This window comes from Homarus americanus, unplaced genomic scaffold (assembly GCF_018991925.1).
Source record: "Homarus americanus isolate GMGI-L3 unplaced genomic scaffold, GMGI_Hamer_2.0 scaffold46973, whole genome shotgun sequence".
Taxonomy (NCBI): Eukaryota; Metazoa; Arthropoda; class Malacostraca; order Decapoda; family Nephropidae; genus Homarus; species Homarus americanus.
Genome location: NW_024735516.1, coordinates 474,021 through 762,378, shown reverse-complemented (window position 1 = coordinate 762,378; position 288,358 = coordinate 474,021). Strand labels below are relative to the sequence as shown.

The following is a 288,358-nucleotide window of genomic DNA, read 5'->3' as shown; positions in this document are numbered from 1 at the left end:
CCATTTACTGCCACTTTACGGCCTGGGGAAGTAGGCTGAGCGTCGACCAAGTGGTAATAACACAACCTGTAAATATATTCTTGATTTGACCTATTATCTTATTCATCAGGTTTTCCTTCGTTCCCTCCTCTCTCTCTCTCTCTCTCTCTCAATGAGTTGTATTAAATCTCACGCCAAAAAAAGAATGGAATCCTTTTACCTAATTAAACGTTGATTTTCCTCAATTTTCGCTTTTTTCCTGACCTTTTACGTTTTTTATTCCACTTTTCTTCGTTCTCTTTTGCTTCCTCTCTTTCCTATTATTCATTCGTTCCCTTGTTTTATATTCTTCATGTTTCGTCTCCTTTTATTCTTTCTCCCTCTTTCTTTTTTATTTTTAGCTCCAGCTATTTCTCTTGCTTTCTCGCTTCTCCGCATTCTGTATTCTCTCTCTCTCTCTCTCTCTCTCTCTCTCTCTCTCTGTGGTCATTATACATCTCAGAAACAGTTATTTAATATAAGCTCAAAGTTCATTTATTCCCAGGATGAAAGGCAGTATGTATGTACAGTAAGTCACGAGAGAACGGAAAGAAATACCCGAAATGTCTTGATAACAGTTCAGGCGATGCTAAACGGGGTAGATGGTGAGAAAAATGATAATTACCTGGCGTGATTAGAATTTGGAAACAGCGAGAAGGCGAGTGAGGTGAGGTAATTTGAGAGAGCTTGAATTAATGGGTGGAGGTGAGGTATGGTGGTGGAGGAATGGGTGGAGGTGGTATATGGTGGTGGAGGAATGGGTGGAGGTGGTATATGGTGGTGGAGGAATGGGTGGAGGTGGTATATGGTGGTGGAGGAATGGGTGGAGGTGGTATATGGTGGTGGAGGAATGGGTGGAGGTTATGTATGGTTGATCATCGCTCAAAATATTCTTGTTGTTGTCAACACATTCTGGGTTTTACTAAAGGTTCTCCTCTGTCTCCGCCTTACTGTACAGTACAGTAGTGTGGTCTCTTCCACACTGACCACACCCTGACAAGCCAACACGTTGTCAGAATCCTCCCAGGCTGGCGGCTCGCTCACTCTGTGATAATATCCATTTACGTATTGCACTGTGATGAAGTGCCACACTGCTGATGCCGCCGGCGGTGTTGCAACACCATGACAGCTCTGTTCCATGACTTGATTACAAGCTGGGGCAGACAACCATGGAGAGGGTGTCGCTGTTCACGCCATTCCCCGCAGCTTGAAGTCTGACCGTGAGCGTCAGCACCAGTGTCACATGAGTGGACCATTTCCCTCCAGGAAACTGTCAGGCATCACCCGTGGTCATTGTGACTCAGGCAACACTACATGAAACGACTGAGTGAAAAGAGGAAATGAGGAAATCGTGCTCAGAGACTCGTGTTGTGAGGCTCAAATGTGTGGACACGTTGCCTTCAACCTGTACAGTCTTATTCCTTCAGGCCAGGAGGCGATGTTCTCACATGAGGGAACCCACATCTACCTAACACTCCAAGCTTGCAACTGAGGCCTAGGGTCAGTTTGTAACGAGGCAGCTGATTGGTTGGCGGACGGACACTCAAACAATCACTCCAGTTCTTCAGTATTAATCAGTCGTATTTATATTGTGATGTTTCAAGAGATAATAACTTTTCTGTGTATATCTCTGATAACTTCCGCACGTGGAGAAGCAAAAGTTTGCTTGTGAAATTCTGGTAATAATAATATCATAAAGAGAACATGAGCATGATGAACATTGAACAAGTTCAGTGTAACATTAAACGCCTCTTCGCCACGTGACGTCACCCAGCGATTGGAGGATGTCGCTGAAATTTTGTAATCTTTTTCGTGTTCTCATCAAGAGATTTATGTCATCAGAGTGTTTCATATTTTCATTTTTCCTTCCCCGTGTGCGGAAATTATCAGAGGTCAACACAGTATAGTTATTTGAATTATAATAACATAAATACGTTAGATTTAATAATGAAGAATTGTAGTACTTGTTTGGGTGTCCGTCCGCCAACCAATCAGCTTCCTTGTAACAAATTGACCCTATAGGTTTTAGTTACATGGTTCGAGTGGAGAGACTATGGCCAGGTGATCAATGACACAGTAAGAACATAAATTAACATAATAATCAGTGGGGGTTAGGTTAGGTAGGTTAGGTTAGGTTACGTTAGCATTAGAGTGGCTAATCTTAGGGTTAGATTAGCGTTAGATTAGGGTAAATTAGGTTAGGTTAGGTTAGGTTAGGTTAGGTTAGGTTAGCATTAGAGTGGCTAATCTTAGGGTTAGATTAGCGTTAGATTAGGGTAAATTAGGTTAGGTTAGGTTAGGTTAGGTTAGGTTAGAGTGGCTAATCTTAGGGTGAAATAAGTTATGGCCGCTAAACTTCGAGTGATCCATCAATTTGATTATGTCTGTTTACCAACTCACCTGAGCTCCTGGGAGGAATAACACCCCGGTCATCATCCTTCAAGGCTTCCTGGGCTAATATATCCACCACCACAACACCATCACTACACCACTAACACCGCATCACCACCACCAACACCACCACCATTGGAGACTTGGAATTAACTCAGCTTTTAACAGATTTTCCCACCTCTATGTTAATAAGAATCAACAACATACACAAAGAAACACACACACACACACACACACACACACACACACACACACACACACACACACACACACACACACACACACTCTCAACAATTGTTTCCGTTGATATTCTGGATTTTAGTCATTCTCTCTCTCTCTCTCTCTCTCTCGCTCAAAAATTCTGTTGATTAATTTTTTGTGTACCGTATCATTTTGTTGTTCACCTGTTATTATTTTGTATATTTGTATTGCTGCCGGGGGGGAGGGAGGGAGGGAGGGAGAGAAGATAGGGGGAAACGGAGAGGGAAAGAAGAGGAAGAAGGAAAGGGGAGAGAGAGGAGAGGTAGAAAGGGAAAGGAGAGGGAGAGAAGAGGGAAGCGGAGAGAAAGGGAAAAGGGGAGTTACATGCTCCTGGTTAGATCCGCCTAGCAACCATTGTTTAGGAGTGTCCGCGTTTTGACATCTATTGGCAGAACCGATAACTAGTGTAAAAGCGGTGTACTTGTATTGGTAATCGTACAATGTTGCTACGGTGACTAAAGTTTCTCCCCTCTCTTCCCTCTCTCTCCCCACTCTACCCACTCTACCCCTCTTCCCCCTCTCCACTGTGGCATAGAAGCAGACCAAGTAGCTAAACTTTACACAGTGATGAAAGTAAACACGAATTATAGAACACGGATGAGGTCTTGTGTGTTGTATCTTGATGCCACTTCTAGTTCGTTTCATCTTTTCCACAACTCCCGGACTCAGACTAAAATGATAAAGTAAAATATATTCCTTCAAAGATAAGAAGCAAATCATATACATTAAAGGAAAATATAAAGAAATAAGAGAATTTAATAGCTGGAGGAAACATAAAAAAGGAAACGACACACACACACACACACACACACACACACACACACACACACACCAAGACGTAGTTCAAGTAACCACATATTCTTCTAAAACATTTCCATGCTGAGCAGTAAACTCGTAACTCGCCACAACGTTCCAACAATGTTTCCCTCCACCCAGCTAATCGTCAAAGCCCAAACTTTCGAGTGGGATTACCCCCCCCCCCTGCAAGATGTTTACATGGCAAGTTGCAACCGTGGCTGAGATAAAGCTTGCAAAAGGCTCAAACACTTGCAACAACACGACTTGCTGGTGTGTGTGTAATAATATATGTAATAATAATAATAATAAACGGTTTATTAATAGAGTTGCAGCCGGTGGCTGAAAATATACAAACTTACATGTGATTTAGACATAATAATATGCGTTCAATACATTTACAGGGCTGTACAGTACATAAATCAGGAGTTGTTTATTATTTTAACAATAGATGGGATGGTGCTGTTCTTATATCTATCGGTGCGGGCTCTTATGGGCTGAATTTTGTTGTAGTGGCGGACTGCGCGAGGTGGGTGGGGGGCCGGTGGCAGGAGGTGGCGATGACGAGGGTGGTGCATTAGTTGGCTGCCAAACCTTTCCAGTGCTTGGTGGTGGAGGTCACTGAGGGATGGCATTTCCAGGGTGGAGAGAGCATTGGTGTAGCCGGAGTATTCTGCGCCGAGCATGATTCTGCAGGCCCTTTTCTGTACCTTCTCTAGCTGACGTTGTTGGGTGGAGTTGAGAGAAGACGACCAGTGTGTGTGTGTGTGTGTGTGTGTGTGTGTGTGTGTGTGTGTGTGTGTGTGTGTCTGTGTGTGTGTGTGTGTGTAATAATAATAATTAACGGTTTATTGAAAGAGCATGGCATCAGGAAGGCTGAAAATATACAGTTACATAATTGGGGAATGGGTCTCTTGATTTACACATAATACACAAGTAACATAAGTGATACAAATATGATATATTATAACTAGGTGGGTAAAATCTCAAACTACAGGGCATTTCAACATAGTGACAGTGCAAAAGATAAGATTGACTGGGAGTGAATACACTGGTTGATTGCAAGTTATTGATAATATTTACAATGGTTGGGACTGGGCTGTTCTTATAGCGATCAGTTCGTGCGCGTATGGGCTGGATGTGGTTGTGGTGTCGAACAGCAATTCTCGGACGAGGGATTTCGGGTGGTAGTAGGAGCCGGTGTCGGGGATGGTGCAGAAGCTTCTCACCAAATTTGCAGATGAGGTCGTGGTGATGGTCAGTGAGAGCCGAGAGGGTCAGTGTGTTGAGCGCTTCTTGATATGTGGAGTAGGAAGGGGAGAGAAGAATCTTGCGTGCCCTCTTTTGCACTTTTTCTAGGTCTTTACGTTGTGTGGCATTTAGGGAGGAAGACCAGGTAGGGGAGGCATAGATGAGCTTGGGAAGTATGAATGTTGAGTAAACACTGAGGAGCTCGGGGGCAGGAACTCCAAGGGACTCGAGTCGGCGAAGGAGGTAGAGATGGAAGCTGGAGGATTTGACAACTTCACTGACGTGTGGTTTCCAGTTTAGTTTGTTGTCTATGGTGACGCCGAGGAACTTAGTGGAATCTACAACCTGGAGTGTGTTGGGACCTAAAGTAATGGAAGGGGGTGGGACAACGTCGGAGGAGAAGTTGATGTGCATAACCATGGTTGGTGGTGACGTGGTTGTTGGTGACCCAGTTTTGGAGACTGTTCAATAAATCCTGAAGGGCGGTATAGTCGGGAGTAGAATTGTTGACACCGATCCCAATGGTGGAGTCGTCGACATATTTCCAGCGAGCAGGGGTTTCTCTTAGGGCATCATTGATAAGCATAAGGAATCATAGTGGTCCCGTCTTGGTGCCTTGGGGGACGCCACAGGTGAGTGACTGACAGGTGGAGACAGCTCCTCGGAAGCGTACAGCTTGGCGTCGGTTACTGTTACGGAAGTCTGTAAGCCATGGTATAAGACTTCTTCGAAACCCGAGGTCGATAGCTTTGTTGATGATTATATTGTGGTCGACTAGGTCTAATGCCTTGGTGAAGTCAATGAAGGCGGCAGCTACAGACATTTTTCGTTTCTCCAGATGGCGGTATATGTAGTCGAGAAAGCTGACAAGACAGTGAGTGGTGGAGGAAGTTTTCATATTATCAAATTGCTGAGGATCTACTGCGCCTGCTATATCAGCATAGGCTGGGTATTGGGGTGATCGGGAAGCATTGATGACGAAGCAGAGGGGTTTAGCAAGCTCCGGGGAGAACTCCTTGAAGAGTTTCATTGGTAGGTCAATGGGGGTGGTGGATCGTTTGAACTTCAGATTGTCCAGACGTTTTGCTACTTCAAATTCTTCTACTAAGTCAGTGGGAAAGGGGGCTGGTAGGTAAGCAGGGAGATTGTTTGTGTCAAGCCGGGGGAGCGTCTGGCACATGTTACCAGAACTCCAGCTGATACCAATATATAACACAAAAAAATTAGATTTTTTTGTTACTTCAAAGTTCAGGTCGCGGCAGGTATGAGAGGTGAGTGTGGGAGACATCTTTGAGTAGGTCTGTCCCTGCTAGTCGACCTCCTGGCGTACACACACACTCACACACACACACACACACACACACACACACACAAACACACACACACACACACACACACACACACACACACACACAGAAGCGTCTCCCACGATTTTTTTTTTTTACCGATGGCGCCCAATAATTTAAGCATAGGAGAATGTATCAAGGCTCCATCACTTTTTAATATAAGCAACACAGCAGTTAGGCCAACACGTACAGTATACATTATAGATCTGAAGTTACTTGTATATTAGCTTTGTATTTTGTGTTAGTCTACATTTACTTTCCAAGAACCTCATTTGCTTTGTACTACATCATTCACTCAAGCTATGGTGGTAGAAAAAGGTTGAGTTTTATGCCAGTATAGTCGTTTATTTTCTCACCTGGTCTAATAATAGTCATTTGTATTGTTGTAAAATGCCCATCCGATGTCTTACTCCACAAGGACAACACGAGCATTGATTCCCGTAAAATCCAACGTACACTTGCACACATTCACACTAAACTAACACACAAAACTAACAGTATTTTATTAGAAACTTTGTGAGGAAATAATATTCGTTTTTCACTCCGATTTTCATGTACTACAGACAAAATTCATGTGGTCATGTTTATGTTGCTACTGTGATCTACTCGGTATGGTTGGCGCCATTGTGCTGTACAGAGAGTTCTTTACAAATTCTACAGCAGATACTATGCGTTCACTGGAGCGAGAGGAAGAGTGAGCACCAGCTGATACGTCAGGACAACGTTTGAGTATAGTTCTTTCATCCCTGTCTCAATCATGCGGGCACAAACAGAATGACTACAGTTCCCGCTAACCAAAACCGAGTTCAGTCTTGACACAAAAGATGGCGTTTCAGCTAGAGAGTCTCATTTAAATCTGGAGGATACAATGTCTGGAGAATTGGTTGTTTTGTGTTCTCAGTTCTCCCAACATGTGAACTCGTTTCAGAAATGCTCCGGAAAAATACCAGCCAAGTTATTCTTTCTGTCTTCTTCCTCAGGGCAATTCGCTCACTGTTTTTTTTTTCTGTTTGAGTCAGAGGAGCGAGTACGGCTCACTTTAAAACCCATCTCAATTAATCCTTTATTTTTCTCGGGATTTTTCATTTTATTTTTATTTATTTTTTTTTTTTGGGGGGGGAGAGGGGTCCGGTCTCTCACCCCCTCCTCCAACCCCCTCCCAAGGTCCTATAACAACGCTAATTTAAACATACTTCCCCCCCCCCCCCACTCCCTCCACAAACACGTACTCACCTCCTTCCTTGCCCACCCCCACACACATTGACCTACACACACAAAACTAACAAAGAAAACAAGAACAACAACTTTTAAACTCGGCCAATTGTGGTTAACTAAAAATAAACATAGTGTCTTTGTCTGAAAAAAATAATAATACCTGTAATTTATGATTTTTCAGAGTATATAACAACAACGTAAATAGTCTCGATATTATTTCTTTTAAGCCTTAATATGTACCTTCATATAACTCGTGGGTGTATTTATTTATATCTGGAATTTATTATTTCATGTTAGTTCAAGATTTCTCAGTTCGTGGAAATCTCGTTTTCTGTGACTTAAGCAGTGAGACGACTCGGTATACAGTATACACACATACGGGTAACTGTAGAAGGATATGAATCTCGTAATTATGTCAATGTTTACGAAAAAATTATCTTAATATTAAAGTTTCCTTAATTAACATAGACACTTGGGCTATTTTTAACATTCTAACCTAGAGAGTAACGCTAGTTAATTAGACACACCCAGGCTAATTAACATCGCTCTCTACACCATTTTAAAACCCACGCCGCCTCATTTATCACCCACGCCTTCTCCTCGGTCACCCATGTTTTCTCCTCTGTCACCCACGCCTTTTCCTCTGTCACCCACGCTTTCTCCTCGGTCACCCATGCTTTCTCCTCTGTCACCCACGCTTTCTCCACCATCACCCACGCCTTCTCCACCATCACCCACGCCTTCTCCACCATCACCCACGCCTTCTCCACCGTCACCCACGCCTTCTCACATTTCTTGCCGACTTATCATTTAATGAGACATCCACGCCACGGAGCCAGCTACTCATCTCGCCTCGTCCACGCCTCGCCCATGCTCAACCCACACCTCGTCTACAACTCACTCACACCTCCCCCACGCCTCACCCACACCTCCCCCACGCCCTCACACCTCCCTCACACCTCCCCACGCCTCCTCCACACCTCCCCCACGCCTCCCCACGCCTAGCCCACGCCTCACACACTACCCCACGCCTCGCCCACGCCTCACCACACGTACCCCACGCCTCGCCCACGCCTCCACGTCCCCACACCTTCCCCACGCCCAGCCCACGCCTCACTCACACGTCCCCACGCCTAGCCCACGCCTCAGTCACACGTCCCACACACCTCCCCACGCCCCACGCCTCACCCACACCTCCCCCACGGCTCCCTCACACCTCCCTCACACCTCGCCCACGCCTCCTCCACACCTCCCCCACGCCTAGCCCACGCCTCACTCACACGTCCCCCACGCCTCGCTCACACCTTACTGGAGAGCTTAGAGAAAAAATATTAATAAATAGTTAAACCGCTTATATAGAACACTGTGAGGAGTTTAGGATGAGGGCGAACTATATATATGAAGGCAGCCATGGCACTTTAAATAGACACTAGACATAAGACATAGACACTAAACATAAACACTAAACATAGACACTGGACATAGAAACAGACATAGACACTAGACATACACGTACGCCAGACACAGAAGACTGAGGTAGCGTCACCTTTAAATAAGACACCTCATCCCGGTTGCCTGCAATAAACTCACGTAATGAAACTTAACACTGGTGCTTTTTTTTTCCCTTTTTTTCCCTGGTGATGTCCGTGGTGTCCGTCCGTGCGTGAGTCTGTGCGTATGTCCGTCCGTGCGAGTGTCTGTGCGTGTGTCCGTGTGTCCGTCCATGCGTGAGTCCGTTTGTGTGTCCGTCCGTAAGTTTGCTCCTGTGTGAGTTCGTGTGTCCGTTCGTGAGTTCGTCTGTGCGTGTGTCCGTCCGTCCGTGAGTCTGTGCGTGTGTCCGTCCGTCCGTGAGTCTGTGCGTGTGTGAGTCCGTCCGTCCGTGAGTCTGTGCGTGTGTCCGTCCGTCCGTTCGTGAGTCTGTACGTGTCCGTTCGTTTGTATAAAGCTTCCATTGTAAAGTTAAATATTTGGTGCGTGGATTATAATATTTATCAACTCATCTACGTGCTCAACTTATTTATTCATTTAATCTACTAATCTACTCACTTTTGCTACTCACTTCATCTACTCACTTCACCTACTCACTTCACCTACCTTGTTTTGACTCGCTATGGGTAAACATGCTTCAGGTGTCGTGAGAGTGAGGGTAGTGGTAGTGAGGGGAAGTGTCAGTGAGGGGAGTGGCAGTGAGGGGGGGGGTGGTAGGAGTGAGGGAAGTGGCGATAAGGGAAGTAGTAGTAGGTCGGGGGTGAGGGAAGTGACGACACAACACTAAGTACTAGAATCATTAATAGAATTTTGGTATCATAGAAATTCTCAATATTTCTCCGTGATGACTGAGAGACGATGACGTGTTGTTGTTATTGTTTTTGTTGTTAATGTTGTGTTGTTGTTGTTGTTGTTGTTATTGTTGTTGTTGTTGTTGTTACTGTTTTTGTTGTTAATGTTGTGTTGTTGTTGTTGTTGTTGTTGTTGTTGTTGTTAATATTGTGTTGTTGTTGTTTTTGTTGTTGTTATTGTTTTTGTTGTTAATGTTGTGTTGTTGTTGTTGTTGTTGTTGTTGTTGTTATTGTTTTTGTTGTTAATATTGTGTTGTTGTTGTTGTTGTTAATATTGTGTTGTTGTTGTTGTTGTTGTTGTTATTGTGTTGTCGTTGTTGTTGTTGTTGTTTTTGTTGTTGTTTTTGTTGTTGTTGTTTACATATACAGTAGAAGGTTAAGAGTCTCAGCATATCAATGTTTAGAGATTCTGTTTAATCTGTTGAGTACGATGGCTTTACCTCTCGAGTACGATGAATTCAATCTTTGAGTACGATGACATTTTACTAAGGGTTTTAAGTCACAGTACTCAAAGGTTTAAGTCAGTACTCACAGGGTTAAATCACAGTACTCAAAGGGTTAAGTCACAGTACTCAAAGGTTTAAGTCAGTACTCAAAGGATTAAATCATAGTACTCAAGAGATTAAGAAAATGGTGGGCAGAAAGGCTCACCTGACCAAAACAAACGGGGACACTTAAGCATTATCTTAGTGGAATTGAATCTTGGTAAAGAACAAAAAACAAATGCGCATCATTATATTAACCTTCCCAAGCCAGGCGAGACGGTGACCATTGAACTACTGACTAATCCATTCATAAGTCTAATTCGGTAGTTAGGTTTGGTTAAGTTAAACATAGACAAACAGACAGACAGAAAACCTTTAAACACAGCCACAAAAAGAGAAGAGTAATGGAGTCCGTCAAATTTTTGCCAAGTGATAAATTATTATTAGTCTCTCTCAGGCCAGGGACAAGGGATAACTTTTTTGGAATAATCGAGGAACTTGTCCCTCTCGTGCCAGGAAAGTTGTCATGGATTCAAGTTTGTTTTATCTCGAATGAAAACCTGGAGAAACTTTTATTTTTTTTTTTATTGAAGATGGAAATGTAAGACTGATGGATGATGGATGGTGTTATATGTAGTGATGATGATGGATGGTGTTATATGTAGTGGCGAGGGATGTTGTTATATGTAGTGATGATGGGTGGTGTTATATGTAGTGGTGGTGGTGATGGTGGTATTGACAGTGGTAGTGGTGGTGATGGTGATAGTGGCATGTTTGTGGTGATAGTGGTGGTAGTAGAAACTGGCTGATAGTAGTGGTAATGATGGTGGTGGTAATGATGATGGTGGTAGTGATGATGGTGGTAGTAGTGATGGTAGTGATGGTGGTGCTATATGTAGTGATGATGGATGGTGTTATATGTAGTGATGATGGATGGTGTTATATGTAGTGATGATGGGTGGTGTTATGTGTAGTGATGATGGATGGTGTTATATGTAGTGATGATGGATGTTGTTATATGTAGTGATGATGGGTGGTGTTATGTGTAGTGATGATGGATGTTATATGTAGTGATGATGGGTGGTGTTATATGTAGTGATGATTAGACAATAAAATAATAACAGTTTATTGCTAAAAAAAATATACTTTACTCTACCGTTGTAGTGAAAAACATGGTGGAACTTACATACACCGTTAATGAACTATTGATGGAAGAAGAAATTTTGGGGACTGAACAGTGAGACAATGTGGAGCCTCCCGGAGGGTGGCGCCCTACCGTGGCCTAACAGATGAGTGTTTATTGTATTCCATGTAGCAAATGTAATGGAAATTATGCAAGTCAGACTGGGAAAGTATTACAACTCAGAATTAAACAGCACAAGAACAATATCAGAACAGCATATGAAAGCAGTGCAAGCAGTGCACTGTTCGTTCATGTAAGGAACAATAATCATCCCATAGATTGGGAAAACAGTTTAGAAGTGTATAAATCATCATGTGTCACAGAAAGACTCCTGGTTGAAGCAAGTTTGATTTGAGAATTTAATTCTATAAACCTTAGTGATGGTCAGTACAAAACTGATAATATGTTACATAAATTTATTTGTCAGTGGCCCAAGGTTAAAAATGCTTTGAAAACCTTGGAGTTAGATGTAGGATAGATATTTAGTGGGTCCCATATTTTTGACCTGACTTAACTTGACTAGTCACGTCGTCCCTTTCTCTTAAGCTCCTCTGCGTGTGTGTTGGTGTGCGGATTAGTGGATGTCATGATTATGAACCTGACCTCATGTTTAATAAGGTCACCCTGTGTATTTAAGCCTCTCTCCGTCCATGTAATTCAGTTGCCTCTGAAGATGTCTTGAATAAAGACGAAAGCTAAGGTGCTCCATTGTTTCCCTTTTCCCTGTGTGATTTTATCAAGATTTATCTTATCCACGTTTTCATTGTGGATCTACATGAAATATATATATAAAATAAAATAGAATTATCGATAAGCTGCTTCAGTGCGGCCAACTGAAAATTTCTCTCAGCGAGTAAGTCGGTAAATTAATCCTGAAATACTTTTACAGAATAATGCTGTATCTAAAAGCTTTTCCTCAACACTTATAACAAGAGTTCCTGATCATAGCCGGGGTCTTGTAGTGCCAGGGAGACCTTCACCCTGCAGCTGTAGTGGAGGTCATGGTGTATGGGTACAGTACGTCTGTAGCTGGCGTCGTTCAGGTACAGTTTGGTAGATTGTTCAACATAGACTGTAGCGGCGTGTCGTACTCACTTAACCTGGAACTGTTGAAGGGAGTTAAGCACCTCAAGAAGTGAGTTGGTTTAAGGAGAAGCAGACACTTAGCGGGGAGGTAGAAGACGCCGTGATCCTTCAGGTTCATCTCTCCCTCCGTCGGGGGCTTCTATAGTCTCATCGTCTAAAATCCAATACTTTGAGTTCATTTGTAAAATTGTCCGAGATTTCCCCAACCCACAAGGTAGAGGAGGAGGGTGGCGAGGGAGATCTGTGCTGAAGATAATTACATGTTTTCTGAGGAACAGCTCACGCCCACCACTATAACAAGATCTGGGGAGGGGGGTGTTGTCACTGCTTCAATAACTCCATCTTGTTTAGGTTGTAATTTGACTGAGAGTTTTTCCTCCGTAAAAATGGTGATGTAAGGTTCCTACTGCCTGAGTCTCCTCTTCATTGTCTTAGAACCACGAACCGGAGTTGTCTTGGCGTCAGATTGGGGGGGCACTGACTCCTGACATGGTTGCCCTGACAACAAGGCAGCTGAGAGTGTTGTCAGCGACGATGGACTGACCCATGATTGTAGTGTTCTGCATTACCCGTAGATGCTCTCTTGATTCTTGATAAAGTTTCTCTCTCTCTCCAGTAGTTCCATTAACAACACTCGGAAAGAATGACCAGAAGAATCAATATGGTGGGAACTTCAGAAGATAAACATGGATGAGTCAAATGAGCTCCCACGACCTTCCAGGATTCTCGCTTGATTTTATTTGTGTTACGGAGAAACTTAAATTACTTTTTGTGATTAACATTACTGTCTGAGCGCTGTTTTCTGTCTCAGGTGGTGAGGTAGAGTAACACGGTGGGGTAGGATTAGAGTGAATGTTTACTGTTTATTCCGTAAGTAAAGGTTTGTTTTAGACGATTGAAGGTGATATTATGTGTCTAAATGATTTAATGATAGAGGTATATGATGAACTTCCACGACCATTAACACACACACACACACACAAAGTGCGTTAGAGCGGAGAAAGTTGTAGCAGAGTGTGTGACAACGAGTAAGAGCGCCTACTAGAGTGTAAAGTACATAGAGAGAGAGAGAGACGTAACTGAACTCCTGACCTTTGTCGATTAAAGAGACAGAGAGAAAGAATATCGGCGGCTTGGGCACAGAATCGTGGGTGAGGTCGTGGGTGATGTCGCGGGCGTGGTGAGGACGGCGTAGGTGTGATGAAGTCGTCGGCGTGGCGTGCGTGAAGGCGTGGTGAGGGTGTGGGCGCGGTTGATGGCGTAGATGTGGCGTGGACGTGGCGTGGGTGAGGGTGTGGATGCTGCGTGGGTGAGGGTGTGGACGTGGCGTGGGTGAGGGTGTGGATGTGGCGGGGGTGAGGGTGTGGACATGGCGTGGGTGAGGGCGTTGGCACTTTTTTCTATACTACGATTGAGTGAACGTAAGTCATTGGGTCCTTATTCCAGCCTTCTTGTTTACTCTCTCTCTCTCTCTGTGACGACCAAATTCTTAATCAGAAAGGTGTCGACAACACAGAACCTTCCATATCCTGCTTCCACCACCTCCTGACTCTGATGGTGCGTCTTTATAGTGGCGTTTTGGTGCTTATAGTGGCGTTATGGTGCTTATAGTGGTGTTATAGTGCTTATAGTGGCGCTTCTCTATAGTAGTTTTATAGTGCTGCTTTACTATGGTGGCGTTATGATGATTTTATGGTGCCTTACTATGGTGATGCTATGGTGCTTTACTATGGTAACGCTATGGTGGTGTTATGGTGCCAATACACAATATACCTTTAAATCATCATTATAATGTTACAATGACCTAATATAGTGCCAATACTTTAACTATAACTCAACATTATAGTGTCACAGTGACCTAATACAGCACCATTACACCATACTGCACTGTACAATATATACATAAATCAGTATTATAAACTTACCCTGTGTCATAATAATTAATACAAACTGTTGTATTTCTCGGCGTGAATTAGATTACTTGGCAATTTGTCCTCGGCTGAATAAGGTTGTACCCCCCTTGGCTATACTGGGTGTTTTCTGTATAATGAACTGTATTTTTTTTAGAGGGGTGTGAAGGGATAATCATACAGTCATATAGTCAATTTACTTATGTATACTGAAGTTAGGTTATGTATGTATACTGTAGTTAGCTTATGTCTGTACACTGTATTCAGTTTATTTGTGTATTGTGTATATTGTAGTCAGCTTACCTCTGTATACTATTGTAAGTTTAATGTTATACTGAATCAGCTTGAATCAGCTTACTTGTGTATACTGTAGTCAACTTAACTGTGTATACTGTAGTAAGCTTAATCGTATACTGAATCAGCTTAATTGTGTATACTGTAGTCATCTTACCTGTGTCTACGTTAGTCAGCTTATGCTTATCCCCAGTTAGGTTAAGTTAGGTTAAGTTAAGTTAACTGAGCATTTACGAACAGTTTGTGTGAATCGTGATGCCTTTTTGTAGATTTTAACTACGAATCTACGAACAGTGCGAAGGTCCAGACAGGTTATTGACTTTTTGTAGACGATTTTAACTACGAATCTACGAACAGTGCGAGGGTCCACAGATTTAATAACCTTCTGTAGACGATTTTAACTACGAAACTACGAACAGTGTGAGAATCAAGATAAGTAATTGGAGAGACAGGTAAAGTAACACAGAGGAAACAGCTTTTGATCAGGTGAGCTGCCTTGTCATGAGGAAGTTGATTAGACAGCTGGGAAAAAACAATTACATCACTAAGATACCTTGCAGTGAGGTAGTAATTAGCGGAGGATGGGATGTGGCGGGGAAAGGAGGGTAGGGTGTGGTGGGGTGGAAAGGGGAGGGGGTGGGAAGGGTGTTGTGGTGGGGTGGGAAGGATGTTGTGGGGTAGGGGAGAGTGTGGGGAGGAGAGGGTGTGGTGGGGAGGGAGGAGAGGAGAAGAGGTTTGAGAGTGGAGGAGAGGAAAGGAAAAGTGTGTGGTGGGAAGGAGGGGAGAAGAACGGGGTGACTATGGTAGAAAGAGTAAGAATTATTGAGATTAATATAACGGTGTTTAACATTTCCTTGTTAAAAAAAAATAATAATAATATTTGAACTTTTGAAGTATAAAGGAAAAAAAAACTGGCCCCAAAATTCTAATACCACTAATATATTCTTCCTCAGATCATCTCAATGCTCAAGAACCATTTCGCTAAACAAACTCTAATGTGTTTTAGCCCATTTAACTTTTTTTACGATGTCATTACACTTAAGAGTTAGTAGTAGTAGTAATTCGTATTATAAGTGAATTAAAGGCATCTGGAGACCTGTTATTGGATAGTCAACGCCTGCTGGGTGCTGGTGTATGGCTGTGAGTCGTGGCGCTCCTACTGGGTTATGACTCGTGGATGTAACTTAAATTAGGGAAGAAGAAGAGAAGGTGTTTTTATCCTTATCATCTGTTAATCACCAGCTATTGGGTTACCCCTCCCCCCCGGTATTATCCAGGATTATTCAGTTCAGGATTATTCAGTATTATCCAGGATTATTCAGTCTTATCCAGGATTATTCAGTATTACTCAGGATTATTCAGTATTACTCAGGATTATTCAGTATTACTCAGAATTATTCAGTAATATCCAGGATTATTCAGTATTACTCAGAATTATTCAGTAATATCCAGGATTATTCAGTATTACTCAGAATTATTCAGTATTATCCAGGATTATTCAGTATTATCCAGGATTATTCAGTATTACTCAGAATTATTCAGTATTCAAGATTATTCAGTATTATCCAGGATTATTTACTATTATTCAGGATTATTCAGGATTATTCAGTATTATCCAGGATTATTCAGTATTATCCAGTATTATTCAGTATTATCCAACATTATTCAGTATTATCCAGGATTATTCAGTATTGTTCAGTATTTTTCGGTATTATCCAATATTATTCAGTATTATCCAGGATTATTCAGTATTATCCAGTCAGTATTATCCAGGTTTATTCAGTCTTATCCAGGATTTTTCAGTATTATCCAGGATTATTCAGGGTTATTTAGGATTATTCAGTATTATCCAGGATTATACAGTATTATTCAGTATTATCCAGGATTATACAGTATTACTCTGAATTATCCAGGATTATTCGGGATTAGTTGACCTTAAGGGAGGATGATTGGTAAAGGTGTGGACAGGTGATAATCCCAGGTGTGGTCGACTTGCTTTACTCACACACACACACACACACACACACACACACACACACACACACGCATAAATAGTTTTTATCTCCAATTGTTAATCAGTATTTATGAATTCGTATTAAATCTGAATAAATAAATAAATTAATAAAACATCACAAAATCATAATAAAAATAAGTAAAAAAGAAATCATTCTCGAAAGGTAAAGTAACAAATAAAATGCACTAATTGGTCGACTGTCATGCAGGTTATGTCAAGAAGGACTCTGATTGGCTTATTCCCATGACGTCATTGCCAGGAAAAATTTGATTGGTCGATTCATGTTGTTGTCAAAAACGAATCTTTTGATTTTAGCTTTAAGAAATTAATGAGGTTGTCTTTATCAGTGGGTTACTCTGTACAGCGTAAGATAAGAATTGATGTCGTGTTCGGTAAAGAATAAGAGCCAATGAGAAGAAAAGAACATTGACGTCACGAGACTAAGAACCAGTAAAAGGCCAGAAATGTTGACGTCATTAACCTAAGAACCAATAAAAGGCCAGAAATTTTGCTGTCACGAGGCTAAGAACCAATAAAGGGTCAGAAGGGTTGACGTCACGAGCCTAAGAACCAATAAAATGCCAGCCAGACGCACTTTCCCAACATACTTATATTGGCGGACTTCCCAGACTCATTCACCGAACGCACTAATATAATTGACCCACACCCCAGATGATACACTTACCCAAACACACTCTTCTTAACGCACTTGTTTGTCTCAGTGCCTCCCAAGATCGTGGACGCGGACACAAGTAGTGACGTGGAGGTGAAGGAGGGTGAACGAGTCCTTCTACACTGCGGGGCTAGCGGGAAGCCTGACCCGTCTTATAAGTGGCGACGTGAAGACTCCAGCCTCATCCACACCTCGGGCAAGACAGGTGGGCACGCTCTCTCTCTCTCTCTCTCTCTCTCTCGATCTGTTCTCGTTACCATCGCTCTTATATTTCATCAGTTTATTTATCCACGTAATTTCACACACACACACACACACACACACACACACACACACACACACACACACACCTCTACATAACCTGTCACTCGTCGCCAGAGTTGATGGTGGTGGGGAGAGAGCTGGTGATCCCTAAGGCGCTGAAGGAACACGCCGGAGCCTACCTGTGTATCGCCACCAATGGGGTTCCTCCGTCAGTAAGCAAGAGGATCCTCCTAACTGTTCGATGTGAGTAAAATCGGAGTGATTCGGTGAGTGATTCGGTGAGGGATTCGGTGAGTGATTCGACGAGGGATTCGGTGAGTGATGCGATGAGTTGTGGGTCTTTTTTACGTAGAATTGATGTATTTAACGTTGTATCCCTTTTTCTTTTGTTATTCCTCCTCCTCCTCCTCGTCTTATTCTTCCTCCTCCTCGTAGACATTCTCCTTTTCCTCCTCTTCCTCCTTCTCTTCCTCCTCCTTCCTCCTCCTCCCTCCTCGCACGATCCAATTGTTTTTTTAAGTTCTCGGTTTTCAAAAGAACCAGAACGTGAATTAATAAATGCACAGAGACACATCATGCCCCTGTATATACTCTCTCTCTCTCTCTCTTAACACCCTCCTCCTCCTCCTCCCATGGTACAGTCCGGCCCCTGATCCAGGCTTCAGCATCAGAGGTGTGGGTGAACCTCGGCTCCTGCGTCAACCTGTCGTGTGTGGTGGATGCTTTCCCCGAGCCCAATATGGTGTGGTTAAAGGACTTGGGGGAGCCTATCACCACCGCCCATCGTTCTGATTATCACCTCCATGATTCTTCAGCCACTCAGGTCAGATGGTTACTTATTTATTTATTTATTTATTTATTTATTTACTGCGCTTGGGGGGGAAGGGGGAAGGCATTGCTCTTGGGGGACATTGCTCTTGGGGGACATTGCGCTTGGGAGGGATAATGCGTTTGGGAGGATGACATTGCGCTAGGGGGGGGACATTGCGCTTTTGGGGGGGGGTTCTTGCGCTTGGGGGATAACTGTAGGGATGTTAGTTGTTGGAGTTGGGGGAATAAGTGTATGATGGGGGAACTGATGTGTACTGGGGGTATATATGTGTGTGTATGTATGTATGTATGTGTGTGTGTGCACGCTCATAAACGTACATAAGAAGACAGATGAAGACTAATCAAAATGGGTGAGATACTTAAGAGAGAGAGAAAAAGACAGCAGCCAAGAGATGAAGAAGAAGGTTGTTGACAGATACAAGCCAATTAACAGGTGAATTGGACCGGACATACACCTTTACCTTGAGCAAAACTTGACTTCAGTCACTCACATAATACCATCTTGCGTCTTTGTTATCTGGTGTTGTGGTGTAATGTCGTAATTTATCATTATTTTTCCCTTATCTTAGTACACTATCTCTACTAACTCCTTCACTACTGGATGAAATAATTGGTATTTTATTGGGTGAACGTAAGATGGTTTTATTTAAGGGGTTAAAATATTATTCACTTCAATGAATCTCCTCAAAGTACTGCATGTGTGTGTGTGTGTCTTGTATGGTAATTGATTTATTTAAGCTGGAGTGGTGATTCTTCAGGGGAAATAAGCTGGGGTGGTTAATCTTTAGAGGAAATAAGCTGGGGTGATTAATCTTTAGAGGAAATAAGCTGGGGTGATTAATCTTTAGAGGAAATAAGCTGGGGTGGTTAATCTTTAGAGGAAATAAGCTGGGGTGGTTAATTTTTAGAGGAAATAAGCTGGGGTGATTAATCTTTAGAGGAAATAAGCTGGGGTGGTTAATCTTTAGAGGAAATAAGCTGGGGTGGTTAATCTATATAGGAAATAAGCTGGGGTGGTTAATCTTTAGAGGAAATAAGCTGGGGTGGTTAATCTTTAGAGGAAATAAGCTGGAATGGTTAATCTTTAGAGGAAATAAACTGGGGTGGTTAATCTTTAGAGGAAATAAGCTGGGGTGGTTAATCTTTAGAGGAAATAAGCTGGGGTGGAGATTCTTCAGGTGATCCCTCGTTTGTCGTCTTTTTTACCTGTGTGATGGAGGAGAGGAGACAGGTGATGCGGGCTTGGGTGAGGAGACATCAGGAGAAGTGGTCCAGGGAGTTTAGGAGTCAGAGAAGGTCAAGATTATGGTGATTTAGCCAGAACATGATGTTAGGTTAGGTTAAGCTAGGTTAGGTTAGGTTAGGTTAGGTTAGGTTAGGTTATGTTAGGTTAGGTTATGTTAGGTTAGGTTAAGTTAGGTTAGGTTACATCTTATTAAATCTGTATTGAACACCTTAAACGTAACGTAATCTAACGCTAATATAACCTAACATAACTTGAACTAACCTAACATAACATAACAACCTTACGTAACCAAAAATGATTTAAACTAACTAAACACAACCTAACCTAAGCTAACCTAACCAAACCTAACTAAACATATACGTAACACTAATCTAAACTAATCACCACCACCACCACCACCACCACCACCACCACCACCACCACCACCACCACCACCACCACCACCACCACCACCACCATCATCATCATCGTCACAGGTACAGAAACACGTCACTGGGCTCCTGTACGTGAACTCGTCTCGGTGGATCATGACACTGACGGTGGAAGACGTCCATGAAGGGGACCTCCTCGGCTACCGGTGTCGAGCTAACAACAGTGAGGGCGTAGCTGAGGCCAGAGTGGTTATATACAGTAAGTTACAGTCTTATGGGGTACAGTAAGTTACAGCATTATGTGGTACAGTAAGTTACAGTCTTATGGGGTAAGCAGGCAATAGTCGGTGTGTACAGTAAGTTATGGGCTCCAAGTGGGGTACAGTGTTACAGTCTTATGGGGTACAGTAAGTCTTATGGGGTACAGTAAGTTACAGTCTATGTGGTACAGTAAGTTACAGTGGTACAGTGTTACAGTCTTATGGGGTACAGTAAGTTACAGCATTATGTGGTACAGTAAGTTACAGTCTTATGTGGTACAGTAAGTTACAGTCTTATGGGGTACAGTAAGTTACAGTCTCCTGGGGTACAGTAAGTTACAGTCTTATGGGGTACAGTAAGTTACAGCATTATGTGGTACAGTAAGTTACAGTCTTATGGGGTACAGTAAGTTACAGCATTATGTGGTACAGTAAGTTACAGTCTTATGTGGTACAGTAAGTTACAGTCTTATGGGGTACAGTAAGTTACAGTCTCCTGGGGTACAGTAAGTTACAGTCTTATGGGGTACAGTAAGTTACAGCATTATGTGGTACAGTAAGTTACAGTCTTATGTGGTACAGTAAGTTACAGTCTTATGGGGTACAGTAAGTTACAGTCTTATGTGGTACAGTAAGTTACAGTCTTATGGGGTACAGTAAGTAACAGTCTTATGGGGTACAGTAAGTTATAGTCTTATGTGGTACAGTAAGTTACAGTCTCCTAGGGTAAAGTATGTTACAGTCTCCTAGGGCACTTTCCGTCCACCTGTCTCCCTTACTGGTGGTTAGTGTACCGTCGAAAACCGTCAAGTACTGTCAGAAAATATTTAAGACTGGTGGGCCGTGGTCACCAACCCTCAGATATGACTTGTAGGAGAGAGGGGGAGGGAGAAGAAGAAAAGGAATATAGAAGAGGATGAAGGATGGGTGATGGAGGTGAGGATGGTGGAGGTGAGGATGGTGGAGGTGAGGATGGTGGAGGTGAGGATGGTGGAGGTGTGGATGGCGGAGATGAAAATGGTGGAGGTAAGAATGGTGGAGAAGAATAAGATAAACACATCATAAAAACTCCCGTAAACGTGTGTGAGGCAACATCTGGGTCCTAAAAATATGTAAATTAACAAAAAAAAACACAAAAGAAAGATGGTGGATGAGGAAGATGAGAGAGGAATATTGTGATGAAGAAATATTTTAGAAGATTGTTAGATAGGAGTAGGTGGAGGAGGAGGAGAGTGTGGGAGACAGAGGGGGGGAGGAGAAGGAGGAGAGGAAGATGAGGAAGGATGGAAGACGTTATTATTATTATTATTATTATTACTACTATGCTGCAGCTAATTTAATTTTCAGAGATTCCACCGACTACCACAACTACCACAACCACCACAACTACTACTAGCACCACCACCATTTCTACCACCAAAGTCACCCAACAGACTGGTGACGGGAACTTACCTTGGTTACCTGGCATAGGTGAGTGACTTGCTGAGATAACACTATTACCTTTTGTTTAAACTCTCTCTCTCTCTCTCTATGTTATTATTATTGTTTTTTTTCCGTCAGTATCAATGTGAGTTAACTAAATATATATATCATCACCTACAGGTAAATCACCTTAGCTTATTGCACCTGAGAGGTTTTAGGTCAGGTTAAGAGTGTTTTTATTCATTAGGTTAAAATTAAGCTGGGGATAATCTTCAGGTGATCCATTAACTACATTGAAATACAGATTTTTATATTAACATTTAATATCCACTTAGAAAAATAATAATTGCGACATGAAAAATAAAAAGCGATATAAAACAATTTATATATGTATCACGTCTCTTTTTCTCTCTTAATTCACACACACACACACACACACACACACACACACACACACATTCTCCTTTCAACCTATCCTACCATAACTCTCAATGTTCATAAATACATACAGCAAGACACGGTAAACTTCCCCTCCACAACTAAAGCTCCAATTATGCTTCTTAATCACATAAGTCAAGTTACCCACCAGCATTGCGTTTCCTACCCCCATCCCCCCATTTTCTATACACTATTCACTCCCCATTTTCTATACACTTTTCACTTCCCATTTTCTATACACTTTTCACTTCCCATTTTCTATACACTTTTCACTTCCCATTTTCTATACACTTTTCACTTCCCATTTTCTATACACTATTCACCCCCCATTTTCTATACACTATTCACTCCCCATTTTCTATACACTATTCACTTCCCATTTTCTATACACTTCACTCCCCATTTTCTATACACTATTCACTTCCCATTTTCTATACACTATTCACTTCCCATTTTCTATATACACTTCACTCCCCATTTTCTACACCCTATTCACTTCCCTGTTCTCTCAGTATACCCAACACCACCTAGGCAGACCCTTATCAGTGTTATTATATCATGTTCATCTCAACAGTGTAGCCTCCTCTTCCCCCCACCCCTCTTCACCCTCTTCTTCTCCCCCCACAGAAGATATGGTAGAAGGGTCAGGATGGTCCGGCCGACACACTCCCAGCCCCGTCGTCGCCTCTAGCAGGAATGCCGGTGAGAGTACAGTAATTAACAGTACCTACCCCCGTGTGTGTGTGTGTGTTGGTTACTTTCCTATGATGTGGTTGAAAGAAATAAGGTGAAATAGATTGAAGTATTTGGTAATGACTGTATCGAGGAATGACTGTAACAATATGTGGTGTAGTAAACTAGTCATTAAGTAGTTTGGCTGAGGGAGGGAGAGAGAGAGAGAGGACAGACTGTGTGTTGTGAAATATTTTGAGAGGAAGAAACATATTAAAGGTGACAGACGGGAAAAATATAGTCGTGGTTGTGTAGCTTGATCTTTGGTTATGGTTTGGTTAGGTTAGGTTGTTCGGATTGGGTTCTGGGTAAGGTTAGGTTAGGTTAGTGTTAGGTTAAGTTAGTGTTAGGTTAGGTTAGGTTTGGTTAGTGTTAGGTTTGGTTAGTGTTAGGTTAAGTTAGTGTTAGGTTAGGTTGAGCGACGTGGACTCTGGGTGTAAGTGGTAGCAGGAAGTTAGTTGGACGAAGATGATGTTTTATGAAGTAACATGTGAGAGGTGAGGAGAGGAAGCGAAGAATAAGAAGCTTGGAGAAAAGAAGTGATGGACCTGTCAAGTGCTTACTGAGGTGGTCATGTGAGAAGAGGATGTAAGACTGATGGTAAAAAGAGAGTGTGAGGAGGAGGGAGGGACTGGGTGAGGAATATGCTGGCTAAGAGAGGTATTAGCACCTATAAAGCAGCTTATTTCATCTGAATTTATCCACGATAACCTAACTTAGCCTAACCTAACCTAACTTGACCTAACTATAACCTAACCTAACCTCCCAGGTAGCGTTAGGGTATTTAAAAATCTTCAGGTGAAAGCGAATCATAAGGTAATCTACTAAATGTAATATTAAAATACGTAGTGCTGGGGTGATGTTTGAGGCACCTTGTTGGGGCCTTGTTGTGGAGGACGAACATCGTAAGTGTGTGTGTGTGTGTGTGTTTATGATTAATGACTGGTGAACATTTTTCTTCATCAGTTTTGGAAACACACACACACTGATTACTGTTTAGATGTTTATTTTCCTAATGTCAGGATACTGGAGTCCTTTCCTCCACACAGGCAAGAATGGCACAGCTGCTGTCAGTGTTGAGGAAGACTCGGGGGGTCAACACCAGCAACAGCGAGATCCTCAAGACTCGTGGGATAAAAATCAAGAGAGAAAAACCTACTCCTACAGCGGCACAGGTTAGTGTTGTCTACTGAATCACTGACTTACGGAATTGTGGTGATGGTAGTAAAGAATGAGTTAAATACTATTAATTAGCTTTATTTTATATGTTATTATTTTTATAGGTAGAAGTAATATTTATTGAGCAATAGATAATCTTGCTGCTAGTGTTGTCAGCCCGTCACTCAGTGGCTTACAGCGTGTCGGGGGAGTTGGCACATAAACCATTCATCAAATTTTTCTCAGTCTTTTCGTTTGGTCTTACGAGTAACAAAATATGACCTAATCCGACCAATATTGACTATATTTGTACAGTGATGTAATATAGGATGAAACTATTATATAAAAGGTCGGTTTGACTATATAATAATAGAAAGCCCTTTATATAAATCATTACATATAAAACAAAATATTACGTTACGATAATGTTATTGAAGGTATAAATGTTTTACCAGTGTTTCCTCCTACAGGAAGTGACGCCAGCAGCAGTAGTGGTGGGGGTTGGGGACCACACTCCTCCTCTCTCACCCCCCTCCTCCTCCCCCTCCTCCTCCTCACCTCTACACTCCTCCACGTTACAACCTCCTGAAATCACTGGTTGAGTTAAACGCTGGTAGCCGACGCTTGTGATATATAGAGAGAAGTTATCCGGAATATGAACCTTTACAGTATGAAACAGAAGTTATCCGGAATATGAACCTTTACAGTATGAAACAGAAGTTATCCGGAATATGAACCTTTACAGTATGAAACAGAAGTTATCCGGAATATGAACCTTTACAGTATGAAACAGAAGTTATCCGGAATCTTATTGTTCTCGGCGACTCCACTCTTAATAGCTCCTCTATAACTCAGTCAAGAGGAAGGACAACGGGATTTATTTTTACTTTTAAGGTATAAAATAATGAAAGGAAGAATCGTAATAGAATAAACGAGGGAAATAGAAAATACAAGAAAACTATAAAAAAAAAAGTTGGGTAAATGATGTGACAAATTAAGTTAGCAAAGTCACCTCCTCCTCCTCCTCCTCTTCCCTCCTCCTCTTCCTTCCTCTTCCCTCCTCCTCCTTCCTCTTCCCTCCTCCTCCTCCCTCGACTCACGCTGACTCAATAGTGTGTCTTCATGGCCGTGATTTCTAACTGACTGACTCACGTTGTTATTGACTCACTAACGGAAAGGCTGAAAAAGAAGAGAGAAAAAAGTGGAAATAAATAAACGTGTGAGGAAGATTATCAAGGATTCACTAATTCTTAATGAACTAATGGACGTCTCTAATTTATTTATGTTTTGGTTTATTTAGTGTGAAGGAGAGAACGATAACGAAGAGTTGGAACGTAAATAGAAATACATTTTGTTTTTCAAGAACCGGTGATTTTTTTTTTCAACTTGAGGAATTTTTTTTTTCAATTTAGAAGAGGAAGAAAGAACGACGAAGAGGAAGAAAGAAAACGACGAAGAGGAAGTAAGAAAACGACGAATAGGAAGAAAGAGCAACGAAGAGGAGTAACAAAACATGCATACGTGTGTGTGTGTGTGTGTGTGTGTGAAAAATAAGGAAAATCAAGACAAGGGAATAGCCAGGACTCAGAGCTTTTGGGAATGGCCGACCAGACATGATAAAGATCACAGATACAAGAACTGCCATCGAGAAAGAAGCTCTAGTGATGGGTTAAGGCTGTGTAAGTAACTCGGCCGAGGACATGAACAACACGACAAAAGACTCTCATATGGTAGCGAGAAATATATGTATATGGCATTACAATAGAGAGGGAGACATATATAAGGAAACCACATTAGCGAAAGAGACCTAACGACAAAGAACGCTCTCGGAAGGATTGAGTTTCTGAGGAGGAATATGTTCTTGGGGTGATGTAACGTGGCCATAAATTTCAAGGATACATATACAAGTGAATATATATACATACATACATACATACATACATACATACATACATACATACATACAAGAAGATACAGGTATACCGTACAGACGATACAGAAGATATAAAGAATTAGTAGTGTGTAAATTTTGACGTTTGTGAATAGTTTGGAAGCAGTGGAGGGCGGGCAGGCGTCACTTGAATATTCTTTGAACTTTTTTTATTAATTTTTTTTGTTTTAGGACCTGTGTGTTACCCGCCAGTTATATAAAGATACTATGAGTTGTGGGGGCTGCCATACCTCCTGGATATGTCTGACCTATAGGAAAGATGATCTCGAGGACGGAAATAACGAAAAGATTATGGAAATTGGACATTGTGTGTGTGGGTAGTTTTGAGCACTGTTACCGTAATGTAATTCACCTGGTGGTCAGAGGTTCAATCCTATTAGACCATCCAACCTAACCTAACCATTAGGAATTGGGGCCTAATACTAAGGGGTTATTGTTTTTTTTTGTCTATTTTCTAATTTCATTGTATCTAGTGTTCATTAAATCACGTGTGTCTGTGTAGTTTAATATTGAAGTGAGGAAAGGTAAACTACTGAGAGCATTACGCGCCTGGCAGAGAAACAAGCTACAAGCTACTACAAAAGACAGAGAAAGGGACATATATATTTATTTTTTGTGAGACATTAGGGGAGGCACCTTGGCTGTACCTGCTTCACCTGGCACTGTTCCCTCCAGCGATGTGGCACTCGTGATCACATCAACCGTTCAGTAAGCTTTAGCAACTTTATACATGTTAAGAAAAATAATGAAAGTGTTATGTTATATAAAGACGTCTAATGAAGCATGAAAATAACATGACGTTTAATAGTGAATAATAAGTGAAATGCACTTATAGTTGGTCTCAAGGAGTGGAAGGTGAGGTTATAAGTGAATGAATTGATAATTTCAAGAGAAACAACAGTGGCCCAAAGGCCAACCTTGGACTTGCAGGACGCCGGCCACAGTGACTTTAATTAGCACGAGGACGATACTTGCAATTATGTCTTGTGATCTATAGTTAATTTGTGACGGCCATTCACTCATCTGAGAATGATAAATGTGCACACGTTCAAAAAAGTTTCTGTGTATATTTCACGCGAAACAATCTGACATCACTGACGATGGATATTGCAAAATGCCATATATCACTTGCTAGTGCTGTTTCCTGTTTTATCCATAGTATGTAATGTTATTATTATGCACATTCAGAAGAAAATGTGTAGAGTGGCTCATGTTGGTGGTTACGTTTTGGTATTGAGGAAATCGTGGAACCTAATATGCACAGATACTTTTATGATGTTATATATTATGTTCAGTGTCAACGATATATGAAGGTCCTGTAAGAAAGTGTTGTTACTCGATATATCATATAATATAACGTCTCTGTTAACCGTTATTCATGAGACATAAGAATGACCTTCACACATCTCTAGGGTGTGTTGTGCTGTACCTAAATGTTAACTTGGTATTGTCATACAAAATCTGTTCATATGCTGTTAACTCTTTTAAAGGGAGATTTTTGTGTTAGATATACAATGGAGAAAAGGAAGTGTGTGTGTGTGTGTGTGTGGCGAGAAGTATCGGGGAGGGTGAAACTACAGGCTAGTTTCTTTACGCTATTCGCCTCTGTCTATCTCACAGTTATTAAGAACCTAGATGTTAATCGATTTCCGGATCGTATTCCGGGAATAATGGTTAGCCAGTGCAGTTGGCGAGTTGTCCGGTCTTCTTGGACTTTTCCGTGACATTGCATCCTACAGTTCGTTGTTTTGGGGACAGCTACTTCACCTTGAACAGATTCATGCGTGGGTGGCCCTAGTGCCGGCAACCATTAATTGTTTATATACAGTATATGTATAATGTGTGTACATATTTAGTGTTGTTATATTGATGAGAAAGAGAGAAATAATTATATATGGACGCCATGGGGCCTTATTTTGGTACACTCGACAAGTAGTTATAGAAAGTAGAGTCAGAGGCTTAATGCTATAATGGGGTGTTGTGGTGTAGTATAGCGGTTCAGTGAGGATGATAGTTGAAGTGGATGATTATGGTTTAATTCTCTGATGATGATGATGGTATAACCCCTTGAGGATCATACTTTTAACTCCTTTATTATGGCGGTTTAACCATTTGAGTATGATAGTTTAACCCCTTAAAGTTGACTGTTTAACCCCATGAGATTAATGTTTTAATATTTTGAGTATGGTGATTTAACTCTTCGAGGATGATGGTTTAACCCCTTGACTATGGTGGTTTAAACCCTTGAGAATGGTTACTGAGAGGTATAAGACGCAGGAAACAGCTGTGTGAGTGAGTTTTAGCAGGTAAAGTTTCCGTATGGTGGACTATTAACCAAGTACTGTAGGTGTCTTGGAGAGTGTGTGGTGCTGGCATTATCGAGTGTACGTTAAGCTAATAGAGTATTAATCTTAAAGTACACACACCCACGTTAACTGTTGACAGGTGAGTGGTTGGTGATAACTCTTGACAGTTTACCATCCGGTCTGGCCTTGCCCAGTCTGGTAATAGCCAAGATGTATTTTGTTTATTAATTTTGTTTCCACGAACAATTATTATTATTAATGTTATAATTATTATTATTATTATTATTATTATTATTATTATTATTATTAGTAGTAGTAGTAGTAGTAGTAGTAGTAAGTATTATTATTACCCCAAATACTGCTAAAAATTAATCCAAGTCTTGCTTGAATTTCCTGACACATTACCTGAGAGGAATTGAATCGGAATGATATAACACGATTCGAAATGGATTGAATCTGACCAAAATAGCCAGAGTCGAACGGAAACGTATTGAACTGAACCGAAATGAGACGAAACGAACCGAAAAAAGCGATTACTATTAAATCTTCAATTGACTCCCTGTTGGTCAATGCTTGCACATGAAATAATCTTACCTGCGTTATGTGGCTCCCAGGTATTCCCCAGGTATCACCAGGTATTTTACGGAATAAGTCTTCACCTACCAACCAACCTGTTATTATTCCCAGCCGCCCAGGAGATAAACATTCACTCAACATCAGTTTTTTGTGTGTCTGTGAATGTTCGTGTTGACTGTTCACTTGTCACCTGGTGAAGAATGTGATTGGAGGGCTATTTACGTGTTGTATTATAGTATTGAATGTACAAATATGTTAAGGGAATATAGTGACATAGTCCAACAGGTAAAAGATTTATATAGTGAATGAAATATTAAACGATTTCTATGTTGATGCGTAAAAATAATATATATATATATTTTTTTTAATAATTCGGCCATTTATGTTAGAAAATTTCCCAGTTGAGAAAATTTTTAAAAAATATTCGAAAATTCTCTCAACTGTTGACGAAATTTTCAACAACAAAAGAATTTATTTATTTATTTATTTATTTATTATTGTTTATTTGATGCAGTGTATGTGTTATTATTCATAATGTTTTCCAACAACAAAAATTAATTACAAAAAAATTATCATACATATAATTGAATGTTAATTATGACAGCATATCAAATATTACATTGATATTAAGTGTTAGTTGTCGTTTTGTAATAAATTAATGGTAAAATTGTATTAGTTTGCCTATCCTGTTGTGACTTGACTGTTTCCCCTCTCTGACTCACTTGTTTCCCCTCCCTGACTCACCTGTTTCCCCTCCATGACTCACTTGTTTACTCTCTCTGTTGTGATTCACCTGTTTCCTCTTTCTGACTCACCTGTTTCCCCTTTAACTCACCTGTTTCCCTTTTCTGACTCACTTGTTTCTTCTCCCTGACTCACCTGTTTCTCATCCATGATTCACCTGTTTCCCCTCCCTGACTCACCTCTTTCCCTCCATGACTCACCTGCTTCCTCTCTCTGTTGTGACTCACCTGTTTACCCTCCCTGACTCACCTGTTTCTCATCCATGACTCACCTGTTTCTCCTCCCCGACTCACCTGTTTTCCCTCTCTGACTCACCTGTTTCCCCTTTCTGACTCACCTGTTTCCCTTGACTCACCTGTTTCCCTCCCTGACTCACCTGTTTCCCCTCCCCTGACTCACCTGTTTCCCCTCCCTGACTCACCTGTTTCCCTCTCATATATTATAATGTGTTGGATTAAATAAGGTCGCAATAAATATTTAATTAGTATGTAAGTCTTCACATACACACAGGTAAGGTATAGTTAATTATTTTTGTAATTAGATAATGATTAATTACAACTGTTTATGACCTACAAATATGATATTAATTATGTGTGGGTGTGGGTTGTTTTGTGTTTAGTGTTGTATACCAGATCCACCCACCCACACACCCATCCACACACCACACACATCACCCACACACCCATCCACACACTCACCCACCCCACCCACCCCCACCCCGCCTCCGCACCCCCACTCACTCCCACACTCACCCACACACCCACTCACCCACACACCCACCCACACACCACACACATCACCCACACACCCATCCACACACCACACACATCACCCACACACCCATCCACACACCACCCACCTACCTACCAGTGCCCCCCAAAATCTGAATTCAAATTACAGAACACTCGGAGTTGCAAATTAGATTAATGACTGATTACGGCATTGAAATAATAAGCATCCACACCATTTATTCCACATCCACACTATTTAACTCACCATCCACACTATTTAACTCAACATCCACACTATTTAACTCAACATCCACACTATTTAACTCACCATCCACACTATTTAACTCAACATCCACACTATTTAACTCAACATCCACACTATTTAACTCAACATCCACACTATTTAACTCAACATCCACACTATTTAACTCAACATCCACACTATTTACTCCAAAGTGTTATCTAGGCACACACGTTCACTTCATATATATATCACAGATTTTAAAAAAGAACTGAAAAGAGGATGGAATTATGAACGAGTGGCAGGGCGTATCTATTTTACATTCTGTTTATCTGTTTGTGTCTGTCTGTGTCTGTCTGTCTGTGTCTGTCTGTCTGTGTCTGTCTGTGTCTGTGTTTGTCTGTCTGTCTGTGTCTGTCTGTCTGTCTTGTTAGTTTATGTGTGTTGTTTTTCTGGAGTTATTTTGTATTTGTTACATTTTATTTTGCTTCCTTTTATTCTTTTTGATTTGTATATATATATGGAGAGAGATAGAGAGGGGTCAGGGTGTAAGGGAGAGGGAGAGATCAGGGTGTAAGAGAGAGAGAGGGGTCAGGGTGTAAGGGAGAGGGAGAGATCAGGGTGTAAGAGAGAGAGGGTCAGGGTGTAAGGAGAGGGAGAGATCAGGGTGTAAGAGAGAGAGGGGTCAGGGTGTAAGGGAGAGGGAGAGATCAGGGTGTAAGAGAGAGAGGGATAGAGAGGGGTCAGGGTGTAAGGGAGAGGGAGAGATCAGGGTGTAAGAGAGAGAGAGGGGTCAGGGTGTAAGGGAGAGGGAGAGAGAGAACAAGGCTTAAGAGAGTGGGAGAGAGCGAGAGAAAAAGAAACCTAACCTAACCTAACCTGAGATCAATATTCTCCTTGTAATGCTATCTCTCTCAATCGTCTCTCTTTGTAATAATATCTCTCTCATTCGTCTCTGTCTCTCCTTGTAATACTGTCACTCACTCGCCTCTTTATCTCTCTGTTTCTCCTTGTAATACTATCTCTCTCTTTCTCTTCTTGTAATGCTATCTCTGTTACTCGTCTGTCTCTCTTTGTAATGCTCTCACTCGTCTCTCCGTCTCTCGATCTCTTCCCTCCACTATCTCTTCATCCGTCTTTAAGAATCCAGGAACTTGTGTGTAATTCGTGTGTACTCAGTCGCTATATAAACACGTCATAATACAGCACTTGGTCTTTTATTTCCAGACTAACGATCACATTCTTTTAAAAGGATCACCACCTCCCCCCCCCTAGTTTGTTACCAGATTAAACTACTTAACCTAACTTAACGCTAACTTAACCTAATTTAACCTAATCTAACCTTACCCAAATTTAACCTAACGCTAACCTAAACTAACACAACTTAACCTAATTTAACCTAATCTAGCCTAACCCCAATTTAACCTAACGCTAACCTAAACTAACACAACTTATCCTAACCTAACTTAGCATCATATTACACAACCTAATTTAACTTAACCTAACACCAATCTAACCTAAACTAACTTAACCTACCCCCCACACGCCCAGATAGCATAGAGTGTTTAATAATCAGGTAAACTAAACTGGGGGGGGTTAATCTTCATATGATCTGGTGTACGTCTCTATCAGGGCAAAGTACAGTAGGAAAAAACATCACATCCAGAGTACGGTGGAAATCCTCATAGAGATCACAAGAAATTTAGTAAATACTCAGAAATACCAACTATATTATGAAATTAGGGAATGTATAAAAGAGAATTACACTTGAGTTATATTATACTATATTATCCTTGTGAATTTTTTTTTTTTTTTAACTCCAGCTTTTATTCAGTTTAATCTGAAATATGAAGTCAATAGGCCATAAAGAGCGGCAACTTTTCGTCCATTCAGCGCACACCGGCAGCTGAGTGGCTGTTGAGTTGCTAGTATTTGTTTTTATTGCCTCTGCCTCGCCGCCCACCGTCTCTCTAATTTAAGCAAATGCACACCATCCCAGCTCTCAGGTTTACAGAACGGGGGGGAGGAGTGGGGGGATGGTGTGGAGAAGTGGCGATGGTGGAGGGATAATGCTTATATGTTCCTACCATCACACACACACACACATGTTGTTTTTGATACTGCGTGAGAGAGAGAGAGAGCGGGGGGAGAACATTGAGTAAGTAAGAAAAAGAAACAGATAGTGTAAAGCAGAGAGGATGCCATTGAGTGAGGGAGAGAAATGATGAGAAACAGAGAAAAATAGAGAATGATAGGAGGGAGAGAAATAAAGACAAGCTGAGAGAGAAAAAAAGAGAGAATGTTTAGGTTAGATTAGGTTAATGTGTTGTTGTATATTTGTTTATACACAATGTTTGTTTTTTTTAGTATAAGGATTTTGCTTTGTTTTGCACACAGAGAAGAGTAAGTGGCACTATCTCTGGTGTACTGGTGAACCTTGGCACCGTCCTGGCTACCCTCCAATTATTAAACCTACTAGTCGCCTCTGAAACAATGACTCTATCCCTGTAGGTCCTCACACACAAGGTCTTAACACCCTGAGATCTTAACTCGCGATTAAACCAAGAATATATTGTTTAGTTTTAAGTGGCGTGATGTTATACGTACAGTGGCTGAGTCAAGGCTGCGTCACACTCCCACTTTTTGCATCAACTCTGATTTTATGTCGTTTCCGCCTGACTAACTTGTGCCAATTTCCGACGTCAGGACACGAGCCATACTCGATAATGAGGTTAGTTATATTGAATAAAATAGCGAACAACATAAGGTAAATAAATTGTTTTTTGAAAGTCTTCTCTCACGGTTTAATAAATTGTTTACGTGTATATTTTTATTGAAGTTAATATTACCAAATATATCTGGTAGGTTTGTGTACATAAGGAACACCTGGGTGTACAGTTGATGAGTGAGGAATGACACTATGGTACTATAGTGTGTGTGTGTGTGTGTGTGCGTGCGTGCGTGTGCGTGTGCGTGTGTGTGTGTGACAGGACGCTATCATAAAAATGACAATCCTTAGGAAAAGTGACGCAAAAAGTGCCAGCGTGACGCCGCCTGTCTTCGCCCGGATGGAGGAACAAATTTCAGCTTTCTATCTTCAAAGCTGTGGAAATGCACACACACACACACACACACACACACACACACACACACACACACACACACACACATACACACAATGTATAATATATAGATAGATAGTTAATCGGTACTCGTCAGTTCTCTTAGTGATACCTGTACATACCTTGAGAGATGTATTAGAGTCAGGTCACTACGTCATTTCCGTATTTACTTGAGTCAGGTTGTTTACATATCTTTGTTCACAATGGATTATAGGTGGTACAGCGGTAACTTGCATAACTCTCACCAATATGTCAAGGGTTCGAGCCTCACCCCGGACACATGTGAGAAGGGTGTTGTCCAGTGTGACCCTCCCAAACACCACAGGTTTCCCGGCCCCCGCTTTTCTCCTGCACTGGATAGACTGCCCAAAACGGCTAGTAAGCTGATAAGTGGCGAATATGATAACAAACAATAAAATAACATTCACCCGTGTTTGTTATCTCTCAGAATAACTGTTAACGGAATATTGTATAAATGTGTGCGTTAGTAATAGTAAGGTTGTCATATCTTAGTTAATGGTGGGTAATATACATTGTTGTAACGACCAAACTCAGGGTCGGATGTGGGTGTATTCTCGACCACAGTAGAGGCTCAAGTTAGTGTGACAGCCGCCCTCCACACCGGATCTACCGAGCTATTGTGCGTCCCTTCATTCTCCACCACTACCACCCTTCACCACTACCACTCCTCACTCTCCACCACTACCACCCTTCACTACCACTCCTCACTCTCCACCACTACCACCCTTCACTCCCCACTACTTCCACCCTTCACCACTACCACCCTTCACCACTACCACTCCACCACTACCACCTTCACTACCCTCCTCCACTCTCCACCACTACCACCTTCACTCCCCACTACTTCCACCCCATCACCCTCATAATCCCCTCACACCCTCACACCTTCATATCCTCCCACCCTCCCACCCCCTCATCCCCTCACCCCTCACCCCCACCCCTCTCACCCCACCACCTCTCTCCCCCTCCCCCTCTCACCCCCCTCCCCCTCTCACCCCCCTCACCCCCCTCACCCTCTCACCCCCTCACACACCACTTGTTCAACACAGAAAACGGGACCTTTAAACCACCCCGAGAGCAGAACCTAATACCAATAACAGAACAGAAGAGCTTGTGTCTCGCCAGTTGTCTAGAGCCTCTCGCTTCTGTTATTCATAAGACATATACATTACCTTCTATAATGCATAAATTGTATATATCGTCTATATTACGACTAAGATATTATATACTTGATCCTCTGGGTTACGAGATAGTTTTTTGTTTAGCTATATTAAAAAGTAAAATATTATCATATATTAACGTCTTCTACATAGCTTATATGGATGGGTTAGGTTAGGTTAGGTTAGGCTAGGATAGGTTAGGTTAGATTAGGTTATTTTTGCTTAGGATAGGTTAGGTAAGATTAAATTAGACTATGTTAGGTTAGATTAGATTGGGATATGTTAGGTTAGATTAGAATGGGTTAGGTTAGGTTTGGTTCGGTTAGGTTAGGTTAGCTATAGGGGGGGTTAATCCTCACGTGATCCAACAGAACGCGATAGTATTAAATATATTTACCATCATGTCATGTTTCCTTGGTTGCTGGTCTGATCATTTCCTGTGTTGCTAACAGAAGGGAATTTAACCTTTAAGAACCGTATGTGTGTGTTAGCATCGTCTTGACCCGAGTGTTAGGAAATACCAAGGAAAATATTAACCCTTTCGTGATGTTGGTAATTTTTTTTTCTCCGTTCAGTAAGTGATGTGAAGGATGTGAAGGATGTGTATAGTGAATGAGGAGGAGGAGGAGGATGGAAGGAGAGTGTGGGTGATGGGGGTGGTAGGTGGGAAGGAGGATGAGGAAGAGAAGGACAGCTCCCTCTCTCCCTCCGTCCCTCCCTTCACCAATCTTTTTCACCTCGATCTTTCTCTATTATAAAAGGAGAGAGAGAGAGAGAGAGAGAGAGAGAGAGAGAGAGCATGGAATATTGGGATGGTAGGAGGTATAGGAAAAGGCGGTAAGAGAAACAGGGAAGATGGTAGGTAGAAGTGGAAGGGAGAAGAAGCTGGAGACGTAGACCAATATTAAGGTGAACAGACACAGTGGAAAGAAGAATAGAAAGACTGGAAGAAAGAAAAACAAATAAAAAGAAGAAATAAATGAATAATAATACAAAAGTTTGCCCAGCACTACCTCTTGATACAGCCAGTCAACGTCAGTAAGTAATGCTCGCTGGGAAAATCATCTATCTCGCCAGCAGTCGGAGTAGTAAAATATTTTTAGTAGTAGTAGTAGTAGTATAGTTTTAGTAGTAGTAGTTCTGTAGTAGTAGTAGTAGTAAAATGTAGTAGTAGTGGTTACAGCCAGGATGAGATGTCGACTGTCCTTCTCTCTCCTTAGGTCTGCTTTGCTCTGCCTCAAGGGAACGAGAGCATCGGCCCCCAAAGCCAACAACAGTTACAGATATTGACTATGAGGCAACAGTCACTGAATGCCGCCTAGATCTGCGACGAAGGTGTGATTAGTAGTAGTAGTGGTATCAGTAGTAGTAGTAGTGGTAGTAGTAGCAGTAGTAATAGTAGTAGTAGTAATAACAATAGTAGTAGGATATTTAATTTTAGGGTAATAAAATGGTGGCGAAGGTGTGGCTATTGGGGTAGGATGGAGACCACTTAAAAAAAATAGTAGTAGTAGTAGTAGTAGTAGTAGTAGTAGTAGTCGATACACTGGCCGCATGTCACCGTGACCTGTCCCTCAGGGCTGCGCACAGGAGGAATGAGAATGAAACGAACAGAATGTATGCAAAGATAATCCAGAACGTGGGCCAAGGGAGCTTCACTCCTCTGGTGTTTACAACATTCAGACGGGGTGGGACGAAGAGCAGACTGGCCGAGGTGTTATCTGAACAGAAGCAGCAGCCCAGACGTTACGTAGTTGTGTGGTTGAGGTGTTACCTAGCCTTCTCTCTGCTCATATCTGATCTGCAATGCCTGAAGCCGGGAACAATATCGTCGGCCCCTAAACCAACAACAGTCGCTGTAATCCTGTGAGCCAACAGTCACGGAATGCAGCATAGATTTGTGACTTAAATAACTCAGTTAGGTTATATAATTTTACATTAGGATAGTTAGGGAATGAAATGGTGGGGGTGTGACTGTGAGGAAAGATTGGAGGCCATGTATAATATACAATTAGTAGTATAGTAGTAGTGGTGGTAATACCATCATCATATGAATGAAATGTCTTATATATGTACTGTATATAGTATCGATGTTGACCTCTTTCTTCCTCTCACTGTAAGGGTAAAGGACTTTTCTGCAGTCGTGTTTTATTTACCAGTTACGTGTGTGTGTGTGTGTGTGTGTGTGTGTGTGTGTGTGTGTGTGTGTGTGTGTGTGTGTGTGTGTGTGTGTGTGTGTGTGTACAAGTGATCCACGTATATTATTTACGTTTCACACGGAAGCGAAGGGAGGAAGGACACGACCAGCTAGGAGTGAGTGAGTGACGGCGAGATGGGGAGAGGAAGAGAGAGGAGAAAGGAGAGGGGAGAGAAGTAAGACATCAATAACACTCAAGTTACACACAGGCGAGAGAGAGAGAGAGAGAGAGAGAAAGAGAGAGAGAGAGAGAGAGAGGGGGGGGAGAGAGGCACCCCACCCCACCCTGAGTTAACGCCCAGGCACTGTACCTACCAAGAACATTGACGTGATTTCCATATTGATAGTCAGCCGATGGGGGACTTCTCGCTACACCGACCATCATGCTGATTTCTGAATGTATTGTGAGAGTTGAAACGTGGTCATCCTTCCCTCCCTCCCCTCCTCCATATCCCCCCTCTTTCCTTCTCCTCCTCCTCCTCCTTCCCCCTCCTCCTCCTCCTGCTTCTCTTCCTCCTCCTCCTCCCCCCCTCTTCCCCGCTCTCTCCTCCTCCTGCTTCTTCTCCTACCCCTTCCCCCTTCCCTTCCCCTTTCTCCTCCTACTCCTGCTTCTTCTCCCTCCACCCTCTTCTCCTTTCTCTTCCATTCCCTTCTCCTCCTTTCTTCCTTCTCTCTCTCCTCTTCGCCACCCCAACCTCTTTTCTCCTGATTCTCTTACTCTCCTCTTCCTCCTCCTAACCCCTTATCTCTCCCTCCTTCTCCCTACCTCACCCCCACCCTTCACCCGTTTCCTTCGCCCTCCTCTTCTTACTCCCCTTCCACCCTTCCCTCATCCCCCTCCTCCCCCTCTTCCACCCTTCCTCCCCACTCCATATCTGAGAGTGGAGGTGTGAGAGTGGAGGTGTGAGAGTGGAGGTGTGTAATTAATGTGAGTGTGTCTGTTCATTAACCTGATGATATGCAAATTAGATCCATCATGAAAGACACAAGCTTTAACATAACATGGTGTGGCTGAGTGACTGAGTGACACTTGTGCCAGCTGTGTGTGTGTGTGAGTGACATCTACACAACCGAAGCTAACCTAACCTAACCCCCCCCCCCCAGTAGCGTTAGTGGTGTTTAATTATCACGTTTCAATAAGCTGGGGTTGACAATCTTCATATTATCAGTCTCTCTTCTTTGTCATTAAGGAAGGTCTCGTTACACTCGATGGTAATAACGTTTGTCGCTTGGTTTAAGAGCGAGTAATGTTTACAGTCTAATGAATTTTTTTCCATGAACTTCAGTCATCAGCACAACAGTAAAATTTAATACGAATATAACTTTGATAGTTTAATACAAGCTTTAATATTTACGAACTGAGTGGACAATTACTATAAAGTAGAGTACTGTACGTTTGGCTTCCTCGTCTGCCTAGTGTATATTGATGTCTAGTCGTTTCTTGCATGATTTTATAGGTTCGTATATTGGGAGAGTTATGTGTGTGTGTATGTGTGTGTGTGTGTGTGTGTGTGCTTACGTGAACAAACAGTAAACCTGAATATTGTATGATGCAAAATGTATTACAATATATACAAAAAGAAAATAATCGTAATTTAAATAAGAACAAGAATTATTTACCATTGTCGAAAAAAAACCATTACAGCATAAAATGTTCGTATGAAGGACGTGATGGAACCATAAAGTTGTGAAATACTGAACAATTCGATGAACATTAACACTGTAGTGGAGTATAAAGGAGTAACAGAAAACATACACGCTCGAGGGCTTTGAGGGGGAAACTATGATAAAGGTGCTTATGTTTATGTCGTGGTGTGATATGTTCTACGAGTACTTGGTATGTTAACGTTCTAAGATTTATTGATCAAGTTGCTTTTATTTATTGTTGTTTTATGTTTTTATTAATGTTTTCTTTATATTTGTTGCTTTTATTTTTATCCTCGGTCAGGTGTACAATACGTCTGCCGAGTGTAGGTAGGTCATAATTATACAATGTACAGGTAGTACCTTTCTCTGCAAACACTAAACATGCTGGGAAGGGAGATGCAAATACTGATACTCTCTTTTGTTTACATTTCAGTACCATAGGAGTGTAAACAATGTAGATAAACAGATGACACGTGTAAATAAGAGTAAAGTTTATTGAAGCACAGAGTCTATTAAATAAGAATATGGAAATTTGATAAGAAAAATGAAACTAAAAAAAATCAAGAGGGAAGGAGTGAAGATGTGAAGGAGGGAAGGATGGAAAGAGTGAAGTAGGGGAGAAATGAAGGTGGGAAGGTGGGTAGGTACGAAGGATTGAAGGAGGGAAGACATCTTGAAATCCAGATAAAATATTATACCACAAGTTTACAAAATTTATATATTTCCTCGCCATTAATACCACACAAACTACCACTTCTACAAAAATAATCTTTTCGGGGAATATAATTTAGTAGAATTTGCCGTATAGACATCACAAAGGATAAGCAAAGGTGACTGTCCCCAGATTCAGGTATACAAAAGGAGTTGAAGATGTCCACTGCCCACTAACCCTCCCCAGATATTAATAGGGCGGTTAATCATCAAACAAAATGAGTTAAGAGGGAGCTAAAATCTTCCGGTGATACTAAAATATTTCTCTACCTACAAAGTAACAAAGGTAAGAGACTATGATGGAGAGACAGAGACGCCCGGCATCACGTGAGAACAAACTAAGTAATGTCATTTCTGGTGGACTTACGCTCCTCCTTAACAACATTTCGATATGCTTTTAGCCGTGAGAAAAAGTTTACTCGAGGAATTAGCTGCTGTAACTTACTAAGGATGTGTTGCCACCTACAGTTCTTCCAGTACATACCGGGATATGTTATTGGGTGGACCGGGAACTAGTATTGGTAGTGGTAGATCAAGGGGGAATAATAGTGTAGTGTGGGTGATGGTTGGTGGAGGAAAAATAGGTTCGGGAGGTTCTTAACTGTGACGAAAGTTCTCTTGTGTTATTGGATTGGTGAAGGAAGGGGCCTTAGGTTATTAGGCTTGATGATGGTAGTGGTAGTGATGATGATGATGATGATGATGATGATGAGCACGCCCACGCATACCCTCATCCATCCCTCTACACCTCCCAACAAACACACACACACTACTACTACTACTACTACTACTATTTTTTTTTTAACGTGGCCTCCAGCCTCCCCCAATAGCCACACCTTCGCCACCATTTATTTACCTTAATATTAAATATCCTAATACATAAGAAGCTATCCTATCTGTGTTAAATTAGTTGAGCCGCAGATCTATGCGGCATTCAGTGACTGTAGCCTCATAGTCAATATCTGCAGTAGTTGTCGGAGTAGGGGCAGAAGCTCTCGTTCCCCTGAGGCAGAGCAAAGCCGACCGAAGGAGAGAGAAAGACAGTCGACATCTCATCCAGGCTGTAACATAACTTCTGGGCTGCTGCTTCTGTTCGGAGATCAACTCCGCGAATCTGGTGTAGAAACATCTTGCACTTGGGCCCATCCCACCAGAGGTTGTGAACACTAGAGGAGTGAAGCTGCCTTGATCAACGTTTTGAATTCTCTCCCCATAGGCCCTTCTCTTGTCGTTCTCGTTCCTCCTATGTGCAGCATCGAGAGCTAGGTTACGGTGTTTGAAGTCCTGTGTTGGACTACTACTACTACTACTTTGCTGTCACTCGGAATCGAGTATGACGTTCATCCAGTTATGATACAATGATATGAGTTACTAGGGATGTCACCTAGGTTGGTGAGTTTTGAGGTGACTAAAGAGGCCGATACGGGACCGGCAGCGTCGTTCACAGATGTTGCACGTGTGGAGGGCTACATCTAGTGCGGGAGGGGCGGTGGTAGCGTCTTTCCGGCGTTGTCGCTTGTCTGCCTTGGTTTGCAGTCGGGCTAACTCGAAAGTATTGGCACCTAATCGTGTGGTGCTCCTCCAAGCGTTACGATGTGGAGTAATCGACTCACAGGTGAGGGGGTCGATTTGGCACTTTTTCAGGTTTGTCTAAAATCTATCCTTATACTTTTTCAATTGCCCGTCGGCATTACGTTTACTATTCGTTAGGTGACTGCAAAGTAGCTGCTTTGGCAGTCTACTGTCGTCCATGCGGGTAACATGGCCAGTCCAGCGTAGTTGTTCATGGATAAAGGTAGCCTCGATGCTCCTACAGTTGGTGTCAACAAGAATACCTGTACTGGCATTTGTTCTCTTGTCTTCCCATCGAACACGGATGATGGAACGTAGACTACGTTGGTGAAAGTTCCCAAGTGCCCTGAGATGCCTCCTGTATGTAACTCATGTCTCACTGCCATATACCAGGGTGAGGAGGACCACTGCTCGATATACGTGCAGCTTTGTAGATAATTTCAGCTCCCTACAGCTGAAGACACGGTTTCGGAGTCTGCCATGCTGAATCTCCTCATCGATGTCTGCGATGGTGGACAGGTGGGAGCCGAGATACCGAAAGTGGGTGGTGGAGGTGTGTCTGATCCAGGGGCAGGTTGAAAGAGAATCTGAGTCTTACGTACATTCACCTCAAGGCCGAAGTGTCCATACGCATCTGTATAGGTGTTCGGGATCACCTGTAGGTCGCGTTCAGTGTGAGCGACAAGGGTGAGGTCGTCTGCATACTGAAGTTCAGTAATGGAAGCTGCCGACACCTTTGTTCCTGCCTGAAGTCGTATTATGCTGAAAAGACCCTTCATCCGGTACTGGATGTTAACACCGCCGGCTAAATTGGCACTTGCACGAGTAAGGAAGGCAGCCAAGAAAATGGAAAAAGGCATGACGTGACTGATTCAGTGGGACTCGAAGCGTCATGAGGCGCTCGTTGATCCCAATAGGCATTTCATTTAGCTTGTGTGGGATGCGTTGGCGGATGGCAAAGCCAACTCCATAAATGCTGTTTCTCTCCGCAGCAGACTTACCCTTCCAGAAAAATGTATAGCCAGACCCCCTTTCTGTGAGTTGACCCTCATCTGGGAGCTCGGACTCACTAATGGCTGCTATGTCGATGTTATACCTTGCTAGTTCTTTTGCCACAAGGGCAGTTTTTCTTACAGAACGCTCATTTGTGCCAGTAACCAGAAGGGTCCTGACATTCCATGCAGCGACCATAAGAGGTTGTATGGTTTGTTTTTGTTTGGATCTCTGATTTTGATTGTGATTTCGACTGCATAAGGATGACCTTACTGGGTCCCGGTTGCCCAGTCAGGTTGGGTTTTTAGGCAGGCTATGTTTAGGGCACCTTTTTTAGCCCCCTCCCCGTGTGGGGTGAGCAGAGTGGCTCCTCGTAAGGGCTGCTCAGTCGCACAGACAGGACCGGATTGCACTGCTGCCTAGATCCCAGTACATAAACGACCATCTTATCTGTGCCGCCCTTGTAGAGTTGTGACTAGAGAATCCCGGCAGTCATCTCTGCCTGTCCCCGTCGCCAGTAGTCCGTCGCCAAAGGACTTTTGGAGATATGGGAGTTTTGATGATGATGAGAAGTATGATGAGCTGGATGATGGCTGCGCGTGAGTTGATTTATGTGGTGAGGCAGGAGTACAGGCTGCAACCACACATCTTGGCGTTTCCTTTCCCTGATCCAGTGGTGCAAATGTTGCAACGACTGGGGAGAGGAAGAGTTGCAAGGGACTGCCGATAGTCCAGTTTGTTGGGTTTCGCCTTAGTAGCCTGTCCATCAGGCATTGCCTTCGTCCGCCAGTGTAGTCGTTGGGTTTCCACGGTGGTCACCTCTTCCGCCTATACCGCCTTTGGGGTCTTGTTGAAGCTCTGTAAGCATGTCTGCTTAATGCAGGGCTCCACACACACCCACACACACACACACACACACACACACACACACACAAGCCATGGGTGCTAAGGTAATAACACGGCTCTGAGGGTGTTAAGACGACGGAGACAGCCTGAAGCAGAAGGTCCCTAGAGTCATCAATATCCTCCTGTTAACTCACTAGACGGACGGTGTTGTCGGCTGATAGGAGGAGTCGGCCGTAGTGATGTTGGGTGAGTGCCCCAGCCGTAGTGGTGGTGATGTTGGTTGAGTGCCCCGGCCGTAGTGGTGGTGATGTTGGGTGAGTGCCCCGGCCGTAGTGGTGGTGATGTTGGTTGAGTGCCCCGGCCGTAGTGGTGGTGATGTTGGGTGAGTGCCCCGGCCGTAGTGGTGGGATTGGGTGAGTGCCCCCCCGTAGTGGTGGTGATGTTGGTTGAGTGCCCCGGCCGTAGTGGTGGTGATGTTGGGTGAGTGCCCCGGCCGTAGTGGTGGTGATGTTGGCTGAGTGCCCCGGCCGTAGTGGTGGTGATGTTGGTGATGTATGGGTGAGTGCCCCGGCCCCGTAGTGGTGGTGATGTTGCCCCGCCGTAGTGGTGTGCGAGTGCCCGGCCGTAGTGGTGGTGATTGGTGCCCCGGCCGTAGTGGTGGTGATGTTGGTTAAGTGCCCCGGCCGTAGTGGTGGTGATGTTGGTTGAGTGCCCCGGCCGTAGTGGTGGTGATGTTGGTTGAGTGCCCCGGCCGTAGTGGTGGTGATGTTGGTTAAGTGCCCCGACCGTGGTGTTAAATAATTTGGTGTAAGTTACTTTAACATAATCTTTACACCACACCGAGTATATGGAGGGCGGGTAGGGAGAGGGTTGAGGAGAGATGGGTGAGGAGAGGGTTGAGGAGAGATGGGTGAGGAGAGGGTTGAGGAGAGATGGGTGAGGAGAGGGTTGAGGAGAAATGGGTGATGGAGGCAGTGTGAGAGAAGCAATTTGCCTCACATTCTTGTCTAGGTTATAGGAAGTTGTTTTATCTTGTGCTGGCAGAGGAAGAGATAGATAGATAGATAGATAGATAGATAGATGAGAGGGAGAGAGAGAGAGAGAGTATAAAGCTAATATAAAGAAAGAGAGAGAGAGAGACAGACAGAGAGACAGAGAGAGACAGCGGAAAGATTATAACGCCAACATAAGGACAGACAGACAGACAGAGATCGAAATAAGAAATAAAATCAGTTTAAAATATGTAGATGAAAGGAAAGAGAAGAAAAGAAAGAGAGAGACTGGAAACACAACGCGGGAACAAGAGACATAAAGGAGATGGGAATAAAGAAGACAATTGAGACACGGCAATAAAGGCGTTGACAGAGAATAAAGGATAATGATGTGTATAGAGTCAGTGAGGGAGGGAGGGAGAGGGGGAGAGAGGGGAGGAGAGAGAGAGGGAGGGAGAGGGGGGAGAGGGAGGGAGGGAGGGGAGGGGAGGGAGGGAGGGAGAGGGAGAGGGAGGGAGAGGTGAGAGGGAGGGAGGGGAGGGAGGGGAGGGAGGGAGGGAGGGAGGGAGGGAGGAGAGGGAGGGAGAGGGAGGGAGAGGAGGGAGGGAGAGGGGAGAGGGAGGGAGAGAGAGAGGTGGGAGAGAGGGGAGAGAGGGAGAGAGGGAGAGAGGGAGAGAGAGGGAGAGAGGGGAGAGGGAGAGGAGAGAGGGAGGGAGAGGGGAGGGGAGGGGAAGAGGTGAGAGAGGGGAGGGGAGAGCAGAGAGAGGGCGGGGAGGTGAGAGAGAGGAAGGAGGGGGAGGGAGGGAGGGAGAGGAGAGAGAGAGGAGGGAGAGGGAGAGTGGAGAGGGGAGAGAGGGTGGAGAGGGGCAGAGAGGGGAGGGAGAGGGAGAGAGGAGAGAGAGAGAGGAGAGGGGAGAGAGGGAGGGAGGGAGGGAGGGGAGGGAGGGAGGGAGGGGAGGGAGGGAGGAGGGAGAGTGTGAGAGAGGGAGAGAGAGAGAGGGAGGAGAGAGGGGGAGAGTGGGAGAGAGGGAGAGAGAGAGAGAGAGGGAGAGGGGTGAGACAGAAAGAGAAAGTGAGACCGAAAAGTGTGAGGAGAGAGAGTCACATAATAATAATAATAATAAAATAATGAATAATAATAATAATAATATTCATCTATCTGTCTGTCTCGATATCTATCTATCCTCCTTGCCTGTTTCCTTCCCTCACTTGCCTCCCCCAACTTGTCCTTACCTGTCCTCCCCTACCTGTCCCTCCCCCTTACCTGCCCCCTTATCTGTCTCCCACCCTCACCTGAATCCTCCACAACAAAAGCTTCAGGTATAAACTTGTCTCAATTAAACTGGTGAGGTTGGGCTCTCGGTGACCAGTTAATTTGATTCTCTGGGACTCATAGAACACGAGGAGGTGACCAAGAGTAGCACAACATCCATCAGTGAGGTAAAGAAAGGCGGCTGCTAGGTGGCTATGTACTGTGCTCTTCCGTGATATTCCGTGGTTCTCTGTGGTATTCTGGTTCTCTGTGGTACTCTGGTTCTCTGTGGTACTCTGGTTCTCTAAGGTACTCTGGCGCTTTGTATGGTACTCTGGATCTCTATGGTACTCTGGCTGTCTATGGTACCTTGGCTGTTTATGGTACTCTGGCCCTCTGTGGTACGTATGATAGGACTCAAGTATCTGTTGGGTGATCAGGGCGAGTCACAACTAATCGAGGTACGCAAGTTTGTCTCTGATTACTGACGCGTGATTAACCCAGGCAGGCGAGGCTGTCGGGTGGTGGTGGTGGTAGAAGTGTTAATAATCGTGGATATAACTGAAGTTGAAGTACCATTTACATTATTCTGATGGTAGTGGTGGTGGTGGTGGCGGTGGTAGAAGTGTTGGTAGTGGTGGTAATAGTGGTGGTGGTAATTAAACCTAACATAAGATAACCAAATCTAAACCAAATTCTAACCAAACCTAAACCAAATTCTAACCAAACCTAAACCAAATTTAACATAACCTATCCTCTCTCTCTCTCCTGTATTCAGAGGTCACCCTCGGCCGTCCCATCGTCTCTGTGACCTAGCCTTATCATATCTTTGTTGTTGTTATGCTTAGTCGAGTCCCACTTATCGTTGTGTATTGTTTGTATACCTGCACTGTCTATGCACATTGTTTGTATACCTGCACTGTCTATGCACATTGTTTGTATACCTGCACTGTCTATGTAATGTACATTCTGAATCATGGTGAATTTGTAAAACGATTTTACTGAATAAATATCTATCTATCTATCTATCTATCTATCTATCTATCTATCTATCACCATTATAGATTCCCTTTCTCTATTTACTGGTGATGAAGGAGGAAGAGTGAGGTGGAGATGTGTGATGAGAGGGAGAGGGAGAGGCTGGAGGGAGAGTGAGAGGCTGGAGGGAGAGGGACAGTGAGAGGTTCACCCTACCCTCCGAGGCCCTGTTATGCCTGGCTGCACCACCCACTCATGTTAAGCTGCCCCACATCACAGAGAGGGAGAAGGGATACAATAGTGACCAGCAGGAGGGGGGGGGGGGCACAAGAAGGGAGGGAGGGAGGGAGGGAGGGAAGGAGAGGGGTAGTAAGCTGTGTGTGTGTGTAATAATAACAATAATAATAATAAACGGTTTATTGAAAGAGCATGGCAGCCGGAAGGCTGAAAATATACAGTTATATAATTGGGGAATGGGTCTCTTGATTTACAAATAATATACAAGTAACATAAGTGATACAAATAAGATTTATAATAACGAGGTGGGGAGAAGCTCAAACTACAGTGCATTTCAACATAGTGACAGTGCAAAAAGGTAAGATTGACTGGGAGTGAATACACTGGTTGATTACAAGTTATTGATAATTTTTACAATGGTTGGGAGTGGGCTGTTCTTATAGCGATTAGTACGTGCTTGTATGGGCTGGATGCGGTTGTGGTGTCGAACAGCAATTCTCGGACGAGGGATCTCGAGTGGTAGTAGGAGCCGGTGTCGAGGAGGGTGCAGAAACTTCTCACCAAATTTGCAGATGAGGTCGTTGGTGATGGTCAAAGAGAGTCGAAAGGGTCAGTGTGTTGAGCGCTTCTTGATATGTGGAGTAGGAAGGGGAGAGAATAATCTTGTATGCCCTCTTTTGCACTTTTTCTAGGTGTTTACGTTGTGTGGTATTTAGGGAGGAAGACCAGGTAGGGGAGGCATAGGTGAGCTTGGGAATTATGAATGTTGAGTAAACACTGAGGAGCTCGGGTGCAGGAACTCCGAGGGACTTGAGTCGGCGGAGGAGGTGGAGACGGAAACTGGAAAATTTGACAACTTCTCTGACGTGTGTGTGTGTGTGTGTCTGTGTGTGTGTGTGTGTGTGTGTGTGTGTGTGTGTGTGTGTGTGTGTGTTTGTGTGTTTTGTTACCTTATTCTTGGGTGACATATATAGGGATCTTGAGAACTTGTATGGTTAGGTTAGGTTGGTTAGATTAAGTTATTTTAGGTTTAAGTTAGCTTCGGTTGGTTAAGGTATGCGATAGTTTCGTTGGTTAGGTTAAGTTAGCTTAGGTTGGTTAGGTTGGTTAGGTTAATGTAAGCACGATTACTTTGGTTAATTTAGGTGCGGTTTAGTTAGGTTAGGTTAGGTTTATGAAGTCAGGTTAAGTTAGTTTATGTTAGCGTAGGCTGGTTAGGTTAACTATAGGTAAGGTTAGTTAGTTTAGGTTAGGTTTGTGAAATTAGGTTAAGCTAGGTTAGATTAAGTTAAATTAACATAAGTAACAGTGAATTGGGTTCTCCTTCACTAAGACGGTATGAGGAAGGCTTGTCCATGAAAGCTGATTAATTCTGCATTGTAACTTGGTCATCCAGGTGTGAACTCGGTAAATCTTAGCTGCTCCGAGTGTCTCTAGCGTATCGTCGTGAGCTAAGGACCCTGAGAATGAGCTGAGGACCCCGAGAATGAGCTGAGGACCCTGAGAATGAGCTGAGGACCCTGAGAATGAGCTGAGGACCCTGAGAATGAGCTGAGGACCCTGAGAGTGAGCTGAGGACCCTGAGAATGAGCTGAGGACCCTGAAATTGAATCATTCTGTATCACCCAAAGTTAATCTCGATGACATATACTGTATTAACACATAGGTAAAAGGTAGGGAAGTTACCTCCTCTCTTTGTTAATAAAGTGATGACACAGTTGGTGGTGAGAGAAAGAGAGAGAGAGAGGTGAGCAATAACGAGGTGACTGGTGATAGAGAGAGAGAGAGAGAGAGAGAGAGAGAGAGAGAGAGAGAGAGAGAGAGAGATAATTAAAACGTGGTCGTAAAGGGGGATTTCAGAACGCATCTAACTTCCTCAATCACTTTATGTCACAAAAAATGGATCCGTAACAGATCACATACTCAATTTCTGCTGCGTTATGACCACCACCACCACTACCACCACTCCCAACCTATCCTGACTAACCTCCCCCCCACCTCTCCTCCTCCTCTCACCCTAACCCCACCCTAGCCGACCCCTGACCCTCTTTCTTGCCCTCCCCTGATCTTCTTCAACCGCCCCTGACCCCTCTGCCCTCCCCTAACCCTCTGTAACTACCTTTGACCTACTCCTAACCCCAGGCCTCCCCTGACCCCTTTTCCCAGCCAAACCCTGACCCCCTCTCCACCCCTCCCCTGACCCCTTCCCTCAGCCTAACCTGACCCCTCTCCCCCAGCCCACCCTTGACCCCCCTTTAACCTCCCATGACCCCCTTCCTTTACCCTCCCCCTGACCCCCTCCTCGAACCTCATCTCTGAAAACTGCCTCTTCAGTGTTCGATTCTATCAAGGGAGTAAATGGCCCCGCTGTTAAGAGTGACTGAAACAAAAGACACACGGTTCGATTCAAATGCATTTCGGGTAGTAGGTAGTGTGAAGAGTCCTGCCACCCAATGGTTTTATTTGTGTTCCTGAAATTCTATGTTTCGACTCCAAATTTGACTTTAGAATGAGAGTGGCTCGTGTTATTAATGTTATATGAGGATATTGTTGTAGAGGCCTGCGGGTTGGGAATGTTTTATTAAGGTATAAAGTATAGATGGTTGTGATTTTAATTTGTGATGGGTGGAGAGAATGTGGACGGCGGAGTGTGAGGTGAGGGATAGAGGGATGAGAGGAAGATGAAGAAAGGGTATGAGGATAAGGAGGAGGATAGGATGGAGCCATTTTAGGATAAGGCAACACTCACCGCCATGTAATTTCTATGCTTCACTAACTACAGTCTATTGGTACATGAACCTAGCCAGACAACACCTATTTATAAGTAAGATCAATGAATCTCTCTTGAGTGTCTCCCGCCAGGCTGTTGTTTGAACATGTATTTCCGTGCTTCAGCCACCAAGGTTGTGAAGCACGTACAGCACTCTCAGCATGATCAATACGCCAAACAACTGTCCAAATGTACGGAAATAAATTCTTCTCACCTGTAGGTTGTGTTGTTGTTGTTATAATGTATATCTGTGCTTTAACAACTGAGGTCACTTTAAGCTGGTATTCTCGGTCAGTAAACACACAACACACACGTTATACAAGCTATGCGTCTCTAATCTCATAGTCTTTCTCGTGAACTTGTTTCATCACCATTACTTCTCACATTTACACATGAATTTATAAAGTATATTTGCAAATTTGCATATTGTATGTAGCTATATATTAATATGACTCATTCCTGTATTTTGGAGAGAAAATGGAACAACATTTATGATGACTCACATTTTAAGAGTAATGTTATATCAACTGAGAGTAGCACATCCAATCAGGTGGAGAGCTTTTAATACTTATTACATGTCCTGCAAGTGGACAGCACTACCTGTCACACATAATATATATATATATATATATATATATATATATATATATATATATATATATATATATATATATATATATATATATATATATATATATATATATATGTGTGTGTGTGTGTGTGTGTGTGTGTGTGTTGCATGTGTTGGGAAGTCAGCTCAAATCAAACAGTAGTACAGTACAGCAGGTGGTGAGGCGTGGTGGGGAAGTCGGAGTAGTTACCAGTGTGCAGTACAGTACAGTATTCGTCTCTCAGTTCGACGGTCGACTCTCAGCTCAGTGAGTTAACTGGGCCGACTAAGGTTAGGTGTAAACTTAGTTTCATTAGATTCAGCTTTATTTGCATATTAATAGTTAGGTTTAATTATATTAAATATAGTTTACTTAGTTTAAATTAAGTTAGCTTGTTTAATTTAAAAAAATTAAAACGAACGTCAATTACGTTAAGCTATCATTTATGTAACCTTAGTTGCGGAAGGGATTAACTTGAAGAGCCTTAAAAGTCTTAATGTTTTTAAAATCATTACACCACAATTTTTTCTGACTTTATTGGTAAAGCAAATAAATATGTGAACAATAAAAACTTTATCAGATAATTTGATTATATTACCATGCCTATTAAAGTGGTGAAGACATTATTGATAACTTATTTCGACTTAAGACAGTGATGGTTAGGTTGGGTTAGGTTGGGTTAGGTTAGGTTAGATCAAATTCTGTAGACTAAAGCTATCTTTGTAGACCATACGCTATAGAAGTACCGGAAACTTTATTATTATGACATACTGCTTCTATATTCCTCGGAAAATATGGCCCATCTATCAAGGAAGTCGCTCTGAGTACAACAATGAACTTCAGTATCTCGATGACTCCGGTACGCGAGGCCAGCCTGAGTGTGGAAATATCCTCTGGTGCAACTCAGTGAAACATGAATAAATCCCCACATTGTGAGAGAAAACATTCTAAAACAACTACAAAACATATCGTTTTATTGTGTAATTTTGTATAAAATAAATGTTGTACATGTAAATATTCTTCTGTAAATATCAACTTTTAAAAGACTGCTCACATATATTATTTATTTTATATAAAAGTATAATGTCGACTTAAAGCTTAACTGGAATATTGAGAACACTGAACATACAGTATTTGATAGCTTGAATATAATATAACCGTTTTACGTGTCAAGGTGAACTATGACATCATTGGCTGGATGTCGAAACTCTCAGTTGGTTACATAAACATTCACCACTTGGTTATTCAGATCTGATACGGATGTTTAACTGAGAAACTTTATATAAACACTAGGTATGCAAATTAAACATTGCTGAATTTGTAAAAGAAGAATTGGATCAACCTGAAGATTACACACCCTCCTCATTTCACCTGAAGATTAACCATCTTAATGCTAACCTAACCTAACCCCCCCCCCCAGATAGTGGTTAATCATCAGGTGAGGTAAGGTGTCTACTCTTGAAATTATTAAAAAATATATAAATAAATTTGTGGCGTTTATGACAGTCCCAGATCAGTGTACAGTACCAGGCAGTCAATACACTTCTCCTGTAATTATTTATGGAGACTCTTACTACCGCTACAAGATGATGTTGGGTCAGATTTTTGGACACAGGTACAGTACAGTACGGGTGACTTAATTATACTGATGTTCATGTTATAATGTATTAACTTCGTGTGTTTTGGATTAGTAAGTGTACTAGTCTTTAAATACACTAGTCATCAACAATTAAAATGGTGATGGGCCTCTGACACTGCTGACCCATCCACCTACCTATAGTGAAGGACCAACAGGTAAACAACTTTATTAAATTATATTTCGGACATTCCTATTTTTTCTCTTGCGTATATTTTTTTTTTAGTAAATCGATTACGTACTGTACATTACACTTTCATAAAGAATATCTATTATTATGAAGCTGGATATAGAACAAGCTTGAAAACCCAACTGTGGCGTGATCATCGACCTTCGTGTTTGGGTGCTGCTGCTTCATCCCGTTACTCGATCTCCCGACTCGATGTTCCGGACCTTGAATCATGGGTCGTGGATTCATGGGATGGTCCATAGCTTGGATTCATGGTTAGATACTCCGAAGCTCCGTATCTGTGTTGTTCAGATCTCGAACAGAGGTGACACCGGGCCGTGGCACAGCCGGGTCAGTACCTTGATACTCCTGTGTGAGGACGGTCAGGCATCTTACGACTGTTCACGGATGGTTCTCCTTTTGTGACGGGTCTTGGACAACAAAAGCCTAGTGTGTTGTGAAGGTCAATGTGGTGTGGGGCGACGTATTCAAGGAGCCATTACTTCACTGGATCTCAAATAAGCGAGAAAAATAAGTGCACCGCAGGAAGCTCACAAGGAGACTTGTGCGTGAACAATTTCAATAAAACGTGTGTCTGCTGTTTCCGGATACTGAAGTTCACGTTTCTTAGGTAAGGCAATTTAATGTGCATATCAGCCGAAGAAGTATTGGTTTAGTAGCATGAATATCATAATAAGAGAACAATGAAGTGTAATCTGAAACGAGTTTATGTTGTATCTAGGAATATGATTACTTGATGACGAAGTGATCACAGTCCACATGTTTCAGTCGAGCCTCGCGGCACGACACGTAACAAGTTCAGTGATTCTTGATCGGGGATATATGATGCATTAATGCAGCTAATTTGCATATTTTAACAAGCAACTCGCGCCTAATCGTAGTTCGGCGAAATTCGTTGTGACAAATTTTTAACCAAGGTTTAAAGTGGGCGACGGCAACTTCCTCCCCCTGAGTTACCGCTTCTCATTTTCTGGGTCTGTTGTTTCTCGTTTAACTCACTCATGTGAAACGGCAGTAATTAATTCCATGGTAATAGTATACGAAAGGGTCGCACCAAATCAAAGTGTATTCTCTTTTGTTTTTGTTTTTTTCATTAATCAGATATTGACATCTTAGAGTTAAGTGTTTTGTTTCTTCTTCTTTTTTAGTTGAGATGCGTAAAGTTGGTCACAGACGCTAGTGTGTGTCTCAGAAGCTGTAGTGAAAACAAACCGTTACTGACCTATGATTGGTTTTAACCTGAACGAGCCACTGAGAACTGCCAGGCCTGAATATATATCGCTAAAAGGTTCGTTTCTGCTAAAATCTGACTAAGGAATAGATTTCATTCATAGAAGGACAAAGGTGTTCCTGTCAACATAGCGGAGCTGCCTCGGCAGCCTACTCAGCATTGTAAAAAAAAGGGGAACAAAGAAAACACTATTTTTTATATACCAACACCATCTTTATATTACTGTTATAGTAATAAATCACTTCTTTCCTCAATTAAAAATCATTATGCAGGTATTACTAATTTAGGTGCGATCATTTCACATACTATTACTGATTTCATTTGTGAGCAGATCCGTCATGTTGTTGGTTCATCTTGCACACCCCGACTGTATCTGTACGTCACCCTCTTCGTCACTGATCTGCTCGTTAGCCGTTTTTTTTTTCAATGAAACACAGTTATTAATAATTTAACGTCTTCAGTAGTAACTTTTTTCTTGAAATTATTTTTTCCCCGATCGTCTGTCTTTAGGGAGAGGTGTGGAGTTTTTTAAAATAAAATTTATGGACAGTCGCCCGGATTATCCAGCCAACTAAGGAAACATATCTGTAAAAAAAAAGAAAAAAGAAAAAAAAGGTATTTTTTTTCTCAAGAATAAGGCAAATCGGGTGGAGGAATAGCACTTTTCCTATTCAGGTTTTTGGCCCCTTTTTTTTTCTTTAAGTTAGGAAATACGCGGCCGATACTGGTGCGTGCCACCGTCAAGTTTGTTTACCTGAGCATGTGGTTGCGTTGTCATCGTCGACGTTACTTATTCTTTAATCATACTACGATGGTGGGTATAGAGCAAAGGTTGCCTACAGGTCATATGATTTTGTTCTTCCTTTCTACATTTTGGAATTTCCTCCTCAGCTGTTCAATATTTTGTTTACTTATTGCTGTCTCTCGTCTATATAGTTTTAAAGAGCGATTGACAGTTTCATGAAAATATTCCTCCAGAGAAATGTTTATAAAGTATAGCTCCAACAATCAGATATTAGTAAAAGGATTTGTGGAGAGTCCGAATCTTGTTTTCCCAGTGTCGTTGGTTCTCCCACAATCATTTAAAAACACTTCCCTCATGAAATTATACCAATTGGTTATTGATACTGGTGATATGTTGGTTTCGTACTTGGTAGTTTTATACTTTTACTTTTATCCTCTTCGCCACTGATAGGCTTGTTAGCCGCTTGGGCGATCGGTCACGTCTCTGTCATGCACTGTTGGCAAGTACTGGGCATGCACCGGCTCCTGAATGTACCTGAACCCGCTCCAGTGTTGGTCAAGTCTTGTCTTGAAAGAGCTCACACTCGGTGCCGTCTTCTATTTTTTGTTTAATTTTCTTGGATTCATATTTACTACTATACCTGTAGATACCTTATGTATCTATTAAAGTTGAAGAATTCACACTTATCGAGAAGTTGATGCTTAAACAAAATCTTTTCAAGTTTACTTCATCTGATAAAATGTCATGCAGGTCGAAGAGGTTAATTTGGCAACCTGAGCAGATGTTGGCTAACCGGTGCTAAATGCAGAACTCACACGCAAATGACAATTATGACAATTCGTACGAAAAAAAAATTGTCGCATCGTCGCGAGTTTGTCGGTGAACATTACGTTTGTCAATTTTAACGACATGTATCATTATAAACTGGGCAAACCAGGGATAAAACCTGAATAGGGAAACTACTATTCTCCCACCCGATTGGCTTTACTCTTGAGGTAAAAAATAAGTTTTCTCTCGGGATATTTCCTGAGGGTGGGTATACAGTATATCCCAGGCAACTTCCCTTGAATATTACAGTTTTAAAATGTATTATCGTGCTTTAAAAACTAAGTTCTTTAAGATATACGTCTATTCAATTGGTGCTAAATGGAAGGAAGACATGTTACTCCATCAGAGAAAGGCGACGATCCTTCTCTGAAAAGACGCCAGCTAAAGTTTTGTCTTGCACTATTTTAATTCTTTAGGAGGAGTTAAAAATTGGGGCTATCTAGAAACGAGTCACAGATTTTTTTTTTAATGTATTTTAACAGACTATCTCCCCTAACCCCTTCACTACTTTATTTGGCTAACACCTCAGACGATTATATTCATTACAGAGGGGATCCCGTACACGAGTGGTTAATATGTTTGGGCATAACTGGCAAGGGACGAAATAGTATCTCAGTGACCGGATCAGTTAGTAATTTAGTATCGTAAATAGTAGAACTGGTTGACGTAATTGAATATGATGATAATAACAGAACACCAAGGAGAGAGAGAGAGAGAGAGAGAGAGACAGAGCACCTGTGTAAATGGCACTTGGGTGAGAGCGATAGAGGAATGAGTGACTATGTTTAGGGTGGAGGAAGGGTCGTCGAGGTTAGGGCTGTGGTGTGCCCCGGTGTTTGTTTACAGTTTTCAGGAGCTGCCGTAGCACGTGATACTGCCGGGCGAACGAGGAAGGACAGGGGTGAGGGAGATATGTGGTAATGGAGATGTTATGTGGTGAGGGAGATGCTATGTGGTGAGGGAGATGTTAATATGTGGTGAGGGAGATGTTATGTGGTGAAGGAGATGTTGGTATGTGGTGGTATGTTGGTTTGTATGTTGACAGGAGGTGACGGGGTAGGGAATGACAGATGTTGACGGGGGAGGGAAAAAATGGTTTCAATATCACATGAGTCTTCAGTGTCCATTATTAGTCACGTTCTCTGTTTTAAGACAAGATGCTGTTGGGGGGTGGGGTGGGGTGACTAGGAAGCGTGGGAAAAACTCCACCCAAACTTGTTTCACAATAACAGGCGCTAAGTGGAGGCGGTGATGCCAGTCATAAGTCACCCACCACCACGAACTTTAACTACAAATTGGAGCATTTCTCTCTCTCTCTCTCTCTCTCTCTCTCTCTCTCACGTATTGATAGCCACCGACACTGAAGCAGTAACAGTATAATTAGTGGGTCACAAACTTTTACTGGCGATCGTTCATGAGTTTTTCGACCTAGATTTTGTCTTGACGTCAGCGACAGAGTTCATTTGTTCCTGTTCTTCTTGTTCTACTTGCTCTAATTCTTGTCGCTGTTACTGTTCTTGGTCTTAAAATGTTATGTTTATTTGTTGTTGTTTTTTTTGTTCTTCTTGTTTCTGTTTTTGTTCTTATGCCTAAAATGTTGTGTTCATTTGTTCTTGTTCTTCTTGCTTTTGTTCTTCTTCTTCATCTCGTCGTCGTTGTTGTTGTTGTTTTTTTTTTGTTCTTCAGCTTGTTGATGTTGTTGTTCTTGTTCTTCTTGCTTCTGTTGTTGTTGTTGTTTCTGTTCTTGTTCTTCATCTTATTGTTGTTTTTCTTGGTGTTCAAACTGCAATTTTGTGTTCATTTGTTCTTCGTCTTCCTGTAACATTATATTCATTTCTTACGTAGATTTTCAGTATAAGTGAACGTATCAAGTTAAGGTAGATTATTAGTATAAGTGAACGTATCTAGTTAAGGTAGATTCTCAGTATAAGTGAACGTATCTAGCAGGTTTATTCTCAGTGTAAATTCAATGGTAAAATTTTGTTTTTTTCTCGCTAAATTCAACTATTAAATTGCATTCATACACCTCCAATTACCAGATGCAGGTGCGCACCCATTGCAGGTAGCGTATCAGTGCAATTAATTAATAATCTATCGAAGAATCTTACACAGGTGGTGAATTTTTTTATTATTTTTCCTCCAAACAGACAAAAATAACTTTACCCCAACGTCGAATAAAAAAAAATGTTATACGAATTTTCATCATCATATTCGGGTTCACATGTGGTTCGTTATTGGGGTTCATAGATGGTTCGTTAAGGGGGTTCATAGATGGTTCGTTATTGGGGTTCACAGATGGTTCGTAATTGGGGTTCATAGATGGTTCGTTATTGGGGTTCATAGATGGTTCGTTATTGGGGTTCATAGATGGTTCGTTATTGGGGTTCATAGATGGTTCGTTATTGGGGTTCACAGATGGTTCGTTAAGGGGGTTCATAGCTGGTTCGTTAAGGGGGTTCATAGATGGTTTGTTAATATGAAGTGTAGTGTATATCAGGGGATCTCTTGAGTGGTGAGGGCGTGGTGAACATTGAGTGGTGAGGGTGTGAGTGGTGAAGGTGTGGTGAACATTGAGTGGTGAAGGTGAGATGAACAATGAGTGGTGAGTGAAGTTGTGGTGAACAATGAGTGGTGAGGGCGTGAGTGGTGAGGAAAGTCAGGTCGTCGTCTCTCTGTCTAGGATGGTGATTGCATTTGCATTTCAAAATACACAGAAACAAATTGTGGCCATCTGACGCAAATGTCTCTCCATTACCCCAGTCGCGAATATCCCACCAGCGTCACTACACACACACACACACACACACACATATATTGGTGTTCCTCTCCCCCCTCCCCATCGTCAAAGTAGGACTGGGAGCTTTCCAGGTCTGCCTACCCGTTCATATGGGCACTCAAGTTGACTTCTGAGTCCTTCCCCCACGCTGTGTGTAGACGTCGGTATGACCCTTACTTCTCCTTCATTATCTCTATGAACGTTGGAGTCGCCACCTTAATTTTATTCATCACATTGTTATCACTGACCATCATCATCATCATCATCATCATCATCATCATCATCATCAACGATTCTTAAGTCACTCTGACGGCAACGAACTGACACATTCACCCCATTATACGTCACACATTGAGGGGAGAAATTCCTTGAACCCACTAGAGCAGGGTGAATGCTTATAACTGCATTAGACTGTTTTTTTCCTGGGTGAGCTACCAAACATTTTCTTCAACTTTGCGTAAGGTTTATATTTCTCGCCGAAGTCTTTGTTTTTATCTTGACCTAAATAACACCAAGCTCTCGTGTGGTCCCATCTGGACTGCTGTACACAAGCATGGGAGCCAAACCGTTCTTCTTCACGAGAAAAAAATCATCTCTTTTATCCAAGTACTGTAGATATTATTGTTTAAACGTTTTTCTTTTTTTAAGGTTTTCTGAAGCTTATTATCCCGTAATTTCCCTGATATATTTCTTGTCCACCCCGACTATCTTGTACAAATTACACTGGCCAGCAAAATCGAACTTTTTCTCTCATAAAAAATGTAAATACACTTTACAGTTCAGTTTTACACGCTGATTCTAAATATGTTGATAGTTTTGTTCCAGCACAAATTAGGCAATAATCACACATTAGGCTCGTTAATGTTACAACTCTATCTATTTATCAGTATAATTATCATAAACGTTATACGTACAATACACTTGGTTAAATTTATACAGTACACACTTACGAAAACAGAAATGTTCATCAACTTAAAAACGATTCGAGTGCGATTTTCTTTGTAAAGTTTGTCCGGATTGTCGCGGTACAACATTCAGCAGTAGTCTGCCAGCATACTATTGTTCCAGAAACCTTGGTGGCGATTTCCATTGACTGAATCTCTTGATGGAAGCGTTCCCCTGCTTTGTCACTCACAGCGCCAAGGTTTACGAGAAAGAAATTTAGATGCATTTGTAAAAAATGTAATTTCAAGGACACGAGACAGCCTACTTTTTTAAATGCATCGATCAGTTTCTGGATTCCATCTTTGTAAGCGGGACACTTGTGGTTACCCAAGAAGTTTTCACAAATCCATTTGAAAGTCTGCTGTGCTTTTAGTCCTAAGACATTTAGGCTTTCTTCAAAACCTTAAACCTGTAGAGCCTCCCTGATTTGGGACCCCACAGTGACTCACTTCTTCATTTTCGCGGCATTGATGTTTGGAAATTTCTCACAAAGGTATTGAAGCTCTCTCGAATTCGTCTTACCCTTCGCCTTCACAAAATTCTTCATTAAACCGAGCTTAATGTTGAGTGGTGGCAGGATAGTCTTCTTTGGGTCGATTAAAGGAACACACTGAACACTTCTTGTTCCTGGCTCGTACTGTATGTGCTTCTTTCATCCTCGGTAGCACAGCAGTCCCATAGGCATAAGGAACAACATTATTTCGTGAACCCTCCCGGACCTTGAGATCACCACGGAGATCCCATTGATGAGTGCTGTATTGGATTGCTTTGAGTCGTATATTCATGTTATCGTACGTCTTCTTTAGATGAACGGAGTGGGTGATAGGGGTGTACGGCTTTAAGTTCCCGTTATGCAGGAAAACCGCTTTTAAACTTCGCTGTCAGGAGTCGATGAAGATGCTATGTGTACCTGGGGCAAGTTCCTGAAAAATCCATTGATATCATGGCAATATTTTTTATAGTATCCCCAATTTATGCTCTCTGATAAATTATAATAGAAAATGTAACACTTGTATGAGTAACTATGGTATTATGGCCATGCACTGGACAATTATTTTCACGTTTTTTTTTTACCTTATTTCATCCACTTTACTACCTGTCAGCTTATTAGCCGGTCAGTTATCTCTTACACACTGATGGCAATCTCTCTCTCTTTCTCTAACTGGGTATATTTACTGTAACAAACAAACACAACGTTCCCTGGACACTGCCTTGTGGTACTCCGCTTGTCATGAGTTTACATTACTATTTTTTGCTTTTAATTACCATACACCACTTACAATTATCAACGAAGTCTTTAATCCACGCCACGACGCTCCCCGAATTCCGTACTCTTCCAGTTTAATTATCTGTCTTTCATGATGTACAGTTCCGTTCAGAAGTTCGTGGTACACTGGCGGTGAAGGGTGCATAGCCTGTTGTACCCTTCCTGGACGACAAGTCACTGCGCCGAACCTCCTACCAACACACACAGTGGAACTGGCAACGGAGCAGTGTGATTCGAACGAATACATCAAAAGGAGATGGGAAGGATATTGATGTGAATATCCTGCTGACGAGACAAGAAAACTGTAGTGATAGGAATATCCATTCGAATATCAGAATACAATAGGAAAATTGGTTTCGAATGAACACCATAAGAAGTTGGTGAATAGAGCTCATATATCAAAAGTCTTCATTGTATTCATTACTTGAAGTGTGTGTGTGTTACGCTAAATGGTGATAATTACTGATTAAGTGTTAAATAACATTACTTCATATGTATCACATCTTCGACACACACTGAAACACACCGACACAAGCGGGTTGTGTGTGTGCTTACGTGTCAACAAGGTGTTTTTGTTATTTGCCGCTGATGAGAGTGATCAGAATCTCCACCAAGCCAACATGAATCGGAGAGACGAGAAGTTGGTGCTCAGAGGTCTCATTATCACTCTCCGTGATAATGGTCTCTCCATACGGGGTATCGCACATGAAGTTGGCCTGTCCCCACAACTGTGATGGAGTGGATAATAAGATGGGAGGAGAGCGGTAACCTTAACGACTTGGGTGATTATTGCCATTCATCGTTTTCGTCGTACTGCTGCCATTAATCGCCCGTGGGTCGAATGTTGCCATTTTTGTTTTCGTCGTACTGCGGCCGTTAGTCCCCCGTAATGCGATTGATGCCATTTTTAATTTTGGTCACACTGCTGCCATTAATCGTACATAGGGCAATTGTGGCCATTTTTTTCTTTTGGCCGCACTGCTGCCGTTAATCTTACGTAAGGCGACTGTAGCAATTCTATATGGAACAGTTTACATTTTTGACATTTGATACACAAATGCGTTGTAATACAAATACCTAGACAATTGGCCTGCTCTAGGGCCGTCTCGACCGCCAACGAGTAACCTGACACACTGAAACTAGTGAACGATTTTTTTCTATAACTTATGTTTATAAAGTGTTTGTCTTATAGAGATCGTGCGCCACCATCCTCGGATTACCTTCATCATACACAGTACATCTTACATACTTTGCCTGAGAAACTGATAGGCCAACATTTTCCCCAGCACTAACCGTATCATGTTTCCATTTCATATCACGTCTCTTGTATTATCTGTCTGGTGTATCAGTGTTGGTTATAACAATGATCACACACGATAATGGGTCGTCAGTGAGGACCGCTATTTCACACCACATGTGAAAGAAAAATTTATGTTGCTTGAGTTTAACTAAGTGTGACAGTCAAGGGTAACCTGACTCGGTAAAACACACCTGGTTCAGTGTCGCTCTCCTCACACCTATTAGTTGTTATTATGCCAAATACTAAACCTTTATCACTGGTTTTAATTTGAAAATTCAATCTAATATTATATATATATATATATATATATATATATATATATATATATATATAATATCACACAGGGAATAGGGAAACAATGGAGCACCTTTGCTAGCTTTCGTCTTTATTCAAGACCTCTTCAGTGGCAACTGAATTACATGGACAGAGAGAGGCTTAAATATACAGGGTGACCTTATTATATATATATATATATATATATATATATATATATATATATATATATATATATATATATATATATATATATATATATATACAGAGAGAGAGAGAGAGAGAGAGAGAGAGAGAGAGAGAGAGAGAGAGAGTATTATACGGAAAACTTCAAGTAATGAATACATTGAAGGCTCTTGATATATGAGCTCTGTTCAACTATTTCTTACAATGTTCATTCGAAACTAATTTCCCTATTGTATTCTGATATTCGAAAGGATACTCCTATCACGATAGATTTCTGCTCTTGTAAACAAGATATTAACACATCTTCATCACCCATCAGCAGTAACGTTGGCCGATATTATCCTTCCAATCTCTTTGTTGATGCGTATTCGTTTGAATCACACTGCTCCGTTGCCAGTTCCCCTGTGTGTGTTGGTGGAAGGGTCGGCGTAGTGACTTGTCGTCCAGGAAGGGTACAACAGACTATGTACCCTTCACCGCCAGTGTACCACGAACTTCTGAACGGAACTGTTCATTCTCACCAAAAACGTCTCGAGCACTATAAGCACTAAGCAATCTGAAAAATGAACGAAGAATCTGAAACCATTTCGAGATGACAAGTCCCATTCTGCTCATTCTCACATCCATTGTGTCCAGGTGTTCGAGAATTTTTGTTGAGAGTATACTGTATGCTATTGAATACCTTGACAAATTCTAGGTATTAGAGGGTCCCAGGGGGAGCCTAGGGAGCCACAGAAGGTCAAAGAGAGTCCTAGGGCTCCTAAGAGGGTCTCAATGGGGTACTTTAAAGGTTAAACGGTGCATTAAATGCTCCCAAGGGGTCCCAATGAGTTTTTAGATATTCATAAGGGGTCCCAGGGGATACCTAAGGGGTCCCCAAGGGATGCCTAAGGGGTCCCAGGGCGTCGTAGGGGGCAATATAGATCATATTGGGTTGTATGAGGGCTCAAGGAACCCGTAGAGGGGTTCTTATTGAATTTCGGGGGGTTTAAGACGGTCCAACGGATACTAGGGGACCTTAATGTGTTCCAAGGGTCACGGGGGGGCTCCTGATGGATCTCTGGTTATGGATATTATAGTGTATTATTGGGCTCCAGAGTCTCCTAGGATGTTCCTGGAGAGGCCAGGGAGTTCCCGTGAGTTCCAGGGGTTCTTACGGAGTCACAGGGCGTCGTAGAGGATAATCAAGGTCTTAGGGGGCCGTAGAGGGGCACAATCGGTTCCCAAAGGATCCCGAGGGATTCCAGGGGTCCATGGTGGGGTTTAGGGGGTCCGAAGTAGCCATTGAGGATTACAGAGGTCATGGGGAGTTCCAGGGCGTTACAAGGGGTACTAGGCGGTTCCCAGGTGGTCCCTAAGGGGTCTCATGGGAATTTTACCGAGTCCCTAGCGGTTCTAGGGGGTCCCAAGGGGGAACCAGTGGGACCTCTGAGTTCTTCCACTTACAATGACTTTGTTACATCATCATTTACCACAACGCCGCCACATCGCACAAGATTATCTTAAAGATATAAAAACTGATTGTCATTGGAATACAATCTTAAGAAATACACCACAAAAGAATATTATTCGCTTGTGGTAATGGTCTTTACTTCGAATTATGTTGATGAAAATAAAATAAATTAGTCAGTTTTACAGTGTGATACAATAGCTTTCAGTGACTAGGAAATATTTTGACGTCAAGGTATTATTTATTGTTTTCGCAGAGTGATGTTCCTGTTATATATTATGAAATATAATCTCTGTCACTGCTCACACACAGTGTTATTCTCGTTTTATATATTTCATCTCCGCAGTTCAGTAACATTCCACTCACGAGGTGTGAAAGTAACGGGAAAGACAAACGTGTAGTGGCCAACCCGTACTTTCACCACCGGCAAGAAGGCCACCCAACATGCTCCAATGAACTGCTATTATTGCCGCCTTTACCTGTACGTGCTGTATACACACACACACACACACACACACACACACACATATATATATATATATATATATATATATATATATATATATATATATATATATATATATATATATATATATGCAAGTAAATCACTGTGGGTGCGCGTGATCCAGGTATATGCTGATAACCACAAGGAAAGAAGAAAACACGAAGTTCCCAAGTGCTTTCGTGTAATTCACATCTGTACTCACCCCTCAAGATGTGAATTACACGAAAGCACTTGGGAACTTCGTGTTTTCTTCTTTCCTTGTGGTTATCAGCATATACCTGAATCACGCGCACCCACAGTGATTTACTTGCATATATATAAGAGTGCGGAGGTCATACTGCAATTATATCTTGCGCTAGTCAGGCCGCTCCTCGATTACGCTGTTCAGTTCTAGTGCCCTTATTATAGAATGGATATCAATTCACTGGAGTCGGTGCAGCGAAGAATGACAAAAATGATTCCGGGACTTAGAAACCTTCCCTATCAAGATAGATTAAAGAAACTAAACTTGCATTCCCTAGAAAATCGAAGAGTGCGGGGAGATATGATAGAAGTATTTAAGTGGGTGACAGGAATCAATAAAGGAGATATCGATAAAGTTCTTATAATATCCGGGCAGGATAGGACTCGTAGCAACGGATTTAAGTTGGATAAGTTTAGGTTTAGGAGGGAGATAGGAAGAAACTGGTTCACAAATAGGGTGGTGGACGAGTGGAACAAGCTTAGCAACTTTGTAGTAGGTGTTGGAACGCTGGAAAGTTTTAAAAGGAGGCTAGATAGATTCATGGATGATAGAGAGTGGTAGTAACTCTCAACAGGAGTTGCCATGCACAGGCCAACCGGCCTATTGCAGACTCCTTATTTTCTTATGTTCTTATGTAAGTGTGAGGCCATATTATGAGTGTGTCAGGAGTGCACCCCCCACACACGTCCACATCTAAACAAATCCCTTACCCATACCTACATACCCACACTCACCCATCCACCTCCACACATCCACCCCTAAACAGACATCTACCCCTAAACGGACACCTCCAAACCCACACACAAACCCCACACCCACAAATACCCACCCACACATACACACCCACACATACACACCCACACATACACACCCACAAACCCCCTCCCCCACAACACACACACACACGTGCGTACAGAGGGAAAGCGTTCGGTGTCACACACACACACCAACCTAACTTACCCATGCACACACAAACACGTTCAGCGGGAAAGTTTTTACACACACACACACACACACCAGGGGCGGATCCAGTGGGGGGTGGGGGGGTCCTGGGGGGTCCGGACCCCATTTCATCATAAAATTCCAATACTTTTTCTTTATTGCAGTCTTGTACTCGTGCGTCTTTGTATAGTAAAAATTAATCACTATTGACCTCAGTATATCTCCCATTATCAAGTGCACATGGTTTCAAAATGGCCTCAAAATGCCCATAAATATTGGTCAGATTTAAAAAAAAAATCTGGTAGGCTTACAGCTCTCCCCCCCCCCCTCAAAAACCCTCAGCTGGGTCGACTCGCTGTGCACGCCATGTTCCCCACCCACAACTTATTGGACCCCCACCCTGATATTCTTCCTGTTCCTGCACTCACTCACACACACACACACACACACACACACACACACATTCGAGTCATGACCACAATTTTTGGATTATGTTTTATTGTTGCCATTCGTGCGGAACGTTTTGTCGGTGTGAGGTGGTGGGAGGTTGGGGAGTGTTTGGCAGGAGCTGGGGTTGGTCAAGGAGAGAGTGGGCAGGGGGAGGGGCGTGGTGGGCGTCTCCAAGTAGATGTATATATATATACTCAGGTGCTCGTTGAGGGTGACATTAGACTGGTTGGATAAGCCGTCATCATGGCAGCTCAGGTAAGTACTCGTTATACAGTGTGTTATACTTTTGTCTCGTATATACAGTAACTTTTGTCTCCGTGAAGGTAATTATACTGAACTATTAACACTAAACTTATTATGTATTTATAGTATTTAGTGATAATTGGTGATGTAGAGAATGCTATTTAATCTGAACACTTATATTTATGCACTGTAATTATTTTGTGTATGTATGTAAGTATGTATGTATGTATGTTTGTAAGTGTATGTATGTATGTATGCATGTATGTATGTATGTATGTATGTATGTATGTATGTATTTTGTGTATGTACAGCATGTGTATGTGCCTTTGGATGTAGAGTACATTATATAGTTTTAAGGGTATAAACATTTCAAAAACACCCAATTATATTTTATGAGTACAAGTACATTTGTGTGTGTGTGTGTGTGTGTGTGTGTGTGTGTAATATTAACACAAAAATACTTATTATATGCTGAAAAAAAATCTTAGGCCATATATAAAAAAACCGGCTTGGTTCACATACACCAACACTAAAAAAAACCCACTGGAGCCATTTTATTGACTTAAAAAATACAATACGTATATACCACAAATTAGAGTTTCCCCACAACATAATTTAATTAATTTTTAGTTGGTTTGGAGGAAATTTATTCCATACCAAATGGCGGGTGTTAGAACTCTCTTGTCATAATTATTTAACCGTGTTTTAAAAAAGTAACAAGAGTTTTTAATCATAGGTTTAATATGAAGGTGACACTAGTTTATTTTACTCAAGCGTGCTCTCAAATAACTCCAATTTTTTTTAGCTTATTAGATACAAAAAAATATTGTGAAGGAAATAAAAAGGTATTATACAGTACATGTTTTAAGTTGTATTACTATATACAGTAAAATATACTGTACTGTACTATATTAACATGGCTGACAACTACATCCTCACCACCATCCTTCAAGAGTTAAACCATCGTCATCGAAGAATTGATGGCTATACCATCATCCTCAAAGAGTAAAACAAATACCTTCAAAGAATTACAATTGGTCTTTATTCTCGAACTGTTAAGAAAATTTATTTCTAAGGATAAACTGTTCTCCTATAGTACTGCACAGTATTAATTTGCCCCCTCACAGATAGTGATATTCTCATGCCTTGTGATGGTGGCCCTGGCGCGTCCTGAACAATCAGCTCTCAATCTCCAAAACTTCCAATCAAGGTCTCCCAGAGTGCACAGCGTAACAGCACATGCCAACTCTGATGCTATACCATACACATCACAAGGAGGTTTTCAGGGCAAGACTGCTGACTTCAATCCCACAGCATCTGCATCAGCGGGATACCAGGGCACCGCAGGTCACCAAACTTCTGCGAGGGGTCACCAGGCTCCAGCATCTGTAGCCTACCAGGCTCCAATTTACACAGCCTTTGACCAAAGTGGTGGAGGAGCTGGTGCAGGATACCAGAACCCCGAGTCACCAGGATACAGGGCTGGAGGCGGCATTATATTCAGTGGTGTACCATCTGGGGGGCAGGGAGGGAAGGCAGTTCCCGAGTACGATGGTTCAACTTTCCACGGTGCCGACCAAGTGGCTCACGTAAGTCTACCACTGCACATTGTGTAAATAGTGTATATAATAATGAACACCTCCAGGTGCCCCAAGGAGACGACGGGTTGCTCCGTTTTTACTTTGATGTCTTGCTGGTTCAGGCAATTTTTGACATAGGAAGCTGAAATTTAAACAACAGTGACCAAGTGCATTGGCAAAATTAATGCTATTTTTCTCAGTTTTTCATTCGTATTATACATTTCACAAGTTAACGCAAGTTAATGTTTTTCAGGAATAATTGCTGCTGTGATCATTTTAATAAATTTCAAGATTTTATGAAAATACAGTATGTACAGTACACAGCAAAAATAAGAAGATAAAATACCAGCATAAGCTAGATGAAATGACTATCAGCTTGAGCAATCTTCACTAAACTATTTTCTGAACCTACACTAACCCAAGGAGCCCTCACTAAACTGAACAAACCAGTCCTAACTTTACTTAATCTAACAATCTTTCATTGTTAGCTTTGTATTTTATATTGCATGGTGCGGTTCACTTTGACCAAATTACCCCCTTCGTGAGTAAGACTGTATATTTTGTGCACAAACATTGTCGTACATGGATGACTTTCTTACCTGGACCTGTAGTAACAACCTTAGCGTAAATTAATCGGATAATGTAACTTGAGCATCAAATATATTTGTTATTGATGATACATATATGCATGGCTTATAGGGGGGGGGGTAATCAGGCCATTAAGCATTTACATTATTTTTTAGATTTAAGCAGTCACTTATCTCTAGATACAGTAGTCATATAAATGTGATTATCAATGGATTACATGATTTGATACATCCAACTGCAGTGTGACATCTTTTTGGCCAAATGTATATAGTGTAAGTGTAACAAGTGATCAATACTGGTGCCCCCCACAGCCCCACACCTTTGGATACGCCGTCGATGACTCCTACTTCGGGAACCAGCACGCTCACAATGAGTACTCCGACGGGCAGACCACCAAGGGATCCTACAGAGTGTTACTTCCGGATGGCCGCACACAGGTCGTCAACTATTCAGCCGATGCCAAGAGTGGCTTCCAGGCTCAAGTGACCTATGAGGGTGAAGCCAAACCATATCAGCCTCCTGAGAAGGCTGCTTCTGGCTTCAACCCACAAGCTGCTGGTGGAGGTGGAAGTCCCTCATATCAAGAACAACAAGCACTCTATCGACCTTCTGCCTAGTGCATTACACACACCCTCTACTACTTTGTTGATTTTGTCTGTTATGTGATCTTTGTGTAATACAAGATAACAATGGATTTTGTTTGTTTTTTGTCAGTACAACGTGACAAAGAAACATAAACTGAGAATAAGTGTGAAAAGGACCTGGATTTGCATGTTAAAAATGAATTTAAGTTCTTTGACCGTTGTGAGAAGGTAAATCAAGTAGCTAAACTAATAAGTATTGTAAGAAAGGCATTCACCTACCAGACGGTCTATCCCTCATAACGCTTCTCATAAGTGAGGTACTGTCACTGTCTGGTCCAGGAGATATTCTGGAGAAACTTTATTAAAAACACCCAAGGGAGAGCCACCACATTGGTGCCTGCACTACAGCACCCTAGGTGCCCAGAGAGATTGGACTGCCTGTAGGTGCTGAGCTTATACTACAGGTGGGCAAAGGGTGACTTTATAGAAGTCTATAAACTCCATAGAGGACATTACTCAGTTGAGTATTCATACCAGGAACTAGCAGAAGCCCGCTCAACTAGAGGTCACAGCCTCAGGTTGAAGACCACAGGTTTCAGAAAATTGTTGAGGTAAATTACTTTGGAGAGAGAGTTCTGAACTCTCAGAATATTCTACCAGAGATGTATAGTATGACAATTGTCACTAGAGGCACTAGCGATGAGCTTGATGATGTAGGATACTACTGCTGGGAGGGTCTTGCATGGGGGATTTGTAGTGGGTAATGTTGTTGTCCGCTATGAGTATCTTAATTCAGTGACCACTGTGTTGTACCAGAGTCAAAAATTTGCTTTCTTCAAGAATTATCCTTGTCCTGAGGAAAACACTAGCCAACTGGCCGTATTACCAAGACATCCCTGTAGGTCTCAGTGCCCAGTGTGGGTGGCAGGGGTGATAATGGTAACTTTCGTAATCGTTTTCATTTTTCTGAGGAAGAATCTTTTTTTATACTGGGATGACTTTACTTGTGGCCACAACCTCTTAGTATGTAAATTCTGAAAGACCTCTGTACCCTAGTGGCAATAATGTACATATAATACAGTACGGTATTACTTAAAAGTCAACTTGGCTCTCCCTTTGATTGACCTTGTTAGCACCCTTGCTCATCCAGTGTTCAGTGTTATTTCTTGAATTTTTTTTTCAGTTTTCCCCAGCAGTTATTGGTACTGTATCACTATGAGCTGCTTTTAAAGAACAGTTTTCCACACCACACTTTTAATCTTCCTATGAATGGTGGGTCACACACACACAACCAGTCATTAAAAATCCTTGCTTTATACATATTGTAGCACCAGTTTTGTTTTTACATTTTACTTAAGCACTCGTATGCCTGTTGTTTCCTGCAATGGTTTACTATTATTCTGCTTTATTTGTAAATTAACTCAACAGTACTTACTGCCTTAGATATACTTTACTTTTTACTTTACGTTTATCCTCTTCGCCACTGATCGGCTCGCTAGCCGCCCGGGCGATCGGTCACGTCTCTGTCACGCACTGTTGGCAAATACTGGGCATGCACCGGCTCCTGAATGTACCTGAACCGGCTCCAGTGTTGGTCAAGTCTTGTCTTGAAAGAGCTCACACTCGGTGCCGTCACAACACTTTCTGGTAGATTGTTCCAAGAGTTTACAACCCTCACTCCGAAAAAGGTTGCCCTCACAGTTTTCTGGACTTGCGGCTTCTTCAATCTTGAGCTGTGACCCCTTGTGGGGCGAGCGTCCGCCAGCTCCAAGTAAGGACACTCAACTGAGTAGTGCCCCCTGAGATGCTTATACACCTCAACTAGGTCCCCTCAGTTTGGGGATTTGTAGATACACCCGACGATAAGTAAGTCCCCTCCCTTTAATTTAATTTTACACCACTTGAACTCTTCAAAAACATCCTCTCCCTGTACCCTCGCCTGGCTGGCTCTAAGGTCTTGCCTAGCGTAGATAACCACACCCCTCCTGCAGGTTTCTTGAGATAGGTTCGTAAATGAGTCATATCCAGCAATACTGAACTCACATTCCTCTGGGTCGATTCTCCTGTTCTTGTACAACAGTTCTACAACTCCTACAATATCTGGTTGGTGTACTCTTAGTAGTGTTTCAAACTCCTCTCTCTTATCAAGGAACGTGTCAGCATTAGTGTACATGACATTCAAGCCAGAATTTGTTCTCGGTAACGTCTCTGCTCTTAGTAATAAACCCGCTCCCCCCACATTCTCAGAAGCTGCAGCATTTGCTAAGTACACTGTATTTTGCAGGGTGTGGTTAGAAATGTCATTGTTTACACGGCGCTCGCCCCCCTCCTGTCCGGTAGGCTGAGCTGGTGCCGCCTCCCGGGTGGGGGGTTGAGTGGGTGGAGGGTGCACTGCTGCCCCCTGGCCCTGTGTCGGCACACTTGTTTCCACTACCCTCCCCCTGAGTATAACCCATGTACACCTGTCCCCGTTCCTCCTCGACTCCTCCCTCTTCTGCTTCAAGTCCTGCAGGAGCTTCTTGTGCTGTTCCCTCTGCATTACCGTGCGGTCTGGGTGAATGAATACATCCCGAAATGCCTCGCTCCTTGCTAAGTTTTTTGCCTGCCGAATAACTTGCCATTTCTCCTCCTCTCCCCGAACAGTAGGTCCGTTAATTTTCATTTCTTCGACACACTTCTTCAAAGTCCCAAGCTGTTGTAGAACCTGTACTGATTCTGCATTACTCTCCGCCCCCTCCCGTGGCCCTCCTAATACGTCAGCATAACTCCTCTTAGCAACCACCTCCATTCTATCAGCTACTTCCTCAGTCTTGGCAAGGATCTCTTTCCCAACTTGCTCCAGTTTGTCAACCAGCAGGGCTCCAGCTTCATCTATTTTCGTCCCTAGAGAACTCGTTCCCTTATGGCTTGCAATCGCTTCATTCACCTTGACTATGCAGCCAGAGCAATACCAGCAACAGCCATCATGCTTTACGGCAGTTAGTAACTTCCTAAACGTTGCATTAGTCGGGCCTGTATCCTCCATATCGGACGTCTCCCTGCAGTAATCACATATCAAACTCATGGTTGTTGTTGTTGTGGGGGTGGGGGGGCGTGCAGACTGTGTATAGATCTACACCCATTTTAAAAAAGTAAAGAGAGAAAAAGAACAGTACTTAGCTACTCTCTGTTGCCTATAGAGTTGTCGTCTGTGACTGCGTACACTGTATCTCCCTGTGAGTGGTGTATTGTAGGCACAGATTCAGTCCTTGAGAAAGCACACAAACAAAATAAAATTTAAAGTCTCTGTGGCACCTATGACACGACTTGGTTTCAGCTGGCACGGTGCCTTTCCAGCTTGCTTGCTAGTGAGCGCTCACTTTAAGTTATTTACAACTTCAGCGGTCACTGATGACACTATGAACTATCACTGTGTACACTGTATCTCCCTGTGAGTGGTGTAATATAAACACAGATTCAGTCCTTGAGAAAGCACACAAACAAAATAAAATTTAAAGTCTCTGTGGCACCTATGACACGAATAGGCTGGCAGTTGTCCTTACCAGCTTGAATGCCAATATGTTTTCACTTTAAGTTATTTATAGTCTCTTCTTCAGTCACTGATGACACTATGAACTGATTTAACTAAAGGCACAGTACTACACTCCCTGGTTGGCCTTTATCACTGTCATGTGGCAGTGGTTGTGTGGTTATAGGCCTGTGACCCTGGCTGTACCTCCAACTTGGTGGAAATTGAGTTTTCAAAAATACAATCGCGTCTAGCATTAAAAGTCCTACATCGATTTCCACTTTCACATCACTAAGACGATCTTGACGATCTTGTGTAATCACTGTCCAAGTTCTGCCGCTCTACATCGAAGGCCCGAATGCCGAACACACTTTGTTACAGAGACGCAACACACCCCGCCCGCCCACCACACACACACACACACACTGATAGTCACATACAGTAGATGGTGAGTCAGTCATGGATGCAGATAATCTAAACCTTCTGTACATGTCATGACATGTGGCACTAAATTGGTTTTGGTTGTATCCACACAAGCTTGCTTCCACTCTTGCACATAGAATTGATCTTCTATCACACATGACAAGTGATGCAGTCATATCACTAGAACGACTTGATGTTGGAACAAAACACTGACAATGCAATGAAAGTTTACCGATTAATTATGAATGATTAGTTTCTTGATTCCCAATATCAAGAGCATAGATTATGAAAGTGTTAAAAGAGTAGACAGGTGTCAGAGTGTTGTTCAGGGCATCTGAGTAGTTTGGGTATGATGAATTTTATGACTGTTAGAGGGAGGAGCTGGATCATCTTTTACTGGGCACCAGAGATCACACAATGGTTTAACTTTTCAGTCCTAAACTCAATCTGCTTATGCATGCCTAATAAAAAAAATGCAATTGAATAAATTAACAATACACATTTGTTAGACATGCAGGTAATGCAAAAAAAAAAAATCAAACGAAAACCTTGGTTAGCACCTTCAGTCCCTTATTTCCTAAGCAGTGTGATAACTTGGATCACTGCATCTTTCTGGCCTGTCTTTGTGCGGGCATGTTGTTTTATACTGTACAGTACTCAAGGTTCATCATTACCATCATAGTCTTCTAAAATAAGTACTGTAATTCTTTCCATAATAATTGCATCTATTTCTTCCCATGTTGCCACACAGTTACATTCACCTTTTTTGTTTTGTGGTTACCAGACACATGGATGTCTTTAGTAGCTGCCAGATGCAAAGTGCCTCAATATGTTGGCCAAACATAGGAAACAAAAAAACCTTCATAACCTGTAAATTTATTTACAAAACTTTTGAATTCCATTAGTCCGAATTTACACATTATCCTGGCATCACTCAGGAGGATAACAAAGTTTATATATCTATTAAATCCTTCAATTTTCAATACTAAAGAGCTGAACTACTGGTGTGCATGGTTATTATTAAACTCTATATTGCTTGGGGTGAAAGACAGTCCCACTTACTTACTGTCATCAGAGAAACATTTGGGTTCCATACAGACACATTCGTTTGCATTTGCTCAAACATTGGTAACTACAACTAACACTCATGAATAAACTGTGTGGCACAAGTCAAGACCAACTAATATATGTAACTGCACACTGATCTTCTCTGTGTTCATCCATCACCCTAGTAAAGCTTTATGAAAGAACTTGTGAGCTGGAGTGTGAAACATTTTTATGTTTGTGGTACTAGAGACATATGAACCATGTTGACTGTTTGAATGATACAGAAACCACTAAGAAATCAGTGATTCAGTTATTAAACACTGTCCACAAGGATACTGTGTTCTGCCAAATGCCAATAAACAAACAGACAATGATGGACCTTACTTGGGGACATTTAGCAGTGGTAGACCTCACAGATCATTCATTAGGAACTTTAGGCAAAAAAATATATGATAAATATTTGCTGTCCACTGCATGTGTGTTAAGACAGCTGAATGATATAAAAGAGGTTTTGATAGTAACATGTGATTAATGGTACCCCTGTATTATGAATGGCTGGAATATATGCGAGTGCATGATATCCACATCGGTATTTTCTGAGCAATTTGTCGATAAAATGTGTAGTACATTTGATGATAAAGAGTATGGGAGGGTGGAAGATAAAATTAGAGTGTCATACTGGAGCTAAACACAAAAGATAAAATTGTTTAAGCTAGGCAGAATGGCAAAAGTAACATGCCAAATTAAATATGTTTCTTTTCTTAAGCTTAAAATTCATTCCCATTCAGTAATGTTATTTTCTTTCCGAGCATAAGGAAGATATAACTGAAGTTCCCTTTTAGTTTCACCATAACTAAATTACTACAGTACAGTACAACACAGTACAGTACATTATTTCACCAATCTAATCAACCTTAAGCAACACAAATCAAATTATAAAGTAATGGGCAGACAGAATTGATTTAAGTAGTGCAGTAGTATATGGTAACCACATCTGATGGGTTATAATAGTTATTCACTTTTTATAATACTGTACACCAGTTGCACAACATAAATTTAATGCACTGAAAATCAATTCATGTATACCCTCTTAATTCTTAGGAGAGAACAAAATGTATGCAAATCTTCAAGACAGAGTAACCAGCAGTATATCACATTTTACTCCTTTAGTTTTTCCAACAAATCAAAAGTGCAAATTTATTGAAAAACAAAAACAAAAAAAACTTTCCCTAATCATTCCAACTGCATGAGATGAAGTAACCCGTCCGTGAATATGAACATCCAATAGGTTGTGGCATTTAACATTTCCTGTATGAACTTCATAGGTGAACAGAATATGGCTCTTTAAATCATAAAATAAGACTGCTGAGTTAAGAAACAAATTTTGTAAGTTTAATCCCAGAAGTTCGCTACCTCATGGTACCATTTATATCTTAACATCTTAAGACAATGAACTCCTCAATTTTTAATTCACATTTCCTTCTTTCATGATCCAAGAAACATTTTATGCATACCTATAGAAACCTTGCATTATAAAGAAGTGTTCAAACCAAAAACAAATAAGGATAGACTCAGGTTCTTTTTATTCCAGCAATCACCACTCAGTAAAGGGCTTGAAAGAGTGTAAAAATAATAATCTTCTTTATTGTAAGTAACAAGGCAAGTGAGTTCGGAGACCTGCAGTCTAGCTTGCCCCCGAAGTTTCTGGGGTGAGAGTTATCAATGTGTTGGAAGACTCTGCCAGCTCAGCTATGGATACACGCCCATGTTGCTTAATAAACTTTGCAATACCCTCAAGCTCTTGTTTGCTGATGTATATGAATTTTCCTCGATCATCAATCACACCTGGAATAAATTAAAAGAAAATCAAAATATAAAATGCAAATTACTGGACAGTGATTTTTCGATTTCAGTGTTGTATTACCAAGGGAACGTTCGGATAGACGAGGAAGTTAAATTACAATATAGTACTGTATGTACTAATAAAAATAAGAAAGACTGAATATTGGTATATTACGCTAGTTTATCATCTCTTCACGTAAGAAGTTTAACATTATGATATATTTACAGTAACAATTCAATATCAAATTAATTAGAGTACAAGTTGTCCCTCTCTTATATGGCACCCTTGGGATAGTCAATAATTATTGTAATGGTACATTAGCCTAAGCTACACTTCGTTCAATGTCTCATAACATTAAGGATTTTTTTTTTTTTTTTTAAATTTGACGTACAAAATAGTGAATAGATTTAATATATAAACAAGTAACGTGACAATAATATTTATAAAAAAATATATAAATGAAATATAAGTTAATAAAGGAAAAATATGTAGAATTCATGCATCCCAGGCCACACTCAGTCATAATTTAATAATTCTGACCTATAAAATATAAACACAACACCAGCAGCAAGACCACATTTGCCTCCCACTGTTGCATTGTATATTCTATCCTTGGGTCGCATAGCAAGGGACAGAGAATATTTATTTTGTTAGTGATGAAAATTAAAGTGATTGAATGTTTTGAGAAAGGAGAGGGCATTACAGGTACTGACACTGCACATACAATCGGCTTTCCTGAGGCAACTAAACTTACCATTTGTGCTAGGTTATAACTCTTACAGGATAACACAGTATTTTGTGCAGATTACTAAGTCAATACAAGATAGAGAAGACAAATAGCAAACATATATCCATAGTGATGTCATCACGGGTGAGTGATCATCGATATCTTATCTTAAATACGAGAAATGTGAAAAGATCAACAACAAAAAATTAGTTTCTAACCTGTCAATGTTCCTTCCTTTTGCAATTCAGACACTCTGTTAATGACATCCTGAGTCTTCAGTTTAAATTTTGCAGCCAAATCTTCCAGCACCACAACCTTTTCTCCCTGGGAAATTAAGAATATATATCATCCTCCTGCATTGATAATACTTACAGGTATAGTTATAACTCTTAAAGGTGTAGTTACAATACAAGTATAGTTATAAGATTTACATGTATAAATATAATACAGGTACGGTATATCTGTAGAATTGAAATGACATCACAAAAAGGTTAACTGAATACACCACAGGTGGCACAAGGCCATAAATTACTTGGCAAAGGTTGGTCATGTTGGTATTTGATGGTGTAGGTGGTGTAGGTGGTCAGTGGTGTTGGTGGTGTTATTGGTTGGTGGTGTAGGTGGTTGGTGGTAGTCAGGGAGATCACATGATCATCTGAAGATAGTGAAGGCAAAACTCACTAGGACTCATTCAGACACTATGTCAAGACACAAGGAGCCTTCACCTCAGTGCATAACACACCTGTGCACTCAACTAATGTTGTGACAGTGTATTATGTAATTTCTTAGTAATTAATGATTGTTTACTATGATTTGTTGTGTATATCCATAATAGTGCATTGTTTACCATGTCTGAAAATCACTTGATTGATTGTTTAGTAAAAGATCAATGCTTTATGACAGGGGTCCCCAACTTAGGGCCCTTTAAAGTAAAAGCTCACACTATGTGTGAAGTATGAACCGTGGTGTTTAATAACTAATACAGTACAGTATACAGTACTGTATGATAAAATTAAAATTTCACATTTATTTTTCGAAGTAAAATAATGTTCCTACTAAATTTCATTCAGTACAGTAGTACTTAAAGCGTAACAAACAAGATTTCTGTATTTTTTATATATAAAATATTCAAGTTGATTCATTAGCAAAATCTCAAATATATTTAACTTTGTATTCTTAATTTAAACATTTTATAATTGGTCTTTTGTGTGTCAGCATTTTCAATTTGACTTTTAGTGAGTTTAATGAATAAACCTATTTCAACTCTCAAGTCATTGTACAAATCCTTGGCTTAAGGTTGAATCACAAGCAGACCGAGCGGTACAGTACATAACACTGACTTTCGTCCTCCATTTACAGCATGAGAAGGTGCTCCACATTCTTGACCAACAGATCCTCCTTACACTAATGAGAGTAACACATTGAGAACTTCAATAAACTTTATTGGCATTACCATAAGTTGATCTCATGTGAGGAGACTTAGAACAACACCAATATCCACCACACACTCACCAGTATCAAAAACTATAAGATTTCTAACTTAGTACTTGAACTGGTGGATTTCCTTGGCTTCTTTGGGGTAGGCACAGCACTATCACTTCCTGGGTACTTTGCACTCATCCTGGGATAGTCTGTAGTACTGTACTTATGGAAAATTAATAGTGAAAAATTAATAAAGGGAAAATATCCAAAAACTGAAGTGCATAACCTCTTCCCATGTCATTCTTGGTCTGCCCATTAAGCATCTCTTGAACCAGTGGGTCACCATTCTCTCACATGCCCAGATCATCTCAGCTTACCTCTACACAAGACCTCACAAATACTCTCAATACCCAGCTGCCCACTTAGCTCTACATACCTTAATGTAACCAACAAACTCATTAAGAAGGTTCTGCTCATTGTCTTCATCTGCAGCTTCATCAAAACCCTCCTCCTGCACCTCAAACTGCGCCTTTAACTTCATGTACTCTTCCAGCTCCTGACGTTCTTTCTCCTCCCTCGCCTTGCGCTCTTCATCTTCCCTCTTGGATTCCTCTTCAGCCTAAAGTATAACACAGATATAGTACATTTCTATCCTAATCATACTGACTCGGTCACAATCATAATCGTATTACAGTTTTGTATTTACTCATTCATTCTCTATTCTAATTATATTTTCTCATTCTCTATAGTCTATACCAATTACGATATGTGTAACTGTAGTCACTTATTCTATTTCCTTATTTTATATATTAATTATATAAATTGTTATTATCCGGGCTAATTATATCCAATTATGTATTCTCTATCTCAGCAATATTCATCAGGAACATTTGGTCTATACAGTGTATCCAGTATTCATTCATCTCCCAAATTTGTATAGGGTGGATCCAGCTTGACTGATGGCCAAGTAAAATACTTATATAATAACAATACAGTACTGTAATATGAAGTGGATAGTGAGTTAAACAAACCTCTAAACGTGAGGGAATAATTAGTTAGAGGAGCATGAGGCAAAATAATCAGTGACACAAGAAAGACCAAAGGCAATAAGTAAAAATATCCTCTTTATCCTGAGGAACAATTATTTCTGTCAACATACAACTGATAAACCCAAATCTCACCTCACGTTCCTCTTCTCTTCGTCTGTCTTCAGCTGCCTGTACCGCACGCTCCTTTCTTTCCTCCCGTTCTCTTTCGTCTGCCTGGAAGTGTACAACTCTGTCATGTGACAATCTGTAAACCGACCTTAACAGTAGACTAATTCCCCAGATTTAAAATAAACAAAATTGCACAACACAGTAACAATGTTCAGAGGATCTATCATGCTTACAAGATTTAGCCTACATACTGTGAGGACAGATCCAATTCTGTCATGTCTCTCATCTGGCATACAAAGAAGTTGATTACACCAATGTATTCACTGGGTAAAACTTTTTCTTTTTATATGTTAAAATTTTACCCATTTTTTTAACCCCATTTTCCCTGTCAGGATAATAACTCCAAAAGACCTGCACAGCATTAGATGACAGCATACTTTAGTTGTCACTTGAGGGACGAAGTAAATTATTTAATTAATCTAAAAAATTGAGCATCATAGAATTCCACTACCAAGCTTTGAAACTTATTTAGCCTTCAATGAATGCCAAAAAGAATCAGTTACCATTGTACTGTGGTAAACATTTAAGAACTGAATGCATTTTCAATGCACCGATATAGTAGTTATGACAGAAGCAGCTTTGGAGCTTTGAATTAATGTTATGAACAATTGTGTATGTATTTCATTTAATATGTATTAATTCAAAATTCTAATTAACTGCAACCTCTATAACTTCTATAACTCATTTTAACAATTAATGCCACATCATGCTAGTTAAAAAGACAAAAGTAAATTGCATGTTTTGACATATATTTTCAGTACCCGGACTATACCATAAGCTATGTAATTTTCCAAAGCTTGAAAAGACATTGTCAAATGTTGGTTTGTCTAAGTCAGGTAAACAATATGACCACACAGTAGTTTTTGTTGGAACGTTGGTTAGAAGTGGGTGAGGCTACTGATAGGTCAAACAGCAATAACTTGCCTCCCTCATAGCACGTTTGTCTGCTTTAGCTTGAAGCTTTGCCAACTTTTTCTTGCCAAGTTTTCCATCTGGAAGTGCAATGTCATCACCAACCACTGCTACATCATCATCTTCTTCATCAGAATCATCATCACGACGTTCTGAAATAGTTTTAATATTAGACTTGCAGTATACAGTTTCAATGACTGGCATTAATAAGCCAAAAGTTTTGCCAAAAACAGTCAAGCTGGAGAATTAAATTTGAAGACTGAGAGAAAGAAAAGTTGTGTTTCATACTGTAAAGCAGTTTCCTCCTAAGGACACATTGGCAAAATTCATGGCTCTAATATTTACAAGAAAAAATATCTTAAGCATCTTTTTTGTGAACAAGTTTTATTAGTGAATGAATTTATAGATCATGTCTTGAGTACAGGGGGTCCTCGGGTTATGAGTGGGTTACATTTCTCAGGACCTCCTTTAGTCGGAAATGTACGTAAGTCGCAACACATGCTATGTGCAACCGTACTTAAAGAACAATGTTTAAAATCCCACTATATTATAGCCTAAGTCCTTATGTACATTTAAAATTGCTTTACTTAAGAGAAAGGAAGAAATAGAATGACAAAATACAGTAAATGAAAATAAAAAATTTGTCATCAGGTAACTAAAATACTGAAAATTTGAAGTTTAACCTAGTTTGTCTAGAAGGTGTTTTGTTATGGTTACACTCATAAGAGAGGTCACAGGCAAGCAAGCTGTCACAAATAAAAAAATAAAATAAATAAATATATATATATATATATATATATATATATATATACTGTATATACAGTATATATATACAGTATACACATACGTGCAGCTGCTCTCATCCTTGCGCGAGCATTTCTGTTGGCAGCTGCACGGTTTGGGGGATGGACTCCTCCCGCTGCACCATCTTCACCCACTCGTGGACGAGGTGCTCGCACTCTCTCTTGAGCTGCAACACAAGCATTACAGTATAAACAGGCGGTATACAGGGGTAAATATATATAATATTCTGATAAATACAATGGAAAAAGATAACACAGAAGCCACAGCTGTTGACATCTTTAGGTCTCAGTGTTCTTCTTGGTTCAGTAAAGTGTTCAAGGTGCAGTAAAAGACACACTTCGGGTGCTTAGTGCTAGCAACAAGGAAGAGCATTACCGCCGATATTTTGCTTGGTACATGTTCCAAGCTCATCATAAGAATAAAAAAAACCATAGTATTGCACCACTTCCTCCTTCTCGTGGCATCACATTATCCTCCTCCATCTGTTAATTAATGTAAGTTTTGGGTAAATAAAGTTAGGCTAGGTTTACACATTAGGGGAGGTTAGGTCAGGTCCTTCAGGTTTCATTCGTGAGATTAAGTTAGACATCTACTGTATACTGTACTGATATTCTTGTTATTTTTGCATGTTTTTGCCCCGCAATGTTGGTAATAGGTGAGGGTTCATATCTAAAAAAAAAAAAACTCGAGTCATTATATAATCCATCCTAATCTAACCTAACAGAAAATATTAGTTATCTTGATTTAATATTATAAAAAAAAAATATCCTTTCCATGATACAAACAGTCAATAAAGAAACGAACGAACATGGCGGCCAGAGCTGGGCAGATCAAGACAGGGAAAAAAATGAAAGTGATAGTATAATGCAAAATATTTTCCTCATCCACATGTTGTGTTTCTCACGAGGTAAGAACGCATGCGTGACATGTCCGTAAGTTAATGGTTCAGGCACGCATGAGGCATATAGAAACGGAGTATGCCCATTTCGTCACCACTGTTTTCAACCCGCTTCGTCACCACTGCTTTATCAGTTTTGTCACAGCGTTCATTCCCATCAATATACAGTATACAGTACACGAAAATAACGAACACTTGGGATAGAAAATAATAAAAACTACTAAGATAATTTATTGAAGACGAAAATACAAAATAAAAACATTGTTAATACGCCTGCAATCATCTCACTTAAACAATATGAAAAACACTAAAATTTACTCGTGCACGCTTAGCAGAAGACCATGTCATTTTTTTTTAGGAAATTAGAAGTGGTGATATTTTTTCTTCACATTCATCCAACAGCTTCCAGAGATGGACTTGTTTGTCATGATTTGTTTTTCTTGTGCTCAGCAACTACTGTAATTGCAAATCATTCATTGCGGGTTCGCTGTGAAGAGGAGGGACGAGCGAGATTGTTCTTTGCTGTTCGGTGGTTTATGAGCTGTTGCCAAATCACCTTCATTTGTTCTGTATTTTGTTTATTTACAAATGTTTCAATAGTTTTCTATTTAAATAATTAATATTCATGTATAATAATAACACAATACTTCTCGAGTCGTCTGTATACATGTGCAATTTCTATTCGTGTAAAATAATAACTTACAATTTGTCACCAACAACAGCGACTGTTAGTGGTGACGAAACGGATTTGATATTGGTGACGAATTAGGGCATTGGTGACGAACCGGGTCGGTGACGAAATGGGGTGTATCCATAGAAACGCATAGATAAAACGAACTAACCACATCTACCTAACTTAAAATAATATGCCTAACCTGATCTACCTAACCTAATATACCAAACCTGAACTACCTAACCTAATCTACCTAGCTTAAGTAGGTTCATCTTATAACCCAATATATTACTTAATAGAGCAGTAGCTAGTCAATTTTTTCAATCACTCCTGTGGACGAAAAGAAACACTCGACATGGAAACAGTGAACGTGGATTTGTAGCATGTCAATGTACTGTACTGTATATTATTGATCAGGATGAGAAAAATCACCAAAATAATATTACACAAATTACAAATCCATGTCATTTTGTGAGATTTATCTTAAGGAAAGAAAACATTGGTAGAGGTGTAGAAAAAGGTGACCACCAGAAGTTATTTGTTGAATTTCTTGATTATTGCTATAATTATTGTTTGGATGATTTTAAGTATATTAAAAGAAACGACAACTTTCTATCCTAATCTTAGGTATGTTAGGTCAGGTTCTATTAGGTTCTATGCATTGTCGTTTCCATTTTTGTGTTAAGTAGAAAATATTTCAACCAATTCAGACAATTCCTTCTGGTGGTCATCCTTTTCTACACCTTTACCAAAACATTTATATTCTACGGAAATATATCGTTAAGTTACTGGTTAATGTAAGATACTGTGCCAGAGTATTATACAGATATGTCATAGTACAGTTTAGACCTGTCATAGTCAAGCCCTAGACCTGTCATAGTAAAGACCTGATATAATGAAGAAACAGCTGGAGACTACCATTCACACACTACTACTACTTAGTGATCACACATTTATCAGTTTATAGCATCATAACATTACCTTTTCCATCCTTTTTTTTATAATATGATATGAAACCGAGGAAGGCGGCTACCAGAAGGGCTAAAATAGTGTATATTACGACGTCGTTCATCTTCCCTACCTCACACGGGGTAAAGACTAATGTTGGGAGAATATGACGAACAGTATTATTATATCATTATTGATATTGATTTATTATACTTATTTTGCTTTGGCATTAAACTATGAATACTTATAACAATACATAATCTACTAAATTTATATATAATATTCGTATAAATAAATGGTTTAAGCATTTGTGTTCGTGGTGTTTCTACAACATTAGTAATCTACCTCTCGCACCTGAACCTTACAAAAACAAACCTCCTCCATATATAAATACCGGGGAGATATTTATTTAGTAAAATAGTCACGAACAGTGCACTGCTTGCATTGCTTTCATATGCTGTTTTAATATTGTTCTTGTGCTGTTTAATTCTGAGTTGTAATACTTTCCCAGTCTGACTTGCATAATTTCCAATACAATTGCTACATGGAATGCAGTAAACACTTCCATTTACATTCAAGGTTGGGCTATTCTTAATTAATATATTAGTAATAGTGGAGTCATACTTGAAAACAACATTAATGTTTAATAATTTAAGGGACTGAACTAACGGGACAAATTCATTGCGATAAGGTAGTCAAAATATTCTTAAATGTAGGAACTTTCCATTTTGAGTAGAATGAAATTTTTTTATCCCTTTTAAAAAAATGAATAACAAACAATGAAGGGTACCCAAGTTTTAGTGCAATGGACTGAATGTGTTGCAGTTCTTCATCAATAAATTCAGGGTCACAAATATGCAAACATCTCAAAAACATAGCAGAAAAAACTGACATTTTGGTAGATTCATGGTGACTTGAAAAAAAAAATGTATGAAACTGTCTACCTGTGTAGGCTTTCTGTATACCTAAAATTTATAGTTATGACCATTTCTCATGATAAGCATATCAAGAAATGGAAGGGATCCATTTATTTATTTCAATTTTGAAGGTAATTCTATGGACAAGATCATTAAGCTTGTCTAAAAATTCCAGTGGGCTCAGTTTCTAGGCCAAAGACAAAGATCATCATCTACATATCTATACCATGGAGGAATAAGGTCCCCTATATTGGGTAGTAATCTAGCCTAAAAAAAACTCCATATAAATACAGGCTAAAGGAGCAGAAAGACAACTACCCATACTCATGCCAAATAGTTGTTTGTAAAACTTTCCATTTGCTCTAAAAACAATGTCAGTAATGCTTAACTCTATCAATTTGAGAAATGTTTCATGTACAGATACATTGAACAGCTTCTTTCCCTCGGCGTTCACGAGAGGATGCGATTAACCTTCCTGCATTTGAGGACAGACGGTTCGACACAGCACTGACCCACATTGTGCTCACAGAAGAGGGTATTAGAAATAAACCGTCAAAGCTAAAGGTCCATAATAAAGGCCCATAAGAGTCCTCTCCCTGACTTGGTGCATCCCAGAGTGCCAAGAGAGTTGCGCAACGAGGGTAGACTGTTACATTTTTAATAAATTTGTTTGATTATATGGGAGAGGATTTTCCATTTATTATTTATTTGTATGTGTTTTGTGTGTGTCTACACACACACACACACACACACACATATATACAATACTACAGGTAAAAGAAAAGATATAATTGTCCAAAGGGCAAACACATAAAGGGAATACTGTATACATTTCTTGTAGCATATTGGCCATGGTCAGGGTTCAATACGTGTAGCATATTAGCCTAGGTCAGGGTTCAACACTTGCAGCATATTAGCCAAGGTCAGGGTTCAACACTTGTAGCATATTAGCCTAGGTCAGGGTTCAATACTTGTAGCATATTAGCCCAAGGTCAGGGTTCAACACTTGTAGCATATTAGCCTAGGTCAGGGTTCAACACTTGCAGCATATTAGCCAAGGTCAGGGTTCAACACTTGTAGCATATTAGCCTAGGTCAGGGTTAAGCCAATACTGATGCTGGTCTTCACTACCTCACACACATACAGTATGTGAACTCATGCAACACCAGTATACAAGATTGATAAATTTTTACAAGTTCTCCATAATGTCCCACAATATTTTTGGGTCCAGTTCTAGATATATCTCATCATTCCGTACATTTGTCACAAATGAATAATAGCGAATGTAATAGAACCTGACCAAACCAACAAAAGAAACCTACTTAACATTACAGTACCTAACTCCCTAGCTGGCGGGGGGCACAACCCCTGCCATATTAAACTGAAAGTACTTATTTTGCTATATGGTACCAATGAAAGCAACTTTACTGAAATGTCATGGTATAATTTTACATTCTATGTTGACGTGAGAGTACGCATGGACCGAGCAGGTTTGTTAAAACAGACGACATGCAGTGACTTGGCAGATTATGTGCAACTTGTAAAAAAATACCACAAGATTTGTACTTTGTACAATACAGTATGTATGACAATTCTATTGATTCAGTATAGAGTATTGTGATCAGTTGTTTGCGTATAGCATACCAACATTCCCTTTTTTCCTATGTTGGCAGACCTGGAGAAGTCCCAAGCATACACCACGATTTGTACCACCTAGAATAGGACCAACACCCATATTCTGGGCAAAGCTCACCGTGAGGATTCCTCATGAGGAAAGCCCACATAAAGCGATCTTGAATATGGCCACGTATCAGTACCTCTGGCGATTTCAGGTAGGCCTACATCTGTTGCCCTATCAGTCTTATATTTACATGGTGTTAAATATAATACATGGATAAAATATGGACTGAATAGATACTGCAATGCATACATAAATCTTTATTGATAAAGCCATTTCTACATCACAGGCTGCCCAAGCAAAGCTTTGTCTGCTGTGGTATTTTTTGGCTACATTCAGCTATCAACCACAGCATGCAGCATTATATGCTTCAATCAAATGAACATTGTAGTGAGTCTAATAAGTTTCCCATTACTAATAAATTTCAAGTCAATACTTGATAACCTGATCATGCAATGGTATTCATTGCTACATCAAATACATATACATAGCCTATATAAAAAAAAAATCTTCTTTGTAAAGTTTAAAAAAATAAAACAAAATATAGTTACTTTTTTTTAGCAAAAGGAGTAGTTAAAATAAACTGTATAAATTTATATATATGGCAGCATTCATCATGTAAACATAAAATCAGTCGTCATCATCAGAGATCATGCCATTCTTAGCAAAATCACTGGGGACTTCTTCTACCTTCTTGCTGGGTGAAGATTTTGTATCATCCCCTACATTGACACTGCTGGTGCCACTGCTGCTGCTGGTGCCACTGCTGGTGCCACTGCTGCTGCTGGTGCCAGTGCTGCTGCTGGTGCCAGTGCTGGTGCCAGTGCTGCTGCTGGTGCCACTGCTGGTGCCAGTGCTGGTGCCACTGCTACTGCTGGTGCCACTGCTTTCTCCAGGCTGGGGTTTAGGGGTCGATTTGAAGAAGGTGGTGATGCTCTTTTGCCATTCGGGAATAGGTTGGGGGTTGTAACTATTACCTCCAGAATATCTGAGGACAAATTATCTTTCTCAATAGTGGTTACATTATAAATGACAATACAGTACTGCATGTGCATTCTATTTTGAACTGGAGAGACAGAGTGAGCCTTCCAGCTAAGGGGGAATGCTAACTAAAAACAACGTGGAGAAGGCAAATCGGTTTCATCTTTAATTATAATATTTTCCTGAGAAGCTACCACACAACTATATCTGGCTACCAGCTGTATGGAAAATTTAAATCCTATTCCTTCATTAAACTGCTCATGGTGAATAAGTTAACCCTAGAAATGTTATAAACAAAGATAATGCAAGCATGTATTAGGGCAGGGATTACCCTCTGTGCTGAATAAAATCGTCTGGCATTAGCCAAATAAAATATTAAGTAGCATCCCTGTCAATGGAAGAGGGTGTTTAAAACTACTGTACAGCTATGAGAGTTTGTTGTGAAGGAATACTGGTATGTCAAGGATGTGATATGGAACCATAGTAGTTCAATAGGTGGAGTAGTAAGAGATGCATGTATAGTGAGGCAACTACTGTCTGCAGTTGGTACTGCTCTACAGGGTGATTTGGAGGAAATGTTACAAATATTAATGAACATATACTCTTTGCCACTGGTTGGCTCTCTAGCTGGTTAGGCCTTTAGTTTAAGAACATTAAATGTGTTTTGAATGTTTAATTTCTTGAAACCAACTAAATATTTAAAAATTTTAATTAAATGTTTTTAAAAGTTTAATATCAAACAAGACAATCAATCAACTGATGAAAATCACATTGGCCAACAGCATCTATGTAAGATAACACACAATTCATGGCACTCCAAAGTCTATTACCAGTGCAGTTACCTTGAGTCTGAATAATTGCAGTCTAGGAAACAGATGTTCAGACACAAGGCGAGTTATAATTTGCTAAAAAGTGTTTTGAAATGAAGTCCTCAGTTTATTGATATTTAATAATAATTTCTTATTATCTCTCCTTCTGTTAGTCCTGGAACTCATCCCTGTGCCTCTTATGTTATATCTACCTCTGTGTTAACAAATTTCTTTACTATGAAGTCATGGATTGCATCCACTTCTTTATGAAGAATTACTGTGCGTGTGTGTGCAGTGTAAAAAAAAATGGTGTACTTACCTGTCTTTGCCTGAGGCCCTGCCAACAGAGGAGGAAGAAGCACCACCATTGGGTGAACTAAACACCTTTCTTGGTGCCTTAGCAGCAGACACCTTGGTTGCTCCAGCATCAGCACGAGTTCGTACCATCTTGAAAACTGTGTAGACACTGTAACAGATAACCTGCAATTACAACCAGAAAATATGTACTTTATGAATAAGTACAGGTCATAGATAGGTTATGTTGGTGCCATACGGCTGCTAACAATGCTTCGACAGCTTGTGTTTTTTATCGAGTAAGGTTAGGTTAGGTTTAATTCAGAAATAACCCCATCTTAACACATTTTCCCAAACTACAACAGTGTCCACTGAAAAACACAGGCATGTCATAAATATTTACCTAGAATTGGATGTAAATAATTCCAAATCATTCCAAGATGATGAGAGCAAGTTGATACGAGGGCTAAAGTGGCTGGTTAACGGGAAAGTGTCCCCGAGTATTAGCCTATATGAACGCCCAAGGTCCAAGCACACTGCCTTGTGTTACAACATTTGCCATACACGCATATGAATATTGTGCCATTAATCACCACACACACTGCTTAGTCATAGAGAAAGTTTCCAATCGGTATTATTGTATTTCCGTACCCAACATTCCTACCCCTAATCTATTATCATATTCGAATAAGACGTCTAATTATAAAATAATTTTCTTCCCGTACACGTCATGAGGCCAATCAAAAGCGGGTTTTTTTTGCAACCAATTTAAATGATTTGTGGTTTAATTCGCGGTAATTTTGGCCCAATCAAATTCGATTTTTACTTTGGGTCTCATATTTCGAAATTCAAATTCATTTCCGACCATGGAAGTCTGCGATGGGTGCCACTTAAATTATATGGAGCCGATTGCGAGTTTTATGGGAAAAAACGAAGAAACTATAGCATTTTTAGATCTCATGATGTTCTCTCGACCTCAGTAAAGTGTCCTAAGTGCAAGAACCAATGTAAATATCGTCAAGACCAACATATGTGGCATTGGGGTAACTCTAACGACGAACGAGAACCAGGCCAATAAGGTAAGAAATAAGTGATTCCATCATATGGCGAGTCAGTTAAGTTAGGTTAGGTTAGGTTAGGTTAGGTTAGGTTAGGTCAGGTCAGGTCAGGTCAGGTTATGTTTTAATTTTTATTTTTTTTATTCTCTTAGCCATTGTTTTTTTTCGGAAAACGCCCCACAAAAAAATCTATAAAAAACCCGGCCAATTACTGACGGAAATGAAGGTCATAACCAATCTAAACACATATAAATACACTAAAAAAATATAATTCTTACTTTTTAACAGAGTTGGGTACACTTACACAAATTTACCATCCAATCCACATTAAGTCCTCCAAAATACCGTTCCTTTCCAGTTAAACTTTTAGACATCCTAGGGGGACGTTATTAAATACCTACACAAAGTAGTATACAATATATTACCAACATTCTCACTACACACAACCATCACTTGTCATGAACAGTCCTGCTAAATTCGATAATGAACTTCTATTTCTCACCTGTTATGTCGTAGTTTAATGAGAATAAAGCCCCACCGTCCTCACTCTGGCTTTGATGAGAAACAATTACTAACGCGGGAAGTTTTAGGCGGGTAAAGTTAACGTTCTTAATCCGGATTATTTAAAACCTTTCTAACGTTTATATGAACAAAACTCTTCAATAACTAACATTTAAAGCATGCAAGAAGATTAGTAATTACTCTATTCCATCAAAATTTAATTATGAGAGATAGAACTCTTTTTGAAATCTTAACCAAACTCAAAATTATAATCAAGGGGGAAAGTAAAATCCCTAACACATAATTTATCCTGTATAGAATGGTAGTTATTTATTAATTAAAATCATGTGATGTACTGTAAATGTTATTATTATCGAGGAAGAAATAGATAAGTTACAAAGGATCTAAAAGGAGAATAAGGAAAGGAAAGGAAAAAGGGATTTAAATATACAAGAAAAACATACAGTACAACAACAGTTTTTTTTTATTATAGTCATTACTTTATTATTACCATTATTTTTATTTATAACCAAAGACTATAATAATACAGTAGTTATAAGTCAGCTTATGCGTCTTAGCGAGTTTCCTGGTGCCTTTAAAGTTTTATCTCTGCTAGAACGCATTTTCTTCCTGTTATTTTGAAGGTTACTTAAAAGTTTTCAGTCTTGGTGCCTCATTTTTCATCCTTCATCATATCTCACGTGCAACAAATTAACACTCATATACTATAGCCACCTCAGGTAGGTCCTCATTGATGATTTTTGTAGCTAGTTTAAGTGATGGGACGGTGGTTAATGTGGTGGAGGTGCTAAATATGTTGTGGTTGTGATGGTTGGCCTATACTCTACATCCTGTTTGTTGATGATCTCCTACAGGTGTGTACAGGTGTTTTACAGGTGATACACAGGTACCTGGCACGTGGTTTTTAAGTATATGCTTAGTGAATGATTTTGTACGTTGTTTAAGTAATGAAATAATGGTAAATATGGTGGGAGGCCCTAAATATGCTTTACTAGTGAGAGTTACTTGTGTAATAGCAGTGCTGCTAGACTCCGGCCTAAAATTCCCCAAGTCCTTTTGTGAAAATTCCCCCCAAACTCTTAATTTCTTATATTCTTATCTAATTGCCATATCAGTTAAGATATCTATTTTCCTGAAATAATGAAGCATGTAATTAATATTGTAAATGCAAAATACAGGCATAATAATGTCACAAAGTTAATTCACTAACTGTAGGCTACTTTCTTGTCTTCATTTCCAAGATCTGATTCAGTGATACTTTTGTGGTAATGTACTGTACTGTACTGTACTGTACTGTATTGTATTTCTAAAGTTTGGTTTTCTTGATTTTTTTCAATCAATAAAATTTCTAATCCTTTTATCTATAGATTTAATTAGAAACAAAATGTAAGGCCAATTAGTTTTTTCAGTCAGAATAAACTTTACAATATGAACCAAGTAATTTTCCTGAATGTCTCAAAGATATAAATAAATAAATAAGCCAGAGAGAAATAAAATAAACATTTCAACTAGTTTACTTTTACATTTAAACGTGTAACGTGCTTTCACTCTTACATGAGTTAGAGTGAGTCACTATCATTATACACAGCTGACCTAATCTTTTTAACAATTGACTTTACTTTATCCTCTTTGTCACTGATCAGCCTGTTAGCTGCTTGTGCGGTTGGTCATGTCTCTGTTATGTACTCTTAACAAGTACTGTACAGTACTGTGGATGTACTGGTTTTGCTCTGGTGGATATGATATTCTTAGTGATATCAGTCTTTATGTACAGATTAAATCAACTGTAGAGGATGACATGATGTTCAGGGGTAAACTATGTTCCACAACGAATACTGTTAGTTTTGTTTCACCTTTCTCATCTCTATCCTGTGTCAAATGTTCATTAATAAGTAATTTCCCCATTAGCTGGATTTATTGCTTCTGGGTTTGAGAGACTTCTGGGTATGGAAATGAATTTCCTCATCCCAGGAATTTTCATGGGTACTGGGGAAAATTTTCCGAGAGTCTAAACTACATATGTACAATATGTACAAACTAACCTACTGTATACACTATTTTTGCTTTTTTCGCTCCCACTGAGGACTCCCATTACCCCATTCTTGATCGAATTACATTGGCTTCCAATTAAACAGAGTTCAAACTTTGACCAATGACTTTTTAGAGACAATGTTTGGTTAGCTTGAGAATTTGGCCAACTTACTAATTCCACTGACTACACATTCTGAAATGATTTTGTAAAGTAGTAGTGACGATACTTCATGCCTGGAGGAACCTAGAGCAGTATGGGATTGTTCTTTTGTGGTCAGATCCTTTTCCTCTACATCACCCAGATTATATAATCAGTGGTTTGCATCCATGGAGCAGCTGACTTCTGCGGAGGCCTTTAAGATATTTTTATTTATTTATTTTTTTGAAAGCTTATGATCCTGGCAGAAATCGAATGTCACTTTTTGTTATCTTTTTATGTAGTACTGTACAGCATTTATTTTTATTCTCAAGTCTTTGACTTTGTTGTGTTTCTAGTGTTTGTAAATTCTTGAGAAGAACTGGTACTTTTGAGAAAAAAAAGACCAACTAATATTATTATTATTATTAGTAGTAGTACTAGTAGTACTGTACTCTCCAGCAGATGCTGTAGTCTTGAGCTTGTGATGCAGGCAAGCCAAATGGTGATATGATGAGACAGAATGACTTGCCTTTGCCCTGTACCACCTCCTGTAGCAGGTGTTGCTGTCACTCTCCTCTCCCTCCATGAACGAGGGATTGTATACACACTTTACACACTACAGTACTATACAGGCAGTTCTCTTGTTCTGTTCATCTGACTTAGGATCATCTGCACTTAGGAACAGGATTCCAATACCTTCATCACTGAAATTTGTAATTAAATTTCCATTTTTTACATTATTTTCATTATTCTATACTCTATTGTTTAACATCACTATTTACAGTATTTACATAACTGTATTTGTTATGTATGGGATATTGTTGTTGTTTTGTATAGGCAAGGCTGTGCTTTAACCTAACCTAAACTATAGAATTAACATTGTTCCGACTTACAATCAGGGTCCAGGAACATATCCCTGTCTTAAGTTGGAGAATGCCTGTATATACACACCCTCTGCACACTAGCCAATGCTGTCCACTATACTATGTAAAGTACTTCTGTAAATATGGAATTTTCACACTTACTGAATGTACAGTCGATCAAAAAACTATCCTTACAAAATTGTGGTAGACAATATGATGCAACGGACGAAGTATTTTGGCAAACCTGCTGAGACAACGTGAGTCACAGTGTTCATTCTGAAATTTATTGACTCCCAAGTACAGATAGTTTTTTGATTGACTGTACAATACAGTATACATAACTGTAGTAACGTTTGATGTCTTAACACTGCTTGAACGGTATTCTTGGTTGATTACTGTACAGTATATGCTGGTACAGTAATGTACAGTATTACACAGCACAGATCATATGTGAAAACAGCAATGAGAAAGCGAACAAGCTTGTGCAATGGCAACAGACAATAAACTAAGAGTGTCAAGATGTAAGAGTTTGAGGAGATGGGCTGTGAAATACATCAGCCAATTATAGGTGTCCCATGCAATCACATGATAGTAGTGGCCAATTGTTGCTCAGGGAACATGATACACTCTCTTGGAAATTTGTTTGAATCCCTGGAACAGAGATTTTATCAGAATTTTTTGGAAATGTGTATGATACAATCCTCGGAAATTCATTCAGATACCCAGAATGGAGAGATTTTTCCTGGAATTTCTTTGAATGCTCAAAAAAAATTTTCTGGGATTGAAGATTCTGGACAATTGAAAATTTACTGTAGATGACAGTGAAATAAGGGTGGGCTGTTCAGAAGGTTTCATTGTGTTTAACCTCACGTGTATATCATATCAGTATTTATATACAGTTTACCCTGTATTCAAAAATAATTTTTTAGGAAGTTTGTGAAGAACTATAATACAGTACATGCAGCTATATGTAATTTAGAGGACAATTCTAGTTCAGGCCAAAATATCCCTAAATGGGATAAGTCGTCCTTTTCTTTTGATATTGCATTAAACTTAAGAAAATATCTAACAAAAATATTCCATAAGTATTTTAGAGTTATTTCAGTGAGTAGAAGCAAGAACGTGAAATTAAAACTTAAAATTGCATAAAAATGCAGCCAAACTGGAGAAGAACTGTTGCTTATTAATTGGATTTATAAATAAAAGTTTGCTTCTACTGTATCTTTTTGCTTATTTATGGTTAACAACAAAAAGCACACATAAAATATATTTACTGTACTGTATCTCCACTGTCTGAGGTTAGTACACTACTTTTCTGTTAAACCCCCACAATTTAATTTTTTTTAAGATGGGAAGTTAGTTTTATTAACTAATCTAACCAAACGTAGGTTTTGTTAGTTTTTTAGTAAATTTACCAAACCTAACATAAGTAGGTTTGGTTTGGTTTGGTTAGATTAGGTTAGTTGAAAAAAAAGATTTATAAAAAGGTTGTAGGGTACAACAGCAATGTATACTGTACTTATATCCATCAGTTTGCATGATTGTGAAGTACTGGAAAGATACTGTGTATAGATAGTTCAATACAGTGTCTGCAAAAATTAAGATAATTAAACACAGTATAACAGGCATTTTTAACATTTTATTTTATGTTATTGTTCAACGTTTTATTAAGTTTTGCTTTGGTTTTAAGTGAAGATGGGCATGCAGTGAACTTTTAACATCAGTTGAAGTTGACTTGGCATGGAGTCAGCAAGTGTTTGGAAATAATCATGACCCATCTCCAATGTCTGGAATATCTAACTGTAATTTCCTTGTATAACTGAGGTTCTAATGATGTGTTCCATGCTGACAGTTTGCTTCATTTGATTCCATGCACTCTCTGTTTAGTTCAGGTCCAATGATTTTATTGGCCACTCTAGCACTCAAATATTCTTGCATATGCTTTGTGAGGAGTGGTTTCTTGGTGGCATGATGAGATGGCATGTTCAGCTCCTGTTGCAGATGGTGGTGAATCATTTGTAGCTACAGTAATTTTATTTTAGATTGCTTAGAAGAAAATGTGGAGGTAAATGTAAAGTGCTGGAATGGGGGTACATTAACCTGTAGAAAAATGGATGTAACAGTGCTCTGTGAAGAGATCAATGCTGAAACATTTAAATAAAAAAGACACATATAACAATCTAAAGTAGTAATCAAAGACATTTAGAGAGGAAAAGGAAGGCCTGTCTAAAGGATGTACAGTATAATCCTCCAGACAGACTTTGTAGAGAATTATGCCATAAAACACCAGAATGAGGTAATGGCAGCTAAGTGGATCTCAACCACCTGTGCATCTATGACTATTTATACTACAGTTGTTCATTATCTTATGGATGGAGAAATTGCTACAAAGGCTTTGGCAGTAATATCAAATACAATGTCACACTCCAGTCTTGAGGTTCAGGTGTTTAATAGTGCCATTTTTTGCTCTTTGAATTCTTCAGATATGTATTTATTTTACACATGTATCACTGTGGACTGATGGAGCAGGAGCACGCTTCAAGAACTTATACTCTATGGTAGCTATATCCTTGCACTTATATGTATATCCAAATGGTGACGCTCTTAAACTTTCATTTGGCTTTTATTGACTGGTTTGTCAATAGTTTTTTTTTTAACTTAATTATTGGTTTTATTTTTATTTATTCCTCACATTTACTGATACTGTATACTATATTGTTTTAAGGAAACTATGGCTACGGGAGGAAAACACACACAATTTTTTTTTCTCTCATAAATACTCCCTGCTAAAATGGGGGATGTGTCTTATATGGTCGTGCATCTTATGCGCCGTAAAATACGTTAATCAATATACTGTATGCACATGTTATTTAATTTTTTTATTTTCATTTATATGTGTGCCAAGAATATTTCCTTGGGAATGCATCCCCAATTATATGCTGTAATGGGAGTCAATGGAAAAATTGGTCCCGCATTATGGAAATTCACCTTCAGAAACATTTTGAGGAACACATCCCTTCCTTAACCCAGGGGATGCCTGTACTGTTTATTGTTACAGGTGTACAGTACTACAGTATTATGAATTTGAATATGAGCCATTTGAGTTTCATTTGTTAAATCAGTTTACATATTTAAACTGCTTTTATCAAAAGTTTAAGTGAAATTATTCATTTCTGTGTTTGAGATGTCTCTCAAGTAACCTCTTACCTCAAATGCTAAGACTGTTGCTGTCTTGCAGAATTATAAAAATTATAAATTGAATATTTAATTAAAAATTAAATTACAATTTTCCAATATTGGTACATCTGCTAATATTTTCTCCAAGTACATTTTATTAAAAGATTATTGATACATATACAGTACAGTACAATATTTCAAAATGACTATTTTCATTACAAACCCACCAGATAGTAAGATCTTTAAATATAAATCTATTACTACATACTGTAACTGGAGTGTCTTGTTCATTTTTAGACAGTACTGTACAGTACAGCTGCACCTGGATTACTTAGGTAACACACACACACACACACACACACACACACACTAATAGGTAGTCCCTTTATTTATATCGAAGGAAACTAAAACTTTAAATTTGTTAAAATGTTTTTTTGAAGAAATGTCTGATGATTATATTTTTATTTTATTTACTGGGTATACTGTGTATGCATTGCCTGGAATATAACTACCATTATGATAAGGAAAAAAAAGATACTGTACTGTACAGGTATGGTAGTATCAAAGGCAAAAAGTAATCTGTACAGTACTTCAGGATTTTTAGAAAAAATTAAAACTAATTTTGATTTTTTATACTGCCTGAACTACCCACTTGAGTTGTAGAAAAAACCAAACTTGACAAAATGCCCGAATTTGCCGATAAAATTTAGGTAGAGCCAAAATCTATCAAATTAGAGGGTTCAGTTATATACTGTACATACTATATAATATTATGTTATATATATAGTATTATATGTTATGAATACCTTTCTGTATTATATATTTTAGGTGCATCATTTATTTTTTCATTGTAAATACTGTACACTAGTACTTTTTTTGGGGGGGGGGGGCACCCCCCTACATCCTTGTGTAAGGTGAAGCGCAGAAGCGTTTACAGCGCCCAACAGGGAATCATGCTAAGTTCATGCTTGCCTTTATGTCTCACGAGTTAAGGGCGTAGAAGCCTGAAGAGTCAGTGGTTTATGTCGTCAAGTTATTGGAAGCTCCAACAACTTTCCCTGAATACGAATTCGCAACTTTCGACAACAGGTACCTACTTTACTGCTAGGTGAACAGGGACTAATGGGGGTTAGCAAGTAAGTCCAAACAACTTCCACCGGCCCGGGAATCGAACCCGTGACATCTCGCTTGCGAGGCAAGAACGGTACCGCTTCTACCACCGGTCCCCCGTACACTAGTACTGTATAAAGAACATTGAGACAAAGGTTCATAATAAAATAGCTATTAATGGACATGAACCCTGACTAAACTAACCTTACTGAAAATTAAAGCTCATCAAATTATAGTTCCAATACAAGATCCATAAAGTTCAACTTCCTTCCTTCTCTTTTAGACTTTATTTCCAAATCATGCTTTAATTTTCTTCTGAGTTACAGTACTTGTTAATATAACGGGTGTTGTTGCTGCCTGAGTTCATCTCCCGTTATACTTTTATGAAAGACTTAGTGTGGTTGGAAACATTTGTTACAACAGAGATGAAACTACTAAACATTTGTTACAACAGAGATGAAACTACTAAACATTTGTTACAACAGACATGAAACTACTAAACATTTGTTACAACAGAGATGAAACTACTAAACATTTGTTACAACAGAGATGAAACTACTAAACATTTGTTACAACAGAGATGAAACTACTAAACATTTGTTACAACAGAGATGAAACTACTAAACATTTGTTACAACAGAGATGAAACTACTAAACATTTGTTACAACAGATGAAACTACTAAACATTTGTTACAACAGAGATGAAACTACTAAACATTTGTTACAACAGACATGAAACTACTAAACATTTGTTACAACAGAGATGAAACTACTAAACATTTGTTACAACAGAGATGAAACTACTAAACATTTGTTACAACAGAGATGAAACTACGAAATATTTGTTACAACAGAGATGAAACTACTAAACATTTGTTACAACAGAGATGAAACTACTAAACATTTGTTACAACAGAGATGAAACTACTAAACATTTGTTACAACAGACATAAAACTACTAAACATTTGTAACAACAGAGATGAAACTACTAAACATATGTTACAACAGAGATGAAACTACTAAACATTTGTTACAACAGAGATGAAACTACTAAACATTTGTTACAACAGAGATGAAACTACTAAACATTTGTTACAACAGACATGAAACTACTAAACATTTGTTACAACAGAGATGAAACTACTAAACATTTGTTACAACAGAGATGAAACTACTAAACATTTGTTACAACAGAGATGAAACTACGAAATATTTGTTACAACAGAGATGAAACTACTAAACATTTGTTACAACAGAGATGAAACTACTAAACATTTGTTACAACAGAGATGAAACTACTAAACATTTGTTACAACAGACATGAAACTACTAAACATTTGTTACAACAGAGATGAAACTACTAAACATTTGTTACAACAGAGATGAAACTACTAAACATTTGTTACAACAGAGATGAAACTACTAAACATTTGTTACAACAGATATGAAACTACTAAACATTTGTTACAACAGAGATGAAACTACTAAACATTTGTTACAACAGACATGAAACTACTAAACATTTGTTACAACAGAGATGAAACTACTAAACATTTGTTACAACAGAGATGAAACTACTAAACATTTGTTACAACAGAGATGAAACTACTAAACATTTGTTACAACAGAGATGAAACTACTAAACATTTGTTACAACAGACATGAAACTACTAAACATTTGTGACAAGTCAAGTACTGCAGCAATTAACGGTTAGGGACTTTTACACTACAATAGCTAACCGTTAGGCACTGGCACTGCAATAATTAGACACTGGCACTGCAACAATTAAACATTGGCACTGCAGCAGATAACAGTTGGGCACTCTAGCCCTGCAACAGCTAACAGTTGGGGGTCTCTGCCAAGAAACACAGGGTGATCGCATAGACGCACTGGACTGAGGGAAGCTGCCCATATGGTGGTGAGTAAAGTGACGGAGGAAGAGCTGATGCGAGTGTGGGTCACTTACAGGCGGCCTAACATATTAATGGCAATCATTTTGAGCGTTCATAATAGGTTGAATGATTTATATAATAAATAAGAGAAGCACAAAATTCATTGTACTGCAACATTTGATCACCATAGTTTCTCATTTTATAGGCAGCAGGGACATAGGTGGGTAGGTAGGCAGGCAGGCACGCATAGGTAAGTAGGTTGGAATTTACGTAAGCAGATAGGCAGGTAGGTAGGGAGGTTGGCAGGCAGGCAGGGTGAAACTCGTATAGTCATTGGAATATACTGTTTGTACTCCTGTAGCCGTGACATCATAGTGTACGGATGACCCAGTCCCGTGTGACCAGTGGAAGGGAAATTTTTCTTGTAGGTTAATATAAATTTGTTTCTGTAAAATCGTCGTACAAGGTCTTACGAGTTCAACATGTTCATAGACAATGGATGTGTATAAACAGTAAGTTGATTTAACCAAGAAAGGCCCAAGAAAGCCCTTTAAAGTTCGTTTTCAGACGACGTTCTTAAGTGTGAAAGTCTGACTACTTACTGTATTAATTACCCATTGGTGTTACAAGAAGTGTGTGTGTGTGAAGATTTGTCTCCTAGGGGAGGTCATCCTTTACTTTTGACCTTTCAGCGCCTGGTAAATGGCTAAATATAAAGTGTAAGGAAGACCTCCATTAATGGGATTGGAGGACCCCCCCCCCCCTCCCCGCCCACGCCACCTGAGTTCACAGGTAAGGGATGAGTCATTGGCACCACCCCCCTCCTCGGCACCGCCTACCTCATTACCTGTGTTGCCTTAAATTTACTCAGAAAATTTAGTAAAGTAACAGTACAGGTAGAGTCTTAACTACCTGGTTACTATCGTTCGGAGGCTCTGAGTTTGTTTTTATATGGTGATTGACATGACCTCCTCCTGTCACCTCGGCGATAGACAATACTGTTGAAAGCCAGTAGTTGTGACAGGAGTATTAAAGGTGACTTCACCATCACCAGCCAAGCTGTAGTGTGTTGGTGGCTGCTGCATCATTGATAAGCCGCGTCTGTCACCGGGTCTAAGTTGTCTTGAGGCACGTGAGCGGTAGTAATGTGTGGCAGGTTGTGTCAGTGGAGCAACACAACAAGTTAGGGTCAACGCCGATAATACGAGGTGGTGTGCTGGTCGCAGATGCAATGTTGCCACTCCTCATGCCGGCACCAATCCCTCTACCTGTCATGAGCCTCGCCCCTTACACAGAATCTTGAGCTTGAAATACAGACCAACTGCTATTGCGGGTGGATTATAATGATCAAGGCGTTGAGTGAGTAATTGCTTGCGTGTGTGAAGGTCATAGTATTAGTAGTAGTGGTGGTGGTGCTGTACCTGGTTGATTGGTTCCCGTCTGCCGTGTGTGTGTGGGGGGCTGGACTGACTGACTCGCTCGGTCAGTCAGTCAGTGGTGTTGGTACCGTCGGGGTGAGCAGAGCGTGGCTGTGGTGTGTTCATCTAGTCCCCCTCTCTCCCTCACTCTGGGTAACTCGTTTACGTCCTCTGCCGTCGTCTGCTTCAACTTTTACCTGTTTTATATACCTCACAGTTCTACCACTACCCGAACTGTAGTACAAGAGTATACCAAAGCCAAGTTACCAGTTACACTGATATATTAAAGGCTGGAGTGGAAACTGTGTGTTGTGTTCCGTGTTTACCTGAGCCCAATATTACCGCGCGCGTGATTTAACAAGGCCAACTTGGGGTACCTGTTGGTGGTGGTACACCTTGACTCCCTCACCTCACAGGTATGTACATCAGTTTCTAACATCTCCTTCACTTAATTTCATCCCATTTTTTGGAGGTAAATATTAAACCTGCCGTTATTGATGGTAAATGAAGTGGAGTGTTGCGGGGCAAGTGATGATCAGTGACTACTAATTTTCATTCTAATTTTAGAGCTAACTTTTGCAAACGTTTTAATTTTTTTGGTAAACATTTAGGAGGTTGTAGTAAGGACGAAGAACCATACAACCTCCTTAATCAATTTCTTCCTACTTGTAGAATAAAAAAAATATCTTATGTTAACGCCTGGCATTGTAGGAAAGGTTAGGATTTGCCGGGGGTGGGGGGGGGGGGTTGTCTAAGTCAACTGTATGAGGCGGTCAACCTTGTGATGGTGACGTAACTTGTTTATCATAGGTGTATAACACTGTGTTGAGTCACAGTGGTTCTGGTCTTGTTAACACCCAAGACGAGTTGTTCTGATAGATAAGGAGTGGGTACACATTTAGTTGAAATACATGACAAGTACAGCAACTCTTACATGCTGACAGTATAACGATGATGATGCTTTAACAAAATTTATTCCGAAATATCAGTACAAAAACACATTAAGGAATAAATTATAGGTTAAATAGGTTACAGTTTAGCTTAGGTAAAGTTTAGTTTACGTTAAGTTAGGTTAAGTTTCGGTTAAGTTAAGCTGGGTTGGGTTTGATTAACTGTGGTAAGTGCTATGGTTGGGTTATATTAAGTTGGGTCGGTTAAGTTTAGGAGTATCAAGTTGGTTTGGGTTAGGTTATGGTTAGTTGGGTTAGGTTATATTAAAGTGGGTAAGATCAGGTTACAATAAATTGGGTGAAGTCAGGTTATATTAAGTTGGGTTAAGTTAGGTTATTTTAAGTTGGGTTAAGTTAGGATATATTAAGTTGGGTTAAGTTAGGTTATTTTAAGTTGGGTTAAGTTAGGATATACTAAGTTGGGTTTGTTCAGGTTTGTTGATTTCATTTGTGTTACTTCGAAGATATAAGTACAATGATTTAGCCCCTTGAGTGCTATAATTTAGCCCCCTTTAGTACGAGGATTTACCCCCTTGAGTATGATGATTTACCCCCTTGAGTACGATAATTTAGCCCCTTAAGTACGATAATTTAGCCCCTTAAGTACGATTATTTAACCCCATGAGTACGATGATTTAACTCCTCGAGTATAATAAAAAGTCCATCACCATCCATCAATAACAATTATCAACCAACATCAACCAACAACTTATCATCCACCATTAAAAACCATCATAGACCACCATCATCCACCATTAACCATTATCATCATCAACCAATAACAACCATCAACCACCATTAACTCTCACAACCACCAAATCAGCAATAGTGGTGGTAGAGAAAAGTGGGCGGAATTTAATAGGAGTTTGTAGACGTGAATGAAAAAATAGACAAGTTTTATTTTGCTGTTTCTCACAATTATTATTCGTGTGTGTGTGTGTTAAAGCTTTGTCTGTGTCATTTTCTTTTTAACCTCCTAGATTAATTATTACTATTATGTTTGCTATTATTCTACATTGTATTCACTTTAGACTTAATATAAAAATTGCATTTGACCATTGCAACAAGTACAGGTCACCCACCGCTATGCAATGTCCAATTAAGTGACGTCAGATGGCCCCCACGAGCAACCACCTCCTCCCCCCCTTACAAAAAGTCGTCATCATTTGAGTTGATTATTGGAAACATTATTAAAGCGGCCGATGTTAAATTTCGAAATATATTGATTCATTTAATGTTTTTTTTTTTGGGGTGGGGTGGGGTGGGGGGGTGGGATAGCTCAGACCGTTTTATTAGCCACAGTTCCCACCATGTTATATAGCGTCTTCTTATCATCGTATGGTTTTCCTCAGTAACGTATAGTGTCCAGTCTGTTCATTTTAACTTGGTGTGATTGACGTGGAGAGTCAGTGTGGATATATGTGGCTCTCCTCCTTGTCGAGAGCCAATGTGACACACGGGCCAAGTGCGTGTTGTGCCTCTTACTAATTACTGTATGAGCCACCTGTACACACACACACACATTGATCCTTACCCTCCTCCTTCCCTCCCCACACACACACACCCTTCTCTCTCCTTCCCCTCTCTCTCCCTTCCCCCCCTCTCTCCCTTCCCCCCTCTCTTTCCCTTCCCCCTCTCTCCCTTTCCCCCCTCTCTCCCTCTCCTCCGTTCCCCCTCTCTCTCCCCCTGTCTCTCTTTTTCAGCAGGTGTTGGAAGAGAACGTTAAGATTAATTACAGAACAGGTGTTGTAGGAGAATGAATGTTAAAATTAATAAATAAAAGTCATAAAGAGAAACTACGAGCTATAATATTAAGATTGATATTAATGAAAATAAGTAGCAGGTATTACTCCACCTTTTTTATTATGAACAACACAATACATTACTTTAGACTCAAGTACTTTAGTTTAGTCAAAGTCGTGGTACTAAAACTTGACTCTTTGTAGCCTCGTCAACACGCACATTTTGGATTCACAAGATAGGATAGGGAGGGGGGCCGTGTTTACTTTGTACATTCATGGTAGAAGAAAGAATTAGTATTGCCACGAACAGCACTAATTATGGTAATAACAGGTTGATTACTTACATTAGTTAGGCCTGCGAGGATAACCACTAGAGACTTGACTCATATATACGGGTTGGGGCGACCATGTTACAGGTTATTGTCATGGAATTTTTTTCGGTCACTTGAATTTTTATTGTCAAGGAAATGTTTTTGTCTGCCACTCCTCAAAACTCTTTATACTGTTTTGTGTTTAGTGTTATAGGATGATTTTTGGGGTGAATGTCTTAATGATGATTGATTGTCTTAAGTTACTCAGGTACACGACAGGTAGAGACTATTAATTATCGTGTGGGGGTTATAGATTAATAACTCGGTGTGCTTGTTATAATACTCATGGTTTTCATTGTTTGGACACACACACACACACACACACACACACACACACACATTGCCGTGCCTATATTGATCCACTGATATTATACATTAATGGGTGTAAGTCGCGTCTTGTCGTCCAGGGAAGCTTGTGCTAGATGGTAGGTGGTGGTGATGGTAGTTGGTGGTGATGGTAGTTGGTGGTGGTGTCAAATCATTACTCACCTCGCGTCACCACCCACACCTCGCGTCACCACCCACACCTCGCATCACCACCCACACCTCGCATCACCACCCACACCTCGCATCACCACCCACACCATCGTCTTAGGTTAACTCCGCTACAGAATCAATAGTTAATTTGAAAGGGCGACTCAACCTCTGTCATACAATTCAGGTTTTATTCCGAGCTGATTAAATTACATGTATTTTTAGCTTACCATATTGGTGTGTGTGTGTGTGTGTGTGTGTGTGTGTGTGTGTGTGTGTGTGTGTGTGTGTGTGTGTGTGTGTGTGTGTGTGTGTGTGTGTGTGTGTGTGTGTGTGTATGTCAGTTTTTCCTTACTGTACCGTATAATTATGATATAGTATATGTGTGGGCATTCATGTGGTGTGTATATATGTGTGCACATGAATGTCCTACTTTTTACTAGAGGTGGTGTGGCAGTGTCGTGTACATCAGCGAGTGACATGGTGGGGGTGGTAGTGGGTGGGGGGGGGCTGGATTGGTGGTGGAGGTGGGTGGGGATAATGGGTGTGGGTGGGTGAATGTTGAGAGTGCGTGGTTGTCGGGGGTGGTAGATAATGGAAATAAATGGGTGTAGGGGGTGGTAAGATGGGTAGGTGTGGGTGGGAAGTGGTGAGTGGGGTGGGTGGAGTGGGATGGAGGGTGAGTGGGGTGGGTACCTACCGCCCGTGTATTGATCCTCCCTCCCACCTCTACCTCTCATTACTACTTTCCCTTATTTACTGTTTTAATGTTTCCTCTTCCCCTCCTTCCCTCCTCTTCTTCCTATCCTCCCTCCTCTCCTTCCTCTCCTTCCTTCCACCTCCTCTCCTTCCCTCTTCTTCCCTCCTTCCTTCTCCTCTCCTCCTTTCCTTTCTCCTCCTTCCTCCTTCCTCCTTCCTCCTCTCTTCCTTCCCTCCTTCCTTTCTTCTCTCCTGTAGGTTAAGGGAACACGATAGCCTAAGTTTGTGGTGGTGGTGAGGGAGGAGTGGTGGTGGTGATGGGGAGGAAGGAGTGGTGGTGGTGAGGGAGGAGTGGTGGTGGTGGTGAGGGAGGAGTGGTGGTGGTGGTGATGGCGAGTGAGGAGTAATGGTGGTGGTGGTGAGGCAGGTCACCTGGTGTGGGGTAATGAGGCGCGCACCTCACGGCTTGCTTTACCTCCTCCTGAATATGTATCTGCCTCGACTGACGTCATAGATAGTCGTGGTGTGACGTCATACCTTGCTCTAATGTCAGTCCCATGTGTCTTTGTGAGTCGTGTTATATTGTGTGTGTTAGTGGAGCCATTTAGACGTCACGCTACATTGATGTCCTTTATATCATCACAATATTTACTCACTGGCAATCCCCCCCCCCCCTTCTGTCTCCTTCCCTAAAGAGTATCTTGTGTTGTTTTATCAATGTCATGTAGGATTGAGAACTTATGTGTTTGTTATACGGTGGAGGGACTTAATGTTGCTATAATCCACTGGGGAGGTGTCGTGTTGCCTTCACCGTGAGTCCCAGTGTGTAATTAATGACTGACAACCCTCTTCATTACCCACAGTATACCAGGAAGTACATTATATTCTTTTGTTTAGTTTTTTATTGTTTGTATGTAGGATAACTGACACCATCATCATCATCATCATCATCATCATCATCATCAACTGCATAATAACCACCACCTCCATCTGTGTGGTGAGTTAGGAGGTGGTTGTGTGTGTGCGCGTGTGTGTGTGTGCATTCATGGGAGGACTATGTAGGTGTGCATGCGTGTGGGGAGGTTAGGTGGTGTGTGGCAGGGGTGTGTGTGGGCGTGCCTTAATGTAAGAGACTCTCCCCTCCTCCTCCCCCGCCACCGCTTTTACCTCTGACCTATGCTAAACCCTAACAAGGTCAGAATCGTAATCTAATCTTCCCTGATCGATAAGCACCCCGGTCTTTCTTTAGTAATTTGCATAAAACTCTGCAGGTTGTGACCCTTGACCCTCGCCTCCAATGTTTGCCCACACATTTACCTTATTTTCACACTTTATTAACACACCTGTGATTATTGAAGGCGTGTGTGTGTGTGGTGTTCCTTAAGCTTTGTGTTGGAGATGGTCGTGTGGTGTTCCTTAAGCTTTGTGTTGGAGATGGTCGTTTTGTGTTGCTTTATGACTGTGTTGGAGATGGTCGTTTTGTGTTGCTTTATTACTTTGTTGGAGATGGTCGAAAAATTCTGCTCCTAACCTAACCAAACCTAAACCAACTAACTTAAACCACTTCAGACTCAACGAAGCCAAACCCTCATTTTGAAATTGGTTGGCTAAATACGGGTCCGGTTTTAGGTTCGTGTTTGGGTTATATTTTACCTCGGGGCATTAGTATGGCATACACTTGAGACACACACACACACACACATTTCACCTGCGGATTAACTACCCCAACACTTAGGTTAGATTAAATTAGATCAGGATTATGTTTGATTAGCGTTAAGTTAGGTTAGGTTCACGTTAGGGTAGTTAATATTCAGGTGGGGGCTAATCTTCAGGTGAGATAATTATATTCTTGAGTGGTGTTAGGAAAGAGGGACTTATTCTTGAGTGGTGTTAGGAAAGAGGGACTTATTCTTGAGTGGTGTTAGGAAAGAGGGACTTGAGAGTGGTGTTAGGAAAGAGGGACTTATTCTTGAGTGGTGTTAGGAAAGAGGGACTTATTCTTGAGTGGTGTTAGGGAAGAGGGACTTATTCTTGAGTGGTGTTAGGGAAGAGGGACTTGAGAGTGGTGTTAGGGAAGAGGGACTTATTCTTGAGTGGTGTTAGGGAAGAGGGACTTATTCTTGAGTGGTGTTAGGAAAGAGGGACTTATTCTTGAGTGGTGTTAGGGAAGAGGGACTTGAGAGTGGTGTTAGGGAAGAGGGACTTGAGAGGGCTGAGTCATGAGGCCTGTAAATTCTCCTCACATCACCTCCTCCTCGCTTGGTTGTGTCGTGAATGTGATGAGTGTGTGTGTGTGTGTGTGTGAGAACGTTGATCTTGTGGTCAGGGCCGGATTCAGGAGTGGGCAAAGTGGGCAGCTGCCCAGGGGCCTCCACAATCTGGGGGCCTCCACATATTACAATATTTTATTTATTTGTTTATTCATTTGGATTACTTTTGTTTTCATCTTTAAAATTCATGTTTATCTATTCCATCACGTAAAACTATGTTCAGCAAGAAGCGTGATAGAAATTAGGCTAGCTACTCCTTGAAATTCATGAATACCTGGTTTTCCTATGAACCGTATATTTTTAATGAATGCTATTGTTTGTGTTGCTAATATTATATTTAGAATTCCACAAACATATATTGTGGAATGTTCTAATTTCCTCAATATAACTGCATATGGCTTCAAATTTCTCCAAAGAAGTGTTCAAATTTCAAAATTTTCCCGGGGGGCTTACAGCGCCCCCCGGAACTCCCAGATGTTTAGGCTCGCTTCACTCTCCACCCCACCCTCTTGGGTAGTCAAAATGAGGGGGGCCTCCACAAAGAGGCTGCCCATGGGCCTCCACAGGTCTAAATCCGGCACTGCCTGTGGTGATGAGTAACGGTGAGTGAACAAATAACACACACACACACACACACACACAGACACACACACACACAGACACACACACACACACACACATCGTGAATTACAACATGTTGACTTAACTTTGAAATATTGATCCTTTGTTAGTAGTGTCAGTATTATCCCAGGTAATAATATCCACCTGGCCAGAAAAAAAATAAGAGTACTACTTCATCTTCGTTTTAATATCATTGTGTTTAATTCATTTACTAATTACTTTACGTATTCTCTTTTTTTTATCATTATTTGAGGTTTTTGAATGATTAATATTGATATAAAATTATAATTCGTTTTGTTATGAGTTAAGAAGAATTAATTGTGTTGATTAATTATTTTAGAAGTTTATCTGTTTGTGTTTTTTGTTTCTTCATGGTATTTACTATGATTTAGTTATGAGGGAGAGATGGCCGTGCGCGTGTGCGTGTGCGTGCGTGCGCGTGCGTGCGTGTGCGTGCGAGGTCTCATTGACTGTGCATGCAATGGGGTGTGAAGAAATATTTCATGTGTTGCGATAAGGGAGGTGATGGCTGGTGACAGTTGGTAGTGGTGGTTATGGTGGTGTTGGTTGATTGTGTATGGTGGTGGTAGTGATGGTGGTTGTGGTATCGGTGGTATAGTGATGGTGGTACCGGCAGGAATGGTTATAGTGGTGATAGTAGTAGTAATAGTAGTAGGGGTAGTGGCAGACAGTCCTAGGTACAGTAATACAACACCTGGTGAGGGAGGGAGGGAGGGAGGGAAGTAATGAGTGTACAGGTATATGACGTTTTGTTTACCTTGTCTAAATTGTTTGTTTACTTACTTATTATGAGGTAGTGCCATGCTGACTGTTTGTATCTCTATGATCTAACTATTATTACTGTTGTTGTTATTATTGTTATTTTTATGCGGCAATACAGTGTCTAGTATATAGGGTGTTTAGCTAGTGTCCAGGAAGACGTTATACTGCATATGTTTATACCGTGTGTGTGTGTGTGTGTGTGTGTGTGCTCCATAGTTTATTGTCAACATGGCCACATTGTTGAAGGAAAAAATATCATATATATTTGTGTAATTTTTTATATGTTTAAGTCTACGGTCACACACTCTCTTTTTCCTTACTCATCATCTAACCTAACCTAACCTAACCTAACCTAACCAAGATTTTTATATCGGTATAGTTATAGTTGTGTTGTACCAATATATCGGGAGGACGTATATACTGTATGGTGGTATATTTAGCAAAGGCAATGTGAATTAGGTCAATATATATATATATATATATATATATATATATATATATATATATATATATATATATATATATATATATATATATATATATATATATATATATATATATATATATATATATATATATCACGGGTCAATACTATCGGTGAGTCGGATAGTAAAGGTGTATTTGAGGTTAACTGGATGGTTATAAATACACTGGATGAACTAAACCTAACCTAACCTAATGTAACTTTACCTCACCTAACCTCACCCAACCTTACCTCACTGAACCTCACCCAACCTTACCTCACCGAACCTCACCCAACCTTACCTCACCGAACCTCACCCAACCTTACCTCACCGAACCTCACCCAACCTTACCTCACCTAACCTAATTTCACGTTACCTTACCCAAACAGCATAGTAGTTTAGTGTTGGGTATGGCAGGTTAGGTTAGGTTAAGTTAGGTTAGGTTACGTCAGGCCAGGCCAGGTGTGTTAAATTTGGGGTCCCGGTTCCCTAATTCGGTTCATGTTACATAACACATTACTACCGCTACTTGTTACAGACAGAACTTAACCCTGATAACATGACCACTACTTGTTATAGACAGAACCTACCCCCTGATAACATGACCACTACTTGTTATAGACAGAACTTACCCCCTGATAACATGACCACTACTTGTTATAGACAGAACCTACCCCCTGATAACATGACCACTACTTGTTATAGACAGAACCTACCCCCTGATAACATGACCACTACTTGTTATAGACAGAACCTACCCCCTGATAACATGACCACTACTTGTTATAGACAGAACCTACCCCCTGATAACATGACCACTACTTGTTATAGACAGAACCTACCCCCTGATAACATGACCACTACTTGTTATAGACAGAACCTACCCCCTGATAACATGACCACTACTTGTTATAGACAGAACCTACCCCCTGATAACATGACCACTACTTGTTATAGACAGAACCTACCCCCTGATAACATGACCACTACTTGTTATAGACAGAACCTACCCCCTGATAACATGACCATTACTTGTTATAGACAGAACCTACCCCTGATAACTGATAGACATACCCTGAGACATTATTACTTGATAACATGACCATATAGACAGACCCATGACCACTACTTGACAGAACCTAATAACATGACCATTACTTGTTATAGACAGAACCTACCCCCTGATAACATGACCACTACTTGTTATAGACAGAACCTACCCCCTGATAACATGACCACTACTTGTTATAGACAGAACCTACCCCCTGATAACATGACCACTACTTGTTATAGACAGAACCTACCCCCTGATAATATGACCACTACTTGTTATAGACAGAACCTACCCCCTGATAACATGACCACTACTTGTTATAGACAGAACCTACCCCCTGATAACATGACCACTACTTGTTATAGACAGAACCTACCCCCTGATAACATGACCATTACTTGTTATCTCTTGGTGTGTTATTTATCACTATACAAGAATCACCAGGTTCTCTCACTGTTATTGCGTCGAGGTGAAGGTGATTTCTGCTCGTGTTTCTGGGTCAATATAACCTGTGCTTCGTCATTGCCTCGTTATTGGTACGTCATTTCCAGGTTGTGTACTCACGTCATTTCCAGGTTGTGTAATCAATACGTATAAGTTCAACCTTTCAATATATTTACCTGGCTACAAAAACATCTCTACTGTATCACCGTTTTGTGGCAAGTAATCAGAACTGCTTTTTATATACTTGTAGTGTAATGGGCGTTTGAGTAACGACGCGTTCTGTTTAGTTATTGATATGTGTTTACCGTCGACAGTTGGGTGTTGTATTGACGCGTTGTAAATCGAAGAAATAAATCGGTTGTTTATTCTAGATGTCTTGGTTGCCAGGTAGTGACAACCAGCTTTATACCTGTTCCCGTCCCGCTTCACCTGTTTTTTTTTTATCATCCTCTTTTTGAAGTTCCCGCGCTTTTATTTTATTTTTTTTCTCAGGCTCGTAAATTTCCCGCGCTTTTATTGTTTATGCTGCCATTTAATTTTCTCGGCAGTCTGCTGTTGATATTTTCTTGTATATTCTCTTGTTGTGTTTGTTGTTGTGTTGTTGTTGTAGGTTTTACTTGAAGCTTTCTGCTCTTGTGGTTGTTGCTTCAATATATTTCTGCATTTATGATTATTATTTTTATTATTATTTTAATACATTTCCCGCGATTCGGTAGTGTATATAGATATACAGTATATTAATGTCAGGTGTTTGATATATCGGCCAGGTGTGTAAGGTGGTCGGGTTTGTATGGGGGTCAGGTGTGTATGGTGGCCAGGTATATATGGAGGCTGGACACCACAATGGAGGTTGTCAAGGCTACTGCGTCAAAACACCATTACTAACCCTCATAACACACACACACACACTACCTCCGCAATTGGTGTTAGTGTACAGTCCCTTTCACCAGTGCGTTTACAGCGGCTCGTTAGGTTTTGTACAGTGTGGCAGACCTGTGTTTGTTTACATTCGACAGAAGAAAACTAGCAATAGTTAACATAATATGGAATCAAATTAAAACAATATTAAAACAAATCCTTCAACGATAATGACTTATGGAATGTTTATATTACGAGCCCCTGTAAACGCGCTAGTGATGGGGACTGTACATGTTATGGAACCCTCGTGTGAAGGTTTCTAGACAGCTGTATATAGAAGCCTCAGCCTTGACCTTCACACATACAGTACCTCATCCTGAATTCTCCTCCACGCACTCATCCTGTAACATGCCGATGAAACCCATGGCCCTTCAGGCACTTACGCTCATAAATGCGTGAGTCCACTAGGCAAGCATGAACTACTCATGGTTCCCTGTTGGGCTCTGTGAAAGCTTTTTACGCTTCCCCTTGCACACACACCCACTTGATTACGTCGCTTGAAAGTTTAATGCAGCTTCCTCGGGAGTGACTGAAGGAGTTACTGATAAGGTTTGTGTGACCTAGCTTTAAAGGTCACCGGGTCACTATTTAATATATCATTCGTCTCTGTGTGTGTGTGTGTGTGTGTGTGTGTGTGTGTGTGTGTGACGGTCAAGGCTGAGATATTTTTTTGTGTTGTGAATACTATGATTTAATCCCTTTAGTACGATGACTTAACCCCACTGATGACTTGATGGTCATCGTAGCCAAGGGTGTTAAAGTGATTGATGAAAACATTAGTGGTAATTGACTGTTATTTTGTAGTAAGAATAGAAGTTAGGGAATTTTATAAACGTGCTAGGGGAATTTAATAGATGTGGTGGGGGAATTTTATAGATGAGGTAGGGGAATATTACAGGTGTAGTGGGGAAATTTTATTCATCTTGTGAGGGGATATTACAGGTGTGGTGGGGAGATATTACATGTGTGGTGGGGGGATATTACAGGTGTAGTAGGAAAATATTACAGATGTAGTGGTGGAAATATTACAGATGTGGTGGGGGAAATATTACAGATGTGGGAAGGTGAGCGACAGGTGGTCAGGTGTGTATGGTGGCCAGGTATATATGGTGATCAGGTATGTATGGTGGCCAGGTGTATATGGTGGCCAGGTGTATATGGTGGCCAGGTGTGTATGGTAGCCAGGTGTGTATGGTGGCCAGGTGTATATGGTGGCCAGGTCCATCCAAACACTAGGTCATGTTTGTGTTACATATACATGCTGGCTTTAACATATTGTATATTAGAGCAACTGTATGACCCCAGGTATGTGAATATTTATGTATAATGACACTAGACATGCATAGTTCACCTGGATAATGCGATGATTGACGGTGTAGTTGTTGTGGTAATGATGATGATGGTGGTAGTAGAGGTGGTGATGGTAGTGGTATTAATGGTGGTGGTAATGGTGGTAATGGTGGTAATGGTGGTAATGATATTGGTGGTGGTGGTGGTGGTTAGTAGTAATAATAATAGTAGTGGTAATGGTATTGGTGATGGTGGTGCTAATAGTGGTGGAGGTAATGATGGTGGATTTCAGTAGTGATTACAACTTATTATAGCGGGGGGGGGGGGCTGGGTAGATCGTGAGGAGGTGCAGGAGATAATGACGCCAAGACACGTTAGCTACAGGAATGACCGCCATTGTTGTAGTGTTGCCAAGGTTTATATTGATCCTGTGTGCTTTCTGCTGACTTGCTCAATTCTCGTCTCTTCCTCAACGCTATCTTCTCTTCCTCGTTATGGTAACACTGTCACTAACACCACCTGCTCCTATTGGTAACACTGTTACCACCACCACCACGTGTTTCTCTTGGTAACACTGTCGTTACCACCACCACCACCACCACGTGCTATTCTTGGTAACACTGTCGTTACCACCACCACCACCACGTGTTTCTCTTGGTAACACTGTCGCTACCACCACCACCACGTGTTTCTCTTGGTAACACTGTCGCTACCACCACCACGTGTTTCTCTTGGTAACACTGTCGCTACCTCCACCACCACATGCTATTCTTGGTAACACTGTCGCTACCACCACCACCACATGCTATTCTTGGTAACACTGTCGCTACCACCACCACGTGCTCCTCTTTTGGTAACATTGTCGTACCACCACCACCACCACATGCTATTCTTGGTAACACTGTCGCTACCACCACCACGTGTTTCTCTTGGTAACACTGTCGCTACCACCACCACCACCACATGCTATTCTTGGTAACACTGTCGCTACCACCACCACCACCACGTGTTTCTCTTGGAACACTGTCGCTACCACCACCACCACATGCTGTTCTTGGTAACACTGTCGCTACCACCACCACATGCTATTCTTGGTAACACTGTCATACCACCCACCACCACGTGTTTCTCTTGGTAACACTGTCGCTACCACCACCACGTGCTATTCTTGGTAACACTGTCGCTACACCACCACCACGTGTTCCTCTTGGTAACACTGTCGCTACCACCACCACCACCACGTGTTTCTCTTTGTAACACTGTCGCTACCACCACCACCACCACGTGTTTCTCTTGGTAACACTGTCGCTACCACCACCACCACGTGTTTCTCTTGGTAACACTGTCGCTACCACCACCACCACATGCTATTCTTGGTAACACTGTCGCTACCCACCACCACCACGTGTTTCTCTTGGTAACACTGTCGCTACACCACCACCACCACCACGTGTTTCTCTTGGTAACACTGTCCTACCACCACCACCACATGCTATTCTTGGTAACACTGTCGCTACCACCACCACCACCACACCACCACTCTCTTGTTGTCGCTTCCACCCTACGTGCTATTCTTGGTAACACTGTCGCTACCACCACCACCACCACGTGTTTCTCTTGGTAACACTGTCGCTACCACCACCACCACATGCTATTCTTGGTAACACTGTCGCTACCACCACCACCACCACATGCTCCTCTTTTGGTAACATTGTCACACACACACACACACACACTCTATAAAGGAGGTGTTTACAGACATGATAATGTATGTACACCTCTGCCACCCCTATGTTGACTTGTGTTGTTTTAAAGCTACGAGGTACTGTACCCTCAGCCAAAACTTCTCGGACGCTATAACCTAGGCTGGCCAGACGTCCTGCTTCTGAGCACTCTTCGTCTTGCGCCACCTCAAGCAGGACGTTAATTTGTCCTTCTCTTTTGGGCCTGTCTAAATATAATTATATAAATTACCTTACGTATACTAAAACAGTGGGAACTGAAGGCCGCATTGGTAAGCAGGCTACTTCCTTTAGTTTGTGAAGTAAGTTAATTTGGTTGATATACAGTATTTTGTTCCAGCAGGAGTAAAAGTAATATTCATTTCTTTCAGTTCTTTATTTATACTATATGAATGCATGTATCATGAATGTAACATATACAGTGCGTTTAAAAAAAATGAAATTTTAGAAAACACAAAATAGCCTTCATTACATTAAATCAAATCTTCTAAGTATATTTTCTATATTTTATACAACTTTCTATATTTCAACTCATCATTAAACATATTTAAATTAGGTTAAAAATAAGTGTCGTAAAAATTAAAAAAATGTCCTCCTTTTTGGAAATTTGGAAATGGCCACCCTATAAGCACTATGTAATGTGAAAAATGAACGAACAATATGAAACCATTCCGAGATGACAAACCCCATTCTGCTCTTTCTCACATCTCTCGTGCCCAGGTGTTGCAGAAGACTTTGTTATGAATGTACGGTACTGAAGTGAGGTTGGTTTGGTGAGGTTAGGTTTGGTTAGGTTAAGTTTGGTGAGGTTAGGTTAGGCTTGGTTTGATTTAGGTTAGGTCAGGTTTGCTTAGGTTAGTTCAGGTCAGGTTTGTTTAGGCTTGGTTAGGTTATTTTATGTTGGGTTAATTTAAGTTAGGTTAGGTTAGGTTACACTGGCTTGGCATAACATAGCTGTCGAGGGTGGAGAGTGGTGGTGAGGTTGGGTCGGGTCAGGTCAGGTTAGGTTTGTTTCGGCTTGGTTAGGTAAATTTAAGTTAGGTTAGGTTAGATTAGGTTACACAGGCTTGATTAGGTTAGGTTACACTGGTTTGACATAAGATAGCTGTCGTGGGTGAGTGAGGGTGGAGAGTGGTGTTCAGGATGCGAGTTTTATGTCAAGATGAAACAATTGGTCATGGTGACTGTCTGTCCTGCCTCCCTCAAGGCCACCCCCTCCAACCCCCCCTCCAACCCCTGCCATAACACCGTGACGCTACACTATACTACACCTACTGCACCCACCACCACTATAACATCACTACACTACATCACACTAGTCACTACCACTACACCACACAATGTAAGGTAATGGTGGGCGTGGTTACCTATGGAGTCGTGGTGGGTGTGGTAACACTGTAAGGTCGTGGTGGGCGTGGTAACAGTGTCAGGTCGTGGTGGGCGTGGTAACAGTGTACAGTAATGGTGGGCGTGGTAACAGTGTAAGGTAGTAGTGGGCGTGGTAACAGTGTAAGGTAGCAGTGGGCGTGGTAACAGTGTAAGGTAGCGGTGGGCGTGGTAACAGTGCAAGGTAGTGGTGGGCATGGGGCGTGTCTGGACATGAGCCGTGACGTCTTATATATCTGCTAGCTTAGCCCTGTCTCAGCCCCTCCTGTTGCCTCTCGCCTTCCCCTGTTGCTTCCCCACCCTCCCCTGTTGCTTCCCACCCTCCCCTGTTGCCTCTCGCCTTCCCCCTGTTGCCTCCCACCACTCCCCTTGCCTCCCACCACTCCCTGTTGCTTCCCCACCCTCCCCTGTTGCTTCCCACCCTCCCCTGTTGCTTCCCACCCTCCCCTGTTGCTTCCCACCCTCCCCTGTTGCTTCCCACCCTCCCCTGTTGCTTCCCACCACTCCCTCTGTTGCTTCCCACCCCTCCCATGTTGCTTCCCACCCTCCCCATGTTGCTTCCCACCCTCCTCTGTTGCTTCCCACCTCCCTCTTTGCTTCCCACCCTCCCCTGTTGCCCCACCCTCCCCTGTTGCCTCCCTTCCCACCCTCCCCTCTGTTGCTTCCCACCCCTCCCTGTTGCCCCACCCTCCCTCTGTTGCTTCCCACCCTCCTCTGTTGCTTCCCACCCTCCCTCTGTTGCTTCCCACCCTCCCCTGTTGCTTCCCACCCTCCCTCTGTTGCCCACCCTCCCCTGTTGCTTCCCACCCTCCCCTGTTGCTTCCCACCCTCCCTCTGTTGCTTCCCACCTCCCCCTGTTGCTTCCCCCCTCCCCTGTTGCCTCCCACCCCTCCCCTGTTGCTTCCCACCCTCTCCCCATGTTGCTTCCCACCACTCCCCCTGTTTGCTTCCCACCACTCCCCTGTTGCTTCCCACCCCTCCCCTGTTGCTTCCCCCCCCTCCCCTGTTGCCTCCCACCACTCCCCTGTTGCTTCCCACCCTCCCCCTGTTGCCCTCCACCCTCCCCCTGTTGCCTCCCACATTCCCCTGTTGCCTCCCACCATTCCCCCCCTGTTGCCTCCCACCCCTCCCCTGTTCCTCCACCCTCCCCTTGTCCCCTCCCCTGTTGTCCCACCCTCCCCTGTTGCTTCTTCTTTCCCATGTTCCCCTCCTCACCACTCTCTCTCTCTCTCTCTCTCTCTCCAGTCTGATAGTCATCCTTCTCCCGTGTGTGTGTGTGTGTAGAGTGGATGAGTAACACCACCTGTACAAACACACTCGCTTACATCATGAGCATTAAGTTTATTTAGAGTTATCGATAATATATAGTAGAGGAAGGTTAGCTAGTTACGGGAATTTCAACGACGTGTGGTGATAGTGGTGGTGTGATGTGAGTGGTGATGGTGTGATGGGTAGTTTTTGTAGTGTGGTGGTGATGGTGGTTTTTTAGTGTGATGGTGATAGTAGTGACGGTGGTGGTGATGATGAGGTTAGTGGTGATAGTGTGCCTTTGCATGGACGTATAGACAAATTTTTCTCAACAGTATTTTAACTCTTATATACACAGCTGTAGAATTAAACTATCACAGTGTATATACAAGTGTGTGTGTGTGTGTGTGTGTGTGTGTGTGTGTGTATCCTTTTATAACATAGCCTAACTTAACTTAACCTAACTTATCCTAACTTAGTGTAGTTTAACTTAGCCTAACTTATATCATCCTATCATGACCAACTTAACCAATTTACCTTAGATTAACCTAACCTAATCTAGCTCGTTCGAACCTACCTAATTTAACCAATTTTTAACCTAGATTAACCTACCCTAACCTCGTATATATAAATTGAAGACGATGTTTACCTGTGCCATATACCTAAACATCATTGTCATCTACCTAAACATCAGTGCCATCTACCTAAACATCAGTGCCATCTACCTAAACATCAGTGCCATCTACCTAAACACCAGTGACATCTACCTAAACATCAGCAACATCTACCTAAACTTCAGGAATACCTCGGCATGATGGCTCAGTCACAAGTGGTACTGGTAGGTAGGGGATATATCACTCCTCCTCTGGTCATGATATTCTCTCAATCATGATAGTTTCAAGGTTTATATACTGTATGTATGTATTTGTGTATGTATGTGTGGATGTTTGGCTGTATGTATGTATGTATGTATGTATGTTTGATTGTATGTATGTATATATGTTTGGTTGTATATATATATATATATATATATATATATATATATATATATATATATATATATATATATATATATATATATATATATATTCACGACTAGTGATTTTTATATATATATATATATATATATATATATATATATATATATATATATATATATATATATATATATATATATATATATATATAATGTTTGTGTATGTATGTATATCCTGGAGAAGCACAAGTTGGTCAATGATTCCTAACATGTCTTCACAAGCGGGCGTTCATGTCTAACTAATCTATTAACATTCTTTTCATAAGTTTTCGAATCGGTGGACGAGGGTGCCAGTGTGGTATATCTCGACTTTAGCAAAGCCTTCGACAGAGTACCCCAGAAGGCTAATAAGGAAAAGTGAAGGGTCATGGCATTAAAGGAGATATTCTAAAATGGATTAGGGCGTGGTTACAGTACAGGAAACAGCGTGATGAGCATTAACGGCACTAAATCCGACTGGAGCAACGTCACTGGTGGAGTTCCCCAAGGCTCAGTACTGACCATTATTATTTATTATATACATAAACGACATAGATATCGGCATAGACAGCAACATAAGTAAATTTGCTGATGACACTAAAATAGGGTGTAATTAAATCTGACGAGGACTCCGCAAAACTACAGGAAGATCTAAACAATTTTTCGAGTGGTCTGAAAAATGGCAGATGAAATTCAATGTGGACAATGTAAAGTACTCAGTATAGGAGATGTAAACAGAAACCAGATGAACAACGATGTTATTGAGAAATCCGAATGTGAAAGATTTGAGTAATGATAAGTAGGAATCTTAAGCCAAGTAAACAATGTGCATTTGCTCGAAACAAGGCTAATAAAGTACTGGTTCATACAAAGGAGTGTTAGTTACATGACTAGCTAGGTCATCTTAAAATATATCTTGCGCTTCTTAGACCTCACTTGGATTGCAGTTCAATTCTGGTCACCGTATTACAGAATGGATATAGAATCCTTGGAAAGAATTCAGAGGAGAATGACAAGACTAATCCGGGCATTAGGAACCTTGAGTACAGAGACAGGTTAAAGCATCTTAATTTGCACTCCCTCGAGAGACGTAGAGTGAGGGCGATATGGTAGAAATATATAAGAGTCAGGGCTAAACAAAGGGGACATTACAAAGGTACTCAAACTATCCAACCAGGAGCGAACTCGTAACAATGGTTTTAAATTAGACAAATTTAGATTTAGGCCCGAAATAAGTAAACATTGGTTTGGAAATAGAGTAGTGGATGAGTGGAACAAGTTACCAAATATCATCATTAACTCGAATACGTTGGATAGATTCAAACATAGGTTGGATGGATATATGAGCGATAGGGGTTGGGTGTACTGTAGATGGGACTGCACAGTATGGGCGATTATAGGTCCGCTGCAGTTTCCTCCATTCTTATGTTCTTATGTTCTTATATCCTGGAGCACAAAATCAGGGGATATAATTTGGGAGTGAAAAACATGCAACTTGAAGAATCACTCGCCAAGAATGTTATAAACTTCGTAGTGTTTGTGTGTTGTTGTGTCGGACGTTTTAGTGAACAAGACGTAGAGAGTTTTTAAGTTTTTAGACGATGGTTAGTGAAGGTGTGTGGGGGTATGTAGTGTAAATGCTGATACACACACACTCACACAGACACACATAAATTTCATTAGTTGCCTGCACTTGTACCTGGTACAGTGGATGGTGCTTTTTGTAAGATGTGGCACCTCTGTGTTTGTTTACATCGTACTAAAACTCCCAGAATGGCCCTATAAGAAATCTCGCAATAGTAGCCAGGTTAAGGATGCTAGATAAGCCTTTCACAGGGTTGCCACATCTCACAAAACGCACCAACAACTGCACCAGGTGTAAGTGCAGGCGATGATACAATAGAATGTTGCCATCAGCTTCTGTGACTTAATTTTTGCCACCCACAACGGTTCATCCAGTTTATGGAGTAGCTCCAAGTATCGCGCAGGTCGAGCGCCAATAAGCTATTCTGGAGCATTTCAAGACATTTCATCGGCCAGCGTTTAGGAATTTTAGAGTGGAAGTTCTCAAGTAATGCTTTCACCTTTTGTGTTGAAGAGCGTGACTGAACAAAGACACCATTTGACGATCTAGACCAGGAAAATTTCTCATTGGATGACCATCAGAAATTGTTATGTTAAGGTAATCGTTGATGAAGGTTAGTAGCCGACAGATACACTTAACATATTAACAGACAGTCAATATAAGCAACTGATCGATATTCTTAGCAAATATTCGCCTGTGGATGAGTGTTAAAATGGCGACATTAGGCAAATACTTCCGTGATTCGTTGAGGTGGAGGACCAACCAGCCAGCCAGAATCTATTGTAAAACATGTTGCTGTACCTTTAGTTAATACTTAAATCCGTACTTGAGGTGATTATGTTTTTTTTTTGTATTGCTTGTATTGTTGCCAGGTGTTGTGTGGCGGTGATAGTGTGTTTGGTGGTGTGGTGGCGATACAGTGTCTAGCGGTCATGGTAGTGGTGGCCAGGCAGACGTGAGAGCTACCTTGTTTATTTTAGTTCGACGGAAACTTTGTAGCTTCTTACATTTTCTCTCTTCTCTCACTCATTCTTTCTTTCGTTTTAGCTCTCTGTTTCTTTCTCTTGCCTATTCCCCCTTTTCTCTTTATCTTTCTTCATCTCTTTTCTTTTATCTTCATCTTTCTTCAATTGTCTCTTCCTTTAGCTTCGTTTCATCGTCACACTTGAAACTGCTACTCTGTGTTTATTCACGCTCAGGTCAGGTCAGGTCAGGTAAAGTAAGGTAAAGGTAGTTTAGATTAGGCTATACTAGGCAGAGTTAGGCTAGGTTAAGTTTGATTTAACTTTGCAACGTTGAGTTAAGTTAGACTGAGCTAAACTGAGCTAGGTTCGACTGGATTTAAGTAGGCTAAAGGTAAACTAAGGTGAGATAAGGTAAACTGAGGTAAAATAAGGTAGAATAAAGTAAGATAAGGTAAAATAAGGTAAGATAAGGTAAACTAAGATAAGATAAGGTAAACTAAGGTAAGATAAGGTAAACTAAGGCAAGATAAGGTAAACTAAGGCAGGTAAGGGAGGGGGCTCCTCGACATAGGTCACCTTCAATGTACCGATTTTCTCTTATACAACACTGGCCGGGCGTCTTCCTTCCCTTGTGCAGTTGTCACACTTTTAACTAACCTTACCTTACCTTGTTTAATATAACCTAAACTTTCCTTGCCTAACCTTACCCTACTTTACCTAACCCTACTTAATCTAACCTTACCTTACTTCGTGGTCTTCTAACACTTATGTCTAATCTAACCTTTTATCTGATCACATGAAGTTTAGTCACCTCACCTTATTTCACTTGATAATTAAACACCCTAATGCTAACGTAACCTAACCCCTCCCCAAGATACCGCTAAGGTGTTTAATAATTTTCAACAGTTTATTCCATATTATTGGAAACGAGACCCGAGTGCTGTCACTAGGTATCCCTGTAGTACAGTGTTACCAGAAGCATCTGGCAGGAGTCTCCAGTACATATAAATCAAATAATATAAAGGAGCTTACTACAGCTTAAGGAAGGAAATAAGGACAATCCTTCACATTAACATTAGTATTATTTAAGAAATATTTGGCCATCATGAAAGTGATAAGCATCGTGACTCCGCCAGGAGGTCACTAGTGGTGATTCAGCAGGCGTCACGGAAGTGCAGTGTGTGGCGACATTTCCGGATGTAGTGGATAAATGTGTGGCTGTCTGTTCTCTTGCATGATTCACAATCACGTTGCTCGGGGGAGGTGGAGATACCAATCTCCCAAGCAAAATCGTACCGGATGAGGAGTGGAGCCCCAAACACGTCTCTCTTTCGCGACCCTTCCCCGTTCACACATGAGAAGTCAGGAAGTTTACGGAGGGCATCGTACCAGGTGGGCGGGGAGACGAGAGGAAGGGCTGCCTCCCGAGCCCCTCTGTGTGTGTGTGTGTGATCAAATTGTATTCTCAGTTGTCGAAGTGTTCCAGGTACAACATAACCCAAGTGTAACCTCCGTTAGAACTGGTAAAGCGGGTTATATCCGCCTCCTCGTTCCCCGACGTACCGACACGGTTGGTATCCACCGGCATGTTCACTAGGTGGGCTGCATTCTGAGGTGATGACGTCAGCCCTTGTCCTTTTAATCCGCTGATAGTATTGAATGATGTAGTGAAGGCAGTTATTCGTTTTGTCTTTATTCACTTTTTTGAATCCATTTTTAGTTTATATTTTTTATTAACTTGAACGTATTGTCTTTAAACTGTTGTATATTATTTTTTGTTTGATATTGTTTATGTTATTGTTTGTTATTTTAGATTGTTTTATTTCTTGTCTATGTATTTATTGTATTTCATTTATTTATTAATTTATTTGAAGTTATTTCGTGTGTGTGTGTGTGTGTGTGTGTGTGTGTGTGTGTGTGTGTGATATTCATTTATTTACATCATTGACGAGGTGGTGACGGCAGTTAGTGTACAGAGTGAGTTAAAAGTTTATACCACTGGAGGAATTATTTATGTTTTTGTTATTTTAAGTATTTGAGAGAAAGTAAAATAGTAAATAAAGGTGTTTTTGTCTCGTAAATACTATCAACGCTTGTGGTGAACCCTGGAGCTATTAAGTGCGCGTGGAGGTAGTAGGTAATGTGGTCTGCCTGCCTAATATCTCTCTCTCTCTCTCTCTCTCTCTCTCTCTCTCTCTCTCTCTCTATTTATAAGAAGAAAATTCGAAGGTAATTCTTTTGGTGGCAGATTTTCTTTATTTTTTTTTTACACTGCAAGTTAGGTTAGGTTAGGTTAGGTTAGGTCTTGTTAGGTTAAGTTTTGTTAGACTAATTACGTTAAGAATTGGCTAAGTTAAGGATCTATTAGGATTAGTTAGGTTAGGTTCCAGGTGTGAATGGGAACTAGAGAGAGTTCCGGGGGAAGTTACGTCAGCAAGGAGGAAGGTGAGAGTGTGTGGGTGGGAGAGTTGGCCGCCAGCCACCACACACTGTACCAGAAATATCTCCGTACCGGCCTTCGACACCCTCACCCCGAACACTCACCCCGAACACCTCTCCCACTCCCCCTGAACACCTCCTCACCCTGAACACTCCTCACCCTGAACACTTCTCACCCTGAACACTTCTCACCCTGTACACTCACCCCTGAACACCTCACCCTGTACACTCCTCACCCCTGCAAGGCCTCACCCCTGTACACTCTCACCCCACACCTCACCCCTGAACACCTCCCCACCCCTGAACACCTCTCCTACCCCCCGAACACTCTCCCACCCCCCGAACACCTCTCTCCACTCTGAACACCTCTCCCCACCCTGAACACCTCTCCCACCCCCGAACACCTCTCCCCACCCCTGAACACTCTCCCACCCCCTGAACACCTCTCCCACCCCCTGAACACCTCCCCACCCCCTGAACACCTCTTCCCACCCCTGAACACCTCCCACCCCTCTGAACACCTCTCCCCACCCCCTGAACACCTCTCCCACCCCAACACCTCTCCCACCCCCGAACACCTCTCCCCACTCCCTGAACACACCTCTCCCCACCCCTCGACGATTTCTCCCCACTCCTGAATGACCTCCCCCACCCCTTCGAACACCTCACCCCGAACACCTTCCCCACACCTAACACCTCCCCCACCCCTAACACCTCCCCCCACCCCGAACAAGACGTGGTGGAGGAAGGAGATGCCATTATTGGGTTCTGCTCTTGATAAGGGAGATGGATTCTTACAGTAACGTCTATGGCATTTATAACCCAACCCGATCCATGTCAAACCCATATCAACCCCCCTTTCCATTCTAACCCCACAAACTTAACTAAACCTCAAACCTAAACCCAAAATCACAACCTTAAACCAAATAACTCAATCTTATCTTACCGGGAATAACAGCAATAGTATATAGTCAGCCGAGGTGATGGTGGTATGGGGGTACGAGTGTTCTGATATGGTGGATATTTGGTCCGTTTGTTTACTGTTTGTTACATGGATGCATAACAATCAGGAGTGGTTGCTGTGTGTTTTACCATCACAACATAGTCCTAGCTGGCACCTACCACCACGCTCTGTTCCCTGCTCCACCACACCCATCCTGGCACCATCACCACGCCACACGCCTCTGCCAACTCAACTCTCCCCTTCACTCCCTTCTGCCCTGTCTCGTCACGCCTTGCCCCCTCCTCTGCCCAGTCTTGCCACACCCTGCACCAACACGCCCCCTCTTGTTGTGTTTGGAAAGTATTTGTGGACCTCGCTCGTGTGTGTGTGTGTGTGTCGTGAGGGGGAAAACACAGTTTGACCTCAATCAGTCGTCCTGGTGCGAGTGACTCATTAGTGCTCTGAATTATGAAACACATTCCTAAACATCCTGTGTGTGTGTGTGTGTGTGTGTGTGTGTGTGTGTGTGTGTGTGTGTGTGTGTGTGTGTATATATATTACAGAGTAAGTTGTATAAAAGACACCTACTCATGTCACTGCAATGGACTGGTCATCAACCCCATTAGTGTACTGCACCATTACCCTTTTACCATATTTAAAAATTACATATGTAAATCTGTTGGATAAATTAAATCTTAAAGGAATTATAAAAATAAATAAAATTTGCATATTATGTGAGTAATGAAGGTAATTCAAAGTGTATAAAATGCTTAATAATGGAAAAGAAAATAATATTGGCAACTTTTGTTTGTCGCGCCACGTGCACCTATTTTCTCTAATACATTCATGTATTTTACTCAAGGACAAGAATCAACAAAAATCTCGCGGGCCGCACTCTGAATCTTGATGGGCCGCAGGTTGGCCACCCCTGTAGATCAGTGGTGTTATTAAATGTGCTCACGGGGTTAACACATACTCAGTCTTGTCACCTGCCAACAGTCTATACTAATATGCCTTTATCTTTGTTACAGATCTTGGAAGAAGAAGGCGCCTCTGCCCGTCTGTGTAAGTGTTTCTTTATTTTAGTCTTTTGAGATATAAATGTCTCCTCTTGTATTATGGTCACCAGTATTATAAGAGATAGTCACTTCTTGTTGGTGTAACCTCTCAGTGGTGGAAGTTAAAAGTTTGGTGTGGATGAAAGGTCGAGAGAGAGAGCCACTCCCACCGTCAGAGAGACAGACAAGTGAGAGGGATGAAAGTGGTGCATTATGGCGCTAACGTATAAGAGCTGCCTTATTAAGTGAACCTCAGCAGGAATTTCAATATTGCCAGGTGTGTGTGTGTGTGTGTGATGATAACGGTTTATTGAAAGAGCATGGCAGCCGGAAGGCTGAAAATATACAGTTATATAATTGGGGAATGGGTCTCTTGATTTACTAGTAATATACAAGTAACATAAGTGATACAAATATGATATATAATAACGAGGTGGGGAGAAGCTCAAACTACAGTGCATTTCAACATAGTGACAGTGCAAAAAGTAAGATTGACTGGGAGTGAATACACTGGTTGATTACAAGTTATTGATAATTTTTACAATGATTGGGACTGGGCTGTTCTTACAGCGATCAGTTCGTGCTCGTATGGGCTGGATGCGGTTGTGGTGTCGAGCAGCAATTCTCGGGCGAGGGATCTCAGATGGTAGTAGGAGCCGGTGTCGAGAATGGTGCAGAAACTTCTCGCCAAATTTGCAGATGAGGTCGTGGTGATGGTCAGTGAGAGTCGAGAGGGTCAGTGTGTTGAGCGCTTCTTGATATGTGGAGTAGGAAGGGGAGAGAATAATCTTGCATGCCCTCTTTTGCACTTTTTCTAGGTGTTTACGTTGTGTGGAATTTAGGGAGGAAGACCAGGTAGGGGAGGCATAGGTGAGCTTGGGAAGTATGAATGTTGAGTAAACACTGAGGAGCTCGGGTGCAGGAACTCCGAGGGACTTGAGTCGGCGGAGACGGAAACTGGAGGATTTAACAACTTCACTGACGTGTGGTTTCCAATTTAGTTTGTTGTCTATGGTGACGCCGAGGAGCTTCGTGGAATCTCTAACCTGGAGTGTGTTGGGACCTAAAGTAATGGAAGGGGGTGCGACAACGTCGGAGTAGAGGTTGATGTGCATAACCATGGTATTGGTATGGTTGATGGTGACGTGGTTGTTGGTGGCCCAGTTTTGGAGACTGTTCAATAAATCCTGAAGGGCGGTATAGTCGGGAGCAGAATTGTTGACGCTGATCCCAATGGTGGAGTCATGTGTGTGCTATGTATGAGGGTGTGTGTGTATGAGGGTGTGTGTGTGGGGGTGGCTTTCTCTCAAAAGGTTTCCTGAAGGGTGTCATAACCCTTTGGAGTCCTCAAGGGTGTGAGCGTGGTACCTACACTATCTGTACCTCAGTGTAACGTGATCAAGCTTTATTTTTTAGCAGTGCGGGAAAAAAAAAGGTTATTTATAGATCAGCTTTAATACGCGAACACTTGATATTATTGGTGTTGTTATTACTGTTGTGGTTGTGAGTAGGGTTATATTTGGTCTTATTTTTTCTTCAGTTCTCGTTAGACTACTGGTATTGGCCTATAACCTTAACCTTTTATATAACTTCGGTGTTGTTGTTGTTATTATTGTTTTTACCTGGGATGACCAAAGGAAGGATTTTCACAACACCATCATAACACCACAACCTTCATAATATTATCACCACAAAAAAAATTTACGCTGGTCCTTTCTGTGTGTGTGTGTGTGTGTGTGTGTGTGTGTGTGTGTGTGTGTGTGTGTGTGTGTGTGTGTGTGTGTGTGTGTGTGTGTGTGTGTGTGTGTGTGTGTGTGTGTGTGTGTGTGTGGATGCGGGGGTTCACGACCACCAATTATATTTATTTGGCCAGACCTGAACAACATCTGCTGGTCTCTCTCTCTCTCTCTCTTCTACACACACACACACCTGCACCTTTTACACCTGGTGGAGTTTTTAGTCAACACCCGCGTTTGGCCTTGCTGCGCTTAACACACCTGCCTGACCCTCCTTACTTCCCATTCTCACCTAATTTCACCCTCAGCCTCCTCCTCTCCCAATACCTCCTGTAGGGTCAAGAAGAGGTACTGGTTATAGAGGTGTGTAGGAATGACTATCTTGTTGTGTGGTGGTTGTTGTGGTAGTTTGTGGTGGTTGTTGTGGTGGTGTGTAGTAGTGGTGGTTGTTGTGGTAGTGTGTATGATGGTTTTTGTGGTAGTGTGTATTTTAGTTATGGTAGCGTGTGATAGTGGTCCTGGACACACACACACACACACACACACTCGCACGTCACTAAGGCTGCAACAGTTATGATCGGACATAATTAACACCATTTAAATAGATTCAGCATTAATAGATCACGTGGAGGAAATATTTTTTACTCACTCATAAATAATCTCCCCCCTCCGCCAGATAAATTGAAAAACCTCGCTTATGTTAAAGTTTTTGCGTGTGGAGGTGGGAGGGGTGGGGTATGTTGGGGCACTGAAGTGTACACTGCACACCCTCCCTTACGCTCGGCCATAAGTTCAGTAGCTGCTTATCTCTCAGACATCCTGGTTGAGGGGCGTTTGTTTACGTTCTCACTTCCCCCCCTAACTGGACGTGATAGAACACCACTAACTGGTTCACACTTCTCACTTAACTGGAGGTGATAGAACCCCACTAACTGGTTCACACTGGGTCACTGGTTCCACACTTCTCTCACTGGAGGTGACAGAACCCCACTAACTGGTTCACACTTCTCACTTAATTGGAAGTGACAGAACCCCACTAACTGGTTCACACTTCTCATTTAACTGGAGGTGATAGAACCCCACTAACTGGTTACCACTGGAGGTGACAGAACCCCACTAACTGGTTCACACTTTCACTTAATTGGAAGTGACAGAACCTTAATTAACTGGTTCACACTTCTCACTTAACTGGAAGTGATAGAACCCCCACTAACTGGTTCAATAAAACACCTTAAATATAGCACCAGTTAGATACTCTCTTAAATTATCAGTTACGAGGAAATATTTTACGACCTTTCGAGAATCTGTGTTTGTATTGCCGCTTCTCACGTCACTAGTTAAAGGAAATTTATACGTTACGAACCTTTGAAAAGCCCATCTGTACCCCTTAGCTTAACCATTTGAGTCAGGGGGGTTAAATCATCGACTTCAAAGGGTTAAGTGAACGAGTCAGGGTACGTGTCGCAACTTAAGTGTCTCGCCTAGATGTCGTAAGTGAACACTGTGTGGTTCTTATGTGTGGTAGGAGGTATATGTGTGGTAGGTGGTACACTGTGTGGTTCTTGTGTGGTAGGTGGTACACTGTGTTATGTGTGGTAGGTGGTACACTGTGTGGTTCTTGTGTGGTAGGTGGTACACTGTGTGGTAGGTGGTACAGGTGGCACTTGTGTGTGTGGTAGGTGGTACACACTGTGTACACACTGGTGGTAGGTGGTACACTGTGTGGTAGGACCGGGTGTTGAGTACATCTTCACCTCTCTGGGCAGGAGTAAGGGCGTATCGATCCTGGTGAGGGGCTGTGGTGTAGTGTGTGATGTGGTGTGGTATTATGGTGCAGTTGTGATATAGTGTTTATTTTGTTGTGTATTGTGATGTACAGTTGTGATGTAGTGTGTGGTGTGATGTGGTATTGTGACGTAGTGTGTGATGTGGTGTGGTATTATGGTGCAGTTGTGATAAAGTGTTTATTTTGTTGTGTATTGTGATGTACAGTTGTGATGTAGTGTGTGGTGTGATGTGGTATTGTGATGTAGTGTGTGGTGTGATGTGGTATTGTGACGTAGTGTGTGGTGTGATGTGGTTATTGTGGTGTAGTGTGTGGTGTGATGTGGTTATTGTGGTGTAGTGTGTGGTGTGATGTGGTTATTGTGGTGTAGTGTGTGGTGTGATGTGGTTATTGTGGTGTAGTGTGTGGTGTGATGTGGTATTGTGGTGTAGTGTGTGAAGAACATAAGAAAATAAGGAGTCTGCAATAGGCCGGTTGGCCTGTGCATGGCAGCTCCTGTCGAGAGTTACTACCACTCTCTATGATCCATGAATCTATCTAGCCTCCTTTTAAAACTTTCCAGCGTTCCAGCACTTACTACTGTACAAAGTTGCTAAGCTTGTTCCACTCGTCCACCACCCTATTTGTGAACCAATTCCTTCCTATCTCCCTCCTAAACCTAAACTTATCCAACTTAAATCCGTTGTTACGAGTCCTATCCTGCTCGGATATTATAAGAACTTTATCTATATCCCCTTTATTGATTCCTTTCACCCACTTAAATACTTCTATCATATCTCCCCGCACTCTTCGTCTTTCTAGGGAATGCAAGTTTAGTTTCTTTAACCTATCCTGATAGGGAAGGTTTCTAAGTCCCGGAATCATGTTCGTCATTCTTCGCTGCACCAACTCTAGTGAATTTATATCCATTCTATAATAAGGGCACCGGAACTGAACCGCATAATCGAGGTGCGGCCTGACTAGCGCAAGATATAGTTGCAATAAGACCTCTGCACTCTTATTACTTGTACTTCTAGATATAAAACCCAATACTCTGTTTGCCTTATTTCGAACATTAACGCACTGTGTTCTAGGCCTTAGGTCCGGGCTTACAAGTACCCCTAAGTCTCTTTCACAAGTCGACTTCTCTGGGTTGATGTTGTTAAGGCTGTTACATTGACAGTATTTGCTCTTCCAATATTAAGTACGCTGCACTTGCTGGTGTTGAATTTCATTTGCCATTTTTCTGACCACTCCTGCAGTTTATTTAAATCCTCCTGTAGTGCATTTACATCCTGCCCTGAATTAATCTGCCGCTCTATTTTGGTGTCATCCGCAAACTTGCTTATGTCACTGCTGATCCCAGTATCTAGATCGTTTATGTAGATTATGAACAAGAGTGGTCCCAGTACTGACCCCTGGGGAACCCCACTGGTTACACAGCCCCACTCAGATTTAACACCATCTACGCTGACCCTCTGCGTTCTATCGGTGAGCCATGATTTTATCCAATTTAAAACTTCCCCCTCGATACCATGAGCCTTAACTTTTCTCAGAAGCCTCTGAAGTGGTACTCTGTCAAATGCTTTGCTAAAGTCTAAGTAAATAACATCATAATTTTCGTCATTATCTACTATACCTCGAAGACTTTCCTAAAAAACGTCAGCAGATTTATTAGACAAGATTTTCCCTTTGTAAACCCATGTTGAGTGTTTTGTTGTGTATTGTGGTGTGGTGTTAAGTATGTGGTGTATGATGTTGTGGTGGTATTGTGGTGTAGTGTGGCGTGCTATGTGGTGTGGGTATAGTGTAGCGTGGTGTGGGTATAGTGTGGCGTGGTGTGGGTGCAGTGTGGCGGAATGTAATGTAGGTGTGGCGTGGTGTGGCGTTTGTGTTATAGTGTGGAGTGTTGGCCAGGTCTAGAGGTGTTCATTAAGGGTCGTTATTGCCTGGTTTAGTGTCACATCATGGCCGGGGTGACGCCACTAACTGCCTCGTTACCTCGCCCACTTACGTCCCCGCCAACCAGTTGAGGGACACTCGTTTGCTACCTAACCTAACCTTACCTTAACCTAACCCCACTTCACCTAACTTAAGCAAATCCAAACCAGCATTCACGAGTTGTGTTGTGTGTGTGGTGTTGAATGGTGTTTTTGTGTTGTGTTGTGTGTGTGTGGTGTTTAATGGTGTTTTTGTGTTGTGTGTGTGTGTGTGTGTGGTGTTGAATGGTGTTTTTGTGTTGTGTTGTGTGTGTGTGGTGTTTTATGGTGTTGTTGTGTTGTGTTGTGTGTGTGTGGTGTTTAATGGTGTTTTTGTGTTGTGTGTGTGTGTGTGTGTGTGTGGTGTTGAATGGTGTTTTTTGTGTTGTGGTTGTGTGTGTGTAGTGTTTAATGGTGTTTTTGTGTTGTGTTCTTATTATTGTGTGGTGTTTAATGGTGTTTTTGTATTTGTGTTGTGTGTGTGTGTGTTGATGGTGTTTTTTGTATTTGTATTTGTGTGTGTGTAGTGTTTTATGGTGTTGTGTGTTGTGTTGTGTGTGTGGTGTTTTTATGGTGTTGTTGTGTTGTGTTGTATTTGTGTGTGTGGTGTTGAATAGATTGTTTTTGTGTTGTGTTGTGTGTGTGTGGTGTTTTATGGTGTTGTTGTATTTGTGTTGTGTGTGTGTGGTGTTTTTATGGTGTTTTTGTGTTGTGTTGTGTGTGTGTAGTGTTTTATGAATTGTTTTTGTATTTGTGTTGTGTGTGTGGTGTTTTATGGTGTTTTTGTGTTGTGTTGTGTGTGTGTGGTGTTGAATGGTGTTTTTGTGTTGTGTGTGTGTGTGTGGTGTTTTATGGTGTTTTTGTGTTGTGTGTGTGTGTGTGTGTGGGGTGTTGAATGGTGTTTTTGTGTTGTGTTGTGTGTGTGTGGTGTTTTATGGTGTTTTTGTGTTGTGTTGTGTGTGTGTGGTGTTTTATGGTGTTTTTGTGTTGTGTTGTATATTTTGCCCCAAGAACCCATAAGATTATGCCCTCAGGCTTTTATTTGCTGGTATTTATAAAAGGTCGTAGTTGTTAATTTTCTCACCTGTGCTCCTGACATTATCTTTTACTCTTGAGGAATTCATTGACGTAGACATTAAGAGACTCCGTAAACACAAGCATCACGGGACTATGTGAACATACACTCACTCCATTGTACATAATCATACTATACCATGCACTCACTCCACTGTGCATACACTCGTACTCACACTGTACCATGAACTCACTCCACTGTGCATACACTCGTACTCACACTGTACCATGAACTCACTCCACTGTGCATACACTCGTACTCACACTGTACCATGAACTTACTCCACTTTGCATACACTCGTACTCACACTGTACCATGCACTCACTCCCACTGTGCAGTGTCACATACACTCACTCCATTGTACATAATCATACTATACCATGCACTCACTCCACTGTGCATACACTCGTACTCACACTGTACCATGAACTCACTCCACTGTGCATACACTCGTACTCACACTGTACCATGAACTCACTCCACTGTGCATACACTCGTACTCACACTGTACCATGAACTTACTCCACTTTGCATACACTCGTACTCACACTGTACCATGCACTCACTCAGTGGGCAACATTTGCATTACTCATCTGTGTCGTGTTAACCTTTAGTGTGGTTTCATAAATGTAATGTCAAGGATACATTAGTTTATTAATAGTTTTAATAAATTACAACTTGTGTAACTGTAGGTTCTGGAGTATTAGACATCTATGATAAGTGATGTTAACAGTGTTGACAGATGTTGTAACTCTCTCTGGGTTTTATGTCATCATCCTCGACTGTTGCGGACAAAATTTCACTTGATACATACATGGCAATATTTTGCAACTTAATTTAATATACTGTATTTCATGTTAACGTAGCCAAATTTAGGCTGACCTAACCTAGTCTAACGTAATTCTTAACCTTGAATAACTTAACTTAAATTTAACCTCGCTTAACCTTGCGTAATAAACAGTAATGTAACATCATTTTAATTAACGTAGCCTAAGTTACCATCAGTATAATGTATGTATTGTCGCCAGAAATAGTTTATCTCAGTTAGCCCTTCAAAGTTCTGTTGGTGTCTCGCCTGGCACCGTTGACAGTGCCTCGCCTGGCACCGTTGATAGTGCCTCGCCTGGCACCGTTGATAGTGCCTCGCCTGGCACCGTTGATAGTGCCTCGCCTGGCACCGTTGATAGTGCCTCGCCTGGCACCGTTGGTAGTAGTGCCTCGCCTGGCACCGTTGGTGGTGCCCACAGGGAACCGTTGCAACTCGTCAAGGTGATGTATATATAGACCAATAAATAATTAACATTATCAGATGGCAGTGGAAGAATTGGGAAAAAAAATTATGATTTTTAAGTATGATAAAAAGGTGCGCAAACTTAATGACGTGAATCATTAAGTTTAATTATAAGTTATTGACGAAAGTCTAATTTAAGAATTTTGTGGTGGAGCAGCAGCCAAACCGTACTGTTGTGTCTTGACTCCATGTTTTAAAATAGTGGTCCAAAAATCGCTGTCTGTTTTGTTGTAATTTATAAATGGTGTTTCAAGAGGTTTCTGTAAACCCCTTTTCTTTATAGAAACTACGGTACCCGGGTCAGTTGTCATGATATACTCCAGTTTAGTGTCTAGAACCTCACCTTCCTGCACATGACATTCTCAACACTGTGATTATTCAACAAGACGAAACTCTTGCAGCATCACTAGGTTGGACGAGCACTGTGTTTGATAGCATTATACATCTATGGGTTAGTTGTAAAGTCTGATATTTACAATTTTTTTTTTTTTACAGATTTACAAGATGTGTAGAATTATATTATAGTGACACATTCTACACTAACCTTTTGCTTGGGAATGTGTTCAGTACTGCAGCGGGAAGAGTTGGGCATATAACTAGACATCAATGGCGCCTAATCTTAGACCTATACTGGATAACAAAAATAATAATTGGTTTCATTAATACAACTTCATGCTGAGAGACCATTGATAAATTCCAATGTAACAGATGGGGACCTTTTGAGCTACCCTGTAATTATACTCCCATATAATATAACGCCTTGGAACAGTTAATTGTAACAGTATGAGTTGGTGTGTTCTTCTAATGCAAGGAGAGAGAGAGAGGGGGGGAAGGGAGGGAGGGAGGGAGAGAGAGAAAGGGAGAATGAAAGGGAGAGATTTAGGAAGCAGGGAGAGAGAAAAGGAGGATGGAAGGGAGGGAAGGAAGTAGGGAGGGAAGGAGGTAGAGAGGCAGGGAAAGAGAAAGGGAGGAAGAAAGCGAAGGAGGTAGGCAGGTAGGGAGAGAGAAAAACGATGGTAGGGAGAGAGAGGTAGAGAGGGAGGGAGGGAGGTACACTAGGGGGCCGTCTACTGTGTTGCACTTAAACTATTGATCCAACAAAATGTCATTAAATGTCAGCTGAAAAAGTTCAATATCTCCATTCTTGTTTATAGAGTCGTCTTGAGCAAATAATATCAAGGTTATGTTCTTGTGCCGTCTGTCCGTCCGTTTTTATGTTCTTTCTGTCCGTTTTTCTGTCTTCCATCCGTTTTTCTGTCCCCACTTTCGTCCGTTCTATTTTCTATCCCCAGTTTTGTCTTTTTCTGTCGCTTTCGTCCCTCCACTTTTCTGTTTCTTCTTCCGCCCGTCCATTTTTTCTACCTCTTCTTCCGTCCGTTCGTTTTTATGTTCCCGGTTCTCTCTCTCCTTTTCTGTCACTTCCGTCCGTTCGATTTTCTGTCCCCACTTCCACCCGTTCGTTTTTACCCCCACTTCCGTCCGTCCGTTTTTCTGTTCCCACTTCTGTCCGTCCGTTTTTGTTCTCACTTCTGTCCGTCCGTTTTTCTGTTTCCACTTCCACCCGTTCGTTTTAATCCCCACTTCCGTCCGTCAGTTTTTCATTTCCCAATTCCGTCCGTCCGTTTTTCTGTTCCCACTTCTGTCCGTCTGTTTTCTCTCTCTTCTTCCGTCCGTTTATGTGTCTGTTCTTCTGTCCATCCGTTATATGTCCCTTCTTTCGTCCGTCCGTCTTTTTTTCTGTTCTTTTCCTCACCGTGTACACTCCTTGACCAGGTAAACTTTCTCCTTGACCAGGTAAACTTTCTCCCTCACCAGGTAAACTTTCTCCCTCACCAGGTAAACTTCTCCCTCACCAGGTAAACGCTCTCTCTCTCTCACCTGGTAAACACTCTCTCACCTGGTAAACACTCTCTCACCTGGTAAACACTCTCTCACCTGGTAAACACTCTCTCACCTGGTAAACACTCTCTCACCTGGTAAACACTCTCACCTGGTAAACACTCTCACCTGGTAAACACTTTCCCTCACTTGGTAAACACTCTCACCTGGTAAACACTCTCACCTGGTAAACACTCTCTCACCTGGTAAACACTCTCTCACCTGTGTAAACACTCTCACTCTGGTAAACACTTTCACCTGGTAAACACTACCTGGTAAACATAATTTCGGTAAACACTCTCACCTGGTAAACACTTTCACCTGGTAAACACACTCACCTGGTAAACACTCTCACTCTGGTGTGTAAACACTTACCTGGAGGTAAACACTCTCACTCTGGTAAACAGCTTAATGAGTAAACTCTTGAAGGTATACCCTGTATCCCAGCTAGTGACGGATTCAGTGGATGAAGAGAGAAGGAAGGAGGGGGGAGAGGAGGGATGAAGGAAGGAAATGAGGAAAGGAAAGGAGGGGATAGGGAGGAAAGGAAGGGGGGGAGGAGGAAGTGTCAGTCGCCCTAACCGACATATTACATAAACGAGTTGAAAATGTTAATAGTGTGGCTGACCCTACCCCACCCCACACCACCCCCACCCCACACCTTCACCCTGCCCCACCCCCCCCCACCCCACCCCTGCCCCACCCTCACCTTCCACCCTGCCCTGACCCCCACCCCACCCCCAGCCCCACCCCCCACACCACCCCCACCCTGCCCCCACTCTGCACCCTGCTCCCACCCCACCCCTACTCCCACCCCCAGGTATGGAAGCACTTATTGTTAATAAAGTTGTGTGTTGTTACAGGTGTGGAGGATGTGATGCTGGCACAGACGTCTTGATACAACATATATGTGAGGTAAGATGATGGCTGCCACACCTGTCATGATGGCTGCCACACCTGTCATGATGGCTGCCACACCTGTCTACTGATACCATTATTATTATTACAGTATTATTATTATTGTTTTTGTTGTTATTATTATTATTATTATTATAATATTATTGTTATTATCGTTATTATTATTATTATCATTAGTTATTATTTTTTATTATTATTATCGTTATTATTATTATTTTTATTATTATTATTTTTATTGTTATTATTATCATTATTATTAATAGTATTGTTTTTATTATTATCATCGTTATTATTATTATTTTTATTATTATTGTTTTTATTATTATTATTTTTATTATTATTTATATTTTTATTATTATTATTGTTATTATTATTATTATCGTTATTATTATTATTATTGATAGTAGTGGTTGTAGTAGTAGTAGTTTATTGATGTATTAAAGGGGAGGTAATAAAGTAAAGGAGGTAATAAAGGAGACAGGTAGAGGAAGGAACAATGTGATGTAATTACTATATTGTCTTATTGATCTTAGCCCACCACCCTTACCCTCCTCCCCCACCCTTACCCTTCCCTCACCCTTACCCCCTTCTCTCTCCCCTCTCACACCCCAACTCTTGCACTTTTCCTTCCCCTTCTCTCCTTCACCCCGACCCACCCCTTCCTCACCCCACCCCCTACTTTTACCCAACCCACCTCCTACCCTTCACCCCTTGAGGTAGCCCCCTCCCCCTTAATATAACAGGGATGCCGCTGATAAGAAAAAGTCTGGGATTTTTGGGGGCAGGTCAGGGAAAAATTGTGTTTGGAAAAAGTCAGAAAAAAGTCAGGGAATTCTGTATAATTTGTGAGTTTTTTTATATTGAAAATTTTATGATTTTTTTTCTGCGTATCACGAGAAAACGGCTGAATGTCTTTTATTATATTGGTGAATAAACTGACTATGGTAAAATGTGAGAGTTCTATGACTTTTTTAACCCTATCTGTAAAGGTATGGTAAAATGTGTGAGTTCTATGACTTTTTTTAACCCTATCTGTAAAGGCCTTAATAAAGGAAAGTCAAGGACCATGGTTTTCTGAGGAATAACAAACAACCGTTTGAGATTGACATCTCTTTACTATAAAAAATATAACACAAAACTCTGACACCACTCAACAAACATCAAATAATTACTGGAGTCAAACAATTAATGCAGTTAATGGAGTCAAACAATTAAGGGAAGAAAACAATTAAACGAATCAAACAAATAATGGGAGTCAGCAATTAATGGATTCAAACAATTAAATGGAGTCAACAATTGATAGAATCGAACAATAAAGGGGAGTCAGCAATTAATGGAATCAAACAACCATAGAATCAAATAATGAACAGATATTTCCTAAGGCAGTGGCCCTGGGGGAAGGTTATGGAACACGTGATGCACACTCAGGGTAGGGAAGCGTCCATTCAACTCCACACTCGAGCGACAGCAGCCGATTGTCTTGAAATGGCAGGAGAACACCGGGGCACAGACGGAATGAGATGAATTGACGGTCGTGGTGGTGGTGGATGACCAGAGAATTGACAATCTATAGGTGAAGGTCTGGGGACACAGCCCACGAGTCCAGGACCTATGATGAGATCACAGCCAGAATTTGACGAACAGCGGGGTAGCTAGATAGTGACTGTATGGCGGCTGGGTTGAATCTGCCTGTGACCCAGATAGTCGCTGCCGTTCTCACCTCTGTTCAACCACCCCAAGTGTCGTCTGCACCAGCAAACGAGAGTTAGCAGCGGTAACGAGCCGGAAGATCGTTTCCGCCCTTACACTATCACATGGCCAGGCATTAGTTGGGTGAGGATTATATGTAAAATCTACTTAAGTGTGAAGACAGAGAAAAGAAGAAAGATATTGGGGTTACATTTGCTTTGTTACAGGTCAGTGATCACCCTGAGATAAGCCTCCCGAGGGATCGTTCTAGGCCAGTGGTCGATAGTTGTGTGTAGGTCAGTGGCGTTCATTCACAGAGGATCCCTTACCTAACCTAACCTAACCTAACCTTCACCTAACCTAACCTAACCTAACCTTACCTTCACCTAACCTAACCTAAACTAAACTAAACTGGGGGTTCTTTTGTGTTTACCCGGGGTGCCTCTGGGTAGCTATTGTGGTTGTCTACTTTCGACTGCGCTAATGGTTCTTTATTAATCTTTGTGAGGGAAGACTCTCTCTCTCTCTCTCTCTCTCTCTCTCTCCCTTCCTTCCTTCCTTCCTTCCTTCCTTCCTTCCTTCCTTCCTTCCTTCCTCATGTACAAAAGGTGTGGTGACCTTTCCTCTGGTATTTGGAGGCAAGTGAGTCTTCTTCCCTCACATTAAGGTCAAGGTCTCCCCTTACTCACCCTCATTTACTCACTCACTCATCCACTCACTTACAGTACTCATCCCCACTCACTCACAGTACAGTAACTAGGTTCGTAGGTAGACAAATTGGGTAGGTAAAAAAAGGTAAATAGGCAGGTAGGTCAAGAATAAGGCAGGTTAGTAGATATATAGGTAAATTGATAGGTAGGTAGGTAGGTAAGTAGGTACCCACCAGGTGTAAAGGATAATCAGGCTAAAGATGGGGAGGATATTTAATTCCGGGACTGATCCTCTACCCCTTCCCACTACCCCTTCCCCCTACCCCTTCCCCTACCCTTCCCCTCAACTTCTTGTCCCTCAACCCCTACCCTTCCCCCCCTTCCCCTTGCCCTTCCCTTCCCCCTGCCTTCCCCTTCCCCTACCCTTCCACCCCCCTTCCTCTACCCTTCCTCACCCTTCCCTCTGCCCTTCCCCCACCCTTCCCCTACCCCTTCCCTACTTCCTCACCCCTTCCCCTACTTCCCCTACCCCTTCCTCTACCCCTTCCCCTCAACCTTCCCTCTACCCCTACCCTTCCCTCTTCCCTTCCTCTACCCCTACCCCTTCCCTCTACCTTCCTCTACCCCTACCCTTCCCCTCTACCCCTTCCCTCTACCCCTTCCCCTCACCCTTCCCCTCTGCCCTTCCTCTGCCTTCCCCTCTACTACCCCCCCTACCCCCTATACCCCCCCTACTCCTACCCCTCTTCCTTCCCCCATCCCCGCTCCCCAAGCTCTTCCCTCTTCTGTAATGCTGGCCCCTGGTGAGTCAGTTTGTTAGTAAATGACGGCCACACCCACCTGCTGCCCCCACCTGCTGCACACCCACACCTGCTGCACCCCCTGCCACACCCACACACCTTGCCCACACACACCTGCCGTCACATCTGCCACCCACCTTACACCCACACCTGCCACTTCCCACCTGCCCTTACGCCCTGCCTGCCACAAATAACACAATGAATAATTCTAATATAGGCTTATTGGTTTCACGGTTAACTCTACGCTATATATATATTACTCATTAACCGAACCAGACCAGACCAGACCAGACCCCGACCAGACCAGACCAGACCAGACCAGACCAGAACCCGACCCGACCAGATCAGATCAACGTGAAGTTAATGTTTGAGTGTTGTTATAGTCTTAGGTATTATAGTGGAGACAGGAAGATTGATAATGTGGTATTACGTTAAAACCACTCTGGCCATGATTGGTTGTTTACAGCTCTTCAAAAGGCCACACGTGTTCCTACTACTGTCTGGTTAGGTTAAGTAGGTCATTGAGTCCTCGGCTGTCTGAGAGGGTGTTACGTCAGATTAAAACAACGTTATTTTTTTTTATGGGTTTTTCAAATTTTAATAAACTTTTCATGTTTTTTTTTCCTTTATTAAAATCTACGTCGTGCAAGTGACCCATCGACCTCTTAGAATTAGTCACAAGTGAATTTAATATTATTTGAATTAGTTACATCAACCCCACAAATGAACCACAGTTATAGAGATTAACATTTAATGGCTATCTTGGGATACCATTGGTTAAATCGACTTAGTATTTACCATTGTTTGTATACCTGCACATTCTATAGACTGTTGTACATGCAGAACCAATGTGTATTTGGTTGACGAATTTATTGAAGGACAATTAGTATCTGGTGTATCTTTCTATCTCTCTCTCTCTCTCTGTATTTATTTATTTATTTATTTATCTTTATTTATTTATCTATATACATTATCAATTTCACTCTGACGTATCGGGTCTGGGCACTAGTTTGGCTCCTTATAAAATACACGAAATATTCTGGGAAACTTTCAAGATTGTGGTGAACAGTGTGTGTAGTGGGTGTGTAATGTGGGGGTGGTGTTGTGTAGGTGTGATGTACTGGGTGTGTAGTGTAAGGGTATTGTGGTGTAGGGGTGTTGTAGTGGATGTAGTGTAGGGGTGTTTTAGTGGTTTCACGTGAAAGGCCAGTACCCCTTAAGACAAAATACATGAGTTATGCCGAGCAATAGAGATTTTTTGTGCATTAGAGAAAACGTTATCCGTGTATCCCTAACTAAAGTAATTTTAATTCTATCCCCCCCCTTCTACTGGTGTGTGGTGGTGGATTAAGAGGTACAGAAACTTTAAAGAAAGAATTGGTAATGGAAAGTTTTACAAGACGAATTTAGAAAGGTATTAATCTTTTTTTGCTTTTAATCGTCTCATCATCTCTATCCGTAAATTATTCTTTTTTATTATATAATATTATGTGTGATTATTACTCTACAGCGAACCTTTGATGTTACTGATTACCGTATTTGCAATTGTGTTTATATATGTAACAGTTAATTCAGGGATTAACAAACTGCTTTTATTTGGAAAGGGAAAACTAAAATTACAATTATACGAAGACGAACCCAGAGTTAGTTCTCAAAGTCACTTTAACTGCAGCCAAACAACGCCACCTCTCTTACGGCAGGAGACGCCACTCTTGTACTGTACATTTCTCTCAATAGATGGTGATCAGAGAGTTGTAGTGTCCTCCTACTTTACATAACTACTACTGGATTTGATTTAGAGTTGAAAGTTGAATTTAAGTGTTAATATATTTGGTTAATAACGTTTACTTACATGATACAGTATTCCCAAGACTGCCGTAATGATAAGGGAGAATACATGGAATTAATAACAACAGGAGATATATGTACAGTACAGTATACACTGAGTAATCGTTGTGTATATACTGTCCATAACTTGAAGTACAGTATAGTGAAGGGCGGGGCAGTGTTAAGGCTTCTCGTTGTCGATTGTTTTTTTAAGACAAAACATTGTTTATTATAAGTCTCCAGGCAGATAATCTTTACTGTATATGTCCTCCTTGTGTCTCCCACTTGATCATTGAATGATTGTTTTTTTAAGACAAAACATTGTTTATTATAAGTCTCCAGGCAGATAATCTTTACTGTATATGTCCTCCTTGTGTCTCCCACTTGATCATTAATGACCCCTCACCCTTGACCCCCTCACCCTGACCTCACCTTGACCTCTCACCCTTGACCTTCACCCATATCGTCAAAGGTGTTCATATTATTGGAGCTAGAATAGACTGCTATCTACTTGAAACCATTGACTCTGACCTTGACAAAGGAACGACCTGAGAGTCTATGGTTCCATCCAGCAACACCAGAACTATTTCTCTCTCTCTCTCTCTCTCTCTCTCTCTGCCCCCTCTCTGCTCCCCTGCCCCCCTCCCTTCCTCTTCCATCTCTCTGCCTCTCCTCCTACCCTGATTATACGGGCTCTCCCCTGCATCAGCTACGACTCTCTCTGTGTTCAAGCCACCAGGCCAAGATCCTGGTTGTATACTTAAAGGAATAAACGTGCCTTGCAATAGTCTTACCTTTTCCCAACTCTAACGGTGAATTGTCTTTAGAAGCAACGTAAGACCCTGAATGATTCATTTAGTGACTTGACACAGGGTGGGTCAAGATATGGCCGATCTTACGCTGAGACCGCCGTGGTGAGGAGATGATGACAATCTCACTTCCTCCTCCCTCAGGATGTTAATTTTAGAGAGAGAGAGAGAGAGAGAGAGAGAGAGAGAGAGAGAGAGAGAGATGATAATCTACTTCGTTAATATAAACCACCACCCAGAAAGACCAACTTATGAAAGAAACACGAAATATTATGAGGTCAGTACTATCAGGGGGTTTATATTATATGGCAATGATACACTGTGTGTGTGTGTGTGTGTGTGTGTGTGTGTGTGTGTGTGTGTGTGTGTGTGTGTGTGTGTGTGTGTGTGTGTGTGTGTGTGTGTGTGTGTGTGTGTGTGTGTGTGTGTTTACATTATTTGTTTGATCTCATTAACACTGAACTTTACTTTGTTCAACAGTGTGGATGGCGGTGTGGCCGTGTTGGTGCCCCCGGGGTTGTGTGAGGGTCACACACGGGCTGGCTACCACCACTCCCACCACCACCGCTACTACCACTATCAACTCGCCACAACCACCATCTGCAGCAGTAAGTGACATCTCTCCCCCCCCACCCTCTCAACCACCACCGCCTTAACTCAGCTTCCCGGACGTCTTCTACAGCGCCTCCGTCACCAGGGGTCTAGTGCTGTACCCCCGCCGCTACTGTAGTGCACCAGTGCCTCTCTTAAGCTAGTGCTCCTGTAAGCCAGTGCCTGTCCGCCCCTACTAGTGGTACTCCTACTCACCCGACGACGCAGCTTCCACCATGGTTCGTGCTTCCACTAGATCCACTCTCAAGAGGGGTGAGTACAGCCCGTGTTTTGTTATTACCTCTGACGTCACCAGGTTCAGTGATGTCATCTCTTGTTTATTGTTATGATGCCTGACGTCGCGAGGATCAGTGATATCATCTCGTTTTTTTAGATCCCTGACGTCACGAAGATCGGTGACGTAATTTCTTGCTTTGTGTTGTAATTACCCCTAACGTTTCGAGGAACAGTGACGTCATCTATTGTTTGATGTTATCCCTAACGTCACGAGGGTCAATGACGTCATCTACCATCGTCATCTCTCCGGTTAGTTAAGAGTTCTTACTAAAACGTCAACAACACCGCTGACGGTCATCTGCAGATGAATGACAAGATAATTTTACCCCTTGAGTACGATAACGTACATACACAGAGACAAGTGTACTCGTGTGTTTCCTCTGCTGCCAAGTGAACACTACTCAGGTGTCGTCGTACTAAAGGGATTATGTTATGTCACTCAGTGGGTTAGTTCATTATACTCTAGTGGTAGACTGAGTCTTCACTTACCTGTCGAGTGAACCAATTTCTCTACTTTAGGCTAATTACCCTATGCAGCTTAATAAGGTTATGGTAGGTTAATTACTTTGCTGTGTACACCTGGTACTGCTAGTGTCACCTGTGTACACCTGGTACTGCTAGTGACACCTGTGTACACCTGGTACTGCTAGTGTCACCTGTGTACACCTGGTACTGCTAGTGTCACCTGTGTACACCTGGTACTGCTAGTGACACCTGTGTACACCTGGTACTGCTAGTGTCACCTGTGTACACCTGGTACTGCTAGTGTCACCTGTGTACACCTGGTACTGCTAGTGTCACCTGTGTACACCTGGTACTGCTAGTGTCACCTGTGTACACCTGGTACTGCTACAATGCTAGGGATACTAGTGTCTGGCGTTTAAGGAGGTGAGGTAGTGAGTGTTGTGGTGGTGGTAGTAGTAGTGGTGATGAGTTGCCTGGGGTGGTGTTGGGGTGAGGTGGTGGTAGTAGTAGTGGTGATGAGTTGCCTGGGGTGTGGTGGTGAGGAAGACGGGTAAGTAGTGTGTTGCTGGAGCGTGCGTGGTGAGGGTGGTACCACTCGACCTCCTCATAACAACTCTGGCTGTTCTCAATATTATTCATCACTATTTTACTGTCAACAAAGATATGACAGTACATTTGTGAGTTTCATAATTTTAATAAACTCTTTTACCAGTCTTCGCTCGCCATAAATTAAAAGTGACTCGTTTCATATTTTTTTTGGTGATTAATAGTCAGATTTTTTTTTTTTTACTAAGATTCGTTCATCGCAAATACCGAATATTTTTTTCGAGGGGTAATAAGAAAATTTTAGAAATAATCGTGTTTAAATAAGTGAAGGAGTGACAACGATGATGGAAAATGTTTTAGTTATAATATTTTGTGATTAAAAGGTTATTATGTCAACAAGAATAAAAAAGTGTTACGATGATTTATTATAGTCTCATATTTAATAACTAAACCACGATCTTTATGATTACATTTTACCGTGAGTTACATAATTTATGACCATGAGAGTGACGCAAGGCGGATTGAAACACGTCTGACGCAACATTATATTAGTCGTAGTACTATATTATTATTATTATTATTATTATTATTATTATTATTATTATTATTATTATTATTATTATTATTATTGTTATTATTGTTTTTATTATTATTATTATTATTATTATTATTATTATTATTGTTATTATTATTATTATTATTATTAATCACGGGCAAATGCAAATTAATCTGTACCGTAGCTGGGCCCCGCTTAGATATGTTTCATTTTAAACTCCTGAAGGCGTTTGACTTTGTTTATTTTATTTTTATATTCAAAAAACATTTTAAATAACAGTTCTTCCACCTTACAGTAATTACAAAACATAATTAACTCTGTACACCCACACAGTGTAGGTCACCCCGTGTTAAGTGGTACACAGACTTAAAGAACATAAAACATTACACTTCCTGGAGAATTTTTTTATGATTAGCTGACGGAGAGAGAGAGAGAGAGAGAGAGAGAGAGAGAGAGAGAGAGAGAGAGAGAGAGAGAGAGAGAGAGAGAGAGAGAGAGAGAGAGAGAGAGAGAGAGAGAGAGAGAGAGAGAGAGAGAGAGAGAGAGAGAGAGAGAGAGAGAGAGAGAGAGAGAGAGAGAGAGAGAGAGAGAGAGAGAGAGAGAGAGAGAGAGAGAGAGAGAGGAGAGAGAGAGAGAGAGAGAGAGAGAGAGAGAGAGAGAGAGAGAGAGAGAGAGAGAGAGAGAGAGAGAGAGAGAGAGAGAGAGAGAGAGAGAGAGAGAGAGAGAGAGAGAGAGAGAGAGAGAGAGAGAGAGAGAGAGAGAGAGAGAGAGAGAGAGAGAGAGAGAGAGAGAGTATACGTAAATTTAGCCCTTGTCAGCCTTGTGTCTGTCCCTTTATAAATATGTAGGTCTGTTTACGTTTGTGTGTATTATACGGCATGTAGGTCGATGATGTAGGTTTGTTTACTGTTTGCAACTCCCTCCCACTAATAACCTTCATTGGGGTGTTGGTGATGGTAAGTGTTGGTGATGGTAAGTGTTGGTGATGGTAAGTGTTGGTGATGACGATAGAGTTGGTGATGGTGTTAAGTGATGATGGTAGTGATAGTGTTAATGTCAATGATATTGTTGGTGACGGTGTTGGTATCAGTGATAGTGATGGTGATGGTGACAGAAGGAGACGCTGGTGGTGAATGAGAGGTGAGGAGATGACATGTAAGTGAACGTCCTCCCGCCCTGTGAGGCTTCAGTGGTCTGGCCTGTGTGTGTGTGTGTGTGTGTGTGTGTGTGTGTGTGTGTGTGTGTGTGTGTGTGTGTCCAGGTCGTAACGCTTGGAGGAGCACCACGCGAGAAGGTGTGTCAATACTTTCGAGTTAACCCGACTGCAAACCGAGGCAGACAAGCTCCAATGCTGGAAAGACGCTGCCACCGTCCCTCCCGCACTAGATGCAGCCCTCCACATGTGCAACGACTGTGGACGACCTTGCGGCCCCGTATCGACCTCTTTAGTCACCTCAAAACTCACCAACCTAGGTGACAAACTTAATAACTCATATCATAGTATCATAGCTGGATGATCGTCATACTCGTTTCCGAGTGACAGCAAAGTAGTAGTAGTAGTAGTAGTAATATTAAGGTAATAAAATGGCGGCGAAGGTGTGGCTATTGGGGGAGGCTGGAGGCCACGTTATTCTAAAAAAAAAAGTAGTAGGTGTGTGTGTGTGTGTGTGTGTATCAGTGTACAGTATATAGGCTCTTGAAGGTATACAATCAAATGCCTGTATACTGTACAACACCTGTCCCTTCTTCAATATAACCGGACACGTTTTTATGCAGATGAGGGTTTGGCGTCACGAGGCAGTTTTGTAGTTTTAAGGCTAACTGAAGCTCCTGAATCTCAACTGGTTAATGTTTCTATTTTTGCCAACCTTAACCTAACTTAGCCTGACCTGACCTAGCCTGACCTGACCTAGCCTGACCTGACCTGACTTGACCTAACCTAACCTAACCTAACCTATTTGCATGTGAAGCTTCTCGTAAGGGGAGTATTATGAAGCTTCGAAATGTTATGTTGTTAATCTCGTGAAACTACTGTACTTAGAACATAAGAATGGAGGAAACTGCAGCGGGCCTATTGGTCCATACTGGGCAGTCCCGTTTACACCCATCCCCTATTGCTCATATAAGCAGCCAACCTATGCTTGAAGCTATCCAGCGTATTCGAGTTAATGATGATGTTTGGTAACTTGTTCCACTCATCCACTACTCTGTTACCAAACCAGTGTTTACCTATTTCGCGCCTAAATCTAAATTTGTCTAATTTAAAACCATTGTTACGAGTTCGCTCCTGGTTGGATAGTTTGAGTACCTTTGTAATGTCCCCTTTGTTTAGCTCTGCCTTCCACTTATACACCTCTATCAGGTCGCCCCTCACTCTACGTCTCTCGAGGGAGTGCAAATTAAGATGCTTTAACCTGTCTCTGTACTCAAGGTTCCTAATGCCCGGGATTAGTCTTGTCATTCTCCTCTGAATTCTTTCCAAGGATTCTATATCCATTCTGTAATACGGTGACCAGAACTGAACTGCGTAATCCAAGTGAGGTCTCACAAGAGCAAGATACAGTTTTAGGATGACCTCGCTAGTCTTGTACTAACACTCTTTGTATGAACCCAAGTACTTTATTAGCCTTGTTACGGGCAAAAACACATTGTTTACTTGGCTTAAGGTTCCTACTTATCATTACTGTAGGAACCTTAAGCTTAATCAACTCTCCATCTTACTTCATTATTAAGTTAGGTCAGGTCAGGTTAGGTTAGGTCAGGTTAGGTTAGGTTAGGGTAGGTTAGGTTAGGTCAGGTCAGGTTAGGGTAGGTTAGGTTAGGTCAGGTCAGGTTAGGGTAGGTTAGGTCAGGTCAGGTTAGGTTATGGTTTCAGGTTAGGTTAGGTTAGGTTATGTTATGGTTTTAGGGTAGGTTAGGTTAGGTTAGGTTAGGTTAGGTCAGGTTAGGGTATGTTAGGTTAGGTCAGGTTAGGTTAGGTTAGGTTATGTTATGGTTTTAGGTTTGGTCAGGTCAGGTTAGGTTATGGTTTCAGGTTAGGTTATGTTATGGTTTTAGGTTAGGTTAGGTTATGGTTTTAGGTTAGGTTAGGTTAGGTTATGTTATGGTTTTAATGTAGGTTAGGTTATGGTTTTAGGTTAGGTTAGGTTAGGTTATGTTATGGTTTTAATGTAGGTTAGGTTATGGTTTTAGGTTAGGTTAGGTTAGGTCAGGTTAGGGCATGTTATAGTTAGTTAGTTAGGTTAAGTGTTATGGTTTTAGGTAGGTTAGGTTAGGTTAGGTTAGGTCAGGTCAGGTTAGGGTATGTTAGGTTAGGTCAGGTTAGGTTAGGGTTATGTTATGTTATGGTTTAGGTTAGGTTAGGTTAGGTCAGGTTATGGTTTGTGTTAGGTTAGGTTATGTTATGGTTTTTTAGGTTAGGTTAGGTTAGGGGTCAGGTTAGGTATGTTAGGTTAGGTTAGGGTTAGGTTATGTTAAGTGGTTTTAGGCAGGTTAGGTTAGGTTATGTTATGGTTTTAGGTTAGGTTATGTTATGGTTTTTTAGGGCAGGTTAGGGTCAGGTTAGGTAGGTTAGGTTGAAATAGGTTAGGGTAGGTTAGGTTAGGTTAGGTTATGTTATGGTTTTAATGTAGGTTAGGTTATGGTTTTAGGTTAGGTTAGGTTAGGTTATGTTATGGTTTTAATGTAGGTTAGGTTATGGTTTTAGGTTAGGTTAGGTTAGGTTATGTTATGGTTTTAGGGTAGGTTAGGTTATCTTGAAGCTTCGAAATAATAGTATGGAACTTTGAGAAGCATCTTTTTCCCCTTAGTGGTGGTGTGTATGTATTGTGATGTATGTTACTGTGTATGTCGTGATGTGTGTATGTGTTACGATGTTTGTTGTGATGTTGTAGGTGTTTGTTGTGATGTTGTAGGTGTTTGTTGTGATGTTGTAGGTGTTTGTTGTGATGTTGTAGGTGTTTGTTGTGATGTTGTAGGTGTTTGTTGTGATGTTGTAGGTGTTTGTTGTGATGTTGTAGGTGTTTGTTGTGATGTTGTAGGTGTTTGTTGTGATGTTGTAGGTGTTTGTTGTGATGATGTAGGTGTTTGCTGTGATGTTGTAGGTGTTTGTTGTGATGATGTGTATGTGTCGTGATGTGTGTGTTGGTGGTGACCTTAACACCAGGAAAATAATTTTAAAACATATCAAGATACCCGCAACACTTTTTTAACGAAGATCTTGTGAAGCTCCGGTCACGGGTGTGTGACGGCCGAGGTGACGGAATGAGGATTATGTGTGTGTGGGAGGGAGGGAGGAGGGTACTACTGAGAGGAGGAGGAGGAGGAGGAGAGATAAGTCTTGTTCGGGGTGAGAAAGTGCTAGAGGGAAGCCCCAGAGTAGTATCACATGGACGTCATTCATAGATCGTGTGGAGGTATTCTGACCCCTAGTGTTACTCTGCCTGTGGTCCTTCCCTTCCTACAGTTCTGTCTTCCTTGTGTGTAATAATAATAATAATAATAATAATAATAATAATAATAATAATAATAATAATAATAATTAACGGTTTATTGAAAGAGCTTGGCAGCCAGAAGGCTGAAAATATACAGTTACATATTTGGGAAATGGGTTTCGATTTACAAATAATATACAAGTAACATAAGTGACACAAATAAGATATATAATAACTAGATGGGGAAAAGCTCAAACTACAGGGCATTTCAACATAGTGACAGTGCAAGAAGTAGTATTTACTGGGAGTGAATACACTGGTTTATTACAAGTTATTGATAATTTTTACAATGGTTGGGACTGGGCTGTTCTTATAGCGATCAGTTCGTGCACGTATGGGCTGGATGCAGTTGTGGTGTCAAACAGCAATTCTCAGGCTAGGGATCTCAGGTGGTAGTAGGAGCCGGTGTCGAGGATGGTGTAGAAGCTTCTTACCAAATTTGCAGATGTGGTCGTGGTGATGGTCAGTGAGTCAAAGGTCCGTGTTGAGCGCTGATATGTATGGAGTAGAGAGAATATTCTTTTGCCTCTTTTTAGAGTGTTTGCGTTGTGTGGAATTTGGGGAGAGAGCAGAGGTAGGGGAAACTTGGGTGAGCTTAGGAAAGTATGAATATTGATAAAACACTGAGGGAGCTCGTTGCCAGAACTCCGAGGACTTGAGTCGGCTTGGAGGTGGAGACAGAGCGGAGGTTTGACAGCTTCACTGACGTGTGTGTGTGTGTGTGTGTGTGTGTGTGTGTGTGTGTGAAGACGAACACAAAACACTGTTAGACTTGGACGGTACAAATAAGGTGTAAGCTACTTGTGGACCCTGGCCGCTAACTCACTCACTATTGTATTTACTTAACGTGAATATTAAAAAAAAATCGTGAAAAAATACCACTATAATGAACTATTATTTTACTTTACCATTACCAGGAAATGACAGTCGTATTGGAATTATTATTCTACAGGAAAAAAAAAAACACTTAAGCATAACAGTAATGATGAAATAACTTTATATAAAATTAGATAAGGAATAAAAAGTATATAATATAGTAGTGACATATAACTACACATGGGACAAAGGTAATGTGTATGGGGATACCATATGACAAGAGATAATACAAATCTTGGTTTACCAGCCTTCACAAATTTTCTAATAGAGGTCCTTGAAAAAAAAAATAAGAAAAAAAGATACTTAGTTCTTGAAAAAAAAAGGTCCTTCAAGGAGACCACCAAAGGCTTCATACAGAAAAAATCGAAAGCATGGAAAGATCTCTGGAAGTGCTCACTTGTTGCATGGAAACATTAATTACAGTTCATTGGTGAAAATTGCTCCCTGTGGAAGACTAAACACAATGATCATAAACACCCTGGCAACTTAAAGAGAGAGATTGTGTTTGATCCTCACCTTTACAACACAAAAACATTAAAGTTCTGTTGACTGATGAAAATGCTTAACTCTTGACTATGACACCTTGGAAATATATCGTGCGTGTGTTGGTCATTGACAAGGTGGTGTTGGACTAAGGTGGAATGGGTGACATACTCGAGGTCAGCATGTTCACCTTCTGCGTCGAGTGGGTACTGGGATGGGACCTGGCCCTGTGGAGATGCCCGCTCCTCCTGCTGGCCGTGGCGGCTCTCCTGGCCATCGTCATCTTGGTCCTACTTAAACGCCATATGTGTCCTTGTCTCCTGCCCACCATCAGCACGACAGGTAATGTGGTGTCTCGTTCCTCTTGTAGACACCCTTGATAGTGAGTCATTCCTCTACACCCTTGATAGTGAGTCATTCCTCTACACCCTTGATAGTGAGTCATTCCTCTTGTTGTCACCCTTGATAGTGAGTCATTCCTCTTGTTGTCATCCTTAATAGTGAGTCATTCCTCTTGTCACCCTTGATAGTGAGTCATTCCTCTTGTTGTCACCCTTGATAGTGAGTCATTCCTCTTGTTGTCACCCTTGATAGTGAGTCATTCCTCTTGTTGTCACCCTTGATAGTGAGTCATTCCTCTAACTCAAACACTTAACCATTTGGGGTAAAAGTTTCTTGTTTGTGATGGAGTCTCAAGGCCCAGCCCACGAGAGTCACCCACAGCCAACCAAATCATCTGAAATCGATACACCATCTCTCTCTCTTCGCCCATTCAGCCTTTACTTGACATTTACTTGGAGCAGATTTCACTACTTGATAGACTTACCTGATAGACTTACCCGATAGACTCTACCTGACAGAGACTCTCTACCTGATAGACTACCACCTGATAGACTCACACACTCCGGGTTTCTAGTGTTCTGTAGAAAATATGATTTTTTTTCAGTTTAATTTCCACCGTGTCTAGTTCTGGCTTTATGGTGCTGTTCAAGAGTGGGTATAGTAAAGCAAGGAGTAAGTATAGTGTTGGAGTGGTGTATAGCAGTGGGTGTATAGTGGGGTTAAGGGAGTGGGTGTATAGTGTTGCTGGAGTGGGTATAGTGTTGGAGGGGTGTAGTGTTGTTGAGTGGGTGTATAGTGTTGCTGAGTGGGGTGTATAGTGTTGTTGGAGTGGGTGTATAGTGTTGTTGAGTGGGTGTATAGTGTTAAGCTGGAGTGGGTGTATAGTGCTGTTGGAGTGGGTGCATAGTGTTGTTGAGTGGGTGTGTATAGTGTTGCTGGAGTGGGCATAGTGTTGTTGAGTGCGGCAGTGTTGTTTATGGGTGCATAGTGCTGTTGGAGTGGCGTACAGTTGCTTGTTGAGTGGGTGCATAGTGCTGTTGAGTGGGTGCATAGTGTTGCTGATGGGTGCATATGGTTGCTGAGTGGGTGTAGTGTTGGTTGAGCAAGTATAGTGTTGTCGAGCGGGTGCATAGTGCCGGTTGAGCGGGTGCAGTTGCTGAGCGGGTGTATAGGGGTTGCTGAGTGGGGTGCATAGTGTTGAGTGGGTGCAGTGTTGTTGAGTGGGTGCATAGCGTTGCTGGAGTGTAATAGTGTTGCTGGAGTGGGTGCACAGGTTGCTGGAGTGGGTGCATAGTGTTGCTTGAGTGGGTGCATAGTGTTGTTGAGTGGGTGCAGTGTTGCTGGAGTGGGTGTAGTGTTGTTGAGTGGGTGCATAGTGTTGCTGGAGTGGGTGCATAGTGTTGCTGGAGTGGGGTGTATAGTGTTGTCGAGTGGGTGCATAGTGCGTTGCTGGAGTGGGTGTATAGTGGTTGTTGAGTGGGTGCATAGTGGTTGCTGAGTGGGGTGCATAGTGTCAGTTGAGTGGGTGCATAGTGTTGCTGGAGTGGGTGTGGTACAGTGTTGTTGAGTGGCGACAGTGTTGGGTTGAGTGTGGGTGTACAGTGCGTTGCTGAGGAGGGCGTATGCGTTGCTGGAGTGGGTGCATAGTGCTGTTGAGTGGGTGCATAGTGTTGTTGAGTGGGTGCATTGGTGTTGCTGGAGTGGGTGCATAGTGTTGCCGAGTGGGTGCATAGTGCTGTTGAGTGGGTGCATAGTGCTGCTGAGTGGGTGTATAGTGTTGCTGAGCGGGTGCATAGTGTTGTTTCGAGTGGGTGTATAGTGTTGTTGAGTGGGTGTATAGTGCTGTTGAGTGGGTGTATAGTGTTGTTGATGGGTGTGCAGTGTTGTTGAGTGGGTGCATAGTGTTGCTGGAGTGGGTGCAGTTGCTGAGTGGTGTATAGCGTTGCTGGAGTGTGCATAGTGTTGCTGGAGCGGGTGCATAGTGTTGCTGGAGTGGGTATAGTGCTGTTGGAGTGGGCGTATAGTGTTGCTGGAGTGGCGTATAGTGTTGTTGAGTGGGTGTGTTAGTGTTGCTGGAGTGGGTGGCGAAAATAAGTTGAGCGGGTGTATTGCGGGTTGTCGAGTGGGTGCATAGTGTCAAGCTGAGCGGGTGCATAGTTGCCTGGAGTGGGTGCATAGTGTTGCTTGAGTGCGCAGGTTGCTGAGCGGGTGCATAGTGTTGCTGGAGCGGGTGCATAGTGTTGCTTGAGTGGGGTGGCGAAAGTGTTGTTGAGTGGGGTGTATAGTGCTGTTGAGTGGGTGTATAGTGTTGCTGGAGTGGGTGTACAGTGTTGCTGGAGTGGGTGCATAGTGCTTGCTGGAGTGGGTGTATAGTGCTGCTGGAGTGGGTGCATAGTGTTGCTGGAGTGGGTGTACAGTGCTGGCTGGGAGTGGGCAGTGCTGCTGAGTGGGGCGTAGTATTGCTGGATATGGGTGCATAGTGCTGTTTATGGGTGCAGCGTTATTGAGCGGGTGTACAGTATTGCTGGAGTGGGTGTACGGTGTTGCTGGAGCGGGTGTATAAAGTGTTGTTGAGTGGGCGATAGTGCTGCTGGAGTGGGTGTATGAAAGGGTTGCTGAGTGGCGTACAGTGTTGCTGGAGGGTGCATAGTGTTGCTGAGTGGGTGCATAGTGTTGTTGAGTGGGTGCATAGTGTTGCTGGAGTGGGTGCATAGTGCTGCTGGAGGGGTGCATAGTGTTGCTGGAGTGGGTGCATAGGGTGTTGCTGAGTGGGCAGTGTTGCTGGAGTGGGTGTATTGTGCTGTTGGGAGTGGGTGTATGTGTTGTTGGGTGGGTGTATAGTGTTGTTTGAGTGGGTGTATAGTGTTGTTGAGTGGGTGTATAGTGTTGTTGGTGGGTGTATAGGTGTTGTTGAGTGGGTGTATAGTGTTGTTGGAGTGGGTGTATAGTGTTGTTGGAGTGGGTGTTATAGTGTTGTTGAGTGGGTGTATAGTGTTGTTGAGTGGGTGTATAGTGTTGTTGGAGTGGGTGTATTGTGTGTTGTTGGTGGGTGTATAGTGTTGTTGGTGGGTGTATAGTGTTGTTGGAGTGGGTGTATTGTGTTGTTGAGTGGTGTATAGTGTTGTTGAGTGGGTGTATAGTGTTGTTGAGTGGGTGTATAGTGTTGTTGGTGGGTGTATAGTGTTGTTGGAGTGGTGTATGGTGTTGTTGAGTGGGTGTATAGTGTTGTTGTTGGTGGGTGTATAGTGTTGTTGAGTGGGTGTATAGTGTTGTTGGGTGGGTGTATTGTGTTGTTGGTGGGTGTATAGTGTTGTTGGTGGGTGTATAGTGTTGTTTGAGTGGGTGTATAGTGTTGTTGGTGGGTGTATAGTGTTGTTGAGTGGGTGTATGTGTTGTTGGTGGGTGTATAGTGTTGTTGGGTGGGTGTGAAGTGTTGTTGAGTGGGTGTATAGTGTTGTTGGTGGGTGTATAGTGTTGTTGAGTGGGTGTATAGTGTTGTTGAGTGGGTGTATAGTGTTGTTGGGTGGGTGTATAGTGTTGTTGGTGGGTGTATAGTGTTGTTGGGTGGGTGTATGGTGTTGTTGGGTGGGTGTATAGTGTTGTTGGAGTGGGTGTATAGTGTTGTTGTTGGAGTGGGTGTATAGTGTTGTTGGTGGGTGTATAGTGTTGTTGGAGTGGGTGTATAGTGTTGTTGGTGGGTGTATAGTGTTGTTGGGTGGGTGTATAGTGTTGTTGAGTGGGTGTATAGTGTTGTTGGAGTGGGTGTATAGTGTTGTTGGAGTGGGTGTATAGTGTTGTTGTTGGAGTGGGTGTATATAGTGTTGTTGGTGGGTGTATAGTGTTGTTGGTGGGTGTATAGTGTTTGTGGGTTATAGTGTTGTTGGTGGGTTTGTTTGTTGGTGGGTGTATAGTGTTGTTGGTGGGTGTATAGTGTTGTTGGGTGGGTGTATAGTGTTGTTGGAGTGGGTGTATAGTGTTGTTGGAGTGGGTGTATAGTGTTTGTTGGGTGGGTGTATGTGTTGTTGGGTAGTTATAGTGTTGTTGGTGGGTGTATGGTGTTGTTGGTGGGTGTATAGTGTTGTTGGTGGGTGTATAGTGTTGTTGGTGGGTGTATAGTGTTGAGTGGGTGTATAGTGTTGTTGGTGGGTGTATAGTGTTGTTGGTGGGTGTATAGTGTTGTTGGTGGGTGTATAGTGTTTTGTTGAGTGGTATATAGTGTTTAATTGGGTGTATAGTGTTGTTGGTGGGTGTATAGTGTTGTTGAGTGGGTGTATAGTGTTGTTGGTGGGTGTTGGTGTTTGTTGAGTGGGTGTATAGTGTTGTTGGTGGGTGTATAGTGTTGTTGAGTGGTGTATAGTGTTGTTGGGTGGTGGGTGTATAGTGTTGTTGAGTGGGTGTATAGTGTTGTTGAGTGGGTGTATAGTGTTGTTGAGTGGGTGTATAGTGTTGTTGAGTGGGTGTAGGTTGTGTGGGGTTGCTGATGTGGGTGCATAGTGTTGGGGGGGGTGGTGTTGGGGGGGTTTGGGTGGGTGGTGGAGTGGGTGTATAGTGTTGCTGGAGGGTGCATAGTGTTGGAGTGGGTGTAGTGTTGCTGGAGGGGGTGTGCGTAAGGATGTGGGCAGTGTTGCGGGGTGGTGGGAGTGGGTGTATAGTGTTGTTGATGGTGCATAGTGGTTGCTGGAGTGGGTGCATAGTGTTGTTGAGCGGGGCGTAAGGTTGCTGGAGCGGGTGCATAGCGTTGCTGAGTGGGTATAGTGCTGTCGAGTGGGTGATAGCGTTGCTGGAGTGGGTGTATAGTGCTGGTTGAGTGGGTGCATAGTGTGTTGCTGGAGTGGGCGTATAGGTTGCTGGAGGCGCATAAAGTGGTCAGTTGGAGCGGGTGCATAGTGCTTGCTGAGTGGGGTGTATAGTGTTGCTGGGTGGCGCACAGTGCTGGTTGAGTGGGGTAAGTGTTGCTGGAGTGGGGTGCACAGTGTCGTTGGAGCGGGGCGCATGCGTTGTTGAGCGGGCGCATATGTGTCTGTTTGAGTGGGTCGTATAGTGCTTGCTGGAGTGGGTGTACAGTGCTCGTGGAGTGGGGCGTATAGTGTCATTGGAGTGGGTGTATGCGCTTGCTCGAGTGGGGTGCAGCGTTGCCGAGTGGGCGCATGTGTTGTCGAGCGTGGGTGCACAGTGCTTGCCGTGAGTGGGCGCATAGTGCCGCTGGAGGGGCGCATTGCGTCGCTGGAGTGGGCATAGTGTTGCGGGAGTGGGGTGCATAGGGGTTGCTGGAGTGGCGTATAGGTTGCTGGAGCGGGGCGTATAGTGCTGCTGATGGGGTGCATAGTGTTGCTGGAGTGGGCGTATAGTGTCGTTGAGTGGGTGCATAGTGTTGCTGGAGTGGGGCGTACAGTGCGCTGCGAGTGGGCGCATAGTGTCAGGTTGAGGCGCATAGTGTTCAGTTGAGTGGGCGCATAGCGTCGTGGAGTGGGTGTGCATAGTGTCATGGAGTGGGTGCATAGTGTTGGTTGAGCGGGTGCATAGTGTTGCTGAGGGGTGTAGTGTTGTTGAGTGGGTGCATGCGGTTGGTTGAGTGGGTGTATAGTGTTGCTGGAGTGGGTGTATAGTGTTGCTGAGTGGGTGCATAGTGCTGTTGAGTGGGTGCATAGTGCTGCCGAGTGGGTGTGATAGTGCTGCTGGAGTGGGTAGTGGTTGCCGAGTGGGTGTATAGTGTTGCTGGAGTGGGGCGTATAGTGTTGCTGAGTGGGTGTAGTGTTGCTGAGTGGGCGCATGGTGTTGCTGGAGTGGGTGCATAGTGTTGCTGGAGGGTGTATAGTGTTGCTGATGGGTGATAAGTGTGTTGAGTGGGTGCATAGTGTTGCTGGTGGGTGTACAGTGTTGCTGGAGTGGGTGCAGTGTCGTTGAGTGGGCGCATAGTGTCATTGAGGCGTTGCGTTTGGATAGGGCGTATAGTGTTTGCTGAGCGGGGCGCATAGTGTTGTTGAGTGGGTGCATAGTGTTGCTGGAGTGGGTGTATAGTGTTGTTGAGTGGGTGCATAGAGGTTGCTGGAGTGGGTGTATAGTGTTGCTGGAGTGGTGCATAGTGTTGTTGAGTGGGTGTATAGTGTTGCTGGAGTGGGTGTATAGTGTTGCTGGAGTGGGTGTATAGTGTTGCTGAGTGGGTGTATAGGGTTGTTGAGTGGGTGTATAGTGTTGAGGGGTATAGTGTTGTTGGAGTGGGTGTATAGTGTTGTTGAGGGTGGGAGGGTGGTTGGAGAAGGTGGAGGGCGGAATGACCGAGGGACGGAGGTGATCGATGCAGAACGTAGAAGATTCTCATCACTTATAATTGGTTTCTAGTTATATAAGTCATTTTTTGTAGTTCTTATAAGTACTTTTAGTTGGTCTTTTACTGTTTACTATATAATTACTTTTAAGGGGGGTTTAATTAATTGATAAATGAGATATAAGTGCGATGAGTTAATGAAGAGATGAAGAATTTTAATTAATTTTTTATGTTGTTTTGATATTGTTGTTGTTCTCAAATGTTCTTGTTTTGTTTTGTTTGTTTGCTTCGAGGTGGATGTATGTATGTGTGATTTTGTGGTGAACGTACCTTTGTTTGGTTTCGTACTTGTTTTGGGGGATTGCTGTACTGTTGTATGTGTTTTTGTTTTGTGGGTGTTATTGTAACGTTGTTTGTGTATTATTTTAATATGTGACCGTAACACAGGTTCTTGGTCACTGCCTCTGCTGTTGTGTGGAGATGTTGGAAATTGTCGATGATTTTATTCTGTTCTGTCTTGCATGATAAATACATGGTGATTGGATATTGACTCTCTCTCTCTGATTTAAGCTAACAATGCATTGTCGAAGAGAGAGAGAGAGAGAGAGATACCATGGGTAGTCTCCAAAATAGTTAAGTCTTTATTAGCCTGTTTTTCTTGAACTGCTAACCATGCAAACAATGTGTGAAAAAATATATATATGCATATCCTTCTAAATTGTTCATCTTCATCGTGTGGTAGATAATGAGTCAAATTTCAAGAAAAGGTCCCACGTTTGTTCATGGTTACTTTTGGATAATTTATAAGTTGTTTGATTTTTAGAATTTAAATACGTGAGGGAGCGTTGAAAATAGAAGGGAAAATTGAAATGTTGTGATAATATACGGCATTTATACCACGAATTAATGATATTAGGTAAAGATAAGAAATAAATATGGGAGCAAAAGTCGTTTAGATTCGAGAAAAGATTAACGTAACCTGAGGTAAATCGCTCAGATAGGTTAATTATATTAGGTTAGGGTCATATAGATAATTTTAGGTTAGGTCAGGAAGGTTAGGTTAGGAATATAGGTTAGGCTTGGTTTGGTTTGGTATGATAGGTTTGGTAGGTTAGGTTTGCTATTTTTAAAAGAGATTCTTGGTTTAGTTAATTAAAAATAATGTTGATGTGGCCCTATGATATTTTTATATTTAATGTCTGCGTTTTTAGTATTTCATCCTTTTGCATCGTATTCGAAGAGTTAAAATATCGGTACTCATGATTAGTCTGTTTACTCAACGGGTTAAAACTTTGTAAATGATACCAATTGGCTCATTGTAAACAGTTATGAATTGGTGTGGTGGAAGAGGTCGGAATGTAAATATTAAATAAACACAAATAAACACTTAATCTAAAACTGAATCAATTTCAACTATAACTGAAATTTAACATCAAAATAAATTATATTCGCCTAACCTAACCTGGAACAATATATCACAGCACTTCACGGTTCAGACAACATGTGGTTGGATTCATCATATTGTAGTGTCATAGCCTCGTGTTTACCTTTTGTGTTCATGGGCGACCAGCACGCGAGTCTTGGTAGTTGGAGAGAATTTGTAATTTATTTATTTATTTATTTATTTACTGTATTTTTTTTGACTTCTGGGACACAAACTGTAGAAAATAAGGTTGTTATGTCACTGAATTTGAATATAATAGAGGAAAATATGAGACGAGATGTTTATGACACACGCATGCACGCAACACGCACGCAAACCCACGCAAAACCCACACACACACAGCTCGCTAGTTGAGTGTGACACGGCAACAGAATGTGATGGTGTTGACGATGGTGGTGGTGGCGGTGATGGTGTTGACGATGGTGGTGGCGGTGATGGTGTTGACGGTGGGCGGTGATGGTGTTGGTGTGGTGGTGGTGGTGGTGTTGTGATGGAGGTGGTGGCGGTGATGGTGTTGACGATGGTGGTGGTGTTGACGATGGTGGCGGTGTTGACGATGGTGGCGGTGTTGACGATGGTGGTGGTGTTGACGATGGTGGTGGTGTTGACGATGGTGGCGGTGTTGACGATGGTGGTGTTGGTGTTGACGATGGTGGTGGCGTTGAAGATGGCGATGCGTTGATGGTGGTGGTGCTGGTGATGGTGTTAGTGGCGGTATTGACGATGGTGGTGGTGATGGTGGCGTTTACGATGGTGATGATGGTGATGGCGGTGTTGACTATGGTCGTTCTGGTTATCGTGTTGATGATGGTGATGGCAGTGGGTTTGGGAAGGTGCAGGGGGGTGGTTTTGGGGGAGGGGGAGGCAGGCAAGGCGGGTTGAGGGACATGCATGCAGTAGCCAGGGTGCCGCGGGTGTGAGTGGAGTAGCACTACAGGCACAGGTGAGCATACACCCTGGCGACACACAACATCGGCGTGCAGTGTGGTGGGGGCAGACGGTGACCTGCGTGTGTGAGCATTACTCCAGGTGTGTTGCGTTCACCGTGGTAATACCTGCGTGTGAGGTTGTGTATAGCGGTACATCTCCTCTTGCTGCAACTCTATGATGTACACAGTTGCGCTGATTTAATGAACATGTACAGTTGTTTCTGGGTGCTAACACTTGTGATGTGCAGTTGTACTTTGATGTAATGAATATGTTTCATTCACTTCTTGCCATCTCAGAATGAAGTGGTTGTATACATTAGCTATTTATATATGTTTATTTTATTTATTTATTCATTTATTTATTTATTTATTTATTTATTTATTTATTTTTTTGGAGAGAGAGAGAGAGTATACTACAGTGTACAGTTTCCTCGTGCTAGAAGTGTTCTGGTAGTCATGATGATGTAGTGTGGTTCAATGTGCACCCCATACTCAGCCTGTGAGCTAAAAAATAATTACAGAGCAGAGGTCACAAGGGTGTTTATGAGCCCGGTGGTCAGGTTATTGTGGCGTTGAATGTTATAGTATTTCCAGTACATTGTTTGTTTAGTTCAGTACATCGGAGTTTACTAAGCTACTGGTGTAGGTGCGAAGTGTGGATACAAATTTAATGTGTCCGCTATCTTGCCATCAGAGATAAAGTGCTGTGCCGTTGCATGCACAGTGTGCTTGGACCTGTCCCAAAAATATTTTATTTTTTCACAGTCTAAGACGTAGTATTGGAGTGTGTGGCTATATGTCTGGTCACACACTTTACATTTAGTCTTGTTCATGTTTGTTTGAGGGATATACTACCAGAGGGACTTATATCCTAACCTTAGTGTAGCAGTTACATCATCTTGTTACTTGCTCCATATACTGTACATGTTTTACTATACTTCTCATCATGGTAGACAATGGATTGACTTGTATCTGTTTGCACTTGTCTGTTGCCTCAAATTCATCAACAAGTTTCTTCCTGATTACATTTTTAGGGTTCTGTTTGGCAGACCGAAATTGTATTTAATGGTGTCTTTTGTTAGATGTGAGTTAAGTAAGACATCAACTCATATCATGTTTACTGAGGCCTATGTGAGGGAGGATCGACAGCAGCTTGATCCTGATACCCTTGCAATAAGACATGCACGTTTGTGTCTGGTTTCAGAGACAAAGATATAACAACCTGAGTTGAAGTTATCAATAACAAGTAGTGAGAATAAGGAGTCAGTGATGATGAGACTGTCAGTGGCAGTGTCTTCAACAAGTTTAGGGCTGTGAGTATGTCAGTGGAGTGTGGTGATCATGATGGTGTAGTGTGATGTGATGAGCGTGGTGTGGTGATCATGATGGTGTGATGTGATGAGCATGGTGTGGTGATCATGATGGTGTGGTGTGATGTGATGAGCATGGTGTGGTGATCATGATGGTGTGATGTGATGAGCATGGTGTGGTGATCATGATGGTGTAGTGTGATGAGCAGTATAGTGTGGTGATTGTCGATGGTGTGTGTTTGTGCTCACACACACGCTTAACCTGACCTAACCTAACTGGTGTTGATAGCGTGTAAACTCGTGTTCTGTCACGGGTCCAGGAGGCATTTATCTCTCTCTCTCAATGAACCTGTTGACGGTCACGACACCTCCAGTCCTCAGGGGTCCCTCCAGTCCTCAGGGTCCCCTCAGGTCTCAGGGGTCCCCTCAGTCTCCCGGGGTCCCCTCCAGTCCTCAGGGTCCCCTCCAGTCCTCAGGGTACCCTCCAGTCCTCCAGTGGTCCCCTCCAGTCCTCAGGGTTCCCCTCAGTCCTCAGTGGTCCCTCCAGTCCTCGGGGTCCCCCTCCAGTCCTTAGTGGTCCCCTCCAGTCCTCAGGGGTCCCCTCCAGTCTCAGGGGTCCCCTCCAGTCCTCAGTGGTCCCCCTCCAGTCCTCAGTGGTCCCCTCAGTCCTCAGTGGTCCCTCCAGTCCTCAGTGGTCCCCTCCAGTCCTCAGGGTCCTCCAGTCCTCACGCATCAGTAAGGGGTGGGCGACATCATTCTCGTGTGGTTGTGGTCAGTGATATAAAAGACACTATTTTAACTTAAGGTTTAATGAGGTTGTGTTATTGACAGTTACCCATTAATTACTTCCTTCAGGCCAAACACTAATAATGTGATGGTCCTACAAACCCGTAATTATAACTTTGTGTTCCGCTACCGGTGAAGGTTGGTACCTGTGTCACTCACTGGTCGAGGGTGTGGATGTGTACCTGTGTCACTCACTGGTCGAGGGTGTGGATGTGTACCTGTGTCTCACTGGTTGAGGGTGTGGATGTGTACTTGTGTCTCACTGGTTGAGGGTGTGGATGTGCCTGTGTCAGTCACTGGTGAGTGTGGATGTGTACCTGTGTCACTCACTGGTCGAGGGTGTGGATGTGTACCTGTGTCACTCACTGGTCGAGGGGTGTGGATGTGTACCTGTGTCCAGTCACTGGTCGAGGGTGTGGATGTGCTTGTGTCTCACATGGTTGAGGGTGTGGATGTGTACCTGTGCAGTCACTGGTCGAGGTGTGGATGTGTACTTGTGTCTCACTGGTTGAGGGTGTGGATGTGTACCTGTGTCAGTCACTGGTCGGGGGTGTGGATGTGTACCTGTGCACCTCCTGGTCGAGGGGTGTGGATGTATACCTGTTTAGTCACTGGTCAGGGGGTGTGGATGTGTGCCTGTGTCAATCACTGGTGAGGGGGTGTGGATGTGTACCTGTGTCACTCACTGGTCAGAGGGTGTGGATGTGTGCCTGTGTCAGTCACTGGTCGAGGGTGTGGATGTGTACCTGTGTCAAGTCACTGGTCGAGGGGTGTGGATGTGTACCTGTGTCACTCACTGGTCGAGGTGTGGATGTGTACCTGTGTCAGTCACTGGTCGAGGGTGTGGATGTGTACCTGTGTCAATCACTGGGTCGAGGGTGGATGTGTACCTGTGTCAATCACTGGTCAGAGGTGTGGATGTGTACCTGTGTCCTCACTGGTCGAGGGTGTGGATGTGTACCTGTGTCAGTCACTGGTCGAGGGTGTGGATAAGTGTTAGGTGCACGCTACTGGGGCTTAGTACTTCCTTTGATGTGGACATTATAATGATGCGTCTATTAGTAGTAGTAGTATAATAATAATATTGATGATAATATAACTTATTATTATTATTATTAGTAGTAGTAGTAGTAGTAGTAATAGTAGTAGTGAGAATAGTATAATTGTATAATAATAATAATAATATAACATTAGTAGTAGTAGTAGTAGTAGTAGTGTTTTCTCGTCGCTTTCATTTGCTACTACTACTTTCTACCAATACTAATAATTAATAGGTAATGATAATTAAATTCTGATACAAAGGTTGGTGATAATCTTTATTCCAGTTCGTGTTGAAGTGTTATCATACAGTACACCATCATTATTCGGTTCGTGTTCATGTTATTCTTAATCACGGTGAGTCGTGGTAATCTGGCATTCACGTGTCAGCTATTAGTTACTTCGGGCCACACACACACACACACACACACTAATCTTAGACGAATTATGTCATAAAGTCTAATTACAGAAGTAAAGTATTTGTCAAGTTGACGTTCTTATAATTTATAGAATCCTTGAAGGCAATTTTTGTTGACGTTCGTATAGTATGAATCCGGATTTGAAGGATAATCTTGTTGACGTCTCTCTCTCTCTCTCTCTCTCCTCTCTCTCTTTCATAATGTCATACAGTGTGTAGAAATATACAACAATAGTACAAATAGACGAGTTCAGTGTTGAGAGAGAGACCCGTATAGGCATGATTGAAATATAAGGACTTCCTGTTTCGCTTCAGGTTGTTCAGTCAAGTGGGACCTGGGTATATGTTGTTAAGGTAGTTCACTCCTCTACTCAACACCCTCCTCCACCAATACTCCTCCATCTTCCCTCCATCATACTCCCTCCATCATACTCCCTCCATCATACTCCCTCCATATACTCCCTCCATCATACTCCTCCATCATACTCCTCCATCATACTCCCTCCATCATACTCCCCCATCATACTCCCCCATCATGCTCCATCATACACCAGCATATTCCCTCCATCATACTCCACCATACTCATCATATTCCTTCCATCATACTCTCCTCCACTTCCTCCTCCATCGCACTCCATCCTCCTCCCCATCATACTCCCCATCATCTCCTCCATCATACTCCCCCATCATACTCCCTCCATCATACTCCTCCATCACCTCCCTCCATCATGCTCCCTCCATCATACTCCCTCCATCATACTCCCTCCATCCTACTCCCCACACATCCTACTCTCCATCATACTCCTTCCATCATACTCCCTCCATCATACTCCCTCCATTATTCGCCCCTCACCATACATTCATACTTTGCACCATATATATATATATATATATATATATATATATATATATATATATATATATATATATATATATATATATATATATATATATATATACATCATACATAAATACATACATCCACTCCTCCCATGTATATAGTACTTAACACATACATTCATACGACACCCCACACACTGTACAGTGTACACCCTCCCATATAATATATATACCTAACATGCATACACACACACACACCCACACACACACACATACACACACACACACACACACCACACACACACACACACACACACACACACACACACACACATACACCCACACACCCACACACATACACCACACACACACAACACACACCCACCACACACACACACACACATACACACACACACACACACCACACACACACACACACACACACCACACACACACACACACACACACACCACACACACACACACACCCCACACACACCTCTTCACCATACGTATAGTAGCAGCACTTTGTAGTCCATGAACACACTAGCGTCATTCACATTGAGGTCCCCCCCCCTTGTCACCTGGGGTCTGGGCAGTCACTCGATTATTGACATTATCGTGTGTGGGTTAATGTACCTGTCAGTATGGTCCTGTCACCTCTGTTTGTTCATTGTTGTACCTCTAGAAGTGCACTTGACATTTTGCTCTGCGCCCTTTAAGTGTACCTGTACATGTTGTAATAATAATTGTGTTCCTCGTCACCTCAGTCCACAGGTGTATAAATCCCAGTAATTTATTTATTTATTTATATTTTTTTCGTAAAGTCTTGGGAATGTTAATACAAGGTTGCACACACACACACACACACACACACACACACACACACACACACACACACACACACAGAAGCATTTATTAATTCTCCTTCAATTAAATTGCCGCCTTGGAAGAGCGCGTGATAGATAAGTAGTTTACGATAATGATGTGTGTGTGCGTGTGTGTGTGTTGATTTTAATGGTTGGTTAACATACTTCACCCGGGAGAAGGACATAACGATATGTCTTTTGTCTGTCTGTGTTTGGTTGGTGTGTCTGAGCGGTGTAAACCTGATCAGTGAGACGAACAATAGCTGAAACTAGCTGTGTAATCAGTTATTGTTTTATTGTACAGTTGTATTTAATACTGTAGGTGGTTCGATCCCCGGCACTCGGTTCACCAGCTGTAAATGGTAACTTTAGTTTTTTGGGGAAGTGAATGCGGTCGACAGCAGTACCGTCCATACTGCCTGGGATTAGTTCCTTTTTCACTTTATGATATATCTTTCTCACTCTGTTGTCATTACCATTAGTTCCATGATGTACCTATGGAAGTGTGAGCTCAGGTCAACATAAATTATCACCAGTATTGCATCTGTGTCATCTTGCTATGGGTGTTGGCGGTGGTGTGGTGGTGGGGTGCATCAGGTAGGGCGTGGGACCAGGTGGGTGGGGGGTGCAGCAGGTGGGGGTGGGGATACAGCAAGTGGGGGGTGGGGGTTGCGCAAGGAGTAGGGTGGGTGCTGCAGGTAGGGGTGTGGTCTGAATAATTCATCATTTCCAAGGATTGGGGCAGAGTTGTGTTAGCCTTTGTGGATAACATATTGATTATCTACAGCCAAGCTCAGTCTTAACACGTTTTGGTGCCGATATTAACTCAATTTTTTATTCATTTTTTGAAACTTGTGTTTGTTTAAATTGTTTGGATTTATAAACGTTGTTTCTAAGTTGTGGGTTTGTTTATATTTAAAATTGTGGCTGGTAATACATTCGACTGTCTTTACTTCCAACTATAAACTCAAGGTCTATAGAGGGCAGGGTCGCAGTTTGGGTCAGGTGTGGGTGCCCCGAGCGTGCGAGAACCAGTAGCCCTCAAGATAAGCGGCACTGTGTCACTTCGGACCGCACACTACTACGTCGTGGATATATATTAGTTTGTTGAGTTACGTTAGGTTAGTTATCTTGTTTGTTTGATTGTGCAAATGTCGACCAAACAACGGGTAGGAGGACGTCACACACGGGCCTCCCTGCCTCCGCCACACTGATGACTGGATGTACTGTACTGTACTGTATGTGTGTGTGTGCGTATAATAATAATAATAATAGTATGTATATAATAATAATAATAATAATATATATATATAACTGTTTTTATTGAGGATCAAAGCAGACAACAGGCGGAACATATTCAGTTACATAATTGGGGAATGGGTCATGATTGACAAATAGTATGCAGGTAACATAAGTGATACAAATATGATATATAATTACAAGTGGGAGGGTTATTCAGCATATTAACAGTGCAATTTAACTAAGATTGGCTGGTAGTGAACACGCTTCAAATACAAGTTGTTGATAATTTTTACAATGGTTGGGACTGGGCTGTTATTATAGCGACCATATGTGACTGGCTGTGGTGTCGAACAGCAATTCGCGGACGAGGATCTCGGTGAAAGTAGGGAGTGGTGTGGATGATAAGTTTCTCTTGCAGTGGAGGCTTGGTGATGATCAGAAGGAAGGCAGAGAGGGTCAGTGTGTTGAGCGCTGCTTGATATGTGGAGTAGGGAGAATAATCTGCGCCTTTCAATTTTTCTAGTTGTTTCCGTTGTGTAGCATTTAGGAGGAAGACTAGGTAGGGAGGCATAAGTGAGCTTGGGAATATGAATGTTGAGTAAGCACTGAGGAGCCCTGGCGCAGGGAACTCGAGGGACTTCAGACGATGGAGGAGGTGGGACAAGGTCAGGGAGAGGGTTGGTGTTTATAACCTTGGTCTTGGTATGGTTGATGGTGACATGGTTGTTGGTGGCCCAGTTTTGGAACTTTAAATCCTGGAGGCGGTGTAGTCAGGGAGCCGAGTTGTTCACACTGATCCCAAAAGGTTTGATTAATAGTGTAAGTTCATTAATATGTTATAAAGGTTAGTTCATATTCTTAACTAATCTTAGTGACTGAGATAGTTAGTGTTGTGTTGGTGCAGGGTCCACCCGTGTTGGTGTACTGGCCACTTGCGATGGTGTTTCAGGTTACATTGAAACCTCTATTTAACGGACTATTATGGAGAGAAAAATTCTGTTATATCAAGGGTTCGTTAGATATGAAACCTCTATCAGATAGTGATAGTGTATTAATGTCTCAGGTGAACACTACTGAAGGTCTGCTGGCGTGTGGAACAATAAAATTATTCATGATCTACCAAGAGCTGTAGCTCGCTGGGTTATGTGGATGTTATCGGGCGAACAAACTGCGAATCGCGTGCGTACCTGCCACCAAAGAAGCATCGACTTCGCCGGAGAGCCACACTTTCTGGATTTTGTTTTGACCCAAGAGGAGTCGTGACTTCAGCACTACGACCCTGAAACAGTCCCAAAACTCAATGTAAACGAGAGTCACAACCAGGGAAGCACAGAGTGGCTGATGCTTAAGCTTTATATTAAAATAATAATCGTTTATGACCCTGTTGAGGCGACACAGACCCCCTTACTTACCTACTGGATATTACTATTCCTATACAGTGACTCCTCCATATAACGGACTTTCTTTTATATAGTTCATTAGTACGGATTTTCACGTCAGTTTGAGTTCTCGTTCCTGGCTTGTTGAGACTGTAGGACTCTTCCCTCTTCACCTTCAAGGCCCTCATGGCTTTTATGCCCCTAACAAGAACTCTCATTGGTGACAAAGGTTGATATGACTGTTGTGTGTTTATATAATGAGTGTGTTTATATAATGAGTGTGTTTATATGAGTGTGTTTATATAATGAGTGTGTTTATATGAGTGTTTATATAATGAGTGTGTTTATATAATGAGTGTGTTTATATAATGAGTGTTTATATAATGAGTGTGTTTATATAATGAGTGTGTTTATATAATGAGTGTGTTTATATAATGAGTGCGTTATTGTCTGCCTTAAACCTAGGAAATGTAAAGAACCCATCCTCCCTCTACTATTATATGTCAACAACACCTCCTCCTCCTCCTATGTGGACAACTCGCCCTCCCAATGTTAACCAGAAGTACTGTACATGTTGGTGACGTCACTACACAGCTGGGTCACCTGTGTTATGTGTTGCTGTTGACCTCGGATGTGTGTGTGTGTGTGTGTGTGTTTCGGTGTCTTTTTGTGTCTCACCTTAACGTCTCACTTGGATGTCTAAAGTGTGTGTGTGTGTGTGTGTGTGTGTGTGTGTGTGTGATATTTCATTTTTTAATCATCAACATATTGAATCATTATCGACGGTAAATATTTGGTTATCATTGGTGGTTATCTTCGTGAATTACCTTAAATTATCTTGAATAGAGTGAGGTGTGTGTGTGTGTGTGTGATAATAAAAATAATAGTAATAATTGACGGTTTATTGAAAAAGTTCTGCAGACCGAAGACTGAAAATATACATTGGACATAAATGACTTATTACATACACTGGTGATTTAACAAAAGCCTTCATTAGAGAAAGGTAAAGGAACATACAGTGTGTGTGTGTTAATTGTCATTACACCCCACCACCCACACCCCGCCATCTACACCCCGCCATCTACACCCCGCCATCTACACCCCACACCCACACCCCCACTGCCTACTCCCCACCGCTCACACCCCACCCACACCCCACCACCTACACCCCACCACCCACTCCCCACCACCCACACCCTGCCACTCTACACCCCTGCCACCTACACCCCACCACCCATATTAATAATTCCCCACCACCCACAACCCACCACTTTCACCCCACTCACCCACACACCCCACCACCCACAACCCACCACTTTCACCCCACCACCCACAACCCAACACCACTCACCCCACCACCCACACACCCCACCACCCATAAATCCCACCACTTTCACCCCACCACCCACACCCCACCACCACACCCACACCCCACCACCCACACCCACACCCCACCAACACACCCACCCACACCCCACCACTTTCACCCCACCACCCACACCCCACACCCACACCTGGCCCACATCACCCACACCCCACCACCACACCCCACCACCCACACCCCACCACTCTACCCCACCTGCACCCACACCCACCACACCAACGCATACCCCACCACACCACCGCACCCCACCCACACCCCAGGCTCTCCTCCCCAATTTCACGGATCGATCAGCTGGTCCACGCTATCCCCCCTCCACCCCCACCCAGCCAGGCCCGCCCACCACCACACACAGTCTACGAGCCTCACCTCCTGTGTGTACACCCACCGCTCCTCCCACTACCTGTGCAGACCGCTCCTCCCACTACCTGTGCAGGAAGTGTCAGGCACTCTTTGACTTAAGTGCCACGGACGGTGGGTGTATAGTGGCGTATAGTGGCACGGAGAGTAATGTGTAGTACAATAGTAAGGACATAGTGTTGTGCCACGGACGGTGAGGTGTAGTGGTAGGGCTTATGTTGTAGTGTAGTGCTACGGACGGTTGGTATAGTGCCACGGGTGATGTAGTGTGTCTCACAGATGTTTGATGTAGTGTCACGGACGGTAAGCTTAATGTAACGGACGATATTTGTAGTGCCAAGGACAAAGATGATAAGGAGTGCCGTGAACGATGTTATGTTGTGTTCCGGATTATGATAATGGTGTCAAGGACGATGTTATGTACAGTAGTGTCACGGACGATGTTATGTAGTGTCACGGACGATGTTATGTAGTATCACGGACGATGTTATGTAGTATCACGGACGATGTTGTGTAGTGTCAAGGACGATGTTATGTACAGTAGTGTCACGGACGATGTTGTGTAGTGTCAAGGACGATGTTATGTACAGTAGTGTCACGGACAATGTTATGTAGTGTCACGGACGATGTTATGAACAGTAGTGTCACGGACGATGTTATGTAGTGTCACGGACGATGTTATGTAGTGTCACGGACGATGTTATGTCGTATCACGGACGATGTTATGTAGTATCACGGACGATGTTATGTAGTGTCACGGACGATGTTATATAATGTTACGGGCTATGTTACGGACGAATTTATGTAGTGTCACGGACGATTTTATGTAGTGTTACGGACGATTCAAAAACATACATTAAGTGATGATTTTGTTTTTGTCCACTGTCTTCCTTCCTCTGGTATTTATTCTTCACTTCTTCCTCTCCCTTTCTCCTCTTCCTCCTCCTCTTCTTCCTCCTCTTCTTCCTCTTCCTCCTCCTCTTCCTCTCCCTTTCTCCTCTTCCTCCTCTTCTTCCTCTTCCTCCTCCTCTTCCTCTCCCTTTCTCCTCTTCCTCCTCTTCTTTCTTACTTCTGCCTCTCGTCCCTCGTCTTCTCCTCTCCTCCTTCATCTGCCCTTATTGCCTCTCCGCCTATTCTTCCTCCTTCACCTTGCTGTCCTCCTCTTCCCCTCCTCCTCTTCCTCCTCCTCTTCCTCCTTCTCCTGCTCCATCTCTTCCTCGCCCTCTACCTCTTCCTCCTCCTCTTCATCCTCCTCCTTCTCCTCCTCTTCTTCCTCTCCCTCCTTACTGGCCAGTGTAAACAGGGCTCTAAGATTAATTGTATTACCTGTTGCCACTTAGCATCAGTCTTGAGAGAGAGAGAGAGAGAGAGAGAGAGAGAGAGAGAGAGAGAGAGAGAGAGAGAGAGAGAGAGAGAGAGAGAGAGAGAGAGAGAGAGAGAGAGAGAGAGGAGAGAGAGAGAGAGAGAGAGAGAGAGAGAGAGAGAGAGAGAGAGAGAGAGAGAGAGAGAGAGAGAGAGAGAGAGAGAGAGAGACTGTCACCACATAAATATTACATTTTTTTGTACTGTGTTGTGACTTGTGAGGTCGTTGTTACAGTACATCTCTCTCTCTCTCTCTCTCTCTCTCTCTCTCTCTCTTAATGATCCTACCATCGGAAGGATTTTTTTAACGCTTCAAGTATCCGAAAACATTTTATTCCTGTATCGGGGAACATTTTTGCAATTCAGATATTTTGTGTTTGTTGTGGTGGATAATATTTTGGTCTTGGGGGAGTGCTTTGTGTGTGTGTGTGTGTGTGTGCGTGTGCGTGTGCGAGAACGTGTTAAAGTGTTTTTTTTCTTCACTGGACAATATCCTGAGGTCCTGAAGGGAAATTGATTGTTAGCTAATAGATATTCTATTACGGTTTAGGGCGGCCCTGGGCTGCTACCCTCCACTGGCAGGTTAGGCCGACCAACACTAACACACTACTGCAGTTGTACACCTTTAAGGGATGTAAGTGTCACTCGTAGAAGCTACTCTTTAAATCAACATCATAGAATAAGAGGGAGGGACATGAATGTTTATTATTTGTCCGTCCGCCCGTCCGTCCGTCCGTCCGTCCAAAAGTCGTGTTTTCGCAATAACTTCAGTAAGGTTAAGCGGATCGACACGAAATTTGGCGGGCAAGTTCATGTCGAGAAGGTCTGAGATAAGTTCTATATAATCAACAGTTTCCAGCTTTTATTTAAACCAGAGTTATGGCGTCTGTGTGACTTAGCTGTAGACATGTAGTTAGGTTATATACTGGGGTGATAATGGACTATAACTACTACGGCCACATCACACTTGTTGATGTGAGAAAGCTGTGTCCTCCCGCCATTTATTTTCTGAATCTACACTGTAGGTTATGCGGTGACCCGGAGTGAGAAGAGGTGTCGTCAGGTGTTGGTTTGTGGGAGTCAGTCTTCCAGGTACACACAGGACACATTACTTAGGTTAATAGAGTAGAGCGAGACCGTCCATGGTGATGGTTGTGTACAGTCAAAGACAAAAGTCGTGTCGCGGTTTTGACCGAAGATTAAATATAACTCGTGAAACATTATGAGAGCCCTACCACAAGGCAGAGCGCACCAAAAGTTTTAGCCCTTCTGTATATGTTTTCACCAAATTTCACGACATGACTTTTGTCTTTGACTGTACACATAACTAAAGAATTATTAGATGGACACTCATTCTGATGTATCCGGTCCAAAATACTGACAACAAACATTATATGACGCTTTGAGATAATTTGTCGTACTTGTTGGGGTACACGGCGTTGCCCACATTTGTTGAACAAAATGGGTGCAGCTACACGGCCAGTGTCCATCTTTGGCCATAATTAAGTTGTGGCTGGGCACAGGGGGTTGGCCCGGCCCCCCCCCCCCCTCCCTCTCGTAGACGTTCGTGATAATTCTTAAGGCTGTTTACATAAACATACTAAATATCAGCTCTATCTTTAATACAGTGGCCGTGCAGAGCAAAACAATTGACAAATATGTGTGTTCGTAATAAAGGGTTCCAACCCCCTCCCCCGAAAAAAAAATTCTACGTTCATGAAGCTTCTGGAGTTTATACATTGTCGTGCCAGCAGCCACACAAAGAAACAAACAGACGCTGTGCATTATATATTTAAAAATACATACAGTTCTTACAGTAAGTATTGATGAATCTAGGTGAACACTGAGTCTTGCTAACACCTGAGCTGGTAACTCTGACGTCAGAGGCGGGTGTTATTGTGTCACTTAAAGCGGTAATGGTTGACGCCGAGCTGATATAACATAACATATTCACGGATATATTACCTCTTACGTATAAGCTGTGTTTACATGTTGACAGGTATAGTGTGCCTCTATTATGTAATGATGCCATAAGTCACCTTTAATTAATTACTCAGTCATGGATGAGTTACGCTCAAGGTGCCGGCACTAAGTCACGCTTAATTAATTACACAGTCGAGGATACATTACCTCCTAACGTATAGCCTGGCTCCTGTAGGTGCAGTCACATAACACTGGGAACACCTAACTGCTGGGCCGAGTCTCCCCGTAGGTGGCGCTGAACTGTCTTATATATGGCCTCAGTACAGTAATGTTTGTCCCTGTCTTCTACCTGTCACTGACGGTGGACTAATGGCGCTTCTGAATTATATAACCGGTGGCACTACTGGCACTCGACCCCTAAACCAGTCACAGCTGGGTTAACTAGGAGTGCCTCGAGATCGAACCAGAGGCCCTCAGTGTAGGGAGGCGAGCACTGTATTTACTCAGCCACCGCACTTTATATAGAATAGTTAAGAAACATTAAAAGAGCAGTGTTCTGGGACTCGTGTGTGTGTGTGTGTGTGTGTGTGTGTGTGTGTGTGTGTGTGTGTGTGTGTGTGCAGCACATAATTTACACCACAGGAGCATTGATCACGGTGAGCGAGACAGCATTGATTAAGGTCCAAGTTTACTTAACACATATTTTTGAAAGGTAGTTCAGAGTATTGTGTGATGGTGTACAGTGTGTCATATGGTGGTATACAGTGTCATGTGAGGGTGTACAGTGTTATGTGATGGCGTACAGTGTGTCATATGGTGGTATACAGTGTCATGTGAGGGTGTACAGTGTTATGTGATGGGGTACAGTGTGTCATATGGTGGTATATAGTGTCATGTGAGGGTGTACAGTGTTATGTGATGGCGTACAGTGTGTCATATGGTAGTGTACAGTGTGTCATATATCACAGTGACTTACATTATACAGGCACCCTCGTCAACCTGCTAACTGAGAACATTACTAATTAACTCACAGCAATAATCAGGACGGCAGGTGTGTGGTGCTCGGGCATGTGGTGTACAGTACAGTGCTCAGCTTGTCAGTGTTCAGTACAACCGGAGACTTAAGAGCAGCAGGTGTTGTGTAAAATATGTGTACTGTACTGTAACTTATGTGTGTTGTTGAGTGGTGGGTGTTGCAAGGTGTAGTGAAGTATTATTGCGGTATATATCACATTAGGTAATATAGCGAGATGTATTATTGTGGTAGGTGTTTTAGTCACCATAAACGACATATATAACGTACTGTAAAAAAAAGTGACTGGTGATATAAGACAATTTGATATAGTGAAATAATATAAATTGAAAATGTTAGACAAACTTTAAAAAAATAAATAAATAAATTGACTTGATATAATGGTAAAGTTTGGTAGGTGTTGCACGAGGTTAAGTGAACGGTAATACATTATAAAATAGTGACATTATACCGACAGACGTTCAGACATAAAAGATCTAAGATTATATAAGTATTTAGGAGTGGTTAGTGAGACTGGCTGGGAGGAGGGGTGTGATGGAGCGGTCCTGTACTGTGTTATTGTACCGTGTTACCGTATCGTGTGTTGCTGTACTGTCTTATTGTACCGTATGTTATTGTACCGTGTTACCGTATCGTGTGTTGCTGTGCTGTTTTATTGTACCGTATGTTATTGTACCGTGTTACCGTATCGTGTGTTGCTGTGCTGGTTCTTTACTGCCCTGATGGGATGGTCCCTGAGTTGGTCTTAGGGGGTATTAATACAACAGGTGGGGGGGTGCAATCTTGTCTTGTGTGGAGAGAGAGAGAGAGAGAGAGAGGAGAGAGAGAGAGAGAGAGAGAGAGAGAGAGAGAGAGAGAGAGAGAGAGAGAGAGAGAGAGAGAGAGAGAGAGAGAGAGACGCAGACGCGCGCCTCATACCTCGGCCGGGACACTTTTTAAATTACACAGTGTGTACTCAGCCAGTCTTGTATGCAGCACAGTACTGTATGTAGGTCACAGGGTCAGGACAGTGGCACTCGTGTTTGCCCTGACTCATCCCAATGTAACGAACAAAAATAATAATGGTGCTGCCTAGTTTTTTTTAGGGTCGAAAGCACAAGGGTAAAAGTTATTGTTTTGACACTTCAGCTGGTGTGTGCGTGTGCGTGCGTGCGTGCGTGCGTGCGTGCGTGCGTGTGTGTGATTCCCTTCCCCTTTGAAATTAACTCGTGAATTATGCTGATTATGTGTGGAGGGTCCCAGTTACAACCTGATACAACTTAGGTATTAATTTAGACCCACAGAAGCCCAGCACTGTGACGCTTCAACAGTATAACACTTATTAATTTTAGGAGAGCACTTAAACATTACACCCCCCCCCCCCTACTTTAGTTTATTTCTTTACCTTTTTTGATGATTAACAATCAACGTTACCTGGGGTTGGTTAGGTTAGTTTTATAGGGTGACAGGTACACGGGAGGTACACGGGGTTGAGGTACACGGGGTCGGTAAACGTGGCAAGGTACAATGTGAGGTCGGCAACGTGGCGAGGTATTAATGGGGTTGAGAAGACGTAATGGTAAACGTGGCGAGGTACACGGGGTCGGGTAAACGTGGCGAGGTACACGGGGTTGGGTACACGGGGTGAGGTACAGTCTGCAAAAAAGTATTCTGCATCCATTGGTCTGATGGCCTCTGCAACGATCACTAACTGAGGCCATGTTAGTTAGGTAAGGTTGGTATTTCTGGTTGTGTAATGCATTGTATAACGAAGTATGATGTATTTTTTTTTTATATATCGCTTATAGTTAATATAGAGAAATTAACAAGAATCACCCGCGTAAATGAGTGTTTTCAGAATTCTTGGTCCGGTGTGTCATATTGTAGTAAAGGTGCAGAAAACATTTTGTTGACTTTACACGGGGTTGGGTACACGGGGTAAGTGGCAGCTTGGTTAACAGGTCGATAAGTGAGTATCAGATATTGGTTCCTCACCTGCCTGCCTCTTCCTCCTCCTCTTCCTCTTTCCTCCTCCTTCCCCCTCTTTCCTTGTCACCCCGTCCTTTTCCTCCTCCTGATCGTCCTCTTTCCTTATCTTTCACCTCCTCCTCCTCCTCCCTTATCTCTTCCACACATCCTTCTTACCTCTTCCTTACCTTCTCCTCACCTCCTCTTCCTCCTTCTTCTCCTCTCCTACCTCTTTCCTTCCTCCTCCTTCCTTACCCCCTCCTCCTTCCTTACCCCCTCCTCCTTCCTTACCCCCCTCCTCCTTTTCCTCCCTTCATCCCCTTCCCTTCCACTCCCCAGTCCTCCTCGTTCACTATTATTATATTTACGTATTTTATATTAAGGCAAAATACACATAATCTGGATTAACTTAAATGGTAGATTAACTTGTTATAACCCGTTCCCTCCCTCCCTCCTTCCTTCCCTCCTTCCTTCCTTCCTTTCTTCCTTCTTGGTGTACACTGCAGACAAACACACGTACATCCAAACAAGTGTAGTGCGACGACCCCCACCCCCCACACACCCGACTGCTCTATCTCGCTTCGTGTTGTTGTGGGGTGAAGAGGAGGAGGAGGAGAGAGGTGGTCCCCTGGGCGACGTGTGGGAGGCAGCCCGTTGCCAGGCCTTATCTTACAGGATATCCTCTCCTTCACGGGCCCCATTCAGTCCTTTCCAAAGACTCCTTCACAGACAGCCCCCTCCGAACAGAGACAACACCACACAGACAGCCCCTTCCCACCAGCACCCCTTCCCACCAGCACCCCTTCCCACCAGCACCCCTTCCCACCAGCTCCCAATCTCCCCCGATAGCTCCTAAAACTAGTCCCTCCAGCCAACCCACCCAATTTAGCCCCCAGACACTCCTTCCAGCCAGCCATTGGTTACCCAGCAGTCACTCCAGCCACCCACCCACCCAGCCCTCAGCTTGTGTGGGGTTGGGTGTGATGTCCAACCCTCTCTCACACTTCAATATTTAATCTTGATGGAATGATGGATACTTAACGTCGCTCCTCGTATTATTATTATTATTATTATTATTATTATTATTATTATTATTATTATTATTATTATTATTATTATTATTATTATCGTAGGACTATTGAAGCACTGTCGTGACTTGGTGTGCCCGTCTTTCAACCAATCAACTGCCTTGCTATAAACTGACACTAGACCTCGGTAGCAAGCTTGGAGTGATCGTAACTCGTGGTAGCGGTGTTGGTGCGTGTCGGCAGTAACTCGTGGAGGAAGGGACTTAAGGTGTTCATAGTTGTTATACTGTATTCAGATTTTTTTTTACAGATTGCCCCGGAGGGGGCTAGTTTATTGGGCACCCCCTTACATCCTTTGCAAGGTGAAGCGCAGAAGCGTTTACAGTGCCCAACTGGGAAGCATGCTAAGTTCATGCTTGCCTTTATGACTCGTGTATTAAGGGCGTAAAAGCCTGAAGGATCATGGGTTTTGCCAGCAAGTTACATAAAGTGACAGAATGATGAGTGTGTGGGGGGAGGGGAAATTCCCGGTACATTTCATCTGTTTATAGCAAAGCATGGCAGGTCCCTAATAATGTCAAGTGCCAGGCCAGTGACTAGGAGGAGGGATATCTGGTCAGGGAGGGAAGAGGTGTTGGTAACGGCTGGGGACCTGTAGGAGGAGGTCATAGGGCAAGTGAGGATGTAGTGACGGAGGGTGTGAGAGTGGAGTTGGCCTCAAAGTTTACAAACAGTGCGGCCAGGCTCAGGGTTGCCAATGTACTCCCTAGGTACCTGTACCCTAGGCGCAGTCTCGTGTATATAATCTGTTGAGATCGAGTCAGAGATTGATACTCTTTGTAGTGGCGGTTGGAGTCACCGGTTACAGCGTCATAGTGGCATAGTGTGACGCTACCCCGTTGTTTCAGGTGTGTCCATTTTACGTCGAATGCTTCTCGTTGTGTGGCGTGTTTGCGAGATTTGAGATGATTCAGGGAGAGGGCGAGGGTGGCTTCAATATCTTCATCTAGCCAAGCCCCCTTGACCTGCTGTGTTATGGGAGGTCAAAGGTTAAGTTCAATGCTCTGATGACTTCATTTCTCCTCAGCATAAGTCGAGGACATAAACAGTTTACAATGTCCACACGAGACAGACCTTTGTCCAGACAACACCATAACCTCCCCCAGGCTGTTGTGATAGTTTGGTCACAAGGTTAAAGGTTAAGGTCACAACTTTGGGAACGGTACTCCTCGGCGCGTGTTGACACCTCGCTCGAGTGTAGTGTAGTGTAAGAGGGTGTGGCTGTGTACCACTAATGACCTGGGTGTACATGTCATACTAGTGATGGCGCGACGTGTTTGGTGTATCAGTGTGGTGGTGTAGTAAGTGTGGGTGTGGTGTAGTGGCAGTGTACCCACCCACCCACACCACCCACAGTCCACCCACCCACACACATACTCCAAGAACCGCCACAGCCGACCAGCGACCATGGCTCCCGCACCAACCATCATCGAGGACTTTGAACTTGAGGTGTTGGAGTTGGTGGAGGAGAGGAGCAAACGTGTGAGGAAACGTAGTAGTGGTGGAGGAGGCACCGTCAGCGCTCTTCGGCAGGACCACAACCGCCGCCATGGTTCCGGGGGTCTGAGGGGCAAGGTGATGGAGGGGTGGGCGGCCAAGGTGGGCGCGACGGCAGGTGCCCCTCTCACCAAGCCGCCCATGACGAAAACCACGGAGAACAACATCAAGCCTCAGAGACCCTCCTCCATCTACACCAAACTCTTCGGTCTCTTCAACGTCTCCACCACCAGTCACCAGCGTGGTAAGTCGCCCAGTACACCTTCTGCCTGCCTTACCTGTGTCTGCTGGTCCATGTTGGTCACAGTACCACCACCTTCCCTCACTCCCACCACCCTCCATCACTACCACCACCCTCTCTCACTACCAGCACCCTCCCTCACTACCACCACCCTCCCTACCACCCCTCCCTCCCTACCACCACCCCTCCCTCCCTACCCACCACCCCTCCTCACTACCACCTCCTCTTCCACCCACCTCCTCACTACCACCACCCTCCCCTCACTACCTCCTACCCTCCCTCCTACCTCCTCTCTACCCTCTACCCACCTCCTCACTACCCCTCCTCTCCCCACCACCACCCTCTCCCTACTACCCACCCTCCTCACTACCCCCTCCTGCACCCCTCCCTCCACTACCACCCCTCCCTCCCTACTACCCACCCACCCCTCCCTCACTACCCACCCCTCCCCTCCCCTACCCACCCCTCCCCTCCCTACCCACCCCTCCCCTCCCTCTACCCACCCACCCTCCCCACTCCCCACCCACCCCTCCCCTCCCTACCCCCCTCCCCTCCCTACCCCACCCCTCCCCTCCCACCCCCTCCCTCCCTACCCACCCACCCCTCCCCTCCCCTCCCCACCCACCCACCCCTCCCCTCCCCCTCCCCTCCCTACCACCACCCCTCCCCTACCCACCCACCCCTCCCCTCTCCCCACCCTCCCTCTCTACCACCACCTCCTCACTACCCACCCCTCCCTCACTACCACCACCCTCCCCTCCTACCCACCACCCCTCCCTCACTACCCACCCACCCTCCTCCTCACCCATTCTAAGTGTTCCTTCACCCACATACACTTGTTAGAGATCACCAGTGGAATTATCCCAGTAGGGTTTTACCTTCAGATTAACTACCCTAATGCTAATCTAACCTAACCTAATCCAACCTAACCTGACGTAATCCAACCTAAAATGACCTAATCCAACCTTACCTGACCTAATCCAACCTAACCTAATATTAAATTAAACTTGACCGAATCGTAAACCACCAGGTAGAGTTAGTGTGTAATCATCAGGTGAAATAAGCACTTAATTAGGGAAGTGTCTTCAAATATATACTCCCGGCTGATGCAATTAAGTTTTATATTTAATGAAGGTTCTCAGGTAACTTATAGTGGGTGTGTGTGTGTGTGTGTGTGTGTGTGTGTGTGTGTGTGTGTGTGTGTGTGTGTGTGTGTGTGTGTGTGTGTGTGTGTGTGTGTGTGTGTGAGTCAATAAAACCGATATTGAAAGGCTAGGACAACGGCCCAACTACTTGAGAACCTTACCTAACACCAGTATCTGACAACATAACACGTGTTGTCAGTATCACCATGACAACTGTCAGTATCCATGACAACACGCATTACACGTGTTGTCAGTATCACCATGACAACACAGCATAACACGTGTTGTCAGTATCACCATGACAACACAGCATAACACGTGTTGTCAGTATCACCATGACAACACAGCATTACGTGTTGTCAGTATCACCATGACAACACAGCATTACGTGTTGTCAGTATCACCATGACAACACAGCATTACACGTGTTGTCAGTATCACCATGACAACACAGCGGCCCTCATCAGCGCCATTAAGTATTCAGCATATCGACATCACCTGTAATGGTTAGACCCCAATATTTTCGTCTCAATATTCTCACAGGTGTAAGCCCTGGTAACGTCACTACACAGTTACCTGTTCATTAAGGATGCATTATATAAAAGGTGTATAGTATAGTCGTCACTCCTGGTGTAACTATAACTAATGACGTGAAGGCCACACTCTCACCACCTGTATACACTTGTGTAGTCGATCATTTAGGTGTGTGAATTTTTTTTATATTGCCACGTACAACGACTAGTTTATTGTGCAATAATTACAGAGTAGAGGTCATAAAGGTGTGTATAACAGCCTGCAGTTGTCAGGATATTATGATATTGGATGTTACAAAGTATTTACAGTACATTGTTTGTTTAGTTCTGTACATAGAGCGTGACTTGTGTACCTCTGCACGAGTACACCAGTGCGAGGCAATATGTCTGGCTGCACACATGAGGGTCATTCAAACACATTGTGTGTTTAGTTCTATATAGGAAGTGACTTGGCTACTATAAGTGCAAAAAGGTGGACACAGTGTTAATATGTCAGCTACCTGTGCCATTTCACACACAATGTACTTGGGCCCTCTAAAAGGCTCTATCTTCTCTCCTGATCCAAGACGTAGTGTTAGTGTGGCCATATGTCTTGGTACACACTTTCATGCCTTTTACATCTGTGAGGAGCCACTGCCAGAGTGCCTATCCTTCGTCACATTCAGGGAGTCAGGTGTCCTGTAACTACACCTGGTGGGTCCTCTGCTTCGTGAGGTTAGGTTAGGTTAATTTAATTTAGTTAGTTATCCTCGAAGTGGTTAGTGTTCCAATATCCGAACGTTATCCTCCATATTAATATGTTAAAGTTTCAGCTTGTACCATAACCTTAACTCTCTGTGGTCAATAGTTTTATTGACCTCAAATTAATTGACATTTACTTGGTGTTAAAACTCTTGGACTCAACTCTTGTACTCAACTCTTGCATTCAACACTGGACCCTGGTTGAGTTATTGCTTGAGGTTGAGTGTTGTCTCTTTAGCCATCATCTCCCGATTCCACACTTACTATATCACCTAATCTTTATATTATAAGTGTTGTGTGTTATAATAATAATAATAATATAATAATAATAATAATAATAATAATAATAATAATAAACAGGTTATTAAAAAGTTCTGCAGACCGAAGGCTGAAATATACATTGGACATAGACTTATTACATACATTGGTGGTTTAACAAAGCCTTCATTAGAAAGGTGAAGGAACATACAGTGAACATACAGATTAATGTTTACGTAGATCATGTGAGCTGAGGTGTTGAACAGCAGACATGTACTGTAGTGTAGTAACTCCTGTAGTGTAGTAACTCCCTCACAGGTGGCGTTATGAGGGGCATCACGTGGAGTAGTAGTTCCTCACAGGTGGTGTTATGAGGGGCATCGTGGGTAGTAGTTCCTCACAGGTGGTGTTATGAGGGGCATCGTGGAGTAGTAGTTCCTCTCGGTGGCGTTATGAGGGCATCACGTGGATGTGTCCTACGTGCGTTAGGGGCATCAGTGAGTATGTTCCTCACAGGTGTTATGAGGCATCACGTGGTAGTTCTCACGGTGGTGTTATGAGGGGCATCACGTGGATAGTAGTTCCTCACAGGTGGTGTTATGAGGGCATCACTGGGTGGTTCTCAGGGTGGTGTTATGAGGATCACATAGTAGTTCCTCACAGGTGTGTTTGAGGGGCATCACGTGGAGTAGTAGTTCCTCACAGGTGGTGTATGAGTGCTTGACGTGGTGTAGTAGTTTAGGTGGTGTTATGAGGGCTCACGTGAGTGTGTTCCTCACAGGTGGTGTTAGGGGCATCACGTGGAGTAGTAGTTCCTCACAGGTGGTGTTATGAGCATCAGTGGTAGTAGTTCCCTGGGTGGTGTTGAGGGGCATCACGTGGAGTAGTAGTTCCTCACAGGTGGTGTTATGGGGGCATCACGTGGAGTGTGGTTCCACAGGTGGTGTTATGAGGCATCACATAGTAGTGTTCCCTCACAGGTGGTGTTTGAGGGGCATCGTGTGTGGTTCCCTCACAGGTGGTGTTATGAGGCATCACGTGGTGGTTCTCTGGTGGTGTGAGGTGCTTGATGGTAGTAATTCCCTCACAGATGGTGTATGAGGGGCCTGATGATGTAGTAATTCCACTGGGAAGTTTCATTCAAAGGAACTCTACCTAGAAGCTTCATCAATTTTTTTTGAAGAACAAGCTTCCACAAGAGGCTTCATCTAGAGCTTTTAACCCGTATCACTTGGAGGCTTCACCTGGAGGTCCTACATGGATCTTCACCCAAGTTTTACCCTCGGTGGGAAAGGCTTCAATCGGTAGGTCTTTACTCGGGTGTTCTGATTGGTTCTCGACTCAGGAAGCTCTCTTGAGGTTCACTATAGCATGACTAGCGGCCAGTATCGCCTTATCAGCTACTCTCTGATAAGCTGACTCAACGATGCGTCGTAGAGAGACTGTTGTGGGTGTCAACTTCATGTGCACAGAACCCTAACATGTGTACAGTTCTGGGTAGTGTGTGTATGTGTGTGTGTGTGTTATGAATTTGCATGATCATTTTGGGCTGTATGCATAAATGTCATTTCATGGTTGGCAGGCGCGATTATAAGTGGTGGGTGATAAGCACTATCTAGTCAGAGTGTGTGCTGGATTTTCCTGACGACTGTGTGTGTGTGTGAGAGAGAGAGAGAGAGGCTCAGTGTATGTCTGTGTGTGATACGGGGATGGCTTAGCCTCTCTTTACTCTTTAGGATTATTACCTCACTCCCTCCTTCACCCCATCTCTCACTCCTCCTCCTTTCAACTTGAGATAATTGCTGTGCCTGCTGTTGCTGTGCCTGCTGTTGCTGTGCCTGCTGTTGCTACATCTGCTGTCCACTACATCTTTTTTCACCAATATGCCGACCAAAAAGAAAGTGGTGGTGAAAGGTCAGTGTGTGTGTGTGTGTGTGTGTGTGTGTGTGTGATGGTGACAAGTGGTTGTATTGTGTTAAATTTACCAATCCGGTAATGGTGTGGTTAGGGATGTGACACACCCTCTACTTCAGGTAATGGTATCCGAGTGTCGACCACATACTAGGGTGTGACTCAATAGAAACACACACACACACACACTCCTCTCACATAACTGCCAGAGGATCACATGAAAATTATTCCACCCAAGCTTTTTATGACTGAAGATTAACCACCCTAACGCAGCCTATGGGGGTTAGGTTAGGTTAGGTTAGGTTAAATTAAATTAGATTAGATTGTTTGAATAGGTTAAATTACTGTAGATTGTTAGAATAGGTTAGATTATATCGTGTTAGATTAGGTTATATTAGTTTTGGTAAAGCTGGGTTAGATTAAGTCAGGTTAAATTAAATTAGGCTTGGGTAGAATAAGTTAGGTTAGGTTAGTAGATTGGTTAATGTTAAATAAGCTGATACGTGAAATAAATCACCTGGAGAGCACATGGAGGTCTGACTGTGTGTGTGTGTGTGTGTGTGTGTGTGTGTGTGTGTGTGTGTGAACAGCAAAAACACGGAAGAGGAACTGAACTAATTATATATACAGTCACTCAAAAATTATCTATACAATATTGTGTCGAGACAATATGACACAACGGACGAAGGATTTTGACAACCCTACCGAGGCAACAGGAGTCACAGTGTTCATTCTGAAATTCATCGATTACCCCCAAGTACAGATAGTTTTTTGGGTAACTTTGTCATTTATAGATAATTTAGTTGAAACGTGATTATGTAGTTACTGTAGTAGGTTTAATTTCTAAGCAACGCAACACAACGCAACATAAAACCCACAAGAAGACGTAGTTGTATGTACTGTACCATCAAATACCCTTACACAGCACCTATGCCCACGCCTTCCACGTCACACGCCTTCCACGCCACACACACGCCTTCCACACGTTCCCCACACGAAACTGATGTTCACCACTGCCGCTAACACCCCAGAGCTCCCAGAACCGTCCAGTGGCCTGAGACCCACGCCCGGTGCTCCGTAACTGTGGTGACCCTGTGTGGGGCGGAGGGTGCTGGTTGGGATGTTAAGAAGAACAAATGCCTCTCTCTCTCTCTCTCTCGTGTGTGTGTGTCTGTGTGTGTGTGTGTGTGTGTGTGAGAACCGAAAATATAACGTTATGATTGACTTGAAATATCTGAAAACTGACCACTTATTAAATATTTTACACAACACACACACTGACATAACTGACGTGAAGTTGGCGGCGTATTTCACAAGGTGGTGGAGGCGTGTTGTGAATGTGATTGAATGTGTACCTAGACGTGTGTGTGTGTACTATATGTATGTATGTATGTATCCTGTGTCTGTGTGTGTGTGTATGTATGTATGAGGGTCTGCTGGGAATTATTGACTTGATAATGGTATTCGTTGTAGTGACTAGTGCATGTTTTTCCATATTTTACTCGTAGGTGTGAATGGTGTGTTGTACTGAGATGTTGACCGCTTCCCTATAAGTGTTTCTGTTTATTATTGGTGAATAAATATTTTTATGATGGAATAAATATTTGCGAGTGAATATATATTTGCGGGTGAATAAATATTTTGCGAGTGGATAAATATTTTGCGAGTGAATAATATGCGAGTGAATAAATATTTGGTGAATAAATATTTTGCGAGTGGATAAATATTTTGCGAGTGGATAAATATTTTGCGAGTGAATAAATATTTTGCGAGTGAATAAATATTTTGTGAATAAATATTTTGCGAGTGGATAAATATTTTGCGAGTGGATAAATATTTTGTGGGTGGATAAATCATGTTTTAGTGGCACTTGGTTTTAATTAATGTTTCGATGTTTAATATTCGTGACGTTGAATTACTCGTTTTAATAGTAGTAATCTCTGTGGTTTATTTGGTTTTGGGATAATTTTGGGGGGATTTATTTGGTTTAATGGTGATAAAGTTTAGTTGGTTTATTTGGTTTAATGGTGAATGTTTTGGTGTTTTTCTGGTTTATGGGTGAAATAATAGAGGTGTAATGGCGCTCGTGGTGTTACTTAGAATTCGCGTTACAGAAAGTCGTGGTGCAGAAAATTGGTGATATAGAAGAGTTCACTATACCGAGGCGATATAGAACAGTTCACTATACCGAGGATCGTACGGGAGCGTGGCGTCTTGTTCCAAAATGAATCGCCTCACCGAACCTAACCTAACCTAACCTAACCTAACCTAACCTTTATTTAACCTAACCTAGTCATTGATATTGGAACCCTGACCTTGTAACCCCGGTGTTAATTTTAGCCTAGGTTAGGTTAAGGGCCCATTAGGACTAGGGTAGGGCTCAGATTGGGGTCCAGGAAGACAGGGCCCTACATGACCTGCAACTCTTATATATCGTTAATTTCATTGAGTGGTTAGGTTAGGTTAAGGGCCCATGGACTAGGTTATGGGTCAGATTGGGGTCCAGGAAGACAGGGCCCTACATGACCTGCAACTCTTATATATCGTTAATTTCATTGAGTGGTTAGTTAGTTAAGGGCCCATTAGGACTAGGTTATGGCTCAGATTGGGGTCCAGGAAGACAGGGCCCTACATGACCTGCAACCTTATATATCGTTAATTTCATTGAGTGGTTAGGTTAGGTTAAGCCCATTAGGACTAGGTTATGGCTCAGATTGGGGTCCAGGAAGACAGGGCCCTACATGACCTGGAACTCTTATATATCGTTAATTTCATTGAGTGGTTAGGTTAGGTTAAGGGCCCATTAGACTAGGGTAGGGCTCAGATTGGGGTCCAGGAAGACAGGGCCCTACATGACCTGCAACTCTTACATATCGTTAATTTCATGGAGTGGTTAGGTTAGGTTAAGGGCCCATTAGGACTAGGGTAGTGGTCAGATTGGGGTCCAGGAAGACAGGGCCCTACATGACCTGCAACTCTTATATATCGTTAATTTCATTGAGTGGTTATGTGTCGTCAGTAGGGTGGTGGGCTGTGTCTGCCTCACTCACTCCTGTTAAAGTTGAACTACCACACACAACCAGCCTCCCTCCTCTCCATCCTGTCCTTCCTCCTCCTTCCATCCTGTCCTTCCTCCTCCTCTCCTCTCTCACCCCTGTCCTTCTCCCTCCTTCTCTCCCCTTACCCCCTCTCACTCACCTCCCATCCTCTCTCTGCCCTCCCTTCCCCCTCTCACCCTCCCACTCACCCTCCCCTCTCACTCACCCTCCCATCCTCTCTAAACCCCGCTCCTCCTTCCTCCCTTCCTTTAAAACTGTAAAAATCTTTATACTGTCAGACGCTGCCTTCAGTAAGCTTCACGATCCATATTATCGCCCTACGGTAATCCTCACTGTACCCTAACTGTAAGACTGTATCCTAACTGTAAGACTGTACCCTAACTGTAAGACTGTATCCTAACTGTAAGACTGTACCCTAACTGTAAGACTGTATCCTAACTGTAAGACTGTATCCTAACTGTAAGACTGTATCCTAACTGTAAGACTGTATCCTAACTGTAAGACTGTACCCCAACTGTAAGACTGTATCCTAACTGTAAGACTGTATCCTAACTGTAAGACTGTATCCTAACTGTAAGACTGTACCCCAACTGTAAGACTGTACCCTAACTGTAAGACTGTACCCTAACTGTAAGACTGTGTCCTAACCGAAGACTGACCTAACTGTAAGACTGTACCCTAACTGTAAGACTGTACCCTAACTGTAAGATCTAAATTCAACTGTAAGACTGTAACTAACTGTAAGACTGTACCCTAACTGTAAGACTGTACCCCAACTGTAAGACTGTATCCTAAATCTGTAAGACTGCACTTCTAACTGTAAGACTGTATCCTAAAACTGTAAGACTGTATCCTAAAACTGTGAGACTGTATCCTAACTGTAAGACTGTACCCTAACTGTAAGACTGTACCTAACTGTAAGACTGTATCCTAACTGTAAGACTGTACCCTCAACTGTAAGACTGTACCCTAACTGTAAGACTGTACCTCAACTGTAAGACTGTACCTAACTGTAAGACTGTACCCTAACTGTAAGACTGTACCCTAACTGTAAGATCAAACTTTAACTGTAAGACTGTACCCTAACTGTAAGACTGTACCCTAACTGTAAGATCATCTAACTGTAAGACTGTAATCCTAACTGTAAGACTGTACCCTAACTGTAAGACATCCTAACTGTAAGACTGTACCCTAACTGTAAGACTGTACCCTAACTGTAAGACTGTACCCTAACTGTAAGACTGTAACTTCAACTGTAAGACTGTACCCAACTGTAAGACTGTATCCTAACTGTAAGACTGTACCCTAACTGTAAGACTGTACCCTAACTGTAAGATTGTACCCCTAACTGTAAGACTGTACCCAACTGTAAGACTGTACCCTAACTGTAAGACTGTATCCTAACTGTAAGACTGTATCCCAACTGTAAGACTGTATCCTAACTGTAAGACTGTACCCTAACTGTAAGACTGTACCCTAACTGTAAGACTGTACCCTAACTGTAAGACTGTACCTAACTGTAAGACTGTACCCTAACTGTAAGACTGTACCCCAACTGTAAGACTGTACCTAACTGTAAGACTGTATCCTAACTGTAAGACTGTACCCTAACTGTAAGACTGTATCCCCAACTGTAAGACTGTACCCTAACTGTAAGACTGTATCCCTAACTGTAAGACCTATCCTAAAACCAAAGACCGTATCCCAAAACTGTAAGACTGTATCCCAAAACTGAGACTGTATCCTAAAACTGTAAGACTGTATCCTTAGTCTGCACCCTAACTGTAAGACTGTATCCTAACTGTAAGATTGTACCTTAACTGTAAGACTGTAAATTAACTGTAAGACTGTACACCTATTTGTAAGACTGTATCCTAACTGTAAGATTGCACCCTAACTGTAAGACTGTATCCTAACTGTAAGACTGTATCCTAACTGTAAGACTGTACCCTAACTGTAAGACTGTACCCTAACTGTAAGACTGTACCCTAACCGTAAGACTGTACCTAACTGTAAGACAAATTCTAACTGTAAGACTGTACCCTAACTGTAAGACTGTACCCCAACTGTAAGACTGTAAATTAACTGTAAGACTGTACCTAACTGTAAGACTGTACCCTAACTGTAAGACTGTACCAACTGTAAGACTGAACTCTAACTGTAAGATTGTACCCTAACTGTAAGACTGTAACTTAACTGTAAGACTGTACCCTAACTGTAAGACTGTACCCTAACTGTAAGACTGTACCCTAACTGTAAGATTGTACCCTAACTGTAAGACTGTAAATTAATGTAAGACTGTACCCTAACTGTAAGACTGTACCCTAACTGTAAGACTGTACCCAACTGTAAGACTGTACCCTAACTGTAAGACTGTACCCTAACTGTAAGACTGTACCCTAACTGTAAGACTGTACCAATATAGACACAGGCAGACAGAATACACTATAGGTAGCTAGGGGATCGGGGCGGTGGCGGGCGGGGCGGGTGGGGCTAGGGCGGTGGCGGGGCGGGCGGGTGGGGCTAGGCGGTGGCGGGGCGGGGTGGGGAGGCGGTGGCGGGTGGGGCGGTGGGGCTAGGCGGTGGGCGGGGTGGGGCGGGGGGTGGGGCGGTGGGGGGGGGGGGGGCGGGGGGTGGGGCGGCGGTGGCGGGTGGGCTGGGGGTGGCGGTGGGGGGTAAGAAAAGCTTGAAAAAGAAACCATTGATTTATTGTCACCAATAACATACTGAGTGAGGCCACGAGAGGTGATATCAATCATTAGTGCGTGTGCAGTGTAGTGTAGTGTAGTGTAGTGTAGTGTGTGTGTGTTGTATAGCAATTTGTATGTATGTATGTATGTGTGCTGTATGTTACATGTTATCAGGGGTAGTGTTAGGTTGTGTCATGGGTAATATAAGGGAGTAAACTAGACAAGAGGTCAACCAGGTGTCATATAGCCTCAGTAGTGACACACAAGAATCTTCTGAGAGAGTGAAAATAAATCGCATTCCTGTATGAAACATTGAGTGAAGGACGCCATATTGGGGTGCATTCTGGGAACTCATGACGTCACGGTTCACTCGAAGACGTCATCGTTGTGGTTGTTCTTGTCCGGTGATTGGTCCTTTATAGACGAGGGAGGAGGAGGATGGTTGTTCTTGTCCGGTGATTGGTCCTTTATAGACGAGGGAGGAGGAGGAGAAGGGGTAAAAAAACAGAGAGAGAGGAGATGAAAGAAGAGAGAGAGAGAAAGATGGAGAGACAAAAATAATTAATTAACAAATCCATGAGTAATATATTTTCCATGTGTTGGTATTATTATTGTTATGAATCGGCTGCTTGTGCAATTAACCAGGCCGTTCACATATATTTATTATTTGGGTTTAAGTAACGAAACCCAAACGGTAGTTCCTTGTTTTATTATAAAAGGGTTGTATATATAATTCCTGAGTGTAGATCGACCGTAAGTCTCACTGTATAGGAGTGATTGAGAAAGGGACGGCGTTTATGTATTATAAACGTTAGGTCACGTCCTTACGATATAAGTTGATGTGAGCGACTCGTGAGTAGTGACCCATCGAGGGAGAACGGTATGGGTACGTCGTTCCCTCTCGAGGGAAGACGGAGCCATCCACTGCGGCTTGTTTTTTGACTCCCACTTTCCCCGACCTCTCTCTACTGGCGAAACCCCCCCCTTCGGAGTGACAATTTCACGCTCCAGGGATGCAGACAACGTCTTTACCCCCTCACGAGACAAGTGTACTCCGTCGCGACTGTACAGGTAGTCGTTGCCATAGAATCGTTGCCAGTTATCAATGAATGCCCAACCATTGTTTGCACAATGTTTTTCCAGTCGGCAATTTATAGCAATTGCCCTGGACAGCCATTCACGACCAACCCCTCTTCTAGGCAAGACACCACATACTATCGGGATCCCTCCCCTATCTCTAATCTTCCCCAGCGCCTCCCTATACCTCTTGAAAAGTTCCTCACTCCTAACCTTACCTATGTCGTTTTCTCCCACACTAAGACACACTACTGGATTGGTACCCTCCCCTGACAAAACCCTGTCTAACCTCTCGGCTACATGCCCTATCCCAGCCCCAGAAAAACACACCCTAGTCCTACGTTTCCTATCTCTAGCACAAAAAGCCCTATCTACAAACCTCACCTGGCTGTCCCCAACTACCACGACCTTACCTGTGGGCAGGGTTTGTACAACTGCCCTTTCCTCTCCTTGCTCCATACCGTCCTGCCTCTTCTCTTCCTCGCCAGCTTCCTGCAGCACCTGGTAAGGGTTACTACACTCCACACCCTGGTCAGCTTTCCTGAGCCTGACCCTAGTCCCCTTGGAGACAACCACTATCCACGCCTGCTCCTCCTTCGCAGGTGTCATGCTAGGCAGGACACCTACCTGAAGGAGTTCCGTCCTGAGGGCTTCATTTTCCCCCTTTAGAGTGTCAACCTCACTCCTCAACTGCCCCAGCTGCCTCAACAGCGTGGCAAGGAGGTCGTCTTTCCCCACACTCCTCTCCTCTTCCCCCAAGATACAACGATCCAAGGCGGCCATTTTCCTTGGTCTCTAACGGGAGCACTTGCGGGCGCGACCTTCTCCAAGCTGGGTCAGGTAGCAGCTTCCCGTGGGCACACCTTATCACGTGCATTGAACATGTCACCTCATAGCCAGTGGAAAGTTACAGGGTGGTGAATCTGAATATAATATCAGATGTATTGACCTATTTATATAATATGTTATGTTGATGAGACAGGGGCCTATTACAATTATTATTATTATTATTTATTATTATTATTATTATTATTATTATTATTATTATTATTATTATTATTATTATTATTATTATTATTATTGTTGTTGTTGTTGTCGTAGTCGCTGGTGTCGGGGGCTCACATATCGCCTGTACATGTGTCTTGTCCTTCCCTTACGACATCTTCATTCCGTCAGTAGCGTGATAGCAGCCTCGGATGTGTGGTAATAATTTCTTCACAACTTTATTTCGAGAGTATTGAGATGTGTTGCCTTGTGTTGTGCTGTGTTATGTTGTGGTGTGTTGCGTTGTATTGCCTTCCGTTGTGTTGTTTGCTGTTTCTTTGGATTTTATGAAGATAAAAACCGTACATTAGCTCACTTGATGATTAAACACCCTAATACTAACCCAACCTAACGTAACCTAACCCAATTTAACTTAACCTAATGTAATGTAACATATCCTAACTTAACCTGACCTACCATTATCCTATCTAACCTAATATAATGAGACAAAATCTCACATGAAGAGGTAAGCTAGGAGTTTATAGTAGTAGAGTATTATAGTGAGAGGAAATGGTAGCGTGTCTCGAGGGTGTGATGTCAACACTGTATATTAACACAGGCACAGTACAAGTGTAGTATATAAAACACCAATGCGTGTTACAGCTTTATTTTACTAGTTCAATAGGGGGGATTAATGGTGGGGGGGGGGGTTCGTACACAATTTATGATAGACTATGGTATTCTCGTATGACCTAACCTCACAATTAGAATGGGCACTTCACTAAGTCGATCGTTGGGGAGGTACGGGATCACCACACTCCTACCGTCTACACAGCCAGCACTTACTGTTACACGTTGAGTTGACAGCACTCTGTCGATGGTTGAGTTGACAGCACTCTGTCGATGGACCCGGCTGAGACTTCATTACACTTAGTGGCGGGCTTCTCTCGAGCGGGACTGGGGACGTAGTAGCTGGCCCTTCTTGGTTACAAGACACACTCTCCCTGAGGGAGGACTAGGACGTCCTATATATTGGAAGACCAGCCGTCTGGTTGAGCTGATCCGGGGGGGGGGGCGGGGCGGCGAAGGGTCTCCTTACATTTGCCCTCGCTAATGTCGGGTCAGGTCTGGACTGTTTCTGAGATGTAAGCTGTGGTCTGACAACCCATCACTACACTAACCCCCCTACAGGTAGCGTCAGTGTGTTTCAAGTTTGTGTTGAGTCTATCAGTGTTGGTCAGTGTTGCGTGTGTTAACAATTTTATTATCGACGTTAAGTTACTGTGAAGGAATGTTGTTACGGAGTCGGGGTTACTTTAGCATGTGGTTAGGTTAGATTAGGTTAAGGTAAGTTTGGTTAGATTAGGTTTGGTTAACGTTAGGGTTTGTTAGATTAGGCGTGGGTAGTTTAAGGTTAGTGTAATTCAGGTTATGTTAGTGTTTATGTTAAGGTTAGGTTCGGTATGGGTAGGTAAGGTTCGGTTAGGTTATGGGTAAATTAGATTAGAAGTTAGGTTAAGTTAGGGTGGTCAAGCCAAGGTGACGTCACGGAGATACCTTACTGTGACGTCACGGAGATACCTTACTGTGACGTCACGGAGATACCTTACTGTGACGTCACGGAGATACCTTACTGTGACGTCACGGAGATACCTTACTGTGACGTCACGGAGATACCTTACTGTGACGTCACGGAGATACCTTTCTGTTACGTCGCGGAGATACCTTACTGTGACGTCACGGAGATACCTTACTGTGACGTCACGGAGTTACCTTACTGTGACGTCACGGATATACCTTACTGTGACGTCATGAAGATACCTTACTGTGACGTCACGAAGATACCTTACTGTGACGTCACGGAGATACTTTACTGTGACGTCACGAAGATACCTTACTGTGACGTCACGGAGATACCTTACTGTGACGTCATGAAGATACCTTACTGTGACGTCACGAAGATACCTTACTGTGACGTCACGAAGATACCTTACTGTGACGTCACGAAGATACCTTACTGTGACGTCACGAAGATACCTATCTGTGACGTCACGGAGATACCTTACTGTGACGTCACGGAGATACCTTACTGTGACGTCACGGAGATACCTTACTGTGACGTCACGGAGATACCTTACTGTGACGTCACGGAGATACCTTACTGTGACGTCTCGGAGATATGAGCGATCGATCTCCGCCCGACCAATAAGTTCTAGAGCGAGGCAGCCACTCAGGGTGACTGTACCCCTCACCTCTTGTTGCAGTGTATCATGTTCATCCTGTTCACCTTGTTCATTTTCTTGACTTGTTCATTTATTCATTTTGTTGACTTGTTTACCTTGTTCATTTGTTCACTTTGTTTATCTGTTCACCCTGTTCACCTTGTTCATTTGTTTACTTTGTTTACCTGTTTAGGTTAGGTGAGATGAGGTTAGGTGAGAGGAGGTTAGGTGAGATGAGGTTAGGTAAAGGTTAGGTGAGAGGAGGTTAGGTGAGATGAGGTTAGGTAAAGGTTAGGTGAGGTTAGGTTAGATGAGAGGAGGTTAGGTGAGAGGAGGTTAGGTGAGGTTAGGTTAGGTGAGATGAGGTTTGGTAAAGGTTAGGTTAGGTGAGAGGAGGTTAGGTGAGGTTGGGTTAGATGGGAGGAGTTAGGTGAGGAGGAGGTTGGGTAGGAGGAGGTTAGATGAGGAGGAGGTTAGGTGAGGTTAGGTTAGGTGAGGTGAGATGAGGTTATGTTAGGTGCAGGTGTTGTATGAGTAACAGGCAGTGTACGGTAGCTTGGTCAGTGTTACGTTCACAGTAGGTGACCACGCCTGCCTAACCTTACCTAACCTAATCTGACAATCTGACTTAGACTTAACCTAGCCTAACCTAACTTAACCTGCTAACTTTCAACGTAACTTTAGCCAACATATCCAACTAGCTAACAACCAAAAACAGCTAACCAATGAACCGACTTAAAACAACCTAGCCTTTCCTAACCAAACCTAACCTAACCTAACCAACCAACTAACAACCTAACCTAACCTACCTACAACCAAACCTAACCTAACCTAAACTAGCCTTTCCTAACCAAACCTAACCTAACCTAACCTAACTGTGTTGGTTGTGTGTCGTGATAGTAAGTTGTTGTCACCGTGATAATGGTGGTGAATGAAGGGTGCGTGTTAGCGGACTGTTCCCCTTACATTGTTGTGGTACCGTTGACGCCGTGAGGGAAGAACACACTCACACACACACACACACAGACACAGACACACACACACACACAGAACAATGACTAGAGTGGCTGGTGAAGACTATCATTATCTCCTTAACACGTCAACAAGCACTAGTTCATGACTGGTGTGTGTGTGTGTGCGTGTGCGTGCGTGCGTTTGACAGGTTAATAATAATAATAATGATAATAATAACAATAATAACAATAATAATAAAAAATATAATCACAAAATAACAAAAACTATCCTCAGACAATCACACAACAACTACGACAATCCCAGACACAAATAAATACTCAACTGAATAAATAACATAACTAAACCACCAGAAACCTCCTATGGCATAAAATTGATCAATACTTAACATTCCTCAAGGACCAGATGCCCATTAACTCGTGTGGTGATTATTATCGTATCTCAAAGTATTAGAATGCATTTTAACCGATTAACTTACGAGAAAAAGAAAAAAATATTGTATAGTGTAGTTAGAATTTACCTTTAGATATGTTTATTTAATATCAGTAATATTTTGTGTGTGTGTGTGTGTGTGTGTGTGTGTGTGTGTGTGTGTGTGTGTGTGTGTGTGTGTGTGTGTGTGTGTGTGTGTGATTGTAACTTGGTATTTTTCGTGGTTTCCGTCGCCATTGGTAACATTTGGGCTTATCGTGTTTACCTTTGACGTCATGAGTCATGTGATGAGGAACTAAATATAGGAGAGGTAGTGGTGATTTATACTGGCGCGCGTACACACACACACACATACACACACATACACACACACACACACACACACACACACACACACACACACACACACACACATACACACACACACATACACACACACACACACACACACACACACACACACACACACACACACACACAGACACACACACACACACACACACACACACACACACACACACACACACACACACACACACACACACACACACACACACACACACACACACACACAGAGACACACACACACACACACACACACACACACACACACACACACACACACACACACATACACACACACACACACACACACACACACAGACACACACACACACACACACACACACACACACACACACAGACACACACACACACACACACACACACACACACATATTAATACTCCAGCCCGTCTAGTTCTCTCTGAGGAAGACAAATGAAGTGCTATTATCATGTGACCACTTATTTTCTCAGGCTTTCTCAGGTTATGTTAGGTGAGGTGAGGTGAAAGTTAGGTTAGGTCAGGTCAGGTTAGGTTAGGTTAGGTGAGGTGAGGTGAGGTTAGGTTAGGTGAGGTGAAAGTTAGGTTAGGTCAGGTTAGGTTAGGTGAGGTGAAAGTTAGGTTAGGTCAGGTCAGGCTGTGTTAGGTTCCGGTGAGGTTAGGTGAGGTGAGTGTGAAAGAAGTTTAGGTTAGGGTGAGGTGAGGAGGTGAAAGTTAGGGTTAGGTCAGGAAGAAGAGGTTAGGTTAGGTGAGGTGAAAGTTAGGTTAGGTCAGGTTAGTTTTTATAATTAGAATTTTCCCCGCGAGGAGGATAGTTTACTGGGCACCCTCTTACATCCTGTGCAAGGCGAAGTGTAGAAGTTTACAGCACCCAGCAGGGAAGCATGCTGAATTCATGCTCGTCTTCATGACTCATGCTTTAAGGGTATAAGTGCCTGGAGGGTCATGGGTTTTGTCAGCAAGTTACATAACATATGATAGAATAATGAGTGTCGGGGGGGGGAGTTCTTGCACAATTCAAACTGTTTCAGGCAAAGTGTGGCAGTTCCTAACGCCAAGTGCCAGGTCTGCTCTCTACTGTAGGAGGAGGGGGAACATCTGGTCAGAGGGACGAGGTAAGGGTGACGACTGGGGGGGGCTGTAGGAGGAGTATAGTTATTAGGTTAAATTAGGTGAGCTGAAGGTTAAGTTAATGTAAAGTTTAGGTTAAATTACCATATTTTATTCTCTATTTTGCCCATCAGGAATTAACTTGGATATTAATTTTCCCCACGCAGTTGTATTTTTAACGTGAACTGAGGTCGTCCCATCTAACCCACCTCTCTCCTCTCTCCCGTCTTCCCCCCTACCCCTCTCTCCCTTGCTAAGCCCCTTCCCTACCATCCTCCCTTACCCCCTTCCCCAACCATCCCTCCCCCCCCCGATATTTTTTTTATATAGATTGCCCCCGAGGGGGCTAGTTTATTGGGCACCCCCTTGCATCCTGTGCAAGGTGAAGCGCGGAAGCGTTTACAGTGCCCATCTGGAAAGCATGCAGAGTTCATGCTTGCCTTTATGACTCGTGCATTAAGGGCGTAAAAGCCTGAAGGGTCATGGGTTTTGTCAGCAAGTTACATAAAGTGACAGAATGATGAGTGTGTGGGGGGAAAGTTCCCGGTACAATTTATCTGTTTGTGGCAAAGTGTGGCAGGTCCCTAATAATGTCAAGTGCCAGGCCTGTCACTAGGAGGAGGGATATCTGGTCAGGGAGGAAAGAGGTGTTGGTAACGGCTGGGGACCTGTAGGAGGAGGTCATAGGGCAAGTGAGAATGTAGTGAGAGAGGGTGTGAGAGTGGAGTTGACCACAAGGTTTACAAACAGTGCGGCCAGGCTCAGAGTTACCTTAATGGGGGTGGTGTGGGCTATGTGGTTGATCCCAGGTGTTGTAACTGTGGCGGGGTTATGGTTACGTGAACAGAAGAGACATCTGGGACGATCACGTCGGCAGCAGGCAGTGAAGGTGTGACCCCAATGAGAACAGATAACACAAAATGTAGGCCCAGGATGATAGGGTTCTGCATAAAGTGGAGGGAGGAGTGGGTGGGCCTCCACAGTGGTTGGGCACTCCCTTCCCTTCCATTTGACAATGGCAGCAGCTTGTGGGGTGTTTCCTCAGTAATGTCGACGTATTCTGAGTATACTAGAATTAAAGTCACTCGCATCTTCGATGTCAGCGTATAGAGGGAATCGTTTCACTAGGATGTGGCAACATTCATCAGCGTCTACTGGGGGGGCAGGACAACCCCGTCAAAGCCAACAGTACCTTGTCGGAATTGAATGTTGAGACCGTGTTGTCTGCATTACTTCATCATCCAATTAAACCGTTCCTCTACGGTTTTCAGAGAGTCCTTAGGGAAGTGCAGATTCTGCTTACTTGGCTGGTTGGCAGAGGGCAGGGTGATAGGGTCCGTGGCATTGGTGTTTCCACTCCGGCTAGTGTTTCCCACAGAAACATTACCGTCACTGTCATAATCACTGGGGTCTGACTCTCGAAGGGTGTTGGATTCAGTATGACCAGGCGAGTTGGCGATGGCATCCGTATCAGAGATGTCTGCGTCCATGAGAGAGCCTCTTCTGAGACGTTTATGTCGACCCCCCCATGCTGGCAAAAACTTGCCGGCTGAGGGGCCCTTTGTGGGACGATAGTGTGGTGTTTTCTCAGGGCTCTCATCCACCTCCCACCCTCGTAATCTATTATCTGAAATCTTTTATCAGTGATCTCTCTTTTCCTCACACCACTCATAATGCGGAGATCAGTTAGGCTTGGTGGAGGGAAAAATGAAGAATGCGGTTAATTCTCTCTCCCTCCCACCCCCCCACACACACGTGCTAGTAAATCGTTTAATAGTACTAATTTAATATCATTGATACACTAAATATCTTTCTTAGTGTTACAGTGTATATGTGAGGCAGTCGAGTCTCTTTTATCTTCTATGGGGAGATAAGTAACTGCGTATGACACTCTAATATTGACTCTGGCGGTGTATTCAATCCAAGCTTTGTCTGTTTTTATATCTCACAGCAGACTCTGGGTTCTATATCTCTCACAGCAGACTCTGGGTTCTATGTCTCTCACAGCAGACTCTAGGTTCTATGTCTCTCACAGCAGACTCAGGGTTCTATATCTCTCACAGCAGACTGTAGGTTCTATATCTGTCACAGCAGACTCTAGGTTCTATATCTCTCACAGCAGACTGTAGGTTCTATATCTCACAGCAGACTCTGGGTTACTCTAGGTTTTATATCTCTCACACCAGACTCTGGTTTACTCTAGGTTCTATATCTCTCACAGCAGACTCTGGGTTACTCTAGGCTCTATATCTCTCACAGCAGACTCTAGGTTCTATATCTCTCACAGCAGCACTCCTGCTCCCTATATCTGTCACAGCAGACTCTAGGTTCTATATCTGTCACAGCAAGACTCTAGGTTCTATATCTCCTGGCTGTTAAGACCCCGGGGCTCTATATCTCTCACAGCAGACTCTAGGTTCTATATCTCTCACAGCAGACTCTGGGTTCTATATCCCTCACAGCAGACTCTAGGTTCTATATCTGTCACAGCAGACTCTAGGTTCTATATCTCTCACAGCAGACTCGGGGTTCTATATCTCTCACAGCAGACTCTGGGTTCTATATCTCTCACAGCAGACTCTAGGTTCTTTATCTCACAGCAGACTCTAGGTTCTATATCTGTCACAGCAGACTGTAGGTTCTATATCTCTCACAGCAGACTCTGGGTTTAGGAACATACTGAAGTAGGAGGACCTATTGTAGTTCACTCTCCTGCCGTGACCAACTGTTCTCGTTATGTTAAGTCAAGTGGGATAAACTGCACACGTCCGGCCTGGCCTCTCTGCCAACACTCACTCCTCAATCCTGAATAGATTTTCCTGTAAAAGTAAAATGTGAAAAATGTTGGTATATTATTTTTTTTTTCCCTCGGGAGTTTTTTTTTAAGTTTTATATAGCTGGTGTAAATGGTGTGTGTGTGGGGGGGGGTAAACTCTTGGAGAATAGGAACCTTTGTTTATTTCACCTGGTAAATAAGCACATGACCTGACCTGACTTGACCTAGCTTGACCTAACATAATTTAATGTAACTGACGCAATCTAACCTAAAATAACCCTAACTTAACCTCACCTGACCTAACCTAACCTAACCTGACCTAAACCAACCCTAACCTAGCCTAACCTTAACCTAACCTAACCTTAACCTAACCTGACCTGACCTGACCTTGGGTGTTTAATCATCGGGTGGAATAATCTGTGGTGTATAATCTTCATGGTATCACAAATTCCAAGTACTAAACGTAAATAAAAAAAAAGTAAAATAATGTAGTCTGGATTCTTTTATCTATTGAGTGTGGGCAGTTGCAGAACGCCTTTAATATAACGTGTTTTTGTGTTGTGTTGTGTGTGTTGTGTTGTGTTGTGTTGTGTTGTGTTGTGTTGTGTTATGATGTTTTGTGTGTGTTGTGTTGAGTTGTGTTGCTCTGTCGTCAACTTTTCTCATCAACTGAATCCCCCCGGAAACTTATGGTCGTCTCTGGTCGGCTTGGCAATATATAGTAATGGGCCTTGTTCCAGGAAATAATGAACAGCGGCATGAGAAGACTGGCGTAGATGCGTTTGGCGTTGACTGGCGTAAATGTGTTTGGCGTTGACTGGCGTAAATGCGTTTGGCGTTGACTGGCGTAAATGCGTTTGCCGTTGACTGACAAAGATGAGTTTGCCGTTGTTGTCGATAGCTGGGCAGAGTGACATAGAAATAACGGTACAGGTTAAGTTATAAAGTACAGGTGCAGATACGGGTACAGGTACAAGTTCAGGTACGGATACAGGTACAGGTTCTTTTGTAACGTATTATATAGTGTGTTTGTATGTGTGTGTGTGTGTGTGTGTGTGTGTGTGTGTGTGTGTGTGTGTGTGTGTGTGTGTGTGTGTGTTTGTATGTAAGTAAGTTTGTAGGTTTATTTATGTACGTGCATATTTGATTATGTACGCATGTAGGTGTGTGTGTGTATGCGTGAGCGAGTGTATGTCTTATGTGTGTATACAGTATGTAATAATAATAATACTAACGGTTTATTGAAAGAGTTTAAGGGCTATAAGGCTGAAAATATACAGTTACATATTTGGGGAATGGGTTACGAATTGTTGTAATATATATATAATATAAGGACATGTAAATAAGATATATAATAACCTAGATGGGGGAAAAAGCTCAAATTACAGTTCATTTCAACATAGTGATTAGAGCAGTGTTTATCAGAGTGAATACACTGATTTATTAAGGTTATTGATAATTTTACAATGGTTGGGACTGGGCTGTTCTTATAGCGAGACTGCCTGCAGTAATGTATGGGCTGGATGCCGTGGCCAGGTGTCGAACAGCACCTCGGACAAGGGGATCTCAGGTGGTAGTAGAGCCGTAGTGTCGGGGATGGTGAAGGCGAGCGTGTTATAATGGCCGATGAGCTGTATGAAAAAACAACAACAGTAGACGTAAGCAGGTCATTATAGTATACCCCAAGACTGTGTGTGTGTGTGTGTGTGTGTGTTTTATATGTACGTGCATATTTGATTATGTACGCATGTAGGTGTGTGTGTGTGTATGCGTGAGCGAGTGTATGTATGTATGTATGTGAACTATGTATGTTTATGTATGTATATATGTTTTGTATCTTATTCATGTTTAGTTACATTATGTTAAGTTATGAATATTTTAAGTTAATTTAAGGATATTTTAGGTTAATTGAAGGGTATTTTAGGTTAATTTAAGGATATTTTAGGTTAATTTAAGGGTATTTTAGGTTAATTTAAGGATATTTTAGGTTAATTTAAGGATATTTTAGGTAAATTTAAGGATATTTTAGGTTAATTTAAGGATATTTTAGGTTAACTTAAGGATATTTTAGGTTAACTTAAGGATATTTTAGGTTAACTTAAGGATACTTTAGATTAATTTAAGGATATTTTCGATTAATTTAAGGATATTTTAGGTTAATTTAAGGTAAAGCAAGTGAGACAGAAGTACACAGTATAACTATGAAGATTGGCGTGAGTAATGCAAAGACAAGGAGGCACCTTGATTAGTAGTTTCACCAGGTAGACGGTGCCACTAGTCACGCCAGGTGCAATTATACGACTGGTGGGTTAGGTTAGGTCAGGTCAGGTCAGGTCACTTCACTTCATTTGTAAGGAGGTGACCTGGAGCACCACACAACACACACGTGATGTTGTATTTCTCTTCATAAAGCATTTTTCCTTGATCGACTTTTGTCATTTCCTGGCATTTCCGCGCTCGCGTGTGTGTGTGTGTGTGTGTGTGTGTGTGTGTGTGTGTGTGTGTGTGTGTGTGTGTGTGTGTGTGTGTGTGTGTGTGTGTGTGTGTGTGTGTGTGTGTGTGTGTGTGTGTGTGTGTGTGTGTGTGTGAAGACGACTTACCCCCTTGCGTACAATGTCTTAAACCCCCTCTAGAGTACCTTCTCGTACTCAAATGAACACATCACACTTGTAAACCGCATTAACGTGGTAGTGTTAGTAATGTTCTTCATGTTTGGGTTCTTGTTCACTGTTCAGGCTAACATAGGAGTGAACAGTGACCTTGACTCACCACAAACACAGTCACGTTAGTAAAGCATTCGTCTGTGTGTTTGTTTCGCTTTTTTCCGTGTTTTTTTTCTTCCGGTTTGTAATTGTTAAAATTTTTGCGAAGGAGAGTTACTGGTAAAGTTTAGTTGGTAAGGTGGGGTCGTGGTATGATGATGGGTTCGTAGAATGATGGTGGGGTCGTGGTATGATGATGGGGTCGTAGAATGATGGTGGGGTCGTAGTATGATAAGAACATAAGAAAATGAGGAATCTGCAATAGGCCGGTTGGCCTGTGCATGTCAGCTCCTGTCGAGAGTTACAACCACTCTCTATCATCCATTAATCTATCCAGCCTCCTTTTAAAACTTTCCAGAGTTCCAGCACTTACTACAAAGTTGCTAAGCTTGTTCCACTCGTCCACCACCCTATTTATGAACCAGTTTCTTCCTATCTCCCTCCTAAACCTAAACTTATCCAACTTAAATCCGTTGCTTCGAGTCCTATCCTGCTCGGATATTATAAGAACATTATCTCTATCCCCTTTATTGATTCCTTTTCACCCACTTAAATACTTCTATCATATCTCCCCGCACTCTTCGTTTTTCTAGGGAATGCAAGTTTAGTTTCTTTAACCTATCCTGATATGGAAGGTTTCTAAGTCCCGGAATCATTTTCGTCATTCTTCGCTGCACCGACTCCAGTGAATTGATATCCACTTTATAATAAGGGCACCAGAACTGATGATGGGGTCGTGGTATGATGATGGGGTCGTGTTATGATGATGGGGTCGTGGTATGATGGTGGGGTCGTGGTATGATGATGGGGTCGTGGTATGATGATGGGTTCGTGTTATGATGATGGGGTCGTGGTATGATGATGGGGTCGTGGTATGATGATGGGGTCGTGGTATGATGATGGGGTCGTGGTATGATGATGGGGTCGTGGTATGATGATGGGGTCTTGGTATGATGATGGGGTCTTGGTATGATGGTGGGGTCTTGGTATGATGGTGGGGTCGTGGTATGATGGTGGGTCTGGTATGATGATGGGGTCGTGTTATGATGATGGGGTCGTGGTATGATGATGGTGTGGGGATGATGGTTGTATGATGTGGGCGGTATGATGATGGGGTCGTGTATGATGGGGTCTTGGTATGATGGTGGGGTCGTGGTATGATGATGGGGTCGTGGTATGATGATGGGGTCTTGGTATGATGATGGGGTCTTGGTATGATGGTGGGGTCGTGGTAAGTTAAGGTATATACAGTATAATAATTATAATATCAATAATAATAAGATGACAGGTAATCACCAGGTATGTTTCCTCCTCCCCCCCTGCAGAGACTGAGCGTCGGATCATGGCCAATAATCCTGAGTTCAACGCACAGTTCAACTATGCTGTGAGTACCTTGTTCATTTGTTCACTGTTCCTTATTCGTTGTTCACTTCCTTGCTCATTGTTCAGTTCCTTGTTCAGTGTTCTTTGTTAACTGTTCCTTATTCGTTGTTCACTTGTTCCTTTGGTCACTGTTCCTTTTTCCATTGTTCACTGTTCTCTGTTCACTTCCTTGCTCATTTTTCACTGTTCTTTTGTTCACTGTTCCTTGTTCCTTTGTTCACTGTTCCTTGTTTCTTTGTTCACTGTTCCATTGTTCATTGTTCTTTGCTCATTGTTCAAGTGCTGTTCCTTGTTCATTTTCTTTGTTCACTGATCCTTATTCGTTGTTTAGTTTCTTACTCATTGTTCCTTTGTTCACTGTTCTTTACTGTTCCATGCACCATTGTTCAGTGTTCATATCCGCTGACCTTTGCATGTTTCTGCTGTTAAACTCAATAATACAATGTTTTCCTCGTCATTTGAACTGTGTGTGTGTGTGCGTGCGTGCGTGTGTGTGTGTGCGTGCGTGCGTGTGTGTGTGTGTGTGCGTGCGTGCGTGTGTGTGTGTCCACTTATAAACGTCACTATTTTATTATTTTCACTAAAGTATAAATACCTAAAACTTCTTATAACTCACTGTGAAAATAATCCTCTACTTGATGTTATTTATAATTACTACCATAAGTGTTGACGTGATGAGTGAAAATAAGATAATAATTTTATTAATCTTTTGTTATTTGGCTTATAAGTAGGGCATTATGTTATCGTGGTAGAAGGGCATAAGGACCATGTGGGAGTTATTGATACGTAGGTTAGTGTAGGGTAGGTTAAGGAAAAGTAGGTTAGAGTAGGGTAGGTTAAGGAAAGGTAGGTTAGTGTAGGGTAGGTTAAGGAAAGGTAGGTTAGTGTAGGGTAGGTTAAGGAAAGGTGAGTTAGTGTAGGGTAGGTTAAGGAAAGTGTTAGTGTAGGGTAGGTTAAGGAAAGGTAGGTTAGTGTAGTTGGTAGGTTGGTGGGTTGAGGTAGGTTAGTGTGGGCAGGTTGGGTGGTAGGTGGGTGTTTGTGGGTGGTTAGGAAGGTAGGTTAGTGTAGGTAGGTTAAGAAAGGTAGGTTAGTGTAGGTAGGTTAAGGAAAGGTGGGTTAGTGTAGGGTAGGTTAGGAAGGTAGGTTAGTGTAGGGTGGTTAGGGGGTAGGTTAGTGGGTAGGTTAGTGTAGGGAGTGTGTAGGGTAGGTTAGTGTAGGGAAGGTAGGTTAGTGGGTAGGTTAAGGAAAGGTAGGTTAGTGTAGGGTAGGTTAAGGAAAGGTAGGTCAGTGTAAGGTAGGTTAAGGAAAGGTAGGTTAGTGGAGGGTAGGTTGGGGAAAGGTAGGTTAGTGTAGGGTAGGTTAAAGAAAGGTAGGTTAGTGTAGGGTGGTTAGAAGGTAGGTTAGTGTGGGTAGGTTAAGGAAAGGTAGGTCAGTGTAGGGTAGGTTAAGGAAAGGTGGGTTAGTTTAGGGTAGGTTAAAGAAAGGTGGTTAGTGTAGGGTGGTTAGTAGGAGGTTGAAGGTAGGAGGTAGGGTGTTGGGTGGTTGGTGGGGTTGGGTGGTTAGAGTAGGGGTTAGTGTAGGAGGTTAAGGAAAGGTAGGTTAGTGTAGGGTGTGGTTAAGGGTGGGTTAAGTGAGGTAGGTTAGTGTAGGGTGGGTTAGGAAGGTAGGTTGGTGTAGGGTGGGTTAGGAGGGTGGGTTAGTGTAGGGTAGGTTGAGGAAGGTAGGTTAGAGTAGGTTGGTTAAGGAAGGTAGGTTAGTGTAGGGTGGGTTAAGGAAAGGTAGGTTAGAGTAGGGTAGGTTAGTGTAGGGTAGGTTAAGGAAAGGTAGGTTAGTGTAGGGTGGGTTAGGAAAGGTAGGTTAGTGTGGGGGAGTTAGGAGGTAGGTTAGAGTAGGGTAGGTTAAGGAAAGGTAGGTTAGTGTAGGGTAGGTTAAGGAAGGTAGGTTGGTGTAGGGTGGGTTAAGGAAGGTGGGTTAGAGTAGGGTAGGTTAGTGTTAGGGTAGGTTGGAAAGGTAGGTTAGTGTAGGGTAGGTTAAGGAAGGTAGGTTAGAGTAGGGTAGGTTAGTGTAGGGTAGGTTAGTGCAGGGGTAGGTTAGGGAGTAGTAGCTCTTTACAAGTGTCTGTAGTGACGTCGTCTTGTTCACGTAGTAACTAACAGTAGTGGCTGACAGCGGGTCGATACCGTGTGTCACTTGGTGCCTGGGGAGTGTCATATAGTGCAAGGGATGATGGGTGGGGAAGTGCCAAAGGTGCCATGGGTGGGGAAGTGTCATGGGGAATGCTAGGGATGTGGGCATGTCAGGGGTTGCTATGGGTGGGGGAGTGCCAGGGGATGCCATGGATGGTTGAGTGTCAGGGGATGCATGGGTGGAGTGTTAGGGGATGCCATGGGTGGGGGAGTGTTGGGATGCTATGGTGGGGGAGTGCCATGTAGTGCCAGGCATGGGTAGAGTGTGAGAGATGCATGGGTGGGGAGTGCCAGGGAGATGCCATGGGTGGGGGAGTGCCATGTAGTGCCAGGGAGATGCCATGGGTGGGGAGTGCCAGGAGATGCCATGGGTGGGGGGTGGGGAGATGCCATGGGCAGTGCCATGTGGTGCAGGGAGATGCCATGGGTGGGGGTGCCAGGGAATCCCATGGGTGGGGGAGCCATATAGTGCAGGCATGGGTAGGGAGGAGTGCCAGGGAGATGCCATGGGTGGGGGTGCCATATGGTGCCAGGCATGGGTAGGAGTAGTGCCAGGGAGATGCCATGGGTGGGGAGTGCCATATAGTGCCAGGCATGGTAGGGAGGTGCCAGGGAGATGCCATGGGTGGGGAGTGCCATATGGTGCCAGGCATGGGTAGGAGGTGCCAGGGAGATGCCATGGGTGGGGAGTGCCATATAGTGCCAGGCATGGGTAGGAGGAGTGAGGAGATGCCATGGGTGGGGGGTGCCAGGGAGATGCCATGGGTGGGGAGTGCCATGTAGTGCCAGGAGATGCCATGGGTGGGGAGTGCCAGGAGATGCCATGGGTGGAGGCCAGGGAGATGCCATGGGGGCGTGCGGGAGATGCCATGGGTGGGGAGTGCCAGGAGATCCATGGTGGGGGTGCCATATAGTGCCAGGCATGGGTAGGGAGGAGTGCCAGGGAGATGCCATGGGTGGGGGTGCCATATAGTGCCAGGCATGGGTAGGGAGAGTGCCAGGGAGATGCCATGGGTGGGGGACCATATAGTGCCAGGCATGGGTGGAGGGTGCAGGGGATGCCATGGGTGGGGGAGTGCCATGGTGCAGGCATGGGTAGGAGAGTGCCAGGAGATGCCATGGGTGGGGAGTGCCATATAGTGCCAGGCATGGGTGGGAGGTGCCGGGGAGATGCCATGGGTGGGGGAGTGCCATAGTGCCAGGCATGGGTGGGGAGTGCCAGGGAGATGCCATGGGTGGGGAGTGCCATATAGTGCCAGGCATGGGTGGGGAGGTGCCAGGGAGATGCCATGGGTGGGGGAGCATGTAATGCCAGGCATGGTGGAGGGAGTGCCAGGAGATGCCATGGTGGGGAGGCAAGTGCCAGGCATGGGTAGGGGAGTGCCAGGGAGATGCTATGGGTGGGGAGTGCCATAGTGCCAGGCATGGGTAGGGAGTGCCAGGGAGATGCCATGGGTGGGGAGTGCTATAGTGCCAGGCATGGGTAGGGGAGTGCCAGGAGATGCCATGGGTGGGGAGTGCTATAGTGCCAGGCATGGGTGGGAGTGCCAGGAGATGCCATGGGGGGGGTGCAAGGAGGCATGGGTGGGGAGGCCAGGAGATGCCAGGTGGGGAGGCCGGCATGGGTGGGGAGCAGGAGATGCCTGGGAGTGCCAGGGAGATGCCATGGGTGGGGAGTGCCGGGCAAGGGTGGGGGAGTGCCAGGGAGATGCCATGGGTGGGGGAGTGCCATATAGTGCCAGGCATGGGTAGGAGTGCCAGGGAGATGCCATGGGTGGGAAGGCCATGTAGTGCCAGGGGATGCATGGTGGGGGAGGCCAGGAGATGCCATGGGTGGGGGAGTGCCAGGGAGATGCCATGTGGGGGAGTGCCAGGGAGAGGTAGCTGTCGCTTTGAGTCAACCTTCTTACTATTTATGTATCAATAATGTAAGATGATGGAGATTACCTGGGCTCTCCTCCTCCTCCACATTCCTCTCTCACATTCCTCTCCTCCTCCTCCACATTCCTCTCCTTCTCCACATTCCTCTCCTCTTTCTCCACATTCCTCTCCTTTCTCCACATTCCTCTCCTCTCTCCACATTCCTCTCCCTTTCTCCACATCTCTCCCTCCTCCATCCACATTCCTCTCCTCTTCTCCACATTCTCTCCTCTTTCTCCACATTCCTCTCCCTCCTCCTCCTCCACATTCCTCTCCTCTTTCTCCACATTCCTCTCCTCCTCCCTCCATATCTCTCTCCTCTTTCTCCACATTCCTCTCCTCCTCCTCCTCCACATTCCTCCTCTTCTCCACATTCCTCTCCTCCTCCTCCACATTCTCTCTCTCCTTTCACATTCCTCTCCTCCTCCTCCACATTCCTTCCTCTTTCTCCACATTCCTCCTCCTCCTCCTCCCTCCCCTCTTCTCCCATTCCTTTCCTCCTCCTCCACATTCCTCTCTCTCTTTCCACATTCTCCTCCTCCACATTCCTCTTCCTCCCCATCTCCCCTTTTCTTTTTCCTCATCCATCACTTCTTCCTCCTCCTCCATGACTTAGCCTATAATAGTGTAAAACCATTTTTTCTCTAGTATGACGCCCAAGAAGCCATAATAGTAATTTACCTCTTAAAATGGGGATGAGTGACCGGCTCTTCTGACGTCATGTTCGCTATGTTGGAAGTAGTTTCTTTTTATTTATTCATGTTCGTGTGTGTGTGTGTGTAGGTGCTATACCACAAGGGGGGGAGGTATCATCAATTCTCCATATAATCCGTTATATAGGGTTACATCTAACGTACCTGATATAACGGACTTCTTTCCATAAAGTCCGTTATATAGAGGTACGGTTACAGCTGTAGCTATGAAGGTACAGGTACAGTAATTCCCACGTGATGAGTGTATGCTGAACCGAGTTACATACACACCTTGACTACGTGTCGGGCGGAGGATGTCGTGTTGTGGGTGGAGGGATGTGTCGTGTTGTGGGTGGAGGATGTGTCGTGTCGTGGGTGGAGGATGTGTCGTGTTGTGGGTGGAGGATGTGTCGTGTTGTGGGTGGAGGATGTGTCGTTGTGGGTGGAGGGATGTGTCGTGTTGTGGGTGGAGGGATGTCGTGTTGTGGGTGGAGGGATGTGTCGTGTTGTGGGTGGAGGGATGTGTTGTGGGTGGAGGGATGTGTCGTTGTGGGTGGAGGGATGTGTGTGTTGTGGGTGGAGGATGTGTCGTGTTGTGGATGGAGGATGTGTCGTGTTGTGGGTGGAGGATGTGTCGTGAGGGGTGGAGGGATGTCGTGTTGTGGGTGGAGGGATGTGTCGTGTTATTTGAAACCAATACAAGTTAGTTTGTATTGAAGTAGCTATTTATTAAGGCGACCTGACCTTAATGTAGATGGAGGGGGTGAAGGAGGTTGGGGTGAGGAGGTTGGGGGGTGAGGGAGGTTGGGGGGTCGGTGATAATAATGGGTCACATTTAATATTTAATAATGGTGTGTTGATGACGTTAGGTAGTCTGGCTCTTGTTACTCTGGTGACAATGACCACATCTCTATCACATCTCTGGCACAGTCACATCTCTACCACCACACTATACCACATCTCTATACATCTCTGGCACAGCACTTCACATCTCTACCACACACTATAACATCTCTACCACCACACTATACCACATCTCTATCACATCTCTGGCACAGCACTTCCACATCTCTACCACAATACTACCTTAAAAACCAAACCTGAAAACAATTGTCGTCATGTATCTGTAGGCCAGGAATACCATGTGTGTAGGAATACCATGTGTGTAGGAATACCATGTGTGTAGGAATACCATGTGTGTAGGAATACCATGTGTGTAGGAATACCGTGTGTGTAGGAATACCGTGTGTGTAGGAATACCACGTGTAAGGGGTTCAGCTCCTACGCACGTCACCCCAAACCAAATCATTTCTCTGGGAAGTTAGTTGAGCTGTAGCTGATGGTAAAATGTTTTTCCAAAATGTCTCTAAAAATATATATGTCTTTTCCACAATGTTATAATTATTTCCTGTTTTCTCTCTCTCATTATGTTCATTGGTGTTTTAAAAAGACTTGTTCCAGTGTGTGTGTGTGTGTGTGTGTGTGTGTGTTATTAAAGCGGAGTTCCAGATTTTTGCAGTATATATCATGGAGAACTGGGATAAATGTGGTTATCCTCTATATACTAACACTTACCACATTGTCTGTAGCCACATTAAATCGGCCAGCTTGTAAATCTGTATAGGGTTAATGCTTAAATTATATCATGGAATTGTAACGTGATGCAATGGCAGAACTTAACCTAACCTAACCTATGAGACGTCTTGTAGGGGAGTAATAGTAATAATAATAATTAACGGTTTATTGAAAGAGCTTGGCGGCCAGAAGGCTGAAAATATACAGTTACATATTTGGTGAATGGGTTTCGAATTACAAATAATATACAAGTAACATAAGTGATACAAATAAGATATATAATAACTAGATGGGGAAAAGCTCAAACTACAGGGCATTTCAACATAGTGACAGTGCAAGAAGTGGTATTTACTGGGAGTGAATACACTGGTTTATTACAAGTTATTGATAATTTTTACAATGGTTGGGACTGGGCTGTTCTTATAGCGATCAGTTCGTGCACGTATGGGCTGGATGTGGTTGTGGTGTCGAACAGCAATTCTCGGGCTAGGGATCTCAGGTGGTAGTAGGAGCCGGTGTCGTGGTGATGGTCAGTGTGGTCAGTGAGAGTCGAAAGGGTCAGTGTGTTGAGCGCTTCTTGATATGTGGAGTAGGAAGGGGAGAGAATAATCTTGCATGCCCTCTTTTGCAATTTTTCTAGGTGTTTACGTTGTGTGGCATTTAGGGAGGAAGACCAGGTAGGGGAGGTATAGGTGAGCTTGGGAAGTATGAATGTTGTGTTAACACTGAGGAGCTCGTGTGCAGGAACTCCGAGGGACTTGAGTCGGCGGAGGAGGTGGAGACGGAAACTGGAGGATTTGACAACTTCACTGACGTGTGGTTTCCAATTTAGTTTGTTGTCTATGGTGACGCCGAGGAGCTTCGTGGAATCTACAACCTGGAGTGTGTTGGGAGATGCGGGAGTATATGTTATTGCTCAAGGGGGGGGGGGGGGTAACCTCTTCCCCCCTTCGGTACAGCCCTAGATATGAAAACAACATAATTGCCAATAATTCAGACCCGTAATTCTCAAATCACTCATTTGGTTGTGGTAAATTGGCCTTATGACGTCATCGGTCTTTTGTTATTGTGTAGCGACAGCCATCATGACTTAACCCCGTAAGTATGATGATTTAACCCCATGAGTATGATGACTTAACCCCTCAAGACACAGTATAATAAAAGTGTTGGCGAGTGTCAGCTGTAGTGGGTGTAGTGTAGTGGGTGTAAGGTGTAGTGTAATGGGTGTCAGCTGTAGTGTAGTGGGTGTAAGGTGTAGTGTAGTGGGTGTAAGCTGTAGTGTAGTGGGTGTAAGGTGTAGTGTAGTGGGTGTAAGGTGTGTAGTGGTGTAAGGTGTAGTGTAGTGGGTGTAAGGTGTGGTGTAGTGGGGTGTAAGGTGTAGTGTAGTGGGTGTAAGGTAGTGGGTGTGTGTAGTGGGTGTAAGGTGTGTAGTGGGTGTAAGGTGTAGTGTAGTGGGTGTAAGGTGTGTAGTAGGTGTGTATGTGTGTAGTGGTGTAAGGTGTAGTAGTGGGTGTAAGGTGTAGGTGGTGGGCTGTAGTGTAGTGGTGTAAGGTGTAGTGTAATGGTGTCAGCTGTAGTGTAGTGGGTGTAAGCTGTAGTGTGCTGGTGTAGTGTAGTGGGGTGCAAGGTAGTGGGTGTAAGGTAGTGTGGGGTGTATGTGTGTGTAGTAGGTGTAAGGTGTAGTGTAGCAGGTGTAAGGTGTAGTGTAGTGGGTGTAAGCTGTAGTGTAGTTGGTGTAAGGTGTAGTGTAGTGGGTGTAAGGTGTAGTGTAGTGGGTGTAAGCTGTAGTGTAGTTGGTGTAAGGTGTAGTGTAGTGGGTGTAAGGTGTAGTGGGTGTAAGGTGTAGTGTAGTGGGTGTAAGGTGTAGTGTAGTAGGTGTAAGGTGTAGTGTAGTAGGTGTAAGGTGTAGTGTAGTGGGTGTAAGGTGTAGTGTAGTGGGTGTAAGGTGTAGTGTAGTGGGTGTAAGCTGTAGTGTAGTGGGTGTAAGGTGTAGTGTAGTGGGTGTAATGCTGCAGGGTTTGGGCATCACCAGGTATACAGACGACACCCCACAAACACTGAATTAATAAGCAAACAAAGATAAACAGTAATTACAACACGAAGCTCCTGAGGCTGACGACACTATCATATCTACACAATCAAAGTTATCGTTTTGAAGTGACATTCTATCGGACACACACACACACACACGCACACACACGCATTGAAGAACACTTGAACAATGCTAAACGCTTAAGAAACACTGCGGAACACTAAGGAATACTTGAGAAACACTGAAAAGTACGATGGAATTTCCTTGAGTACAATGAAGATATATAAACCCCTGAGTACGATGACATTGTACTCCAGGTGTCAAGACTGAAAATCCATATCCTGGTAGGCCAGATTGACGGGCCTCACCTGGGTGGCCGGTTGATACTGCTAACAGATAGGAGTGTGTGTGTGTGTGTGTGTGTGTGTGCGTGAAGTATTAGCAGTAGTATTAATAATGATGATGACCATAACAGCAATAATAATAATGATTATGATTTCACGGTTTATTAACAAATACAGCAGCTATAAGGTGAAAATATGCAAATGACTTAAGTGGTGTTACATAATCATAAATAATATATAATGACAAGGGAAGAGGGATATTAACAATGATTTTCAGCACAATTACGGTATAAAAGTGAGATTTATTTTACAATGGTTGAAATGGGGCTTAAGAGCGATTAGTGTGTGTGTGTGTGTGTGTGTGTGTGTGTGTGTGTGTGTGTGTGTGTGTGTGTGTGTGTGTGTGTGTGTGTGTGTGTGTGTGTGTGTGTGTGTGTGTGTGTGTGTGTGTGTGTGTGTGTGTGTGTGTGGCCAGTAATCTCTTGCACACTCTTTAACTCCCATTTCTTAAGACACTTTCAGGTAAAATAATGATTTACACGTAATGAATAACACAGGTACAGTTTCTGGCCAGAGAATAACAACAGGTTGGTGATATCTTGAGGAGAGCCACTGCATATACCTGTAATATACCTGCAATAATAGAGGGTCTTTACACCTCCCTTGGGACACTGGGTTGAAATCTGTGAGCTAGAAACACTGTAATTTATGGAGGGGCCAGTGCAACACCCCAAGGCCAATCAGAGGGCCAGTGCAAGAGGGCCAGTGCAACACCCCAGGGCCAATCAGAGGGCCAGTGCAATACCCCAGGCCAATCAGAGGGCCAGTGCAACACCCCAGGCCAATCACCAGAGGGCCAGTGCAATACCCCCAGGGTCAATCAGAGGGCCAGTGCAATACCTCAGGGCCAATCAGAGGGCCAGTGCAATACCTCAGGGTCAATCAGAGGGCCAGTAATACCCCACACAATGAGAGGGCCAGTGCAACACCCCAGGGCCAATCAGAGGGCCAGTGCAACACCCCAGGGCCAATCAGAGGGCCAGTGCACACCCCAAGGCCAATGAGAGGGCCAGTGCAACACCCCAGGGCCAATCACCAGAGGGCCAGTGCAATACCCCAGGGTCAAATCAGGGAGGGCCAGTGCACACCCCAAGGCCAATCAGAGGGCCAGTGCAACACCCCAGGGCTTTCAATCAGGAGGCCAGTAATACCCCAGGGTCAATCAGAGGGCCAGTGCACACCCCAGGGTCAATCAGAGGGCCAGTGCAATACCCTGCTGGCCAATCAGAGGCCATGCAATACCCCAGGGCCAATCAGAGGGCCAGGCATAAATCACCCCCAGGGCCAATCAGAGGGCCAGTGCAATACCCCAGGGCCAATCAGAGGGCCAGTACAACACCCCAGGGCCACTCAGAGGGTCAATATAATACCCCAGGGCCACTCAAGGGCCATTTAAATATCTCAGTGAGCTACAGTGCGTGTGGGCCATTGTCACTGTGGTTTATGGAGTTCAGTACAATACCCGAGGGCCACTCAAGAGGGCCATATTCTGGGCCACTCAGAAGGCCACATACTGGGCCACTCACAGCCTCTTCAAGACCTGACATATCACACTAGCTCCTATTATTGATGGATCAGGTTTTCTGTGTGTGTGTGTGGTTTTTACATGTATTTATATGTATATACATAAGTTTACATAGAGAGAGAGAGAGAGAGAGAGAGAGAGAGAGAGAGAGAGAGAGAGAGAGAGAGAGACCCCTTTACCGATCTGTTTACCGGCTGGTGACGTAAGCATCATCGCTTTCCGATTAACTCCACCACCTCTTACCACAATCACCTGTCACCACCACCTCACCTGTCGCCTTCACTCACCACCCGTCGCCTTCACTCCACCACCTTCACCACCCGTCACCACCACCTGTCACCACCACCACCTGTCACCACCACCCTGTCACCACCACCACCACATGTCACCACCACCTGTCACCACCACCACCTGTCACCCACCACTGTCACCACCCACCCTGTCACCACCACACCACCACCACGTCACCACCACCACTGTCACCACCACCACCTGTCACCACCACCACCACCTGTCACCACACCACCACCTGTCACCACCACCACCACCACCACCACCACTGTCACCACCACCACTGTCACCACCACCACTGTCACCACCACCACCACCTGTCACCACCACCACCACTGTCACCACCACCACCTGTCACCACCACCACCTGTCACCACCACCACCACCACCTGCCACCACAACCACCACCACCTGTCACCACAACCACCACCACCTGTCACCACCCACCACCACCTGTCACCACCACCACCACCCACCACCACCACCCGTCATCACCACCCGTCACCACCCACTCACATGTCACCACCACCTGTCACCACCACCACCACCACCTGGTCACCACCACCACCTGTCACCACCCACTCACCTGTCACTACTCACCACCACCTGTCACCACCACATGTCACCACCACCACATGTCACCACCACCACCACCACCGGTCACCACATGTCACCACCACCACCTGTCACCACCACATGTCACCACCACCACCTGTCACCACCACCACCACCATTACCTGTCAGCACCACCACCACCACCTGTCACCACCACCACCACATGTCACCACCACCACCACATGTCACCACCACCACCTGTCACCACCACATGTCACCACCACCACCACAACCACCTGTCACCACCACCACCTGTCACCACCACCACCATTACCTGTCAGCACCACCTTACAGAAGAACCATTAATAGCGTGCAAATAGCCACCCACATAGTACAAGTGAGTTCAAAGGGGATGGTCACTAGCAGTAATTACTAGTCGTGTTGAGGACAAATATTTAACACACATCGAGTTATTATTGACAAAGTACAGTTAATTGACGCTCCAAGAGAGAGAGAGAGAGAGAGGACCTTCAACACCTAAAGCTGCTATTAGAGACACTTTTTTGATGAGACCACTTTGTTTATGGGGGGGGGTGGGGGGGGGTTGAGGTCACTCCCCTCACCACTAGTATGCTGCTTCCTCACTGCTACTTCCTTACCCTACTTACAGTACGTCACCATGCCCCTCATTGCCACTTACCTCTCTCTCTCTCTCTCTCTCTCTCCCCAGGTGAACCAGTTGTTGTACAGTCGTTACATTAGTCAAGTACTGTACTCTAATCATGTTCCTCTTTACTGTAGTTATACTGTACATCAGCTAAGATAGAGGCCCTTGTGTACTCCTGTTCAGTACTGTATTACATCTTATACTGGTTCTTATCTTTTCAGAAAAACTTCATTAAGACGTCAAAGTACACGTTACTAAACTTTGTACCATACAACTTGTTCGAGCAGTTCCAGCGCCTCGCAAACTTCTACTTCTTGTGTTTGTTGGTTCTCCAGCTCATCCCAGTCATCTCTTCTCTCTCACCCATCACAACAGCCGTTCCCCTCATTGGGGTGCTCACAGTCACGGCAGTCAAAGATGCCTATGATGATTATGTAAGTACAGTACATGTACACTACAGTACTGTATAACACTTAATCCACATTTGTCAGTATTGCATTGAGACAATAATAAAAACTTTCCCTTGGTGTACCTTGTCATACTAGAGGCATGATAGTACGGTACAGTACAGTAGTTATATCTCCGTTAGCTGGAATTCCTCAAACCCGGAACTCTCCGATAGCCGGAATTGAAATTTTCTCGGAAAATTGTTCCCGATGCCATAATTTTCTGGAAAATTCCGGGAATTGGGAAGTTTTTTCTTGGTTTGAGACATGAAAATCAGATGCATTTTCTGGAAATTCCGGGGATGAGGGATTTTTTTCCGGCTTTGAGAGAGTCGTCTCGTTACCCGGAAATCTCTCATTCCCGTAAGTGCTCTGCACCAATTGTTCCGACTAACAGAGATATTACTGTACAGTGCAGTACTTGTATTTGTGCTTCCATCCATCCATCCGTGTGTGGACCTGACAAGATCTCAAATGAATTTGACAATCATTATTTTTTTGTCTGCATTTTGGGGAGTTATAACTCATTTTGTTCCCCTGTGTTTGTGTCTACAGTCTCTATAGCAGATAATGTTAGCGATCAAGTAGTAAGGGTACAGTACTGTACTGTATATGTATTTTCTGAGTTATTAAGGTACAATACTAAAGTTATTTCAGGAAAGCCAGTTACCATATGTAATTTTTAGCCTGACCCTCAACCACCTGCAGGCATTAGCTACCAGGCAATTTCATATTAGAGAAACAAATCTTTTTAATAGCTCAGTTAAATTTAAATATTGCCATATTAAATGTTTTAGGTTTTGAAATAAACTGTTGAGGGAATACCTTACCACACATGTTAGGCTTCCCTCCTTGTTATTGGTAATATTTATCTCCTCAGCAACGCCACCGGAGCGACAGCCAAGTCAACCGGAGAAAATCATCTGTTTTAAGAAACGGCCAACTAGTTGAAGAGTATTGGAGTAAGGTGCTGTGTCTTCTCTTAAGTTTTGGTATTTGAAATATTCTGTATGATATAATGTTGTTTTTCATATCTTGTGACAGTTTGTTGCTATGTATTTGTTATTTTCTCACATAGAATTACAGTATTTTGTGAATATTGCAGGTAGTGGTAGGAGACGTAATTCGTATGGAGAATGACCAATTTGTGGCAGCAGACGTGCTGCTTATTTCTACGTCTGAACCAAACGGCCTCTGTTATATTGAAACATCAGAGCTTGACGGGTATTTGTCTTTTTAAATCTTGTTAGTGTAGTAATTTTAATATCCTGTAGAATTGTACCATTTTGGATTATGGTACTGTACAGTACATTTAAATTGTACAACAGGATATGGCTTGCGAACTGTACAGGAAATCCTCCTTAGTGACTCTTATTCCTACTTCACCACATGTTACGTATTAATAAAACTAATGGCCCTTGTGTGTGAGTGATGTGATGTGACCTGGGTTGACCTCCCAAGACCTGGCTTGCCCCCTAAGACATGGCTTGGCCCTCCCAAGGGCTGTCTTGCTCTCCAAGGAAAATTTTAATTATATTCCTTTTTCATATACTGTAGACAAATTTGGATTTGGTGAGAACATCTCAATGGTACTTTTACTATGCATAATTAAACAAAATAATAAGTATTCATCAATTTTCATCGTTCCCATTGCCTATCATTTATAAACTGAATAGCAGCAAGGAAGTAAATCATATTGCTAGCAGCCACACGGTCACACCTGGCAAATGCAAATTGAAAATATAAAACGTGTTGGAACATGTTCCATCTGTTACAGCACCACCCAGAGGCACCACAGTAGAGCAAGATTTTGACCCCTACTCTTTGCATGTAATGGTGACCCCCCCCCCCAGCAAAATCTGAAATGACACCCCTGACTCCTGTGTTTGCCAGAATGTATTGTACAGTAGCTAAAACAACTACCCTGTATCTGTGCAGGTGGGGATCAATATGCCCCGAAATTTTACGTGTCACTAGTGACAGCCCTCATATACCAATACTGTATTATCGTCCATGGTCTCATATTGTTTCCCACAAAGTATGCACAGATAGTTGTTTTAGCTACTGTACATGGCACATTATACTGTACAGTACTGTACACTAGTAATTCTGGTAAATAATTTAAATTAAACTTTTGTTTGCATTGTTTTATCATGATCTTAAAAAAAAATATTTATTATTCCCCACTCAAAATTTTGACAGGTAATGTACAGTGTGGACATCATTTCATAAAATTTATTGTAAGGTGGTTTTCATGATTGTTTGAGAAAAAATTATCAAGCTTGTATATTATGTGATTGTCATGAATTGGAAATGTTAAAGAATTATTTTAATAATTTGCAGAGAAACAAACCTTAAATGTAAGCAGTGTCTGCCAGAGACAGAAGACTTGGGACAGGATGACAGTCTTATTGGAGTGTTCCGAGGGGAGATACGCTGTGAACCTCCAAATAATCAACTCAACAAGTTTGATGGAGCCCTACACTGGGAGGGCAATATGTAAGTGGATTGCTTTTCACTTTGTGCAGGTTCCCTTGCACTTTTTTCCAGTAATTGGGAAAAAAAGGAGTTCATAGTGGTGCTGGGATGTTTGTCCAGTGTCTAGTGTTCATAGGGTTTATTATTGAGTAAAACTAATGCATTGACACAGGACACATTTCATCACTACATGAGGTGGACAAAATTTTTTTAGTGTTGGTAGTCAGGATTGTGGATGAAGGTCGAAGGTTAGATTACTAATGCCATATATTGTACAGGTATCCCTCAATTAGCATTAATTTGCTTTAGCAATAAAATTTTTTTTGATACCCTCTCTCGCTTAACGTTAGTAATAGTTTGACTCGCTGGGGAGGGGGAAAAACTAGGGACGAGGTAGCCTGTGAGATGCCTGTGCATGTTGCCATTGTTACATGTAATGAAACTATAAAAGTTGTGAAAAAATCATTACAATACTCATTGTGGCCTAGAAATAAAGAAAATATAATATAAAACTATAAAATAAGAAAGATGAAAAGCATGGATGCGTATGTATGGAGGCAGTGGGCTGTAACTGTGTCGCCAGCCCAGCTGTGCTCCCTCCCCTGATGTGACATCATGGCATACACACAGAGCAGCGCGGCCACAGCCACACACGTCTCTGAGTCAGCTGGGTGACTGCCTGGCTGAACTGTGTCACATCGCCCAGAGGATGGTGTGAGTGTGGAAGGAATCATTTTTTGTACATAAAACAGTCAACTCTCGATAACTCGGAATATATTGGGCTCTAACCATTTCAAGTTATCAAATTTTCCCAGTTATCAAGGCACTTTCCCTCCGGTCTTTTGTCTCAGCCCAATACCCAACTTTCTGACCAAATTAACCTACCATAGTCAGAAAACTTACACAAATATTTACACTTACAACACTGCAGGAAAAGGATGAGGATAATTCAAGTTTGTGGCGTCATGTGGTAGGTGTCAGAGGTGATGGGGGGGAGGGGGGGCCTCTGCGCTACAGTACAGTACTGTACAATACAATTTTGTATTATTAGCACTTACAGCACCAATTTACCAGCAACTACTTATGGTCACGAAATAAGGGTGAAACAGAGGGACACCAGAGTTAACACTGAGAAATTTTATTTTTCATATCTCTCTCTCTCTCTCTCATCTGTTACATGCACACACAATCTTTCATACAGAATGTGAAAAAAAAATTATTATAAGGTCAAAAACATGAAGGGAATACCGCATAAGCATTTCTTTCATGTGTTGAAGTTATCACATTGAACGTGGGAGGGGAGGTGGAGGGGGTATAGAGTCTCCCACCCATCCTATGAGGGTCACACGTATTATGCCATTTCAAGATTGTGTCATCATATCTCTGAATATTGCAAGTTATGTAAAGAAATAATTCATAAATAATTTACAGTTGAATATTTTACTGCCATTCAGAGTTATAGCGAATTACGAGTTATCATATTCCAAGTTATCAAGGGTTTACTGAATATGTGCTATTATATTTCATGGTATGCTATGTACAGTATCAATTTTAATATTTACCATAGCATTTTTTTTTAATTTTTGACGTATGCAATTTGAATTTTTTTCACATTAGCCTCACCTTGTGCTCACTAAATACTAGATGAACTCTGAACCACATCATTTATATATACTTTTTGGTGTTAATAAGTCAATTGTTTAACTTTGTAACAATTTATAACGAACTCGTTTAAAGTGAGGGAGAACTGTACTCAGTGTTTACCGCTCTGCCGTTTGAACCTGTTGTTCACCTTCCATGCTTTACTGTTATCCCTCTTTTGGCGATAATTCCCCTTAACGATAGGTTTTTCAGCAATACAACCCCATCGTTAAACGAGGGATACCTGTATTGTACTGCACTACTCTCTCTTCCTCCTTCATATAAAGGAAGAACAGAGCAAAAAGATTTCACTTTACCAGTTCATATGTTTTTGGTATGCAAATTTTATTATGCACAGTATTATTATACAGTAGTCCCTCGGTTAACGAACACAATTCGTTCCAGAAGGTCGTTTGTTAACCGAAACCATTGTTTCAATGGATTTTTTGGGTAATTGGTTCCAGTTCACCGAAAATTATCTAACGTAAAAAAAAATGCAGTAAAGTACACTTACTTTGTGGTGTACATGTAGGATGCTCCTGGTTGATGATGATGATGATGATAGGAATTAGAAGTGGGGGTGGAGGAAAAGGTAGGGTTGCCATACGTCCGTAGTTTCCCGGACATGTCCTCCATTTAGGTCTCGAAATCTTCATCCGGAAGTAATTTTTAAAATTCTTTAAAAGTCCGGAATTTCAGCTTTCATCATTTTCTCCAATGAAAAAAAACATGAAACTGTAATGACGAGGGAGAGAGACTGTGAGAGAGGGGAGGTGGAAACAGTAGAGATCTCGTTCAGTTTTCGTCAGCTGATAAGTCACGTGTACCGTACTCCTGTACGGTGTTGTCAACTTAGCTGCTAGCAGTTTTTGGGCTAGCCTGTAGTGCCATGTACTGCTTTTCCTTGTTCTTCAGCCACGCGCATTATTAAATTTGTTTTTGTATTTAGTGCTATTCCAGCCATAAATGAAATGTTGAAATTATATACTATTTTTTCTTATGGCTTTGCAAATATGCAAAATTTATTCACGGCTGCTTCAAGGTTACATAGCGCCAAAGTGTGTGTCGGGCGGGGGGATGTCTTCTGGAGCATCCTCTTTTTTTAATGTTCAGATATGGTAACCCTAGGAGAAGGGAGAAGAGAAGGAAGTGGGGGTGGAAGAGAAATTACCCCATGCTTCATGCTGCCATTTCACCCATAAAATTTTAAGTTCACTTGGTGTAATTCAAGATTATTTTCTTTAAATCAACACTGCACTGCATTATATATTGTTAATATGTAAAATAAATTTCAGAATGACCAATAATTGTACTATAAAAACATAAAAATAGTTAATGTTCAAGAGAGTCTCAAGCAAGATGCTTCCTCCACTGAGCAGAGACACAAACTGATGCCATTCTGGGGGAGTCAAGTGGCTGTTTGGCGCGCTAAAAACTAGTTCCCTTGTAAGAGCGCGCAACACAAGTTGCCCCCTTTTAAGGGCTTGGCACTCTTACAACAATTTACGTTAATACTCTGACCTGGTAGCGTGACGCGAGAGGAATGCCCATGGGTACATGTAATTATAGTATCGAGTATTAGGGAAAGAACAACGGTGAATACTATAGGTGAATCATAGACCCACATACAAATACACCGTTTATTGAAACACAAAAATGGTTACAGAAAAGACGCTGTATGCACCCAAAATAGGAACTCCTGGTACCATGCCCTCAGGCTCAATTTACTTACACCACTACCGGGTGTACACACACCAAAACACACAAACTCTCACAGCACTGTAGCACCATTAAAACCAGTGGCACCTGCCAGTACAACACTCAATGCCCCAGGGGCAATACTCCAGCGGCCGCCAGGGGAGTCTCATCACCAAGTGACACCTTCCAACACTCTGATAATTCCGCTGGGATAACACCGCCACACAAATAGCCCTACTGAGTTATGTACTCATCTACCAATGATGGGGCTGGCAGTTGTTTGGGGGCTTGACGATCCAGGTTCACCACGTGGGCATAGCGTTAGGGGAATACTGGCCAGCTATGGGGCCCATAGGTGGCAGTGGAGCTTCTGACGGTCGGGGTTCACGGGGATAACCGATTCTACTGGACCTCAGACATCTCCCCAGACTAGTGGATGCGTCATCCATGCTACAGACATGGCCTAGGCTGCGATAGGGACCTGTGGGTGGGAAGCGTGGCGGCTTACTGACTGTTTATAACAAACTCAACGTTTCAAAGGGACATCAAGGACATAAAATACTTCACTCAAAGCACATTAACTACGTTGCTTTAACCCTTGCGCAATCAAACTATTAATCAGGTCAAATTACTTAAAAATGGCGAATTACAACCCGGAGAAGGTGGAATGACCTACCTGTGGGTGGGAAGCGTGGCGGCTTACTGATGGTTGAACTGCCCGCCGCCTTCCACCCACGCCAAAGTCACGGATTCCACCTACTTAACCATTTCACTGAATTACGTTGCTGTAACACTCCGACGTTTGAAACTGAGACTACGAACTCAGTTTCATTCCCTACTATTATCATTACAAACAATGCTCTGACTGAGCTATCAAAAGCAAGAAATAAATTGATCACAAAAGGTTGGATGGCAACAGGTCCCAACACGCAGCGCCTTGCTACAAACCCGAGCAGCAGATTCAAAAAGGTTCCCTTGAGAATATTAACTAATTCCTCAGTTAACCTTCCTACCACAATTTCACTATGATTATCAGTTTCTGCTAATCATAGGTGAAAAAAAAGGTTTACAGGGTAGCAGAAAGAGTTTACAACTCGGTCAACAACTTACGACATCTCGATGACGTCATCAAGGAAACAGAGAGAACGGAGGACATTTCCACTGGGAGACTCAGAAGGATTTGTGGACGTGTAAGCGTAATATGGATCATTAGTTTAACAGGTTAGCCGTCATTACGATCATGACACCCTGTACTTCAATTATGTTAAATAATTGTTAAAATTACTAAAAATTTTAATATAAGACTTGGAAAATTATTGAATAGTACAACCTTCTTGATATTTACTCAAATGGTAACGATATTAAGCCCTAAAACCGATTACTGTATTGGTGGATTAATACTACAGCTGGTGAGCAGGCAAAAGCAGGCGAAAATATGTTGGGAAAAATTCTTAAGGAATTCGTTAACCGAATTTTTTTCGTTAACCGAATTAAATATTCTTATGGAAGGTAATTCGTTAACCGAAATTTCATTAACCGGGGCGTTCGTTAACCGAGGGATCACTGTATTGTATATTATTATGGATAGTAAGGGAATGACTTGTAATAAGCCTGCTGGCTCACACACTGTGATGTTGAATGGTGTTGGGGGAAGTACCAGCTACTAACACGGGGTGGGTGAAGCAACAGGTTTGTCTGAGGGATATTTTGGAGCCTTGTTGTGCTACAACAGCTAGAATGAAGGAATTACAACAAAGGAGTGTGTGCTGCTCTTGACACAGGCCAGACTGTACTGAAGTAGGAAGAACTTGCAAGAGGGAGGAAGGAACTTTCATGGGGCTGTGGGAACCTTTCATGTTCCATGGTTGTTTTTTATTAGTAGTTAACCATTAATCTAGTGCATTTGTTTGATGTTTTACTGTAACTTATTTAATATAGACAAATTTTAATTGTTTCCTGTTCACTTTCAGACATCCACTGGATAATGACAAAATCCTTCTAAGAGGCTGCATACTGCGCAACACACAGTGGTGCTATGGAGTGGTTGTATTTGCTGGCAAAGATACTAAACTTATGATGAATTCCGGAAAAACAAAGTTCAAACGCACAAGCATTGATAGATTGTTGAATTTCATTATTTTAGGGGTAAGTTTAGTAATAGTAAATACACATTTGAATTCATATTTAAAACAACATTGCAAATATTTTTTTTTTACTTATTTATGAAAATAATTGTACCCCATATTGTATAGCCAACATAATCATCCTGAATTATCTCATACTGATGGTTGTGTTGATACCATAATGTTGTTACTCCACACTCTAACAACTGACTGGGTATGGTACAGATAGTACGTACAGTAGTGAGGTATCCCCGTGTAGTACATGATAGGGTGGAGGAGAACTGCTTAAACCACACATTATTTCAATTAGTATGATACTGAATTACTATACATACAAATCAAGCAATGGAGTTATTTTTTCTTGTCTAAAAAATATATTCAATAAGTTACAACTCTGAGGTAATAATATGTTTATTATTGGCAACTTTGTATTTTTTATCAGTTCTTATGTTTGTATCAACTAACACAAGTTTCCTTTTCAGATTGTATTTTTTCTTCTATCCATGTGCCTGTTTTGCACAGTGGCCTGTGGTATATGGGAGACACTCACAGGTAATCAATCTATAAGTAGAGGTAAACAGTTTATAGGCACTGTACACTTACACAACTTATAAAGTACAGTGGGATATAAATAGACTTAATTCAACAGATTATAGGTGTAGTTTCATAAAACATTTTATAAATAGATTAAAACAACTTATAAGTACAGTACAGCTACTCCTCGACTTACGACCTACTCGACTTACGACCACCCGGACATACGACCGCCTCAGTCGTACCAAAATTTTTTCAAATTACGTATTTTCGAGTCCCGACGTTAGTGATTGCACTGTGTACTGACAAATTTTTTTTGTAATTCACTTTAAAATGGCTGGCAAGCTTAAAAGTGAGAGTTTTGTGGTGCTGAGAAGAAAAAGAGACGCCCATTTTAGATGTTCTATGTATTATTTAAGCATTTTCGAACTTACGACCAATTCGACTTAAACATGGATTTGGATCCCTAACCCCGTCATAAGTTGAGGAGGAGCTGTACTCATAAAAATCTTAAGGATAAGAGTTAAACAACTTTTGGGCTACACAGTTCTTATTATTAGCTTGTGATTGTTGTGCTGGCAGCAACTCCTACACCTTATAATAAAATAGTCTGAGTTGATTTAGGGCCACCATCCTCACTTGTGATGGCCAAACCATTTTTATTGATGAATTTATTTTACAGGCAAAAATTTCAAAATGTTAGTAAATTTCATATTTTCTTGGACAACATTACAAAAATATTGTAAACATTAGTTTTTTATCTGTGCTCAAATGTTTATAAATCTTATGCTTTGCCGGCCAGTACATCATAGTGTACGTCAGTCTTGTATATTGCAATTTAATACTATCTGAGAACATATGTAAACCTCATGTTTTAAAGGCTAATACCTCAAAAATGTAATGTGTGATGCTGTGTTGTTCGCAATAAGAGGGATAAGCAGATAGCTATTTAGGGTGTTGTTGTGTAATGGGAATACAATAACAGAACATATTTATGACAGTATTAAATGTTAATGAAGGATGAGAGTCTTTTTGTTCTCAATTCTGGAAAAGGCTTGAAGAAGTGAAAGAAAAAATCTAATACAGTATATACATGTATCTGCAGCACTGTACACATCAATGTATTATTTCAGGACAGTACTTCAGAGTGTACTTGCCGTGGGACAACCTCATACCAACAGACCCTGCAGGTGGTGCGACTGTGATAGCGCTTCTTGTGTTCTTCTCTTACGCTATTGTCCTCAACACCGTGGTGCCTATTTCACTATATGTTAGGTGAGTGTTCTCCTCTGTTCTGTCCACCTGACATAAGAGGAAGGAATACAGTGATCATTTTTGTGGACATATTTTTGTGTTAATTCCTTAGTAGTTGCTAATTATAGAAGTATGAAATTTGTTGTGTGTTCACTAAGAGGTCATAGCTTGAGTTCAGAGTTGCCACAATACTGTTTTCAGAACCATTGTATGTATGTGTATATGTTTAATGAAAACATTTATTGAATGGCACAAGCAGCGAACAGAACATACTGGATCAGAGTATATGACTGTGTGTAGGACTGTTGTTTGTTTAGTGAGGGCACACAAAGTTGAATACTGTACTGTATGACAGAAGTTCAAGAAGCTTTTTGTGGTAGTGGTTAGAAAATTTTTTTGCAGTTATGAATGGGCTGGAGGTTTGGAACTACTGTGCCTTCTTCCACTTCAGATGGTCAGCTTGCCTTATATTTTCCTCTTTTTTTTATGACAAAGATATCATGTACAAGTGACCTTGATTGGATTTCTTTGAATGAGGAATTTTCGATTGAATTTCAACCAAGTTATCTGTACACCATAGACATCTCTGTCATCATTTGTCCTGTAGGGGTGAACAATATTCTGCGCTATATAAAGGATTCGGAAGAAGACTTTTTGTTGTCTTGATCCTTTAAATGTAACTAAGGTATCACTTGCTTATGAATGTGCTGTAGACTTTATTAGTAAAATTATCAATAAAAGCTTTGCAGTTGGTAATTTTTTGCTATCGGAGAAGTAAGCTTTATTGCGTCCACTTTTTAGAAACCTGGTCTTAATACTGAAAATGTGTCCGGTCTCCAATCTCCCATTCTTTTCAAAGATCATAGAGTGTGCTATGGTGGAACTTCCTTTGTTAGAGAGAAATGAAGTGATCCTGTTGGTCCAGTCAGTCTATAGGAAGCAGCATTCAACTGAAACTGCCGAATATAAAACTCATAATGATTTGATAATAAACACATGCACAGGAAAGTCCTCCCTTCTGGTTTTCCTTGAGCTCTCTGCAGCCTTTGACATGGTGGATCATCATCTGTTACTTCAGGATATTTGGTCATTTGGTGTCAGTTTTGATGCAGTCTCACTACTTAGTCTTATTTGTCAGAGTGACCTCAGTGTGTAATGGTTGGTGGAACTATTTCAGACACAGTCAATTTGCAGTTTGGAGTTCCACAGGGATCAGTTTTGGGATCACTGCTGTTTACACTCTGTATCAGTAGTCTTGTATCTCATGATGTTGCTTACCATTTTTATGCCAATAATACACAGCTTTTTGTGCAAATAATAAATGTTGAAGACATAGAGGAGATAATGAAATCCTTGATGTCTGATATTAAGATTTGGATGGCTTGGGATAAAATTACTGGTAAGCTGAATGATGGCAAAACATCACAGATGATTTTGGCTCTTTTCAACTTTGGGGAAATACAACTTAGTCCTGTCGATTCTGTCAGTAATCTTGGAGTGTACTTTGACTCAAAACTGAATTTTAAAGACTATATAAATTCAGTGGTTAAGAGTTGCAACTCTCATATACGAAAAATTATGTGTTGTGAAATAGTATGGTCTATTCGCCGCACTACAAAGAGAACTTAAAGTTGAATCATACCAAAGAGAGCCCTCTCATACTGTAATTTTCTTTGTGACCTCTGTACAATAACAGTCTGAAATAGACAGGAAGACATCATTATATAATTTAACCCATCTTAGAGGACAAATCAGAAGAGTTTACCCAATTCAAGAATGATTGACTTTCTCATTAATCATGGTCTTGTCAATGAATTCTACTGAAGGTTTTACTGTAAGAAGGGGGTCGTGGGACATTAAAACCAAAAGTATCCCAAAAATGGTCAAACTGCTGAACTGATCAGGTAAACTGCAACATCTAATACACAATCTCAGTCAACAGGAGACAAAACTAGGCCTAGAGTGTGTCCAGAAAAATGGTAGACACAACACATGATTCACAAAATGTTTAGATCGAGAATTTCCAAGTACAGCTCCTCCCCGACTTACGACCTACTCGACTTACGACCACCCGCACTTACGACCTGCCTCAGTCGTACCAAAATTTGGTCAAGTTACGTATTTTAGAGTCCCAAAGTCACTACACAGACAAAATTTTTATTTGTAATTCACTTTAAAATGGCTGGCAAGCTTAAAAGTGAGAGTTTTGTGGTGCTGAGAAGAAAAAGAGACACCCATTTTAGATTTTCTATGTATTATTTAAGCATTTCCGACTTACGACCTGGATTTGGGTCCCTAACCCCATCGTAAGTCGGGGAAGAGCTGTACTATATAAAATACTTAATTTTGAAGCTTATTTTAGCTATCTCTTCTTTAATTGAGTTTATTTATTATCTTACAGTGTGGAAGTGATTCGATTGTGGCAGAGCTTTTTGATCAACTGGGATGATGCCATGTGCTACATACCAAGTGGCACCCACGCCAAAGCCCGTACAACTACTCTCAATGAAGAGCTGGGACAGATAGAGTATATATTCTCTGACAAGACTGGAACCCTCACACAGGTATCACTAAGGACCTATAGAGCACTAACATTTAGATATTTTTAATAAACAATATGCATGCGGGTATACATTTACTTTTTTATATATAACTTGGCAGGTAGGTCGGTTGTAATTCAAAGATAAACTGACAAAAATTAAGAGAATGTGTCAAGAGTTGAAATAAAGTGAATCATAATAAAAGTTTCTTGAGGATGTGTTTTGAATAGCGTAAGTTAATGTATTCTTCTTAAAGATTGCATAACTGGGTGAAAATGTCTCGCCTACATAAGGATGACGATGTGATTATTTGATTTTATAGTATATGTATTAAGTAATGATAAGAGTATGGATGTTAATTTTCTAAATTCTCTTTGGCAGAACATTATGGCATTCAACAAATGTACTATAGCCGGGCGAAGCTTTGGGGAGGTTATTGATCCCAGAACAGGTGACCTCTTAGAGATCAATGAGGTAAGGATGTGTGGTCTACTCTTAGCATTTATTTATTTTTGGGCATTTGTAAATGATTGACGTGTTAGTTTATGGACATATTTTTATTCTTCTCAAGTGAAATACTGATTATTTACTATAAGTGGAACTTGGGCCAAAATGTTAGATATTTTACACATTAATATTTTCTGCAACATACAAAAAATTACATTAAAGATTTTTTTACACAATTGTTGCAAAATTTTAAGAGGAAATGAATGACAGTAAATTATGAAAATGTTTGTTTGCACTTTGTATCAGTCCCTCTACCTCATAACAGAAGACGGCTGGCCAGAGTGAAACAAAAAAGATTAGTTTTGTGTACAGTACATTAAATAAAAAAAAAAGAAGCCATTTTGTGGCAAATAATTAGTATTTTATTATGTGTTCACTTGTTTACACATTTTTCTTTTAATTATTGATATTGTAATATAGTTTGCTTTTGTGGTGTGGTGAGACTTAACTGATCCTTGAGATATGAAATGCTGCACTGGCAGTGTCCAAGTTGTGTACAGTACAGTATTCTACAGGTGGTTTTCAACTGGTAAAAACAGCCTAATGTATTGATGAATGATTGTAACCTATCACCTAGTGGGGAAAGGCTTCAAACCCATTAATTACCAGGACTTCAAAAGCCAGTGAGGACAAATGATCGTACATTACAATTGTGACCACGAGATATTTTACTGGTTCAACTTCATTTCCTAAGGTGTTGGCAGGTCAACACCTCTTCAGTACCTCTGGAGAGATTACAAAGGTGTATTGTCCTGGTTTTTCATCACTTATTAATCCCTAGATATTTTGCTGGTTCCTATTTCATGTTGATCAACCATAGGGAATACTGCCAGTTCCTCCATTCTTGTATGAAGCAGATGGCCAACAGTTGGGCTCAGTCATAATATTTCATGAAGAAATAAATTAATGTGTTGCTCTGGTGTATATTTCCGGCTAGTGCTCACCTGTTTCTGGATGAATTTTTTCTTCCTGTAGGAAACCTCTTGCACTGTGAGTTTTTAAGGATGAGTGTTGTTTGTGTGACACTAGACCACCACCACCACCACCACCACCACCACCACCACCACCACCACCTCCTCCTCCTCCTACTATTTTTACATCCTGAAAACAAGTTTCATGGGTCATTCAAGAATCTCAGCACTTATAAAAGAAAGATTGATTCCATGCAATCTGTTTTTTGTAACTTGGAGATGCATGGGTGACCTGGATTTCTTTTCCACCTCCTTAGGGAGAGTTCCTCACAGGTCAGCAGGTGTGAGGATAAATTAGTGGAATAAGTTACTGTGATGTAGCATAACAAGCAAAGAACCTCCCATCACATTTAACAGAACTTTATAATCCATTTTCTCCCTTGATCTTGAAGCCATTAAGGGGTTAAAAGCCTCATTCTGTTAGATGTGGTTATGATTGGTCATCAACATAAAAAGTTTGTTTTTACTGGTGATATTCCTGGTGTAGGGCTGTCCATCATTATATCTTACAATTTGCCTCTGCTGACATTAAAAGGTAATTCAGGAATTTCATAACAATACAAAATGATTAACATTCCCTTTGTAAGAATATCAGATTTTACAACTTAACTTGGTGAGTATTTTTTCAGGTGTAATACATAAAGTTAAATTATAGGGCTGATGTACTTCTTCCTCTGCTGGAATTTATGAGTTTAATTTATTGGGTTTAATTTCCTCTAGACATGATTGCTTGTCCCACTTAATGTCCTGCCCTAAATAACAGGTTATCTATTTGTGAATTGGGAACATTTATGCATTGCAGTATATGATGTGTGGGTTATACCAGGAGTTTCTTGTAATTTACCTTTTAATCTTTGCTATTTACCCAGTACTCGGTGAATGATCCTGTACCTGTTTGTGGAGCCACGATCACAGCTACCTAATTAATGCATTGCAAAACATGTATGGGATGAAATTTTAAATTACTGTATGTGTGCATTTGACTTTTGACACTGGAAAAATTAAATATTCTCTCCGCTTGCCTAATGACACTTGGAAAACAAAATATTCCATCCATCTGATCATTGACATCAAACGTCTTCAGCATTAAATATGGCACAGACATGAGTACCCATTCTCGTCATAAGATAGAATCATCCTTATATGTAACAGCCATTGTCATTAGCTAGTCCTCTACCACTTGTATTTCAAAGTCTGTAAGAGTGAGATTGACATCCCATTATACACCCTGTATATAATCTAGATCAAGGTTGTTCATTTATCCTCTTTGTGTCCAATTTTTCTTTCTTTCATATCTTCCCAGTATTCATGTCCTCCTTTTCTGCCTGGACTACCATCTGTTGTATTTCTTCTCTTAAATACAATGACAACTTAATCCCCTGAGGACCAATTTCATCATCCTCGGATAGATAGACCAGTGTATTTGAAGGGTTAGGATATTGTGCTCAAAGGATAAAGTCAATGTACTCATGTGATTAGATTATTGTCCTCAAGGGGTTAAGATACATTAATCACAGGAATAAGTTATTGTACCCAAGATTAGCATTGTAAACACAGACCACAACACAAGCATGTCCTCAGCTGCATTTAATCTCTAATAATTGTTTCTCTCCCTTGACCCACTACTCATGTGTCACAATGTCTGAAGTTACCATTTACAAGAAGAGGGTTTAGGTCTGTTACCCTGGAAGTGCTCATGGCTTGAGTAACATTGTAGGTGCATCAGTCATCTCCATGAATATCTATCCTGCATGATCACTCACACACAAGCTTACTGAGAGAACTTTTTAACCAATGCTCGATCCCTTTTATATTTTCCATTCTTTTTACCACATGACCACTGTAGCCTCGTGGATGTTCTCTTACATAACCTGACGTTCTGCTACAGTATTTTTGTGTTGGTGTTACTATGTGTATTTGATATGTTAGTTATTTTGTATATCAGGTACTTGGTTCATCTCTCTTCATTATGTAGCTGTTTATGTCATGTTGTTTATGTGTTTTAGTTATCAAATATTTTTGTTGTATGTGTGTTTAAGCAGCAGTATTTTTGTTTACTTTTTATGTACAGTATGTGTCCCACTTCTCTGCTGTGCTTTAGACCCTTCTTGCCCAGGAATGTTTCCACCTCATGGTAGGAGCAAGTACAGTATTATGACTTAAGTAAGGTAACTTGATCAGGTCAAGTCAAGTCACCTTAAAAAATTTTTTTTCTTGACATTTGAAGGTGTGCATTTGTCAGTACCCAAAATTATGAAGAGTAAGAGTGAGTGAGTGAGAGAGATTTTGTGTGCGTTACCTTGCCCAGGCTGTAGGAAAAGGCATCATGATAAAAAGAAAACAGATGTACATTATGTGTTTAGTGTAACATATAAGGGTACGTATACTATAATACGATAATTAGAATAATTTTGTGTTTACATTATTTACTGTTTGTTACCAGTATCTAGTGTTAATAATTGTATTTTTATTGTTTTACTGCCTCTTATTGATGGTGACTTGACTTTGCCTCACGTATTGCTGGCACGGTCAACATATTTACTGGCAATGATAAAGTCGGGGACTTGGGTCAGAAAGAAAAAAAGGAAGCGGTCACATAGGCAAGATGTGGGTTTGAGGAACTACACGGAAGAAGATGCAGATGAAACTCAGGTTGTTCTGCTTAGTGCCGAGGCTAGTTCAGACGCCGACACGTGGGTGGAGCTGCAGACGTTGAAACACAATAATGATTCAGAGTTTAGTGACAATGCTTACAACACAAATTCAGGGCATTGTTACTCTGATAGTTTACCGAACCTGTCGTCTTCCACGCACGAGCTCGACAGTCTACCACCAGTAATTATATCTTTGTGTGTCGCTGCTGTGCTAGCTATTGTTGTCCATGTTGTGGCTATTGGGTTAGGTGCCTCTGTAATGTCTGTACAGCTCCTACAATTTCTGAATCTATTTATCAGTTAGTTTAAATTTATGCCAAATATTCAGCACTGAAAAAATATTCCATTTAAAATACATAAGGTTTGTTAGAGCTGTACAGAAGAAATAAATGAAAATACTTATACAGTAAAACTGTCTAAAGATAACTGACTTAATTGTGCCTAAATTAATTTAAATTTCTTTAACAACTCTAAAATTTATTGATTTAATGGATAAAGAAAGGTTTCAGTTCATAAATTTATTAACGATTAAAGAAACCTTTGTAGCTTTACTTGGTCGATTGTGTAAAAAATGGGAGGTAAGAATATGTAGTGTGCGTGCGTGCATGTGTATGCGTGCGTGCATGCATGTGTGTGTGTGTGTGAGATTATATACATACAGTACAATATAATTATTATTATTTCTTATTATTAAGAAATGAAATAGTTGCTGTGTGAGTGTGAGTGCGTGCATTTGTGCGTAATTATATACATACAGTAAAGTACAATATTATTATTATTATTAAAAAATTAATTAGTTGCAGTGGTGGGTAGGACTTTGTACTCTGCTCAATCTGTGGCTACAGTTTGATGATGGTATTGTTTCACATTATTAAAGAACTTTATTTTGCTAAATGTGTTACACTGAAAGAATTTTTTTTTTGTCTTGTACACTTACACAAACAGTGTCTCATGATCCTCAAGACTGGCTGAAAACATCACAGCTTTGTACTTTGTTTTGTTTTTTATAAGTCTGCCTCAATATACACCTGTCGTGTAGTGTATGAGTTGTCTAGTGCTTCACTGTAGGTTAATATAGCTGTATAATGTTGCTCACTTATCTCCTGTATTTATATTAGTTCTACTTGTACAGTTTATGGTTGTAAAGGGAATACAGTATATAATAATCTATGTAGGTCACCTCTAAATGTCATGACACTGAAGGTTACAGCTAATTCATGGACACATATGTTTTGTTTGATTAATTGTTTTATTTGGATAGTATAACTTTGGAATACCAAATAATTAGAAGAACAAAGTATGGAAAATCAATGAAATTTACACTTCATTTCTTGCCACAAAAGCAGGGTAACCAAATTTTGACCCACATTAAACTTGTCAAAATTTTATTATTGCTAAAGCAAATTTATGCTAAACAAAGGAAACCTCTAAAATTTTTGGATACTGATCATTCTGATAACAAGGGATACCTGTAGAAGGTCCATATTCTTTCTTATAGTTACCTCCCATATTTTAAGGGCATCCATGTAGAATATTGTCCACAAGTCTCCTTGATGATTAACTAAACCATTCTCTTATATACTGTACCTGTATAATCTCTGTGGTTGGCTGGTTAAGTAGAGAGATGTAGGAGTGGAAGGTCCTATTAAATTTATCCATTTTATATATAGTGCTATATTGTGCAACACTTTTGCATTTTTTGAGAGACTATTGTGTATACGTACCACAAGTATTGTACACACGAGAAAAAAGTATCTATCCACACTGTGTAAAACAATATGACACCATAGAAGAAGAATTTTGACAACCCTACCAAGACAACATTCGTCACATGGGTCATTTTGAAATACATGGGACTGGTATACCTTGCTGTGTGTCAGGCATGTGATCTTGAAAAGTGCTGCATTAAGTGAAATAATTTATAGTCATTACATGTTTTCTATATCTGGGAAGTATATGGTCAAACTTTTCTCACAAAAATATTTAATTAAATTTCTAAATTATATTTTAGAAGGGAACTACTAGTATACCAAGTAAGGTACTGTACTACTCATAATTTGAATTATTTTTGTCTGCGCAGTTTAAAATATGGATGGCAGATCTTGTTTGTAAAGAAACACAAAATTAAAGTTCTTGAAATTGGATACAGGTGAAAAATTTTGAAGTTTATTTGAGAAACTTTGGAAGTTTTGCTTACAATAAATACAAAAAACATTTTTATATGGCTATTTTGAGTTTGTAGACCTTTTTTAGTTATATGTATCAGTTCTTTCTCACCAGATTAAATTTTGTGATGCAGTACCGGTAATTATTGGAACTGTGGTAAATAGTCACATTACCTTGAACATTGAAGGTTAGCAGAAACACTAAGCTTCTCTGCTATGTGTACGTAGTTATAAGCGAAGCATTAGTCGTGCATTGTATGTGATATTTTCTTTAACTTGGACTTTCTTCCATTATATATTATGATCTTAAAATATGTTATTTTCTATTACTAATGCAGTGTTCTGTTGGCTTATTTTTAGAGTGTGTACTTGTACCTGATGCAACAGTGCCATTTCTAACTTAATACAATATTGCTTCAACACCAGCAAATAATATAACTCGGCTAGCATCCCTAACAACTGTAGTAAACAAATGTTTTACCTCACATGTGTCAAAGTTTTCAGCTGAAGAAGATGGTTTTGGAAGTACTGTTTGTCTTTATTTTTATAATAATAACAATTGAGTTTGGTAGATTCAGGGTTGTTCCTTGGTGGAGAAACTGATACATTACTTGTGCTCTTAGACTCCTAAAACAATGTAAAAACCTACGGTTTCAGTTATTCAGTAAGGTGTGTTTTGAAGCATTATGTCTTGCCCTTTCTCCTCCTCCTCATTTTCTTATTTTTCTCAGCAGAATGTATTATTGTATTGCTAGCCAGATGATATCTTTCTGGCTGTACAATTAGAACGTTTTTTATAGAAAGTTAAATATCACTGAAATTCCACTGTTGGAGAAGATAAAACACAGAAAAACGAGTCATACAGAGGGAGATATTGGACAATTAAATTTCACAGTACAGCTCCTCCCCAACTTACGACAGGGTTAGGGACCCAAATCCAGGTCGTAAGTCGAAAATGTTCAAATAATACATAGAAAATCTAAAATGGGTGTCTCTGTTTCTTCTCAGCACCACAAAACTCTCATTTTTAAGCTTGCCAGCCATTTTAAAGTAAATTACAAACAAAAATTTTGTCTGTGTACTGACGTTGGGACTCGAAAATACGTTATTTGACAAAATTTTGGTATGTCTGAGGCAGGTTGTAAGTGCGGGTGGTCGTAAGTCGAGTAGGTCGTAAGTCGGGGAGGAGCTGTATATAGAAAAGCCACCCATTCAGGAAGTTGTCTACATTTTTTAGCAACCACTTGGTCCAATGTATAATGGTTGTGGTAAAGTGTAAGTTGGTCAGAGAGGGAGGGACTTACCTGCCAGGTTAACTGAACATAAAAATGCCACAAGATATGTCAAGATAATTCAGCTGTATTTAAACATGTTTGTAAGTTAGGTAATACCATTAACTGGAAGGATTCATCTATAAAGTAAAAATCTAATAGGTTTAGAAGAAAAATCATAGTCTGCTTTGATTGAAAAAATTCCAAATTTCAATATCTCTAGAGGACAATAATTTTGGTCCCCTTACTTAATCACTTCAGTAACTGTTCTCAAGACCTTACCTGCGCTCAAGACCTGACATTTGCTGCATTCAGCTGTCTGGTCACGTCACATATGTCACTTGATGTCCTTATAAAACCTCCCTCCGTAATTGTTCTTGTCACACTGCCAAGGATGAGCATAACTCATGGTTGAAATATCCAGTGCTGTCATTTTGTGTGTTTTAACTTCTCCTACAGTGGGATTTCAGTGTTATGGTTTGTTTGATATTACATATTTTTTTCAATTATAGATAAATATTTTCATTTATTGTAAAGTGTTGTGCAGTACCTCATTGCTCACCTCACAGCTAAATGGGCATCAATAATGGTGTCTTAGGCCAAAACCCAAGGTGGCACACATGGCATAGCAACTGTTGCCTTTTATGTGTAATAAATGCATATGCATATTTGAAAACAATCCTCAGACATAATGCAGTTTGTTAGCAGTATAGTAAAGTAGGTTTCATCCCCTTAAATCCTCCTAGTTAATTATAGAAATACAGCTCCTCCCCGACTTACGACCTACTCGGCTTACGACCACCCGCACTTACGACCTGCCTCAGTCGTAACAAAATTTGGTCAAATTATGTATTTTCGAGTCCCAAAGTCAGTACACAGACAAAATTTTCATCTGCAATTCAATTTAAAATGGCTGGCAAGCTTAAAAGTGAGTGTTTTGTGGTGCTGAGAAGAAAAAGAGACACCCATTTTCGATTTTCTATGTGTTATTTAAGCATTTCCGACTTACGACCATTTCGACTTACGACCGGGATGTCGGTCCCTAAACCCGTCGTAAATCGGGGAGCAGCTGTACTAAGTTGAAGAGGGGATTATGACTAGATAGTAGCAAACATTTTGTTGTACTCAGTACTGACCTTCCCAACTTAGGTAAACATTTCTTGAAATCTTTGTGAATAACAAGGTACCAAGCTGTATGAGCACTACCTGGTTGGGACAAAAGTTTATCAATGTTACTAAAAACAGTTTTACTGCTGTTATTCTTTATCATTGAAGTTGGTGATATAATATTTTTCCTATAAGTCAGGCATATCTTCATTGTGTGTGTCTTTACATTTCAAAGCAGATTAGCACAAGTATGATCATTCTCAAGTACTTTGAGAACAGACACTCTGGTACACTGCTTGTCAGAGGCCAGTGAGCAGTTGTTGATATATTTTGTGACAACAGTATGTTTCACTGTTTTAGGTAGTTGGTGATATACCTGCCATGTGCTTGTATTAAGTAGTGGAGATGTGTAGGATGTGTGTTTAATTATTAAACACATAAGAGAAAAACCAGTCCTATACAACATAAGTAGAAAACAACAAAGAAATATATGGATACGGAAGTGAAATTTACTTATGATTTTTATGCTCATGTAAATGATGTCATGTTATGTTGTGGTAGTCATCGTCATCTGTCAAATAGTAATAGTGGTTTTCATATGTTGACTTAGGTTTTGTGTAACAGATTCTTTTCAACTTTTAGGAAAATGGGGGTTATTGTCTTGTTTTATCTTAAAATTCCCGAGTTATGGGTATATCTTGCTCCCATAGCGAAGCTCATTCTTCTTTAAGGGGAAAATGGGATGACTCTTGGCATAACTGTTTATTGCATGTGCTTAAATCTCCATTATTTTTATCTAGATCTGGACTTTCATTTTTGTATGGGAGTTATCAAGGAGTAGAGAATGCACTAAGAAAGGGGGTGAAATATAAGGATGCAAGACAAGTACAGGAACTAAAACCACTAGTTTGATATTTCATGAAATAAGTGGAAGGCAGTACAGTCATGTACAATATGATACAGTACAGGTTGGCAGATGGCTTAATCTCCGTCACCTGGACACAGATTCTCAGAGGTTCATGTGGTTGTTGTCTCCTCTGACTGGTAATGGGATATTAAAACATAACTAACTTGCTCACTTAAGTAACAAGATTTCATTGAGACTGTTGTACCTATGAGCTTTCTCGTACACCCCAGCTGTAGGCTAGTGTGGTAATATATCTTAAATGTTTGGGAAGGTTTCACATGTGCGAGTCTGCTTTAAATGGAGGAAATGAATGAATGAATGGATTAATGGGAATTCATCTTTTATTCACATATAAATAGTGTAGATGTTCTGTAGCACAGTGGTAAGTACAGGTAAATCTTGACCAAGTACTTTGATTGACCACAGCAGAAAACAGTCTTGTAGTGATAGATGAGTTGATAATGAATATATAAAATGTATTGAAATATAATATTGAATGGTTGGACTCACAGTGACTGAACAGCTGTTATTAAGCAGATTTTTGTGCAGTAAGGAACTAATTTGTAAGCTACATCTGATATCTATCCTTAGTAAAGTGTATAAAGAAAAATGTATGATGTAAAGTATTTTTACAACCAGTTTGTGTATAATGTATGGAAGATACAGGAATTGAAAAGGTTTCGTTTAGATTCGTACCTCAATAAAATATTGCGTATCATTACTAGAACATTAATTCTTGTCAGTGTACAGTACCTGCATTATCAGTATGCTTTATTGTTAATTATTAGTATTATTATAGGACCTTTATGTATACTGTATTACTTATGCTTTCATTTTAGATCTAAGCAGTTATTTTATTAATTATGTCAGCTATTGTAAATAGCTACAATGTAGTAAACTTAATAATGAATTTGTGCTGTGTAAATTGGTAATAATAATAATGATGAGTTATGGTAGTAATAATGTAAGCCTGGGTGAAATATAACTTGTGATAATGAATTGTAATCTGTGCTCTGTTACTGGTCACCTGAGATGTAATTATTTTGCATGTAATGTTAGTGCATGACTACTAATCCTAACATGCAACATATTAACAATTTAAATTTTAATAATAACTGCTAATATCAGATTTGTTTTTGGTTAATATATTTTTCAACTGATATTCAGATTTAATAAACTTAATGTTTATTTATTTAATAAAGTATTGAGTTGTGGTAAAGATTTTATCAGTAGATAATGATAAGCCCTTTAATGTTGTGCATGACAAGTGTAGGCTGTGCAGAATCTTTTCACTTGTTTTAGCATTTTCAAAAGTGAGAATTTCTTGTTGTTACAGACATAATTTTCTTTTAATTAATAACTTCTTATTACAGTTGTCAAGAACAGTAGACTTGTCTCGTAACCCTTACCATGAGCCCAGCTTCAAATTCTACGATCACAGTCTGGTGGATGCACTGGATGCCGGTGATCGTGATTGTGAAGCCTTCTTTCGTCTGCTGGCTCTATGTCACACTGTCATGCCAGAAGAGAAAAACGGTAAGATTTATTGGTTGCTACAACTAAAGTGTGATCACCAGCACATCCGCTAGATAATTTTAAGAGATACTGTATTGTATTGCAAAACATAAAGGGCCTCTGAAAGTAGTGCGATTTAGACCTGGACTGGGCCCTATCACTTTTAGTTGGGGCCCACCATGCCACTGCACCTACACTGGGGTGGAGGGGGGCCCAAGTACCATGACGCAAAGGCCAGTCTCGGTATGGTATTGCTGCCATTAATCTAAGCCTGGCAAGTAAGCTTCTGTCAACAGCACCAAGTTGATAAGTTTACTTTTCCAGAACGTTGATGTCCTCTTCTTGGTGCTCCATCACCCATTGTACTGGTAGTCCTCAGAGTAGTTTTAATCCAAGTTGATGTTAATATTAGGCACATGGTCATAAAATTGCACAATAATGCTCTTTAAATTATTTAGCCAGATGAACTTGTGTGGTAAAAGCTGCCACAATGATTGACTGTCATATGATTTCTGTTGAAACTGATGCAGATGATTCCAAATTTTATTTATGTCCCCAGAATAGTGTGTGTGTGAGGGGCATATAGTAACTGTGTCCGTCTGTCTATAAGAAACTGTTTCCAAAATAGTAACTTGGTAATTGCTTCACAGATCACAGTGAAAACTGGTGAGCAGTTTCACATCATGCGTATCTAGATTAAATTCAGTACATAATTAGTGTTTTCCCTCCTCCTTCACAAATTTTTTCCCCACTCCACCACATATCACGACCTTTATTGCCCGGTGTTATGGCCTCAGTTTTACTGTACTAAAGAAGTTTAACAAATGTCTCAAATTACATCAGTTAGAAATGCATATTTTCTCATTTTTCATTACAAGATCAACTTTTGTATACTGTACTATATATGCAAGTTTAGGATATGAGCAAGTATTTGTGCAGGTACTCATTATATTAGTCTTTCACTTCACTTTCAATACTTGTGTTACATAATTCTCCCCTGCAGTTTCCAACCTATCTTTACGGTTTCCTCTTCCCTTGTGTTAGCGCACACACACACACGCACACACATAGTTGTATCCTTTTTATATATGTGTTAGTGTGTATTAATTAAGTGCAGCATATGTCTGTTAACAATAATTGCTGAAATTCAGTGTTTGGTTCATAAATATCTTTATTTGAATGCAGGGAAACTAGAGTATCAAGCGCAGTCCCCTGATGAAGGCGCCTTAGTCTCTGCCGCAAGAAATTTTGGCTTCGTCTTCAAGTCTCGCACACCAAATAGTATTACTATCTTTGTGAGTACACCTTTGTAGTCCCTCCAGAGATGATGAATGTAAGCAGCAAAGATGATAAGCGAAGGTAGCAAGGAGGCTATGTGTAAATACCAAGAAGGATACAATTAGCCAGGATAATAAGTTGAAGAAGCAAAGATGGTAACTTTAAGTAGTAAGGATGATAAATATAAGTAACAAGATATTAAGTACAGGCATCCTCCGTGTTACGGAAGGGTTGCGTCCCTGGAAAATTGACCGTATCGCAAAATTCCGTAATGCAAAACCTATTTTCCCAATGACTTCCATTATAAAACTGGAGATGCGTTCCTTAGGAATTTTTTTTGGCCCCAAATTCAAGCACTTTTATGAATGAAAATAAACATTTATAAACACATACAATACAGTACATTAAATAATTTATGATATACATGTAATATGAAGAGAAATACAGTTGGAATAAATTAAAATATTGTACTGTACTCACGGATTGTTCCCACTATTGAAGTAGCAAGACCTAATGTTTTTGCAATCTGGCTTAGTTTATTATCCAATGTAATGCCTTTGCGGTTTCTTTTTGCACTACTGCGGTCACTTCTACTTGATGGCCTCTTTCCAGTCATCTTGAATAAGGGTACTGTACTTACTGTATGTTTGTAAAAGTTAAATCCAACTGCTGGGGCGAGAAACATGTGCGCACGCTGGATGCAAGCAATGGAGTGACTCCGCGTGGCGATGCCACGCTTGGTGGTAGCAAACACCAAGAAATCCACACCAAACAAATTACAATTTTTAACAAAATATTTTAATTTTATATAATGATTTTTTATTTTTATTTTTTTTTAAGTTGTTAAAATTTACCCCAATTTCCGTAAGGGCGGAGTTACGGGCCGTATCGCGAAATTATTGGTCATAATTTACAAATAACGTAAGAGCGAAATTCCGCAACCCGGGGTTCCGTAACGCGGGGGATGCCTGTATAAGTATTAAGGATGACAGTGGTAGCAACCATTTTCCATTCATTATGTAATTTGATGAAGCAAGTGCATGAAGTAGAATAAAGAGGACTTGTCTGACAGAAAATAGAAATAAAGATACAGTAAATAAAAAAACAGTATAATACAGGGTAGCTGTAATAAGGTCTTACTTGCCATTAAGTCCTTACCTCCAGTGTTTTGTCGTCCTTCACCCACTGAGTGTTAAGATCCCTGTGTCCAATAATATTAAGGATTAAGCAGTATTGTGTATGATAACTTATATTCACAGTTTCAATTCCTTTAATGAATACTGTTCTACCTTGAGAAGTATACTCTGAGATTCAATAATATACAGAGGGATTCACTCGCTGGTAGCCCCAGAGTTTCACTGACATAAACATCATTCATGAGTTATTAAACAAGAGAGAGAGAGAGAGAGAGAGAGAAATACTTGATAATATAACATCAAAAACTTTTCTGTAAATAAACGAAACATTAATACAGGTGTATCAAAGAAAACATGTATTACTATTATACAGTACAGTGAACCCTCGCTTTACGTGGTCAATTGAACCCACGGAGGCCTGCGTAAAGTGAACAACATAACACATGGGATTAATTGAAATAGAGAACAGGCCGACCCCCAAACTCCACTTTTTCCCGACACAATACCTATGTTCTAGTAAAAATAACATCTTAATTTTATAATGGTACAGTCAGTTCTGGTATAACGCGATAGTTGTGTTCTTGTAAAACATCGTGTTATAGAAATTCGCGTAATAGAAATAACAGGGCTTATGGAGAAAATAGGGTTAGGTGCAGATTACTACTCGAATTCGAAAAAAAATTTAGTAGTTAGCCTAACACAAAGGATAGCACAGTCTAAATAAATGTTACATTCATATCTAATAATGAAATCATAATGTAAATGTAACACTTTACCTTGAAAAATATGAATATAACTTGATGGGGGAGAAAGGTGATATTGAGGTTGATAATATCGAGCTTCTCTTCAAGGGTTATAGCCTTTCTTTTACGATCATCACCGGGAATGCGATCACCAGAACGCTTCTTGGAGATATTCTTCTTTACCATATTCACAGTTAATACCACAAAATTGGAGAAATAGTTAGCAAAAATCGCGTTACAGCAAACAAGCGTTCGCGTTATACAAACATCGTTCCTCTATTCATAAATCGCGTTAGAGCCAATTCGCGTTGTCAAAACACACGTTATAGCAGAACTCACTGTACGCACACACAATTAACATTTAAGAGAAATAGAGAAATACAGTCACCAAGTTAATGTCCATTCAAATAATGGACTCAACTCCCCCCCCCTCTTCTCACACTCACTCCCTGGCTCTTCCCTCTCTGAGAAATGTTTGGGGGAAAACACTAGATTTTAAGGTATAGTAATAAATAATACCTCAAACTAAAGTTAGGATAATATAATTGACATTGCTGGATTCCTTGCAAGACCAGGAATATTTTGAATATACATGTCATATATTTTGCACAAAAGATAACATATTTGCTCTGAGTAAACAAAATACTTACATTAGATCTAAAATTTGTATGTTTAATGCAAATTTTATATTGTTTATATTCAAAATGAACATCGAATTGTAAGAATTCCAGCAATGTAAATTATATTCTGGCCGGGTAATTTGTATGAATTTTATGAGCTAAAACAAATATCTTCAATAAATACAAAAAAATATACTTCACCCAAACACTATCTGTCAATCAAAATACCCCACCTCCAGCTCCCCCCCTCTTCCCACAATTGCTGGGTCCATCCCTCCCTCCCTACCAGAGAAATGTTTGGGAGAAAACAGTATATTTACATTTTTAGTAATAAATAATACCCGAGACTAAAGTTAGGATAATATAATTGACATTGCTGGATTCCTTGCAAGACCAGGAATATTTTTAATATACACGTCATATATTTTGCATAGAAGATAACATATTTGCTCTGAGTAAACAAAATACTTACATTAGATCTAAAATTTGTATGTCTAATGCAAAATCTATGATGTTTATATTCAAAATGATCATCAAATTTTAAGAATTCCAGCAATGTAAATTATATTCTGGCCGGTGTAATTTGTATGAATTTTATGAGCTAAATAAAAAAATTATACTTCACCCGCGTATATGAGTAGATGCACCGCATAAAGTGGGAATTCCGGTTCTGCGTAAATGTAGAAACGCGTAAAAAAACCCCGCGTAAAGTGGGGTATTACTGTATTGTACACTCGGTAAAAGAACTACCGTAAAGGTGGGGTCCGATGATTTTCCAACTGAACATTCCCGTTGTCTCGCGGGGATTGGTAGGCCTGAATGTGAGACAAATTTTACTTAATTTGGTAGGCTAAAATTAGCTATTCCATTGACAATATTGAATTACTTTGTTACAATATGACTGGAGAATGTCAGTTTATCTAGATAAGTTAAACTGTATGTTATATTAAACGTTCCACACACCATGGAAGTGGATTAGTTGCCATATAGGAATGCATTATATGTTTAGCAGAATTAGTGGATATAGTAAAGGTATAAGATTATTTTGCAACCGAATTTGGGCTAACGCCACATTGTGTCATTCTTTATTCGTATTGGAAAATATACCATGCTGTTCTGAAACATATGAATAGCTCCACAGTTCATATAGCATACACATTCTTTATGTAAGATATCAAGAAATGTTGGTAGCACTAATTACGTAAATCACAATATTAGGCTGCTACAACACCGCTCACAATGTGTATTAGACATGGAGAATGAGGCATAGAGTTTCGATCAAGTTTCAAATTGCGTTAGTGTGGCAGCACTAACTCTGACTCGTTTCAGAGTGCCGATCACTTGTTTCGAGCACGTGTGGCCGAACCCATACACGCGCAGGGCTACCAATGCGAGGAATGCCTCAGGGGCCTTTTTGAAACACTTTGTTTGTAGTGTCAGTTTGTTTCGCGCAGGAATTGTAACGGTAGTTTTTTACCGAATGTATGTGCAAGAAAATTTTCTTATTAAATTTTACTATACTGTACTGTGCAAACTGTTATAAAATGTTCATCTATTTTTCAGGCTAAGGAGGTTCAAGAAACTTATGAATTGTTGTGCATTCTGGACTTTAATAATGTTCGGAAAAGAATGTCGGTCATCCTTAAAAAAGACGGTAGGATCCGTCTCTACTGTAAAGGTGCCGATTCTATTATCTACGAGAGATTAAAAAGTGGGCAGGAGAGTTTAAAACACCATACTCAGGAACACTTAGATGTAAGTTGCATGGTTGTCATTTGCTGAAGGGTCATTTATGGGCTTCCAAGATGGTAGGAAACTGTTTTTAAGTTAATCTTTAAAGACCTCAAGGGTTTGTTGTTCACAAATAATTTTTTGTCTCCTGTATATGCAGTACTGTTAATTATAAATGTATCCTATACACACAAAGGTTAAAAAACAGAATCATACCACCACCAATAAAACCCCCAAATTACCCCTTTAATAATAATATATAAGACTATTTTTAGAGTTAGATACTGTAATGCATCACACACTCATAATACCCTTCTTTCCTTCCTCCTCACTTTTAATTGTTACTTTATATCTCTAATACTTATTTAAAAAAAAACCAGTTACAATACCGTACAATATCTTTGAAAAAAACAAAAAAAAAAACAATATAATTTGTTTCCATTCACTAGTCACATTTAGACACTTCTGTGTCTTAACTGAGCATCACACTTCAGGACATCCCAGCACCATAATGCAGTATCATAATATATATAGATCAATAACTTTATCTGTGAGATAAGAAAAGAGCTGGGAAAAAAGGGCTTACCAGTCCAGAAAGGTGAATGAAATACGAAAGTTGGGAGTTACTCAATGGGTTGGAAGGATCAAGATAGAATGTTTATGAAGTAATTGTAGGAGACCTTCATCCAGCAGTGGACTTATTCAGGATGATGATTATTAAACCATAATAATTATGTTACAGAGTTTTGCTGGAGAGGGTCTACGAACTTTGTGCCTTGCATACAAGGATTTAGAGGAGGATTACTTCCAGGTGTGTAACATTTTGTGAATTTTATGTTTGTGCCAAAACATCTTATTTCATACCCAAGAGATTAATGTTAAACTTTTGTATGATAACTAAAAAATTAATATAGAAATATTATATTAGTACCAAAGATATGAACTTTAATTGTATGAATAAGGATTATCAATGTATTTCATGAACTCTCATACAGGATTGGAAGAGCCGTCACCATGAGGCTGCAATATCTTTAGAGTCAAGAGAAGAAAAGCTGGATGCTATATATGAAGAAGTAGAGAAAGATCTTATACTTTTAGGTAAGTTAGTTTTAAGAAAATTTACAAATTTAACCCTATTGCTCCTTCGCTTGATTAAAAAACACTCTTTAGTTCCTCTTTAATAAGTACTAAATCCCTTAAAATTTATCCAACCCTAAAACCTCCTCAAACCATCCTGCTCATCTCCACCATAATGCCAACCCCTCTCACCACCTCCACCATAATACCAACCCCTCTCACCACCTCCACCATAATGCCAACCCCTCTCACCACCTCCACCATAATGCCAACCCCTCTCACCACCTCCACCATAATGCCAACCCCTCTCACCACCTCCATCATAATGCCAACCCCTCTCACCACCTCCACCATAATGCCAACCCCTGTCACCACCTCCACTGTACTCTCAACCTCCCTTCCCTCCTCCACCATAATGCCAACCTCTCCTTCAGTACCTGACAACACTAACACCTTGACTGTTGGCAAAGTGGTTCAACCATGGGAAAACGAATTACTGTATATTGGAATATGACCATTAAAATACATGGTTACTACATGAGAACAAAATAAATTATGGAGAGAGTAAGTCAAAGATCAAGTTCAGGTGTGTGTGTGTGTGTGTGTGTGTGTGTGTGTGTGTGATAGATAGATAGATAGATAGATAGATAGATAGATATATTTGGGAAAACTGATACTTTATTGAGAAGAGTAAATGAGAGGTTGGGATTAGAATTCAAGGTAAAGGTTATATTAAGTTTGGTGGTTTATGCCTTATTAACCACTATCATAGTTATATGTTTTCTTCAGATTCATATACTGTGTACAGTACTGTATTAATAAACAAATAATTTAGCAAATATCACCTATTTCAATCCTTTCCTTGTCTACTTAAGCTTCATCTGTTATTTTCCTCTTTAGGAGCAACTGCCATTGAAGATAAGCTTCAAGATGGTGTACCACAAACTATAGCCAACTTGGCCATGGCCGGCATCAAGATTTGGGTACTCACTGGTGATAAACAAGAAACAGCCATTAACATTGGATATTCATGTCAGGTAACACAGCTTCCTTATGTTATCAACTTAATGCAGTTGATGTTAACTATTTCAATTAAATTGTACTCTAAATACAATCACCCAAAAAGTATGTTTCTTAGGTAAAATTATATTGTATAAAGTGTTTATGAATACATATGTTAAATTACTGCACTTTCCCCCAAATAGTTCTTCCAGCAGTTTGCATATTAGTAATTTAAATTCTTTGTAGTGTCCATAATGTACTTCTGCTATTAAGGCAGTCATGCAAATTGGGATAGAGCCAGTTAAGTGAGGTGAGAGTGAACATCAGGCTTGGTAAACAAAACTCGGTGTATCATTGGGTAGGCAGTGTTTGGGATACAAAGCACTTTTCCTTGGAGGTCTCTTGAGAGAAACTATCTGTTATCTTCCCCCTCTTTATATGGTGTAGTCAGGGCCGGATTCAGGAGTGGGCAAACTGGGCAGCTGCCCAGGGGCCTCCACAATCTGGGGGCCTCCACATATTACAATATTTTATTTACTTGTTTATTCATTTGGATTATTTTTATTTTCATTCTTTAAAATTCATGTTTATCTATTCCATCACGTAAAACTATGTTCAGCAAGAAGCGTGATAGAAATTAGGCTAGCTACTACTTGAATGAATACCTGGTTTTCCTATGAACCGTATATTTTTAATGAATGCTATTGTTTGTGTTGCTAATAATATATTTAGAATTCCACAAACATATATATTGATTAAAAAGGAACTACCGTATATACTCGTGTATAGTTCGAGTTTTTAAGACCAAATTTTTAGGCAAAAAATTGGGGGTCGTCCTATACATGAGTAATAGTTTTGTTAGGTTGAACCCGTGCATGATGGGAAGGGCGAGGAGCAACTTTTAGCTTCAGACATGAAAAATATTTACCATTTACTGCCAGTAAACAATGGAAACGTAAAATATGTACCAATTAGTAATGAAAAGTTGTGCAGTTCCTTCAGCAAATGAAGCTCACCAACTTACAATAGGCTAAATTACCTTACAACGTGCTTTCAGTAGTCTATGTTGAAGTTCTTAGCACAGGCTAACTTATCATATCATATACGGTATCACAGTTCTCATTGATCTACAAAAAATACCGGTAATAAAAACCTTTTCGATATTTCATACTTAATATAATACCCGGTAATCTACTTCAACCTCCTATTGTTTACAACGACGCATCACGCACCACCAATTGTATCAGCTAGACGGTACACGTGTTTTTCGAATCGTTTTCAGTTAAAAAACTGTTACATCACATGTATATTTTACCTTAACTGTGCCTGAATGAATATATTCTCGGAAATCAATACAGTGGGGTATGCTATAACGAATCTAATTGGTTCTAGAACCTTGTTCGTTATAGCATTCGTTCGTTATAGGATTAATCCGTTCCAGGCCCCCAAATACAACCACTTAACACTGAAAAATATAATATAAAATTGTAAAAATTGTAAAAAAGTGCATAAATATGCATCTAAACCCCTGAAATAAAGAATATCATTTAATATTTGTAATAAAAAAACAATAAATTAGAAAAAAAAAAATTAAATAATGTTTGTTGTAGGAGTTTAGTTCGTTATAGCATTCTCAATTTTATAGGTAAAACCGTTCGTTATAGGAATATTCGTAGTAGGATCCGTTCGTTATAGCATACCCCACTGTAGTAGTTTTGCTGAAACGTGATATATTTTAATGTAAAATAGGATAAAATACATGACGAAAACAAAAGATTTTACCTAACCTTCCAATGTTCAAGAGAAGTTACCGGGGTACTCGTTTTTTTAATAGTTTTTTGTTAAAATATTGTTATATTACAATGGTATTCTATTCATACTGTGCTTGATATAATGCATTCACGGAAATGTAATATTTTTGCTGAAATGACGTACGTATTACAGTGGAAAGTGGGATAAAATCGTGAGGAAAACAATGACTTTCGCTTTCTTTCGTTCAAAAGATGTTACCGTAATCGCTTTTCGAATGGTTTTCAGTTAAAAAATTGTTGTATTACGATAATATTCTATTCTAATTGACTTGAATAAATACTACGATACCATATTTGTGAATATTTTCATTAAAATCCATCAAAATAATTTTCCTTGTCATCGTCTGCAGCACCAAACAGCTTCTCCCAGTCCTCTCCTTGAACAGGGCTAGAGGATACGTGTTTTTTTTAATCGTTTTCAGTTAAAAAACTATTACATCACGTATATTTTACCAAAACTGCGTCTGAATGAATATATTCTCGGAAATATATAGTAGTTTTGCTGAAACGTGATGTATTTCAATGTAAAATAGGATAAAATACATGACGAAAACAAAACACTTTACCTAAGCTTCTGTTCTTGAGATGTTACTCGTTTTTTAATAGTTTTCGGTTAAAATTCTGTTATATTACAATGATATTCTATTCGTACTGTGCTTGATATAATACATTCACGGAAATTACGTACGCATTACAGTGGAAAGTGGGATAAAATCGTGAAGACAACAATGACTTTCGCTTTCTTTCGTTCAAAAGATGTTACCGTAATCGCTTTTCGAATGGTTTAGTTAAAAACTGTTGTATTACAGTAATATTCCCTCCTAATTGACTTGAATAAATACTTGAATGGAAACATACAATATTTTTGTTGAAACTACCCGCGTTTCAGTGTAAAGTGTCGTAATAATAAATGGTAAACAATTTGCCTTCGGCACTCGTGTTTCAGGCACGGCGAGCCTCAGTTTATAGGACGTAGAGCGTTTTTAGTGAAGGTTTTGTTGTTCCATTACCCTAAAAAATGTGGGTTGAACTATAAACGAGGAATATCGTAAATTAACTATTTCTTGGTCAAAAATTCAGGGTCGACCTATAAACGAGGGGGGGTTATAGACGAGTATATACGGTACATGGAATAACGAAATTGAGATTAAAAAAAACAAATAAAATATTGTTTTCATTATCACTTCCATTACGAATGCCATCAGTGCGCTGCGTTCTAATTTCCTCAATATAACTGCATATGGCTTCAAAATTCTCCAAAGAAGTGTTCAAATTTCAAAATTTTCCCGGGGGGATTACAGCACCCCCCGGAACTCCCAGATGTTTAGGCTTGCTTCACTCGCCACCCCACCCTCTTGGGTAGTTATAATGAGGGGGGCCTGCTCAAAGAGGCTGCCCATGGGCCTCCACAGGTCTAAATCCGGCACTGGGTGTAGTTGAAGGGAAAGAAAATTGAGAAACAAAGGAAATAGCAGGTAAGAGGGCAAGTGCAGAGAGTCACAAGAAAGTGTTGAAACTGGTAGAAACATTGCAAACACAAACTGATGTATATCTTCACTTCACTTACACAGTGAATTCTTTACCTCCACATTAAAGCATAATTTTGGATAGATATATGGATTTTTTTTTAACTTTCAGTACACATTCAATCTTACATCCAGAAGTGAACACAGATAAAATAACTAAAGAAATACCAATATTTATCATAAGTTATAAAGTATTTTTAATTTGTAATTTCAGGTAGATATACTGTGTATAATTATATTTTTTTACTCAATTACATACAGAAAGTGCAAAAATCAATTAAATAAATAATTATCATAAGGAATAAAGTTTTAAGTATCTACAGGCTTTTACCATGAAACTTATGTACACTGTAGCAAGTTTGTGGGGGTTGGAGGGTCCTTGGCAAAGCACCGTTACTAGGAACACTGCTGTATTGCTAAGGCAAGCACCAAGAGTTACTGCGATGCAGTTTGAACACTAACTTGTGTAATTTTTGCTCTCTTTATGCTTTCATTAAAGCTATTTATATGTTTATGTTATTGATGTTTATATGCCTTCACTTTTAAGTTTTAATGTTACAGTGTACAGTTAAAGCTACTTTTAGGGATGAATCTAGAGATCTGAACTGAATCTTGACAGGCAGCTACAGAAAGTTTACTGCATATTTTAAGCTGGGTGCTCCGGATTTGGGGGGGGGGGGTTATCCGGTAACCTCCAGGTCCCAAGCATGCTGAATAAATGTTCCCATACCTGTATAGTAATTGTATATACATTTTGTGTACTATGTGTGCTCATTGATTACCTATGGAAGGGTCACTTCTGGCTTACTGATAGCCTTCAGGAACAGAACCCATTTGTAACCTGGGGAGTGTCTACTGTACTTGTAATATATTTTGTTACATGACATTTCTTGGTCTTATTATTATTTATTTATTTATTTTTATTTTTTTATTTATTATTTTTTTTTTTACAGTTGCTGACTGATGAAATGGTGAATATATTCATCATTGATGCTCAAAGTGCCTCGGAAGTTGAAGAGCAGTTGCAAAAATTTCGTGAAGATATCAGGAATGTGTCAGCCACCATTCATCCACAAACCAACCTATCTGTGGTGACCTTTAGGTAGTGTCTAATATATCATTTGTTTGGTGGGTGTTGTCTGTGATAAAAACCTGTTATTCATAAATGGTTCTTAGCTTCATGTAAAAGGGGACTGACTACTCTGTACCACTATTACATACATGTGCTTCAACATAATTCTAATCTCAGAAAGTCTTTGCTTGCATTGACTCTAAGACATTATTAGAACTTTGCTGCAGACAGTTAAAAATTTGATAAAGATTAGATATTTTTATCATAGATGGTTGAGTATAAGGTAATGGGCCTTGTAGAGAATCCCTAACTACATTCTGATAACTGGTTTATATATAATGCATGTATGTTAGTCTGCTTAAGTTAGAATTTGCTTCACTATATTATTATGTATGGTTGTGTTCCTCCATCCCAAATTTATAGCTGGAAAATACATGTACTGGTTTACTGAAGACAAGATATAAAGGTGGTATTTTAAAATTTCCTTTCTTGAAAAGTACACATTTTCTTTAATGAACAAACCAAAATTATTAATATATTTTAAACATGCACACTTGTATTGTTACTTCTACGCTCAATGAAAATATAATACCTCAAGATTTGACAGAAGTGTAAGGTATTTTCCCCTGAGAACTGTTTGTTACTGTACAGTGAGAAGATTACTGTATTGGTATAATATAAGTCAAGTAAATTTTGAAGAATGGGAAACATAAACAGTTTACCATTAAGGCTTAACTACAGTACCAGTCTCAGTACAAAGTGAGAAATCTAAACCCCTTGAATACAGTGACTTAACTAGTTAATTAGTGATTTAACCCCTTAGGCACAATGATTTGACTCTTCAAGTGTATTTAACTGATTATAATGATTTAGCCCCATGAGTATAATGATTTAACTCCTTAAGTATCGTGATTTAACCCTTTGAGTACAAGAACTTAGTTCCCTATATATTTAGTGATTTAACCCTTTGAGTACAATGATGTAACCCCTTAAGTATAGTGATTTAACCTTTTGAGTACAGTGAATTAAACCTTTATGTATAGTGATTTAACCACTGGTAGTTCCCTTTAGTACAGTGACATCATGCTCATCACCATTTAGGTAATTTAATTTGAATTTCAGGTTTATTTCTTGTGTGAGTTGTATGTCACCAATCTGTGTGTTATATTGCACAACCAGGCATCTTTCTCAACCTCATTCCTTAGTTATATACCTGAAGATGATATGCACATTTTTGGAGAGACTACAACAGCACTCCTCTACCACTTTAATGCCACTTAATTATTGTATATTGTATTATATTTTCAGCATGTGTATTGTGTGTGTTTCTGTCACATGTACAGTACTCTACCTCACTCTGTCACCACTAGTAGTTAACTGTATCTTTTGTGTCACCTCATGTCTCTCTCTCTGTATTTCACACACCTCATGCTTGTATTATGAATGCCACTGTGTACTGTACATACATAAACTGCAACACAGCAGGAGAAATATGATACGATAATGAATCAGATTTTTTCCTTCAGCATAATACAGTGAACCCTCGCTTTACGCGGTTTCACTTTACGCGTTTCTACATTTACGCGGTACCCTGCCAGAACCGGAATTCCCACTTTACGCGGTGCATCTACTCATATACGCTGGTGAAGTATAATTTTTTTATTGAGCTCATAAAATTCATACAAATTATCCGGCCAGAATATAATTTACATTGCTGGAATTCTTAGAATTTGATGATCATTTTGAATATAAGCATCATAGATTTTGCATTAGACATACAAATTTTAGATCTAATGCAAGTATTTTGTTTACTCAGAGCAAATATGTTATCTTTTGTGCAAAATATATGATGTGTATATTCAAAATATTCCTGGTCTTGCAAGGAATCCAGTAATGTCAATTATATTATCCTAACTTTAGTTTGAGGTATTATTTATTACTATACTTTAAAATTTAGTGGTTTTCCCCCAAACATTTCTCAGAGAGGGAAGAGCCAGCGAGTGTGAGAAGAGGGGGAGGGAGTTGAGTCCATTATTTGAATGGACATTAACTTGGCGACTGTATTTCTCTATTTCTCTTAATTATTAATTGTGTGCATGTACCATCATAAAATTAAGATGTTATTTTTACTAGAACATAGGTATTGTGTCGGAAAAAGTGGAGTTTGGGGGTCAGCTGGTCTCTATTTCATTTAATCCCATATGTTATGTTGTTCACTTTACGCGTTTCTCGCTTTACGCGGGCCTCCGTGGGTTCAATTGACCGCGTAAAGTGAGGGTTCACTGTACATGAGTTTTGTGTTATAAGAAACATTTAGATATTAATAGACATGTAGTGAAAGTTTTCTATTGGATTGCTCTTGTAATGTGTGTCCATGAGATCTTTATTAGTTTGAGGTGTTTGTAATATCAGTTTAAGCAGGTTAGGGAGTTTGGTAGTTCAACGTATGAATTTTGAATAAATACTTTGAAAGCATGTAAGTTATTCAGGTAGTGACTGTTGGTTAAGTACAGCGGACATTTTTCCCCTCATCAAAGGAATATTTTGTCTTTCTACACGGGATCATCAATGTTCCTATCACACACTAGTACAAATTATCTATCTTTGCTGTTATCAGCTTCACACTGTATTGATTGAACACTATTTACTCCTTTTCAATCCATCATAAAAATTTTCTATCCTGAGTAAGTCTCCCCAAAATTGTGTGCCATCAGGTATAGAAGATGCCTTGTTGTGCTGATTATCTCACTGCTGTGTACATTGTTAGTGTTTACAGCGATGACGATGCTGGACGTGATAACCTGAGCGATGCAGGTGAACCAAACGGAGGCTTCGCTCTCGTCATCAACGGACACTCTCTCGTGTTCGCTCTAAATGCCAATTATGAGAGACTGTTCTTAGAGGTTGCGAGTCACTGTAAGTGTCAACTCCTGTATTTTGTTTTCAGGAGTGAATCTTGCACTTTAAAGCATGTGAAAGGAATCTGTCACTCTTTTTTGTCATGTTCACAGCTGCACTGTATGTACAAGACAATAACACACTTAAGCAGTAGCTACCAATACTTGTTGTGGGTGTGTGCAGTAACTACCAGTGCTTGCTGTGTGTGCATGTGGGTGTGTGTGCATGCATGCATGCAGTAACCACCAGTACTTGCTGCATGCGTGTGTGTGCGTGTGTGCAGTAATCACCAGTACTTGCTGTGTGTGCACAGTAACCACTAGTACTTGCTGTACACATGCCCAGTAACCTCCACCTTGTCTCCTACTTTCCTCTTCTCATAATTGTTGTCACTGCCAGTAGCAGCCATCACTCATACACCACACTGGTAAGACAGTAAGCCATCCCTCTTCTATGTTTTGTACATGTTCTACAGTGATAAACACTACTATTTCCAGAAAGAGAAGGAAGACAAAGAAAGGATAAAATAAATTGTTTTTGATTGGATTTTGCAAATTATGTACTCTAGAAAATTTTGGAAGCAAACAAAATTTCAGTCCCTGACTTTTACACCAATTGAGCTCTTGACTATAAAAATTTATATTAATAGACCTTGATCTGTGCATTGAAAATGGAATGTCACACTCATCATCAACATTTTATGGCCACTTTCCATGCTTGTGTGGTTTAATCACAATTATACCTGATGGCAGCTCTTCATGCTGCATGGTCTCTTGCAGCCTTTCATGTCTGGTTCTTACATCTTTTCCTTATGTCATTCTGGCCCCCTCACTCTCCTTCCTTCCACATTTAGACTCATGCATCTTTTGACCCAGTTGGTCTTATCCATTCTCTCCACATGCCCAAACTATCTCATCCTACTTCTTCATAAAAATTCACCAATACTCTCAATACCTAGTGGTCCATCCATCTCATCATTCTCATTTCAGTTCGGTCAAGCCTGCATATATTTTCCTCTTTAACTGCTCATGTTTCCTGCCATACAACATCACACTTCTCATGCCAGCCACATATATCTTCCATTTTATGTGGAGGGAAGTGTTCTCTTGTCATTAGTAAAGGCAGCAATTCCCTAAAATTCCTCCAGCCACTTCTGGTTCTTGTACCTGTCACCCAGATAATAAAACTCATCAACTCAGTCTAGGGACACATTGCCAATGTTGAGTTTCTCCAGCCTTGCTAAAGCCACATGGTTACCTGTACACATAGAACACTTTAAAGTTAGCAACATCCAGCAGTCTACCATCTACTCCACTGCATCTTGTATGTACCCACCATCCACACTCACTACATATTATTGAGTTGCTACCAACATCTTTCACAGCAGACAGCTCATGGCCATTTTCCACTCTCCACCACAGGCCCCTCACCCACACCGCAAATAAGTAATTTTGTCATTGTCACATTCTCTCTTAAGCTCTGTGACTATTTCTCTTTTTCATTTCATAAATTGCTCTGTTGCCTCTTCAGTACTATTTCCTACCAGCACAAATTCATCAGCATACACCAGCTCCCAGGGCAGACCAGTCCTGAAGTCCCCTGATATTGCCTCCAGCACCATGATAAATATTTACAAGATTATATATGTCCTTATATACTATATATGGTTCTAAAATCACTATTGTACATGATTTAGGTAAGGCAGTTATCTGCTGTCGGGTCACACCACTACAGAAGGCCATGGTGGTGGACTTAGTGAAGCGCTACAAGAAGGCTGTAACACTGGCTGTTGGGGATGGTGCTAATGATGTGTCCATGATTAAAAGTAAGTGTTGAGTTTTATCTTTAATATTTATATTGTCTGTACTTGAAAAAGAAATATGATTACATGATGCATGTGTGTCCAACATCATCTAGGGGAGTCTGTCTGTCTGTCTGTGTGCCTGTAGATACAATTTTACAAACACAGATAGTCAATATTACATTTAGTTTTGATGTACTGTACTGTAATTAATTGGAGGGTTTTCTAGTTAAGTTTCAGAAAGCCTTACATGTACTAGTAAGTGACTTCAATAACTTTTCTAGTTGCCAAAATATTGGTAATATCCTTGTCAAGTTGGAACATAACTATATTTTGCTTAGTTGGGTTAATGATCCTCTAACTAATTCAGCTGCAGCCTTTACTCTGCACTAATGATCTCTGTCTTAACCCTAATGAGTGTCTACATCCCCATTATGCACAGTATAGTACATAGATTAAAGACTCTGGCAAAGTGATAGGTAGAAGTACAAGCATATTTACTGTAGAAGACTGTCATAGAGAAACTTCGACTGTCATAGAGAAAACCTTTGGAATTAGAGGTTACTTTAGTTTGCCCCACTATCACACAAACAGTGAGGGCTGTCTGCTTAAGAATACAATTTGATTTAAGACATAAGAGACTGTTTTATCTGACATAAACAGCCTCACGTATAATAAAAATATCCTCCCACCTAATATCAACATGCCAGTAACATCATGTGCATGTATGTTATACAACACTGAGTCGCCAATGTTATATTCATACAGTTTTACACTCGCACACAAAACAACTCACAGTTTACACAATACTTAATCATCTGTCTTATTATTTGAATATTTGTATGTTCTTTTTTCTTGCTGTTGTCTTAATTGATATAATTTGTTTACTTGCATTTTCCATTACAGCTGCACATATTGGTGTTGGGATCTCTGGTCAAGAAGGTTTACAGGCAGTACTGGCATCAGATTATTCTGTGGCTCAGTTCAAGTTCCTAGAGCGACTCCTACTAGTACACGGCCGCTGGTCGTACTACCGCATGTGCAAGTTCCTCAGATATTTCTTCTACAAGAATTTTGCATTTACGTTATGTCACTTTTGGTTTGCCTTCTTTGTGGCATTCTCAGCTCAGGTAAAGTTATTTAGAAGCATATTTTTAAAAGTGTGAATGTTTGTGAGTCCTTAGTAGAGTACTGAGTGTTGGAGAGGTATGTTTGACCAGTAATATCTGAGAGCACATGGCTGTGTGAATTAGTAATGATCAGTTTATAGTGAGCACATGAGTTGTTTGCTGCTGGAAATATTTGGCCAGAATATATACATGTATTTCAAGAAAACAGAGAAAATCAGTTTTATGAGAAGAGGTCAAGGTAATTGTAAGTATGTCAGCCAGCTCTCTGAATGTCAATCCTGAATGACTGACAGACTTGTTAACTGAGAGAACTTTTTAATGAGCTTGTGCATACCATCATATTACCAACTCTTGTTTAGATAGATATTGAACACTAGGGTGATGTGATACTGATGATGTACACCCATCAAAAAAAAAAAATACATAGACTCACATTTATCTGTTGGGTTGGTACCTCTAGTTTTACCAACCTACCAGTAATATCCTTTATCATGAAATGTTCTGTGATTTAAACTACTAATCAAAGGTCAAGTTCTCTGTAGTACTGTAATGATGAATAATTAAGGTGTTATTTGTGGCATACAGTTGATGATTGTTTGAGACCTGAACAGATCAGTTGCCACCTCCCAAATAATAAGTATTTATGGGAGAAACCCAACATATAGCAAATGGTAGATTGATTAATTCAGAGATTTGGGGAATTTCTCCTCGACCCTTTAGTTATGTCAATTTAATTCAAAGCCTTATCTGTATGGATCTCTTTGGATAGCCATGCATATACAGTACAGTACTCCTTTAGTTTGAGGATTTTGAAGTATGAATGATGGTCTCAATTCATGGGATTTGATATGGATTCAACTCCTTTATTACACAGTTAAAACAGAAATGGCAGACAGTATTAGTGTTGTGGTCAATTCATTCTCCAACAATCATCGTAACAAAATGGAAGGCAGACACAAACAAAACATCCAAGAAAATCCACTAAATGACTTGTCCTCTTAACATAAGGAAGTAACTGGTAAGAAGAGCAGGCATACCATCACATCATCATGCCCAGGGTGTATACAGTACATAAAAAAACCTCATCCTGTGTTCAAGAATTTAAAGTATGACAAGGATTGTGATATATTTTTATGGCCTTAACCCCAGTGATTGCAGATGTGCCATATTATGGCTCATCTGCTACTGGCAGTTGACTGTGGATGTGCCATATATGGGAGATTCTCTAATTCTGTATATGCTTAAAAGAGTGTCACTAAGAGTACGCTTGAAATTCAGACCATCCATAGTTAATGTGTTAAGACTAACTGAAAATTAGTAGAGTATTTAAGAAAGTTTAGTAGGGATAACTGCTCAAGATTAAAAGTCTCCTTAAAGGAGTGATGTAGAAAGATGGTTGCAGGTTGACCTAACTATTAGGACTGAAGTTCATTTGAACTCTTTCCAATTACGTGTGGAGTCGGGTAGGACTGAGCTCCTCTACTCCTAACGATTTAATGAAATTCAGATAGTTTCTGTTTAAACTTAGAGGCATTTGAAAAATTATGTAACATGAGGTAAGGACAAGAGTGTGCACTAAGGTGAGACTTTTCAGGAACCACCCTTGTATATAGTGACAAAGTTTGATCAGTGTTGTCTTTCTTTAGTTAGATGGTAATGTATTTTATTTATTTTTGTTCAATCATTGTCACTTTTAACAAGTAATCTGTAATGAATGCCTAATTTAATTATTATTTTATAGGTTTTCAGGCTTGTAATTGGAGTTTTGAACCTTGTAATTGACATCCACAAAGACTGAGTTTAAGATTTTGCCTCTCTGCAGCCCTGTGTATTTTGTAGTCTTAAGAGATCATGTCAGGATTTAAATTGGGACAATGCTGGTTTTGGAACTTTTTTGTGTGTACAGATATTTATAGTGTGTCTATGGGCCTACAGTTTAGTGTAATACTAACTTGAACTTCTGAACTTAAACATGAAAAAATTTAAGGTGTGTTAATATATACAGGATGGTCCATGTAATTGGAACCATAATCAGTATTAGAAACTAAAAAGCAGATATATATTAATTCATAGTACAGTATCTGTACAGTATACAGTTATACACAGTATGTTTGCCAGTTTTATCGGTGCTTATTTGTAGTTGCTTATCCTTTGCTGGTGGGATCTAATATGTCTGCAGTAATTTTCTAACAAACTTCAGCAATTTTATTTTCAAATTACATTTTAGCAGATGCCTTACAGTATAACATCTATGAATAACCAGGTTATGAAAGTGCATTGACAAAAATGGCTAATACTGTATGTTGAACATTTTAATAAATGTAATTAGGTTTCTCAGTTTCTATAACAGGTAACCCACTATTTACAATAGGGTTGCATTCCTGAGAACCTTAACATAAATCAGGATCCTTTTAACATGGATTTCAATGGTATATATTCCTGGCCTGTCTAGCACAGACATGTAACACAGAAAAAAACAATTCTATACTAATAAATACAAAATTAAACAACACTCACCACATTAATAAAAACAAAGCCTGCTGCTTAACAATGTCTAACTTCATCTCCAGAGACACTCTCTTCCTCAAAGCCTTGCCTTTCCCAGAGGCGGGAGAATCAGCAGGACACTTGTTAGCCATTTTCAAAGTTACGGAGTTACTGTACACTGAACACTTCACAGTCACCAAAACAGAGCAAAATCTGAACAATAATGTTTTACTCTCTCCAAAACAGCAAAGTATCACAGCGATTACAAGGTTACTCTATGATTAACAATGATAACATTTGTTATATGAGTGAGGGTAGATGTAACCACATTAAAACAAACCGCGGGACTGCACATAAGTTCACATGGTGGCCCTGAAGCAGTGCACGGGTAGGTGAACTGCAAGGAGGTTGGAAAAGCGGTTTCAGTAGATTAGGAAACAGGTTAAGAGATTAAAAAAAAGTATTAGTATCATAGAGAAACTTAAGTAAACCTCTAGTACCGAGGTGTTTGGTACACGAAAGAATAGTTAAACAGGATCCAAAATATTGGTATGTGATGTATGGTTAAGGAGTATCATTATGGCAGATATACTTCATTCACCCAGTACTAAGTGATGATTGTTATCGAAAATTAAGGTCTTCTTTTATTTTTGTTTCCTGTTTCAGACTGTGTATGATCCTTTTTTTATATCAACCTACAATCTTTTCTATACCTCACTTCCTGTACTGTGTCTGGGCATCATGGACCAAGATGTTGACGATTACTATAGTCGTCGCTTTCCCAAACTCTACACTCCTGGTCACTCCAATCTTTTTTTCAATAAACGTGTATTTTTATGGAGCGCCTTACATGGCGCGGTAACCTCCTGCCTCATATTATTCATCCCATTTGGTGAGTGTGGCAGTATGTGAGCGTGTGTCACGTATAGTTGTGCAGTGTTCACCCCACCTCCGTCACCTCTCACTTCAGCGTGTTTATATACAGCTACGAGTCCATGGGCTCTGAGTCTTGATCAGTATCTCCTTAGGTGTTTAATTTTCATCAAAGGGCATTTAAGAAAAGTAGTTCAAAGATAGTACAGTAGATTTAAATCTGTACCAAGTGGGTCAGCTTAGGCCTTAGAGTACTGTATAATGGTTATTGTTGAAGTGTGGTAAATTTAAGAATGAAATCACTTGGCAAAACAGTTATTTTTTCTTTCAGAACAATATATCTTTCTATATGTCAAGTAAGTTTCTCTCTCCCTCAGTAGGAGATTACAGTGAATTTACTCATCTATTCTCTTATATAGTCAGTGCACAGAGTTCATTCTCATCTGATGTACAGACCCCTAACATACATTAGTTCAGGTTTAAGTGTATATAGTACATATCTCTCTCATCAGTACAGGTATTTAGTATTCAAAATGGGTTAAAAATCTTCTTTGATTGCGGTCAAGCCATGCAGAAAACATGCTTTGTTGGTATTAAACCGGCCAAATGAATAGAGCCTATGCTTCTTGTTCCAAGGATCACTGGTTCAGTTCTGGGGCACTCTCAGTCCACCCAGCTGTAAATGGCAAATGCCAACCACATTCTCTCTTTGTGTCCCAAAGGCTTAGTATATAGTGTGTTGTATCCACACTGCTCTTAACAAATATCAGGCCTATAGCACCTACTTTCAAAAAGTTCTTCAGTAATAAATGTTCAAGGTTCATACATGTTATCGTGAATATACAGTACATTAATCTTATACTTGACAAACTTCATTAGTGTCTCGCAATCACACCTTGAATCATAAAACATTCCGTTATAAGCGTTCTCCATAATACATACATGGTCCAGTGTACATAGTGTGAAGGATAATTTTTGTATGATATATGCAGTTTTTATTTTTTATTTTTTAATAAAACTTCCCTTCTCCCAGTGATTTTTCTTTTAAGACTGATATCTTGAAGTACAGTTTGTGTCTCAAACAAATTGAGCTGTATTGTATTGTACTTTGCTATCAGTCTAATTGGAATGTTGATGAGGTACAGTATATTTTAAAACCAATGAACAACTTTTAACAAGAGGTGGCTTTAGTGGGCAATAATTTAGGTCTGAGCTCATGGACTCTGAAGACTCAAGGGAATATGAACATACTTATTATTACAGCCTTTGATAGTATGGCTGATTTAAGTCATAATTATGTGTGGAATCTAAGACACTGTCAAATGGATGTTTACACAAGTATTGATGTGTTTACCTAGCACAAGCAACACTCTAAATCCTTGTACAGTAATTATTTATTGTAAAAGTTTAAATAATTTGAAGTTTACAATGATCTGGTTTAAGAACAACTTACCTGTCATCTAAAGTGTGCATGATTGAAGTGTAAATGTTATCACAGGTCTTCACAGTGTGACAATTTATAGGTTTTTCACTTTAGATGTGACTGTGAGCATTATATAATCACAACACCTTGTTATTGATGCAACCTTTTATGTTTAATTTTTATTTATTGCCTGGGTTTTGTGTTATCATTGTTTTATAAATGATGGCATTGTTTGAGTTTACTCATACTTTTGCTGTGGGTGTTTGTCACGGCACATAATGTATATACACACACACAGGGTTAAGTGACCTGCAGCTCCGTATAAGCTTTCTTCACTCACGCTATTAGGTATTTTGTTTTTCTCTCCCTAACGCAGACACTGTTTGACCCCATGTTTATATCGGTGTATAACCTCTTCTACACGTCAATGCCCGTCCTGGCTCTGGGTATCTTCGAACAAGACGTTAATGCTAAGAACAGTATCAAATACCCAAAGCTGTACACTCCAGGCCTCAAGAATGCTTTGTTCAATAAGAGAGAATTCTTCAGGTCTGCAGTTCATGGATTTGTCACTTCTTGTGTCCTGTTCTTCATACCATTTGGTAAGTGAAGAAGACCTATTGTGCAGCAGCATCAGACAACTCAAGTATTTCCAGATAGGCAAGAAATAATGTATCTCCCCCTCCCACTCCCTGCTTTGATATAGGCTGTCTGTAATAAGGACCAACAAACTCTACCTTTATTTGCAATCATTATTCTTTAACGACTTTAACAGATGTTTTGCTATGGTGTTCCCATTCCCCATGTATTACCAGGACTATTGGGTGAAAATACTGTTCCTTCATAGATAAACAGAAAATATTACCGCCACAGCAGTAGCAGTTAGTGTAAGTTATACTCAGAGGAGTTTGTTACATTGGTAAGTACTGCATGGGAGAACTTATGTTTATTTGAGCAGGTTAGTGTCATAAACCTTTTTATAGTTGTTCTCACATTTTCACCTGCACATCTGTACATTTCATGCATTAGTGTGGTGTGCCATCTATTGCTTTTTATATAGGAATAGCTCAAATAAGCACAGAAATGCATAAGTTACATACAAGAAGCAACATATATTAAGACAAAAATAAAATTAATTCTTGTATTAAATTTAATTTAGTAACTAAAAATTAAATGTAGATTATTATCATATGACTATATTTTTGTTGTCAGATTTGTTGGAATGATTTTTGTTTGTAAAACTCGAGTAGAATTTTTAAATAATATGTATTACTGTATATTCCTTAAAAAAGTGGAAGGAAAATGTAACATTATATAATATGCAGACATTATTGTGTAACTAATCTATTGTTGACACAGGGGCATACTATAATGGTATGGATCAGGAGGGGCGGAGCATGACAGACCAGCAGACGTTTGGTAGTGTTGTAGCGACCATTCTCGTCATTGTGGTCACTATGCAGGTATGCAAATCCTCGGCAAATTTGTTTTATTTGGTTTTTGAAACAGGTTTTCTAATGAGTTTTGTGGTAACTTTGTAAGTACTGTACTGGTAATTTAAGCAGTGATAGTAATTTTTTGTTAGTGGTAAACAACTCCATGAAACCAAGCAAAATGCTGTATTCAGTTACAGTTGAATTTCTAAAACAAGTGCCGCATAAATCCTGATGGAATTAATCTTTTGAAACCTGACGTTTACAATCTGTGGTGAAAGTGACCATGGATGTACAGTACCAGCTACAGTGAAAGGATATTACAAATAGTATATACATAATGTGCATAACACTAGTTACAAGATTTCTTCTCTGCAAATTAAGCTGTCAGCTTCAAGAGCACAGCAACCATTGTGACTGATGAAGTATTATTGTGTTTGGCAGTATATTCTTTGTTTTAACCAAGTACAGCTCCTCCCCGACTTACGACAGGGTTGGGGACCCAAATCCAGGTCGTAAATCGAAATGGTCGTAAGTCGAAAATGCTTAAATAATACATAGAAAATCTAAAATAGGTGTCTTTTTCTTTTCAGCACCACAAAACTCTCACTTTTAGGCTTTCCAGCCATTTTAAAGTGAATTGCAAATGAAAATTTTCTCTGAGTACTGACGTTGGGACTCGAAAATACGTAATTTGACAAAATTTTGGTACGACTGAGGCAGGTCGTAAGTGCGGGTGGTCTTAAGTCGGGGAGGAGCTGTACTGTATAGTACAGTCATGCGCCGGTTAACGTCCTAGATACGTTCTTGGAAACGTGACGTTAACCGAAATGGACGTTGTCCGATCATCACAAACTTTTTATTTATACTTACGTGTATGTGGGATACTATATACATACATATACACTTTTAACTCTTAAATCACTACTGTAATGTGATACAGGTGATTAATTTTTATCTCGTGCAAAATACATGACGTTTATATTAAAATTATTCACTGTTTTACAAGGATTCCAGCAATGCCAGCAGATGGGGGAGAGAGAGGGTGCGAGGAGGCGTGGGGGGAGGGGAGGTAGTACGTTTGACTGTTGGCACAGGCTCAGGTCTAACGCGTGTATATTTATCAGTTCTTAGGTGACTAAGCTTCTCTCTTATAAAAAGCCAGTGAAATGACCTGGGTGAATATAATTAACATAGCTGGGATTCTTGTAACATACTGATTAATTTGAATATAAACATGCTATAATTTGCACTAGACAAAACAATTTTAGTACCGTAATCAAATTAGTACATGTGCACTCCAGCTTTGCACTAAGAAATCTATGTAAATCTACCCAAAAATACAGTTGAAAAACTTTTTTATAAAATGTACTACAGTACTGTACACTAATGTACAACAATTTTTATCTCTTGAGCAAAATATATGACGTTTATATTCAAATTATTGGCTGTCTTGCAAGGATTCCAGCAATGCAAATTATAATCTCCTAACTTTAGTCTGAGATATTATATAAGATAAAAACTGTAAACCTAAAAGTACAACCATCATAAAATTAAGATGTTATTTTTACTAGAACATAGGTATTGTGGAAAAAGTGGAGTTTGGGGTCAGCGTCTCTATTTCATTTAATCCCATATGTTATGTTGTTCACTTTGACGCTTACTGGCTCAGGTTCAATTGACTAAAGTGAGGGTTCACTGTATATATATATATATATATATATATATATATATATATATATATATATATATATATATATATATATATATATATATATATATATATATATATATATATATATATATATATATATATATATATATATATATATATATACATACATACATACATACATACATAATACATACATATATATATATATATATATATATATATATATATATATATATATATATATATATGCAGGCGTCAAAAAGCAAGACGGCCCCCAAATTTCCATTTAAAAAGTAGCTTTTGAGCTCTATTTGCTGTATAAGACCAGTACCCCAAATGTGACACTTACCCACTGACTCAGTAGTCCTTTACCAACCATCCTTGATTTTTTAAAATAAGGCCAATTCACTTCAAGTAATGTCATCAAATTATACTCGCTGGTGTAGTGTAAACACTAGTGACGTCACTGAAGCTGCCCAGGTTATTTAATGTAACTGGAACTACTGCTTCGGAAATATGAGTTCTTTCCATTTTACTGAAATAGTTTAATTTGATTTATTTGTTAATTGGATATGAGTATCATATTGTAATTATTATTAAAATGTTTGACTTATTTTCATTTTTATACGCTAGTTTCCGCGACGAGACGACGGTGGTATGAGGTTCTGCCTGCAGGATCTATGTTCAAATTATTTGCCACAACAGTGGTTCAAATGTTAAACCACCTCCGCCCAATTGGTGTTTTCATGATTTGAGGCGTACCGTATATGTATCTATTACATATTTATTAATGTTATTTATTTATATATATATATATATATATATGTTATATATATGAAAGTATATATATACTGAATATACTATGTACAAAAAATGAATGTTCAATGAATTATTTATGGTGCATTAGGGTACTGGCCACTTCAGACACAAAGACGGGATAAAAATAGCCCATCTCCCCCTCTTACAGCTGCCAATGGGAAGCGTCTTGGTAATTAAATTTGATGTTTATTTTCAGTTTGTCTAATTTATCATGTATCAAATTAATATTACTAAAAATTGTGTAGGTAGTAGGCAGCTACCAAACAGGGAGGTACTACTGCCTGGGAAGATATTGGAAGCATAATGTGTTGTCTAATGGTAGACCCTGCTGCCATATGGCATAACGAAAATTGTGACCAAGTCCCAGGTTGCTGACCTGACTTTCTGCCTCATTTACACACAATTGCAGTTTCAATTGTTCCTCTTACTTTGACAACACAACATACATACAGTATATTATTTCTCACTTTTGATCTTTTTTTTAATTTTTGTATTTATTTATAGTTAGTTACTTAAAATAAGGCCAATTCATTTCAAGTAATGGCATCAAATGTTACCGGCTGGTGTAGTGTAAACACTAGTGATGTCACTTAAGCGTCTGTAATTAACTGTCGATAGTTTCAAGAATTAACGCACTCATTTACTGAATATTCTTTGTAAAAAAATAAATTTTAAATCAATTATTTATAGGAGATAAATATTATTATCAGTAAATATACCGATACCCGGTATGCATTACTGATCACCTCAACGGCTAAAAATAGCCCAATCTCGCGGTCACTTTCCCTTTCTTGTCTCCTCACTGGCAAATGGGGGGGAGGGGTGTGTGATGATAGCAGCTGTGTTTATTACAGGGTATGTTAGACAGGTTTATAATACATTTTTATTATTTTAATATACCGGTAATCTTAATTTGAATCCAGCTTGCCAAACGTAAGTTTCAGTATAAAATAATTACTGGTAGGACTTTGTGAGTGGCTTACGATGTTTCCATCACCACTCTTGACACAGTAAATCACAATATTTAAGATGTAAGAATTTTATATTTGTTGCTTAAGACGACCCCCTAAATTTGGGCAGATTTTTTTAATGTTCAAATTTCGTCTTATAAGCCGAGATATACGGTATATACTGTATATATATATATTTTTTTTTTTTACTGTTTTTGGTGTGTCTTTTTACCATAAATATGAGATGCTGTTATGTGAAGGTTTATATTCTATGGACAAATTTATTACCTCATGAAAGTTATGCACTTTACTATCTCATGAAAGTTATACACTTATTACCTCATAGATAATTTTCTTTACTTTTTGTATTGCTAATACTGTGAATGTTTGGTCTTTTTTCAGATTTGTTTGGATACATCGTATTGGACGTTTTTTAACCATGTTACTATATGGGGCTCACTTATTTTATACTTGCTCCTTCAGTATTTTTACAACTATGTCCTTGGTGGAGATTATGTTGGAGCTCTATCAAAGGTAATTATCACACCTCAACATTTGGAATATATTTAAACTTATTGATAAGTCTTTATGGTCTTTCAAATTGCCTATCCCTCCAGCTCTATAACCATTTAACTCACCTTTCTTTATTTTTGGGGGACCATAAATCATCTAAGTTTGTTTCTGATGAAAATCATTTATTAAGAGACATTGAATTTAAGAACAGATAAGTGTGTTACAGTAATGAGAAAAACATTTCTGTATATAATAGTATAAAACCACAATGACAGTACAGGATTGAATGAAATAAATACAAATATTGTCACAACTTGTCTATTTAATTTTGCCTCAAAAGTCACTAGAAGTTATTGTACAGTATATTTAAGTATTGGAACTTAAAAAAAATTCTGATTATTGTTTACTTTCCTCAGGCAATGGGAGAACCAATGTTCTACTTCACCTCGTTATTGACTATTGTAATATTAATGCTGCCGATAATGGCTTGGCGCTTCTACTGGGTTGACGTTGCTCCAAATCTTTCGGATAAAGTGAGATTTAAACAACGTCATGATGCAAAGATGGCCAGTAAGCGTACCGAGCATGATATGCATCGTACCCCATCTGCTAGAAGGTAAGAATATGATCTTGGAGTAATTTATTGTGATCTAGGATTAGTTTTATTTATGAAGCTCTGAAAATGAATGGTATAACCTGAATGCAGTACAGTAGTACCCCGATTTACGCAGTCAATTGAATCAATGGGTACCGCGGAAAGTGAAAACCGCGTAAAGTGAACAACAGAACATATGGGATTAATTCCAATAGAGACTGGCCCGACCCCCAAACTCCACTTTTTCCGACACAATACCTATGTTGTGGTAAAAATAACATCTTAATTTTATGATGGTATGCTCACACAATTAATATTTAAGAGAAATACAGTTGCCAGGTTAATGTCCATTCAAATAATGGACTCAAATCCCCCCCCCCCCTCTTCCCAGCTCACTAGCTCCTACCTCTCTGAGAAATGTTTGGGTGAAAACACTAGATTTTAACGTTTAGTAATAAATAATACCTCAGACTAAAGTTAGGATAATATAATTGACATTTCTGGATTCCTTGCAGGTCAGGGAATATTTTGAATGTAAACTTCATATATTTTGCACAAAAGATAAAATATTTGCTTTGTGTAAACCAAATTATTACATTAGATCTAAAATTTGTATGTCTAATGCAAAATCCATGATGTTTATATTCAAAATGATCATCATATTGTAAGAATTCCAGCAATGTAAATTATATTCTGGCCGGGTAATTTGTATGAATTTTATGAGCTAAAACATATATCTTCAGTAAATAAACAAAGAAATATTCTTCAAGGACACTATCTGTCAGTCAAAATACTCCGCCCTAGCTGAGTCAGTCCCTCCCTCCCTCCCTCCCTACCAGAGAAGTGATTGGGAGAAAATAGTATATTTGCATTTTTAGTAATAAATAATAACTCAGACTAAAGTTAGGATAATATAATTGACATTTCTGGATTCCTTGCAGGTCAGGGAATATTTTGAATGTAAACTTCATATATTTTGCACAAACGATAAAATATTTGCTTTGTGTAAACCAAATTATTACATTAGATCTAAAATTTGTATGTCTAATGCAAAATCCATGATGTTTATATTCAAAATGATCATCATATTGTAAGAATAACAGCAATGTAAATTATATTCTGGCCTGGTAATTTGTATGAATTTTATGAGCTAAAAAAAAAAAAAAAATTATACTTCACCGCGTATATGAGAGTAGATGCACCGCGGAAAGTGAAGTCCGTAAATCGCGTGGTGCAAAGCGGGGTAATACTGTAGTATTATAAAACACCATTCAAACTTTTAATAGAGTAAAGCAGGTGTTAAAAGTGTGTCAGGAAGAGGGAGCTTGTTGCCAGTCATAATGGGGTTAAGTGAAATACTGTATGTGTGAAGTTGCCTTTGTTCAGTATATTCATAGTTAAGGTAACAGGTAGGGTGATGGAGAGAACACATGATAATAGTTAGTGCAAGTGAGGAAAATGTTTCTAATGTTGCTGGTGACACTACACCATTCTGAAGCATGATTTTAAGGAAAATCACAAATATCAGTGAATAAGTTTAATAAGAGTGTAAAGTAGAGTGATGAATTATGAATACGGTAATCTCCCCGTTAACTGGAATCCTCCGTCCTCAGTACAGTATTTTTGTCCACTTATTATATTATTATTTATACACTATTATTTAAGGTTATGTGTAAAGGAAACGCATTAATGCTTAAAGGTACATTTATTCAACATATGCTAATAATAGTTAGAAAAATTACGTAACCATCACGGTATCGACGGCCGTTTACAGAACGTAACCCCCGTCGATAAAGAGGGAGTACTGTACTTGCCAGTAGTCAAAATTGAAATCGGCCCAGAATTTTTCCAGAAAAATTCTCACAATCCCAGGTCTGTGGATATATTTTCCAGGAGTTCCAATAAATTGCATCATGCTCTGCCGTGTCACCATGTGCTAGCCACATGTGTGGGAAAACCACTTGGGTAACAAGGGCCACAGGCTCATGTGTCATGTGACAAACCCAAGAGTGTTAATATACAGGTCCTCGATTACTGCTGGGTAGACAGAAACAAATGATATAAATAAACATGTATGCAAAAATCCATTTTCTGTAATAACAATTATCTTAATTATATTCAGAGTGTGTAGAAGAGAATGAATATGTATTAGTCATGGTTCAAAGTTAACTCTCTCTGGTGAAACTGAGTCACAGAAACTAGTCTCTGAACTTGACTTACCCTGAATGTACAGGTGTGCTGTTTATCTCATTTGGGGTCTATGATGTTTCATTTTGGGAGTGAGCGAACTTTTAACACCCGACTGCACAGCGCACATACAGTAGAGCCTCGATTCTACGGACTAATAGGGGAAGGTGGTCGGCTATTGCCTACCGGTAGTGTCTGTTGAATCCGAATAAGGTAAAAACACAAAGGAAAAATAAACAATACAAACAATAAAAAAAAAAAACATTAAAAATATGATAAACATTGTAATAGAACGTAAATAACGGAATTTAAAATAATTTCACTTACCTTTTGTGGTTGATGGACGAGTTTATTTTGTCGTGATCGTATAGTGGTGACTCGGAATAACTTATTCTGAGTCAGTTGAGCTCTGACCCTTCAATTGTATTAACTTTTTACAGTACAGTATTATCATATACAGTACAATAATACCCCAGTTGGCCGTCGGGATACGTTCCAGGATAATAAAGCATTATCCAGGAAGGTAGTATACTGTGACTGCCTAGTATGACACTGTGTTTGCCTAGTATGACACACTGTGTTTGATGCAACAGTTTAGATACCATTGAGTGAAAATGACATTCAGTGCTAGTGTTTCTTCCATTTATGCCAAGAGTTGTCCTGTGGTGATTATCGGTAGTACCAGAGGTCACACACTCATATTTAAATTGATCAGTTCTTGTTCGTAATTGTATAGCACAAATTCTTTTTCAGATCACGACGCTCCATCCGTTCTGGTTATGCCTTTGCTCACCAAGAAGGCTTTGGACGCCTTATCACAAGTGGCAAAATCATGCGTCCCAGAAATCCAAAGCCTGGCAATGTGTCCAATGGCAGAGCCGCAAGCCTTCGTCCAGATGCCAACAAAGGTCCAGTAGCGGCACCAGCACCTTCAACAGTGGAAGTGTAAAAGTTATTTTGTACTTATTTACCGTGTTGTTCTTTTTAAAGAACGTGACATTTTTATTGCTTTTTACAACTTAGGGGATACCCTATATTTATTTTCGATAAAACAATGGTGCCAATAGTTTTATTCTTGTGGTTGGAAAATGTTTTTGATGTTATTATTTAATTTTTAATTGAGATTTATTTTCATAATTGCTTGTGATTTATATAATAGAAATGGAAGTGTAATATATATAAGTGGTAACAAGTGGTACACCATATACTGTATGTGAACTTCCAGCAAGAGAAGATGTGGCTGAAGCTTTGCATATTTCCTATAATGTTGAAAACTGTGAACTCGTACGTTTAATGTTTCCAATGTGTTGTAATCTTGTTGTTGCCTTTGCACCCCTTCAATATATGGTTGAGGTGCCTCTCATAAGTGTACTTATAATAGATTTCTCAGGTTTTTCCCTTAATTCATCATCAGATTTAATTTTATTTAATTCCAGGCAAAAGAACAAGGGGTGATAATGATTACAATTGTATTTATATGTTTGTCTCTGAAGTTAAATTCAGATGTTGGCTTTATTCAACAGTTTTTAATACTTGTGATTTCCTAACCATCTACAGTGGTCCCTTGGTTAACGAACGCCTCGGTTAACGAAATTTCGGTTAACGAATTACCTTCCATAAGAATTTTCAATTCGGTTAACAAAAAAAATTTGATTAACGAAATCCTTATGAAAATCACATTTTGTTTTGAACATCAGCTGATAAGCTGAGGAGGTACTCAGCCAATTCAGTGATCTCTTCTATGTTTACATTCAAACTAATCACTATCTTATAAGAATTCCAGCAATGCAAATTAAGTTCACCCCAGTCACTTCTATTAAATTTTATAGTCAAAAAACAAAAACTCAATCTAAAAGAAAAAAAATAAACTAACAATTAAATACTTCACACCACAGGCGCCAACTGTCAAACATGTCACTGTCACCCCTCCCTCCCTCCCTACCCCCGCACCCCCTCCCTTCCTGAGAAACGTTTGGGTAAAAAGACTAGGTTTACAGGTTTAAAAATAAATAATACCTCAGACTAAAGTTAGGATAATATAATTTGCATTGCTGAAATCCTTGCAAGACAGGGAATATTTTGAATATAAACTTCATATATTTTGCACAAAAGATAAAATTTTTGCTCCCTAATAAAATTCTTAAATTAGATCTAAAATTTGTATGTCTAATGCAAATTTTAGCTTGTTTATATTCAAATTAATCATTATCTTATAAGAATTCCAGCAATGTAAATATATTCTGGCTGGGTAATTTCTATGAATTTTATGAGCTAAAAACAAATATAATCAGTAAATAAACAAATTATACTTCACCAGACACTATCTGTCAATCAAACTACCCCACCTCCTGCTCCCCCCCTTTTCCCACGCTCGCTGGCTCTCCTCCCTCTCTGAGAAAGGTTTGGGCGAAAACACTAAGCTTTTAGGTTCAGTAATAAATAATACGTCAGACAATAGTTAGGATAATATACCGTATATACTCGTGTATAGTTCGAGTTTTTAAGATCAAATTTTTAGGCAAAAAATTGGGGGTCGTCCTATACATGTGTAATAGTTTTGTTAGGTTGAACCCGTGCATGATGGGAAGGGCGAGGAGCAACTTTTAGCTTCAGACATGAAAAATATTTACCATTTACTGCCAGTAAACAATGAAAACGTAAAATATGTACCAATTAGTAATGAAAAGTTGTGCAGTTCCTTCAGCAAATGAAGCTCACCAACTTACAATAGGCTAAATTACCTTACAACGTGCTTTCAGTAATCTATGTTGAAGTTCTTAGCACAGGCTAACTTATCATATCATATACGGTATCACAGTTCTCATTGATCTGCCAAAAATATCGGTAATAAAAACCTTTTCGATATTTCACACTTAATGTAATACCCGGTAATCTACGTCAACCTCCTATTGTTTACAACGATGCATGATGCATCACGCACCACCAGCTGTTGAGTGTATCAGCTAGACCAGTGTTTTTCAAACTTTTTTTACTGCGACCCACAACCAGAACAACAATTTAAATTGTGACCCATTAAACCTAAGTGTAATGATATGAAATGAGTAAATCAAAGACAAACACTGCTCTCCTTGCAGTCGCTTCCTAGACTGTGGAGTGTACATTACAATAACCAAGCCTAAATATTGGTGCATTTATTTTTATTTTCTTATTTATTTTCGCGACCCATTTTCTTTTTTTTTTCTTTTTTATTTTTGCGACCCATTTTTATTTTGTGACCCAATTTATTTATTTTGTGACCCAATTTATTTATTTCGCGACCCACTGAAGGGTCGGGACCCATAGTTTGAAAACCCCTGAGCTAGACGGTACACGTGTTTTTCGAATCGTTTTCGGTTAAAAAACTGTTATATCACATGTATATTTTACTGTACCTTAACTGTGCCTGAATGAATAAATTCTCAGAAATAACTAATAGTTTTGCTGAAACGTGATGTATTTTAATGTAAAATAGGATAAAGTACATGACGAAAACAAAAGATTTTACCTAACCTTCCGATGTTCAAGAGAAGTTACACGTTTTTTAATAGTTTTTGGTTAAAATATTGTTATATTACAATGGTATTCTATTCATACTGTGCTTGATATAATGCATTCACGGAAATGTAATATTTTTGCTGAAATGACGTACGTATTACAGTGGAAAGTGGGATAAAATCGTGACGAAAACAATGACTTTCGCTTTCTTTCGTTCAAAAGATGTTACCGTAATCGCTTTTCGAATGGTTTAGTTAAAAAACTGTTGTATTACAATAATATTCCCTCCTAATTGACTTGAATACTTGAATGGAAATATACAATATTTTTGTTGAAACTACCCGCGTTTCATTGTAAAGTGTCGTAATAATAAATGGTAAACAATTTGCCTTCGGCACTCGTGTTTCAGGCACGGCGAGCCTCAGTTTATAGGACGTAGAGCGTTTTTACTGAAGGTTTTGTTGTTCCATTACCCTCAAAAACATGGGTCGACCTATAAACGAGGAATATCATAAATTAACGATTTCTTGGTCAAAAAATCAGGGTCGATCTATAAACGAGGGGGGGTTATAGACGAGTATATACGGTACATGACATTAATGGATTCCTTGTAAGACAGGGAATAATTTGAATATAAATGTCATATAATTTGCACAAAAGATAAAATTTTTGCTCTCTAATAAAATTCTTAAATTAGATCTAAAATTTATGTTTAATGCAAATTTTAGCTTGTTCATATTCAAATTAATCACTATCTTAGAAGAATTCCAGCAATGTAAATTATATTCTGGCTTTACTTTGTATATACTTTTCTGTGAGCTGGAACTAATTACCCAATATTCCATTGAAACAATGGTTTCGGTTAACGAACGACCTTCTGGAACGAATTGTGTTTGTTAACCGAGGGACCACTGTAATGTACAGGAGTTGTGACGCTGGAGCAGTTACTAGTTTTTTGTAATGACGTGAGAGCCCTTTTTGACCGCACACTCAGCCTTGGTTCAGCACAGCAACATGTGTTAAGGCCATACTTGGTTTGTAGTAAAAAAGGGACTAAATTCATCTGCTACTAAAATTGTGTTATGTTTAGCTTACCAAAAAAATATCTATTTTGGGAAAGTCATGATTTCTTTTTTATATTTAAAATAAAAACATTTTATGGTATGAAGTGACATTTGTTTTGCATGTGTTTCTTTTGCACACTTAATTTATATGGCCTTCAATATGACAACATTTGTCAAAAAAGCAGTCATAATTATTTTTATTAGGAAAAGTATAAATATTTTAGAATCAATATATTTTATAGTGTGAAATCATGATTAATATAATGGAAAATTGTATTAATAATAACCATATATTCATAAGAAAATAAACGAGGAATCAGTCAATTTTAAGATTTAATTTCATCATGGTTGACTTTTGTTACTTGTGTCTACTGACAGGTGGCCACAAAGTAACTTATGTATCAAAACAGAGACAATATTATTACTTAGGTACATAGAGTAGGTAGTAAGCAGCTATCAAACAGGAAGGTACTACAACCTGGAAAGATATTGGAAGCATAATGTATTGTCTAATGGTAGACCCTGCTGCCATATGGCATCACAAAATTTGTGACCAAGTCCCAGGTTGCTGATCTGACTTTCTGCCTCATTTACACACAATTGCAGGGTCTCATTTGTTTCTCTCTCTCTTCGACAACACAACATACTATATGTATATTGTTTCTCACTCTTGATTTGTTTAATTTTTTTCCATGTCTGTATTTATTTTGGGTTAAAAGAATTTTCGCTCCTCAGGCCCTGATATGGGTCGGTGACTTATGCCTGGGTGTGCTAATTTCCATAAAAAAAAATGTAGCACTTAAATATTTTCTACCCCTCACATTCTGTATCCTTCCTCTTTCCCTTCTATATTTTCTCTTTGCTCACCTTTCTTCCTCACATTCCATCTCCTCTTCTATTGACTTCCCTCCCTCCCTTACATTCTTTTGGAATTAACCCCTTTAATATTCCTCTTGAATGTGACTTCAACCTCTTGAGTATGATGGTTTAACCTCTTGAATACAGAATACAATTACTGAAAATCTGGAGTATGATGTTCTAGCCCTTGAGTATGATGTTTTAACCCCATGAGTATGATGTCTTAACCCCATGAGTACAATTACTTAACTCCTTGAGAAAGATGACATAATCCCTTAAGTATATTGAACTAACCCTTATGAATTAACCCTATGAGTATAATGACTAAAGTGAAAATGCCATGTGTTCAAAGGGTTAATGTGTTTTACTACTTTCATTCACCTAGAACAGGGGTCACCAAACTACGGTCTGCAGGCCGGATCCGGCCTGCGACGTCAGTTCATCAGGCCCGCCGTGGTAGCTCCGCCTACGCTCTGACGTTACCATGGTTTCCATGGCTTTCGTTCTGGCTTGCAAGTATTGAACAGAATGATTATGCGGCCTGCGCTCGTCATTCTTTCAGTTATCCGGCCCACTGTGAAAAAAGTTTGGTGACCCCTGACCTAGAATAACAAAATACATCAAAAATTATCATTGGAAAAGTACCATTGCTAAGTTATTAGCATTGCAAAAGAAATTTAATTTTTCTTAACAATTATTGTAAGTAATTACCCAAATACCAACTTTTTTTTACCCAAGACCCTTAATTATCTGGCGTTAGCCAAATAAAACATCAAAAGTAGGGTCCCGTGGTGAAAGGGTTAATCAGTGTGTAGAGGAATACCTATACGGAGATAATGAATAAAGTTAAATTTGCTAAATCTATGGCTCCAACTGTAAGCCTTGGTGATCTTTTGGCTGAAAAACACATTTTTCTCTTGGAAATGGAAATTAACAGGTTTAATCTACTTTAGTACATCCAGAATGACACAAAATTTTGAAGACAGCATCCAAAAATCACAAGTGGTGAGTAATTAAATTTGCCAAACTACAGTATACAGGTAGCCTCGATTTATGTGGTCAATTGAACCCGTGGAGGTCTGCGTAAACGAAATAACAGAACATATGGGATTAATTGAAATAGAGACTGGGCCGACCCCCAAACAACACTTTTTCCGACAATACGTACATTGTAGTAAAAATAACATCTTAATTTTATGATGGTATGCACACACAAATAATATTTAAGAGAAATACAGTCGCCGGTTAATATCCATTCAAATAATGGACTCGACTCCACCCCCTCCCCCCCCTCTTCCCATGCTCGCTGGCTCCCTCCCTTCCTGAGAAATGTTTGGGAGAAAAGACTAGGCTTTTAGGTTTAGTAATAAATAATACCTCAGACTATAGTTAGGATAATATAATTTACATTGCTGGATTCCTCGCAAGACAGCGAATAATTTGAATTCAAACGTCATATATTTTGCACAAAAGATAAAAAAAATTTTCTCTAATAAAATTCTTAAATTAGATCTAAAATTTGTATGTCTCATGCAAATTTTAGCTTGTTTATATTCAAATTAATCACTATCTTATAAGAATTTCAGCAATGTAAATTATATTCTGGCTGGGTAATTTCTATGAATTTTATGAGCTAAAAACAAATATCTTCAGAAAATAAACAAATTATACTTCACCAGACACAATACGTTACGTACTTTGTAGTAAAAATAACATCTTAATTTTATGATGGTATGCACACACATTTAATATTTAAGAGAAATATCAATAATATTAGGTTTTTTAACACTTACGTTAGTAGAAGAGATGGCTGGGCACACGGGGATTGAGGTTGGTTCTGAGGCAGAGGGCAGATTATTGGCCCTCACCTGTATCACTTGTATCACCTGTATCACTATCCACCTCAGAGGCTTGCAGGGCCTCTTTGTCAAACCCCTCAAAGTCCATATCCTCACTATCACTGACTTGGGCTGGCTGTGGTGGGTGGCGGGTGAAGAACTCGGTTATGTTTTGTTGACTGGGCGACCTTGTGCGCACCCTGCCCGCGCTGCTTCCCGCGTAAATGATGGAATGAACCGTGTAAATAAAAATTGTCGGTCTGGCAAGGTGCTGCGTAAATGATCAAACGCGTAAACCAAATTCGCATAAATCGAGACTATAGTGTAATTAAATTTTTTCAAAGACCAAAAAGTATTTTCCCAAATTACACCTTATTGCCCCAGATGCTGAGTTAGCATGTAAAAGACCACAGTCCCAATAATAATAAGTAATTTGAGTTAATGAAGTTCTACCACTATCACCTGCAGCCACCATTGCCTGTAGTCACCATTACCATCATCATCACCTGTAGTTACCACTACCATCATCATCATCTGTAGTCACCCCGCCATCATCATTATCATCTGTAGTCACCACTACCATCATCATCATCTGTAGTCACCCCGCCATCATCATTATCATCTGTAGTCCCCTCCATCATCATCATCATCATCTGTAGTCACCACTACCATCATCATTGTCTGTAGTCACCACTACCATCATCATCGTCACCTGTAGTCACTACTACCATCATCATCTGTAGTCCCCTCCATCATCATCATCATCTGCAGTCACCACTACCATCATCATCATCTGTAGTCACTACCACCATCATCATCATCTGTAGCCCCCTCCATCATCATCATCTGTAGTCACTACAACCATCATTATCATCATCTGTAGTCACTACTACCATCATCATCATCTGTAGTCACCCCTCCATCATCATCACCTGTAGCCACCATTTACACTACCACCATCACCACCACTACCTCGTCACTTGCAACCTTCACTCCCACAACCGCCTGCAACTGTCACAATCTCCTGGAACTTCCATCTGCAATCACCACCACTACCAACATCAACTGAAGCCATTGCCAATGACATGAGTGTGTGGTTGTGATTGAGAGTCAAGTGATGAAGTTATGAGGGTTGACAGCGCATTCATTGTGTGTGTGGTGATGCCGGTGAGCTGTAGCAATATACACACATTTCTGTATTTCTTTCTGCAGGTTTTTGACAGTAATGTTATTTTATTGTATCATTTTGTACAGGTACATTTAATTATAATAGGTAAAAGAAAACAAATGGCTAATAATAACAAATTTGAGGCTTTAGACATCAGCATCAGGTAGAAGGCAGCGGTCAAACAGGAAGGTACTACCTCCTGGGAACATTTTGGAAGCATGATGCATTGTCTAATGGTAGACTCTGCTGCCATATGGCATCACAAAAATTGTGTCGAAGTTCCAGGTTGCAGATCTGACTTTGTGCCTCATTTACACACAATTGCAGGGTCTCAATTGTTTCTCTTACATTGACGACACAACATACATACAGTATATTGTTTTTCACTCCTGGTTTTGTTTTGTTTTTTTCTTATCTTTATATTTATTTTTTTTTGGTGGGGTGCCGAGGCCCCAATGTGGGCCGGTGACCTGTGTCTGAGTGGGCTAATCCCCATTAAAAAAAATTATCATTTGCACCTGAGAGTGTAGCACAGTAGTCTTAGAAACTGGGGTCTAGGAAGAGTGTCCAAACATCTTCCGCCGGCCCGGGAATCGAACCCGTGACATCTTGCTTGCGAGGCAAGAGCGGTACCACCAGCGACCCCATTGACCAGGATGAGTTCCATCGGTCTATACCCGTTGTCCACAAATATTAACAATGGAACCAGTGTACTATACCCGGACGCTCAAAAATTTGTGAAGGTTTCAGATGGCGAACAAAAGTTAGGGAAGTTTAGTAAGTGTTAGGTCAAGAGGTTAAATTTATTTATTATACCCTGTCCAGTGAATTAGTTAAGAATGAGGGTCAATTTATAGTAGAGGACATAATTCGATATTGGGTTTATTCCTAATAAGTTGAGACAAAAACATGACGATTTTCATCTGAGACACTTTTAGCGCATTTTACCTATAACCGAAATATTGGGAGTTGTAAATCAGAAAACTACAATATGTACCTGCACTAAAAAAGCTATTATTGTCTTGTTGCCACCAACCAAATCACAAGATTTTTCTTTGCAAACAATAATTTAGACAATTCTAAGACACTTTGCCTTTATGACGTTCGTTTCCCTCAAAAATGACCTAGAACCGAGTTTCATTTGGTGCTATCCACATACTGTATCTTTAATTTTACCCATAAGCAAGATATAGGGATGATAGCAAAAATCAAACCTCCATAATATTGCCTCCCTGACCCTTGTATATATCTCAGTTCTCGGTCGTTTGCGTGGAAGTGACTTAGAATTGTCTAAACTATTATTTGCAATAAAAAATTTAGATCCGGTTGGTTGCAACAAATGCAATAATACTTAACTTTTCGAGCAGTTTTCTGAATTTCAAATCCCGACACCTCGGTTATGGGTAAAATATACCAAAAGTGTCATATATGAATATCGCTTTGTTTTTGTCTGGACTTATCATTAGCAACAACATAAAAAAATAAGATCGAATTAGGTATTCTACTATGAATTGACCATATAATTTATTGGGGATGAAACAATTAGGGTGTCTCAGACAGTAATGTTTGCATAGTATAAGACTTTAACTTTGGTCACAGATAAAACCATATAAGTAACGGTAACGTGGACATAAAGGGACCGAATGAGTAAACAGCGACCCGACTGTAAATATATAATATTTGGAACAGTAAAGCGAGTCAGGCAAAGGGGCAATTCCATTAAGTGTACTGAATAGTACAGTACTTCAACAAGTCTTACATGACCTCATCTTTAGTCACTGGAGACAGAGGGTGACCTGACCAAGGGCAGATACAGGGGGGCCCTGGAGGTCCGGACCCACCTTTTCACCAGAAAATTCCAATACTTTTTTTTAATGCAGTAATTATCCTCAGGCATTTATGCTTAGTAAAAAGGATTTACTATTGAGGTCTTTTGATATTAGTGCACCGTTCTATCTCTCGGTGTGAGAAATATGTTTTTCTGAATGTTTAGACAATTCCAAGACATTTTTCTTCTTTCATATTTTTGTCTGATAGGTTAGGTTAGGTTGGTTTTTGGTGATTTTCTATGTTTTTTTTTACACAAAAAGGGGTAGGTTAAGTTAGGTTATATTTCTTGTTGGTATTAGAAATATCATAGAAGAAAAATGTCTTAGAATTGTCTTAACATTTGGAAAAACATATTTCTAACACCAAGAGATAGAACGGTGCACTACCATCAAAAGAACGGTGCACTACTATAAATTGACTACTATTAATTTCAGAATACCTGTATCTCCTCATATCAATTGTGCTTGGCTTCAAAATGGCCTCAAAATGCCTGCGATGTTGGTCAGCAGAGTGGGCTCGCTACGCTCACCATGTATCCCCCCCCACAACTTCTTGGACCCCCCCATTTTGATATTCCTGGATCTGCCCCTGCCTGATATCGAGAATGAGTTACTTAAAGCCCCAAAACTGAATACAGGTGCTTCTCTACCTACGAACGAGTTACGTTCCTGACGCTTGTTTGTAAGTCCGACTTTACTCTTGTAGATACTGTGGGGTTATGAGATATTGGTTGACACTCAGGATGGGATGGAGAAAGGAAACTCACAATGTGCTCTCAGTATACATATTGTATTGGATGTACAATGCAGCTTGGTGCTGGGGGGTGGCAGCGTGAGTGTAGTGAGAGCTGGTTGGTGAGGGTGCTCAGAGGAGGACAGGCAGCTTGTAGGGCGCCATGGTCGCCGGCGGGAGCGAGGGCCACCAGGCAGGAGCGGAGGAGGTGTTGCTTGCTGTTGGCTGTAGGTAGAAAGAGGTAGGTCACGGCCATGTGAGGTCTTCATTCCGGCTACATTTGGGTAATTCCTCGCTCCGTCGGTACATGCACGCGATCTATTAACTCAGATTAAAGTAAGTTTTCCAATTTTTTGTGACTTTCTGACACCAAATACTAGTCGAGAAGTGATTGGCAGTCCGATTTATTCATCTAGGACCATTATTTGACTTCATTCCGGCTATATTTGGGTACATTTGGGTAATTAGTTGGACCCTATTGAGTCAGGTCAAAAATATGGGACCCACAAATCATCTATCCTACATCTAACAGACTAGGGAAAGCATTACAACTCAGAATTAAACAGCACAAGTACAACATTAGAACAGCATCTGAAAGCAGTGCACTGTTCGTTCATGTTAGGAACAATATTCATTCCATAGATTGGGAAAACAGCTTAGAAGTGTATAAATCATCATGTGTCACAGAAAGACTCCTGGTTGAAGCAAGTTTGATTAGGGAATTAAATTCTATAAACCTTAGTGATGGTCAGTACAGAAGAGTGTTATGCAATGTGACCCTACCAAACATCACATGTTTCCCGGCCCCCGGTTTCCTCCTGTACTAACACTGGTAAGGCCGCCTAAACGGCTAGTAAGCTGACAAGTGGCGAATAAGACAACAAAATATGTGTCGTATTCGTGTTCATTCGTATTTAGGATAAAAATAAGCAAAATGCAATCACCCAGATGACTTTCTGAGAATGTAAGAATAGATAAAAAAACAAACATATTATAACACGTGGAACTGTCATGTTTTATATATAATATGTGTTCTGACCTCACTAGGGGAAAGGTCACGGCAGGGTTAGCTCCGGAGGGATAATTATCAGATATGGCCAGTGCTATGTGCGGTCTTGGGTATGAGAGTTTGTTGACCAAACTTGGGTGGTCCATTGAAGAATTGGCGAGGGCCAAGTTAGAAATTGAGAGGGCCACGTTGGAGAACCTGAAATTAAGGAGAGGCTGGACGAGTAAAGCCAGTGTCTGACGAAAAATCAAGCGAGTGGAAAATTGTGACTAGTGGGAAGACAAAGCTGGTGGTGAAGAAGCACACGAAGGATACGACAACAACGACAGCTAAGTGTACCAACCCGTTCAGTCCCTTGATAGAGGAATTGGACATTAGTACAGTCAGGGACAGGGCTGACAAGGAAGGTATAAAAACTTTAATTGTTGGTGACTCACAGGTAAGGTACATGGACAGGGCCTTTTGTGGTAAAAACAAAAATAGGATGAGGGTGTGTTTGCCAGGAGCTAGGGTGGGAGATATAATTGACAGGATGGACAATATCTTGTCTGGTAATGGGAACAAACCCATTATCTGCCTCAGTGCAGGAGGCAATGATATTGGTCGGTGTAGGAGCGAGGAACTTCTTGATAAGTTCAAGGCAGCTATAGATCGTATTAGGTAAGGGAGGGATCCCTATCATATATGTCCTGCGAGGAGAGTTGGCAGTTGTTGGGGCAACGACCGTCTTGAGATATTGCAAGTCATCATCAGTCCCATCATTTGAACTGGGACAACTTCTATGTAAGAAGGGACCTTTATGCTAGGGATGGGGTGGCAACCCTGGCTGGGTCTCTCGAGAGAGCAGTTCAAAAGATGTCGAAGTCTTTAAACTGCTAGGAAAACATATGGGCACGGGGGTGGAGGAGACTGCAGTGGGAGCGGGTAAACAAGGCGAAAGATTACAGGGAAAGAGTGTTAGGAATGATGACAAAACTAAATTAGACAGGGAGTCTAAAACTAAACGCGGTAAGGGGAGGACTCAGAACACGACTAACTTAAATGTATACTACGCGAACAGTAGAAGTATGAGAAACAAAATGGATGATATTAGGGCCTTGGTATGTACCGAAGAAATCGATATAATTGCATTCACTGAAACATGGATCAACCTAGACACACGTGAATTACCAGTCGAATACCAAATTGCGGGTTACAAACTGTTCCATACCGATAGGCAGACCAGGAAAGGAGGCAGAGTAGCAATCTATGTTAGGGATAATCTGAAGTGTGAAATGAATAAGGAAATAAAAACTGAGAGGAATACAGAAACAATTTGGATAGAATTAAGCAACGGTCGGGAAAAATTAATCACAGGAGAAATATATAGACCCCCCAATCTTGATAGCGTCAATGAGCGACTTATCTGGGATGAAATGCACAGGGCTTCCACACACAACAAAGTCTGTATAGTAGGCGACTTTAACCTTGGCCAAATAGATTGGACTGACCTTACGGGTAACTCAGAGGATTTTCTCGAGACGATCCAGGACTGTTTCCTAAGTCAACATATAACCGAACCCACACAGGGTAATAATATACTGGATTTAGTTCTGTCAAACAGAGAAAACCTCATTAGCAATGTCGAGGTAGGGAACGAACTTGCAAACAGCGATCACAAAGAAATTCGATTCCAGTTAGATTTTCAGGGCAGACGTAAGGAAAATTCCACTAAAGTACCAGATTTCAGAAGGGCAAACTTTGACAGTTTAAAGAGGCAGCTGAGAGAGGGGTCGTCGGCCGTGAATGCAACCTGACAGATGACACCGACCTGATAACGAGATCTGAGATTGAGTTATATACACAATTTAAAGAGTTACTTAATGCACAAAGGCAGAACATACCATACAAAACTCAAATCAGACAACAATAACCCTAAATGGATAAATAATTATTTAAAGAACATCATTGGCCAAAGGAATGCTATAGGTAGAAGGATAAATCGTGGCGAAATTCACCTCCGGGACTATTATAGGGCATGGCGAGTAGGGTTAAACCGAGATAAGGAAAGCAAAGAGGAATAATGAGGTAAGGATAGCAAGGGAGGCGAAGACAAACCCCAAAGGATTCTACCAAATGTATCAAACTAAAACACGAGAAAAGATTGGACCAATACGGTCAGATAACCGGCGAGCTCACTGATAACGACGTGAAATGAGCAATAATTTGAATAAATATTTTTCAACAGTTTTCACCACCGAAAATTTAAACATGATACCCGAGGCACCGACTCTATTCAGAGATAGTGAAGAAAACAAATTAAGCGAGATAGTAGAGACTAGTAACGATGTTAGTAAGCAAATAGACAAACTAAAGCCTAATAAGTCACCTGGTCCCGATGAGATATTTGCCAGAGTATTAAAGGAATGTAAGGAAGAGCTCAGTATGCCCTTAGCAAAGTTGTTTAACATGTCCTTAAAAACAGGTGTAGTACCAGAATCCTGGAGGATAGCGAATGTAATACCGATTTTCAAGAAGGGGGATAGATCACTATCCTCTAACTACCGCCCAATCAGCCTAACATCAATAGTAGGCAAATTACTGGAAGCAATCATTTCAAACTCTATTCGAAATCACCCGGAGAAGCACAGATTGATCAATGATTCCCAGCATGGCTTCACAAGCGGACGTTCTTGCGTAACTAATCTATTAACATTCTTTTCATCAGTTTTCGAATCGGTGGACGAGGGGCACAATTATGATGTGGTATATCTCGACTTTAGCAAAGCCTTCGACAGAGTCCCCCACGAAAGACTAATTAGAAAGGTAGAAGCTCATGGCATCAAAGGTGACATCCTTAAATGGATTAGGGCGTGGTTACAGGACAGGAAACAGCGAGTGAGCAGTGGCGGCTCGTGAAAAATAAAATGGGACTGCAAGCCTCACACAACAGTAGGATACACAAATTTGACCTACCTCAGGTATGAGTTGTAGTTGATGTCCACTAATTCCCAGGGCATGGTAGTAGTGTTGGTGGTGATGGACCAGTATTAATTGAAAATAAAGTCGTCGTGTCTGCTCTTCGATGTAGCAAAATTGTTTATTACTATTTCATTAAAATCCTTTATTTACTTCACTCGATTTTCCATCGTCAAAGGGTAATTAAAGAAAGCACGATTTAACCACACCGTCCACACGTTGTACGAGACTGAGCTGCTTCAAGTGCGGCGGCGGCGGCGGCGCCAATTAATAACAGACATCAATCGTACAGCATTGACAGCAACTATGAAAGTAACTTAAATTTTGGTCTGATTTTAATGAAAATTCACTTAGCAACGTATTGAAAATAATTAAATAACATATAAAATGATATATTTGTTGGTAGTGTATTATTCAGCTGTCTCTCTAAAGGAATCATACGCCTGGCAGTGAGTGTCTGGGAGGGACTGCACGAGCCGCCACAGCCAGTGACCATTAACGGCACTAAGTCCTATTGGAGCAACGTCACTTGTGGTGTACCCCAAGGCTCAGTACTTGGACCATTATTGGGACTGCCAATAGGCCCGCTGCAGTTTCCTCCATTCTTATGTTCTTATATCAAGAATTTAAAGTTTATAAATTAATAAAGATTTTGGTGCCATCACGAATGTTCAACAATGTCAACAAGGTCGGCCATCTTGGAGCCGAGGAGAGTGTTGGGTAGTCTAGTGTAAACAAACTTACCGTATGGAGGCGAGTGACTGTAACACCTACCAAAAAATGAATATAACAAGGACATAATATAGGATGGTATCATTTAAATGGACGACACGGGAGAAGTGACTAACTACCAACACTAAAACAGGTAAGAAATCGTAAAATTTATAACTTGTTCGTCTCTGTTAAGTTGGTTGGAAAGGGTCTGACCATATAGTCGCCAACCCGTTTCGTCACCCCTTTCATTCCCATCAATATATACACGAAAATAACTGTTGCTTGGGATAGAAAATAGTAAAAAGCATTGACAATTTATTAAAGACGAAAATAAATAATAAAAACATTGTTAATATGCCTGCAATCATCTCTCTGCCCCTTGGCTTATGAAAATATTTACCAATGGTTAATTAAAACACCTAGTTTACAAAATTGTATTAATTATCCCTCGGCATAACAATACATTTGATCATGCAAGCATCTCACCAAGACCGGTCCAACGAATTACCCAAATGTAGCTGGAATGAAGTCAAATAATGGTCCTAGATGAATAAATCGGACTGCCAATCACTTCTCGACTAGTATTTGGTGTCACAAAGTCACAAAAAATTGGTAAACTTAATTTAATCTGAGTTAATAGATCGAGTGCATGTACCTAACCTAACCTAACCTAACCTAACCTTGACTAGTATTTGGTGTCACGAAGTCACAAAAAATTGGTAAACTTAATTTAATCTGAGTTAATAGATCAAGTGCATGTACCTAACCTAATCTAATCTAACCTAACCTAACACAACACAACTCAGATTAAATTAAGTTTACCAATTTTTTTTTTACTTTATGACACCAAATAATAATCGAGATGATTCACAGCCCGAATTACGCTTGTACGACCATCATTTGACTTCATTGTGGCTACATTTGGGCAATTCCTCACTCCGTCGGTACATGCACGCGATCTATTAACTCAGATTAAAGTAAGTTTTCCAATTTTTTGTGACTTTCTGACACCAAATACTAGTCAAGAAGTGATTAGCAGTCCGATGTATTCATGTAGGACCATTATTTGACTTCATTGCCAATACTGAAAGTTTTTCGCTGTTTATTATTTCATCTTACAAATAAGTTTTACAAAATTACACTAGAAATATTATTAAACATGTATTGTGTATGTATAACAGATATTCGTTAAGATTTTACCCTTATTTGCTATACTTTTGGGTACATTTGGGTAATTCGTGGCTCCCCACCAAGACAATTTGTTAGAGACGAAAATAAGAAAGTAAAAACGTTATTACCCATGCAAGCATCTCACTTAAACAATTTACTGAAGACTAAATCGAAATAATTTTTTTTTTTTTTTAATATGCCTGCAAAGTGGGCAGATGCCCAGGGGCCTCCACATGTGTGGTAGTAGCTATATCAGGGCTGGTCGACTTGAAACCACATGAATGACTCCAGTCATGTCTTACTTTTGTGTGTGTGTGTGTTGGGAATTTGTACACTATCAATAAATATACAGTTTATTAAAAATTTCTCAATGTTCTAATTTCCTCAATATAACTGCATACGGCTTCAAAATTCTCCAAAGAAGTGTTCAAATTTCAAAATTTTCCCGGGAGGTGCTGTAAGCCCCCCGGAACTCCCAAATGTTTAGGCTCGCTTCACTCTCCACCTCACCCTCTTGGGTAGTTATAATGAGGGGGCCTCCACAAAAAGGCTGCCCATGGGCCTGAGGGCCACATGCGGCCCTTGAAGCCTGTCATTGCGGCCCACTTCTGAAATTACCATGAACCCTGTCTGCGGCCCCCACACCCGAGCAATTTTTACCAAGAAAATTAAAGAAAGTGATGCTACTGTTAAAGTAAGTTTTGTGATTAGTTAGATCATTGCCAAAAGACTTAAACCTTTTTCTGATGGTGAAATTATAAAAGAATGCTTTACTACAGCATCTGAAATATTATGTCCAGAGAAAATCAAACATTATAAAAATATAAGTCTCTCAGTTTACAGTTGTTCTGCGAATTGACAGTCTTGGGGATAATATTTAGCAGTTAATAGCCAAGTAAGCATCCACTTTCTCGACATACTCTGTGGCACTTGATAAAAGCACTGGTACTACAGATACTACACAACTTGCTGTGTAAATTCGAGGTGTGGACAGTGACTTCGTATCACAGAGGAATGGCTTCTCTTCAAAGCATGAAAGGAACAACAACTGGACAGAATATATTTGAAGATTTAGACAAGGTACTGAGCAAGTTCGACCTTGATTACAAGAAACTGGTAAACATTACAATGGCCTGGTTGGTTTAGTTAAGGGTAAATTGGAATCTCAGAATATTGATTCATTTTCACTAATTGTATGTCATTGTATCATGCATCAAGAAACTTTGTGTGCAAAAACACTGAAATTTGAACATGTGATGAGTGTCCTTGTAAAAGCAATCAACTTTATTAAGTCAAAAGGTTTGAATCTCCTTCAGTTTCAACAGTTACTGGCAGACATTGAAGCAGTTTGGTGATGTGAAATATTTTTGTGAGGTTCGGTGGCTAAGTAGAGCAGGAATGCTGAAAAGAGCTTATGATCTTTTGGGAGAAATTTTTTTGTTTTTAGATATGAAGGATAACAGTGTCCCAGAACTGACTGATAAGGAATGGATCTCTGATTTAGCATTTCTAGTGGACATTACTCAAAATCTGAACACTTTGAATGTGAAACTCCAGGGAAAAGATAAATTCATAAGTAACCTTTTCTCGTCAATCAAAGGATTTCAGACAAAATTACGTCTCTGGGAGTCGCAAATCAGAAAGCATAATACAGCCCATTTACCAACTCTCAGCAAGTATGAAATTAAGGACAAACAATTTTTGAAGTATGCTGACAAGTTGACAGCCTTGCAGGATGAGTTCTCACACAGATTTCAGGATATCAGAAGACATTCAATAGAATTATTTGCTGCACCTTTCACTCTGGACATAGAATCCGTTCCAGAGATGTATCAGATGGAACTGATTGATCTCCAGTGCAACAATGAACTGAAGTAGAAAAATTACCAAGTTTCCACTCCACATGAATTTTATAAGAATTATTTACCAAGAGCAGATTATCCACAACTTTCTGCTCATGCACAAAAAATGTTGTCAGTGTTTGGAAGTACTGTACATACTTATGTGAATAGCTGTTTTCAAAAATGAATATATAAGAACAAATTAAGGTCCTCTATTACTATGTGCACCTACTAAACACCCTTCGTATTGCTACATCATCCATCCATGGATGTTCTTATCATTATAGTAAGGGTAAATAATCGTTTAATGGCTGTGGCTCCTTTTTGTGAAGAGAATTCAACTTCCAGGTTACTGTTGAAGCCTAAACTCACCTAACCTAACCTCTATGAACCATGTATTACTAATTCAGTTATTCTCACCATCCAAACCTATCTAACGTAACCTAAAATCTTGCTGCAGCCATTAAACGAATATTAACCATAGTAAGTATTTCAGGCTAATATACTACTGTATATATATCACTCATGACCGTCAATGGTTCAGTAATTATGGGAGGTGTTTTTAGATACAATTTTGTACGCTGACTACTTTCACTTCTATTCATTTTCTTCGGTAAATGCCTAGTTTTCTAGATATAGGCGAGTTAAGATATAGGTTTGGTTCGGTTAGCACATGATTTCAGCCTTTTTTTGTTTTTTTCCCAACAATACAGCATCTTCTAATAAAATTAATGAAAACTAGGTACTTTTAAACTCATTTATAATGAAAAATAGCGGACGGTCACAATCTGAATAATTACCACATTTTAAAAGAGGCAGCAACTTATTTTAATTACATAATAAGTTTTTTCTTGTCTATGCTCACATGTTGTGGCAGGACATTAAGAATGATGGAAATTGCTGGGTAAAACACGGTGAAAACTGATCATATGACACTAAAATGAGGTCTCTACATGCTTTGTATGTGAAGAAATAAATTATTTCCCGTAATGTATGAGAATACCGCTAACACCAGGAGTTGTTCGATCTCATTCGTTTTTTCCACAGATATTCTTATCATTATAGTAAGTATTTTAAAGAGGCAACATTTACTAGAACCTAATAATACCTGACCTAACCAACCAAAGAAACCTACCTAATCTTACCTTACTTCCTAGCCAGACCCCCTGCTTTATTAAACAGAAAGTACTTATTTTGATATCTAGTACTCTACCAATGAAAGCAACTTTTTTGAAGCGTCAAGTCGTAATTTTAAATTTTTTGTGGGCGTGAGTATGGTCAGACCGAGCGAGTCGGTTGTAAACAAAGAGACAACTCAGTGACACAGCAGATTTATCGGAGGGGTATTTACGGTAAATAATTAATTTCTTCACGTATAAACCACGTAGAGACAACATTATAGTGTCATATGATCAGTTTTTCACTGTGTTTTATCCTGTAATTACCCTCAACCCCCATGTCCTGCCCACTACAGGTGATTTATGATCGTAGATAGAGAAAAACAACAAATTAAAGATACCGTTAATACGTACACTAATTAAAATAAAAAGTTGTCACCTCTTAAAATACTTACTCTAATTATTATAAGAACATCTGTGGAAAAAATGAACAAAATCAAACAACAACTGGCGGTAGCGGTGTTCTCATAAATTACCGAATATAATGTGGTAAAGATTCGGAAAAGGTCAATCACAGAAACTACTGTACTAACAAAAATAGGGTTTTCTAGTGTATTTTGTGGTGTTTCAAGCAAATTTGACCTTTTTCCTCGCAAATGAGCCGTTGTGGAGATTTAACCACTTTTTCAAATCCTGAGAAGGACGAGATTAATATTTGTCATATACAGTATTTTACAATATGGCTACTGTATAAAGATTTATTTTATGCCAAAACAGGAAATTTATTACAATGAAAGTGTGGAGACCGTTGGTACCCGAATGCATTTATGTATTTCATTCATACTTTCCAAATTTTTTTATGGATGATACTGATTAATAAAATCAAAGCGACAACATTATATTATTTGTTCTTTTTAGCCTATCTTTCAATCATTAATTACTAATTAGTGGGCTGGGCATGTATATTTAATTTATTTGTAGGTTTTTGCTCATATCGGGTATTTATTCATTCGTTGTAAAGAATTAAGACAATTTTAATCCTTTTAAATTTTTTTTCATGAAGGTGTTATATTGTTAAAAAGATATTAGGTCCCAGTAGCAATCGCAGATACAGTTCACTTTCTCCATGCTTGGACTATCCTTTAGCTATTTCACAAAGGTTGTTTTGTTGGATTTGTTATGAACAGTTGACAATGTTAGTTACCGGTAAGTGTAATATTTCCTTGTGCCTGTATTATTTATATTTTTTTCCAGGTTCTGCGAGTATTATTCCTCCCGGGTTGTGGCGTTCTCATTTTGAATGATGGCCATTCCAAAGATGCTAGTTAAGTTTGTCTCATTGAAGCTGTGTGGCACCTGATCATCTTCCTTATGGTAACTTCCACAAGATGGCACAGTACTGTATTAGCATCCAGGGAATATTTCTTGTACTATCATATTTTGTGCTCTTCTGTTTGTAGCAGGACACTTAGTCTCTATTGATTATTGTTTTACAGTTAAAACAATAATGTGTGTTTAAGTCATTATAGTGAAGGCTGCTGACTATTTATTCAACTGATAGACATGACTGAATTGTCAACATTTACCTGGGAAAATGTTCACATGTTAGTTTAATACATTTCCACTTTTAGGTTAGAAGAGAAAGGACACAAAAATTTTAGTGTAACAAAATATAATATTTCATATTTTTTGTTTACATAAAAAATTTAGATTCAGCTTGATATTGCCTAAATAGTCACATTCCGAGCAAATTTCAATTCCGGTTATTGGAGAGTTCCGGGTTTGAGGGATTCCGGCTGACGGAGATATTACTCTATCGTACTCCCATGTATTTATCTTTTCCAGGTTGATCATCTATTATCCCTCTCAACATTTGGAGCTTTGAGCATCAGAGTTTTGACCTGCAGTCAAACTGAAGGTGTTGTTTGAAA

The 288,358-nt window shown here is 41.1% G+C and overlaps 5 protein-coding genes and 2 long non-coding RNA genes across 14 annotated transcripts in view; 5 read left to right on the top strand and 2 right to left on the bottom strand.

The window, feature by feature from the left end:
- The window catches only part of LOC121871273 (lachesin-like), a 38,668-nt gene extending 18,407 nt beyond the window's left edge, over positions 1 to 20,261 (top strand). The window contains exons 2-5 of the mRNA XM_042373495.1: positions 17,311 to 17,466; positions 17,640 to 17,768; positions 18,167 to 18,348; positions 20,079 to 20,261. Of these exons, the coding sequence (XP_042229429.1) occupies positions 17,311 to 17,466; positions 17,640 to 17,768; positions 18,167 to 18,348; positions 20,079 to 20,261 (650 nt within the window). The remainder of the gene's footprint in view (positions 1 to 17,310; positions 17,467 to 17,639; positions 17,769 to 18,166; positions 18,349 to 20,078) is intronic.
- Positions 20,262 to 21,541: 1,280 nt separating this feature from the next.
- Positions 21,542 to 23,991, top strand: LOC121871259. Its single transcript, XR_006089856.1, has 3 exons — positions 21,542 to 21,703; positions 22,721 to 22,795; positions 23,875 to 23,991. It is a non-coding gene; the product is annotated as an uncharacterized LOC121871259 (long non-coding RNA).
- Positions 23,992 to 64,792: 40,801 nt separating this feature from the next.
- Positions 64,793 to 67,714, top strand: LOC121871258 (pro-resilin-like). Its single transcript, XM_042373472.1, has 3 exons — positions 64,793 to 64,864; positions 65,980 to 66,441; positions 67,332 to 67,714. Exons 1-3 carry the CDS (start codon positions 64,853 to 64,855, stop codon positions 67,635 to 67,637), a joined length of 780 nt encoding a protein of 259 aa, XP_042229406.1. The 5' UTR covers positions 64,793 to 64,852; the 3' UTR covers positions 67,638 to 67,714.
- A 4,685-nt stretch (positions 67,715 to 72,399) lies between these two features.
- LOC121871257 (DDRGK domain-containing protein 1-like) lies at positions 72,400 to 82,179 on the bottom strand. Its single transcript, XM_042373471.1, has 7 exons — positions 82,060 to 82,179; positions 79,551 to 79,673; positions 78,716 to 78,855; positions 77,756 to 77,836; positions 77,011 to 77,193; positions 75,371 to 75,476; positions 72,400 to 74,427 (listed from the first exon to the last, which is right to left on the bottom strand). The coding sequence occupies exons 1-7, from the start codon at positions 82,148 to 82,150 to the stop codon at positions 74,267 to 74,269; spliced, it is 885 nt and encodes a 294-aa protein (XP_042229405.1). The 5' UTR covers positions 82,151 to 82,179; the 3' UTR covers positions 72,400 to 74,266.
- A 2,689-nt stretch (positions 82,180 to 84,868) lies between these two features.
- LOC121871256 (PCNA-associated factor-like) lies at positions 84,869 to 88,385 on the bottom strand. Of its 2 annotated transcripts, none has more exons than XM_042373469.1 (3): positions 88,266 to 88,385; positions 86,731 to 86,877; positions 84,869 to 85,609 (listed from the first exon to the last, which is right to left on the bottom strand). In XM_042373469.1, the coding sequence occupies exons 2-3, from the start codon at positions 86,856 to 86,858 to the stop codon at positions 85,252 to 85,254; spliced, it is 486 nt and encodes a 161-aa protein (XP_042229403.1). In that variant the 5' UTR covers positions 86,859 to 86,877; positions 88,266 to 88,385; the 3' UTR covers positions 84,869 to 85,251. The 2 variants fall into 2 exon arrangements, with proteins under 2 accessions (XP_042229403.1, XP_042229404.1); XM_042373470.1 differs by having other exon boundaries at positions 86,731 to 86,891; positions 88,266 to 88,367.
- A 512-nt stretch (positions 88,386 to 88,897) lies between these two features.
- Positions 88,898 to 268,286, top strand: LOC121871254 (phospholipid-transporting ATPase ID-like). Of its 7 annotated transcripts, none has more exons than XM_042373466.1 (30): positions 88,898 to 89,004; positions 123,353 to 123,386; positions 133,967 to 134,018; positions 140,277 to 140,660; positions 200,137 to 200,195; positions 212,263 to 212,475; positions 213,368 to 213,454; positions 213,593 to 213,711; positions 214,831 to 214,986; positions 220,275 to 220,449; positions 220,910 to 220,979; positions 222,095 to 222,236; positions 224,617 to 224,779; positions 225,137 to 225,229; positions 228,790 to 229,068; positions 235,711 to 235,873; positions 237,038 to 237,147; positions 241,193 to 241,384; positions 242,103 to 242,171; positions 242,356 to 242,458; positions 243,338 to 243,474; positions 247,730 to 247,878; positions 250,616 to 250,764; positions 252,443 to 252,571; positions 253,454 to 253,677; positions 258,837 to 259,062; positions 259,820 to 259,923; positions 263,740 to 263,871; positions 264,267 to 264,466; positions 267,386 to 268,286. In XM_042373466.1, the coding sequence occupies exons 4-30, from the start codon at positions 140,624 to 140,626 to the stop codon at positions 267,579 to 267,581; spliced, it is 3,876 nt and encodes a 1,291-aa protein (XP_042229400.1). In that variant the 5' UTR covers positions 88,898 to 89,004; positions 123,353 to 123,386; positions 133,967 to 134,018; positions 140,277 to 140,623; the 3' UTR covers positions 267,582 to 268,286. The 7 variants fall into 7 exon arrangements, with proteins under 7 accessions (XP_042229400.1, XP_042229399.1, XP_042229397.1 ...); XM_042373465.1 differs by lacking the exon at positions 88,898 to 89,004 and adding an exon at positions 99,003 to 99,334; XM_042373463.1 differs by lacking the exons at positions 88,898 to 89,004; positions 123,353 to 123,386; positions 133,967 to 134,018; positions 140,277 to 140,660 and adding an exon at positions 147,917 to 148,445.
- A 13,719-nt stretch (positions 268,287 to 282,005) lies between these two features.
- Positions 282,006 to 288,358, top strand: part of LOC121871253 — a 9,424-nt gene continuing 3,071 nt past the window's right edge. Inside the window, exons 1-3 of the long non-coding RNA XR_006089855.1 lie at positions 282,006 to 282,449; positions 287,682 to 287,801; positions 288,273 to 288,358. The exon at positions 288,273 to 288,358 is cut by the window's right edge and continues 3,071 nt beyond it. This is a non-coding gene — a long non-coding RNA (uncharacterized LOC121871253). The remainder of the gene's footprint in view (positions 282,450 to 287,681; positions 287,802 to 288,272) is intronic.

Bases quoted from the DNA above. Each gene is read 5' to 3' on its own strand.
- LOC121871258 (XM_042373472.1), top strand. The intron at 66,442-67,331 runs GTAAGTCTACCA...TGCCCCCCACAG, and splicing joins GTGCCGACCAAGTGGCTCAC to CCCCACACCTTTGGATACGC.
- LOC121871257 (XM_042373471.1), bottom strand. From the start codon at position 82,150: ATGAACGACGTCGTAATATACACTATTTTAGCCCTTCTGGTAGCCGCC. The intron at 77,194-77,755 runs GTGAGATTTGGG...GTTATACTTTAG, and splicing joins GAAGAGAAGAGGAACGTGAG to GCTGAAGAGGAATCCAAGAG. The intron at 75,477-77,010 runs GTATGTAGAGCT...TTAATTTCCCAG, and splicing joins AGTTTGTTGGTTACATTAAG to GGAGAAAAGGTTGTGGTGCT.
- LOC121871256 (XM_042373469.1), bottom strand. From the start codon at position 86,858: ATGGTACGAACTCGTGCTGATGCTGGAGCAACCAAGGTGTCTGCTGCT. The intron at 85,610-86,730 runs GTAAGTACACCA...ATTTGTCCTCAG, and splicing joins AGGGCCTCAGGCAAAGACAG to ATATTCTGGAGGTAATAGTT.
- LOC121871254 (XM_042373461.1), top strand. From the start codon at position 175,466: ATGGCTCCCGCACCAACCATCATCGAGGACTTTGAACTTGAGGTGTTG. The intron at 175,800-200,136 runs GTAAGTCGCCCA...CCCCCCCTGCAG, and splicing joins CACCACCAGTCACCAGCGTG to AGACTGAGCGTCGGATCATG. The intron at 243,475-247,729 runs GTAACACAGCTT...TTTTTTTTACAG, and splicing joins ACATTGGATATTCATGTCAG to TTGCTGACTGATGAAATGGT.